General features: G+C 51.9%; 14 protein-coding genes and 3 long non-coding RNA genes across 41 annotated transcripts in view; 10 read left to right on the top strand and 7 right to left on the bottom strand.

Moving 5' to 3' along the window:
- LOC117097935 overlaps nucleotides 1–3099 on the top strand; it is a 3131-nt gene extending 32 nt beyond the window's left edge. Inside the window, exons 1-3 of the long non-coding RNA XR_004443100.1 lie at nucleotides 1–221; nucleotides 1091–1338; nucleotides 2966–3099. The exon at nucleotides 1–221 is cut by the window's left edge and continues 32 nt beyond it. This is a non-coding gene — a long non-coding RNA (uncharacterized LOC117097935). The remainder of the gene's footprint in view (nucleotides 222–1090; nucleotides 1339–2965) is intronic.
- LOC117097936 lies at nucleotides 1274–18779 on the bottom strand. 5 transcript variants are annotated; one of them, XR_004443104.1, is made up of 7 exons: nucleotides 18741–18779; nucleotides 18479–18540; nucleotides 11389–11599; nucleotides 6685–6837; nucleotides 4249–4368; nucleotides 2952–3206; nucleotides 1274–1473 (listed from the first exon to the last, which is right to left on the bottom strand). It is a non-coding gene; the product is annotated as an uncharacterized LOC117097936 (long non-coding RNA). The 5 variants fall into 5 exon arrangements; XR_004443103.1 differs by lacking the exons at nucleotides 18479–18540; nucleotides 18741–18779 and adding an exon at nucleotides 16554–16687; XR_004443101.1 differs by lacking the exons at nucleotides 18479–18540; nucleotides 18741–18779 and having other exon boundaries at nucleotides 11389–12569.
- Nucleotides 18780–20563: 1784 nt separating this feature from the next.
- POLR3K (RNA polymerase III subunit K) lies at nucleotides 20564–27868 on the bottom strand. The gene is made up of 3 exons (XM_033236472.1): nucleotides 27726–27868; nucleotides 26088–26175; nucleotides 20564–21131 (listed from the first exon to the last, which is right to left on the bottom strand). The coding sequence occupies exons 1-3, from the start codon at nucleotides 27834–27836 to the stop codon at nucleotides 21004–21006; spliced, it is 327 nt and encodes a 108-aa protein (XP_033092363.1). The 5' UTR covers nucleotides 27837–27868; the 3' UTR covers nucleotides 20564–21003.
- On the top strand, nucleotides 27276–32129 carry SNRNP25 (small nuclear ribonucleoprotein U11/U12 subunit 25). Its single transcript, XM_033236471.1, has 5 exons — nucleotides 27276–28305; nucleotides 29978–30068; nucleotides 30296–30401; nucleotides 31041–31115; nucleotides 31585–32129. Exons 1-5 carry the CDS (start codon nucleotides 28237–28239, stop codon nucleotides 31640–31642), a joined length of 399 nt encoding a protein of 132 aa, XP_033092362.1. The 5' UTR covers nucleotides 27276–28236; the 3' UTR covers nucleotides 31643–32129.
- A 414-nt stretch (nucleotides 32130–32543) lies between these two features.
- RHBDF1 (rhomboid 5 homolog 1) lies at nucleotides 32544–48002 on the bottom strand. 5 transcript variants are annotated; one of them, XM_033236468.1, is made up of 19 exons: nucleotides 47280–48000; nucleotides 39693–39833; nucleotides 39493–39623; nucleotides 39127–39231; nucleotides 38376–38589; nucleotides 37762–37971; nucleotides 37565–37687; nucleotides 37328–37485; nucleotides 36597–36851; nucleotides 36385–36496; nucleotides 36187–36261; nucleotides 35926–36087; nucleotides 34919–35019; nucleotides 34696–34759; nucleotides 34215–34309; nucleotides 33902–33977; nucleotides 33731–33831; nucleotides 33456–33609; nucleotides 32544–33244 (listed from the first exon to the last, which is right to left on the bottom strand). In XM_033236468.1, exons 2-19 carry the CDS (start codon nucleotides 39807–39809, stop codon nucleotides 32825–32827), a joined length of 2673 nt encoding a protein of 890 aa, XP_033092359.1. In that variant the 5' UTR covers nucleotides 39810–39833; nucleotides 47280–48000; the 3' UTR covers nucleotides 32544–32824. The 5 variants fall into 5 exon arrangements, with proteins under 5 accessions (XP_033092359.1, XP_033092357.1, XP_033092361.1 ...); XM_033236466.1 differs by having other exon boundaries at nucleotides 39493–39833; nucleotides 47280–48002; XM_033236470.1 differs by lacking the exon at nucleotides 39127–39231 and having other exon boundaries at nucleotides 47280–47488.
- Nucleotides 48003–51697: 3695 nt separating this feature from the next.
- MPG (N-methylpurine DNA glycosylase) lies at nucleotides 51698–60379 on the top strand. Of its 4 annotated transcripts, XM_033236461.1 has the most exons (6): nucleotides 52878–53099; nucleotides 53426–53568; nucleotides 53967–54159; nucleotides 54254–54487; nucleotides 57553–57757; nucleotides 59931–60379. In XM_033236461.1, the coding sequence occupies exons 3-6, from the start codon at nucleotides 54121–54123 to the stop codon at nucleotides 60305–60307; spliced, it is 855 nt and encodes a 284-aa protein (XP_033092352.1). In that variant the 5' UTR covers nucleotides 52878–53099; nucleotides 53426–53568; nucleotides 53967–54120; the 3' UTR covers nucleotides 60308–60379. The 4 variants fall into 4 exon arrangements, with proteins under 4 accessions (XP_033092356.1, XP_033092354.1, XP_033092352.1 ...); XM_033236462.1 differs by lacking the exon at nucleotides 53426–53568 and having other exon boundaries at nucleotides 52909–53099; XM_033236465.1 differs by lacking the exons at nucleotides 52878–53099; nucleotides 53426–53568; nucleotides 53967–54159 and adding an exon at nucleotides 51698–51855.
- On the bottom strand, nucleotides 54216–117858 carry NPRL3 (NPR3 like, GATOR1 complex subunit). Of its 5 annotated transcripts, none has more exons than XM_033236456.1 (16): nucleotides 117551–117829; nucleotides 106865–106934; nucleotides 99782–99820; nucleotides 95471–95600; nucleotides 93855–93929; nucleotides 89086–89239; nucleotides 86076–86157; nucleotides 75363–75500; nucleotides 73337–73493; nucleotides 68434–68540; nucleotides 67792–67921; nucleotides 63682–63922; nucleotides 62636–62828; nucleotides 56786–56858; nucleotides 54773–54920; nucleotides 54216–54650 (listed from the first exon to the last, which is right to left on the bottom strand). In XM_033236456.1, the coding sequence occupies exons 1-16, from the start codon at nucleotides 117666–117668 to the stop codon at nucleotides 54610–54612; spliced, it is 1896 nt and encodes a 631-aa protein (XP_033092347.1). In that variant the 5' UTR covers nucleotides 117669–117829; the 3' UTR covers nucleotides 54216–54609. The 5 variants fall into 5 exon arrangements, with proteins under 5 accessions (XP_033092347.1, XP_033092349.1, XP_033092348.1 ...); XM_033236458.1 differs by having other exon boundaries at nucleotides 63682–63871; XM_033236457.1 differs by lacking the exon at nucleotides 99782–99820 and having other exon boundaries at nucleotides 117551–117858.
- A 19197-nt stretch (nucleotides 117859–137055) lies between these two features.
- Nucleotides 137056–138850, top strand: LOC117097928 (hemoglobin subunit zeta). The gene is made up of 3 exons (XM_033236455.1): nucleotides 137056–137411; nucleotides 138294–138498; nucleotides 138620–138850. Exons 1-3 carry the CDS (start codon nucleotides 137317–137319, stop codon nucleotides 138746–138748), a joined length of 429 nt encoding a protein of 142 aa, XP_033092346.1. The 5' UTR covers nucleotides 137056–137316; the 3' UTR covers nucleotides 138749–138850.
- An 8517-nt stretch (nucleotides 138851–147367) lies between these two features.
- LOC117097927 (hemoglobin subunit zeta-like) lies at nucleotides 147368–149097 on the top strand. Its single transcript, XM_033236454.1, has 3 exons — nucleotides 147368–147655; nucleotides 148543–148747; nucleotides 148869–149097. The coding sequence occupies exons 1-3, from the start codon at nucleotides 147561–147563 to the stop codon at nucleotides 148995–148997; spliced, it is 429 nt and encodes a 142-aa protein (XP_033092345.1). The 5' UTR covers nucleotides 147368–147560; the 3' UTR covers nucleotides 148998–149097.
- Nucleotides 149098–149770: 673 nt separating this feature from the next.
- On the top strand, nucleotides 149771–150603 carry HBM (hemoglobin subunit mu). The gene is made up of 3 exons (XM_033236453.1): nucleotides 149771–149929; nucleotides 150109–150313; nucleotides 150416–150603. The coding sequence occupies exons 1-3, from the start codon at nucleotides 149838–149840 to the stop codon at nucleotides 150542–150544; spliced, it is 426 nt and encodes a 141-aa protein (XP_033092344.1). The 5' UTR covers nucleotides 149771–149837; the 3' UTR covers nucleotides 150545–150603.
- A 4858-nt stretch (nucleotides 150604–155461) lies between these two features.
- LOC117097922 (translation initiation factor IF-2-like) lies at nucleotides 155462–156829 on the top strand. The gene is made up of 3 exons (XM_033236449.1): nucleotides 155462–156126; nucleotides 156244–156448; nucleotides 156592–156829. Exons 1-3 carry the CDS (start codon nucleotides 155477–155479, stop codon nucleotides 156718–156720), a joined length of 984 nt encoding a protein of 327 aa, XP_033092340.1. The 5' UTR covers nucleotides 155462–155476; the 3' UTR covers nucleotides 156721–156829.
- A 4454-nt stretch (nucleotides 156830–161283) lies between these two features.
- On the top strand, nucleotides 161284–162146 carry LOC117097923 (hemoglobin subunit alpha). Its single transcript, XM_033236450.1, has 3 exons — nucleotides 161284–161444; nucleotides 161561–161765; nucleotides 161909–162146. Exons 1-3 carry the CDS (start codon nucleotides 161350–161352, stop codon nucleotides 162035–162037), a joined length of 429 nt encoding a protein of 142 aa, XP_033092341.1. The 5' UTR covers nucleotides 161284–161349; the 3' UTR covers nucleotides 162038–162146.
- Nucleotides 161971–167465, bottom strand: LOC117097925. Its single transcript, XR_004443099.1, has 3 exons — nucleotides 166583–167465; nucleotides 163030–163146; nucleotides 161971–162919 (listed from the first exon to the last, which is right to left on the bottom strand). It is a non-coding gene; the product is annotated as an uncharacterized LOC117097925 (long non-coding RNA).
- HBQ1 (hemoglobin subunit theta 1) lies at nucleotides 165563–166424 on the top strand. Its single transcript, XM_033236452.1, has 3 exons — nucleotides 165563–165825; nucleotides 165911–166115; nucleotides 166225–166424. The coding sequence occupies exons 1-3, from the start codon at nucleotides 165731–165733 to the stop codon at nucleotides 166351–166353; spliced, it is 429 nt and encodes a 142-aa protein (XP_033092343.1). The 5' UTR covers nucleotides 165563–165730; the 3' UTR covers nucleotides 166354–166424.
- A 4134-nt stretch (nucleotides 167466–171599) lies between the features above and the next one.
- On the bottom strand, nucleotides 171600–220837 carry LUC7L (LUC7 like). 5 transcript variants are annotated; one of them, XM_033236447.1, is made up of 11 exons: nucleotides 220635–220764; nucleotides 219687–219756; nucleotides 218599–218693; nucleotides 209285–209383; nucleotides 194625–194735; nucleotides 192515–192658; nucleotides 183395–183571; nucleotides 175912–176000; nucleotides 173179–173208; nucleotides 172601–172768; nucleotides 171600–171973 (listed from the first exon to the last, which is right to left on the bottom strand). In XM_033236447.1, the coding sequence occupies exons 4-11, from the start codon at nucleotides 209378–209380 to the stop codon at nucleotides 171832–171834; spliced, it is 957 nt and encodes a 318-aa protein (XP_033092338.1). In that variant the 5' UTR covers nucleotides 209381–209383; nucleotides 218599–218693; nucleotides 219687–219756; nucleotides 220635–220764; the 3' UTR covers nucleotides 171600–171831. The 5 variants fall into 5 exon arrangements, with proteins under 5 accessions (XP_033092338.1, XP_033092337.1, XP_033092334.1 ...); XM_033236446.1 differs by having other exon boundaries at nucleotides 172564–172768; nucleotides 218599–219756; nucleotides 220635–220837; XM_033236443.1 differs by lacking the exon at nucleotides 219687–219756 and having other exon boundaries at nucleotides 220635–220817.
- FAM234A (family with sequence similarity 234 member A) lies at nucleotides 220757–266837 on the top strand. 6 transcript variants are annotated; one of them, XM_033236439.1, is made up of 14 exons: nucleotides 226091–226411; nucleotides 243728–243849; nucleotides 248425–248725; nucleotides 257657–257773; nucleotides 258148–258339; nucleotides 259845–259975; nucleotides 260446–260578; nucleotides 260777–260906; nucleotides 261327–261467; nucleotides 261764–261839; nucleotides 262072–262227; nucleotides 262672–262774; nucleotides 262869–262966; nucleotides 266728–266837. In XM_033236439.1, exons 3-14 carry the CDS (start codon nucleotides 248458–248460, stop codon nucleotides 266740–266742), a joined length of 1560 nt encoding a protein of 519 aa, XP_033092330.1. In that variant the 5' UTR covers nucleotides 226091–226411; nucleotides 243728–243849; nucleotides 248425–248457; the 3' UTR covers nucleotides 266743–266837. The 6 variants fall into 6 exon arrangements, with proteins under 6 accessions (XP_033092327.1, XP_033092330.1, XP_033092325.1 ...); XM_033236438.1 differs by lacking the exon at nucleotides 266728–266837 and adding an exon at nucleotides 244894–245022 and having other exon boundaries at nucleotides 226295–226411; nucleotides 262869–264153; XM_033236436.1 differs by lacking the exons at nucleotides 226091–226411; nucleotides 266728–266837 and adding an exon at nucleotides 220757–220878 and having other exon boundaries at nucleotides 262869–264153.
- A 51-nt stretch (nucleotides 266838–266888) lies between these two features.
- RGS11 (regulator of G protein signaling 11) lies at nucleotides 266889–274994 on the bottom strand. Its single transcript, XM_033236441.1, is given in 18 exon segments — nucleotides 266889–267124; nucleotides 267127–267215; nucleotides 267335–267417; nucleotides 269350–269488; nucleotides 269571–269658; nucleotides 269833–269948; nucleotides 270050–270163; nucleotides 270256–270317; nucleotides 270397–270426; nucleotides 271754–271822; nucleotides 272369–272450; nucleotides 272637–272713; nucleotides 272917–272975; nucleotides 273088–273139; nucleotides 273851–273957; nucleotides 274150–274200; nucleotides 274267–274363; nucleotides 274693–274994. Coding segments are annotated over 18 exon segments (1401 nt in total). The 5' UTR covers nucleotides 274756–274994; the 3' UTR covers nucleotides 266889–267101.
- Between the last annotated feature and the right edge of the window lie 1907 nt (nucleotides 274995–276901).

Genomic DNA, 276901 nt, shown 5'->3' with positions numbered 1-276901 from the left:
CGTCCCAGAGCAGCGGAGGCCCGCCCTTTTCATCTACAGCCTATCGCAGAGGACGTTGCCGTTCGCGCTGACCAATAGGAGTGGTGGCCGTCACGGCAAGCTCCGCCCCATGCCCTACGTCGGAGTAAGTGGGGTCCCTCGCCAGTCCCGCGCTGATCGTACGCCAGGTGGCGCTGTGGCGGGGGGCCGGGGATGTGTGCGCTGAGGCTGCTGAGCGGCGGGTGAGACGCTGCGGTCGGCGGCTAGAAGTGCTCGGCGTGCTGGCTCCCGGGAGAGGAAGGTCCAGGGCGGGCCGGAGACGTAGGGGTCCGCGTCCCTGCGCCCAGGCCTGGCAGCTCCTCGCACTGTGGGCGCCCCGCACCCTGAGCCCCTGCCAGGGCCTTCCTTGGGCTCCCGCATCCAAGGCTCTGAGGCCGGAGGACCCCGGAGCTCCTGCGCCTCCCGGGGCTGGGGGCGGGGCCTGCCCGTGGCTCTCCTGGCGGGGCCCTCCATTTTATGCATAAAGGGAGATTTCTTGTGTTTTGTTTTGTTTTGTTTTGTTTTTGAGATGGAGTATTGCTCTGTTGCCCAGCCTGGAGTGCAGTGGTGCGATCTCGCTCACTGCAAGCTCTGCCTCCCGGGTTCACGCCATTCTCCTGCCTCAGCCTCCTGAGTAACTGGGACTACAGGCACCTGCCACCACGCCCAGCTAAATTTTTTTGTATTTTTAGTAGAGACGGGGTTCCACAGTGTTAGCCAGAATGGTCTTGAGCTCCTGACCTCATGATCCGCCCACCTCGGCCTCCCAAAGTGCTGGGATTACAGGTGTGAGCCACCGTGCCTGGGCAACAAACAAGTTTTTATTCTGCTTGAGTGCTTACAAGAAGCTAATATTATACTTACTAGATAATTACAATCAAATCTATAAGCTTTAAGATTTTAAGTCATCATGCTTATCAAAAACATTATTTCCTTTTTTTATGGTGAAAAGATATACATATATTTAGAATCAGCCAGCTGTACTCAGTTTAGATGATCCCAAGTTCGTTGGCAACATCCAAAGCATCGTAATCAGGAGCCAGTCGAACATATGCCTTCTTCTCTCCATCAGGCCGAATCAGGATGTTGACCGTGGCCACATCCACGTCCCAGAGCTTCTTCACATTCTGTTTGATCTGGTGCTTGTTGGCTTTAACATCGACAGTGAACACAAGCGTGCTGTTGTCTTCTATCTTCTTCACGACTGACTCAGTGGTCAGTGGAAACTTGATGATAGCATGGTGGTCAAGCTTGTTCTCCGGGGGGGTGCTCGTCCCAGGATATCTGGGCTGGAGTCGCAGTGTCTTGGGACGCTGGAAGGTGGGTGAGGTGCAGATCTTCTTTTTTGGGGGGGCTGTGGACACATTTCAACACTGCCTTCTTGGCCTTTAAAGCCTTTGCTTCGGCTTTGGCTTTAGGAGGGGCAGGCGCTTCCTTCTTCACTTTTGGTGCCATCTTGTGGAAAGTGAAAAACATTATTTCAATAATAAGTTTTGGTGTTTTTTTTTTTTTTTTTGAGACGGAGTCTCGCTCTGTCACCCAGGCTGGAGTGCAGTGGCCAGATCTCAGCTCACTGCAAGCTCCGCCTCCCGGGTTTACACCATTCTCCTGCCTCAGCCTCCGGAGTAGCTGGGACTACAGGCGCCCGCCACGTCGCCTGGCTAGTTTTTTGTATTTTTTAGTAGAGACGGGGTTTCACCGTGTTAGCCAGGATGGTCTCGAACTCCTGACCTCGTGATCCGCCCGTCTCGGCCTCCCAAAGTGCTGGGATTACAGGCTTGAGCCACCGCGCCCGGCCTTCAATAATAAGTTTTTTACAGTAAATCTGCCTAATAGTAGTTTCCAAAATATTTTTGGTAATTTTTAACCTTAAAGTAAAGCTAAGTAAGGTATTTCCATTAAATATCTAGATCATTTATAAATAAGATACAATACTAAAACATTAATTACTGGACATAAGTAATTCAAGTTTATGTACTTTTGGCTTCTTATTTTTACAGAGAAACCGGATATTTTGGCCTGTTAATAAACATGTTTTTGCCTACCACACTGTACTATGTACTATGAGAAACTACCACACTGTACTGTGTACTATGAGAAAACACATCCCGATGTTGGCAGATGATCTACTCATACATTTTCTAATCTACTACAGAATGCTAACATATGACAGTTTAAAACTGTCTATGTCCTAGTTTTCTCTGGAAAATAAAAGTATTAACATTATAATCAATATATGTAAATAAAACTACTAGAAACAGGCCAGGCACAGTGGCTCATGCCTACAATCCCAGCACTTTGGGAGACCAAGATGAGTGGATCATGAGGTCAGGAGATCAAGCCCATCCTGGCTAACACAGTGAAACCATGTCTCCACTAAAAATACAAAAAATTAGCTGGGCATGGTGGCAGGCACCTATAGTCCCAGCTACTCAGGAGACTTAGGCAGGAGAATGGCGTGAACCTGGGAGGCGGAGCTTGCAGTGAGCCGAGATCATGCCACCGCACTCCAGCCTGGGGGACAGAGCGAGACTCTGTCTCAAAAAAAAAAAAAAAAACACTACTAGAAATAATAGAATAACTAGAGACAACTCTATGCAAAATATGTAAGAAAAGTAGGGCATGTTTTGCAAGAAAAATAGGATGTAATATTTTATAAGGAAAACCATACAAAATATACAACTAAAAAGAGATACCTAACCTTCCCTGTGTTATATTTGTATGGGTAAAATGTTCTGTTTTCAGAAATTATATAAAATTCCTGGAAATTTGTCAACGTCCTCCTTATTCATGCTATGTGCTGGTATAGAGTTGTGAGTCAGAATTCCAGTTATTATTTTAACTGTTGTATGCCACAGAAAAAAAATCAGATCGCTTTGTCAGTTGTGGTTTAATGAACTCTCATCAGATCTTTCATCACAGCCATTTCATACCTTTTGTCATTTAGATATTATTTCCCACTGATGCTTTCCTGAAAGCTCCTGCAATCAGCTACAGGTCAGAATGCTTGTCTCCAACACAGGACTCCCTCTGAGAGTCACCCGTCTGCTCACCGAGAGAAATGCGTATCTGAGTGCCTCACCAGGAGAGGGTAACCGGCAACTCAAAAGAATGAAACCATTTGTCTCTTATGTACCTATGACCTGGAAGCGCCCGGTCTGGCCTTCTCTTCAAGTTGTCTCACCTTTCTGGAGTGAACCAAGGTACATCTTTCACACATTGATCGATGTCTCATGTCTCCCTAAAGTGTGTAAAACCAAGCTGGGCCCCGACCACCTTGGGCCCGTGTTGTTGGGACCTCCTGTGGAGGCATCACAGGCGCATCCTCAAACTTGGCAAAATACACTTTCTAAAAAATCTGAGACCTGGCCGGGCACGGTGGCTCAAGCCTGTAATCCCAGCACTTTGGGAGGCCGAGATGGGTGGATCACGAGGTCAGGAGATCGAGACCATCCTGGCTAACACGGTGAAACCCCGTCTCTACTAAAAAAATACAAAAAACTAGCCGGGCGAGGTGGTGGGCGCCTGTAGTCCCAGCTACTGGGGAGGCTGAGGCGAGAGAATGGTGTAAACCCAGGAGGCGGAGCTTGCAGTGAGCCGAGATACGGCCACTGCACTCCAGCCTGGGCGACAGAGCGAGACTCCGTCTCAAAAAAAAAAAAAAAAATCTGAGACCTGTCTCAGATTTTCAGGGTTCACACATGTAATGTAGGATGTCAATGTTTGTAAGACAGACATTATTCTATCTGCTATTAAAAATACGCTGCCAATTAACCTTAGACTTTCTCAACAAAATAAAAAATGTTGATGAGGTACAAATAATATATTTAAACTTAAATAATGTTGCAAGTTTTAATATGCCTACTTTTCAATTTTTCAATACTATTTTTACTAATTCAACACTGTAAGAAAAATGAGTAATGAAAACATGAATAAAAGCGTTTACAGGGGGTGCACATGTCTCCTCCAGCCTCTGCCCATCTCCAGCTTTCATCCCAACTGTCCTAACAGTGGCTCTAAGCATTTCTCCTTTCTCTATACCAAGATCTCCCCACTGAAGCGAACCCAAATTTTATCATGTGTTATGACACGCTGTGATGATGAGCAACCAAAGCCTCGAAGACGGGATGCTTTTGTAAAACAAGACTTGCAGGATATAACGTGTGAAGTAAAGCCCATGGCAGATCTCCCTGTAGCACCCAGGGAGCAGACAGGAAGCTTTTGCCTCACCTTTCTCACTGGCCATCAACCACATCTCCCCAGGTCAGTCTTGAGGACAACGAAACTCTGGTCTTCACTGTGGACACACTACCAGGTGCTCCAAAGCCATGGCCTCTTCTTGCTTGGGTCCTGAGGAGAACAAAGCGCTGGTTCCAATCCTAACCTCAATCCTGTCTCTAGACTTTGACCCTGACCCTAAACCCTGATCCCTACCCTGGTCCCTAATTCTGACCCTGACTTTGACCCTGACTCTGATCTTGACCCTGACCATGACCCCACCTCTAACCATACTTCCAGCCCTGACTCTGACCCAGACCCTAATCCTAACCTTAACCCTACTATTATCCTTACAATCTATCTCTAATCTTACCCCCTACTGCTAAATAGCTGTACCCAAAAGCACTTTTTAAATTATTTAACTTCTTTTCCTTGAATTCTGTAAGGACATCCTAAAGGAGATGTCATTATGTATTTGGCAGTCCCTCTGAGTGGTATGGCTTCAGATAGGAAGTTCTAATACTTTGCAAGACATAAAACGTTTGGAGAGGCCGGGCGCGGTGGCTCAAGCCTGTCATCCCAGCATTTTGGGAGGCCGAGACGGGCGGATCACTAGGTCAGGAGATCGAGACCATCCTGGCTAACACGGTGAAACCCCGTCTCTACTAAAAATACAAAAAACTAGCCGGGCGTGGTGGTGGGCGCCTGTAGTCCCAGCTACTCCGGAGGCTGAGACAGGAGAATGGCGTAAACCCGGGAGGCGGAGCTTGCAGTGAGCTGAGATCCGGCCACTGCACTCCAGCCTGGGTGGCAGAGCAAGACTCCGTCTCAAAAAAAAAAAAAAAAAAAAGTTTGGAGAGTAACAGCACGGGGTTGTTAGGGATGCATGTTGGCATTCATGATAGTCATTGGTGCTGTTCTCCAAATATTTTCAGTTCAGTTTTTATGAATGCATTCTGACTATTCCAACCCATCTGCTTAAATTTTTGCATGACCACATAGCTTTTTTTCTTTTTTTTTTTTTTTGCCAATGGAGGTGAGAAGAAATAACATGTGACTTTTTCAGGAGAAATCTCTAAGAACAGAGTTCTATTCAGCATGCTTTTTTCTCTTTTCTATAGCAATAATTTTAGCAATATTAATAGCTTCAAAAACTAACTTAGCTATTAGGTTTTTTAAAGTGTCTTTTGTCTTCCAGTTTGTAAGCCACACTGATCAGGACTACAGAGTTGAATTATTAGAAGGGATAAAGGAAAGATAATGCTTATCTTTTGAAAACATGAATTGCCTGTTTAATGGGCACAAACAAGTTTTGTTCTATTCATCAGGTAATAGACAAAACTTTACACAAAAAGTGAGGGTCAGAGAATGCAGAGAACACACAACTGACTTCATGGCAGGAAGATGAATCTTAGTGCTAATTCAATATTACTACTTATTAGCTGCAAAATATAATTGTATTTGAAATTTTTATCATGGACACTAACCATCATTATGGACACAGGATGGCCATTGACCAATGAGAAAAGATGGTGGTCATAACAACCAGCAGTGCCCATGGCACATCCACCAGTGTGCAGTGACTGTCAGCTCCGACTGATCTGGATGTCTTAACAGCTTCATCTGTGAGTGACAGGATTGCCTGTGTCAATGGCTCTCAAACCTGGGTGCTTGCTTGAATCTCTTAAAGAACTTTCAAAAATACGTTCATCGCTAATCCACTCATGCATCTAAACCAGCCCAGTAGGCAACCCCCAAAAGTTGGTCTGCGGTTTTATTAATTTGAGGTTGGGCCTGGGCATTGCAAAAAGCCTGAATGCAAGTGTCATCTGCCCACCAAGGCTTAAATTGTAAGAGCTGAGCAGGAGTTAGACAAGCTCCAGTAAGAGCGTCCCAGTCAGTAGGAATCATCCGACTGGAAACAGCAACATTCTTTAATAGTCCCATTACAAAAGGAGAACCTGGTCCATATTGATTAACAGCTTGTTTAAATTCTTTGAGTAATGTACAAGGAAAAGGCTCAAATGTAGCTATAATATTTCCCTGTTGATCTGGGGGGTGTATTCTAACAGGGAACTGCCAGGCCTCTATACCACCCTCTCTTCTAGCTTGCTGGATTCCTGCCTGAATAGAACTGACCATGGTCACTCAAGGTGCTGCTCAGTCACTGGGGCAACTACTTTTCACCCAGTGGCCTCTGGAAAAGAAAGATCTGGAGGGTCAGGCCACTCTTTTTCTTCAAAATAAGGAGGGGGCACAGGAGGGTGGGGATAAACATCTCCCTCCTTTGCCACTTTAGCTTTAGCTGGTAAACAAACCTGCTCTGTCACTTCTTCATTATACTCTCCTTCCCCCTTATTAGTGTGAAAAGGTTCCCAGGTGGAACAAACCAGAGTCCGCACTTGTCCCATTGTTACCCTGATGCTTTCAAGTTCCCCTTTTACTCACCACAGGGATTCCTTAAGAGTACTCGGGTATCCTCCAGCTTAGTTCCACATTCTCCAACTGTCGCTCTGGTGACCCTTCAACCTGGGTTCGAGCCCCACGTATAGGCACCACTTGCCGAGACCAGCTCAGTTGTGGAGACCTAACCCAGTGGTGCTAGAGGAATTAAAGACACACATACAGAAATATAGGGTGTGGAGTGGGAAATCAGGGGTCTCACAGCCTTCAGAGCTGACAGCCTCGAACAGAGATTTACCTACATATTTATTGACAGCAAGCCAGTGATAAGCATTGTTTCTATAGATTATAGATTTGCTAAAAGTATTACTTATGGGAAATAAAGGGATGGGCCAAAACAAAGGGATGGACTCTGGCTAGTTACCTGCAGGAGGAGCATGTCCTTCAGGCACAGATCGCTCATGCTATTGTTTGTGGTTCAGGAATGCCTTTAAGCGATTTTTTGCCCTGGGTGGGCCAGGTGTTCCTTGCCCTCATTCCGGTAAACCCACAGCCTTCGGCGTGGGCATCATGGCCATCATGAGTATGTCACAGTGCTGCAGAGATTTTGTTTATGGCCAGTTTTGGGGCTAGTTTATGGCCAGATTTGGGGGCTTGTTCCCAACAATTTGGGAAAACAAAGAGTGTGAGAAACGGGTAAAATCTAGATTTTAAAAAATGTTCAGGGCCAGGCATGGTGGTTCACGCCTGTGATCCCAGCACATTGGGAGGCTGAGGCGGGAGGATCAGAAGGTCCGGAGTTCAAGAACAGCCTGGCCAACATGGTGAAACCCCATCTCTACTAAAATACAAAATTAGCAGGGTGCGGTGGCAGGTGCCTGTAGACCCAGCTACTCAGGAGGCTGCGGCAGGAAAATCACTTGAAACCAGGAGGCGGAGGTTGCAGTGAGCCGACATCACATCACTACACTCCAGCCTAAGAGCAAAACTCCATCTAAAAAAATAATCTTCATTCACCATAATAGGAAGTCATTAGATAATATCTGAAAACTCATAAATTTAAAAATTGCATAGGGCAGGGCACAGTGACTCACACCTGTAATCCCAGCACTTTGGGAGGTTGAGGTAGGCAGATTGCTTGAGTGCAGTAATTCGAGAGCAGCCTGGGCAACATGGTGAAACCCTGTCTCCATTAAAAGAAAAAAATACAAAAAATTGGCCAGGTATGGTGGCGTGTGACTGTAGTCCCAGCTACTCAGGAAGCTGAGGAGGTAGAGTCACCTGAGCCCGGGAGGTAGAGGCTGCAGTGAGCCAAGATTGTGTCACTGCACTCCAGTCTGGGAAACCGCAGTGTCTGGAGACCCTGTCTCAAAACTAAATTAATTAAGTAAGTAAGTAAATATTGTATAGTAAGATGTCAATAGACGATGGACTAGAAAGCTACAGCCCCTTCTTTCCTCACAGAGACACCAAGTTAACAACAATATCCCGACCAGAATACCTCTGTGAGAATCCTATAAACAAGCTGAGAAATTAGAGCACCTAGGCCATTGTAAAACCAAGAAGGGATTTCAGTGAAAAGGGAAGGACAATTCATAGCATTTGGTGTGTCCGTTAGTGCTGCTCCCCTATGCCGTACAGTACAGAGCAATCAGGAGAAAATTCTCCACACTCAAGCTCTCCCCTTGGAACAAAAACAAAAGAGCTGATCTTCCACCAAACATTTGGACTCGTGTGGGGGCTGCCCAGGGGGCTGCTTTCTGTTTCACCTGACTCAAAGCACTGATGGGATTAGCGCCAGAATTTTGGAAGCCACTAAAAACAGAGGGAAGAAGCACACTAGAGCCGCAGTTCTGCAGCCAGATGCCAGGAAGAGCAAGAGATCAAAACAGGTTCAAGAAGTTTTAGAACTCCAGCCAGGTGATTGGTGAGGGTCTTCCTCTGCATAAAGCCAGTAGGCAAAGACTGTAAGAGGCATTCGTTTTTTAGATATTCAAATCTCAGTGTAAAAAAAAGGTTACAAGGCACACAAACAAACAGAGAAACAAGGCCCAGTAAAAGAACAAGATAAGACTCCAAAACTTGACCTCAGCCGGGCATGGTGGCTCATGCCTGTAATCCCAGCACTTTGGGAGGCCAAGGCAGGTAAATCACTTGAGGCCAGGAGTTTGAGGCCAGCCAGGCCAACATGGTGAAACCCCATCTCTACTAAAAATACCAAAGTTAGCTGAGGACTGCATAAAGAAAATGTGGCACATATACACCATGGAATACTATGGAGCCATAGCAAACAACGAGTTCATGTCCTTTGCAAGCAGATGGATAAGACTGGAAACCATCATCCTCAGCAAACCAACACAGGAACAGAAAACCAAACACCATACATTCTCACTCATAAGTGGAAGTTGAACAACAAGAACACATGGACACAGGGAGGGGAACATCACACACCAGGGCCTGTTGTGGGGTTGGGGGCTAGGGGAGGGATAGCATTAGGAGAAATACCTAATGTAGATGATGGGTTGATGAGGGCAACAAACCACCATGGCACGTGTATACCTATGTAACAAACCTGCACATTCTGCACGTGTATCCCAGAACTTAAAAGTATTTTCAAATATACATATAAAAGTCACAGGATGTTTGTGATAGTATCTATTACACTGATGTTGCCATCACACAGTTGACTATGTGGAAAATCCAAGTGAAATTTCTTGCAGTTGTTAGAGACATGGAAAACCTGTATTTCCAGATAAAAACTGAAAAATTTTAGAAAAACATTCAGGATTTACAGTCTAGAGCTCTAACACTGGAATCTTTTTCAACTTTAAAGTTTAATGATTTACTTAAATCTAAAAATAGTAGGTTGCAGATGTATTTAAACAGTGTGCCTAGGTAGTATGTTTATATATTAAGATTAAAATGGTCTTCTAAAGTTTACTTATTCTAATATAACCTTTATTGTTTCATGTAGACATATCCTTCCAATTCCCAGGATAATTTAAACAATTCAAAGTAACTACTGACTTAGTTCTAGATTGGGATAGCTATTTATGCATTCAAAGCTTTAGATACGTATTTCAAATTAGAAATGTGTGCTGGTTGTGGAAAGTTGACTTAGAACCTCAGGTAAGTTTTGTTTCTGTTTTTGTTTTTTTGAGATGGATTTTCACTCTTGCTGCCCAGGCTGGAGTGCAGTGGCACAATCTCGGCTCACTGCAGCCTCCTCCTCTCAAGTTCAAGCGATTCTCCCGCCTCACCCTCCTGAGTAGCTAGGATTACAGGCATGCACCACCACGTCCAGCTAATTTTGTATTTTTAGTAGAGATGGAGTTTCTCCATGTTGGTCAGCCTGGTCTCAAACTCCTGATCTCAGGTGATCCACCCACCTCAGCCTCCCAAAGTGCTAGGATTACAGGCATGAGCCACTGCACCCGGCCAACTCAGGTAAGTTTTATTTTCCATGTGAACACATTGTTTTCGATTGATGTTATGCCCAGAGCAGACGACTAATAAATACCCTTTGAATTAAATGAGTGATTGGCCGGGCGCGGTGGCTCTAGCCTGTAATCCCAGCACTTTGGGAGGCCGAGACGGGTGGATCGCGAGGTCAGGAGATCGAGACCATCCTGGCTAACACGGCGAAACCCCGTCTCCACAAAAAAATACAAAAAAAAACTAGCCGGGCGAAGTGGCGGGCGCCTGTAGTCCCAGCTACTCAGGAGGCTGAGGCAGGAGAATGGCGTGAACCTGGGAGGAGAGCTTGCAGTGAGCTGAGATCCGGCCACCGCACTCCAGCCTGGGTGACAGAGCGAGACTCCGTCTCAAAAAAAAAAAAAAAAAAAATGAGTGATTAACTATAAATATTACAATACATCTTACTGGGCATAATTAGATATATCTAGTCCTTGCTGTGACCTAAGAAAGGAATTCTTTTCATTAATTGTTTAATGTCTCACCCTGTTCATACGGCTGGAGTTACTGATTCAGTTTGATGTGAATTCAGTCTTACAAAAGACCCATCATTATAACCTGCTCTTATGCTTCCTGTAGTATTGGAACTTCCAACTTGTAGGCAAAATAGATATGCTTCATATTCTTAAAAACCACAAGAGGCCGGGCGCAGTGGCTCATGCCTGTAATCCCAGCACTTTGGGAGACCAAGGTGGGCAGATCATGACGTCAGGAGATCGAGACCATCCTGGCTAACACAGTGAAACCCCGTCTCTACTAAAAATACAAAAAAGCCGGGGGTGGTGGCGGGCGCCTGTAGTCCCAGCTACTCGGGAGGCTGAGGCAGGAGAATGGCGTGAACCTGGGAGGCGGAGCTTGCAGTGAGTGAGATCGCACCACTGCACTCCAGCCTGGGCAACAGAGCAAGACTCTGTCTCAAAAAAAAAAAAAAAACCACAAGAAATCTCCCTTTATTCATAATAAACATAGAATTAGGTATTCTATTAAACTGAACAACAGAACTAACTGGGAGTGACCGCATACGCTCTATCACAAATTGCCTGAATGTCTGAAAAGGTCAGTGGGCCATTTCGCTCCATGCTGTGCCACAGGCCAACCACGAGGGCTGTCAGTGACTCACTGCGTGGGTCACCCAGGGCATGTGGTGCTGAGGCTGTCAAAGAGCAAGACGGGGCTGCATCTAAACTCAGGCCTCTGCTAAGTGTCCGAACTCGGGCAAGATGCTAAAGACTTTAGAGACGTTTCCTTTTCTATAGATGGGGTTATAACACTCACCCTGTCAGGTTCTCGTGTGTGTTGACAAGGCCGGCGCGTGACACACCAGGGGCAGAGTTGGATGGGAACCGTCTTCCTCAGACAACATGGTCCTCATAAGCATCAACAAAATAAGGAGAGCAGGAGGGCAGGGTGTCTCCAGCTGTGTCAGCACTGCAGCAGGGACTCAGCAACAGTCAGTCTCTTTCTCTTGTTTCATCCAAATCATACACTGAAAAAAAAAGGTGGGGTTGTCATGGATGTTTATATGGATTCCTGGGATCAGGCAAATACACCTTTCCTTGTCATTCCTTCAAGAGTTATGTCGACACAGAAACTTGCACACAAATGTTCAGAGCTTTATTCAGGATTACCAGAAACTGGAGGCAACCAACATGTCCTTCAGTAGGTGAATGGATAAATTCTGGTACCTACAGACAATGGAATATCATTCAGTGAGAAAATAAATGAGCTATCTAATCATGAAAAGGCACACAGGGACCCAAAATGCATACCACCAAGTGAAAGAAGCCAAAAAGGCTACATACGGTATGATTCCCATTACATGACATTTTGGAAAAGGGAACATTACATAGATAGTAAAACACTCAATGGTTGACAGGGGTTGGGGAGAGGAAAGGATGGATGGGCAGAGAGCCCTGGCTGTTCAGGGCAGTGAGACCACTGTGTGCAATTTCACCACAACAGTGGACCCACGACAGCGTGCAGATGCCCACACCCATTGAATTAAGACCACAAAAAGGTATTAATTACATCAGCTATGAACTTTCAAAATGAAATAAATCATATTTTTTAAAAGTGGACGGTTTTGTTCAGTTACTGTCTACTTTCTGAAATGGAGACGGTGGAGTGCTTCCATGGTTGTGGGGATGAAAATAGCTTAGAGAATGTAATAACTAAAATAGGTGCGTAAACATTGTTAAACTATTTTATTCTCATTAAAAAGCATTGCTTAAGTCTATTTATATTTAAAAATTGAGCAAGGAGTGCAAACAGATTAACATAATTCTCCTCTAGCTCCACTCAGAAGTCAGGACTGCACGGCTCCGCTTGCACCTGCAAAACACAACAACCTTTTTCAGCATCATTAAAATATTCCAGTGGGAGGATTGACTTTAGACTCAACCTGTGTTTTCTCCCCTGGAAAACAAAGGTTTTATGAAACAAACGAAGCCTTTACCGTCCTCAACCAAAACACTCAGACATCTGTGACGTCTGCTGTAAGTGCCACCAGCTCTCCTCTGAAATCTCGTCATGGGAAAATAGACTGTAGATTCTTTTAGAAAGGGGAGAATCAGAACTAATGTCGAAAGGCCACGTCCTCATTCATAAACACCTTCTTTTACAAATTCCACAGGTTTTGTTACTTTGGAATTAATATGGGCCTATTTTAAACTGCATTTATTAATTTAGCATGAATTGTTCAAATTCATTCTGGATCCTGAGCCGATATCCAGCAATGCTGGGTGTGCGCCTGTGTGAGTCACCAGCCCTGATGAGTCTCAGGTTATTGTATTTATAAAATGAAGGTTAGGCTTCCTCCAATTTTTTTTTTTTTTTTTGAGACGGAGTCTCGCTCTGTCGCCCAGGCTGGAGTGCAGTGGCCGGATCTCAGCTCACTGCAAGCTCCGCCTCCCGGGCTTACGCCATTCTCCTGCCTCAGCCTCCCAAGTAGCTGGGACTACAGGCGCCTGCCACCTCGCCCGGCTAGTTTTTTGTATTTTTTAGTAGAGACGGGGTTTCACCGTGTTCGCCAGGATGGTCTCGATCTCCTGACGTCGTGATCCGCCCGTCTCGGCCTCCCAAAGTGCTGGGATTACAGGCTTGAGCCACCGCGCCCGGCCCTCCAATTTTTTTAAAACCATTTTTAATAGTAAAAACTTCTTTTGTTGTTACATAAAAATGTACAAGAAAAACTCAAACATTACCAGTGATAATCATTTTATTAATATCAATCTTTTTATGAGCTCAATTTATGACTTAATTATAAAATAATAAGCAATATGAGGTGCCATTATACAATATGGTAACCATACTTTCCTACTTTGTATATGTTATTGATAAATCTTGATGTATACAGAAAAGTAGTTTCAAAGAATAGTAATTTACAATAATATCTTGACTTGTAATTTCAGGGACTTTTAAAAATCCCTGCAACTGCTTTTTAAAGGTTCTAGAACAGTTTTCTATGTCTTACAGCTAAATAACTACAAAGAGCTAACTCTTCACACCTTCTGTATTATAAATATGTAAGTCAAACAAGGAACAGACACAATCATAAAAACACATGCATGAACAAAGGGGCCTTGGCTCACGTTTAATTGCATCTGCCAATGCACATAGGTTATAGCAGAATTTTTGTGTGTCATTTTACGAGTGGATTGCTGTCAAAATAAAAATTGTCTACTATCTCTATTCAGTGGTATATTTGCACAAATGGTGAACATATTCATAGAGATAGTGGGAGAAATGTATTTCGGCTTCCAAGAAGACAGGTTAAGCTGGGACATTGATTCTTTCATTCATGCTACATTTTATAATGCGCTTGTATGGGCAAGGTATTTAAATGTATTATAACAACTTTTTTTTTTTTTTTTTTTTTTTTTTGTTGAGACGGAGTTTCGCTCTGTCGCCCAGGCTGGAGTGCAGTGGCCGGATCTCAGCTCACTGCAAGCTCCACCTCCCGGGTTTACGCCATTCTCCTGCCTCAGCCTCCCGAGTAGCTGGGACTACAGGCGCCGCCACCACACCCGGCTAGTTTTCTGTATTTTTTAGTAGAGACGGGGTTTCACCGTGTTAGCCAGGATGGTCTCGATCTCCTGACCTCGTGATCCGCCCGTCTCGGCCTCCCAAAGTGCTGGGATTACAGGCTTGAGCCACCGCGCCCGGCCTATAACAATTTTTAAATGCTCAATGTTACAGATGGAATTACTAGAGAAAGTACTAACTGATATTTTCTTTGTGTGTGCTTTGAAGGCACAAGGAAATAATAAAGCCGCCCTTTTCCCTTTTCCCATCTATTTCCTGAAGGCCAAGCTGTGCTTTGGCAGATTAGGCCTCTCTGTAACACACACACACACACACACCACACACACACACGCACACGCATACGGCCTTTATGGTTTTAAAGGAGGAAAAGAGAATTTGCCTGGATAACTCTCACCTAGGCATTTTCGGGGGAGATCTAGAATCATCTGAGGGGTTAAGCTGGACTAACCAATGGAAAAACAAAATGAAGATAACGGGGAGTTATTCCCGGAACAGTAGCATTCCTAATGGGCCAGGCCCTAGTCACATGCAATTCCCCAGATGTGGTTGGTGTGGCCAACGTTCGGGCATGTGACGGCTGCCTTCCTGGCACTTCTTGGGCTGTGAGGAGCATCCCCTCCCCAGTGCCAGGGGCAGTGGTCCTCTCACCCCCTTCAGAGTAAAGGGCCAGCAGTCGGCAGTCACAGGAAACGTAGTGAGACAGGAAAGGTGAGGAGCATGAAGTGCCACCATACCCACCTCCAGTGTCTGGCACAGAATATGACGAGGAACCTCCGTGAACTGGAATCTTCCGTATCTTCACACATGTGAGATTCTGCTAGATGTAATTTGACTTATAAAAAGAAAGCAATATGACCTTCTTGTATCTAAATATTGTAGAAGAGTTAATGATTGTAACCTGGATGTTTTAAATTCTGAGATGCGATTAAATCAATATTCATCACAAATGTATTGATAATTTTTTAGAAGAACAGAAGAGATCTCATCGTATTTAATGCAGTGTATCAATTGTAAGATGCATGCTAATTCCAGAAAAAGTAAAGCATAAAAAAAAATCTGTCTTAGAATGGAAAAATACAGTAAACTATTTTTAACTAGAATTTAAATGCAACATTTTAGGATATGAAGCCATCAACTCATTTTGAAAACTACTGGCTCAGATGACCTCAGCGATAGGAAACCTCTAAAAGATCACGAATCTAATAATGAGATAATTTTCTGTGTCTTTGCCTGAGAGTCTGTCTGAAAGTGGTGCAGTTTTTACAGAAGAGGAATAACGTGTCCCAGACTGAGAATGCTTCCCGGGCCACCATTCTGGGAAATGCTTCAGTGTGGAGTTTTAGCAGTGAGTATTCAGAAACAGTGGAATACTTTGCACTTTTTATAAAAAAGATTATCTTGTCTATTTTCCTTTAAATATGCAGCAGAAGTTTACTATTATACAACTAAATTATGTGGGTTCTCTAATCGCCCACTTATTCTACCTGGATTAACGTGGTTTATTTCACCTTGACGCTTTTAAAGACAAGCATGTGCTGTGTGAGGGTTAGAACATGAGCCATAAACAAGGAGGGTGAGACGGCAGTGCCTCCCCAAAAATGCAGTACCCCAGGGCCTGCGCAGGGAACACTGCTTTGAACCTTAACACTTCTGAAATGGCTGGACATCTCTGCATGAGCTGTGCTTACCCAGTTGTTCCATTTATTCTTATATTTTACAAGTATTTAGTAAATTCTTGAGCTAGGCCATGTGCTCTACCGAAGGAATAAGATATCTGTTGTTATTATTTTATTTCATTTTATTTCAATAGTTTTGGGGAACAGGTGGCTTTGGTTAAATGCTAAAGTTCTTTATTGACGGTTTCTGAGATTTTGGTCCACCCATAGCCCAAGCAGAGTACAGTGTCCCAATGTGTAGGGTAATATCCTCACCTCCCTCTCACTTTCCCCCTAAGTCCCCAAAGCCCATTTATCGTTCTTAGGTATTGGAATCATCACCATAGCTTATGTCCCACTTATAAGTAAGAACATACAGCATGGAGTTTAGGTCAACAGAGGGCTCCAGGGGAGGGGTGGGGCAGGCCAGGACATAAAAGAGGGCCTAGAGCCAGGGTTACCCGGAAGATATCCATTTTGCCAAGCACCCTAACCCTAAAAACTGTAACCCTTACCCTTAACCCCAACCCTAACCCTTAACCCTAACCTTTAACACCTTACCATAACCCCAACCCTAACCCCTAACTATAACCCTAAAACGCTAACGCTAAAACCCTAACCCCCAACACTAAACCCTAATCATAACCCTAAAACAACCCAAACCCTAACCCTAACCGAACACAACCCCAACCCCAGCCAAGCCTAACCTTAACCCTAACCCCTACCCCCAGCCTTTCTTACCTTTTACATCTGTCCAGATTCTCCAGTAGAAGCGGGGACCCTTGGTTCCCAGGTGTGCACCACTGCATCTGGCACAGGACTCCGTATCAGTCCCCAAATAAGCACCCGAATGCTCACAGTGCAGCCATGCAGTGGAAGCCCAGGGTGTATTCTCACCTCCAGAACCAGGGCCCAGCGGCTGCATCAGGCTGATCAGGCTGAAGTGAGCTGTGGCACCCAAGGTCTCCCTAAGACCAAGGCCACGTTATGCCTCCTATCACAGAGCGAGACACAGCAGACTTCGAAATCAGCGGCCCTTCCCTGATGACACTCCAAGCACAAAGTACTGGACTTTCACACAATGAGGCTGCACACAGTATTCTGTTTAAATCCCCACCTAGGCCACTGGGAGAAATGGTGATAGAGAGTCCCTCGTGTTGCCCTGTGGTATACACGCTCTGGTTCATACGACTGCAAGCCATTTACAAGAAACTCAAGCTGAAACGCTACTTGTTTCCAACTTCTTGTTTGCAGAGGATTTACAATTTACACTCCAAAACAGACAGCCACAGAGCACACTACTTCTCCTCTGAAGTTGCTCTGAGGGCCTCCGCATCAGTCCTAGAACTGGAAGACTGGTGGATAAGAACTGGGATGTTGATGGGGCACTGGATACTTGCTGGACACCAACCTCCTCTCACCTAACCTTACAGACAGCCCAGATCTCACCTGCCCAAATCAGACATGTTAACACACACAGCTCTCAACAGCAGGACTTACAGACACAAAACTCCAAGGTAAAGGATTGTCTCAACTCCTTGGTGTCTCAACGAACTAAAACACTGCCTAGCACAGGTGCACCATCAACCTTATTCACTAAATAAACCTCTGTATATTTTATTCATCTTTGATTGTGGAAATGATATAATGAACAAAAAGGTGTTTTATAAATTGGACTAAAGACCTTTGAGGTGTCTTCACAGGATCCTATCTGGTGGACCCCCAAATCTGCCAACACAGAGAAGTCATTCGTAAACACGTGCAGGGCAGAGGCCAGACAAAACCATCTCTCTCAGCCTCAAAGTGGCCTGGCAGTCACAGGAACGGCCATGTGGGGTCTGGCCTGTACGAGGAAGTCAGGCTTTTGGTTTGAGGCACGCTACTGCACCACAAAACCAAGTTCTGCATAACAAAGAAAAACCAGCCCACTCACTCTCCCTAATATCCCAGGTGGTAATCTAAGAACACTATCTGCTTGACACCCCTCCTGCTCCACCCTCCATATCCAAGCTATCACCAAGGCCCTGGCAATCCTGCCTCCTAAATGTCTCTCAAATCCACTTCTCTCCCTTCGGAGTCCAGGCCACCAGCATGACTTCTGCTTGTGTGTAGCAGCCTCCTCGCAGGACCTAAAAATGCAAATCTAGTCATAGGCTCTGTGAAAAGAAAATCTGGGGCCCAAAATTACTAAGCTAAAGGGAAAAGTCAAGCTGGGAACGGCTCAAGGCAAACCTGCCTCCCATTCTATTCCAGATCACCTATCTCCTCACTAAGATAGGTGCACATCCCATCGCCTCCTTTGGAGAGGCTAACCAGAAACTCAAAACAACGCAACATTTGTCTGTCACCTACCTGTGACCTTGAAAGCCCCCTCCCTGCTTCCAGTTGTCCCCACCTTTCTGGATGGAACCAAGGTGCTTCTGACATGTATTGACTGACGTCTCATGTCTCCCTAAAACCAAGCTGTGCCCTGACCACCTTGGGCACTTGTCGTCAGGATCTCCTGAGGCTGTCATGGGTGCACGTCCTCAACCTCGGCAAAATGAACTTTCTCAATCACCTGAAACCATCTCAGATAGTCAGGGTTCACAGCTCCCTTTCCCCAACCCTCCTAGGAGCCCCTCGTGGGCGCCCAGGTCCTGCATGCTGCTGTGGCCCAGGCTCACCTGGAGCAACTCGACTCTTCCTTACAGCCTCATGAAACTTTCGGTTCCTAAAGCTGTTTAGTCTGTGAAAGGAAAATGAATCTGAGGGCCCAAAAATCACTAAACTAAAGGGAAAAAAGCTGGGAACTGCTTAGGGCAAACCTGCCCCCACTTCTATTCAAAGTCACCCCTCCGCACACTGAGATAAGTGCATATCTGATGGCCTCCTTTGGGGAGGCTATTCAGAAACCCAAAAGAATACAACAGTTTGTCTCTCACCTACCTGTGACCTGGAAGCCCCCTCCCTGCGTTGAGTTGTCCTGCCTTTCCCGACGGAACCAACCTTCATCTTACATATATTGATGTCTCCTGTCTCCCTAAAATGTATAAAACCAAGCGGTGTCCCGACCACCTTGGACACATGTCGTCAAGACCTCCTGAGGCTGTGTCCCGGATGTGCGTCCTCAACCTTGGCAAAATAAACTTTCGAAATTGAATGAGATCTTCTCAGATATTCGGGGTTTACAAGTCCATGTATGTGGACATCCCCTGGGGAAGCGCCCCTCCTCCACTGAGCTCACCCGCGTCTTCCTCGTGCGTTTTCTTCAGAAGAAATTTCACAGCTACTTGGCCCACACCTGCTGGCCCTACAGGAACCACGGTTCTCCACAGGCACATGGGCAGTGTACCTGCTGCGCTGTGTGGAGAGGAACAGACTCCACTCCTAATTCCCACAGTTAAAAACAAAGGCAGACGAGGAGAAATTTGCTAACCCAAACCCTAACCCTAACCCCAACCCCAACCCCCAAGTGAACCCTAACCCAACCTTAACCCCAACCCCAATCCTAAACCCAACCCCAACCACAACCCTAACGCTAAACCCAACCCTAAACCCTAACCCCTAACCCTAACCCCTAACGCTACCTCTACCCCAACCCTAAACCTACGCTAACCCTAACTGAACCCTAACCCTCACCCTCACTCTCAACCTGCCCCTGCCCCTGCCCCTAGCCCTGACCATAGCCCTAGCCCTAGCCCTAACCCGAACCCGAACCCGAGCCCTAGCCTGAACCCGCACCCAAACCCTAACCCAACCCTGACCCCAACCACCACCCTGACCCTAACCCAAACCCTTAACCCGAACACTTAACCTGAACCCGAACCCGAACCCGAACCCGGACCCAAACCCGAACCCAACCCTAACCCCAACCCTAACCCTAGCCCTAGCCCTGACCCTGACCCGAACCCCGACCTTTAACCCAAACCCGAACCCGAATCCTGACCCTGACCCTGACCCTAAGAGGCATAGCCAAGGCTTCCTCTTGGGGTCAGGAGTCCAAGACTAGCCTGGCCTACATGGCAAAACCCAGTCTCTACTAAAAATACAAAAATTTGCCAGGCATGGTGGCACATGCCTGTCATCTCAGTTACTCCGGAAGCTGAGGCAGGGGAATCACTTGAACTTGGGAGGCAGTGGCTGCAGTGAGCCGAGATCACGCCACTGCACTCCAGCTTGGGCAACAGAGCAAAACTCCGTCTCAAAAAAAAAAAAAACCATAGTATCTCAGCCGGGCGCAGTGGCTCACGCCTGTAATCCCAGCACTTTGGGAGCCCAAGGGGAGTGGATCATGAGGTCAGAGTTCAAGACCTGCCTGGCCAATATGGTGAAACCCCGTCACTACAAAAAATACAAAAATTAGCTGAGTGTGGTGGGCGCCTGTGGTCCCAGTTGCTTGGGAGGCTGAGGCAGGAGAATCCCTTGAACTCAGGAGGCAGAGGTTGCAGTGAGCCGCATTCGTGCCACTGCACTCCAGCCTGGGCGACAGAGCAAGACTCTGTCTCAAATAAATAAATAAATAAATAAATAAATAAATAAATAAATAAATAAATAGTATCTTATACATTTAAGCAACCCTAGGAAGCAAACTAGGGAAGGTTCAAAACAATGAATAAGGGAGTAAGTATAGGAATAAAGAAAGAAATTGAAATTCCATGATGAGGATTTTCATAGCCTGTTTAAATCTCAGTGTGTAGTCAGTTCTGGGATCACTGTGATTTGGGGTTTGCTTTCTACCTCTTAAGCTTTTTAAAACACTGAGAATGCAATATTAGAACTTTCATTTTAATGAAATACTCAGAATTGTGATTAAAATAAATAATAAATTACACAAGTTTACAAGTAACAGTTAAACATTTAGGGTTAAGTTTTGCAAACAGTACAAATGTTTAAGAGTGTTGATTGGGAGTAAGGGAATGTCAACTGCCAATAAATATGGAAGATGAAAGAACAGGACTTTAAACAGAGCATATTTAGTTATGGGTCTCTGTCGCCTCCCCACAAGAAAAACTCCCAGACATTCATGACTTCATCCGCTCTGACTGGCAGATAGATCACATTTCCTGATCCCCCAGCTCTTCACCTCAAAAGGTTTATCTTTCCACCACACCAGCAAAGACCCTCAGGACACATGATTCATGCTGCCAGCTAAGCACGTGCGCCGAGGGACAAGGTAAGCACACACTAAGGCAGCTGGGCCATCCTGGCCCTAATCCCTCCAGCGGTGTCCACACTGAGCATTGCAGCACTTGTAGAAGGTGGTCATCGGCTCATCTGCAGAGCGGGTCTGAAGCTGCATGAAGTAAGCACGAGGATGTTCGCATTTGGGACACGGCTCTGGCAATGAGAAAAAAGAAGTGACCCACGTTAAAAGAAAGATGATGCTCATGACTGTTAAAAGTAGGTATTACTTAATATGTGGGAGGTGAAGGCGGGCAGATCACCTGAGGTCAGGAGTTCAAGACCATCCTGGCCAACATGGTGAAACCCCATCTCTACCAAAAATATAAAATTAGCCAGGCGTGGTGGCGGGCGCCTTTAATCCCAGCTACTTGGGACGCTGAGACAGGAGAATTGCTTGAACCTGGAAGGCAGAGATTGCAGCAAGCTGAGATTGCGCCACTGCACTCCAGCCTGACGACTAAGTGAGACTCCGTATCAAAAAACAAAACAAACAAAAAAATAAGTAGGTACTTTATGTCTTTTTTTTTTTTTTTTTTTTTTTTGAGATGGACTCTCACACTGTCACCCAGGCTGGAGGGCAATGGGGTGATCTCGGCTCACTGCAACCTCTGCCTTTCGGGTTCATGAAATTCTCCTTGCCTCAGCCTCCCAAGTAGATGGGTTTAAAGGCACCCATCACCATGCCCGGCTAATTTTTTTGTATTTTTAGTAGAGACGGGTTTTCATTATGTTGGCCAGGCTGGTCTCGAACTCCTGAACTTTTGATCTGCCCACCTCAGCCTCCCAAAGGGCTGGGATTACAGGCGTGAGCCACCGTGCCCAGACTACTTAATATCTTTAAATATGGTAAAGAACCTCCCTGCTCATTTGATGCCCCTTGACAAGGGTAGGTCTATAAACAGTGATGTCATTCCCACTGCACTCTAACACTAAGGGAATCTGAGAGACCTGTGACTCACAAACACCGCTCCTCCCCTCCCTGGTTCCCACGGTTCTTCTCAAGTCCAGCTGAAGGCTGGTTGGAAACATAACATGAAAGGTGACTGTTCTGGTGTATTTTGTGCTGCTGTAACAAATGCCTAAGACTAAGTCATGGTTAGACGGTAGAAGAGTTTTGAAGTATTAATGCTGGGAAAAGTCTGCATTGTTAAAAATTGAGCATTAAGGGCGATTCTGGTGTGGACTCAAAAGAAGAGAAAAGGCTGGGTATGGTAGCTCATGCCTGTAATCCCAGAACTTTGGGAGGCTGAGGTCAGGAGTTCAAGACCAGCCTAGCCAAGATGGTGAAACCCCGTCTCTATCAAAACTACAAAAATTAGCCAGGCGCGGTAGCAGGCGCCTGTAATCCCAGCTACTAGGGAGGGTGAAGCAGGAGAATCGCTTGAACCCAGGCAGCAGATATTGCGTCACTACACGCCAGCCTGGGTGAAAGAGACACCGTCTCAAAAAAAAAAAAAAAAAGGCCAGGCGCGGTGGCTCAGGCCTGTAATCCCAGCACTTTGGGAGGCCGAGGCCAGCAGATCACCTGAGGTTGGGAGTTTGTGACCAGACTGACCAACATGGAGAAACCCATCTCTACTGAGAATACAAAATTAGCCAGGCGTGGTGCCACATGCCTGTAATCCCAGCTACTTGGGAGGCTGACGCAGGAGAACGTTTGAACCTGGGATGTGGAGGTCACGATGAGCCGAGATCGCACCACTGCACTCCAGCCTGGGCAACAAGAGTGAAACTCAGTCCCAGCCCAAAAAAAAGAATAAAAAAGTGGACTGGGCATAGTGGCTCACACCTGTGATTCCATTAATTTGCGGGGCTGAGGCAGGAGGATTGCTTGACCCAAGGAGTTCAAGACCAGCCTGGGCAACATGGCAAGATCTAGTCTCTACAAATAATAATAATTATTATTAATTATTATTAGCTGGATATGATGGCAAGCACCTACGGTCTCAGCTACTCAGGAGGCTGAGGTGGGAGGAATGCTTGAGACTGGGTGGTGGAGGCTGCAGTGAGCCATGATCGCACCACTAGAACTTGGGCACCAGAGCAAGACCCTGTCTCAAAAAAAAAAAAAAGAACAGGCCGGGCGCGGTGGCTCAAGCCTGTAATCCCAGCACTTTGGGAGGCCGAGGCAGGCGGATCACGAGGTCAGGAGATCGAGACCATCCTGACTAACACGGTGAAACCCCGTCTCTACTAAAAAATACAAAAAACTAGCCGGGTGAGGTGGCGGGCGCCTGTCGTCCCAGCTACTCGGGAGGCTGAGGCAGGAGAATGGCGTAACCCGGGAGGCGGAGCTTGCAGTGAGCTGAGATCCGGCCATTGCACTCCAGCCTGGGCGACAGAGCCAGACTCCGTCTCAAAAAAAAAAAAAAAAAAAAAAAAAAGTGGATCTGGAAGAGAAAACCAAGGGTATGGTCAAGGGACCATGTGATACAGAGATGAGTACGGACAGAAGGAAGCCAGATGCTATTCATCAAGCAATGGGAGGATGACCCCTTCAAGGCATTTTGGAGATCTTGGGGTAGGATGAAGGGCTGCCATGCCCATTACAGGCCCAGAGTGGTTTCGAGGGACCTCCGGGTTTCCTATAGCTCCCCTGGCTTTCTGCTCCCTGTATTCCAGGGCACCATTCCTAAGCCAGACCCTACCAGACACCAAACCTGCTGGTGATTTGTACAAGGACTTCTCAACCTCCAGAATTGTGAGCAATAAATTTCTGTTCTTTATAAAAAGTACCCAGTATGTGGTATTCTGTTATAGCAGTGCAAATAAAGATAGTGACTTATGGGCTGAGCATGGTGGCTCACGCCTGTAATCCCAGCACTTTGGGAGGCCGAGGCAGGCGGGATCACGAGGTCAGGAGATTGAGACCATCCTGGCCAGTATGGTGAAACCCTATCTCTATTAAAAACACAAAAAATTAGCCGGGCATGGTGGTGAGCACCTGTAATCCCAGCTACTCGGGAGCCTCGGGGAAGAGAATTGTTTGAACCCAGGAGGTGGACATTGCAGTGAGCCGAGATCACGCCATTGCACTCCAGCCTGGGTGACAGAGCGAGACTCCGTTAAAAAACAAAAAAAAAGAGAGAAGTACATATTTCCCTTCAAATCGATTTCACTTTGAGAAACTTATTCTACACCTGATAGAAATGGCTTCAAACACTCTAACACTATTTCTGACATTAGGTACTTAATCTTTTTTTTTAAGACAGTCTTGCTCAGGCTGGAGTGCAGTGGCACGGTCTCAGCTCACTGCAACCTCTGCCTTCTGGTTCAAGCAATTCTCCTGCCTCAACCTCCCAAGTAGCTGGGATTACAGGCATGGACCACCACACCCAGCTACTTTTTGTATTTTTAAAAGAAACAGGGTTTCACCATGTTAGCCTGGATAGTCTTGATGTCTTGACCTCATGATCCACCCACATTGGCCTCCCAAAGTGCTGAGATTATAGGTGTGAGCCACCGCGCTGGCCACTAACTTTTTCACGTAGCAGATTAGATTTGTGTGTTCTTTTTTTTTTTTGTCAGTTTCCCTCTTGTTGCCCAAGCTGGAGTGCAATGATGCAATCTCGGCTCACTGCAACCTCTGCTTCCCAGGTTCAAGTGATTCTCCTGTGCCAGCCTCCCGAGTAGCTGGCATTACCGGTGCCTGCCACCACACCTGGCTAATTTTTTGTATTTTTAGCAGAAACGGAGTTTCATCATGTTAGCCAGGCTGATCTCAAACTCCTGACCTCAGGTGATCTGCCCGCATTGGCCCAAAAGTGCTGGGATTGCAGGCGTGAGCCACCGCACCCGGCCTGTATGTTCTTCTATAGGGGAAAAAACACAGTACTAACCATCACTTATCTCTCTCCCCTCTCAACACAACTTATATTTAGGGCCTTCCCCTTTCCTCTGCTGGTCACATCTATCTCTATCAGACATGCAATACACAGTTATTTTACCCAATCTGCAGTTTAATGCTCATGCTCATCGGTATTAACTTCTAGAAATCTATATGAGCACAGTGTATTAGTCCATTCTCACACTGCTGTGAATACCTGAGACTGGGTAATTTATATAGAAAAAAGCAGTTTTGTGTGTTGGTTTGTTTGTTTTGAGACAGACTCTCACTCTTGTCATCAAGGCTGGAGCGCAATAGTGCGATCTCAGCTCACTCTAACCTCTACTTCCTGGGTTCAACCAATTCTCGTGCCTCAGCCTCCTGAGCAGCTGGGTCTACAGGCTCGCACCACCATGACCGACTAATTATTTTATTTTTAGTAGAGACAGGGTTTCGCCATGTGGGCCAGGCTGGTCTGGAACTCCTGACCTCAAGTGATCTGCCAACCTCGGCCTCCCAAACTGCTGGGATTACAGGCGTGAGCCGCTGTGCCCAGCCAAGAAAAGAGGTCTAAATTTACTCACACTTCTGCGTGGTTGGGGATGGCTCAGGAAACCTACAATCATGGAGGAAGGTACCACTTCACACAGGCAGCAAAAGACAGAATGAGTGTGAGCAAGGGAAATGCCAAACGCTCATAAAACAGTCAGATCTTGTGAGAACTCACTATCAGAACAGCACGGGGGGGGACCACTCCCATGACTCAATTCCCTCCCAGTGAGCCCCTCCCAGGACACCTGGGGATGACAAGAACTATAATTCAAGATGATATTTGGGTGGAGACATAGCCAAACCATATCAAACAGAGAGAACATACTTTTTTCCTTAGACTCTTATTTTTATTAATCTACTCATCATTGCCATTATCAAAGCTATCACCTGCTCAGTGCCTCTTATATACCAAGCATGGCATGACTCACTTTGTGCTCTCACAATCTATGAATATGGATTAGCCCCAGAGAAGTCAAGAGACCCAAGGAAGGTCCCACCACAATACAAGGGCCTGAGGATGTAACACGGGCCTGTATGACTCCGAGGCTTGTACAAATATTGCTTGTGTAACAGATTACTAAACAGTAACAAATACTAATAAATTATTCAAAAACCATTTTCTATTTTTAGAAACCTACATCATTTATATGACATCACAGACTCTGCCATGCAGTGGCATCAACAGCCTCATAATTATCCAGTTTAGCAACAGAAACAGTTTTCCCTCTTACCTGCAGTAGAGTCCACATTCTCCCAGGCAGCTGCTCCACCAAGCACATCATCCACTTCTTTCAGTTTTGGGTACTTCCGATTTGTTACCTAACAAAAACAACCCTTCAGACTCCATCCAGGTAACTGAATAGCGCAAACCTGGTCTGCCAAACCTCAAATTTCAGGATTATATAAGCGTTCACGGCCGGACGCGGTGGCTCAAGCCTGTAATCCCAGCACTTTGGGAGGCCGAGATGGGCGGATCACGAGGTCAGGAGATCGAGACCATCCTAGCTAACACAGTGAAACCCCGTCTCTACTAAAAAATACAAAAAACTAGCCGGGCGAGGTGGTGGGCGCCTGTAGTCCCAGCTACTCAGGAGGCTGAGGCAGGAGAATGGCGTGAACCCGGGAGGCGGAGCTTGCAGTGAGCTGAGATCTGGCCACTGCACTCCAGCCTGGGCGACAGAGCGAGACTCTGTCTCAAAAAAAAAAAAAAAAGTAAAAGTATTCTAAAAAGTAAAAAGAAAACATGTATTATCAAAGGAAAACAACCAGTTATAATACAGCATGCATCATCTGCTTACTGAACACCTACTATATTCTAGGTTTCATTTTAGTTGTTCAGAATGTAACATAGAAGGGAACAAAACAGAGAAAAACTCTGCCCTCCTAGACCTTAGGTTCTACTTTTTTTTTTCCTTTTTTTGAAACAGAGTTTCACTCTTGTTGCCCAGGCTGGAGTGCAGTAGCGCGATCTTGGCTCACTGAAACCTTCGCCGCCCAGGTTCAAGCGATTCTCCTGCCTCGGTCTCCCGAATAGCTGGGATTACAGGCGCCTGCCACCATGCCCGGCTAATTTTTGTATTTTTAGTAGAGATGGGGGTTCATCATGTCGGTCAGGCTGGTCTCGAACTCCTAACCTCAGGTGATACACCCGCCTCGGCTTCCCAAAGTGCTGGAATTACAGGCGTGAGCCACCGTGCCCGGCCAGGTCCTACTATTAATAAACAAAGCACACAATACATTACATAATATATTCGAAGGTAATAAGCCCTATGGAAACAATTACAAAGGGAAGGAGGATACATTGGACAGAGGGGCTGTAATTTAAAATACGGTAAAGACAAGACCAATGAGTAAGGTGGCTATCTAGGGGAAGAGCGAACTTAGCAACAATAAGTGCAAAGGCCCTGCGAGCGCCATGTGCACGATGAGAGATCGTCCAGGAGGCTGGTGTTGATGGGGCAAAGGGCAATAGCACTTGAAATCCTAGAAGCAAGTCGGGGAGGGGGGTCAGTGTCAGAATATGGTAGGCCCTGGGAGAACTCCGGCTTTTCGTCTGCACGAGCTGGGGAACCGCCGAAGGTTTCTGCGCACAGCACGGACCTATGTGCCTCAGCTTTAAGGGAATCACCGTGGCCGCTGCTGTGAACGCAGAGGAGGGCGCAAGCGTGGGAGCAGGAACCCAAGGAGGCGGGAAACGATGGGGCTTTCTGAATGTATTGGAGCCCACAGATCTGCTGCAGACCGGAAGGAGGCGCGAGAAACAGCGGACAGAGGCAGACGCCGGGGCTGGCGGCCATGGCGCAGCAGTCGGAGGAAGGGGAAGGCCTGCGAGAGGCGCCCGCGGCCCAGCGCCGGCCTTCGGGTCCCACCTTGCGGGTGATGTTGTGCACGTAGGGGCACGTGTTGCAGGCGAAGCGGTGGCAGCGTTGTCCCTCCTCCACGATCAGCCCGTTCCCGCAGCCGGGGCAGAACAGCAGCATGGTCAGGAACTCCGCAGGCGCCAGCCACCGGCAGCTCCACTGCCGCTCAGCGCCGACGCGCCGCCCGCCTCGAGCTTACATTGGTCCTGGCAGCCGCCTCGCCCCGCCCACCAACCAATAGACAGGGCGATTCTGCGCTCTCAGCCCTGCTGCTGGCTGTCTCGCCCTTGTCATTGGTCACTGCAGCTGCCCCACCCCTCGGCGCACCAATGGCTGGGCGGCCTCGCTGGGACCGGCCGCAGTTCCTGCGCGTGCGCGCTGGGCCTCCCTAGTGCGGACTGGCAGTGCCGGCAGAGACCGGCTGAGCGGTGCCGCCCTGGAGGAGACGGAGGCCGCGGGTGGGCCCGAGGCGCAAGAGGAAGATGAGGACGAAGAAGAGGCGCTGCCGCACTCCGAGGCCATGGACGTGTTCCAGGAGGGTCTGGCTATGGTGGTGCAGGACCCGCTGCTCTGCGATCTGCCGATCCAGGTGTGTGCGGGCGGGGGCCGGGGGGCGGGAGTCGTTACCCGGGGGCCGGGCGTCCCGGCGCCCACAGCCTCTGAAGGTGCTGGTGGGAGGCTGCGGCCCAAGGCTGAGGAAGGCGCCTCTGGGCGTAAACAAGGATCTTTACCTTGGCTGGGCTCACTCGCCTGCGGCGCGTAAAGAGGAACCAAAAACCTCATTAGTGAGTGACATTAAATGACATTTTGATGTAATTGTATTTAGGGGGCTGGGGGGACAGGGTCTTGCTCTGTCGCCCAGGCTGGAGTGCAGTGGCGCGATCTTGGCTTACTGCAGCCTGCACCTCCCGAGCTCAAGCCATCCTCCCACCTCAGCCTCTGGAGTAATTGGGACCACAGGTGCGCGCTACCACACCCGGCTAATTTTTAAATTTTTGGTACAGAGGGAGTCCCACTATGTTGCCCAGGCTGGTGTCAAACTCCTGGGCTAAGGCGATCCTCCTACCTCAGCCTCCCAAAAAGCTGGGATTATAGGTGTGAGCCACCCACTCGGCCTGTAATAGCTTTAAAAATCAAAGTTGATGCAAAAAAAAAAGAGCCTATGGTAAAGGAAAAAACTTAGTTCCATTTGCCTCAAGCGTCAGTATGGTTTGTATTTATTTATTTATTTATTTATTTGAGACTGAGTCTTTTCTTTTTTTTTTTTTTTTTTTTTTTGAGGCAGAGTCTCACTCTGTCGCCCAGACTGGAGTGCAGTGGCCGGATCTCAGCTCACTGCAAGCTCCGCCTCCCGGGTTTACGCCATTCTCCTGCCTCAGCCTCCCGAGTAGCTGGGACTACAGGCGCCTGCCACCTCGCCCGGCTAGTTTTTGTATTTTTTTTAGTAGAGACGGGGTTTCACTGTGTTAGCCAGGATGGTCTCGATCTCCTGACCTCGTGATCCGCCCGTCTCGGCCTCCCAAAGTGCTGGGATGACAGGCTTGAGCCACCGCGCCCGGCCTGAGACTGAGTCTTGATTTGTTGCCAAGCTGGAGTGTAGTGGTGCCATCTCGGCTCACTGCAACCTCCCACTCCGGGGTTCACTACAGGGACGCGCCACAACGCCCGGCGAATTTTTTGTATTTTAGTGGAGACGGGGTTTCACCATGTTAGCCAGGATGGTCTCGATCTCCTGATCTAGTGATCTGCTGGCCTCGGCCTCCCAAAGTGCTGGGATTACAGGCGTGAACCACCGCACCCGGCCAATTTTAAATGTTTTATATTTTGCTCATCATGGATATTTTAATTGTCTTGTATATCTTAAATGTTGTATTACAATATTTGTTATTACCGTTTTTTGTGCACACCTGCCTTACTCAGTCCTGGGCCCTGGCCTGGGTCCTGATGATCAGGGATACTCAGGGTGAACTGACAGGCCTCCACCCACCCCTGGGGACGGATCCTCATGTGAGTTTATTCTCTTGCCTGTTTTTTAGCACCTCTTTCCCCCAGAGACTCTGTCCACTTTGGACATTAAAATGTGAGTGGAACATGAGATTGGGGCTCTGATGAACTGGGAAACCCTACATATATGCAAGCACCCTTCCTTGCCCTTCCTAAAACGGAGCACCACTTTTTGGCGACTATCAGCTTGTTCTTTGTTGTTGTTCAAGGTGGTAAAGACAGGCAGGGTTCCCACTTCTGCCCTTGGTCTTTTCTAGGTTACTTTGGAAGAAGTCAACTCCCAAATAGCCCTAGAATATGGCCAGGCAATGACGGTCCGAGTGTGCAAGATGGATGGAGAAGTAATGCGTAAGTGTGCCCTCCTCCCTTCAGGTTATGTGGTCCAGGCTTTCACAGCAGCAAAATATAACAGTGCTGGTCAGCCTGCTCAGAAACTCACAGGCCATGACCAGGGGTACTGGGGCAACCACAAACCTGCCCTGTGCACAGAGCTTCCAGGTTCCTTTCCTGCCATCGGAGGCTATGGCTTTGGGTTCTCACTGTGGATCTTCTCCCATCTGTGTCCGTGGTTGCAGCTGTGGTTGTAGTGCAGAGTGCCACAGTCCTGGACCTGAAGAAGGCCATCCAGAGATACGTGCAGCTCAAGCAGGAGCGTGAAGGGGGCATTCAGCACATCAGCTGGTAAGTGGAACAACAATCCCTTCATTGTAGCCCTTCCTGGGGCTAGTGCTGTTCTTGGCACTGTCACCAGGCACCACCTGGAAACAGCTCTCAACTCTGCATGAGTACAGCACCACTGAAGTGATGAGCTCCCTGTCACAAGAGTTCAGACAGTGGAGGTCCTTCTGTGCCTGGGACTCCTGCCTCGGCCATCCCTAACATACTGCTTTCATCGCCATCACCCCATCCAAGCTGCTGGATATCCTCACTTGGGGACCCCGTCGGGCATTTCCAGTGTGTCTGGAAGTGGCCTCCCTAGTTATGGATGGTACACCTGTACTGGCTACCATCCCCTTCTCACTTGGGTGCTGGCACCCCTCGCTCTCCCACTGGATCAACTGTCCTGTTCACTGAGTCTCAACACTGTCACCTATTGCATTAGCAAGGTGTGTTTGGCCAAACCGCCCCATACAGCCCTCTGAGAACAGAGCCTCCTTGCAGCTGCCTCCGAGCCAATTTGCACATTGTACAGAATAGCCCAGGTAGGGAGGACAGCTGCCCCAGGACCCATAGGGCTGAATGCCTCAAGCCCACGCCATGCACAGCCACTCAGCTCGCCCTGCTCAGGGCGTGTGGTTTACCTGCGTTCCCCTCTCGCAGGTCTTACGTGTGGAGGACGTACCATCTGACCTCTGCAGGAGAGAAACTCACAGAAGATAAAAAGAAGCTCCGAGAGTAAGTGCCGGCCACATCTTGAGCTGTAGGGGACAGTTGTTCTGCTGCCTCTCAGTCCCCCCTGCTCTGCCCGAGGGCTGCGGCTCCCTCTCTGGAGGTAACACCCTCTTCCAAGGAGCTTCCTTGGGGCCCTCCCCACTAGGAGAATGGCAGGCAGAGGGCACTGGAGGGGCCTTGCTGCTTCCCACCAGTGGCGGCTTAGGGCTACACAGTCCCAGGAGGGAGAAATCAGAGTGGGCATGGAGGCGAAAAGCTATGACTCTATCTGACACTCAGTTCCCTGCCCCAGGGACTTGTGAGTCAGAGTGCTTCTGGGTCTGTGAGAGGATGGCCACGGCCACTTCCTGGCCTTCCCAGAGGCCACATGCCTCCCCTGTTGTTTCTTTGTGGCCCCCACAAGCCTCAGGAGGGGAGTCCCAGATGTGACCTTCTGTAGGGCAGGTGCTTTATGCCTCTCCTTCTTTTTCAGCTATGGCATCCGGAATCGAGATGAGGTTTCCTTCATCAAAAAGCTGAGGCAAAAGTGAGCCTCCAGACAGGACAGCTCCCTTGATCACTGGTGGCTGAGCTTTTTCCCAGCAGGATTGGATCCTCGAGTCATTGTACCTCTTTCACAGAAAGGCACCCAACAGGAACGGTCAGCATGAACCTGGGGGCCCTCAGGACTAGGACAGGGTGTGCCAGTGCTCCCTTCTTTCATGTACTTGGTCTGAGACTGACCTCTCCTTGGGTCCAAAGACCCTAGTCACATGGCAGAGCCACGGCCTGGCCCTGTGTATAAAATAAACCTGTGTGCTTCTTAGTTTGAAAAGTCAAAAGCCAAGTACCCTGGGTAGCAAAGACTGAGGTTGCCCCATCACAGAGGTGAGTTAAGGGGAGCGAATTGGTACAGGTGAGTCCTATAGTCCAAGATGTCACACCACCAAAGCCTTGTGGCCACACCACTCCCCAAACCACACAACTGTGTTACCATGATCTCCACAGCAAGGAGGAAATAAAAGCAGAGTGGCTTTAGGGTCTGCGTCCTGGAGCTCACGGTGGCAGCAAGCACAGCACGGCTATGTGTGGGCCCTCCAGCCTCAGCCTTTACGGTTCGCCTGTAGCAGTGCCTGAAGCAGATCCAGTGGACAGGGAGGTGGTGCGGAGTGGAAATTGGAGCTGCTGAGGGTAGGCGGCGGGGTGTTTCCCGGCACGTGGGGAGGGTGTGACAGCACATCTCTAGGTCCTTGTCCCAGCGTTGGCTACCAGCCACTCTAAGGAGAAAGAGCCAGGTGCACGTGCCTGGCTGAAGGATTTCACTGGGAAGCAAAAGAGCCTGTGACTGTATCGGACACTCAATTCCCTGCCCAGTGAGTTGGCTGCAAGGGGCCTGCAGGACCTCCCTCCACAGCTCTCAGCCAGAAACAAAGAACGAAGGGGAAGCCCTGGTCAAGTTAATGGCAGCTAAAACGCTCCCAGTCCATTTATTGGCCACATGAGGTGGTCGTCAAGACACAAGTTAGAGGGTTATCACAGGAAGGAGTGTAATAAATGCCCAGCAGCACGAGGGGCTCAACAGAAGTGAACAAGGCACAAGAAAGAGGTCTGTGTTCAGCAAACAGGCCAGTCCCCACATGGAGCAGGTGACTCCTGTAAGCCTGTGAGGCTCAGGCTTGTCATGTCTGGCTCCGGCCTGCTGGAGCACACGACCCCTGGAGCCCACAGCCAGCTCAGTGGAGCTGAGCATCCAGTTCGTACTTCTCGCAGAACTTGTCAGTGAAGGGGATGCAGGTGAGGAACTCGCACCACTCGCAGCGGACAGGGTAGAAGTAGAAGAGGACCACCAGGCCAGCCAGGAGGCCCAGGAAGACCACCTGAAAGACGATGATCTGGCAGCGTTTCCGGTACAGGTCGAACTTGCCAAAGCTGATGTAGGGCAAGAAGGTGAAGGAGAGGAAGAGGCCACTGATGAACCCTGAGATGTGGGCAAAGTTGTCGATCCAGGGCAGCAGTCCAAAGGTGAAGAGGAAGAGCACCACAGCCAGCAGCTTGAAGAAGGCACGCCAGGGCCGCGCCAGGATCTGCCAGCTCTGGAAGAGCTCCACAAAGAGGCAAGCCAGGATGCCAAACTGGGAGCCAGCCGGACCCACCTGGGGAATGGTTGGGGTAGCTATAAGGCTGTGGGGCTGGGCAGGCCCCCTGGACCCCAGGCCTCATCTTTGTGCCCCACTTCCCATGGCCCAGAGCATATTGGGACCGAGGATCCAACTGGAGATGCTCCCAGGCAGTGCTCCATATGGACAGGTTCACAGCAGACTGCAGGTGCACACGGAGGATCCCCACCCTGAAGGCCAGCCTTACCTCTGCTCGGTACGGCAGGAAGATGGCACTGGCCAGGTTGCCGGTGACACCACTCAGCAGGTAGATGATGGCTATGCGGTGCCAGCCTGCCAGCTTCTCCAGATCCCGCAGGACGGTCATCTGGAAGCAGATGGACACCAGGCAGTGCAGGATCCTGTAGTCAGTGGCAGGTGGGGGTTGGGAGACATTCAGCAGGGAAGTGACCTCTCTGCCACCCCCAGCCAGCCAATCCTGGGGACCCTGAGTCCCCCCACCCAGCCCACAGTGTCACTTGCCCGGCGTGCAGGAAGAGGGACAGCCACAGGCGGTAGAACTGGTCAGGCACCTCGGGGTTGAGGAAAGGCAGGAGCCCACACACATCATCCATGCAGTGCACCTGTGCAGAGCAGCATATCAGCACTCACAGCAGCTGGGGGAGGGGAAAGACGGACACTCCGGACACCTACCTGAGAGCAGAGCGTGGCCTCCTCATGGAAGTAGCCCCTCATGAAGTCACAGTACTCCCGGGAGGTGATCTCACACCTAAAAAGGCAGGCCAGCGTTCGGAGGCTGCTGCCTTGCCGAGGGGGATTGCTGACATCCAGGGAAAGTTTCAGCTGCACCTACCCACCTTTGTTGGCCCCGAAGGAGTCCAGACCCCTCGGACCCCACACCCTTGCTATACTGGGTTACTTCAGGGTTTAGTTAGGGAGAAGGCACAGCCCTAGGGCGACGCTCTGAGCCCAGAGACCAGCTGCACTCGCTCACACGCACACCTACCTGCCCTTGGTGCCAATGCAGCAGGGCCGTCCTGTGATGACACAGTCCATGTGGGGATGGTTAGTGTGGTTCCCGGCGCTGTTTTTGGTGCAGATCTGGGTCACAAATGGGGACGAGCTGGGTCAGGGCCTCCCCCAACCTTTGGTCCCACATCATGTTCGGGGATAGAGGCAAAGATGGGCGGGCTCATCAAGTAGAAAATGGTGTGGCTTCCTTGACTTCAAGCAGGCCACCACACTCTGAGTCTCTATCACACTGGAATCATGTCACTTGACCTTTCAAGTCTCCATCTAGTTCTCTGCATCTACTTGCTCAGAGGGGCAGGCGTTGGTTGATGGACAGGCTGTGCAAAGGCCAGGTGCACAGCCTCTGAAAACGTGAGGTGGTCCCATGATAGGAATCTCTGGCATCACCAATGGGTGGGGTGTGGCATTCTCCCCACACGACAAGGACTCCCTAACAGCCCCCCACGGCAGCTCACCGGCCACTTGGTGATGTCTTCTGGCCACTCATGGGGGTCTTCAGAGGAGGGCTCATCACAGACCCTGCACAAGCCAAGTATGTGGTCAGGCCTTGCTTCGAGCCCCTAGCATTGGCACCCTTCCAGCTCAGTCCCCACCAAGGGGAGCCCCTACAGCCTCTGCACCACAGCCCCGGGGAAGGTGTGCACAAAGGCAGGTGAGAGAGCTGCCGGCAGGACTCACCTGGGATCCTGGTGGCAGACAGAGCCAAACTGTCTCTTGTGGCCGGCAAGCTCTGGGGCGCTGGGATGGACGGGCCACTTCACCCACACTGCCAGCGTGGACTGTGGGAGGGGACACAGGGTCAGGTCCAGTTGGGTCAGGGCAATGAGGGGCACTCAGGGAGTCAGGAGTCAAAGGCAAAACCACTGAGCTCTTCCCTCCGCTTCTACAAGTCACCCCCACTCTTTTTTTTTTTTTTTTTTGAGACGGAGTCTCGCTCTGTCGCCCAGGCTGGAGTACAGTGGCCGGATCTCAGCTCACTGCAAGCTCCGCCTCCCGAGTTCACACCATTCTCCTGCCTCAGCCTCCCCAGTAGCTGGGACTACAGGCGCCCGCCACCTCGCCCAGCTAGTTTTTTGTATTTTTTTAGTAGAGACGGGGTTTCACTGTGTTAGCCAGGATGGTCTTGATCTCCTGACCTCGTAATCCGCCCGTCTCGGCCTCCCAAAGTGCTGGGATTACAGGCTTGAGCCACCACGCCTGGCCAAGTCACCCCCACTCTTGAGATACACATGCATGTTGGAAAAGACTCTTCCAAGGAGTTCAACAGCATGATTCCTGTTAGCGGAAAATCAGAAACAACCTGTTCTGTCCTAAATCAGGGAACTGGTATGGACTACGGCATCTCCATCCAAGATGATGTGATTCAAGTTTGGATGAATCTTTTTCAAAACATTGCTTAGTGGAAAAGAGGCCAATACCACTTATGTAAGCTTTAAGACACATGCTTGAAGAGTACCCCCAAATCAAAAGACCAAATCAGATGATGGTCTGTGGAGCCAGGAGCTGGAGATGGGGGAGGGTGGGGATAAGGAGGAATGAATATGACAAGAAAGGCCTTGCACATAAGGACGGCGAGATGTGCCAGGAACGAGGGCGAAGGATCACTCTGCTGAGTCTATCTGAAGTCTGAAGTAAAGAGCGAACACGAGGCAGACGAGGGTGGGAGTCCAGGGCGGGAAACGCACCGAGCACTCCTCCTCCGAGGTCTGTACGCAGCCCGACCTGTCGTTGCGCACGCAGCAGGCCGAGTGCTTCTCGCGCTCACGAGCTGAGCGAATGAAGCTGTGCACCTGCGGGTCCTGGCGCATGCAGGGCGAAAACTTGGCGCCCAGGTGGATGAGGGCCTCCTGCGGGCGAGGGTGACAAGCAGCTTCAGTCCAGGCCTCCTGCCCGCCGGGCACCTCCACGTCCCGCCCCCGCCGGCCCTGCCCCAGCCCTGCCCTCACCGAGCTGGGCCCGATCCAGAAGTTCTCCTGCTGCACGAACTTGACGTTCTCGTAGACCCCGCGGTTCCGCAGCACCTGGGAGGTTGGGGAGAGGGGTCAGACGGCCCGACTCGGGCCCTCTCCTCCCAGAGCGGGGCGGGAGGGGGTCCAGTGCCCAGACTCCACTCGTCTGGGCCCAGTAAAGGCACAGGGGCTCACCGAGTCCACCGTTTCATGCTGCGAGAAGCCCACGGGCGCGATGCCATAGATGCACACGGCTAGAATGGTGACGAGCGAGTGCACGAAGGTGAGCCAGTAGGTGAAGAAGGGCCTGCGAGGTGGAGCGTCAGCGGGGGCCTCATCCCCAACCCGGAGCCCCACCCTCCCCCAGGAGCCTCCAGCCCAACCCAGGCCTTGCCTGCCACGCCTACCTGTGGTCGTCCATGTCCTCGATCTGGCGCTTGACGAAGCTGTCGATGCGCTTGCGGTAGGTGCGGTTGGTGAGCCGTCCCACCATGCCCAGCCCGTACGGCCGCTTCTCCCGGGCGAAGAGCTTGCGCACGGGCACCGCGATGCGCTGGCCCCGCCGCGGCCCGGCTGTGCTCACCACCTCCTGTCGGAGCCGCACCTTGGGCTGCGGGGCTGCGGCGCCCTCCTTCTGCTTCCGCCAGCCTCGCTCCAGGGGCCTGGAGGGAGTCAGCGTTCATCTCCCGCCGCAGCCCCGCAAGCTGCTGCCGTCCCTCCCCGGGGGTACCAGGGCACCCTGTCTCTATCCTGGTGAAGATGCTGGGCACCTTGCCCAGCATCTGCCTCCTCCTTGCCCCCAACACTGCGCGCCCCCGGGGATGGCAGGGAATGAGAACCGGGGCCCACTGAGTTCTGCAACTCAGCAAGTATCCCCTCTGTCACCTCCACCTCCCCGTTGGATTCTGTCCAGCCCCTGGGCTCTGAGATTGCTGTCCCATTCCACAGGCAAGCCATGAGGCTGGGGCCATGCCCAGCCCTGGGTCTCCCACCCCCGGTGGCCAGTGAGTTCCCAGTCCATCAGTCCATGAGGCTACCCCCTTCCATCGCCCACAGAGGTGAATGTGATACTCGCTCAGCTGCTCCGGAGGGGCCCCCGGGTCTGCCTCTGGCCCCCTTCCCTGCCTGCCGCACTCACAGCATCAGATGGCTACGCTCCAGCTCGCTGCGGTCCAGGGCCCCGCCGGTGAGGTCCGGCTGCTCCGGTGCCTTCTCCCAGTCCTTTAGTGCTGCCTCCGATGGGGACTCAAAAACTTCGTCTGGATATGTGGAGAGCTCTTCATGGAGGATACCTTCCTGAGCAAACACATGAGGTCAGGGTGGACTCAGGGATGAAGGGAACAGGGAGGGGGGTGACGCCCTGGGCGCTTCTTACCCGGGCAAAGAAGGATGTGTCCAGCTCATCGGGGAAATCAGTTGTGTCCTCCTCCAGAAAGCTAGCTGGAGTGAAGCTTCGGCGCTGTGCCCGGCGCAAGGTGCCATCCCTAAAAGAGCGGCCCTGGGGAGGGGAAGTGAGCATGAGACCTGGCTGCTGGCTCGGCCCCCACCCCCACCTTTCGCCCCTGCACCCACTTTCATCAGTGCTGCAGCCGCCCGGAAGCTCATCTTGGCCACCGACTCTCGCTTGCGCCGCCGCGGGAGACGGTGGAAACCCGAGCGGGAGCTGGAGAAGGAGCAGAGGGAGGCAGCACCCGGTGTGACGGGAGTGTGAGGGGCACTCAGGCCTTCTGCAGTGTCATCTGCCACACGGAAGGCTCGGCCACGGGCCAGGGGGTCTATGATCTGGAGGAGGGGAGGAGATGCTGGAGTCAGGACCGTGGGGGCTCCTAGCTCACCCAGACACACAGAGGCCTTGCACAGACAGTGTGACTGCTGCTCCTGACTCCTCATGGGCCCCTGGACAGCTGTATGGGCACCACTCCCACCCCACAGCACCTACAGGTCCTGCATGGAATGCTCCCCCATCCAGACACTGGTCCCCTGGTGCAATCCCAAGACCATGTCCCCATCCCAAGGTACCCCTTCCCAGAGACTGTTTCAGGTACCTTCAAGGGCAGACTGTCTGACTGCCCTTCCAGACTGTGAACTCCCAAAGAGTCTCTTCTGCTCAGGCTAGCTGTGTCTGCAGCCCCAGCCCCTGGGAGCAGAAGGAGGGGCCTGCAGGAGGCAGCAAGAGGCAGGCATACCTTCTGCATGCCCAGCTGGCATGGCCCCACATAGAGTGGGGGTGGCGTCTCGGTGCTGGTCAGTGACACGTTGTCCTGGCTGGGCAGGTCCAGCTCCCGGAGGACCTGGGGCTTCAGCTTTCCGTAGCGCTGGCTGCAGTGACGGATGCTCTTGCGCTGCCACTTGTGGGTGCTGTCACTGTCCTTGCTCACTCCAAACCAGTCAGCGGTCCCCCTGGCATGGCAGGGACTCAGCAAGGGGCAGCCAGATCACCCCCTCCCAGGCAGGCGACTTCAAAGGCCCTCCTCTGGGGCGGCATGCCCTGCCCCAGGCCTGCAGTCACTCCAGGGGCCAGGGTCTGGGTGGGCAAGGTCTAATAAGAGGATGAGTGGGTTCCAGCCACCCCCTGAACTGTTAGCCAACTTCAAGTTCCCACTAGACCACAGCTGGCAGGCCCTGCCCAGCTGAGTGCTTCATAGAGGCCCTAACCCCACCATCCCTGAGGGGCAGTTGAGGGGAGACACTGAGTCCAGAGAGGGAGCTGAGAGCTCAACCCAAGAGAGCTTGGCCCCAGGACACCGCAGAGCTCAGACAGCAGGTGCTTACAGGCCCAGGCAGGCTGTCCACAGCACTTGGACATGCAAACAAAACACTGCCAGCACCTGCCGTTAGGAGCCCCAGGGAATGCCAACCACGCTGGCAGCTCCCAAGAGGCCACATGCCAAGCACATGCCAGAAAACACCAACACACTCATGACCTGTATGAGATACCTGAGCAGGGACCAAGAGAGAGACTGGCGCTGTGGGCAGGCCCTGCGGGCAGCCCAGGGACCCACGAGGGGCAGAGTGTGGACACGGCCGAAGTGTACTTGTCGGCTGCCAAGAGGCCAGAGCATCCGGGTGGTGGAGACAGAGAAGGAGAGAGTGAGTGCTGAAGAGAAGGGAGTGGAGCAGGGCAGTGGGGTGAGAGCGGTCAGTCTCCAGAACAGGAGGAGGGCAAGGGGATGTGGGGACCAAGATGGAGGAGGAAGCTGAGACAGGAGGGCCCCTTGTCCTCATTCCCATCCTCAGTGTACCTGCCTCTGCCCCGCCAGCCCCCAGCGCCCACCCCATGGAGCAGCTGGGAAGTGCTGGTACCTGCGGATGGTCTGTGTGATGGACGTCTGACGCTGCAGCACCGACCGCCGGAGCTCATGGTGGGGCGAAGAGATGTGGGCTGTCTCGGCTGGCATACTCACACTCCTCAGGAAAGCCTGTCGCCTCAGGGGCTGGGCAATAGGGTCATGGTAAGGGTATTGGACAGGGGGCACCCACAGTCCCTGCTGGCCAGGGCCTACCTGCAGGAAGCTGGGCTCTTCTGCTGTTGGGGGCACCGCAGAGGGAATGTCCAGCTTTAGCCAGGGTGGCTTCTTGCGCTGCAGGCTGCTCGTGCTGTCCCTGCGGGCCTCACTCATGGTTCCCAGCAGAGCAAGGCAGGCCTGCAGGGCGTGGTGTGTTATTCAATAATGACAACGCTGACAGCTGAAGATTCATTGTGCCCAGACCCAGGAGGGAGAAGCAGTGATAAGCCCAACTGTGGTGCTCCTGTCCCCCATTGTCAGAGCCCTACTATGTGCTCAGCACTGACTTGCTCTGTGCCTGCCTTGTTCATCCCAACAGACAGTGCTGGGCACGTCCTACGTCCTCAGACAACATAAGTCCATGGGACAGCTATCTCAGCACCCACTGTGATCAGGATAGGGCCCTAGGTGCTTGAGGCACATTGGTGGAGAAACGAGACAAAATCCTTGCCCTCCTGGAGCTTACAGTCTAGACAATAAACATTTTTAAATAAGTGAATGTACTGGTTAAAAGATGCTAAGCGTGATAGGGGGAAAGAAAACAAACTAGGGTTGCTTGACAGGGGGCAGCGAGGCCTCACTGTGGAGTGACATCTGAGCAAAGCTTTGAAGGAGGGGAGTGAGCACAGCTGGGGTTCCAGGGGTTTCCACACACAAGGAACAGCCGATGTGAAGTCTTACTGACATGCGGCTCACCCTAGTCTGTGCCCAGGGCAAATCTCAGACCTGTCTTACCCAGGCCTCACCCTCTCACCCACCAAAACTTCCACTCCAGAGACAAAGGGCCCACTATGCACATGACAGCCTGTAAGGGGTGTGTGATCGGTCCACTGCATAGAGTCACCACATTCAGGAAAGAGGGTGACAGAGCAGCAGCTGGTGGCCCAGGCTCCCTTGCACAAATGACTTTCCAGAAACCACCTGGCCGCAGATGCCATAGTGACCACCAGGTGGCAGCACGTGCCCAGAAACAGCAGTGAAGCTGCTGGGTGCTGGGGCTGCCGCGCATTGCGTGGTCAGCTCCACCATGAGCATCCCCAGGCACCGGGCCAGAGCCCAGGGGAAGGCCCCAGAGCAGAGAGGCCAGGGCTCGATCCTGGCCACTACTGCCTGGCCATGTGACTATGACTCCATTGCCCCTTTACACCTTCCTGGCAGACCTGCAGCTGTCCCCAACCCAGGGGGACCACGCGGGGATTCCAGTGGAGACCCAAGTTGAGAAGGGCCCCTGAGCATGACACGAGAGATAGTAGGGGGCTGGCCAGAGCTTCCTGAAGCAATTTTGGACAGAAAACCCCAAATTCCTCAGCCTCTTTAAAGAGCTGCAGCCTCTGACAGGCTCGGAGCTGCAGGGTCTGCAACCCACCCACTAAGGCCCCAGAAATGGCTTTCACTCACAGGTCTCACTCTCAACTGCTTGAAGGAAAGTCCCACCTATGCTGTACAAATAGGGAAACTGAGGCCAGGAGAACACAGGCTTGCCTTGCTCAAGGTCATATATGGAGGGTAGCACAATTAGAGACAGCCCAGGGTGCTGCTCACAGCTCCTGATGGTCTTACGCCAACCAGGGACAGGCCTGGGACAGAGCTCACGGCTTCTCCCGACCCTGCACTACCAGGGCAAGGCTGGGAATGCTGCTCACAGCTCCTACGGGTCCTACATGGACCAGGACACAGGTGGGGGGGGTCCCTCAGGGATGCCTTCTGCTGGCTCTTACCCTACCCCTCACACTCCAGCCCCTGATCTGAGCTGACTGTGCACTTCAGGTCCCAGGTGAGAGTTGGGGGGCAAAGCTTTGGGGCACTCCCCAGGCATGGTGCCCAGGGGTCGTTCCATCCACATGGCCCCTAAGGCTGAGTTCCTGTCCCTGGCCCATACTTGGCCTACAATCAGGGGCAAGAGCCAAGGACAGCAGCTTGCCTCCACATCACTGGGAATCCCTCCAGGGCTCCTCGCCCACACAGAGCCCGAGTGCGACAGGGTCAGACAGGAAGGCATCCTGAGAACTGGGTGGGTCCAGATCCCTCTGGGAACAGCACCAGGAGACCCCTCTGCATCTGACGCCTGGCCCAAACCCAGCCCAGACCTGCATGTCCTGGATACGGCCCAGCCACCGTGTGAAGGGATCACAGTTCAACTTCCTCATCATCCCCCAGCCCTCTCTCCGCAGAGCAGATGGACTGCAGTACCATCACCCTGCTAGTAAGGAGTAGTCAGGAGGGGCCACCTCTGAGCCTCAGACACTAAGGGTGGAATTTCAGACAGTGTCAGGCACGTTGGGAAGGCAGGTGGTGCTCGGGAAGGGGTTTCCGGAACCGACAGTGCTGGGACAGCATTCTGAGTACACCCCAGCATGTTCTCACCCAGAAAACGGACGACTGCGCTTAGTGAGGCCATTATGGGGGCCAGAGAGGAGCAGGGCCCAGAGTAGAGACTGGGGCCACTGCCAGGAATCAGCAGGCTGAATCCAGGGGGCCAACCTCTCCAGGGGTCTCCACCTGTGCCCAGCGGCACTAGGCGACATCCAGCTGGTTCTTCACTCAGGAGTGTGAATGACTTTTGCCAACAGAGACCTTTGCCAGCTGATGGGCTCACACACATCCATGACTCCCATGGCTCCTGCTCTCCACCGCTCCTCACACCTGACTCCCTCCCATCTCAGAGCCCTGCAGATGCGCTCTGCCCAACCTCCCCTGTGTTGGAGGACCTGCAGCCTCAGGCTGCTCCACTCCCCAGAGGGGGTCCTTGGCCTGGATCCCCGGGTACAGCACAGGACAGGAGTTCATTCACATATGTATGGGCCACTGTCCTGTCACTGCTGGTTCCACAGTGCTCAGGACCAGCCTGGTCTGAAGCCACCACTGGGTAAACTGATCACTGAAGAACGCAGGCCATCCGGTCCCTAATCTGGGGTAATGAGGGATTCCTCAAGATGACCCCTCAACTGGCTCTGGGAAGAGGAGCCGTCTGGCATGAGCGGGTGCGAGCAGGAACAGTTAGGGGGTGAGAAGAGCTGAGAGCTGTGAGCGCGTACGGGGAACCTGACCTCCCAGTACTGTCTCAGCCGGGGCCCACAGTCAGCCCCAGGAGGCAGTAGAGTACCCAGCTCATGAGGGAGGCACCAGCCGCCATGCCTGTACATCCAGGTCTCCTGGGGTTCCCCCACCTCCACAAAAACCACTCCTGTGCTAGGAGTGCAGGCAGGAGGGAACCTGAGAACCCACTCAGTTACAGGTCCTGCGGGTGGGCAGTGCTGGGTGTTCTGGCCTGCCCCACCCCTGTGCCTAGATCCCCATCTGGGCTCGAGTGGGTGGGATTCACAAAGGAAGAGCCGGAGTAGGCGTGGGGAGAGGCTGGCCCAAGCTGGACAAAGAGTCTGGCCAGGGAGCGGCACATTGCCCTCCCAGAGACAGTGGCTCAGTGTCCAGGCCTTCCCCAGGCGCACAGTGGGCTCTTGTTCCCAGAAAACCCCTCGGGGGATCCAAACAGTGTCTCCCTCACCCCGCTGGCCCCTCAGTGTATGGGGAAACCGTGGCCCATGGAAGGCCTGACTGCCTGGGGTCACACAGTATCTGAGTCACTGCAGCAGCATCACAGCTGCCAGCCCAGGCCCAGCCCCATCAGGAGACACCCAAAGCCACAGTGCATCCCAGGACCAGCTTGGGGACTGGGGGCAGGACTCTCAATGAGGCTGAGGGATGAGGAGGGTCAAGGGAGCCACTGGCGCCATGCACACTGAAGTCCACTCTGGCTGCCTGCGGAGCCTGGTGTGGAAGAGCTGGGTGGGGGATGGTGGAGAGTCCTGTTAACTCAGGTTTTTGCTCTGGGGATGTCTGGGGACCCATCAAGCTGGGCGCGTGCACAGGTGCAGGAAGAGCCAGAAAGAAGGAGCTGACGCAAGGAGGCCACTGGGTACAGCCCAGGCTGATGCTCAGGCCCCATGTGTCTCCACCACCTACAACCATAAGCAAGCCTCAGCTTTCCCATCTGGAAATCAGGGGTCACAGCAGTGCCTGGCACAACAGGCAGCAGCTGACTCCACCACAGAGTGTCTGGTGCAGCCTGTGGGCACTTGGTACTCTCTGAGGGGCAGGAGCTGCGGGGTGAAAGGGCCCTAACTAGAGCATATGTAACAAGAGGGCAGCCCTGGGGACACCTGAGGACAGGACCCTCCAAAGGTGTCGAGTTTGGGAAAAGACTAGAGAGAAGCTCTGGCCAGTCCGGGCACAGACAGTGGCCACAGCCAGTGTGGAGCTGCATCCTCGGGTGTGAGCAGCAACCCCCTCTGTGCTCAGGCCTGCCCTGCACACTCACAGGACCATGCTGGCAGGGACAACCGGCGGCAGAGTTGACTACCAACCCCAGGACCAGAACCATCAAGCCTGGGCTCTGCTCCGCCCAGGGACTGCCTGCTGCCCAGGTCAGCTGAAGTAAGGGGCCTCACCCCGAGACACCTGCCCAGAAGTGTCCTCAGCTCACCTGAGCCTCATCCCAGGGGGAGGTGGCTCCTCCAGCGTCCCCACCCACACGCTGCTCTCTGACCCTCAGTCTTCTGTTTGACTCCTAATCTGAAGCTCAATCCCAGATCTCCCTTGAGAAGGGGGTCGCCAGCTGTCTGGCAGCCTAACAGCCAGGTCTTCTGGATTAATGAAGGGAGAGTCACCTGGCCTCTCTGCCTTGTCTGTTAATGGCATCATGCTGAGAATGATATTTGTTAGACCTTCTGCAAACCCCAAAGTGCTCTTCAACCCTCCCAGTGAAGCCTCTTCTTTTCTGTGGAAGAAATGAGGTTTAGGGTGGAACGGGGCAGGCCTAAGACCTTTGCAGGGTCCTCTCCAGGTCCCCAGCAGGACACACTGGCTCACTACCTCCCCTCATCACCCTAGACAAGTAGACAGAACAAGAGGTTTCCTGCTACAGGCCAGTAAGGGAAGCCGCCCTAGGCCCTGGAGACACAGGAATCACTGAGGACCTGACCTGGGAGGGTAGTGCACAAAGGGGCCACACTGGGGAGGGGCGGGGTGCTGCCCCAAGGTTCAGCTAGCAAATGTGGCACAGGTGTCACCAGAACTAAACCCCCGACTCAGTTGGGTCTGACAGTGGCTGACATGGCAGACACACCCAGGAATCAGGGGACACCAAGTGCAGGTCAGGGCACCTGTCCAAGCCACACAGTCAGAAAGGGGATGGCAGCAAGGACTTAGCTACACTAGATTCTGGGTGTAAACTGCCTGGTAAGCTGGTCACTTCTAGTCCCCAGTATGGAGTCTAGCTGGGTCCCAGGAGTTAGGCGAAAGCACCCTTCCCAGGCTGGAGGTGGGAAAGGCCCACATCCCATGCCCACGTCTGACCAGAGGACAGATGGACAGCCCAGTCACCAGTCAGAGCCCTCCAGAGGTATCCCTGACCGACGCTACACACATGCTCCCAGGTGCCCAGGCAACCTTGGGCTCCCAGGTGCCCAGGCACCCAGGCGACCCCGCAACCCCATCCCAGGACCCACCAGAAGCAGGACAGGACTGGAGAGACCCCAGCAGGGAAACCAAGCCAGAGCAGAAATGGCTTCAGTGCTCAGCAGCCTGGTTCAGCTTCCTCAAACCAGATCCTGACTGATCACATTGGTCTGTCTAACCCCTGGGAGGGGTCCTCCGTATCCATCGTCCATGTAAGGAAACTGAGGCTCAGAGAAGCCAGTCACTGCCTGAAGTCCCAAAGCCTATAAGGGAGTTCAAAGCCTTGGGCCAGGTCTGCCCAGGAGCTGTGGTAGAAGGGACCCTGTCTGCAGACCCCCAGAAGACAAGGCAGACCACCCGGGTTCTTCAGCCTTGTGGCTGTGGACAGCTGTCAGACCCCTCTAAGACCCCTTGCCACCTGCTCCATCAGGGGCATCTCAGTTGAAGGAGGAAGGAGTCACCCCCAAAATCGTCCAACTCAGAAAACAGGCAGAGAAGCCAAGGAATCCGATCACTGGGCAAAATGTGATCCTGGCACAGACACTGAGGTGAGGGAACTGGAGCCAGTGTGGGGGAGGCCCTCACAGCTGAGAGCAACTGGGGGTGCCCTGGGCAGGGACTATAGCTGGGAAGATCCTAGGGGAGGGCCTGATGGTCCCTGAAAGGCAGGGGAGACCTGGGCGACTCCCCCTAAACCAAGAGCGCCCCCTAGAAAGTCAGTTCCCCAAAGTGGGGGTTTGTCTGGCCAGCTCATGAAGGGTGCTGGTTGAGGGACAACAGCAACCCCCTACTCTGCTCCAGGGACCTGTTTGTGCAATGGAGGCCAGCCAGCCAGTGAAGGCTGCTTGGAAGGGCTGGGAAAGGGTCTGAGGCCCAGGGCCTTCAATCTGGGACCACCAGACTCCCATGCACTCCATTTGCCCCTGCCCCATTCTCAGGAAAAGGGGCCCAGCTTACCCAGGATGACCCCTGGTGGCAGGGGGGCTCTGCCTCAGGGACTCCTTGAGCCCCAGCCAGCTGCTAGGTCCCCAGCTTCTGTCCACCCTTGGGGTGGGGGCTAGGAGGTTGGGGTTGGCTCCACACGGGTGGGGAGAACCCAGCCTGGGACTGCCCGGGCATCTAGCTGGGTCAAACCTGAAAAGCCAGTTTCATCCTTGAATCTTCTCCCGGTCTCCAACAGGAAGTCCTGTTGGCGGGTGGGAGTTCCCAGGATAGGAGTAGGGCCTCCAGACCTAGGCCCCACCCACCCAGACAGACACACACATTCACAATCTCAAGCGGCACACACAGAAGGAACTCTGGTCAGGACCACCTGGACTGGAAGCAGGCTTTGGGGGGCCAGGGAAGATCCCCTGCTCATTCTCCACCCAGCCCCACAAACATGCCCCCAGCATGACAGCCAGTCAGGCCCTCTGCCAATGCCCTGAGCATCTGGGGTCTGGCTGTCACGCCAGCTGGGAGAAGGCCTGTCCCTGTTGGCCTCTGCACACAGAGTGAGGGTCTGTCTTTGGGAGTCGCTCCCAGACCACTCTGGAGCTTCGATGTTTACATATTGGGGAGTCAGCGTCGTGGGGCAGAAGGTGGAGTCAGTCCCCCACCCCCAGCTCCACGGCTCCTGCTATTCCCATCGGTGAGGGCGGCTGGGACAGGGACCATCCCGCCTTTAGCTGGAGTTTCAACTTGGAGACACCACCCACCGGTGGTGGCCGGGAAGGAAAATGTAGTGGGGGCAGCTCAGAGGAGCCTGGGGCACCCCCGGACTCTAGCCTCCCGCTCCTGGGACCCTCAGCTGTTGGGCGGGGGCTGGAGCCGAGCTGTCCGGCCAGGCCAGGCCGCTGGAACTGCTAATCCGGCCACGGGCTATTTTTGCGGCGCGCCGGGCGAGGAATCCGGGGCTGGGCCGCCTCGGCGGGCGACTAGGGAAACTCCGGGAAGAAAAGTCCGGCCGCCCCAGCGAAGACTCGCCGCGATCCCTCCCCAGCCCCGGCCCCGGCCCCGGGCCCGACACGGCCCCGGCCACTCTGAGCAGCTCCGGCCACGGGGTGCTGAGGACGCGCCCCGCGCTCGGCGGACGCTGCCCCGGAACCCGCCCGTCCCCGGAGCCCCGCGCTCCCGGTCGCGCTCACTCACCGCCGCCGCCGGGGGTCCTGGGAGGGTCCTGAGGGCTCCAGGGAGGAGGGGCTGCCGCCGCTGGCCGGGAGGGCGCCCGCGCCGAGTCCCCGCCCGGGAATGCCATGGAGTGAGGGGCGTGCGCGCCGGGGGCGGGCCCGGCCGGAGGGGGCGGCCGCGCTGACTCAGGGCTCAGGAATGCGCGCCTGCCCGGCCCAAGTCACCTCCTCCCGGAAGGCCGCTGGGCTCCCTTCTCCCCAGAGGCCGCCCGTGGGGACACCTGGGGCTGGGGTCTCCAGCGCCTTGGCCCGACAGAGGGCCTGTTGGGAGCTGATGGCAGCATCAGCGCTGAGCGGCTCCGCCTCTCCCCTGGCTCCAGATTGAGGCCTGACCTGTCGTCCTGCCCTGATTTGTGCTGAGAAGACGGGGAGTGAGGAGGGAGGGCAGGTACGGGGTAGAGGGTGGAGGATGGGTGGGTATCCCTGGCTCCCCTAAACCCGACCTCCTCCTCCAGAGGCCCACACTCACCCAGTCCCACTGAGCACTCACATTCCCTCACACACATTCATGTGCATCACTCACAATCCTACACACACCTTCCCACATTCTTCCACTTCATGCGTTCATTCGCCTACACATGCACGGCCTCATAGGCACCCACCTACTCATGTACATCTTTCTGTGGGTACATACTCATACCACTCACACATGGACACGTGTGCTGTACACACTGATGCACACACTCAGTTCAGGACCACAGTAATTACCCCTCCCCCCGCCCCGTGCCCCCACCCCCAGAAGCCCTGCACCACCAGCAAGCACTCAGGCCCAGCTGCACCAGGCCCCACCTGAAGCCACTGAGCAGAGGCAGTGCAGTGTCTGGTGTCCACTCTGGGCTCTTGTCACTGTCTCAGAGCTCAGCGGCCACCCCGGGGTGGGCTCATATCCCTGCACAATCTGGGCTGCACTCAAAATGGCCCTCTGCTTTCAGCTGGAGCTGCTGGTGGGAGTTTCCCAGCATTTCTCTCCTGACACTGGGTGGGCTGACCCACCCAGGGCACATCCCAGGGTGGGGGACAGGGGTGCCAACAGCAGAGTACAGGCAGGGTTGTCCAGGAGCTCTGAGTGGTGGGGGCCAAGGCTTCCTCTGGAGAGAGGGTGCAGGATCCCTTCTTCCCATGGGTCCCTAAGGATCCCTCGACAGGGTGCCCCCTCAGGCCTCGGACAAATGTGTCTTCAGGCCCTGTGCTGGTCACAAGGCTGCTGCTGCTTCAGTGCCATCCTCTGGGTCTAGGTGGCACCAGTCCTCTCCAAAATGAGCTGTTGCACCCAGTGCCCAATGCAGACAATGGCCTGGTCCTTGGCTACACAGAAAAGAAAGGGGGCAATTTGAACTAAAGGTGCTGGTACACTCATGGGTAGATCCCAGAGCCTGGGCAAGAATCCTCTGCCCATATCCTTGTCCGTGCCACGGAACAGGGTGGTGCCTGCACATAGTGGGTCCTCTCTGAACACAAGCAGTATCAACACAATTCTCACGGAGAAGGAGATAATGAAAGCTTTAGAGGGGTGGAGGGGAACTCCACCAGGGGGATGACTGCCAGTGCATCAGGGACACCGGGTGACAGGGAGCCTGCCCCGGTGCCAACACTCAGTGCTCCTGTATCCTGCATGTGCCACCCCTCCCATGCCAGGCTCATAGCCAGAGACAGGACAGTCTCCGTGCTTAGCAATATTGACCCCTGCCAGGGATAAGCAAGCCCTACCGGGCCTGGATGCCCAGACTAGGCTGGCAGGGCCAGAAGTGGTGTCCTCTCTGGAAAGCTGGGGACTGGGCTTGCCTCCAAAGCATGCCACAGCTGGGCATCTGGTGTCAGCAGGTCTCCTCCTGCAGTGGACGCTGTCAGACCCCACCCAGACACGCTCCAAGTCCCAGACACTCATCGCCAGCTGCCAGGAGCACCAGCCACAGCTGGCTCAGAGCTGAAACAGCCCACACCCAGCAGTCACCTTCGGTGGGGAGCATGCCCCAGTCCGCCCCTGCAGACACATTCCCATCTTAGAGCCTGTGTCCAGGCATCCCCAGGTTCTCAGCCCGCCCTGGCCTCCTGAGTGAGGTCATCAGAAGGATGATCAGAGCGGGGTCAATACAAGTGTGCTCAGTGTCAGGCCTCTGAGCCTTCAGATGGCCTGAAGCAAGGGAGGAATCACAGAAGTGAAAATGACCGGTTCCTGCCTTCACTGATGACATTACCTTGTGAAGTTCCTTCTCCTGGCTCAGAAGCTCTGCCACTGAGCACCTTGTGACCCCCACCCCTGCTCACCAGAGAACAACCCCCTTTGACTGTAATTTTCCACTACCTACCCAAATCCTATAAAACGGCCCCACCCCATCTCCCTTTGCTGACTTTCTTTTCGGACTCAGCCCATCTGCACCCAGGTGAAATAAACAGTCTTGTTGCTCACACAAATCCTGTTTGGTGGTCTCTTCACACGGACGCGCATGAAACTCAGGACTGTACCCAGTCCACATGGACAACTGTGTGCACATATGTGTGCTCTGCCTCATGCCTGCTCTACTACTCCCTGTTCTGGTGGAGGAGCCCCCCGATACGGAAACCCAGCCCCTGGTCCCTCTCCTCCCGTTTCCTGCACCCTGGAGAAATGGAAAACAGCTACAGTTGCCCAGCACTCACAGGGCGGGTGGGCAGGCGTCTGAGAATGGGTGGGTGTCTAGACCAACCCCACGGTTTGTGGACCTCACACCAGGACACGAGAGAACGGGAGCCCTGACCAGTAAGAGGAGTGTTCCCAACAGCTACCCCAGACTCCTCAGCTACCCCAGAATCCTCAGCTCAGCTTTCAGGCCACAAGTAATCACCCAAGGGGTCAGACCCTGGGCTTTGGAGAGTCCCTGGAATGATCAGAAGAAACTGCCCCTGCCTGGGGAGCTCCAGGGATGGGCCCATGACCAGCTCCTGGCTATTTGGGGAAGAGGCAGAAGTGGGCCAGGCCAGCCCGTGGCCTGAAGTCATAGGGCTATTTCTGAGGCAGCTGCCCCCTCCCCACATCCCAGAGTTTGGCAAGGGGTTCCCATAAGCACCTGGGCCCAGGGCCCAGAGCACAGACCCAGGCAGGGAGGATGTAGCTCACACACACCCCACTACGGCCTGCCCAGTGGCTGCCTTCTCTGCCCAAGGAAGCTTTGACCCTCCAGGGCTCACCAGACACAGGGCGCTGGAGACCAGTCAAGAGGCCAGCAGCCACCCTGCTGGGAAGCTGCCAACTCAAAGCTGTGTAGAGGAGCCCATGGGCTCTGACTTGACACCCGCTTCAACAGTTGTCAGCACCCCCCTCCATCAGAGAGAAGACACAGCCGGTGTGCTGGGCACCCTGGGGTCCTGAGGCTGATACTAGAACCCTGGCCCCTGTGGCCGATAGAGCCACATCTCTCAAGGACTTGCTTATAAAGGCTCCAGTGACTGATGGCCACGCCTCCTACAGCTAGAGGCAGCTCCAGCCCCTCCACAGCCCATGGCCTGTTGTGGAGGTCGGGGGTCAGGGCTGCTCACCCCAGCACCAATACTGGCCTTCACTCTTTTCAAAGCCTCGAGAGTGTCCTCATCTCCATCTTCCACTGATATCCTTGCCTCCTCCAAGAAGCCTGTTCCAGCCCAGTAGTGGGGCAAACTGGGAACAGAGGAGGCCCCAGGCCCCCCTCCTCTCACCTGGCACCACTTTCTCTTGCCCCGGACCAGCCCGCCAGCCCACTCGGCAGGCCACAGTTGGAACTCTCATCCCACCACTTCCAGCCTGTGGTGGCAGCCTCAGACCACAAACCAGGAAGTCGGGGGGTGCGGTTGTGGAGGGGTGGGGGTTGCCCAGAGATTGCACAACCCGCAGCACTCAGGCCAGAACATCTGGAGAAGTTGGTTGCTGGCACCCCAGCGCCAGCCTCTCCACCTCCTGGAGCAGGGGCCAGTCTGCTCTCCAAGTGATTCTCTTGCCTCATAAGAAAGGTGCGGATAAAAACACCCCTCTGGGAGCCTCTGGACTCCCCATGATTTCTGCAAGGACCACGTATCACTTGTAAAACCAGAATAAATATAAGTACAAAGGAACACCAACACTCTCCCTGCCCATCAAGAAGACAAAGGCTCAACTGGGGCCTCAGTTTCCCTACTAGACTGAGGGGGAGCACTGGGAGGATGGGGGACTATTCCCAGAGGAAAGAGACTTATTGTTTGGAAGGCATGGCTGCAGAGGATAAGCAGGGAGGGTGTGGGACCACATCCAGGGCTGCTTTATAAACATGGATTCATGACACATTGTACCCCCACCCCCGGAAGCGGCACACAGTGCTACAAACAGCTGGTGGCTTCCAGCAGGCGGCTCATGGCCCCTCCCTCCCCAGGAAGTCCTGGCTGGGGACCACGGGAGTGGGACGGCTGGTCAGAGGAGGCGACGCAGTTGGAGACCAGGGTCCTGCTCTGTTAGCCTTTCTATATGTAGGACCAGGTGTCACACTCATCTGAAGGCTCCAGACACATGGCCGGTGCATCTGTCCTGCCTAGCGTCTCCCAGCTGACACAGCCAGGTACCCAATTGCTCAAGGCCTTTTCAGGTGCCCCTTTCCAGGACTAGGGTCACACAAATCAAAGACACCTGAGGAAAGGCCCCTCGAGGGTTTTTGTATGGTAGAGGTGGATTGTGGGGTGGGATTGTGCCTGCCATAGGGGAGGGGCCCTGCAGACCCAGATAAACCCCCAAGTGGCCAGAAGTGGGGGATGGCTCTGCTGGGTGCTGGGGCTGCCATGAGCCATGGGAGCCAGCAGTGTGCCCAGCTACCTCGGGGCCCGTCCCCTAGGCCCTTCTTTCCACTGGGCCAAGCACCGTCCTGCCCCTGCCTAAGGGCATGGATCTGACTTGAGAGGTAGTGAGAGGTTACAGGCCGCTGGGCCTTGGGGAGGCCTCAGAAGGCTGCGCACTGACAGGCTGTGTTCACGTCTGGCCTCAGTCTCTAGAAGGGACTGGCTGCGCTCCAGCAGGCCCAACCCAGAAAGTGAGCGAACTCCCTTCAGCATCCTTGGGCGGAAAGAGGGATGGGGGCTCTGCGGCAGAGGCAGAATCCGCGCCGCTCCCTCCTTCCTTCCCCCCACCAGGCTGTGACAACCCCGGACCAGGGGCGGGGGCTTCCGCACAGGCCTGGAGCCCACTTCCTGGATAAGGACTCCCTGGCCCACTCCAGACTAGGGCTGGGGCGGTCTCCCAGGCGCGCACTCCGCAGACACCGCACCGGAAAACACGTCTGCGGCCTGCCCCCTCCCCCAAAGCAAGACCACTCCGCCCCGGCCCCTCGAGGACCCACTCAGGTTCACGATTGGCCCGTCCTCTTGGGTGGTCTGACCACCCGCTGGTGGAGTGGGCTCTGAGGCCGCCAGGCGACCAGGGCGCAGGCGGGGACGGACAGCGGGTCATTGGGGGGGCGCCGGGGCACAGTGCGGTGCTCGCCCCAACCCCACCTGCCCCTTCCCCGCTGTCGCTCCGCAGGCGCCGAATCAGGCCCGGGCCTGGGTCAAGAACTGGCGGTGGGCGCTGGGAAGAGGATCCACCTCCGTGTGGTCTGCCCCGCCCCGGGGGCGCAGCCCGTTCCCGGCGCTCACTGGCCCCCCCTTCCCGGCTTCCGTCCCGTTCTGCGCAGGCGCCGCTCCGCCCCGGTCCCAGCGGTGCTTCCGGGGTCGGCGGCGGCTGGGGTCGGCGGCTGCTGGTCTGTGTGCCGGGGTCCGAGCCCCACGAAGCCCCGACCCGAGCTGCCGGATGCCTGCGCGCAGCGGGGCCCAGGTGAGCGCGCGCCTCGGCCGCCCCGCGGAACAGACGCGCCCACCCCAAGGCGCAGCAGCGAGCGCGGCCGCAGGAGCGGGAGTACCGGGGACGGGCGTACCGCCCACCGCCCCGAGGGTTGGGGCAGAGCCAGAGCGTAGGCCAAGGGCCAAGCTCGGGCCGAAGGCAGGGGCCGCAGCGCCCGGGGGCAGAGCCCACGGCGCGTTGGCAGCGCGGGCCGAGTGCGGAGACGGTCACGTCAGCGTCCTTTCCAGGCCGACTGGCAGTCTCCGTTCGACATGAACGTCAGCACTCCCGTTAAAAATAATGCATCTCTCCCATGCCAGGAGGACTTAGGTGCTGCTGAAGACCAGCCCTCCGGGTGCTGCCAGGCCGACGCTGACCCGCCCCCTTTATCTTCCCTCCTCCTTTGCCCCAGGACAGCTGAGGATGTGTGGTCAGGTTCCCCCTACACATGGGGAGGCCACAGGTGGGAGGCTGGGGACCTGCTGGGTCTCAGCAGACCCTCCTAGTCCCTCAGGAGACCTTACCTTTGCCCCACTTGTTCGTTATCCAACCTGGGCCATGAAGCAGAGGACAGTTAGGGACCCTGAGCACATGGGATAGGGCCAGGCCAGTGGTCACCCCGGTACTCACCCCTCCCTGTGTGTCAGGCCCTGGGGGCCATTCCAAGGATTCTGACACACTGGGATCCCTGCTAAGGCCCTGCCAAGGTCCTGGCTGTGTTTTGAATTCCTGGTAAGGGTTGGATGAAAGGGCAGGGTTCCAGAAACCAGCTCAGACGTTTGCTTGGGACCTGCATGATGAGTGGGAATCAGAGGGCACCAGCCCTGCTGTCCCAGGCTCCGGCCACCATTTGCTCTCCAGGTCGTGCAGCCTGAGCCCCCACGCTGTGCAGCTCGCACATAGGTGGGGCAGAGCAGCCACCCTGCCACCACCAGCAGCAGCCGTCCATCAGATGTAATCATTTTCTGAGGCCTCGAGTGTGTCGAGGTGTTTGTGCCTTATAACTACCCACAGGATGGTCACCCCCGCTTTGCAGATGAAGAAACCGAAGCAGGTGGTCAAATCCAGTCCTTGCACTTCCTGAGCCTGACCTTACCACACAGCTGTCTTCTATTCGGATGCTTATTTATTTATTTTTCCCATTACAGTTTTCCCGAAGGATGGGGCAAAAAAAGCAGCGACTAGCCAAAGCAGAGCAGCCATGCCGCCCGTCTGACACAGCGCAGGCACCTTGCCCCAAGGAGCCCTGTTTGGGACCACCCACCACCCTGGGCCCACACCGCAGCATCTATTTCTCAAGCCCGAAGGGCCACCTTACCCGACTGGGGTTGGAGTTTTTTGACCAGCCGGCAGTCCCCCTGGCCCGGGCATTTCTGGGACAGGTAATGTGAACATAGCAACATGGTCTCTCCTAAAGTGCCTGTCACTGCAGTTGTCCCTGAAGCCCTGTCCACTGCCTGCTGGACTTGGCCCTCACTTGTCCTCGTGCAGTTAGCTGCTTTGCTCACACGGGTCCCTGGATAGCTCCTCTCAGTTGCCTGAGATCATCTGGGAAGAATGTGGAGATTGTCAGTGTTGTTTGCCCAGGGTGCAGCGGGGTGCCACTGTCTTCCCCGCCGGCTTCGGGCATCTAGGGCAGGAGCACTTGCACTGTTAGCCTTCCTCACCTGGAATCCACCGCACAGTTTTTCCACACTTGGGAACTGTGGCTGTAGCCAGTGTTCGGCTGCCCCTTCCCACCGTAGTGGCTCTCAGTGCAGTGCTGGCTTCCCAGGGCCCCTGCAGCTCAGTGTAGGTCCAGGATCTGGGCTCTGCCTGTCAGACTTGGAGTAAGCAGGGACTGCCCAGGGCCCATCCTGGTGGGCCTGCGCTGCAGGCTGTCCCCACAAGCAAATGCTCACACAGCCATGGCATCTTGGCTGGATCTGTTGGGAGCGCCGTCTGGGTGGTGGTCCTTAATGCCAAAGCCCCAGGCCTGCCTTTCTGGTTCTCCAGAGGCTCCAAGGCCTTCTCTTTGTCCTTTAATGAGCCTACTTTTACGTTATAATCACCAAGAAGAGCCAGAAGAGAAATACCAGTGGCAGGAATTGGGTGCTAAAGGAGCAGACCCTAGAATGTGGGCTTGATCTCGTGGAGAACAAACAACATTCTGTCCCCATGTGGATCCTTCTAAAAGCACCTTAAATGGGCATTTGTGGCCAGGCATGGTGGCTCATGCCGGTAATCCCGGCACTGTGGGAAGCCGAGGTGGGCAGATCACGAGGTCAGGAGATTGCTAACCTCCTCCAGGAGGTCAGGACCATCCTGGCTAAGACGGTGAAACCCTGTCTCTACTAAAAATACAAAAACAATTAGCCGGGCGAGGTGGCGGCGCCTGTAGTCCCAGCTCCTCAGGAGGCTGAAGCAACAGAATGGCATGAACCCGGGAGGTGGAGCTTGCAGTGAGCCGAGATCGCGCCACTGCACTCCAGCCTGGGTGACAGAGCGAGACTCTCTCAAGAAAAAAAAAAAAAATCAGCCCGGTGTGGTGGCGGGTGCCTGTAATCCCAGCTACGCGGGAGGCTGAGGCAGGAGAATCTCTTGAACCCGGGAGGTGGAGCTTGCAGTGAGCCAAAGTCACGCCACTGCAATCCAGCCTGGGCAACAGAGCGAGACTCTGTCTCATAAAAAAGAAAAATTATCTGGGTGTCATGGCGGGTGCCTGTAATTCCAGCTTCTCGGGAGGCTGAGGCAGGAGAATCGCTTGAACCCAGGAGGCGGAGGTTGCAGTGAGCTGAGATCACGCCATTGCACTGTAGCCTGGGCAACAGGGCGAGACTCTGTCTCAAAAATAATAACTATGATGGGCATTTGTGATAAACAAAACGGTACCTGTGGCAGGTGCATCGCAGGAGCAGGGCAAGGGCCCAGCATGGCATCAGGGACCACAGTACGTTTGTCTCTATTCAGCATCCTTGGCAGGCCACAGTCATGCCCACCTGAGCCCACTGGTGGACAAGATGATGTCCACAGAGAAGAGGGTGTGTCACCCTGTGTCCCTTGGATTAGGGACAGCCCTCTCCATAACCTCCCAGTGGATGCCCTTGCAGACCCCTCAACCAGGCTTGGGTCATGCACTCATCCCTAAAAGGGTCACTGCCGTGAGTTGCCATGAAGTCCCAGGCCACTCTCCGGGCTGAGGAGGGTGTGGTGTCCCCCAGGAGGCTCTGCCAGCAAGGAAGAGAGTGTGTGTGTTGGCATTGGGGGTGGGGTGAGAGGCCCCAGTATCTGCCATTGGTGGAAATGGTATCAGAGTGAAATCCAGATCAGAAATTTGGGATGGAAAAGGAAACCGTGAGAAAAGGGCTGTGGGAACCTCCTCTCCAGAATGGTAGTTGGGCTCCCCCAGTGTGCCCCCACGGAGGCAGAGGAGTGTGCGGCGTGAAGCCCCTGGAGGGGCATTCCCTCTCAGCTCCAGGGAAGATGGAACAGGGCCACCCTTTCTCCCCTGGACATGGTCTGGCCAAGCCTGGCCTGTTCACTTCTGTCCTCACAGTTCTGGATGCCTAAGGATTTCTGGGCTTCCAGCACAGGCACTGACCCCTTCTTCCCTCCACCCTGTCTCCAGGAAGGCCTCCTGAATGCTCCCCCAGTAAGCATCTGAGCTCCAGTGCCCCTCCTCCCCAGCCCATGATACTGACCATGGCCTCTGGCACCACAAGGCTTCCTGGGCTGAGGTGAAGGTGGTCTGGCTCTCCAGCTGACACCTCTGGCCTAAAAACGAGACAGGTGCTGGGGATGTGGCTGGTCCCCAGTGCTCTGCTGTTAACTCGGGCTCCAAGCACTGAGGGCACAACTGTTGGCTGTTACCAAGACCATGGTCCAGGCTGGGGCACCCTGGGGCAGCTGGGCCTACTGCTCAGAAAGGCCTTAGAGCTGGACGGTGGGAGCTTAGTATGAGGGTCCCTTGTGGCCACCTCAGCAGCCCAGGTTTAGGGGAGCTCACAGGCTCTGGGATTTCCCAGGGAGCTGGTGTGGGGACATCCTTGGGGTCCTGTGCCTTCCACGATGCCTGGCTTCATGCTAAATGCTGATGGTCTTCGCAAGGGTACTTGGGAAAGGAGGAAGCTGGGGAATGGAGGGCCCTGCTGAGAGGACTTGGAGGTTGACCTGCAAGGTGAATCCACCACTGCTGGTTCCCAGCCCCGCCCTGGCTGTGGCCTGAGGTGTCTTCGGCCTGCGGTCTCCTGGTCTAGCAGGACTGGAGGAGACAACTGGTGCCCTCAACAGCCATATTCAGACTCAGCAGGAGCAAGAGAAGAGGCAGGATGGAGACGGGGCAAGCTCCCTGGCTAGACCTGGGCAGCTGACACACCCTGAGGTGGGGAGATGAGGTCCAGGCTGGGCACTGTTAGGGTGAGTGCACCCCCATCCCTTCCTGCCCTGAGCAGAAACTGACTTCGCACAGGTCCTAGTCCGGCGACTTCCTAATGGCACAGAACTCCGAGGCCGCATCGTGGAGACTGAGGCATACCTGGGGCCAGAGGATGAAGCTGCCCACTCAAGGGGTGGCCGGCAGACCCCCCGCAACCGAGGCATGTTCATGAAGCCAGGGACCCTGTACGTGTACATCATTTATGGCATGTACTTCTGCATGAACATCTCCAGCCAGGGTGAGCAGTGCTCGGGCATGGGGGTTGGCGGTTGAGGGGGCTGGAGGGCTGGCAGAGCCCCGTCAACTACCAGCCAGGGGACCACCAGGAGGACTGAGGTGGGGCAGATATTTGAGCAAGGAAGTGCCATTTCCAGGGCCAGGTCAGGGTTTCAGGAGCTCTGGCTGCATTGACGGGGCAAGGCTGGTTAGAGGAGTAGAGAAGGTTGGTTGGGGCCAGTCGTGGTGGCTCACGCCTGTAATCCCAGCACTTTGGGAGGCTAAGGCAGGCAGATCACCTGAGGTCAGGAGTTCAACACCAGCCCGGCCAACATGGTAAAACTCTGTCTCTACCAAAAATACAAAAATTAGATGGTCATGGTGGTGGGCACCTGTAATCCCAGCTACTAGTGAGGCTGAGGCAGGAGAATCACTTGAACCCGGCAGGTGGAGGTTGTGGTGAGCCGAGATCACGCCACCGCACTCCAGCCTGGGTGACAAGAGCGAAACTCCATCTCAAAATAAAAAGAAAGGGTTGGTTGGAGTGGAGGCAGAAAGGAGGCCGAGGACACAGGTGTCACCTGCCCTTGATGGAGGCAGCACATGAGGATTAGAAGCTAGTTTGAGAAGAGGATGATCGCAGTGCTAAGAAGAGCAGAGTGGTCAGGTTGCCAAGGATGGAGCAGTGGGCACAGCAGCGGGGAGTTAGGGTGGGCAGAGAAGTAGGCGAGGACAGGGAGGTTTGGCAAGAAGAGATGAAAGGGGTCGTATTTTTGTCAGGATGTGGGACTTGGATGTGTTGTGTGTGAAGGAGCCAGGGCAGGGGATGTGGTGATGAGGGCAGCCAGGCTTTGACTCTTTTTCCAGGCAGCTCTGGGGGCTCAGTGAGACTGTGAGGGGCATGTGTCTTGCACCCACAGGGATGTAGAGGGTCCTGCTCCTTCCTACTGTGGGTCAGGGTGGGCGGTGGGCGCCCCACCTGGTGAGCTGGAAGCGGCGTGGGAATCACAGAATGGACGGGAACTTAAAGGCTTTGCTTGGCCTTGATTTTAGCTTGAAATACTTTGACAACTGGCTGGTCAAGGGTATCTGCTCAGAGGAGTGCCACACTTGCTGGCTTGGCCGGAGGGCATGGCTTTGTCCACTAGTGCTCACCCCTGGCTGCTGATGCAGAGGCTCACATGGCCACAGCCCAAGAGTGGGGACTGGCTTGGCCACCTCTGGGCTAAGCCTCTGACTCCCAGGTGGCTGGGAGGGCCAGGGGTGCACAGGTGAGTCACAGCAGGTGTCTCCAGGGAGCTGCCTTGCTGGAGGGCTAGGGCTCCTCTGGCCAGGGTCCAGGTCATCATTGTCCCCAGCCGGGAATCCAAGGGACCTTTCCAAACTTGCAGGGCAGAGGAAATTCGGGTATCTGTGCTTGAGTGAGCCCCTGGGCCCAGGAGCCTTTACTTGCTGTCTCTGCTTCTCAAGTGGCCTGGCCTGGTGAGGGAGGGGCTAGGTTGGAGGAAGGATCCCAAGGGAGGTAAGGGGGGCTTCGCCAGGCTTCTCCTGCCCTGCCTGTGCAGGGTGTGGCAGTCAGTCTTTCCACTGAGTCACTGCATGGGCTCTCCCAACATCCGGTGCACACTGGCAGCTGCTCTAAGCCAACCCCTAGCCCCCACCACTTGACCAACACAGATGCTGAGTGGGTGAGGCAGAAGAGGAGCCCTGGGGCCTGGCTAGGCCCAAGGTTTCCTGCTTCCTGACAGAATGATCGCAACCGAGGACTGGCTCTCTGGAGCTTCCTTTGCTGGCCTCATAGCTGCTGCCAATCACAAGACCAGGGGAATCCAAATAGAAAGGAGCTGATATCCGGCATTCGTCATGAGTTTTTGACAGTCTGGCTTTGTGGGGACGGCCACAGTGGTGGAGGCCCTGCCTGGTGGTGGCAGCCAGAGGTGCCCACAGGAGGCACACCTCGTGGTGCAGGCATGGAGGATGGCAAGGCAGGCAGAGGGGTCTGGACACAGTGAGGTGCAGCCCCCTCCCACCAGGTCAGACCCAGTAGATGGTGCAGGTGCACAGAGCAGATCCCTGGCCCAGGCAGGAAGGCAGCTGCACCCTCCCTGCAGCACGGGATGTCTGGATGTGCACTAGGGCAGAGAGGACAGGAGCCTAGGGAGGCTCCACTTCCAGACTGTCCATCTATCCCACAGGCGACGGGGCTTGCGTCTTGCTGCGAGCGCTGGAGCCCCTGGAAGGTCTGGAGACCATGCGTCAGCTTCGCAGCACCCTCCGGAAAGGCACCGCCAGCCGTGTCCTCAAGGACCGTGAGCTCTGCAGTGGCCCCTCCAAGCTGTGCCAGGCCCTGGCCATCAACAAGAGCTTTGACCAGAGGGACCTGGCACAGGATGCAGCTATATGGCTGGAGCGTGGTCCCCTGGAGCCCAGTGAGCCAGCTGTAGTGGCAGCAGCCCGGGTGGGCGTTGGCTCTGCAGGGGAGTGGGCCCGGAAACCCCTCCGCTTCTATGTCCGGGGCAGCCCCTGGGTCAGTGTGGTCGACAGAGTGGCTGAGCAGGTCACACAGGCCTAAGCAAAGGGCCTGCCCAGACAGTATTTTTTAATTCTTTAAAAAACAAATAAATGTTTCATTTCTAGAAAACTGCGCTTTCGCCAGAGCTCTTCTAGGTGATCAGCACATGTCTGGAGCCAGCTCTTCCTCCAGGACACGAGGGCTGGGGGCCCTGAGTACGTAGCGCCAGACCCAGTGTGGATGCTGGGGAGAATCATCAGTGTGGGAGCAGAGAGCCCCCGAGGGTGGGGCCCTGCACAGTGGGCCATGCCTCCACCAGCAAGATGTGCACAGCCTAGCAGGGGAGCTCAGGCCCTCGCGGCCCATAGGCTCAGGACCAGGTCACAGCTTGGCTATGAGCCTGTTTGTGGCTTCCATGGGCTCATGGCAGCCTGGGAGGAAGAAGTGCATGGCAGACAGAGGTGGTGCTGAGGACAGGGCCACAGGGCACTTCACAAATGGAAGGCTGTCAGAGAGACGGGGACAGGCCACACAAGTGTTTCAGCACATTCTTCAGGGTGGCCACAGAGGGGGGTTCCAGGGAGCAGGTGTAGGGACAAAAGGAGGGTCTGAGAAACGCACAGCCCACATATGGGCAAAGAAGGATGCAGCCCTCACCCAGAGACAGGAGTTCTGGCAGGCCCCCTCCAGCGTGGAGACGCCTACACATGCGGCGAGGACTGGAGGGAAGCATAGGAAAGTGGAGGGCAGCGGCCCCACAGCTGAACCACCAGGGGCCAGTACAGCAGGGCTCTGCAGGCTTCACTGGGCCATGGCCGGCTGGCATCCACCCAGTGCCAGGCCTCAGGACTAAGAGGGCTCAGCCTCAGCAGGGAGGAAGCCCTGGGTGGGAAGATGCGAGCGCCCACCTGCACACCCCAGCAGCCTTCCGCCCTCCGCCTGGGCTCAGGGAAGCAGAGCCTGGAAGACGGCAATCACGGGGTCCTCGTGAGTGGTCACCACCAGCACGCTGCGGAACTTGTCAAACAGCATGAGCAGCTGCGAGCGCCGAGTGTTCTCGTTGTACATAATCTCCTCTAGGTGGTGGCGGCCTCGGAAGTAGTGAAGGAGCCTGGAAGGGATGGGTGGGCGTGAGCCCAACCTGACGTCTAGTCCCCAAAGGCCTCTGCTGAATAGCTACTGGTGGGAATCAACTCTGAGCTGCCCACAGGCCTGAGCAGAGCTGGCAGTGAAGGCCAGGGAGGCAGGCCTCCAGGACCACATGCCCACCATAGTCCTGCTGACCAGCACGTGGGCAAAGTGGGTCCAGGAGGATAGACAGCTGTTCACACCCAGAGCTGCCCCAGCCTCCTGTGTCCTGACGTTGGGATCAGGGGTCTGCTGGTGGCTTCTTTTTCATGCTATGGTGAGTCCCACATAGCTCTGGAGCCAAAAGGTCACTCCTTTTTTTTTTGCTTTGTTTTGAGAGAGGGAGTCTCACTGTCACCCAGGCTGGAGTGCAGTGGCTCGATCTCGGCTCAGTGCAACCTCCACCTCCCAGATTCAAGCGATTCTCCTGCCTCAGCTTCCCAAGTAAGCTGGGACTACAGGAGTGTGCTACCACACCTGCCTAATTTTTGTATTTTTTAGTAGAGACAGGGTTTCACTATATTTTGGCCAGGCTGGTCTCAAACTCCTGACTTCAGGTGATTCACCCACCTTGGCCTCCCAAAGTGCTGGGATTACAAGTGTGAGCCACTGTGCCTGGCCTGCCTTTTTTTTTTTTTTTTTTAATGTCACCATCATTTGGAAAATCACTGCTTTAGGGTGGCTTCTGCAACTGAGGCTGGCACAGAGGATGCTAGGATGCAGGTGAGACCTGGACCAGCTGCTCAGAAGCATTGCAAGTGGTTCTCTCAAGGGCCTGGAGTGTGGTTCTTAACAGGGAACTCAGTCCCTGACAACCTGACCACTCCCGGAAAAGTGTGTCGCTACACTATCCCCCACATCAGGGTGGGGCTGACAGAGACCACTGAGCCACGTCACCTATAACGTGGGGGATACTGGGTGCCCCCAGGGCTTAGAGTCCTGGGAAACCCCTGCCAAGTCTCATGAGGGTGAGAACTTGGCACTGCCTCTCAAGGGACAAGAAATATCTAAGAAGCAGTGGAGAGCAAAGAGGCCCAAAAACAGGCACGCCAGGCCCACAACCCGGGGGGTCTTGGTGACAAGCTGCATCCCCATGCATGGGCAGTGGCACCTGCCCCTACACACCTGAATGCAGAGACTCCATCTCGAACAGGGGCCCATTTGTTCTCAGTGGATTTGGTCCTGTTGTGTACGTCCCTATCCACTTTCTGCCCTGACCCTGCAACTGGCCCCAGTCCCAACGGGTCAACCTGCACCCACCTGGCAAACATGCGGAGGTCCTCAGGGTTCTGGGCTGCGGGTACACTGAGGATGGCTGCGCGTTCATTCTCTGACAGGCTGGCCAGCAGGTTTTCCGTCATCCTCTGGTTCAGTGGTGAGTCCCCGCTGGGAAGCAGCTCTGCGCTGGAGTTGTCCATACTGGGGCTGGTGAGGGTCATGTCATCGCTGCTGGCTGTGGGGGCCATGGGTCAGGGTGACCAAGTGAAATTCCAGAACACCCAGGGGAACAGCGAGGGCAGAGCCAGCAGTCAGCCTCCAATGACACCCCTAACTCCCACAAGGGCCCTATCTGGTGCCCCAGCTGCAACATCTGCCTGCAAGCATCCGCGGCTGCCCCGCCTCCTGGGTGTGACACACGCCCCTCATAGGGCTGACTTGGGAAATGGGTAGCCTCCCCTCTGGGAGCACCCTCAAGGGACCTGAACAGAGGTGCAATGTGTGCCCCACAAACACCCCATGGTGGGCCTGGGCATCTTGCCCCTCACCCAGGATGGAGGACAAAGCACCCCGGACAAAGCACCCCAGGCAGGCGGGGTCCTCACATGAAGCATGAAGCCTACAGCCAGACCTCAGCCAGGGGAGGACTTCCAAAGTCTTCCACCCCCTTCCTTCCCCAAGCCTGGGGACCTGGGACCTGGCAACAGGCTGCTGCCCTCGAGCCACACTGGCCATGACAGCTCTTCTGGGGCACAGAGGTGTCAGCTGTCCTGGTAGTGGTGTGAGATCCTGCTCTGATCCCAGGCTGGGGCAGAGATTCCAGCACTGATGTGGTGGGCTGGGAGCTGCCCCTGACTCTAGCAAGCCTGCTGAAGAGCCTGGAGGCAGAGCTGCCACCTCAGAGTCATGGTGGCGCTAGGAGACAGCAGAGGTGTCTCCACGGGGGACACGAGGCGCGTGCCTGTTCATGTATGTGTGCAGCCATGTGGAGGCCCCTCAACACTCACAGCAGGGCCCATGTTGAGCCTCCTGGGCACCACCCCCAAGCATCTCCCCTGACTATCACAGCGATGCCCTGGGGGCCCTACTTGGGGAGCCAAAGCTGAGGGCGTTGGGCGTGCTGAGGCTGCGACCGCCGACCCGGGCAGTGAAGGGGACGTCATCCTCTCGCGGGCGGGGCTCCTCCTCACTGGGTGAGGCCATCAGGCAGACATAGGTGTGCAGCTGGATGAGAAGCCGGCGCTGCAGCATCCACACCACCATCTGGATAAGCTGGGTCTGCGGGTGGCAGCAGGTGAGGCTGGTCCCCCTTCCCACTCCAACTTCTTCCTGGGGGATCAGGGAGCCATGGCCCTAGACATGGCCACAGCACACTCCCTGTGCTGACTCACAGCAGAAAGACCCTCTTCTCAGAAAGGGAGCCCACAGCTGCCAGCCAGCTCTGCAAGGCCGGCTCACACTCCTGGGAAGGGAGAGGGGCCAGGGGACATCTGGATCACACTTGCATGGGCTCCCACCACACACCTGGGCCGCCCGGCATCTGGCTGAGGAGCAGGACCTGAGATGTGGAGGCCCCCTGTGACCGCTGCTCTGAGCAAATCCCCCACACTGTGCTGCTGCAGCTGCCCCTGTGCCTCCTCTCTCCTTCGGCCCACTGGCCCTGTAGCTGGTCCCAGCCAGCCAGTCCACCTCCAGACAAGCCCAGACATTGTTTAGAAAGAGGCTGTGGGCAGGCACCCTGAGAGCAGAAAGTTCTGTCCTTGGATCTACCTGAAAGTCCACCCTGAGCATCAGGGTGGATCCACAAGAAAGCTGAAGCCAGTGACCCTGGGCTTGGGGGTGAAGCACCACCCCCCATCCCCACCGTGAGAAAGTACATCCTGGCCAGGCCGTCCAGTGTCTCTGGGTTAGCAGGTGCGGCTGGCAGTGAGGAGCAGTGAGGAGCCTTGTGCCAGGTCGAGTTCAGTCCCCGTGAGAAAGCACTGCCCAGACACAGGCGTTGAGGAGCGAGGAGTGTGACACAGCGTCAGTGTCCTCAGATACACATCTGTCTCCTCATCTCTGGGAGGGCTGACAAGGAGCTGCTGGCCAGTGTTACCTCCTGGGAGGGGGCTGGGGAACTGGGGATGGGAATGGGGGACATACTCCAGGTAAGTAAGAAGAAGACCTGGTCAAAAGGACTGCAAAATACCCAGACTTAACGCGAAATTAAGAAATAAAACAGATGGGGCTGGGCGTGGTGGCTGACGCCTGTAATCCCAGCACTTTGGGAGGCCGAGGCGGGTGGATCACTTGAGCTCAGGGGTTCAAGACCAGCCTGGCCAACATGGTGAAACCCCATCTCTACTAAAAATATAAAAATTAGCTGGGCATGGTGGTGCATACTTGTAATCCCAGCTACTTGGGAGGCTGAGGCAGGAGAATCACTTGAACCCGGTAGGCGGAGGTTGCAGTGAGCCGAGAGCATGCCACTGCACTCCAGTCTGGACAACAGAGCAAGTTTGTTTCTTTTTTTTGTTTTTTTGTTTTTTTTTGAGGAGGAGTCTCGCTCTGTCGCCCGGACTGGAGTGCAGTGGCCGGATCTCAGCTCACTGCAAGCTCCGCCTCCTGGGTTTACGCCATTCTCCTGCCTCAGCCTCCCTAGTAGCTGGGACTACAGGCGCCTGCCACCTCGCCCGGCTAGTTTTTGTATTTTTAGTAGAGACGGGGTTTCACCGTGTTAGCCAGGATGGTCTCGATCTCCTGACCTCGTGATCCGCCCGTCTCGGCCTCCCAAAGTACTGGGATTACAGGCTTGAGCCACCGCGCCCGGCCTTTTTTTTGTTTTTTTGTTTTTTTTTGAGGAGGAGTCTCGCTCTGTCGCCCGGACTGGAGTGCAGTGGCCGGATCTCAGCTCACTGCAAGCTCCGCCTCCTGGGTTTACGCCATTCTCCTGCCTCAGCCTCCCTAGTAGCTGGGACTACAGGCGCCTGCCACCTCGCCCGGCTAGTTTTTGTATTTTTAGTAGAGACGGGGTTTCACCGTGTTAGCCAGGATGGTCTCGATCTCCTGACCTCGTGATCCGCCCGTCTCGGCCTCCCAAAGTACTGGGATTACAGGCTTGAGCCACCGCGCCCGGCCTTTTTTTTGTTTTTTTAATACTTTATTTACTTATTTATTTATTTATTTATTTTTTGAGATGGAGTTTCGCTCTTTTTGCACAGGCTGGAGTGCAATGGTGCAATCTCAGCTCACCGCAACCTCCGCCTCCCGGGTTCAAGCAATTCTCCTGCCTCAGCCTCTCGAGTAGCTAGGATTATAGGCATGCGCCACCATGCCTGGTTAATTTTTGTATTTTTAGTAGACACAGGGTTTCTTCTTTTTTTTTTTTTTTTTGAGACAGAGTCTCACTGTGTCGCCTAGGCTGGAGTGCAGTGGCCGGATCTCAGCTCACTGCAAGCTCCGCCTCCCGGGTTTATGCCATTCTCCTGCCTCAGCCTCCCGAGTAGCTGGGACTACAGGCGCCTGCCTCCTCGCCCGGCTAGTTTTTGTATTTTTTCTAGTAGAGACGGGGTTTCACTGTGTTAGCCAGGATGGTCTCGATCTCCTGACCTCGTGATCCGCCCGTCTCGGCCTCCCAAAGTGCTGGGATTACAGGCGTGAGCCACCGCGCCCGGCCAACAGAGCAAGTTTCTGTATCAAAACAATAAAAAAAGCTGGGCATGGTGGCTCACACCTATAATCCCAGCACTTTGAGAGGATGAGGTGGGTGGATCACCTGAGGTCAGGAGTTCGAGACCACCCTGGTCAACATGGTGAAACCCCGTCTGTACTAAAAATACAAAAAAATTAGCCAGGCGTGGTGGCAGGCATCTGTAATCCCAGCTACTTGGGAGGCTGGCAGGAGACTGCTTGAACCCGGGAGGCAATGGTTGCAGTGAGCCGAGATCATGCCATTGCACTCCAGCCTGGAGTGCAATCAAAAATAAATAAAATCAATGAACAAAAAAATAAAACCGAGGGGCTTCCCAGCACTGGAGCCCAGGCAGAACCTGGCTCCATCTAGGCCCTTGACAAGGCCTGGAGCAACCACTCAGTCATGGCCTGGAAAAGCCACCCTGTCATCTAGACCACAGGAGGCCTCTGGGATGGAAGCACCAGCAGCTCCTCCCTAAGCACTGGCCCAAGAGAAGGGGTGCAGAGAGTGCCTCTTATTCAGCTGACACAACCTGGCTCAGCTCCCAGAAACCAAGGGCTCTATGAAAGACCGCACTAAGAACTCTGTCAGGTTTGGCGTCTAAAGGAGCTGAAAAACCAGAATCTTATTCTCATTCACAATTTGAGAACGGAAAGGGTTTGACTTTAAGGACTGGTTTTGCCTAATAGATCTGGCACTTACTCAAATACTTTTGGAGACAAAGACGTGAGAACACCCAGTTCGTCTGTCTCCAACACTCTGTCCTATCTGGCCCTGCTCTGAGTCTCTGCCCAGAACTCAGTGGAGGGGAGGATGGCAAAGCCACCTCCGCACGAGGCTGTGACACCTGCAGCCCACAGGGGAAGCCACTGGCCCTGCTACAGATACCGGTGCACCAGTCCATCCCACAGATCTGCAGGAGGCCTCCTATCCCCCAGCCACTCCTAGCTCCCAACCTGCCTGCCCGCTGCCCTGACCCGGGCCCACTAGGGTCCTCTCTAGGCTCTCTTGGATGAGGAGATTCTGGGGACCAGTGACCCCAGAACTCATACCCACAGACCCTGTGGCCACCTGAACCATGGCAGGGAGTGAAGGCAGAAGCAAAACTCTCAGAGGTCAGGCCCTGGCCCAGTGAGAACAAAGCTGCCTTTGCACCCTCATCTGTAGGCAGTCCCCAGTCCCAAAGGGGTACAAGACAGGTCTGTAGGGCCAGAAAAGGTAAGCACTCTCCTGCCAAGCTTAACTCAGTTCTAACCCTAAAAACTGCCTGCCACAGCCAGGGTGGGCTCTATGGGGAGAGGACAACTGCCCAAGTGTTGGGTCACTGGCCAAGCATCTGCAGGTGGCCTGGCAGCTGACTTTTGGGCCCTGCTGAGCACATAGCACTTGCATGGCAAGCCCCCAAAACCAAGGAGAAGCAGGTGGCCGTGGTGAGGGCTCAGATCAGAACCAAGAGCCAGGCAGGTAGTGCCTGTCCACTACGCACCTGCCACTCCAGGCTCCTTGAGCTTCTGTGACTCACCTCCTGCACAGCGGGGGCCAGGGGATTCCTAAATTCTGATAAGGAGACCGGCAAGGAGAACTTGGCAAGGACGGACGGCAGGTCATGAGATGGGAACTGATGGGAGAACTGCTCGGCCAGCGGGGAGTACCTGGAGGCAGACAAGCATGCCAGTGAGTGCAGCAGAACCCCCAACGTGTTCTCAGACCCCCCACTGTGTTCTCAACACTGGCCTCAGTGGGCAGCAGAGAAGCAAAGTGTGGCAGGTGGGCCAGGATGGTGCAATGAGGGCAGAACGGTATGACGCCAGGCAGGCCTCCAGGTGGACAGAGCCTGGGCACTTCCCCTTGAGCAGCAGCAGGAGCCATGGGCACAGTTCACCCTGTATCTCACCTCTGATCCCTCAAGGTGGATTAGGAGAGCCAGCCTGGAGGAGGGGGCCCGGCATAAGGGGGATACAGGAGAGTCACACAGCACAGAGCCAGACCAGAATTGGGACCTGGGCACGCTGGTGGCCAGGAGTTAGGCTGAAGTGAGAGCCTCGCCTTGGGGCTTCCACAGCCTTTGGTGCCTGGCCAACACAGAGAACAGCACCTGGAGGGCCCTGCCGGCCTCACCCCTTCCCACTCAGGGCTCCAGGCTCTGGCAGCCAGCAGCACTCACAGACATACGCTGGCATTGGGAGATAGCATGTAGACGTTGTTCTCACACAGCGGGTAGATGATGATGGCCTTGCCCCAGTACACCAGATGAGCTGCAAGCTGGAAAACCTGCAGGAAGAGGGGAAGCTGCAAGGGCCATGCCTGAGGCTGGCCCGCTGGGAGCTGTCAGAAGCTCTCAGCATGGGTGGCCATGGCCTACCAGCCCGGAGAAGCTGGTCCCAGGCTCGTGCAGAACACACCTGGCGGCTATGGCCCAAGACTTCCTCCCTAATGTGGAACAGCACCTTCCCAACCTCTCACTAGGATGTGGGGCACAGCCAGCACACAGCACACAGTACTTTCTGTGAGCAATGGCTTTTTTTTTTTTTTTTTGGAGACAGTCTTGCTCTGTCATCCAGGCTGGAGTGCAGTGGTGCAATCTCAGCTCACTGCAACCTCTGCCTCCCAGGTTCAAGCGATTCTCCTGCCTCAGCCTCCCCAGTAGCTAGGATGACAGGCACCTGCCACCATGCCCGGCTAATTTTTGTATTTTTAGTAGAGACAGGGTTTCACCATGTTGGCCAGGTTGGTCTCGATTTCCTGACCTCGTGATCCACCCGCCTCAGCCTCCCAAAGTGTTGGATTACAGGCATGAGCCACTGTACCTGGCCACAATGGCCTTTTTATCTCTGCTCCCTGTGCTGTTTGGTGCCACTGTTTTCCCATCCTGTACTGTCTTGACTCCCACTGAAGAATGGTGGTCTCAGGCCACAAGCATGGGAATGTCTGGGGTGCTGGGAACACAGGGTTGGCCCAGCTGGGCAGGGGTCTTAGCTGGATGTACTGGCAGGGCACAGCCCTCTCGTACCCCGTAAAACTCCAGCACGGCCTTGCCCCAATGATGGGTGTGGAGTCACTCAGCGTGCCACCCCTACATACCCAAAGGCCCCAGGTCTGCCCCATGTGCCTTGTCTTCCACAGAGACCCCCTCCCAGCTTTGCTCTTGTGGACCCTTGAACAGCAGGAAACACAAACACACCCAAAACCCCTTCCAGAGGAAAGTTCAGGCCTGAGGTCTGAGCACAGCACCACAGCACTTCATGAAAAGGTGTGTACAATCCTAAGCATTTGCACTTCTGCCTCTGCATCACCTCAAGACACCACTCCATCCTCTTGGCCAGTAGGCCTCTGCGGGGGTGAGTCACCCCTGCCTGGATACAGTGCTGCCTGCTGCTAAGGACGCTTATACCTCAGCTCAGAAAACAGGGCCTCCAGACTGAGTACAGTGGCTCATGCCTGTAGTCCTAGCATTTTGGGAGGGCAAGGCAGGAGGATCACCTGAACCTCAGAGTTCAAGACCAGCCTGGGCGATATAGTGAGACCCTCATCTCTACCAAAAATTTTTATTCAATTAGCCATGCACTGCGGCACATGCCTGTAGTCCCAGCTACTCGGAGGCTGAGACAGGAGGACTGCTTCAACCTGGAAGGTGGGGGTTGCTGTGAGCCGAGATTGTGCGAGTGGTGCCTCCAATGGCACCGCCAACCCCAGCATGGCAGGTTTCACTTCCATCACCACCCTGTTCCCTCACCCCACGTGCCACTGGCATGTGCTCTCTCAAAAAGACACACCCACTTTCCCCCAGCTCTGCTCAGCATAGTGGTCTCCACCTCCTGCCTCTCCCTGCAGCAGCCTCTCCAAGATGCTGTCCATTCTGGAAATCAAAAGTCCAAAATCAGTACTTCAGGGCCAGCATAAGGTGCCAGCAGGACCAGGCTCCCTCTGGAAGCTCCAGAGAGAATTCGTCCTGCCTCTTCAACTGCCAGTGTCTCTTGGCTTGCGGCCACATCACTCCACTCTGCCTCTGTGGTCATGTCGCTGCGTCTTTTTAGTCAGAGCTTCCTCTGCCTCCCTCTGATGAGGGCCTTGGTGATTACATTTAGGGCTTAACAGGATGATCTTCTCATCTCAAGATCTTTAACTTAGTAACATCTCCAAAGTGCCACATGAGTTCACATTCATAGATTTTGGGGATTAGAATATGTATGTCTGTGGGGGCTGTTATTCAGCCAATCACAACGAATGTACAGCACGATCCTAATTTTCATAATACAAAATAAAATGTATACACACACACACACACACACACACACACACACAGACATAAAAAACCTGGAGGGATCTAGGTTACCTGTGGGATATGGGACTGTGGGAACTTTTTGTGTCTATAATTTGTGTAGTGTTTGAAGTCTTATAACATTAATTTTATCATGACAAACCCAAAATTTACTTGTAGATTCTCTCTGGATTGATGTAAACATGAATTATTTTATTTTATTTTATTTTATTTTATTTTATTTTTTGGGACTGGGTCTTGCTCTTTTGCCCAGACTGGAGTGTGTGCAATCACAACTCACTGCAGCCTCGAACGCCAGGGCTCAAGTGATCCTCCCACCTCAGCCTCCTGAGTAGCTGGGACCACAGGCATGCACCACCATGCCCAGCTAATTATTTAATTTTCTGTAAAGACAGGGTCTTCCCATGTTGTCCAGGCTGGTCGTGACCTCCTGGGTTTAGGCAGTCCTCCTGCCTCATCCTCCCAAAGTGCTGGGATTATATGCATGAGCCACTGCACCCAGCCACATAAGGGACTTTAAACTACCTGGTGACATTCACACCTAAGGCAGATGCTCCCCAGGGGACTATCTCCAGGAAACAGAGTGACCCATCAGGGATGGGCCCCAGGGGCTTCTGCACTGCCACACCAGCCGCAAAACTCTGCTGACCTGCAGCAGGGAGAGCAGGGAAGGGTTACAGACAGAGGAAAACAATGACAGCCTTCCCTCTCCCCAGTCAAGGCCATGGCAGGGAAGTGAAGGGGACATCAAAGGGAGACCACAGCTTTGTCCAAGGAGACTGACAGCAAGGGTGAGAGGCACAGTGTCCACACAAACTCCTGCCAGACAACCTCAGAAGAGGACATCAAAGCTTTGTCCAAGGAGACTCTGACAGCAAGGATGAGAGGCACAGTGTCCAGCACAAACTCCTGCCAGACAGCCTCAGGAAAGCCAGGCCCAGCTTCTTTCAAAAGCTCAACACAGGCCCTGTGAACAGCCACACGCATTTACCACGTGGCCGGTGCTCATCAGGACATGGGGGGTCACTGACTCCCTCACTCTGCAGGGTTGTATGGAGCAGTGAGTTCTTTTAAAATTCTGTGTCTCCTGGATGCTATGAAGGTGGGCAGGACATGGTCTTTACTGGGTCCTGTCCAGCCCACGAAGTCCAAAGGCACAGCTGGGCATGGTGCCTCATGCCTATTAATCCCAGCACTTTAGGAGGCCAAGGTGTTATGATCACCTGAGCCCAGGAGTTTGATGCCAGCCAGGGCAACCTAGGGAGACCCCATCTCTACCAAAAAAAAAAAATGAGCCAGGCGCACACCTGTAGTCTCAGCTACTTGGAAGGACGCTTGAGCCTGGGTGAGCCATGATGGCACCACTGCATGCCAGCCTGGGAGACAGAGCAAGAACCTGTCTCAAAAGAAAAAACAAAGACAAGGGCACAATCTGGTAAAAGGTCTCACAGAGGATAAAGGGTCCCTGAGATACAGAGGCGGGAAAGACTTACTCTCAAAGGCAGAATCCAAAAAGGCTGCTTTTGGGGAAAAGTGGCCTGAGAGTCAGGCCTTGCCCGACAAGTTCCCCTAACGTGCTAAGAAGCAAAGGCCTGTTTCATAGTCCAAAACAGCATGGAAGCTCAGCCAGAGGGACCCAGGCGGGCCCACCTCACGCCTGGGTTCCGTGGCAGCCTCTGCTGCCCCCTGGTGGCCATGCCGTGCACACCACCACCAGACGAGGGCGCCACCCACAGGCACCACCTGCTCTGCCCTTAGGCAACACTTCAATGGTCCCGTGGCTCTGGGCCACTTCACATGACTAGCAGCCACAGATGACCCCATGGCCTGTTGGCCACCCCATCAGCAGCCCCTGCTTCTGATCTCTCCCTGTGCTTTTTTTTTTTTTTGGAAACAGAGTCGCCCAGGCTGGAGTGCAGTGGCACGATCTCAGCTCACTGCAATCTCTGCCTCCCAGTGATCCTCCCACCTCATACCCCCAGTAGCTGGGACTACAGGTACATGCCACCATGCCCAGCTATTTTTCTTTCTTTTTTTCTGTATTTTCTGTAGAGATGGGGTATTGCCATGTTGCTGAGGCTGGTCTCAAAGTCCTAGGCTCAAGCGCTCCACCTGCCTTGGTCTCCTGAAGGGCTGGGATGACAGGCATGAGCCACCGTGCCCAGCCTTCCCTGTGCTTTTCCTCCCACGCTCCACCCACACTCCAACCAGATCTGCAGACACGGCTGAGGGGCCCTCCAACTAATCAGAAAGGGTAGCCCTCTGCATGGACAGGCCCATGAACATGTGGCTCAGCAAAGAAAGGGCATCTTGTACAGAGTGCACAGGCCAACACATGTGCACACACAGCGGGTAAGGCCACCAGGTTAGGTCTTTATTCTGCATATGGGAGGGCCCTGCATCCAAGCTTCCTGCCCTCAGTTCCCATATGCTTGTTAATCACCACTGTGAGGCCCCCACGACCCTGCCCGCTCCTGCCCTGCCCACCCACCAGCTCTAGTGTCTCGACCTCCAACATTGGGAGCACCCCAGTCCTTTCTCTCACAGACTTGTCTTACCTCTCTGAGACAGAAGAACAAGTCAGTCCCATGGCTCATTCACAAAGCCATGGTCTGACTCAGATGCCAAAACCTCCAGCCATCCCAGGGACTGGCCTCACCCCATGGTGGGCTGTGCCACAGCTCTCAGCTGGACAGAGCCCCTGTGGATGTAGTGTGGCAGATGGCCTGCCTTTCCTGATGCCCCAGCACCTGCCACATGCCACCCATCCAGGCCCCCAGAGCTATACCTGCAGCAAGGCCAGGTCCGCATCCTGAGCTAGCTGCTGCAAGTTCTTCACAGCAGATGTGGTCTTGATCACCCGAACTAGGGCAGGGGAGCAGTCGATAGGAAGCTCCCCCAGCAAGGACTTCTCATCACTGAGCAGCAGCAGGGCGTGGTAGGGGCTGCAAAACAATCACCTGTTACGGAACACACGAAGTACAGGAACCTGCACCAGGTACGCACCAGGTATGCACCAGGTATGCACCTGGGACACAAACGTGCAGCTGGAGACTCCCGGCCCTCAACTGCAGAGAGAAGGGCCAAGAGCGGGATCTGAGAAAAGGGCAGTGGTCTGTTCAGAGGCCTTCACAAAATCTGCCAAGGATTGGCTCATGTCTATAATCGTGGCACTTTGGGAGGCCAAGGCAGGTAGTCACATGAGGTCAGGAGTTCAAGACCAGCCTGGCCAACATGGTGAAACCCCATTTCTACTAAAAATACAAAAATTATCCAGGTGTGGTTGCACCCACCTGGGGTCCCAGCTACTCAGGAGGCGGAGGCAGGAGAATCGCTTGAGCCTGGGAGGCGGAGGTGGCAGTGAGCCAAGATTGCGCCATTGCACTCCAGCCTGGCGAGAGCGAGACTCTGTCTCAAAAACAACAAAAACAAAAACCTGCAAGGATTATGTCACCCTCAGGAAAAAACACATGAGAAAAGTGGGGAGGTGTGAAGACTGGACTCCGTACCCCCCGCAGAGACGCCCAGCAAACATTTGTTGATTGAAGACATGAACGCATCTTTCCTAAGGAAATTGTCCCACATATGAGAAAAGCAAAATCCCCTTCACAGATAAGCACAGAAGTACATTACAATACGCTTAGCTAAGATTGAAAGAAAAGAGCACGAACTGGGGAGGGTGGAACGAGGCAGCGCTTTGCTTTCTGTCATTCCCAAATTTCAGCAATGTGCCCAGATATACTTTTTTAATTAAAAAATGTTCAAGGAACTGGGGACTTGGGAATGGGTGGTGCCAGAAGACTGGGCTCAGTTCTCTCCTTGCAGAAAATCAATGAAATTGCCAGGGCACGGTGGCTCACGCCTGTAATCCCAGCACTTTGGCAGCCCAAGGTGGGTGGATCATGAGGTCAGGAGTTCAAGACCAGCCTGGCCAACATGGCGAAACCCCATCTCTACCAAAAATACAAAAATTAGCCAGGTGTGGTGGTGTGCACCCATAATCCCAGCTACTCAGGAGGCTGAGGCAGGAGAATCGCTTGAACCCGGGAGACAGAGGCTGCAGTGAATGGAGATTACACCACTGCACTCGAGCTCAAAACAAAGACTCTGTTTCAAAAAACAGAAAAGAAAAAACAAAGTCAATTAAATTAAGAAAGTATACTTTGGGAGGCCGAGATGGGCGGATCACCTGAGGTCAGGAGTTCGAGACTAGCCTGGCCAACATGGTGAAACCCTGTCTCTACTAAAAATACCAAAAAATTAGCCGGGCATGGCAGCGGGGGCCTGTAATCCCAGCTACTTGGGAGGCTGAGGCAGGAGAATTGCTTGAACCCAGGAGGTAGAGGTAGCGGTGAGCCGAGATCGCGCCACTGCACTCCAGCCTGGGCGATAAGAGCAAAACTCCGTCTTTCTCTCACACACACACAAAGAAAAAGAAAGTAACTGAGATCCCACAAGTGCTGACTGAAATGCAAAAGACTGGGGTCCCCCCCGGGGGCAACACCATCAAGATGGAGTCCCTTCAGCCCTCCAGCCTCCCCCAGGACACTCAGCCCTACATCCAGGCTGCCCTGCCCAGGCCTAAGGTGGTGCCAGGAGGGCCCAGGGGAAACCTGGGATTGGTCATTTCTGGACACAACTAGATACAAAACTATGTGTTTTAACGTCTATAAACAGCAGAGCCCCACCTGCCAGCTTCTGCAGAGGGAAGAAGAAAAGAGAATTTTTGGAACAAAGTTAAGTGGTAAAATCTCAGGCAGAAGCTAAAGGGAAGGGCCCTGGCAAGGAGTGAGCACGTGGGACTGGGCACTCACCGGATGGCTTTCAGGCTCCGTTCGATGGCCTCTGGGGGGATCAGGCTGGAGGCCGCATAGTGGATCTTGTGGGGCAGGCAGAAGCTCACCTCCAGCCAGCTGTTGATGTGAAGCCGAACCACACCTGACGTGCACAGGCTGCAGAGAGTGGGTACTGTTACCCCTTCACACAAACTTTCCAACCATGCACACAGATCAGAAAACACCCTGCTCAATGGTGCTGATTCCCCTGCTGTTGAGAGGAAACTGCAGGCGGAGACCTGGGCAGGAGCGCATCTCTTAAGATCACATTATGTTTAAGAAAAGAAAATATGGGGGCCGGGCACGGTGGCTCACACCTGTAATCCCAGCACTTTGGGAGGCCGAGGTGGGTGGATCATGAGGTCAGCAGTTCGAGACCAGACTGGCCAACATGGTGAAATCCTGTCTCTACTAAAAATACAAACATCAGCCAGGGATGGTGGCACACACCTGTAGTCCCAGCTACTCGGGAGGCTGAGGCAGGAGAATCGCTTGAATCCAGGAGGCAGAGGTTGCAGTGAGCTGAGATCGTGCCACTGCACTCCAACCTGAGCAACAAGGCAAGACTGTCTCAAAAAAAAAAAAAAAAAAAAGAAGAAGCAGAAGAAGAAAGAAGAAATATATTTCTGGCTAGTCCTGGAATCTGTAGTCCAACCTGACTGCCAGGGCTTGAGAGAAGCCGTAGCCCTGTCCCAGAGACTCAGTGTACTAGAGGCACTCTAACTCAGGCCCCTGCCCGTCCAGACCCCTGACAGACACCCAACACCCAGAATACATCCTCCCTGTGAACGGGCCTGCCCTGCACACCTTATGAAGACCCAGTCACAAGTGCACGTCCAGGCAGAGCAGTGGCTGTCTCAGAGGGAGAGGAGGGCAGGGAAGGAGTGCCAAGTCCCCCGAGAGTGTTCCAGTGCTGAGAAGCACACAGTGCCCACCTCCCTGCACTCTGCAGATGCCCACAGCACCCCAGTTCCAGTGCATGTGGATACCAAGTGATCACCACAAGCCAACCGTCCTAGCCAGCCCCAACACTTCATTACCACGGAAACCCCTCACTCCACATTCTATCCGTAATGGCAACTTGGTTCTTTCAGGTCCCAACGCTTGCTCAGGCCACACATAGCAACAGCATCCCAAATTCCTTACTTCTTTCACAATCCACTTTAAACCATCAGCAAATCCCGTCCGCTCCACCTGCAGGGATGTCCAAAATTCAGGCCTTTTCAGCACCACCAGGCCCAAGACACCCAGAGCACTGGCCCCTCTGCCTACCCCTCCCCACACTCCCACCTGGACAGTCCCCGCCGTGGGCCTGCAACACCTACATTCCTGTGACCTCACCTCCGGTGCCCAGTCACTCAGGTCCAGCTGTGCTCAGGGCCCTGGCATTTGCCCTTGCCCACGAACTCTCTGCAGACACCAAGGCTGCTTTACTCCATCGGTCTCCACTCAAGTGTCACATTCTCCGTGAAGCCATCCCTGAGTCCAAGCCCACTGGCACTCCAACCCCTGACCTGCTGCCTGATGCTGTCTCCCCAGCCAGAACTCACTCCTGAGGAGGGGTTTGTGGGTTTCATTCTCTGCTCTCTACACACTGTAAAATGTGTCGGGCATGCAGGCACAGAGCTGCATTTCCTGAATGAAGTCAAGGAACACACTGCCCTCCCTGTGTGCACTGTCTTTCCTAGGAAGCCCTGCCCCACGAACGGGCTCCACATTGGGGATGCGGCCCACGTCATCCCCTCGGGGAACCACACAAAACAAGGAAGGAGTTGTTTTCGCCAGGAGCTTCTAAAACTCCCTGATGGAGAAACCAAGGCCCCCACCCTGCTCCACCGCTCACCACAAAGCCCCTGTGCCTTAAATAAGAGCCAATAGCACTTGTTCTATGACACAGAGGAGATGAAACTGCTCGAGCAAAGCTGTCTGCAGCTGGCCTCACCGCATCCCTGGGGGCTCCAGGCACCAGGGGTGGGATCTCCACCGACTCTTGCCAAGGCCTGGCCACTCGAAGTAGCCGGCACCTTCCTTGTGTCCTGCACAGGGAACACGGCCTGTAAAGCCTCACAGTGACACCAGTTCTAAAATAGAAGCAAAACACACACAAGTTCTTCTCCAAACTGCCCACTTCTACGGCACCTCCCCCCATCATGTTTCCTCTGTTCACTGCCCCACCACCCAGGAGAGCAGCCAACTGGTGCTTTTCCCATCACCCCCTGACCCTATTCCGCTATTCTCAGCTCCCAGTTGGCAGGACAGACCAACACACTCACATCCGGCTAAGTCCGGGAGGCTTGGCCAGACTTCTGGCTGCCCCAGGCCAGAAAGTACAAACGGCCCCTCCAGCGTCTCTCAGGACACATCAATATGGGTGCTGAGAGACCACCACAGCCCCAAGGTCCCAGAGGAGGGTACCAGTCTCAGCTTCTTCCAGAACTGCATGCTAACCAAGTATGTCAGAGCAGACAGAGGCTCCCAGAACCTTACCTCTCTTTGGTCAGGGTCTTTGCAGGGTGAAAAACTCTTATCAAACCCTGAGAAATGTCCCAGCCTCTAAGGAATTAAAGATCATACCAGGAGAGATTTGTCCAGGGGATCCAGGTTAGTTACTCAACTTGAGTGAGCATTAGTTAGGATCTTGGCATCTGTATGCAACAGGGAAGAAAGCACAAACAAGAGGTGGCCCCATGCACTGTTCTGTCACCATCCGGGTCAGAAAGGAGGGCCACTGGAAATAAACGGCCTATTTTTTTTTTCTTTCTTCTGAGACAGGGTCTCACTGTTGCTCAGGCTGGAGTGCAGTGGTGCCATCTCCGCTCACTGTAGCCTCGATCTCCCGCGCTCAAGACAAACTCCCAGGTAGCTGGGACTACAGACATGTACCACCATGCCCGGGTTTTTTTTTTTTTTTTTTTTAAGAGACGGGGTCTCACTATGTGGTCCAGGAGGCTGGTCTCAAACTCCTGGGCACCTTGGCTTTTCAAAGTGCTGAGATTACAGGCATGAGCCACTGCCCCCACCCAAGGCCTTTCTGTTTCTGTCCTATTTAGGATGCAGCTCAAAGTGGCTGTTGGGACACCACAGAATCAGAATACTGAGGCTCCTATGGTTTCAAAGGTAGCTGTCCTTGCTCCGCCTAGGAGCACAGTAAGGCCTATGACAAGTGCTGTGGCTTAGGTACTTGGAGTGCAGCAGGGAAGAAAACAAACTTGGCTGCTCTGCACGTTGGGGGCTTCATTTGGTGGCATCAAGACAGACCCGTAGGCCGGGCACAGTGGCTCACGCCTGTAATCCCAGCAGTTCGGGAGGCCGAGGCGGGCAGATCACGAGGTCAGGAGATCAAGACTATCCTGGCTAACACGGTGAAACCCCATCTCTACTAAAAATACAAAAAAATTAGCCGGGCGTGGTGGCAGGCGCCTGTAGTCCCAGCTACTCAGGAGGCTGAGTCAGGAGAATGGCGTGAACCCAGGAGGCGGAGCTTGCAGTGAGCCGAGATCGCACCACTGCACTCCAGCCTGGGCGACAGAGTGAGACTCTGCCTCAAAAAAGAAAAAAAAAAAAAAAAAAGACAGACACATAATTGGCCGGGCGCGGCAGCTCACGCCTGTAATCCCAAAACCTGGGAGTCCAGGTGGGCGGATCACTTGAGGTCAGGAGTTCAAGACCAGCCTGGCCAACATGGTGAAACCCTGTCTCTACTAAAAATACAAAAATTAGGCCGGGCGCGGTGGCTCACACCTGTAATCCCAACACTTTGGGAGGCTGAGGCGGGCGGATCACCTGAGGTCAGGAGTTCCAGACCAGACTGACCAACAGGGAGAAACCCCGTCTCTACTAAAAGTACAAAATTAGCTGGGTGTGGTGGCGCATGCCTGTAATCCCAGCTACTCAGGAGGCTGAGACAGGATAATCACTTGAAGCCGGGAGGCAGAGGTAGAAGTGGAGGTTGCAGTGAGCTGAGATCGTGCCATTGCACTCCAGCCTGGGCAACAAGAGTGCAACTCCATCTAAAAAAAAAAAAAAAAATTAGCCGGGTATAGTGGCAGGCACCTGTAATCCCAGCTGCTTCGGAGGCTGAGGCAGGAGAATCACTTTAACCTGGGAGGCGGAGGTTGCAGTGAGCTGAGATCACACCACTGCACTCCAGCCTGGGTGACAGAGCAAGACTGTGTCTCAAAAAAAAATTGAAATTAAAATTTTTTAGAAAGACACATTGGCTATGTGCGATGGCTCACTGAGCCTGTAATCCCAGCACTTTGGGAGGCCGAGACAGGTGGATCACCTGAGGTCGGGAGTTTGAGACCAGCGTGACCAACATGGAAAAACCGCATCTCTACTAAAAATACAAAATTAGCCAGGTGTGGTGGTGCATTCCTGTAATCCCAGCTACTCAGGAGGCTAAGGCAAGAAAACCGCTCAAACCTGGGAGGCAGAGGTTGCAGTGAGCCGAGATCGTGCCATTGCACTCCAGCCTGGGCACAAGAGTAAAACTGCATCTCAAAAAAAAATTAGCCAGGTGTGGTAGCAGGCACCTGTAATCCCAGTTACTTGGGACGCTGAGGCAGGAGAATCACTTGAACCCAGGAGGCAGAGGTTCCAGTGAGCCGAGATTGTGCCATTGCACTCAAGCCTGGGTGACAGAGCGAGACCCTGTCTCAAAAAAAATTGAAATTAAAGTTTTTTAAAAAGACACATAATTGTAATCAAATTGTATGGAGCATTAGAAACTGGAGAGAGTTATAGGAAAAGGAACAGGGGCTTGGAACACACCTCATGGAAAGCCAGGAACAAGTGCCAGCTATGGGTATGAAGAAATGAGGGCAAGAGGGAGAACACATCAAGGTTCTTCTAGTGACTTCCCAGCTTGGTCATCTCTGCTGCCCTCACCAGGTCAGCTGTCCTTGGAGCTGCAGTCATTTGGTCTGTTTTGTACACTGGCATGGGGCCCTCTCCTCTGGCAGAGACACGCGATGTTGGTTCCTCTAATTTCCACGTGGACTTTACTCCATTTTCCCAGGCATCAGCTCACCCACCTGCTGCTTTCTCCCTCAGAGCACTCTGCACTGAGGCTGGTGCTTCTTTATGAACGAACCCAGCTCCCTACAGCAGTGACAAGTGCTGCCACCAGGAGTGCCCCAAGGGCCATGGGCAGACCTGGGCAAATTCCCTAAACATGTCAGAGGGACAACTGCTCTGGAAATGTGCCGGCCCAGCCTCCAGCGTGTAAATCCCCCACAGCAAGAGGGTAAACCAGGAGCTGCACTAAAGTCTGTTAAGAGGAGGGAAGAGAAAGGTTTGCCCCTGTTTTTAAGTCTACAGCTTTAAGACAAGAGCGCTCAGCAAAAGTAGGGTTTGGGCCCTGAAAGGTTTCCTGCCGAGCTTACACTTCTGTTTGCAAGGTGTTTAATGGTTTGGTCTGAAAACACTCTGGAGGAAAACACTGTCCTCCTCAAGGCTTATCCAGCCCCTCACACAGCTCTGGGCCAGCCAAGAGGGCCCAGCCCAGTCTGTGACAGGAGATAGGTGCCCCAACCAAAGCCCTGCATCCTGACAATGACTGTGCAAAAGGGAATGGCTGGCTTCAAACACACTCTCGCCGTTTATCTCCAAGATAGCAATGTGCACACACTTATTCTAGTCCCCTCAGCTTTTAGCCTCTGAGAAAGTATCCATTCCTAACCTTAGAACTGGACAGGACCTCTGAAGCTATCCCACACACCTCTGCATCCTCTGGTCCCACGGATGGGCCCAGCTTCCTACTCTACGTAGTGGGATGCTGCATAACCCGAAAGATCTATGTGGGTTCCAAACAGCCTGCCTTGAAATTTCAAACAAAAGTTTATATACAGGTTCGTTTTTATGGAAAATTCTCAGGATATTCACAGAGGGTCCAGGGGACCAACCCTGCTCTCAACACTTCGCAATGCAAGGCTCTGCACCAAGTACCACCTACCCAGCCACACCCTGGACAGCGCTCCCCACCACAGGTCCTGTTAACTAGGAGAACCATTCAGCAAATCACTTCTTCACACTCCATGAATCTACACTGCTGTTATTCCCACCCACACATTCCATCGACCCCTAGTGGATAAGCTGTGCTCCTCCACAGGCTGAGTGTAGGGGCTATGTTGGCAGAAAGTAAAGAGACATCCCTGCCCTCCTGGGAGACACAACTCAATGGTCATATGAATGAGTGACATGCTGCCACTGAGGCCACTGGGCTCCACAGGGAGACACAAGTGCTAGGTCTGGCACAGGTGTTGGGGTGGCCTCCTGAGAGAGTCACATTCCCAGACTACATTCACAGACGTTAGGTCCTGCAGGACAGGGCCACCAGGCTATTCAGCCACACCATAACCCCAGCTCTAATTAAAACAGCAACTGGGGACTGGGCGCGGTGGCTCATGCCTATAGTCCTGGCACTTTGGGAGGCCGAGGTTGGCGGATCACGAGGTCAGGAGTTCAAGACCAGCCTGGCCAACATGCAGAAACCCCATCTCTACTAAAAATACAAAAATTAGCCGGGCGTGGTGGCAGGCGCCTGTAATCCCAGCTGCTCAGGAGGCTGAGGCTGGAGAATCGCTTGAGCCTGGGAGAGAGAGGTTGCAGTGAACCAAGATCGTGCCATTGCACTCCAGCCTGGGTGACAAAGCAAGACTCCGTCTCAAATAAATAAATAAATATAGCAACTGGGGGCCAGGCATGGTGGCTCATGCCTATAATCCCAGCACTTTGGGAGGCTAAGGCGGGTAGATTGCTTGAGTCCTGGAATTCAAGATCAGCCAGGGCAACATGGCAAAATCCCATTTCCACAAAAAAATAAAAAAACTAATCAGAAGTGGTGGCACGCGCCTATAGTCCCAGCTACTCGGGAGGCTGAGATGGGAGGATCACCTGAGCCTGGGGGGCAGATGTTGCAGTGAGCCAAGATTGCGCTCCAACCTGCCTGGCAACAGAGTGAGACCCTGTCTTAAATAAAAAAAAAAAAAAGAAGGAACCAGGAACAATTTCTTTGAAAAATCACACCCCAATCTCCAACCTCATTAAGTCTCACAGCTTCTGGTCTTTCAGTTCTGTTCTGAGATTTTCCCAGATCTGGCAGTAAGTCACCATCAGGAGAAAGGGGGCTCTGTATCCTGTGTCACCTGATCAGTAATGGAAACTCAATCTCCTCTTCTTAGTGCAGAAGAGTGAGCAGCAGCAGACCAGACCCTCAAGGCCAACCATGGACCTGATGGGATGAGGACACAGGAGAGGCCACAGCCCAGAGGGGCTCCTGGATGGCTGCAGAGCCATGCCAGTGCCAGACAAGGATAGGGTACAGGGAGAATACTACTGCCTGGACCCCGCCAGAGAAACATAGCTCCCAGCATCCCTGGGATGAACAACAGCTTAGGAGCCTTTTTCACCAAAACTCAGATTCCTGTCCTCCTTTAATATCCACTAGGTGGCGCTGAGTTGCCTCAAGTTCTGAGCGACTCTGTAGCCCGCAGATCACACAACAGGCAGTCCAAGGTTTTGTCTCCTTTCAACTTTCCAGCACAATTCAAACCTAAGAAATCATAGTCCATTCTTCCTTTAGAAATATATGGCCGGGTGCGGTGGCTCAAGCCTGTAATCCCAGCACTTTGGGAGGCCGAGACGGGCGGATCACGAGGTCAGGAGATCGAGACCATCCTGGCTAACATGGTGAAACCCCGTCTCTACTAAAAAATACAAAAAACTAGCCGGGCGAGGTGGCGGCGCCTGTAGTCCCAGCTACTCCGGAGGCTGAGGCAGGAGAATGGCGTAAACCTGGGAGGCGGAGCTTGCAGTGAGCAGAGATCCGGCCACTGCACTCCAGCCTGGGTGACAGAGCGAGACTCCGTCTCAAAAAAAAAAAAAAAAAGAAATACAGTCAATGGGCTGGGCACAGTGGCTCACACCTGTAATCCCAACAGACCAGCCTGGCCAATATGGTGAAACCCCATGTCTACGAAAAATACAAAAACTAGCCGGGCGTGGTGGTGCGCACCTGTAGTCCCAGCTACTCAGGAAGCTGAGGCAGAAGAATGCACTCCAGCCAGGGCGACAGAGGGATATTCCATCTCAAAAAAAAAGAGAAAAGAAATATAGTCAATGGTTTGGCTTTTATTTATACACATTTTTAAGAGACAGGGTCTCACCATGTTGCTGGAGCTGGAGTACAGTGGCTATTCATTCAGACACCAGCACACAGCACTACAAGCTCGAACTCCTGGGCTCAAGTGATGGCCTCGACTGTGAGATGGGACTCCAGGAACACACCACCACAGCAGCTTGGTTTTTATTTTAATTCCAAGTTAGCCTGATTTTTGCTTGTAATCTAATCCTAGTTGAGGCATACACTCAGAATAAGGGAACAATTTCCAAGAAAGAGATTGGATACTAGGCAATTAAAGACCAGAGGGTAGTAATTTCTCAACAGAGAAAACATTAGTGTGGTAACAATGAATAAAAGACACGGTCAGACTACACGACCACAAAGGTCCCATTTTCCAACATAGAAGGGGCCAGAAAACAAAGTAATCACCTGGCAAGGGCTGATGTTCTCTCACACCCGGGGAGGCTCAGTCCCCAGGGTCACCAAGAGACAAACAAATGCTAGTTGTAACTTATATCACAAAAGGCAAATCACTCTCTTATATTTAAGGACTTATATTTCCCAATAGAAGAATGAACAAGGGATCTGAGCAGCGAGTTCACAGCTAAGGCAGGCGGTTCAAACATGTGAAGAGATGCATCAATGCATTACAGTAGAGCTACACAGAGATACCATTCCCCACCTATTATACCGGTTAAGATCCACAATTTCACGAGACTCGATGTTGGCAAAGCTTGGGGGAAGAGGCATCTCATGTGTTGCTGGTGGGAGTGTAGACAGAGGTACAAACCCCTAAGAAGGAAACCCAGCATTACAAATGCCATTTTCCCCGTTCGTAGTGCCTTTAGGAATTTACCTTATAGATACAGAGGCGCACATACAAAATAACACAGGTAAATGGTTAGCACTGGAAGGCTGCAACAAACTCAATGAGGGGGGCAGTTGCAGCTCACTAGGCAACCAAAAAAAGAATTAAAAAGTATTTTTTAAATTTTTTTTAAATTTTACTTTAAAAATTTTTATTATTACTATTATTTTTGAGACAAAGTCTAGCTCTGTCACCCAGTGCTATGGAGTGCGGTGGCTCAATCTCAGTTCACTGCAACCTCTACCTCCCGGATTCAAGCAATTCTTCTGCCTCAACCTCCTGAGTAGCTGGGACTACAGGCGTGTGCCACCACGCCTGGCTAATTTTTTGTATTTTTAGTAGAGATGGGGTTTCACCATGTTGGCCAGGCTGGTCTCGAACTCCTGACCTCATGATCCACCCGCCTTGGCCTCCCAAAGCGCTGGGATGACAGGCGTGAGCCACCGTGCCCGGCCTTTTTTTTTATTTTTGATATGCGGTCTTGCTCTGTTGCCGGGGCCAGAGTACATGGTACAACCATGGCTCACCATTATCTTGATTTCCCAGGCTGAAGTGACCCTCCCACCTCAGCCTCCTGAGTAGCTAAAACTACACTCGTGCCACCACACTCACATATTTTTTTTTAATTTTTTGTAGAAATGGAATCTCACATTGTTGCTCAGGCTGATCTTGAACTTCTGACCTCAAGCAATCCGCCCACCCCAGCCTCCCAAAGTGCTGGGATTACAGGCGCGAGTCACCGCGCCTGGCCTGCTTGTCCACATTTAATAAAGGTGATGTTCAGCCAATATAATCAGAACAATTGTGAGGTTTTCATGGTATCCTCAAGGCTTGCTGCCCTCACACAGTCAGTGTCGCAAATCCCAACTCTCTCAGAGCCAGGAAGAGACAGCTGGCTCCAGCCCCACCCACCGAGCCTCAATTTCCTCATGAGTGACTGGAGTCAGTGACACCCACCAAGTGAAGGCGGGCCCAGAACTTGGTGTTGTGTCATGCTCAGTAAAATGTCATTTTGCAGCTGTGTGATTTGAAAACACTTTCAGACTCTCATGTCTAACTTCAGGCTCGTTTTCTGTTTTAAGAGGAGTCTGGAGGTGGTGGTTCCAGCAGACAGAGTGTGTGCTACTCGGCAAAGGGGCTGGCATTTAAAAAAAACGGCCACGAGCCAGGCACGATGGCTCACACCTGTAATCCCAGCACTTTGTTTGGGAGGCTGAGGCGGGCTGTCATACCTGAGGTCGGGAGTTCGAGACCAGCCTGACCAACATGCAGAAACCCTGTCTCTACTAAAAATACAAAATTAGCTGGCTGTGGTGGCACATGCCTGTAATCCCAGCTACTGGAGAGGCTGAGGCAGGAGAATCTCTTGAACCCGGGAGGCGGAGGTTGCTGTGAGCTGAGATCACACCATTGCACTCCAGCCTGGGCAACAAGAGCAAAACTCCGTCTCGAAAAAAATAAACAGAAATAGAAGGAAAAAATAAATTAAAAAACGGCCACCAAGGTCACTTCTTTCAAGAGCAGCCACATGACCATCCCTTCCCAGTGCTCTCCGGCCCTAACCTCAGGGAACTCTGATGCTCATACCCCAGGAGAATAGTGGTCAGTACCGGGGAGCCTTACATGTTGACACTGCTCCTCAGGCCCCGGCAGCCTGGCCCAGAAGAAGGATGTTAATAAGCACACCCACCTGTCTTACCTGTCGTAAGCTTCCTTGAGGTCCCTGGCCAGCTTGCACTTGGGCAGGATGTGATGGAATGGGGACTGAGGACCTTCATTTCCTACAAGAATCACAACACAAGATTTACAGCTCCCAAAGCAAGGAAACTTTTTGTTTTTGTTTTTGTTTTGTTTTGTTTTGTTTTTGAGAAAGAGTCTTGCTCTGTCGCCCAGGCTGGAGTGCAGTGGCCGGATCTCAGCTCACTGCAAGCTCCGCCTCCCGGGTTTACGCCATTCTCCTGCCTCAGCCTCCCGAGTAGCTGGGACTACAGGCGCCCGCCACCTCGCCTGGCTACTTTTTTTGTATTTTTAGTAGAGACGGGGTTTCACCGTGGTAGCCAGGATGGTCTTGATCTCCTGACCTCATGATCCGCCCGTCTCGGCCTCCCAAAGTGTTTTTGTTTTTGAGACAGAGTTTCACTCTTTTTTGCCCAGGCTGGAGTACAATGGCACAATCTCGGCTCACTGCAACCTCTGCCTCCCGGGTTCAAGCAATTCTTCTGCCTCAGCCTCCCAAGTAGCTGGGACTACAGGCGCCTGCCACCACGCCCAGCTAATTTTGTATTTTTTACTAGAGATGGGGTTTCACTATGTTGTCCAGGCTGGTCTCGAACTCCTGACCTCAGCTGATCCGCCCACCTCAGCCTCCTAAAGTGCTGGGATTACAGGCATGAGCCAGCGTGCCCGGCCTTTTTTTTTTTTTTTGAGACAGGGTCTCACTCTGTCACCTGAGCTGCTGTGCAATGGTGTGATCATAGCTAACTTCTGTCTCAATTTCCCAACCTCAAGCGATACTCCCACCTAGTTGGGACCACACGCATGTACCACTAGACCTGCTAATTTTTTTTTATTTTTATTTTTTGAGATGGAGTTTTACTTTTGTTGCCCAGGATAGATTGCAATGGTGTGATCTCAGCTCACTGCAACCTCCGCCTCCTGGGTTCAAGCAATTCTCCTTCCTCAGCCTCCCAAGTAGCTGGGATTACAGGTGCCCACCACCATGCCTGACTAATTTTCTTGTATTTTTAGTAGAGACAGGTATTCACGATGGCCAGGCTGGTCTCGAACTCCCGTCCTCAAGTGATCCACCCACCTGGGCCTCCCAAACTGCTGGGATTATAAGCATGAGCCACCACACCTGCCCTAGACCTGCTGATTTTCAAATTTTTTGTAGAGATGGAGTCTCGCTATGTGGCCCAGGCTGGTCTCAAACTCCTGGGCTCAAGTGATCCTCCCATCTCGGCCTCCCAAAGTGCTGGGATTACAGGTGTGAGCTACCACGTCTAGCCAAAAAGTCTTTTATTCATCCTTTTTCATAAATTTCTAACAAAATATATGCAGACTTAAAATTTTACTTCCTGTGATAAAGTCACAGACTCTAAAAAGACAATGTTTAAAAAAACAAAACTTTTGGATCGGTATTATGATAATTATAATTAGTACACAATTGGCCAAAACAGAAACATATTATAAATTTTGACAGATAATTGTCAAACATAAAAAGTTTTTTTTTTTTTTTTTGTTTTTTGAGACAGGGTCTCACTCTGTCACCCTTGCTGGAATGCAGTGGTGCAATCTCAGCTCACTGCAACCTCCGCCTCCCAGGGCTCAGGTCATTCTCCCACCTCAGCATCCCGAGTAGCTAGAACTCTGGTCACACATGACTGTGCCTGGCTAATTTTTGGGGTTTTTTTGGTAGAAGCAGGATTTCACCATGTTCCCCACACTGATCCTGAATTCCTAAGCTCAAGCAATCTACCCGCCTCAGCCTCCCTAAGTGCTGGGATTACAGGCACGAGCCACCACACCCAGCTACAAGTAAATTTTTACTGAAAATGCACTTGAGTCAGAGAGGCTGTTCTTTTATTGTTTATTCATGTCAATAGCTACTTTTTTTTTTTTTTTTTTTGAGACAGAGTCTCGCTCTGTCGCCCAGCTGGAGTGCAGTGGCCGGATCTCAGCTCACTGCAAGCTCCACCTCCCGGGTTCACGCCATTCTCCTGCCTCAGCCTCCCGAGGAGCTGGGACTACAGGCGCCCGCCTCCTCACCCGGCTAGTTTTTTGTATTTTTTAGTAGAGACGGGGTTTCACCGCGTTAGCCAGGATGTTCTCGATCTCCTGACCTCGCGATCCACCTGTCTCGGCCTCCCAAAGTGCTGGGATTACAGGCTTGAGCCACCGCGCCTGGCCACAATAGCTACTTTTACTTATTACTACAACAACTAGGTCTGACTTTAGTTTTGTCCTAATTCTCTCTTTTGTTGTAGATGTGCTTGCCAAAGAAAATGGAGATGGAGAGTTTGTTACAGGTGTCCCTCTGTTTTGAAATCTTTACAGTAGGCCAAAAAACACTCAATATTCTATCTGCAAACGTTATTTTTAATAACTGGTTAGTTGATAACCCAGTTAGGTCCTCCTTCAATCTGGCTGAAAGCAAAGAACTGGAAACTGTCCATCTCACCAGCTGGGTATTTCCAACGCCCTCTCCTGTCCGGGGAGTAAACACTTTCTCCAACATGTCCAACAGGGCCAGGGCGAGGCAGAGCTGCCTGACCTATGTGAACGGTGATCATGCAGCAGTGTGTGGAAAGAAAGAACATTTCTGGTCGGGACATCTATTTCAGTACATCCATCCAGGAAAGTTCATCTACAAATGCGCCCCTTGGGAGTCTTCCTGTGCCCCCCCAGGCACAACTGGTCCAGTGAGAAGATCATGTATCTTCTCTGAGCTTTAGTTTCCACATCTGCAAAATGGGGATGATCATGGACCCTGCCTTGCAAAGCTGTTGTGAGGACTTCATTTTCAATGCCCAGCTCACCAAAAGCTGATGCTTGCAAGCTTCTGACTGCTCTGCTGGTGTTGGGGTGGGTGAGGCCCCACCAACATGTGCACCATTAACACTGAATGACAGCCCCTCTACAGAGGTCTGCACTGCAGAGAGGCCACCAGCCAGCCCAGACACATGCCCATCACGCCCTGCTGCACTCACCATCAGCCATGGCGGACACCTCATCCTGGAGCGCCAGGATCAGCTTGGCCTCCCGGGTGAGGTACTGGCAGCGGCGCTCCTCATGCTGCAGCACGGTGGCGATGCGACGGGACAGGTTATGCAGACAGTTTATCACTGATGGGTCTGCGTTGGCCTGCGGGAGAGAGACCATACACAGACTCAAACGTATGCACAGGGACACAGTTGGACAGTTTAAATGGAGCTAATATGTGTACACAGCAAAATCTCAAACCATGAAAGAAAGCATCTCTACTCCTTTCCCCCAGGCTCCTTTGCAGAGGCCACTGCTGCTCATTTCCTGAGTCCCCTCCAGGGCCCATCCACAGAAATGCTGGCTGCCAGCCCCCATGCTCTATTCCTGGGAGTGGCTGCCTGAATAGTAGCAGAGATGGCTCTGGAAATGTTGCTCTTAAGAAAGACCAATGCTGCCTCCCTCACAAAGGACTGAATGGAAGACATTAGTGAGCCATGTCACAAACTAGGAATAGAGCCTGCCCTGAGCAAAGACCCTGGTAGCGTCTGTGGTCACCACTGTACTGCTGACTATTGGTAGGCAGAACTAGTCTACAATGTGTAAGAATGCAGTCACAACAGGCCACATTACTACAGGGACACACGGTACAAAAACAGAGGTGCCAGGCCAATTGTTCACTGAATACTTTTGGTCCTCAAGGATGCGAAGCTCTTCCCAGCAGAAGTGACACTGGTTAACAAGAAAACCAGCAGGCTCCAGGCCCACATCTCTGCCCCAGCACTCCTTCTGCAACCATGTTGACTGGGTCAAAGGACAGTGCAGGAGGCTCTCAGGAACAAGAGGGGCCCTCGCCCCTCTGGAACCTATCAGGCACCACAGTCAGCCAGGCAAGCACATCTGCCCAAGCCAAGGGTGGAGGCATGCAGCTCTGGGGATCTGTGAAAACATCCGAGGGAGCAGATAACTGGGCCAACCATGACTCAGTGCTTCTGGAGGCCAACAGGACTGCTGAATCATCCTGTGGGGGTGGAGATGGGACAAGGGAAAGGGGTGAATGGTACTGCTGATTACAACCTCTGGTGCTGCCTCCCCCTCCTGTTTATCTGAGAGGGAAGGCCATGCCCTAAGTGTTCACAGCCAGGGCCTCACCCAGACAGTAAATACTTTCTTCACCTGGAGCTGAAGAAATTCTCTATACTCTCATCAGATCCCATGTTCACAAACAGAACTCACACCTGGGTGGACTTACAACAAGACAGCATCCCTTGCCAGAGAAAGGACCGACTGGTGCTCCCATGAAGCACCAGTCCCATGAAGGCCTGCTCCTCCATGTCAAGGGCATCCCCTCAACACTGTTCCTGGAACCAGAGGGCTGACACATGGGGTATATACAATTGCCTCAAAACAAAATACCCATTTAGAAGAAGAATCTGTGTACAAATACTTCTATGAGCAAAGCAAGCAGGAGGAGAATGATCCTGGATACGTGATTATTCAGCTGAGGCACAACACCGTCCATGAGTTGGATGTCCCGGGCCCATATGCTTGACCTTTCCAGACACACAAGGTGGTGCAGTCCCCAGTGACGCCCAATGACCTGCACTCCGTGCAAACCCAGCATGTCCGTTTGCAAAGGTCTGACACTGAGTGAGGGACATGCTGAGAAAGCTAACACCTAGGGTGTGCCAGCACTAATAGGAACTCTTAGAGACATCATATTTTCACCATACACAACATAAAGTGGCATGAAGTTTAAGGTATCATCCATGAGACCTTCTCATCCCCAAAACTTATACCCAAAGAGAACCAAGCCTTCAGAGTTAACTTCTAGTGTGCAGGAAATACAAGGACAGAGAGCAAGTCTGATTGCACAATGAGATGAATCCAAATGTGGAACGTTTGGTGGAACAAAGGAAGGGGAGACCTCTGGATTGGCAGCGACGTAAAGACACCACATGCACTAGCTGTGCGGGTTTGCATCCTGGTTCACAGTCCAGCTGCGAAAATGCTTTAGCAATCAGGAAAAGCTTCAATGGAGCCAGTACTAGGTGATGCCAACTTATTAAATTTTTTCAGATGTACAAAGGGTATCACGGCCAAAAATTAAGTGCCCGTGTTTTACACAGATACCTTCTGAAGTACGCAGGGATGACCAGACATACGGTCTGGGACTTGCCTTGAAATAGAGCGAGGGAAGGGAATATATGGAACCAGGGTATAAAGGCACCTGACACAGGCATATAAGGGTTATCAGTCTGCTTTCTCTAGTTAAGGGTTTAAAATTTTTCAAAGTAAAAAAAAAAAAAGGATACATATATATTTTTTAAGATAGGGTCTCACTCTGTTGCCCAAGCTGGGGTGCAGTGGCATGATCACTGCTCACTGCCACTTTGACCTTCCAGGCTCAGGTGATCCTCCCACTTCAGCCTCAAAAACAGCTGGGACTACAGGCACGCATCAACATGCCTGGCTAATTTTTGTATTTTTTGTAGAGACGGGATTTCGCTATGTTGCCCAGGCTGGTCTCAAACTCCTGGGCTCAAGGGATCCACCTACCTTGGCCTCCCGAAGTGCTGGGATTACAGGAGTGAGCCACTGTGCCTGGCCAAACGTGTATATTTTAAAAAGAAAGACTTGTCCACCCAAAAAATACAAACTCTTACACTATCCAAATTTCTCCCACTCGTCAACATCACGGCCAGCTGAAGCCCTAGACTATCTTGTTTCCTGTTGTTGTTTTTTTTTTTGAGATGGAGTTTCGCTGTTGTCACCCAGACTGGAGTGCAGTGGCGCGATCTTGCCTCACTGCAACCTCTGCCTCCCCGGTTCAAGCGATTCTACTGCCTCAGCCTCCCGAGTAGCTGGGATAACAGGCGTCCACCACCACACCTGGCTAATTTCATACTTTTTAGTAAAGACGGGGTATCTCCATGCTGGTCAGGCTGGTCTCAAACTCCTGACCTCAGGTGATCCGCCCACTTCGGCCTCCCAAAGTGCTGGGATTACAGGCGTGAGCCATTGTGCTCAGCTCCGGTTGCTTTTATCTGTCCATAATCAATCCATACTTCTCCAGGTTCTGGTCTGATCTCCATTTCTCATCCTCAATGGCAAGAGAATGGGCCAGTGTATAATAATCACCACATTGTTTAATCATTCCCCAAGTACTAGACACCACGATTATCTCCAGTTTAATTACTGTTATAAAAATCTTGATTCCTGCTGAGAACAAGCTGGAGGGAAATCTTTATGCAGTTGTAAAAGTTGCTTGTTTTCTTGATAATACTCCTAACAGTGGGATTGCTAGATCTAAGGGCATCACATGCTCTGCTGTCAAACACTATTGCCCAGAGATGAGGGCCTGCCTGCAGCATCCTGGGTGGGGCTGTGGCTGCTTCTCATTGACTGTCCCACAGGGGTTATCGGTGTTGACAGGTGGACAACATTTGTCATGGATTTTGTTTATTCATTTGCTTGTTTTTTGACTTAATTCATTTTTCTTTGTGACTCTTTATATTATGTAATTATGTAAGAAATATAAAGATACTATGAAAATGCAAATACTGGCCGGGCGCAGTGGCTCAAGCCTGTAATCCCAGCACTTTGGGAGGCTGAGACGGGCGGATCACAAGGTGAGGAGATCGAGACCATCCTGGCTAACACAGTGAAACCCCGTCTCTACTAAAAAGTACAAAAAAAACTAGCCGGGCAACGTGGTGGGCGCCTGTAGTCCCAGCTACTTGGGAGGCTGAGGCAGGAGAATGACGTGAATCCAGGAGGCGGAGCTTGCAGTGAGCTGAGATCCAGCCACTGCACCCCAGCCTGGGCGACAGAGTGAGACTCCGTCTCAAAAAAAAAAAAAGAAAGAAAAAGAAAATGCAACTACTACAAAAGTGTATCAAGCAGAAAGTGAAGAACTTCTCCCAGAACCCTATACCCCAGAAGCAATTAACAAATCATTTTGTTTTAATTTGTAGTTCCTTATTTACCAACAAGGCAGGCCTGTCTTAAAAATTAAGCTCCAGCTGGGTGTGGTGGCTCACACCTGGAATCCCAGCACTTTGGGTGGCCAAGGAGGGAAGATCGTTTGAGCCCAGGAGTTCAAGATCAGCCTGGGGAATAAGGTGAAAACTCATCTCTACAAAAAATACAAAAATCAGCAGGGGCCAGGCGCAGTGGGTCACGCCTGTAATCCCAACAGTCTGGGAGGCCAAGGTGGGAGGATCACCTGAGGTCAGGAGTTCAAGACCAGCCTGGCCAACATGGCAAGACCCCGTCTCTACTAAAAATACAAAAATTAGCTGGGCATGGTGGCGCATGCCTGTAATCCCAGCTTCTCGGGAGGCTGAGGCATTAGAGTCACTTGAGCCTGGGAGGCGGGGGTTGCACTGAGCCAAGATTGTGCTACCACACTCCAGCCTGGGTGACACAGTGAGATTCTGTCTCAAAAAATAATAATAATAATAACTGCTAATGGGTATGGGGTTTCCTTCTGGGGTGGTGAAAGTGTTCTAGATCTAGATAGTGGTGATGGTCATACAACATGAATGTACCAGATGCCACTAAAGCATAGACTTCAAAATGACAAATAGTGTTATGTGTATTTTACCAAAACAAAAAGTGGTAAACAATGAAGTGCAGTCTGCCTGCACCCCAGGAGGGCCAGCACCATGCCCATTGCAGTCCAAGCTCCGAGTCAATAACACGCTCGTAGGAAGAAAGAGCTGCTTCTCCCCAGCCCCACTCCCTGATCTTAACCATTTATAGAAACACTCACCCTCAGTGCAAACACCACATTAAAAAGAATCATAGTAGGTGCTTCCCTCTTCGGGGAAGGATCTGTTTTGGAGACCTGTAAAAGATGCATAATTCTAATTAATTGAGACGACTTTCTAAGGAGGAAAGCTGTTTGGAGCTATTCTACTTCAGGCATAGGAAAAGTCACCAGAATACGGCACCAAAGTCTTGGAAAAGCAATGAATGCCTTTGCTCTAGAGGCGTGCCTACTGCATGGACAGTCACAACTACGACAAGACTGGGAAGGTCAGTGCTCTGACCCCTCCACCCCTACAACCGCTAACAGAAGTGAGCTGACAATGCCCACAGGGGACAGGGATGGGATGGAGAGGGGCATAAATGGGTGGAGGACCCAGACCACACTCCCACTGCTGTCCCGTGTCCACCTGCATCCACCCAGGCTGTATCTGCTAAGTATGACGCATACTGAACAATTTAGGGACAAAACAATGTTCAGAGACAGCCAAGCCCTGAGCAGGGCCCAGGTGAGGCCGGTCAGCAAGTCCCAATCTCTGTACTCCCGGTTCTGGCATCCAGCCAGCTTCACAAGGACCAGGGCACTCAAGGGAAGCATTCCAAGGGGCAGGAGGGAACTCTTCAGAGCCAACTACAAGTTCTGCCACCAGGGGGAGCTGGGGCCCCAGGCCACCCTTGCACTCATCCCCTACCCCTGACTGCAACTCCTGTCTACAGGGTGTGACCGCAGGCAGGCTGCCAACTCTCCCCTCCATTACCTCCAGGTAGGGGACTGTGCCCCAGCTGTGGGGGCTGTGATGAGAAGGGAGGGTGAGGTCCAGGGGGCCAGGCACATCAACGGCCTCAGAAACTCCTTCCATGGAGGTTCACAAATAACACCACAGAACCTCACACAATTGCTGGATCTGTATAAATGTAGCTAAATCCTATGTTACGTGTTCTACCCTTCAGAATCTGAGTAATGCCATCACTGATCCTGCCTATATGCAGAGAGCTGACTGGCAGGCTCTGGTGTACAAGTTCCCTTCATCCTGCTAGCAAGATGAATTCCTCAGTGCTATGACACTGATTCATCAGAGAACACATAGAGAGGGTTTAGCAGAAAAACAAGTGCTAAATAATACTAATATTAGCTACTAGAGTGTCTTGTAATAACTAAGAGGAAATGCTTGCATCACATTGTAGAAAATTCAAGGGTTTGACAGATGCTAGTTAACTCATCTTGGCCTCCCCTGGAAACAGACATCCTATATATAAAGGGCAGGACCACAGTCAGTAGAGACCTAGAATGCAGACTGCAAAAGCTAGGGGCAGGGACTGAAGCACCTGTCTTCAGGGGCAAGAACACCTGTCTCTTTTTCCATTGGACTCTCAGGGTTTATGAAGATGCACAATTCATAGCAAGTGTCTAATCAGGTCTCCTGCCCAACCGTTACTTTCACCAGAGCTGGTGTCAGCCTCAGTTCTGAGCCCCTCAGAGCCAGAATGGACCACGCCTGCCAGCCCAGGGAGAGCCACATCTACCCAGAGGGTCTTTGTGTGCCCAGGGAGAACCCAACCTGCCCCGGGGAGAGTCCTATCTGCGCAGCGAGAGCCACACCTGCCCAGGGAGAGCCATACCTGCCCCAGAGCGTGCTGTAGCAGTGTTGGGTGCCCAACAAACCGCACGTTATCAATCTTCAGTTCAAATTTTTGGCCACACATTTCAGACTTGGTTGCCAAAATTGTTGCCAGAATAACATCTGAAAACCTTAAAATTTAAAAGAGGTAGAATAAAAATAAGTTAACAAAGTACCACAGCACCATGCCCTGCTGGCCCCAGAGCGGAAGGGTCTCAGTAAACTGCACCTTCATGGAGTTGCTCTGCCCCGACTGCTGATGAAAGCTACTAACAGTTGCCCTTCTGTAGCAATCCCAGAGGTTACGGATGTAAGATCACCAGAATTACAAGGGAAAAGGCATGAGAAGCACAGACTGAAGGCACATGCTGTCATTTTTTGGCATGCTCTATTAAATTCAGGAGAGAAGCAGTTGCAGTTTGCTTTCAAAGGGAGGATCAGCTGGAGCCGGCACTGCCCTGAGGAGCTGCTCTTTAAGGTTCACAGGCAGAGGGGGCCTCTCCCAATTATACTCAGGTTTGCTGGGCTGCACCTTCAACTCCCAGGACCCTGGCCCTTCAACCACAGAACCTCATGGAGGGCAAGGGGACGGTGCACAGGGAGGCGTGCAGAGCGCTGACTTCCTTCCTCATAGCGTGGCTGCCCAGCCATTCTCTTATCCCAAACACTTAATCTTCCCGGTTTTTATCACGGAAGAAACTTTGTGCAAGATGTGCAAGCCCACTGTGATCACAGCTATTTCCAAACGGCAGAAATACAGGGTTGTACAGGACTGGGTGCCATGGAAAAGTGGGAACAGCTGTGGTGTGGGAGCGAGGGCATCCCTTTTCAAGGTCATCTGTGCCCTTATGTCTCCTTACTGGCAATGGTGATGTCTCCTGCCTGGGGGGATCCGGATAAGGGAGCATCACCTGCAGGGGTGCTGTGGGTGGTGCTGACTCTTATCTTAGAGCCCAGGGCTCTGAAGGCTCTAGAAACACAAATGTACTACCTCTGATCTGGACCCAGAAGGGAGAGAAGTCCCAGGCATATCTCTCCACCCAGGAAAAATATTTCTAATATCTAGGTCAGGAGGATACACTATCTTGGGGAAGGCAGCTCTAGCCTCCCCGGGGCCATATTCTGCCCCTGGACAGGGAGACCCCCGAAGGTCCTAGAAGAGACCACTGAGGACAGACATTTTAGTGTGATCCCTGGTCATGCTTCTTCCCCAAGGCCCTCTTGGCGAAGGGGTGGGAGAGACTAACATAACTCCTCCATATTGTGATAAAAAAGGAAGGTCTGCTTTGAACTGCACTGTAGCTCAGCTCTGTAATAGCAAATGGCAAGTAGCTACAGGATTCCTTGCAAGTCTACCATGGGCTGTGGGGCTCACGCTGTTTTCCAGCCTTCCTCCTGCACTGGCACGACCCTCTAACCATCTGAAGTCACCCCAAACAAGCCCACAAACAAACCACATACGAGGGTTTGGTCAAACCTATTTGTGCCCTTTGGAAACAGCCTCTCAACCCAGTCAGGTTGCAGTTGGACCTTCTGAAATCAATCTCATTAGAGATACCCTGGGAAATCCAGGACTCACAGCCAAGTCCTCAGCAACCCACTGCAGGTCTCTCCTACAGAGATGGAGGATTCAAGTGCCTTACACCATAGGCATAATATGCTTTCTTCAAAAACCCTAAATGGCTCACCCTGTCCTATAACTCCCATCTGTGGGACATGGCAATGTTGAAGGAGAATTTGAGGTATTAAAACACCACCAAACGCTTCAGCTCTAGCAACTGACCCAGGGCCAACACCTCACATCCTATCTAAACAGTGCCCCTCCACTCTGCCACCAAGTGACTCAGGGGACACAGAGATAACAGAAAAATAACCACCACCACTCCAGAAAGGCCCCTTGCTCTGACAGCCCAAAATCTCCACTAAAAACTGCTGCTCTGTCATAAAGAGTCACAGCCATGTCTCAGCCTCAGTCCTCAAGCACCAGTCCAGGGACCAAATTTAGTTTCACTGTGAGATAGTTCCTGGGATTTTCAGAGGCAAGCAGTGGTAGCCCAATTCACATTTATAAATACCTAAACTTCAAGGTGCCCTCACAACAGCCAAATAAAAGGCTCTTTCCCTGCTAAAGGCCAGGGTCTGCAGAGTCAGCCAACTGGAAATCTGTGAGCTGAAGTAAAAAGTCACATTGGGCTGGGCACGGTAGTTCACGCCTGTAATCCCAGCACTTTGGGAGGCTGAAGCAGGTGGATCACCTGAAGTCAGGAGTTCGAGACCAGCCTGACCAACATGGTGAAACCCCGTCTCTACTAAAAATACAAAAATTAGCTGGGCGCAGTGGTGCATGCCTGTAGTCCCAGCTAGTCGGAAGGCTGAGGCAGGAAAATCGCTTGAACCTGGACAGCAGAGGTTGAAGTGAGCGGAGATGGTGCCACTGCACTCCAGCCTGGGTAACAGAGCAAAACTCCGTCTCAAAAAAAAAAAAAAAAAAGTCACATGGACTTAGTGGCTGTTCATGGAGCCCTCTGAGGCAGCCAGCAGGGTGGTAGTTGGCCACCCTGTTTATCTGAGCAAATCTGGCCCACAGAGAAATCTATTCCTCACACCTTAATATTACACACATATAATGACAGAACACTTTTTTTTTTTTTTTTTTTTTGAGGCAAAGTCTTGCTCTTGTCCCCCAGGCTGGAGTGCAATAGTGTAATCTCAGCTCACTGCAACCTCCGCCTCCCGGGTTCAAGCGATTCTCCTGCCTCAGCCTCCCGAGTAGCTGGGATTACAGGCACCCACCACCACGCCCGGCTAATTTTTGTATTTTTAGTAGAGATGGGGTTTCACCACGTTGGTCAGGCTGGTCTCGAACTCCTGACCTCAGGTGATCTGCCTGTCTTGGCCTCCCAAAGTGCTGGGATTCCAGGCGTGAGCCACCGCGCCCCGCTCCATGACAAAACACTTGAGTGGCCTTTTTTTTTTTTCCCTGAAGACGGAGTCTTGCTCTGTCACCCAGGCTAGAGTGTAATGGCGCAATCTCGGCTCACTGAAACCTCCGCCTCCTGGGTTCAAGCGATTCTCCTGCCTCAGCCTCCCAAATAGCTGGGATTACAGGCACACGCCACCACGCCCAGTTAATTTTTCGTATTTTTTAGTAGAGACAGGGTTTCACCACATTGGCCAGGCTGGTCTCGACCTCCTGACCTCGTGATCTGCCCGCCTCGGCCTCCCAAAGTGCTGGGATTACAGGCATGCGCCACCGCACCCATCTGGCTTTATACTTTATATAGTGGGTCTGGTAAAGTAATATGCATAAAGACAGAGTTATATTCATGATATTGGGGGTGGGGCAAAACTTACAAACAGCAAACTGAACCATAAACAAAGTGTCTTTTTGTTTTATTGGCTTCCAACATTTATAAAAATCCTTTTCCCTCATTTTGATGGTGAAAGGCCTAATAAACGTACTGCAACACAATAAAATATCTGTTACAAAAACTGAAGATTCCTGGAATAACTTGGATATTCAAGAGAAACACATTTAGGAAGATGAACCAGCCCAGCCAGAAAACAGGCCAGACCTTCTATCGCTGCCAAGCTCTTCTGGAGCAGGCTTGCTCTCTAGCTTGGGAAAAAAAGGGATGGAAGGACATCCTGGAAAGGAGCTCAACTCTGCTCCCCCCACCCAACTTGCTAGAAGCTCACAGATGCTGTGTGTACCTCCAAGGCCCAGAGGACAGGCACTGTCAAGGGGAATGGAAGAGTCGCACTTCATCCACGCCCTCCTGGACAAGCACCATATCAATTCTATGAGAACATTTCTGCCTCTATTAAGCACACTCAATAGCATCTAGGCCTGAGCATCACACTGACTACTTAACCCTTGGGAGAGGCCCCCACAAAACCCCTCAGAAATATAAAAACAAGGAGCAACAGTCACAGGTCTCTCTAGGGTGGCAGTGGACTAGGGAGATGACAAACTCCACTCCTGCTTGCCCACCACCCTCACAGGACTACTTGTGCCTACCTGGAGGAAGAAGAGGTTTGTGTGACACGCCTGGTCCCAGAAGTCTCCCTGGTGCCAGCCAGCCATGCCTTGGCCTCTCAGGTAATGTGAAATAGCTAAATGACTGGGTGGAGAAAAAGCGGGGGTGTTGGGAAGTCTGGGCAATCGTGGGGGAACTGGGGCAGGGAGGTCCACGCCTGTGTGCCTCATCAGTCACTCTCAACATTGAGGGAAACCAGGAATTAAGCACAATTAAAGAAGAGAAGGCAGCGGAATCAAGACAGAAAGACGGTGCAGAGGTCTCGGTCTTACCCTGCAACCAATTGCTCATCGGTTGGAGGACATGGCTCGCTGAAATGGGAACAGGACCATCAAGACCAAACAAAAACATATCGCTTTTTTAAAAACCATGAAAACTTACAAGCCTATTTTATAAAAAACTGTACTAAAGTCTAGCAGAAGTGCCACCATTAAGCATTACCATTGAGCATCGTGACTAAGCAACTTACCAGACAAGAAACAGGGTCACACACACCCCACGCTGAGAAACAGATCACACGCTCCCCACGCTGAGAAACGGATCACACGCTCCCCACGCTGAGAAACGGATCACACGCTCCCCACGCTGAGAAACGGATCACACGCTCCCCACGCTGAGAAACGGATCACACGCTCCCCACGCTGAGAAACAGGGTCGCACGCTCCCCACGCTGAGAAACAGATCACACGCTCCCCACGCTGAGAAACAGATCACACGCTCCCCACGCTGAGAAACAGGGTCGCACGCTCCCCACGCTGAGAAACAGATCACACGCTCCCCACGCTGAGAACGGATCACACGCTCCCCACGCTGAGAAACGGATCACACGCTCCCCACGCTGAGAAACGGATCACACGCTCCCCACGCTGAGAAACGGATCACACGCTCCCCACGCTGAGAAACGGATCACACGCTCCCCACGCTGAGAAACGGATCACACGCTCCCCACGCTGAGAAACAGGGTCGCACGCTCCCCACGCTGAGAAACAGGGTCGCACGCTCCCCACGCTGAGAAACAGGGTCGCACGCTCCCCACGCTGAGAAAGAGAAACGGATCACACGCTCCCCACGCTGAGAAACAGGGTCGCACGCTCCCCACGCTGAGAACAGGGTCGCACGCTCCCCACGCTGAGAAACAGGGTCGCACGCTCCCCACGCTGAGAAACAGGGTCGCACGCTCCCCACGCTGAGAAACAGGGTCGCACGCTCCCCACGCTGAACTCTTACCATGGGGTTTTCTCACTAAAGGTCAAACTCTCACACAGAAGTATGGGCTGGGCAGGAATGAAAGTCATTTTTCAGAAGTAAGCACAAGGCTGGAAGAGCTGGGTCAGACCCAGCGCCGTATGTATTAGCTGGATGCCTGTGCACAAGTATCTCATCTTCTCTCTTTTTTTTTTTCCTTTTTTCTTTTTTGTCTTCAAAAGAGAGGGGGCCCGGCGCAGTGGCTCAAGCCTGTAATCCCAGCACTTTGGGAGGCCGAGAGGGGCGGATCACGAGGTCAGGAGATCAAGACCATCCTGGCTAACACGGTGAAACCCCCGTCTCTACTAAAAATACAAAAAATTAACCAGGCGTGGTGGCGGCGCCTGTAGTCCCAGCTACTCAGGAGGCTGAGGCAGGAGAATGTCATGAACCCGGGAGGCGGAGAGAGCCGGGGTCTCGCAATGTTACCCAGGCTGGTCTCATACTCTTGCCTCGGCCTCCCAAAGTGCTGGGATTACAGGCGTGAGCCACTGCACCCAGCCTAAAACTAATCTTTTTAGTAAAAGTTTTCTCATCTGCATGACAAGAAATCGCCTACAGAAGATCACATAAGACTCCCAGAGGCAAAAGCCTTCTGAAAAGTATAGCACGTCATGTGGATTTCATCAGCTCCAATTCTTGAGATACTGTGACTGCCAGCATACCTGACTTCCCTAAGCCTCTGCCTGGAACAATAAGGTAGTCATGGTGGATCCATATATATTTGTCAAAAAACATCTGGGCTTCTGCACTATCTAGTTGAGATTTTTAGAAACAGTTTAGGAGTTGACTTTCTGGCCAGGCACGGTGGCTCACGCCTGTAATCCTAGCACTTTGGGAGGCCAAGGTGGGTGGATCGCTTGAAGTCAGGGGTTCGAGATCAGCCTGGCCAACATGGCGAAACCCTGTCTCTACTTAAAAAGAAAAGGTTAGCTGGGCATGGTGGTGGATGCCTGTAATCCCAGCTACTCAGGAGGCTGAGGCAGGAGAATCACTTGAACCCCAGAGGTGAGGTTGCAGTGAGCCGAGGTCGCACCACTGCACTCCAGCCTTGGGCAACAGAGTGAAACTCTGTCTCAAAAAAAACAAAACAAAACAAAAAAAAAACGTTTATTTTCCTCTGCAGAGATTTGTGTTCTGGGACATACTGCTGTCCATGTATTCTGGAAAGAGAAAGGAGACCTGAATCCAGGAGTAGAAACAGTGTGGGAGCTCTGCCAAAGATCCATAGAAGGGCTCTCTTTCCTCAGCAGCTGCCAAGCTCCTCAGGTTGTACAGTATGGAAGCATTCAGATGTTTCATGGACTTTCCCAAGATCACCCAAGAAGTCAGAATCCTCCAAGCTAGAGCCTGACTGTAAGCTCTATCTCCTACAACTAGACAAGTCACAATGCAGCCCCTTTGCTCCAGAGGAAAAGGAGTAAGCACAGAGGGCTTCTGAGTCTGGCAATGCTCCATTTCCTGACAGGAGCATTTTACAGACTTGTGTCTGCCCCTCTGAGGGAGGCAGAGCCGTCAGCTAACACTCAGAGACAAGGATGCTCTTACGACATCCTGATCTGGGAGGAAGAGGTGAAGGCAACTCACCACCCTCAGGCATCTTACAGAAAACAGTGGAACTAAGGCTCATTCTAAGGAATGTGCCCAAGATCACACACTGTAGGCTGCAAAGCGAGAGTCAAACTTTGAACCATGAACCTGCACCTGTCCCCGTACACTGCCCTGCAGCACAGATGCAATGGCTGGACTGGGGGAAATACCCGAGCCTGGGGATAAAAATGCCTACCTGCTTTCTTGTGTGTCAACCTCAGCTACAGAAAGGAGAGGGCATCTTTCTAACACATCAGTGTAGGGTTCTAAAAACACAAGCTAACAGAGGCAAAGCTATCAGGAGAGGCCCTAGCAGAGCCTCATGTGTGCCTGGTGGGAGGACCTGTATGGTGTGAGCTAGAGTGCCTGCCTGGCCACGGACCCCATCTGGCCTAGGCCCAAGTCACCCACAAGTTAGGTCCACTGCTACAAAAGTGGCCAAGCCTGAGGACAGTAGCAGTGCCACCTGATTTCACATCCCCAAGATGTCACCTGAGAATGAAAGGGTAGAGATGGTAGCTGGGTGAGGGGCTCATGCCTGTAATCCCAGCACATTGGGAGGCCAAGGTGGGAGGATCACTTAAGCTCAGGAGTTCAATCACCTGAGGTCAGGGTTCTCTTAAAAAAAAAAAAAAAAAATTGGCTGGGTGTAGTGGCTCATGCCTATAATCCCAGCACTTTGGGAGGCTGAGGCAGGTGGATCACCTGAGGTCAGGAGTTCGAGACCAGCCTGACCAACATGAAGAAACTCCGTCTCTACTAAAAATACAAAATTAGCCGGGTATGGTGGTGCATACCTGTAATCTCATCTACTTGAGAGGCTGAGGCAGGAGAATCACTTGAACCTGGGAGGCAGAGATTGCAGTGAGCCAAGATTGCGCCATTACACCCCAGCCTGGGCAACAAGAGCAAAACTCCATCTCAAAATAATAATAATAATAGTATGATTTCAGAGCATTTTGAAAATGAAAGAAATCAGTTCTTCTCTAAACCTGTAGCTCCCCATTCTCTGAAGCAGTGGCCTAAGCACTGCTCGCAGTTTCAAAGAAGGGAGCAGGAAGATAGTGTCCACACAGAGAGGGACATGCCCACACCAGCCTTTCTGAAGGACACCAGGCTATCCTCTCAGACCTGGCTTGATGGCTTCTGCCCTTGCCAGTGTGAGGACACATGGTACATTTAAGCATGGGCACCATAGCCCCTAATACCCAGGGAACACTACATCATTTCTGACCTTGGTTTCAAGTCTTAGAGACACTGAACAATATCCATTTTCTTTTCTCATAATTGAATTATAGAAGAGTTATAAAAAATAAATAACAGTTAATCTATATACCCTGAATTATATCTCAAATTATTTTTGAGAGGGGGGTCTCACTCTGTCACCCAAGTTGGAGTGCAGCAACGTGATCTTGGCTTACTGCAATCTCTGCCTCCCAGACTCAAGCAATCCTCCCATCTCAGCCTCCTGAGCAGCTGAGACCACAGGCGTGTGCCACCATGCCAGGCTAATTTTTTGTTATTTTTGGTAGAGACAGGACTTCGTCGTATTGCCCATGCTGGTCTCGAACTCCTGAGCTCAAGCCATCTGCCCACCTCAGTCTCCCAAAGTGCTGGGATTACAGGCACAGGCCACTGTGCCCAGCCCTGAACCATATCTTGATGATGCACCTCAAAAAACCAGCCCCCTCTCTAAGCTAGCACTGTCCAATTTTTTCTTGTTGTTGTTGTTTTTTCTGAGACAGGGTCTCACTCTGTCACTCAAGGCTCAGACTGAAGTACAGTGGCATGATCTCGGCTCACTGCAACCTCCACGTCCTGGGCTCAAGCTACCCTCCCCTCACCCTCCTCAGTGGCTGGGATTACAGATGCAGGTCACCAACCCAGCTAAGTTTGGTATTTTTTGTAGAGTTGGGGTTTTGCCATGTTGCCCAGACTGTTCTCAAACATCCGGCCTCAAGTGATCCCCCCACCTTGGACACCCAAAGTGGTGGGATTACAGGCATGAGCTACAGCTCCCGGCCCCAGTAGAACTTTCTACTGTGATGGGACTCTTCCAAATGAGAACCATTTAATATGGTAGACACTGTTTCCATGTAGACACTGAGCACCTGAAATGTGACCAGTGCAACTGAGCAAGTGAATTTTTTATTTTATTTCAGTTATTTCTTCTTCTTTTGAGACACACTCTCGCTCTGTTGCCCAAACTGGAGAGCAGTGGTGCGATCTCAGCTCACTGCAACCTCCGCCTCCCAAGTTCAAGTGATTCTCTGCCTCAGCCTCCAGAGCAGCTAGGATTACAGACATGTGCCCCCATGCCTAATTTTTGTATTTTTAGTAGAGGCAGGGTTTTGCCATGTTGGCCAGGCTGGTCTCCTGACTTCAGGTGATCTCCCTGCCTCGGCCTCCCAAAGTGCTTGGATTACAGGCATGAGCCTCACATCTGGCCTATTTCAGTTAATTTCAATTTATTTTTTTGTTTTTTTTTTTTTTTCCTTTTTGTGGAGAACGGGGTCTCGCTGTATTACCCAGGCAGGTCTCGAACTCCTAGGCTCAAGCTATCCTCCCGCCTCTGCCTCCCTGAGAGCTGGGATTACAGGCGTGAGCCACAGCGCCTGGCAGTTAATTTCAATTTAAATGGCCACATTCGCCAATGTTTGTAATAGTGAGCAGCACAGCTGTGTCCTCACTTCTCTAAGGCAGGCCACCACCCCTCACAAGTTACTGTGTAGCCTGTTAATACTGTTTCGGTGTGGCAAACTGAAGCTCTGGTTTCAGAAAGAAAAGCACTTTAGGGAACAACAATGAAAGACACAGAGAGTGGATGTGACGCACTTTCACGGCCTTGCTTCAGGAACATGCTCTGAGCTATGACAAGGCAGAGCAGGGGCTTGTGGGCCTACATAACAAAATAAAACAGGAGAGGAACGGAGTCCCTGAGGGTATTAACCCTGTATCTGGAAAACAGGAGTGGCAGGCAGTGAGACTTACAGATAGATGATGTGCTAAAATTACTGAATGAAGCAATTTTTCAATAAAAGATTCTAGACAGAAGCACGCCCCTCCCACAGTTTTACCTCTTCATTAAGTTAAATATTAAATTAATTCCCTAGAAAATATCCTCATGGTCATGTCACTGTAAGTCTGAAAATTAACTGCAGGAATTAGGTACTGCCAGCCTTCCTTCTGAGTCTTCAGCAGCCTGGGCCTCACATCCACTGCAGCTTGGAGTAAGGATAATGTGGGGGCTGGCCAGCAGCCAGCCCTGCTCTAAGCTGATCTGTGGCACAGCTGGAAGGAGAACAAGAAATACCTATGCACTGTGCAAGGGCAAAAGCATTCTACATGCCTGTGACAAACCAGAGTTTGTTCCACCATCACATTTAAAGGACAAGACAACCACAGGCCTCTACATCAAAATGACAGTCCAATGGGGTGTCCAGCAAGCTCCATCCCCCTTCCAAAGCCCACTCCACTCAGAGAAAGTCATCAGTCATGCCAGAGGCCCCAACATCCTCCCAAAAGAGGATAAAAACCACACTCTTGGAACCACAAATTGTGGCCAGGCATGGTGGCTTATGTACGTAATCCCAAAAATTTGGGAGGCCAAGGAAAATCACTTGAGGCCAGGAGCTCAGGACCAGCCTGGGCAACAAAGCAAGACCCCATCTCTACAATCAATCAATAAAAATTTTTAAAAAAGAACTGCAAATTGCCATGGCAAGTGTGGTGCTGCCTGTCAGAGAACTGCAGAGAAACAGCACTACCTCGCTGCACAGCAAAGGCCCAGCCTAGGGATCTTAGCTATTTTTTCCCAGGATGGTGGAGGCCAAGTCCTTGACTCCACACAGGCCTTGTCTGTGTTTAAGGGAACTCAGGGCAGGTGATTCACAATCTTCCTTCACCTGGGCCTATGTTAGCATTGACTACGCTTCAAAATGAACAGAAGGCAGAAGTGGTCATTTCTAAAGTTCCTACCCCGGTAGTGCCTCCCAGAGAGAGCAGAGGGCACAAACACAGGAAGGAACTGGATCCACCCTTCATCTGTGCCTAAAAGAACATCAAAGAACATCCAGGTTCACACCATCCCAGCTCTAAGCCTCACTGCCCACATCACCACCTAAGCCTGGACTCCAAGGAGGGACTTGACCAGGCTGAGCTATACCCAAGCACCTGCATTTGACCTCTGGGTACATGCTCAAGGAATCAGAATCAAAGACAACAATATAGGATCTGCTTTCCTCTGCATTTCTTTCATAGGAGATAGACATCCCACAGGGACATGGCCTCGTCTGTTCTCTCACCTGCTTTACCCACCAGACAGGCCTGAAGCTGGAACAGGTGCCCAAGACTGTCTATGCAATCCTCCACTCCACACTACCTGAAAGCACACACTAAATGGAAAAAAAAAAACACCAGACGTCTCACGGAGAAAATATCTAGGCGAACAGGAAGGTGGGGCTTTGTCCAGGCCTGGGACCAGGACCAGCCCCACCCTGAAGTGACCACAGACCCCTTACCTGGCATCGCCATCCTGGTCATCAGCATGGTCGCCCGTGTTGTTAACAGCGTATCTGCTGCGTGGCTTATCTGAGTGAGGGCAAAAAGAGGAGAAGGGCTAAGAAAACAGGATCCTTCCACATACAGGAGGATTACAGAACCGTTAAAAGCCATGTTTTCCAAAACATGGTCTATCCATACCATGGGATATTACTCAGACATAAAAAGGAATGAACCTGGATGAACCCTGACAATATCATGCTGAAGAAGCCAAAGACAAAAGAACAAATAGTGCACTTACAGTATATGAAACATCTAGAACAGGCAAATGCATCAAGACAGAAAGTAGATTAGAGGTTACCGGGGGCTGGGAGCAGAGGAAATGAAGAGATACTGGTCAGTGGTTACAGAGTTTCAGTTTGGGTGATGAAAAAGCTTTAGAAATAGATAGCCATAATGGTTGCAAAATATAATGAAAGTAATTAATGTCACTTAATTATACACTTAAAAATCATAAAATGACAAATCTTATGTTATCTTCAAAAACTGTGACAAGCTGGGCACGGTGGCTCACGCCTGTAATCCCAACACTTTAGGAGGCTGAGGTGGGCGGATCACCTGATATCAGGAGTTCGAGACCAGCCTGGCCAACATGGCGAAATCTTGTCTCTACTAAAAATACAAAAATTAGCGGGGCGTGGTGGTGGGAGCCTGTAATCCCAGCTACTGGGGAGGCTGAGGATTGTGCTACAGCACTTGAGCTTGGGTGACAGAGTGAGACTAGGTCTCCAAAAAGAAGAAGAAAGAAAAGAAAAAGAAAAGAAAGGAAAGAAAGGAAAGAAAGAAAGAAAGAAAGAAAGAAAGAAAAGAAAAGAAAGAAAGAAAGAAAGAAAAGAAAGAAAGAAAGAGATGGCCGGGCGCGGTGGCTCAAGCCTGTAATCCCAGCACTTTGGGAGGCCGAGACGGGTGGATCACGAGGTCAGGAGATCGAGACCATCCTGGCTAATACAGTGAAACTCTGTCTCTACTTAAAATACAAAAAACTAGCCGGGCGACGAGGCGGGCGCCTGTAGTCCCAGCTACTCGGGAGGCTGAGGCAGGAGAATGGCGTGAACCCGGGAGGCGGAGCTTGCAGTGAGCTGAGATCCGGCCACTGCACTCCAGCCTGGTGGCAGAGCAAGACTCCGTCTCAAAAAAAAAAAAAAAAAAAGAAAAGAAAAAGAAAGAAAGAAAGAAAGAGAAAGAAGAAAGAAGAAAGAAAGAGAAAAAGAAAGAAAGAAAGAAAGAAAAGAAGAGAAAGAAAGAAGAAAGAAAGAAAGAAAGAAAGAAAGAAAGAAAGAAAGAAAGAAAGAAAGACGCTAAAGATCAGCTCAGCCTTTATCAAAACAATCACTTTGCAGGTGAAAGGCCTTGCCTCAATGTTGAGGGCTGTTGATGGATTAGAGTGGTGCTTGCTGAAGTCTGGCGTGCTGTAGCAATTTCTTAAAATAAGACAACAAGGACGTTTCCTACATCCATCAATTTACTCTTCCTTCATGAAAGATTTCTCTGTAGTATGGGACGTTGACAGCACTTTATCCACCACAGAACTTCTTTCAGAATTGGAAGCAATGCTCTCAAACCATACCACTGCTTTATCAACTAAGTTTATAGACTGTTCAAAATCTCTGTTGTCATTTTAACAATGTTTATAACATCTTTACCAGGAATACACTCCATCTCCAGAAGCTATGTTTTTTTTTTTTTTCTTTGTTTTTTGAGACAGGGTGTCACTCTGTCATCCAGGCTGGAGTGTGGTGGTGTGATCACGGCTCACTACAGTCTTGACCTCCCAAGGCTCAGGTGATCCTCCCACTTCAGTCCCCTGAGTAGCTGGGACTACAGGCATATGCCACCCATGCCTGGCTAGTTTTTGTATTTTTAATAGAGATGAGTTTTTGTCATGTTGCCCAGCTGGTCTTGAACTCCTGGGCTCAAGTGATCCACCTGCCTCAGCCTTCCAAGTGTTGGGATTATAGGTGTGAGTCACCACACCCAGCCCAGAAACTGCTTTCTTTGCTCATCCATAACAATCAAGTCCTCGTACATTCAAGTTTTATCGTGAGATTGCAGCATTTCAGTCACATCTTTAGGCCCCACTTCTAATTCTACATCTCCTGCTATTTCCACCATATCTGCAGTTACTTCCTCCACTGAAGTCTTGACTCCTTCAAAGTCTTCCATGAGGGCTGGAATCAACTTTTTCCAAACTCCTGTTACTGTTGATATTTTGACATGATCACCAATGTTCTTAATGGCATCTATAATGGCACATGCTTTCCAGAAGGTTTTCAATTTATTTTGCCCTGATCTGTCCAAGGAATCAGTATCTACAGCAGCTATAGCTTTCCAAGTTGTATTTCTTACATAATAAGACTTGAAAGTCAAAATTACTTCTTCATCCAAGGGTTACAGAATGAATCTTGTGCTAGCAGGCATGAAAACAACATTAATCTCCCTATACATCTCCCTTAGAGCTCTTGGACGAGTAGATGCATTTTCAATGAGCAGCAATATTTTGAAAGGAATATTTTTCTGAGCAGTAGGTCTCAACAGTGGGCTTAAAATATTCAGTAAACCCTCTGTAAACAGATGTACTATCATCCAGGCTTTGTTGTTCCACTGACAGAGCATAGGCAGAGTAGATTTAGCATAATTCTGAAGGGTCTTAGGATTCTTATAATGGTAAATGAGCACTGGCTTCAACTTAAGGTCACTAGCTGCATTAGCTCCTAACAAGAGAGTCAGTCCGTCCTTTAAAGTTGCCAGGTTTCTCTCTATGTATGAAAGTCCTATCTGGCATCTCCTTCCAATATAAGGCTGTTTTGTCTACATTAAAAATCTGTTGCGGGGGGTGGTGGCTCATGTCTATAATCCCAGCACTTTGGGAGGCCGAGACAGGTGGATCACCTGAGGTCTGGAGTTCGAGACCAACCTGACCAACATGATGAAATCCCATCTCTACTAACAATAAAAAAAATTTTTAAAATTAGCCGGGTGTGGTGGCGCATGCCTGTAATCCCAGCTACTCTGGAGGCTGAGGCAGGAGAATTGCTTGAACCCAGGAGGTGGAGGTTGCAGAGAGCTGAGATTGCACCACTGCACTCCAGCATGGGCAACAAGAGTGAAAACTCCATCAAAAAAAGAAAGAAAGAAAAGAAAGAAAAGAAAAGAAAAGGAAGGAAGAAGGAAGGAAGGAAGGAAGGAAGGAAGGAAGACTGCTGTTTAATGAAGACACCTTCATCAATTATCTTAGCTAAATTTTCTGAATAACTTGCTGCAGCTTCAACATCATCAATTGCTGCTTCACTTTGCACTTTTTTTTTTTTGTTTTGAGACGGAGCTCACTCTGTTGCCCAGGCTGGAGTGCAGTGGCGCGATCTCGGTTCACTGTAAGCTCTGCCTCCTGGGTTCATGATATTCTCCTGCCTCAGCCTCCGGAGTAGTTCAGACTACAGGTACCCGCCACCACGCCCAGCTAATTTTTTGTATTTTTAGTAGAGACAGGGTTTCACTGTGTTAGCCAGGATGGTCTCCATTTCCTGACCTCGTGATCCGCCCACCTCGGCCTCCCAAAGTGCTGGGATTACAGGCGTGAGCCACCACACCTGGTCCACCTTGCACTTTTACATTATAAAGATGGTTTCTTGCCGGGCGCTGTGGCTCAAGCCTGTAATCCCAGCACTTTGGGAGGCCGAGATGGGTGGATCACGAGGTCAGGAGATCGAGACCATCCTGGCTAATACGGTGAAACCCCGTCTCTACTAAAAAATACAAAAAACTAGCCGGGCGAGGTGGCAGGCGCCTGTAGTCCCAGCTACTCGGGAGGCTGAGGCAGGAGAATGGCGTGAACCCGGAGGCGGAGCTTGCAGTGAGCTGAGATCCGGCCACTGCATTCCAGCCTGGGCGACAGAGCGAGACTCCGTCTCAAAAAAAAAAAAAAAAAAAGATGGTTTCTTTCCTTAAATCTCATGAACCAACCTCTGCTAGCTTCCAACTTTTCTTCTGCAGCTTCCTCACCTCTCTCAGCCTTCTCAGAATTAAAGAGAGTCAGGGCCTTGTTCTGGATTAGGCTTTGGCTTAAGAGAATATTGTGGCTGGTCTGACCTATCCAGACCACTAAAACTTTGCATACCAGCAACAAACAAAGCTATTCAGCTTTTTTATCATGCACTCACTGAATAACACTTTTCGTTTGTTTGCTTTCTTTTGTTTTGAGACAGAGTCTCACTCTTGTTGCCCAGGCTGGAGTGCAATGATGGATCTCAGCTCATGCAACCTCCGCCTCCCAGGTTCAAGCAATTCTCCTGTCTCAGCCTCCCGAGTAGCTGGGATTACAGGCATGGGCCACCACACCCAGCTAATTTTTGTATTTTTTTTTTTTTTTTAGTAGAGACGGGATTTCACCATGTTGGCCAGGCTAGTCTCAAACTCCTGACCTCCTGATCCGCCCGCCTCAGCTTCCCAAAGTGCTAGGTTTACAGATGTGAGCCACTGCGCCCAGCGTTTTTTTTTTGTTGTTGTTGTTTGTTTGTTTGTTTGAAGAGTCAGGGTGTCCCTATGTTGCCCAGGCTAGATTTAAACTCCTGGGCTGAAGCAATTTTCCTGCCTCCACCTCCCAGGTAGCTGGGAGTACAGGTGCAGGCCTGGCTTGGGGTAACACTTTCCATTTCCTTCAAGAGCTTTTCCTTTGCATTTACCATTTGGCTGTTTAGTGCCAAGTGGCCTAGCTTTGGGCCTAGTTCAGCTTTCAACATGCCTTCCTCCAGAAGCTTAATCATTTCTAGCTTTTGATTCTAAGTGAGAAACATGTGATTCTTTATTTCACTTGAACTCTTAGAGACCACTGCAGATAACTGGCTTAATTTCAATACTGTTGTGTCTAAGGGAACAGGGTGGTCCAAGGAGATGGAAACAGATGAGGGAACAGCCAGAATATACACATTTCTTGATGAAATTTGCAATCTTATGTGGGCATGGTTCATGGTACCCGAAAACAATCACAATAGTAACATAAAGATCACAGATCACCATAACAGATACAGTAATAATGAAAAAGTTTGAAATACTCCAAGAATTACCAAAACATCACATAGAGACACAAAGTGAGTATATATTGTTGGAAAAATGGTGCTGACAGACTTGCTAGACACAGGGTTGCCATAAACCTTCAATTTGTAAAAAACACAATAAAGTGAAGTGCAATAAGACAAGGTAGGCCCTATGCACATGTACACACACACACCCTCGCAGTGTGGGATGACAATTAGGTTGGAAAAAGCACAGACAAAATAAAAAAATTTAAATGTACATACACCAAGAACCTTCATATACACAAACAATAATACTTTACCAGAGTAAAAAAAATTTAAAACCTAGTGATGAACCTAAGAAGAGTGCAAGAGGCCCATGAAAACAATGGAAAAGCTAATAAGGGAGAAAAGAATGAATAGAAGACATATCATGTTCCTGACAGGGAAGATTCAACATAAAGATGCTTTTTCTTCACAGTTAATCAACGGATTCAAAGCTACCTACACCAAGAGCTTGGGAGTGGGACCTAATACACTTGATGCTAAAGTTTACAGGGAAAAAGAATAAAGCATAGTCAGGATAATGCTGAAAAAGAAAAGTAATGACAAAAGACTAATCTAACGTGATAGTATAACATAATATCAAGTTACAGTAATTAATTATTATGGAACCTACACATAGATCATTGGAGATAAGAAAGATCAAAAAATAGGCCGGGCGCGGTGGCTCAAGCCTGTAATCCCAGCACTTTGGGAGGCCAAGATGGGCGGATCATGAGGTCAGGAGATCGAGACCATCCGGCTGACATGGTGAAACTCCGTCTCTACTAAAAAATACAAAAAAACTAGCTGGGCGAGGTGGCGGGCGCCTGTAGTCCCAGCCACTCGGGAGGCTCTCCATGCCAGGCAGGAGAATGGCATGAACCCGGAAGTCGGAGCTTGCAGTGAGCCGAGATCGCGCCACTGCACTCCAGCCTGGGCGACAGAGCGAGACTCTGTCTCAAAATAAATAAATAAATAAATAAAATTTAAAAATTTAAAAAAACAAAGATCAAAAAATAGATCTAAGCAAACATGAGAATTTAGCACATGATAAAGACAGAAAAATTAATTAGTAGAAGTAAGGTGAATTATTCAATAAAATTATGTTGGAACCAGATAGCCATATGGAAAAGTAAATTATGTTGGCCCAATCAATCACCATTTGGCCATGCTGTGGCCTGTTATAACTCCTGTTCCACAGGGTTCCAAAGGCAACCAAGCAGTTCATCCACAACTCTTCCCAAGTGTCCAGAAAATATCAGTTCTTAGGGTGAGCCTTCACCTTATGCCAAGACAAACACATTTAAAAACCAGACAAGCCGGGCGTGGTGGCTCAAGCCTGTAATCCCAGCACTTTGGGAGGCTGAGACGGGTGGATCACGAGGTCAGGAGATCGAGACCATCCTGGCTAACACGGTGAAACCCCGTCTCTACTAAAAAATACAAAAAACTAGCCGGGTGAGGTAGCGGGCGCCTATAGTCCCAGCTACTCGGGAGGCTGAGGCAGGAGAATGGCGTGAACCCGGGAGGCGGAGCTTGCAGTGAGCTGAGATCCGGCCACTGCACTCCAGCCTGGGCAACAGAGTGAGACTCCGTCTCAAAAAAAAAATAAATAAATAAAAAAAAATAAAATAAATAAAATAAAATAAAAAAATAAAAACCAGACATACTGGCCGGGCACGGTGGCTCAAGCCTGTAATCCCAGCACTTTGGGAGGCCGAGATGGGCGGATCACGAGGTCGGGAGATCGAGACCATCCTGGCTAACACAGTGAAACCCCGTCTCTACTGAAAATACAAAAAACTAGCCAGGCAAGGTGGCGGGCGCCTGTAATCCCAGCTACTCTGGAGGCTGAGGCAGGAGAATGGTGTAAACCCGGGAGGCGGAGCTGGCAGTGAGCTGAGATCCAGCCACTGTACTCCAGCCTAGGTGACAGAGCGAGACTCCGTCTCAAAAAAAAAAAAAAAAACCAGACATATTTTGGGAGGCCGAGGCAGGCAGATCACGAGGTAAGGAGTTCAAGACCAGCCTGGCCGATATGGTGAAACCCTGTCTCCACTAAAAATACAAAAATTAGCCGGGTGTTGTGGCACGCACCTGTAGACCCAGCTACTCAGGAGGCTGAGGCAGGAAAATCGCTTGAACCCGGGAAGTGGAGGTTGCAGAGAGTCGAGATCACGCCATTGCACTTCAGCCTGGGCGACAGAGACTCTGTCTCAAAAAAAAAAAAAAAAAAAAAAGACATAGTCTGGAGGAAAATAAGGGAGTTTTTTATTGTTGTTGCTAATACTTTTAGAGAGCAGAGCCAGGCACTGTGGCTCACGCCTATAATCCCAGCACTTTCAGAGGCCAAGGCGGGTGGATCACCAGGTCAGGAGATCGAGACCATCCTGGCTGACACAGTGAAACCCCCGTCTCTATTAAAAGTACGAAAAATTAGCTGGGTGTGGTGGCAGGTGCCTGTAGTCCCAGCTACTACAGACTAAGGCAGGAGAATGGTGTGAACTCGGGAGGCGGAGCTTGCAGTGAGCCGAGATTGGGCCACTGCACTCCAGCCTGGGCACGAGAGGAAGACTCCGCCTCAAAAAATAAAATAAAACAATTTTGGAGAGCAGAACGTCTTTCTATTTAAAACAAAACTAAGAAATCACAAGAGATTAGACTAAAACTTCAGAAAAATAAAAACTCTGGCAAGAACTACACAGAAGCAAACAGGGTAACTATAGCTTTGTCACACGACCTATATTTACATTAAATATACAAAGAACTCCTTCAAATCTATAAGGAAAAAAAATCAAACAACCCAAGAGAACATTAGGCAAAGGTTATAAATAAGTCACTGAAAAGGAAATCCAAATGGCTCCAAAAACAGGAAAACATGCTTTCTATCTCAATTGAAAGCCAAATAAACATTAAAATTACTACCAGATACAATTTTTCACCTACCAGATTAACAAAGATTGAAAAATCTAACCTATTAAAAATAAATATGCTCCTTATCCCTTAGGCCCAACCATGCTACTTCAGGGATTTAACATTACAAGAATTCTCACTTTGGGAGGCCGAGGTGGGCGGATCACGAAGTCAGGGGATTGAGACCATCCTGGATAACACTGTGAAACCCCGTCTTTACTAAAAATAAAAATAAAAAAAAATTAGCTGGGCGTGGTGGCAGGCACCTGTAGTCCCAGCTACTAGGGAGGCTGAGGCAGCAGAATGGCGTGAACCCAGAGGCAGAGCTTGCAGTGAGCCAAGAGGGCGCCACACTGCACTCCAGCCTGGGCGACGGAGTGGGACTCCATTTAAAAAAAAAAAAAAATTACAAGAATTCTGCAAAATGACAATACATGGAAAGGACGTTTGCACTTTTCGTATTAGCAAAAGACTGAAAACAAGTTTACTTCCATCAACGAAGAGGGCGAGATAAACAAATCACAATATGTTTATCTAATGGAATTCACTGTGGCTGGTAAAAAGGACAAGGATGCTGGACAGGTTCTGATTCTACATCAAAGATGCAGACATGAAGTGAAAATGAAAACGGGCAGAACAGTGTGTATGGTGTGCATGCCTTTGCTTGTGCTTAGTTTTAAAAAAACACAAGTGCAGGCTGGGCGCAGTGGCTCACGCCTGTAATCTCAGCACTTTGGGAGGCCAAGGCAGCCGGATTACGAGGTCAGGAGATCGAGACCAGCCTGGCCAACATGGTGAAACCCCATCTCTACTAAAAATACAAAAAAAAATCAGCTGGGCATGGTGGCGCATGCCTGTAATTCCAGCAACTCGGGAGGTTGAGGCAGGAGAATCGCTCGAACCAGGGGGTTGGAGGTTGTGGTGAGCCGAGATCACGCCACTGCACTCCAGCCTGGCGAGAGTGCGAGACTCGTCTCAAAAAATGAAAATAAAAAAGAAATGCATACGCCTGTATTAACACAGAAGGTCCTGGAAAGACACAGAAAAATGGTAACACTAGTTACCCCTATGATGGAAACTGGGGGCCAATGGTAGGAAAGAACTTTCATAATCTAAACTCCTTTGTATCTTTAAAACTTTCTGCCATATCACAAGTTTAAAAGTAATTTTAGGCCGGGCACAGTGGCTCAAGCCTGTAATCCCAGCACTTTGGGAGGCCGAGGCAGGTGGATCACGAGGTCAGGAGATCGAGACCATCCTGGCTAACACAGTGAAACCCCGTCTCTACTAAAAAATACAAAAACCTAGCCAGGCAAGGTGGCGGGCGCCTGTAGTCCCAGCTACTTGGGAGACTGAGGCAGGAGAATGCCATAAACCCGGGAGGCAGAGCTTGCAGTGAGCTGAGATGCGGCCACTGCACTCCAGCCTGGGCGACAGAGCGAGACTCCGTCTCAAAAAAAAAAAAAAAAAGTAATTTTAAAACAAAACATAAAATAAAAACTGAACAGTCCGGGTGCGGTGGTTCACGCCTGTAATTCCAGCACTTTGGGAGGCCGAGGCAGGTGGATCACTTGAGGCCAGGAGTTCCAGATCAGGCTGGCCAACATGGCAAAACCCTGTCTCTACAAAAAAAAAAAAAGCAAGGCATGGTGGCGTGCGCCTGTAGTCCCAACTACTTGGGAGACTGAGGCAGGAGAATTGCTTGAACCTGGGAGGTGGAGGTTGCAGTGAGCCGAGATCGCGCCACTGAACTCCAGCCTGGGTGACAGAGCGAGACTCCGTCTCAAGAAATAAAATAAAAACAAAAACTGAACACTCATGATGAAGAAAAATCAAAAGTAATCTACATGCCGTCCACCGGGGAAGGCAGCAGCCTGCAGTTAAGGGTGAGGTTGATCCCTGCTTGCAAAGGCAGCCAACCACAGAACAATTCGTGCAATGAAAAACCTCACGCAATGTTCTCTTTTTCTGTGGACAGATCTGCATCTATGCACAGGGCAGACAATTCCCAACACGGCCATGGGTGATCCTTGTGTTGGCTGGAACTGGGGGTGTCAAAGACAACTTCAGATGGTCGCATAACCTTTTTTTTTTTTTTTTTGAGACGGAGTCTCGCTCTGTCACCCAGACTGGAGTGCAGTGCTGTAATCTCGGTTCACTGAAACCTCCGCTTCTCGGGTTCAAGCGATTCTCCTGCCTCAGTCTCACGAGTAGCTGGGATTATGGGCACGCACCACCACGCCCGGCTAATTTTTGGGGTTTTTTTTTTTTTTTAGTAGAGACGGGGTTTCAACCATGTTGGCCAGGCTGGTCTCGAACTCCTGACCTCAGGTGATCCGCCCACCTCGGCCTCCCAAAGTGCTGGGATTACAGGTGTGGGCCACAGCGACTGGCCTTGTTTGCGTAATTTTGTATTTTCTCAAGATGAATACATCCAAAACTCATTTTATTTCACTTTATTTTTTAAAGGCTGGAGACTGATGAAATGTCAGCAGTAGTTGCTTTGGTGTGGTGAACAATGCATGATTTTAATTGTTAAATTTTTTGTTTCCTTTCTCTACTTTTCAAATACTCTACAACGAGCAGGTCTCGAATGCCCAGCAAAAGCTAAGCTCCGCGAGGCGGCCCGGGAAGGAGGCGGCCCCCCGAGCGCCAGGCCCCCGCCCAGCGCTCACTTACTTGTCTGGGACGCCGGGTGCTCCTGGCTTCTCTGGAAGGGGTACCTGAACAGCAGCTTATTGCCCCTGCTCCCCGAGCTCACCAGAATCACGCTGATGGGGCTGGTGTTGTCCCGCATCCCGCCGTGGGGCCGAGGCCGGGGGAGGAGGGGGCCTGAGGAGGACGGAGCCGGGGGAGGAGGGGGCCTGAGGAGGGCGGAGGCGGAGACGGAGGGGGCCTGAGGAGGACGCGCCGGGGGAGGAGGGGGCCTGAGGAGGACGGCTCCGGGGGAGGAGGGGGCCTGAGGAGGACGGAGCCGGGGGAGGAGGGGGCCTGAGGAGGACCGCGCCGGGGGAGGAGGGGGCTGAGGAGGACCGCGCCGGGGGAGGAGGGGGCCTGAGGAGGACCGCGCCGGGGGAGGAGGGGGCCTGAGGAGGACGGAGCCGGGGGAGGAGGGGGCCTGAGGAGGACCGCGCCGGGGGAGGAGGGGGCCTGAGGAGGGCGGAGGCGGAGACGGAGGGGGCCTGAGGAGGACCGCGCCGGGGGAGGAGGGGGCCTGAGGAGGGCGGAGGCGGAGACGGAGGGGGCCAGAGGAGAGCAGGCGTGGAGGCGGAGGGGTCCTCAGGAGGCCGGGCCGGAGGCGGAGGGAGCAGCGCGACAATCATCAACCCACGTGCCACCCTCCGGGCTCGCGAGAGTTCGGCGACACCGCCCGGAGGAGGTGCTGAGGCGACAGCCGGGGAAACGGCGCAGGCGCAGGCGCAGGCAGCGGAATGCGCAGGCGCAGGGCCTTCTGGAAGCCACCGAGCCGCCCCGGTGCTGTCTGGAGCCTTCCGAGTCTCACTTGGGGTCAAGGTGCGGATGGGAAAGGCGCGGGGTCGAGTCAGCATCCCTCTTGATGTTGGTTTCTTCATTTTAAAAATAACACTTGCTTTGGAGAGAAAATTCAAACTTGGAAATATAAAGTATAAAAAGATAAAAGGAAAAAGTTAAAAATCACTTCAGTGGCTCACAGACTTAAATGAAGTGGTAAAACTGCCAAACACGGGCCGGGCGCGGTGGCTCACGCCTGTAATCCCAGCACTTTGGGAGGCCGAGGAGGGGGAAACACGAGGTCAGCAGTTGCCCAACATAGTGAAACCCCGTCTCGACTAAAAACTACAAAAAATTAGCCGGCCGTGGTGGCAGGCGCCCGTAACCCCAGTTACTTGGGAGACTGAGGGAGGAGAATCGCTTAGAACCCGGGACGCGGAGGTTGCAGTGAGCCAAGATCGCGTCATTGCACTCCAGCCTGGGCGGCAGAGCGACGAGACTCCGAATCAAGAGGAAGGAAGGAAGGGAGGAAGGGAGGAGGGAAGGAGGGGAGGGAGGGAGGGAAGGAGGGGAGGGAGGGAGGAAGGGAGGAAGGGAGGAGGGAAGGAGGGGAGGGAGGGAGGGAGGGAAGGAAGAGAGGAAGGGAGGAAGGGAGGAAGGGAGGAAGGGAGGAGGGAAGGAGGGGAGGGAGGGAGGGAGGGAAGGAGGGGAGGGAGGGAGGGAGGAGCCTGCAATCCCAGCACTTTGGGAGGCCGAGACGGATGGATCACGAGGTCAGGAGATCGAGACCATCCTGGCTAAGATGGTGAAACACTGTCTCTACTAAAAATAAAAAAATAAAAAAAAATTAGCTGGGCGTAGTGGTGCGTGCCTGTAATCCCAGATACTCGGGGAGGCTGCGACAGGAAAATCGCTCGAACCCGGGAGGTGGAGCTTGCAGTGAGCCGAGATTGCGCCACTGCACTACAGCCTGGGCGACAGAGCGAGACTCTGTCTCAAAAAAAAAAAAAAGCAAACACTTGGAAGCCAACAGGAGATCTTCGAGACCTTGGATGAGGCAGTGACCCTAAAGGCAGGAGGGACTACAGAAAAATAAATTAAACTTCACCAGATTAAAAACTTTCATGTGGCCGGACACGGTGGCTGACGCCTGAAATCCCAGCACTTTGGGAGGCCGAAGTGGGTGGATCAGGAGATCAGGAGATCTAGACCAGCCTGGTCAACATGGTGACACCTCGTCTCTCTACTAAAAACACAAAAATTAGCCAGGCGTGGTGGCGCGTTCTTGTAATCCCAGAGGCTGAGGCAGGAAAATCGCTTGAACCCAGGAGGTGGAGGTTGCAGTGAGCCGAGATCATGCCATTGAACTCCCGCCTGGTGACAGTGCAAGACTCCATCTCAAAACAAAACAAAAACTTGTGTGCTTTAAAGGACACCACCAAGAAAATTAAAAGTCCACCCACAGAACAGGAGAAAATATTTGTAAGTCACATATCTGATAAGGGAATTGTATCTAGAATGTAGGAAAATTACAACTCAACAATCAAAAGACAATCAATTGAAAAATGCACAAAGGATATGAATTTTTTCCAGTGCATTATGCAAAGGGCCAATAAGCACCAGAAGATGCTCAGCTCACGGTGGAGGCTCGTGCCTGTGACCCTAGCGCTGAGAGGCCGGGAGCTCCAGACCAGCCTGGGCAAAAGCGCCAGACCCTGTCTCTACAAAAAATAGAAATTAAAAATGCTCAGCATTATTAGGCATTAGGGAGATGCAAATCAAAACTACAAATAGATGCAACATCACATGTCCTATGATGGCTATAATCAAAAAGACAAAATAAGTGTCAGCAGGGGTGTGGAGAAACAGGAATCTCTCTCCTGTTGGTGGGAATGTAGGAGGCTACACTTGCTGTGGAAAACAGGCCGGCAGTTCCTGAAAGGTTAGAGTTAACATGACACTCAGCAAATCCCCCTTTTAGATATAGAGCCAAGAGAAATGAAAGCATATGTCCACACAAAAACATGTGTGTTCTTAGTAATATTATTCACAATAGCCCAAAGTGGAAGTGTTCCGAGGGTATATCAACTGATGAATGGGTGAGTATGGTATAGTTCGTTTAAGGGAATACCATTCAGCCGTAAAAAAGGAATGAAGTGCGGCACATGAATTCATCTTGAAGACACGGTAATATATGATTCCATTTATATAAGATGCCCAGAAGAGGCGAATCCATAGAGACAGAAAGATGAGTGGCTGCCTAGGGCTGCCGGGGGATCAGGGGAAATATGGAGCTATTGTTAATAGATATGGGTTTTTTTGAAGGGGAACGTTGACTGTGGTAATGGTCACACAGCTCTGTGAATGTGAATACACTAAAAGACATGGAAGTGTACACTTTAAGTGGTTAAGCTTTATGGTATGCAAATTGGTATGGTATGGTAAATTATATCTCAATAAAGTGGTTCTTTAAAAAATCACCCCACCCACCCTATCCCAGGCTTCTCCAGGAGGTGACTAAAGTTAATGGTCTTCTTTGGCTGCTTCCAGAACTTTCCCAAGCACATCAAAGGCACCAGAACCTAACCACTAGACTGAGGGGTGCGCGTTTTCACTGTTGCAAGTAACCCTCTTGCACCAACACTGACACTAATGTGTATTTTGCAGAACAGATTTTTGGGTTGGCCTCACCAGGGTGAAGGGTATGTGTGTTTGAAATGGCTCAGCACTACCACAGGTGTGTGTTCTTGCACAGGGCTGCATAACTTTTTTTTTTTTTTTTTTTTTGAGACGGAGTCTCGCTCTGTCGCCCAGGCTGGAGTGCAGTGGCCGGATCTCAGCTCACTGCAAGCTCCGCCTCCCGGGTTCACGCCATTCTCCTGCCTCAGCCTCCCGAGTAGCTGGGACTACAGGCGCCGGCCACTTCGCCCGGCTATTTTTTTGTTTTGTTTTTTTGAGATAGAGTCTCGCTCTGTCACCCAGGCTGGAGGGCAGTGGCAGGATCTCAGCTCACTGCAAGCTCTGCCTCCCGGGTTCAAGTGATTCTCCTGCCTCAGCCGCCCACCACCACACACAGCTAATTTTTTGTATTTTAAGTAGAGACGGGGTTTCACCATGTTAGTCAGGATGGTCTTGATCTCCTGACCTTGTGATCCAGCCGCCTCGGCCTCTCTAAGTGCTGGGATTACAGGCGTAAGCCACCAAGCCCGGACTGCATAACTTTTTTTTTTTTTTTTCTGAAATTCCCAGAAAGGAAAATGGCGTCTTGTTCTAGGTTGCATTTCTTTGATTGGGAGAGTGAGCTGCATCACTTGATTATTTGCAGAGAATTGCTTTTCTTATTTTCTTTACAGGTTGTCTGTTCTTGGATGGTTTGGCTGTGTTCTTTCCAAGGAATAGATAACCTCTGTTACAGATTGTGCAAGTCTTTATCCCAGTTGTGTGTGTTTTGATTTCATGTATAATCAAAGGGTTTGTGAGTTCTCCCACACTTCCCAGGAGTGCCTCTGGGATGGAAATGAGAATGCAGGAGCAGGGCTCCAGGCTGGAAGGGTGAGATGGGACAGGTGGGGGTGGGGGAACCCGGGGCAGTGGCCGGTGGTGGTCATGGAGGACTCCTCACAGGGACACTGGGCATCTGTGTGCGACCGACCATACGAATGGAGCAGGACTGTGACTCAGGCCTCCCTCTTCTGACCTAATCATGCTGCTGCCCTAATGGGCAGAACCTTGGGGCTCCAGACTGGCCATCTCTGGACTCAAAGGATCTCACTGTTCCCCAGTTACCCTCTCAGAGTTGGCCTCCTGCCACTCATTGTTCATTCTTTTGACTATAGTCAATAATAATGAGCAGTCGAACTGGTGAAAGCGCAGGGGGCTCACTATGACCCCAGCCCACAGAGGTCCTGGGTGTGTCCCTGGCCTCGCAGCAGCACTCTGGATCCCAGTGCCACCCTCATGTCCATGTTTGCACCTCATCGGCTGTTAGAAATGAGACATCATTGCCACACCCTGGCCTGAGGGTCAGTGGGCCTTACTTTGGACCTCAGTTTCCCCACCAGTAACAGGGTTCAGAGCAGATGGTCCCTGAGTGAGTCCCAGCTCTAAGTTCTCCCAGTGTCTCCTGGACAATGAAGTGCAAGGGCCAATCTCCACTTGCTACAGGGGACATCCTCAGTCTCTTCTCTGCTAAGACCCCACACCTCTAAATCGTCCTCATTTTACCTTTAAATAACTGTTTCATAACCTGCTTTTTTGAAGGTAAGTAGATTTTTGGAAACTGAAACCCCTGACCCTTCTTCCCAGCCTGGGCCTGCCCTTGGCAGGACAGGAGGCCTTATCAGTCCTGCCACTTGGTCTGGGCCTCATAGGGACACCACCATCTGCAGGAAGGCCGGGTGGAGTTCACGGACTCTATCTGGGACTTGCCTGGCCACCTCCACCTTCTCAGCTGAGTGTTAGTACCCCACCAGGGAGAACCACTCACACACAGTAGTAATAAAAATAATTTACAATTCATGCTGCAAGTTGCTGAGCGCCTTCCCAACACTGAGGTGGGGGCTAGTCTAATCCCCATCATAGAGGTTAAAACAGTGAAACTAGGACTTACAAGGCAAATCAGCCTGTTCAGGGTCACTGAGGTTCTGCTGTCATGGGTGGGTTTGCAGATGCCCAATCCAGCATTCTACTGAGTGTCCAATTGCTTGTCAATGGCCAGACACCCTCTGAGCTCAGCCTCAGCTGCTCAGGCACAGAACATGCCTGAAACTTGGAATTCAGGCCAGAAACCAGTGGACACCAGCATCCTATACTCACTGCACAGGCTCGGGCTCAAACCAAGACCCAGGGACAGGAAGAGACAAGTCCCAGTCCCAGCCGGCCTCTCAGCCCACACAAACCATCAGGGCTTGTTTTCTGCCCCATGGAAGCCTCAGACATGTTTCATAACCTCCTGGAGCCGCCGTTTCCTTATCTTTCCAGTGTAATGACGGCCAGGTGCAGTGGCTCATGCCTGTAATCCCAAGCACTTTAGGAGGCCGAAGTGGATGGATCGGCCGAGGCGGGCTGGCCTCAAACTTGAGCTCAGGAGTTTGAGGCCAGCCTGGGCAACATGGCAAAACCCCGTCTCTACTAAAAATACAAATATTACCCAGGCTTAGTGGTGCGTGCCTGTAGTCCCAGCTACTCAGGAGGCTGAGGTGGGAGGATCACCTGAGCTTGGGGAGTTGAACCTGCACTGAGCTGAGACTGTCACACTGCACTCTAGCCTGGAGGACAGAATAAGAAGATCTGTCACAAAGCAAAACAAAACAAAACAAAACCCAACTAACGATAATAAAATAAACCCTCCCTCACAGGGTGGTTGTGAGGGTCAAGTACCCAGAATGAAGAGTGTTGGTGCCATGTGCAGAACTTAGAAAGTGCTCAACAAATCTCAGCCAAGCAGACATGGACTCCCTTCAACACAGTCAATCCCAGGTGGACTGTTGCCAAATGCAAAAGACAACATGGTAAAGCTTTTAGAAATGTGGTCTAGTGGCCAGGCGCTGTGGCTCATGCCTGTAATCTCAGCACCTTGGAAAGCTGAGGCGGGCAGATCACAAGGTCAGGAGTTCAAGACCAGTCTGACCAACATGGGGAAACCCTGTCTATACTAAAGATTCAAAAAATCGGCCAGGCGCGATGGCTCAAGCCTGTAATCCCAGCACTTTGGGAGGCCAAGATGGGTGGATCACGAGGTCAGGAGATCGAGACCATCCTGGCTAACATGGTGAAACCCCGTCTCTACTAAAAAATACAAAAAACTAGCCAGGCGTGGTGGCGGGCGCCTGTAGTCCCAGCTACTCGAGAGGCTGAGCCAGGAGAATGGCGTGAACCTGGGAGGCGGAGCTTGCAGTGAGCTGAGATCCAGCCACTGTACTCCAGCCTGGGTGACAGAGCGAAACTCAGTCTCAAAAAAAAAAAAAAGATTCAAAAAATTAGCTGGGTGTGGTGGCACGCACCTGTAATCCCAGCTGCTTGGGAGGCTGAGGCAGGAGAATTGCTTGAACCTGGGAGGCAGAGGTTACAGTGAGCTGAGATTATGCCATTGCACTCCAGCCTGTGAGACAGAGTGAGACTCCATCTCAAAAAAAAAAAAAAAAACTTAGCTGGGTGGTAGTGGCATGTACCTGTAATCCCAGCTACTCGGGAGGCTGAGGTAGGAGAATTGCTTGAGCCTGGGAGGCAGAAGGTTGTGGTGAGCCAAGATGGAGCCACTGCACTCCAATCTGGGTGAGAGAGTGAGACCCTGTCAAAAAAAAAAAAAAAAAAAAGAAATGTGGTCTAAAAGACTCTCTTCACTTTGAGAGAAAATTTGCATAACATAAAGATAACCATTTTAGGGAGAACAATTCAGTAGCATTTAGCACATTCAGAGTGTTGTGCAACAACCACCTCTCCCTAATTCCAGAATTTTCATCGCCCCAGCCGGAAATGCCCTCCTCACTGAGGAGTCCCTCCCTGCCTTTCTCCACCCCGGCCCTAACAACCACTAATCTACTTTCTGCCAGGATTTGCCCATTCTGGACATTTCCTAAAAATGGCTTATCTAAGCCCCACCACTTCGTGCAGCACGCAGCCTCTTGTGTGTGAGTTCTTTAACTTGCTGTAATGGCTCGAGGCTCGTGCATGTGGTAGCCTGGGCCAGAACCTCGTTTCCATGGCTGAGTAATACCTCACGGTGTGGAAGTACCACCCTTTGCTTCTCTGTTCATCCAGTGATGGACATCTGTGTTGTTTCCACCTTTTTGGCTATTGGGAATGGAAGGGAATAACATTTTTTAACTGGATTTTTAAAGTCACTAGTTTGACTGCATTAAAATTACAAACTTTTGTTTAACTAAAATATCATTAAGATACAGAGTTGGGGGAGATCTAACACATAAAAGTGACAAAGGAATTATATCCAGAATATTTTTGAAATTTCTGCAAATCAGTGACTGGCAACACAGTGGGAAAGTTGCCGTGACTAAAATACTTTAATAACGAGGAAACCAAAATGGCCAGTAAACATGGGCTCAACCTCACTAGTTATCAGGAAAATGTAAACTAAGACCACAAGAGAAACCGCTAACACTCACCAAAAATTACACACCCATCAAAAGGCTAATTTTTTTTTTTTTTTTTTTTTTTTGAGATGAAGTCTCACTCTGTTGCCCAGGCTGGAGTACAATGGCACGATCTTAGCTCACTGCAACTTCCGCCTCGTGGGTTCAAGCAATTCTCCTGCCTCAGCCTCCCGAGTAGCTGGGATTACAGGCGTGCACCACCACACCCAGCTAATTTTGCATTTTTAAGTAGAGACGGGGCTTCACCACGTCGGGAAGGCTACTCTCGAACTCCTGACCTCATGATCTGCCCGCCTCGGCCTCCCAAAGTGCTGAGATTACAGGCATAAGCCACCAGGCCCAGCCTAAAAAAGGCTAAAATTTAAGAAGACCAGGAGTTGGACAGCTATGGTCAGAATGTTTATCTCATCTAAAACTCTTGCTGAAACTTAATCACCATGTGGCAGCGCTGAGAGGTGGGGTCTTTTGGGTAAGGAGGTTGGATCATGAGGGTCCTCCCCGTAGGAATGGATTAATGAGTTGTCATGGGAGTGGGGCTGGTGGCTTTATAAGAAGAGAGACCTGGCCGGGCGCGGTGGCTCACGCCTGTAACCCAGCACTTTGGGAGGCCAAGAAGGGTGGATCACGAGGTCGGGAAATCGAGACCATCCTGGTTACACAGTGAAGCCCTGTCCCTACTAAAAATACAAAAAATTAGCTGGGCATGGTGGTGGGAACCTGTAGTCTCAGCTACTCGGGAGGCTGAGGCAGGAGAATGGTGGGAACCCAGGAGTCAGAGCTTGCAGTGAGCTGAGATCGCACCACTGCACTCCAGCCTGGGTGACAGAGCGAGACTCCATCTCAAAAAAAAAAAAAAAAGAAGAAGAAGAGAGACCTGAGGTGGCGCACAAGCATGCTCAACCCCCACAACCTGCGATTAATACTCTGTGCCACTTTGGGACTCTGCACAGAGTCCCCACTGGGCTTGGAACTTCTCAGCCTCCATAACTGCAGGAAATAAATTCCTTTTAAAATAAATTCCACAGTCTCAGGTATTCTATTATAAGCAACAAAAAATGGAGTACTGCATCAACTATATCAAGTGTTTAGAAGGATTTGGAGCAAGGAGAATGCTTGCACACCACTACGGAAAACATAAGCTGGTTAACTCTGAAAAACAGTTTGGCATTATTTACTAAAGTTGAAAATATACATGCCCTATGACCCAGCAACTTTACTCCTAGGTATGTGTGTACAAAACAGAATTTCAGGCGTGTGGGTACCAGGTGACATGTAAAGGAATATTTATTGCAGCATTATTCATAATAGCCAAGAACTAAATAATGCAAAGTTCCAGCCCCAGTACAATGAATAAATTGTAGTATATTGCTACAAGGAAATATTAATAGATACAGCAATGAAAATGAACACACATAAAACATGGCTGGTAAATCTGATAGACATGAGAGAGTGAAAGAAGCTACAAACATTCAGTGTGCAGACAGTTGGGTTAAAAATATTTTTTTAAAGGCCAGGCTCGGTGGCTCACACCTATAATCCTAGCACTTACGGAGACTGAGGCGGGCGGATCATTTGAGGTCAGGAGTTCAGGACCAGCCAGGTCAACATGGTGAAACCCCATCTCTATTAAAAAATACAAAAATTAGCCAGGTGTGGTGGTGCACGCCTGTCATACCAACTACTCGGGAGGCTGAGGCAGGAGAATCACTTGAACCTGGGAGGCAGAGGTTGCAGTGAGCCAAGATGGCGCCACTGCACTCCAGCCTGGGTGACAGAGTGAGACTCCGTCTCTAAAATAAATAAATAAATAAATAACCAACAGATTGCATAAAGTGGCTCATACCTGTAATCCAAGCACTTTGAGAGACAAAGGCAGAAGGATCACTTGAGCCCAGGGGTTCAGGACAAACCGAGCAACATGGTGAAACCACACCTCTACAAAAAAAAAAAAAAAATTAGCTGGGCATGGTGGCATGTGCCTGTGATCCCAGCTACTTGGAAGGCTGAGGCAGGAGGCTAATTTAAGCCTGGGAGGTCGAGGCTGCAATAAGCTATGATCGTACCACTGCACTCCAGCCTGGGCAATAGAGCAAGACCGTGTCTCAAAACAAACAAACAAAAGCCAGACAGACACAAATGAGAGCATTCCATATTGGTTCATTTCTATGAAGGTCAAAAGAGGCAAAAACAACCAAAGTGCTTGCATATGCATATCTGAGTAGTTAAAAACTTACTGAAAAGTGGCCGGACGCGGTGGCTCACGCCTGTAATCCCAACACTTTGGGAGGTCGAGGCGGGTGGATCACGAGGTCAGGAGATCGAGACCATCCTGGCTAACACGGTGAAACCCCATCTGTACTAAAAATACAAAAAAATTAAGTCCCAGCTCCTCCGGAGGCTGAGGGAGGAGAATGTTGTGAACCCAGAAGGTGGAGCTTGCCATGAGCCGAGATGGCACCACTGCACTTCAGCCTGGGAGACAGCGAGACTCCATCTCAAAAAAAAAAAAAAAAAAATTACTGAAAAGCAAGAAGTCAGGTAGAGTTACCTTTGGGGAGGATCGGGGTGCCATCTGCTTTCTAATAATTCATTAAACTATAATCTACATCTTGTGCTACATTTCACAATGGAAAAATAGAAAAGAGCTCCTGCCCATAATGACGCTTTGCAGGGTTTGGAAGTTTCAGACTCAATTCCTCTCCTTGTGGGGGCCAAACATGGCAAGGGCAGGTGGTTCCAGGAGGAAACGAGGAGGCCCTGAGGCCTGAAAGTAGCTAAGGACCGTCCCCCCGCATGGGCGGCACCCACCCTGGAAACAGGACTCTACTTCCCTCCTCCGTTAGGGAGCGGAGCAGCCCTGCAGTGCTTTCTGGTCACAGGTCCTCCCACTGCAGCTGGAGGGATTCTCCCAGGCACTGAGAGCCCTTCACGACCCAAATGCCCCATGTGGTTGGCCTCTGGACTTGCCTTCCCTGCTCTGTGTATCTCCCTCTGCCTGGCCCTCAGCCTCCTCCATCACTCACTGTGTCTTCTCTGTCAGTGTATTCATCTGTCTCTGTCCCTCTCTCTGCCACCTTCTCTCCTATCGAGGAGCCAAAACCTCAAGCACAGACTCACACCCTCCTCACAGGCCCATGTGCCCAAGGAGTCCCTAGGTGCCAGGCTGAGATGAACCAGGAGTGTCCTTCTGAACCAAGCAACAGCATAGGGTGACCAGGGAGGGCCAGTTCATCTCGGTCTGAAAGAAGACCTAGATGAGGAAAGGATACACTGGCCTCCCGTGGTCAGCAGCAGCACTTCCCAGGACAGTGAGCAAGCCGGGTGCCCTCTCAGAGTGGGTGGGCACACCCCTGGGAGAGGGGAGCCCTGCCACACAACAAGAGGAGCAGCTGTGAAATGTGCACAAGGAACAGACCAGCAAGGAGGACCCAGGCAGTGCTAGAAGGCAGTTCCTGGAAGCTTGGTAGGAGAGCCCCTCCCATCTGCTAAGCCCAGAGGGCATCAAAGGCTGCTGCTGCCCTCAACCCCTGACAATCTCACCATCTCACATCTCAGGCATGGAAGAATGAGGGCCTTTACAGAATAAAACATCAAGTACACCCCAGCCTGGGCAACAGAGCCAGGCTCCATCTTAAAAAAAAAAGAAAAAAAGCCGGGCGCGGTGGCTCAAGTCTGTAATCCCGGCACTTTGGGAGGCCGAGACGGGCGGATCACGAGGTCAGGAGATCGAGACCATCCTGGCTAACACAGTGAAACCCCATCTCTACTAAAAAATACAAAAAACTAGCCGGGCGAGGTGGCGGGTGCCTGTAGTCCCAGCTACTCGGGAGGCTGAGGCAGGAGAATGGTGTAAACCAGGGAAGCGGCGGTTGCAGCGAGCTGAGATCCAGCCACTGCACTCCAGCCTGGGCAACAGAGTGAGACTCCGTCTCAAAAAAACAGAAAAGAAAAAAAAAAAATGCCTGTGGTCAATGCTCTCCGTACAGGGGAAAACAAAACAAAACAAACTTCTCCTTAAAGAAAACATTTGCCTTTGATTGCACCAAAATTTCAGCAGGATTTTGTGCAGATAACTCTTTAGCTAACTCTAATATTCATACAGAAAGGGAAAGAAATTAGAATAGCCAAAGAAATTTTGAAAAGGAAGAATAAACAATGAGAAATCACATTCCTCACTTTTTAACAGCTCTTTTGAGATAAAATTCACATACCATACAGTTCACCTATTTAAAGTGTATAATTCAGGCTGGGCGCGGTGGCTCACACCTGTAATCCCAGCACTTTGGGAGGCTGAGGCAGGCAGAGCACTTGAGGTTGGGAGTTCGAGACCAGCCTGACCAACATGGAGAAACCCCATCTCTACTAAAAATACAAAATTAGCCGGGCATGGTGGCTCATGCCTGTAATCCCAGCTACTTGAGAGACTGAGGCAGAAGAATCGCTTGAACCCGGGAGACAGAGGTTGCGGTGAGCCAAGATCGCGCCACTGCACTCCAGCCTGGGCAACAACAGCAAAACTCCGTCGCAAAAAGACAAATAAAAATAAATAGGCCGGGCGCGGTGGCTCACGCCTGTAATCCCAGCACTTTGGGAGGCCGAGGCAGGCGGATCACGAGGTCAGGAGATCGAGACCATCCTGGCTAATACAGTGAAACCCCGTCTCTACTAAAAAATACAAAAAACTAGCCGGGCGAGGTGGCGGGCGCCTGTCGTCCCAGCTACTCGGGAGGCTGAGACAGGAGAATGGCGGGAACGGGGAGGCGGAGCTTGCAGTGAGCTGAGATCCGGCCACCGCACTCCAGCCTGGGTGACAGAGCGAGACTCCGTCTCAAATAAATAAATAAATAAATAAATAAATAAATAAATAAATAAATAAAGTGTACAATTCAGTGGGTTTTAGTATATTGACAGTTACACAACCATTATCATAGTCAATTTTAGAACATCTTCATTCCCCAAAAAGCAAACCCATGTGTTAAATACACGAGCAGTCACAGCCCCCGTGACGCCAGCACTAGAGAACCACCAATCTACTCTCATGTCTGTGGATTTGCCCATTCTGGACATGTCATGTACGTGGAATCATACAACATGTGGCCTTTTGTGTCTGGCTTCTCTCCCTGAGTGTGTTTCCAAGGCCCATTCATGCTGTACAATTCATCAGTTAATGGACATTATTTTTTGCCAAATATGAATAATGTTATTATATACATACAAACTATTTTTTTTTTTTTTTGAAATGGAGTCTCACTCTGTTGCCCAGGCTAGAGTGCAATGGCACGATCTCAGCTCACTGCAACCTCTGCCTCCCGGGTTCAAGAGATTCTCCTGCCTCAGCTTCCCAAGTAGCTGGGATTACAGGCTCCTGCCACCACACCTGGCTAATTTTTGTGTTTTTAGTAGAGACAGGGTTTCACCATGTTGGCCAGGCTGGTCTCAAACTCCTGATCTCAGGTGATCCGCCCACCTCGGCCTCTCAAAGTGCTGGGATTACATGTGTGAGCCAAGTGATTCCCCTGCTTCACCCTCCCAAGTAGCTGGGGTTACAGGTGAGTGCATGCATCATTACACCCGGCTAATTTTTTCTTTTTAATTTTTGTATTTTAGTAGAGACGGGGTTTCACTATGTTGGCCAGGCTGAGCACCAACTCCCGATCTCTGGTGATCTGCCCGCCTTGTCCTCCCAAAGTGCTGGGATTACAGGCCTGAGCCACCGCCCCCAGCCACAAACTTTTTATTTATTTATTTATTTATTTTTTGAGACGGAGTCTCGCTCTGTCGCCCAGGCTGGAGTGCAGTGGCCGGATCTCAGCTCACTGCAAGCTCCGCCTCCCGGGTTTACGCCATTCTCCTGCCTCAGCCTCCCGAGTAGCTGGGACTACAGGCGCCCGCCACCTCACCTGGCTAGTTTTTTGTATTTTTTTAGCAGAGACGGGGTTTCACCATGTTAGCCAGGATGGTCTCGATCTCCTGACCTCGTGATCCGCCCACCTCGGCCTCCCAAAGTGCTGGGATTCAGGCTTGAGCCACCGCGCCCGGCCCACAAACTTTTTTTAAGGTAGTAAGTTTTTTAATCCACTTAACAAAAATCAAACTTTTTTTTTTTTTTTTTTTTTTTTTTTTGTGATGAAGTCTTGCTCTGTCAGCCAGGCTGGAGGGCAGTGGTGCAATCTTGGCTTACTGCAAACTTCGCCTCCCGGGTTCAAGTGATTCTCCTTCCTCAGCCTCCCAAGTACCTGGGATTACAGGCATGTGCCACCACACCCAGCTAATTTTTGTATGTTTAGTAGGTAATTTTTGTATTTTTAGTAGAGATGGGGTTTCTCCATGTTGGCCAGGCTGGCATCAAACTCCTGACCTCAGGTTATATGCTTGCCTTGGCCTCTCAAAATGCTGGGATTATACACACAAACTTTTGTACAGACATATGCTTTTGTTTTTTGTTTGTTTGTCTCTTTGTTTGTTTTTTGGGATGTAATCTGGCTCTGTCACCAAACTGGAGTGCAGTGGCTCCATCTCAGCTCACTGCAACCTCCGCCTCCCGGGTTCAAGCGATTCTCCTGCCTTAGCAGCCCCCTGAGTAGCTGGGATTACAGGTGCACATTGCTACGCCTGGCTAATTTTTGTATTTTTAGTAGAGATGGGGTTTCACCATATTGGCCAGGCTGGTCTAGAACTCCTGACCTCAAGCAATCCACCTGCCTCAGCCTCCCACAGTGTTGCGATGACAGGCGTGAGCCACTGCACCTGGCCTGCTTACGTTTCTTTTTTACTTTTTTGAGGCGGAGTCTCGCTCTGTCTCCCAGTCTGCAGTGCAGTGGCACGGACTTGGCTCACTGCAAGCTCCGCCTCCCGGGTTCACACCATTCTGCTGCCTCAGCCTCCCGAGTAGCTGGGACTACAGGCGCCGCCACCACGCCCGGCTAATTTTTTGTACTTTTAGTAGAGACGGGGTTTCACCGTGTTAGCCAGGATGGTCTCCATCTCCTGACCTGATGATCCACCCGCCTCGGCCTCCCAAAGTGCTGGGATTACAGGCGTGAGCCACCGCGCCCAGCCTTGTTGTGTCTTTTTAATTATAGTCACCCTAGTAGATGTGAAGTGGTTTTGATTTGTATTTCCCTAGTGACTAACGATGTTGAGCATCTTTTTACATGTTTATTGGCCATTTGCATATTTTTTGTTTGAGACAGTCTCGCTCTGTCGCCCAGGCTGGAGGGCAGTGGCACCATCTCTGCTCACTGCAACCTCCGCCTCCCAGGTTCAAGCGATTCTCCTGCCTCAGCCTCCCAAGTACCTGGGATTACAGGTGTGCGCCACCACACTCAGCTACTCTTTGTATTTTTAGTAGAAATGGGTTTTTGCCACGTTGGCCAGGCTGTTCTCCAACTTCTGACCCCAAGTGATCTGCCCGCCTTGATGTATGTATATCTTCTTTAATAGAAATGTGCATCCAAGCCAGGCACGGTGACTCATGCCTGTAATCCCAGCACTTTGGGAGGCCAAGGCAGGCCGATCTCCTGAGGTTGGGAGTTCAAAACCAGTCTGAGCAACATGGAGAAACCCCTTCTGTACTAAAAATACAAAATTAGCCGGGTGTGGTGATGCACGCCTGTCATCCCAGCTATTCAGGAGGCTGAGGCAGGAGAATCACTTGAACCCAGGAGGTGGAGGTTGCAGTGAGCTGAGATTGCACCACTGCACTCTAGCCTGGGCGACAAGAGTGAAACTCCATCTCAAAAAACAAAAAAAAAAGTGCATTAAAATTATTTGCAATTTTTCTTTTTTTAAAATTGTTTATTTAAGTGCCGGGCGCGGTGGCTCACGCCTGTAATCCCAGCACTTTGGGAGGCCGAGACGGGTGGATCACGAGGTCAGGAGATCAAGACCATCCTGGCTAACATGGTGAAACCCCGTCTCTACTAAAAAATACCAAAAAACTAGCCAGGTGAGGTGGCGGGCGCCTGTAGTCCCAGCTACTCGGGAGGCTGAGGCAGGAGAATGGCGTAAACCCGGGAGGCGGAGCTTGCAGTGAGCTGAGGTCCGGCCACTGCACTCCAGCCTGGGCGACAGAGCGAGACTTCGTCTCAAAAAAAATAAATAAATAAAATAAAATAAATAAATAAATTACTTATTTATTAGAGGCAGAGTCTCAGTCTGCCACCCAGGCTAGAGTTAGGGTGAGATCCTAACTTACTGCAGTCTCAAACTCCTTACCTCAAATGATGCTCCCACCTCAGCATTCCAAGAAACTGAGACTATGGGCACGCACTATGCCTTGCTAATTTTTGTTCGTTTCTTTGTTTTTTGTTTTTGAGATGGAGTTTCGCTGTGTCACCCAGGCTGCAGTGCAGTGGCACAATCTCAGCTCACTGCAATCTCCGTCTTCCAGGTTCAAGCGATTCTCCTGCCTCAGCCTCCCTAGTAGCTGGGACTACAGGTGCACAACACCACACTCGCCTAATTTGTATTTTTAGTAGAGACGGGGTTTCACCATGTTGGCCAAGATGTTCTCGATTTCCTGACCTCGTGATCTGTCCGCCTCCGCCTCCCAAAGTGCTGGGATTACAGGAGTGAGCCACCACGCCCGGCCAATTTTTTTTTTTGTTTAAGAGATGGGGATCTCAGTATGTTGCTCAGGCTGGTTTTGAATTCCTGGGTTCAACTGATCCTCTCTCCTCGGCCTCTGAAAGTGCTAAGATCACAGGCATGAGCCACCACACCCAGCTGCCATTTTTCAATTGATTACTTGTCTATTTATTATTGAGTTGTAAGATATTTGGGGCCAAGCATGGTGGCTCACACCTGTAATCCCAGCACTTTAGGAGGCTAAGGTGGGCAAATCACTTGAGGTCAGGAGTTCGAGACCAGGCTGGCCAACGTGGCAAAACACCCTCTCAACTAAAAATACAGAAAAATTAGCCAGGTGTGGCTGGGTGCAGTGGCTCATGCCTGTAGTCCCAGCACTTTGGGAGGCCGAGGCTGGTGGATCATGAGTCAGGAGATTGAGACCATCCTGGCCAACACAGTGAAACCCCATCTCTACTAAAATACAAAAAATTAGCCGGGTGTGGTGGCGTGTGCCTGTAGTCCCAGCTACTTGGGAGGCTGAGGCAGGGGAATTGCTTGAACCCAGGAGGCAGAGGTTACAGTGAGCTGAGATCACGCCACTGCACTCCAGCCTGGTGACAGAGAAAGACTCCATCGCAAAAAAATTAATAAATAAAAATAAAAATATATTAGCTGGGCGTGGCCAGGTGCGGTGGCTCATGCCTGTAATCCTAACACTTTGGGAGGCCAAAGAGGGTGGATCACCTGAGGTCGGGGGCTCGAGACCAGCCTGACTAACATGGGGAAACCCTGACTCTGCTAAAAATACAAAATTAGCCGAGTGTGGTGGTGCGTGCCTATAATCCCAGCTACTCGCAAAGCTGAGGCAGGAGAATGGCTTGAGCCCAGGAGGCAGAGGTTGTGGTGAGCTGAGATCGTGTCGTTGTACTCCAGTCTGGGCGACAAGAGCAAAATTCTGTCTCAAAAAAAAAAAAAACAACAAAAAACAAAAAACTGTTAGCCGGGTGTGGTGGTGCACACCTGTGGTCCCAGCTACTCAGGAGGCTGAGGCATGAGAATGGCTTGAACTCAGGAGGTGGAGGTTGCAGTGAGCCGAGAGTGCGCCATTGTACTCCAGCCTGGGTGACAGAGCAAGACTCTGTCTGAAAAAAAAAAAGATATTTTGCATGTATTTGGATAACTTCCCTATCAGATATATGATTTACAAATATTTTTCTCTCATTCTCTGAGATTATTCCATTTTAGGACATCATAAAGCTATAGTAATCAAGACAGTGTGGATGTGGTAAAGCATAGACACATAGAACAGAACAGAGAGTCCAGAAATTGACCCACAAGCCTATGCCCCATTCATTTTTTACAAATAAGTGCGAGAAGCCAACTGAATAGAAAGCGTATAGCCTTTTCAAAAAATAGTACTGAAACAATTGGACATCCATAGGCAAAAAAACAAACAAGCAAACAGAAGAACCTGGACCTCAGGCAAAAGTCATCCCAGAATAGATTGTAGATCTCACTATAAACATAAACTATACAACTTTAGAAGAAAACATAGGTGAAAATCTTTGTGTTCTATGGTTAGACAGGCAGTTCCTAGGCATGGCAGTAAGATTCATTTTCGGCCGGGCGCGGTGGCTCAAGCCTGTAATCGCAGCACTTTGGGAGGCCGAGATGGGCGCATCACGAGGTCAGGAGATCGAGACCATCCTGGCTAACACGGTGAAACCCCATCTCTACTAAAAAATAAATAAATAAATAAATAAAACTAGCCGGGCGAGGTGGCAGGCACCTGTAGTCCCAGCTACTTGGGAGGCTGTGGCAGGAGAATGGCATGTACCCGGGAGGCGGAGCTTGCAGTGAGCTGAGATCAGGCCACTGCACTCCAGCCAGGGCGATAGAGCGAGACTCCGTCTCAAAAAAAAAAAAAAAAAAAAAAGATTCATTTAAAATTTTTTGATAAATTGCACTTTATTAAAACTTTTGCTCTAAAAAGACAGTGTTAAGAGAATGAACTAACAAGCTACAAACTAGGAGAAAACATTTGCAAACTGCATATCTGACAAGGGATTGCATCCAGAAGACACACAGAATTCTAAAAATTCATCCGTATGAGAATAAACCACTCAATTTAAAAATGGGCTAAATACTTGAAAAGATGTTGGCCGGGTGCGGTGGCTCATGCCTGTAATCCCAGCACTTTGGGAGGCCAAGGCGGGTGGATCACAAGGTAAGGAGTTCAAGACTAGCCTGGCCAAGATGGTGAAACCCCTTCTCTACTAAAAAAAAGAAAAAAAACTTGGCCAGGCACAGTGGCTCACACCTGTAATCCTAGCACTTTGGGAGGCTGAGGCAGATGAATCAGGAGGTCAGGAGATCAAGACCATCCTGGCCAGCATGGTGAAACCCTGTCTCTACAAAAATACAAAAATTAGCCAGGCATGATGCTGGGTGCCTGTAATCCCAGCTACTCGGGAGGCTGAGGCAGAAGAATCACTTGAACCAGCCAGTCAGAAGTTGCAGTGAGCTGAGATCGCACCACTGTGATCCACCCTGTGCGACAAATTGAGATTCCATCTCAAAAAAAGAAAAAAAAATTAAAAGGTATGTTTGCCTCATTATGTTACAATAACTAATATGGAAAGCAATATTGCAATCCCTATTAGCACATGACATCAAATGAATTATCCTTTGTCCCCGGACCTGCTGCCTCCTCCTGCTTATCAGGGGACAGACCCAGTACATCTCCCCTCAGCGCTGGGTGGACAGAACCCTTGCTTTCTCGGAGGAAACCCAGGAATCCCAGAGACAAAGGGGAAGGGGACTGGCATGTGGCTGCGCAGGGCTGACTGAGGTCAGTGTTAGCAGACCATGGGGCATGTTCCCAGGAGGCTGCTTACTGGGCCCTGCTCCTGTGGTTTCCCCCAAGTCGTGATTCTGAAATGAATAAGGACGGTGCAGAACTGGACTGCAAATGCAGGAGTGACTTCCTGGGAGGGTGGGGCCCCTATCTCTCCTAGACTTTGTGGTCAGACTCTGGCCAACACCCCCTCTAAGCCCACAGGAGAGGAACAGGAGTGATAGCCCCCAAACCCCAGTCGCACCAGGCCTCGAGGGCCCCTCTGTCACTGGATGTGATAAGAAACCCCACCCCGGCAGCCCCCTCCCCTCACCTGACCAATGGCCACAGGCTGACTGGGCCCAGCTCCCTGTATATAAGGAGACCCTGGGGGCTGAGCACTACCAAGGCCAGTCCTGAGCAGGCCCAACACCAGTGCAGCCGCCCACCCTGCCGCCATGTCTCTGACCAAGACTGAGAGGACTATCATTGTGTCCATGTGGGCCAAGATCTCCACGCAGGCTGACACCATCGGCACCGAGACTCTGGAGAGGTGAGAGGCAGGACTGCCAGAGGGACTGGGTGGGAGGCCAGGTATGTGAGTTGGGACAGTGGAGAGGGGGTGGTGTGGAGGGGACAGTGAGGAGGGGACCGTGGGGAGAGGACAGTGAGGAGGGGATGCGGAGGGGACGGGGGGAGGGGGCAGTGGGGAGGAGACGGTGAGGAGGGGACAGTGGGGAGGGGACAGTGGGGACAGATAGCCTTCCCTCTCAGTGAGGAGGGCAGGGTAAGGAGGGTAGGATTAGGAGTTGCACAGGTATCTGGGCTCACTGAGACCTGAGCAGGCACAGGCCCAGGTTCTGACAAGCAGAGGGTGAAAAATTTTGCTCTAGACCTGAAGGGCCTTACAGGGCAGCCAGGGCACTACAGTCTCTAAAGTCTCAGCATCTGATCGCAGCGTCTGGGATCCGGGCACCGTCCCAGTATCAAAGTCCCAGCGTCTGATCCCCTGGGAGCGTCCAGGGAGCTTTTCCTTCCCCGGAACGCTGCTGGGAGGTCATGAGCCTGCAGAAGGGGTGGCGGGCAACCCAGTCTGGGGCTGGGAGGGAGGTCCTGTGGCCACAGGAGACGGTGGAGGGGCTGGGGGCACCACGCGTGCTGCAGGCGGAGGGCGGGGACTTGGGGATCAGGCTGCACAGAACCCGTTGGAAGCAGGGCGACCAGCCGGGAGCTGCAGAGGCCTGGGTGGGGGGCCTCTAGCACAGGGCAGCCTGGGAGGGGCAGCTGCCTGGGCACCCGGGCACCGCGAGGAGGGGTTGGGGCCTGCTGCGGGGTCGCAGATGTGTCCTGGTGCCCGGAGAGGGCCGCAGGGCGCCGGGGCCGTGGGCGGGAGGCCGGGCTGCTGGGAGCTCACGGCCCCCGCCCCTCGTCCCAGGCTCTTCCTCAGCTACCCGCAGACCAAGACCTACTTCCCGCACTTCGACCTGCACCCGGGGTCCGCGCAGCTGCGCGCGCACGGCTCCAAGGTGGTGGCCGCCGTGGGCGACGCAGCGAAGAACATCGACAACATCGGCGCCGCCCTGACCAAGCTGAGCGAGCTGCACGCCTACATCCTGCGCGTGGACCCGGTGAACTTCAAGGTGAGCCGGGCGCGGTGCGGGCGGGGCGGGGCGGGACCGCTGGGCGGGGCGGGGCGGTGTCCCCGGGCGGGGCGGGGCCCGGGTTAGGCCCCGCCCCGCACTGAGCCGGCCCCGCCCCCAGCTCCTGTCCCACTGCCTGCTGGTCACCCTGGCCGCGCGCTTCCCCGCCGACTTCACGGCCGAGGCTCACGCCGCCTGGGACAAGTTCCTATCGGTCGTATCCTCTGTCCTGACCGAGAAGTACCGCTGAGCGCCGCCTGCGGGACCCCCAGGACAGGCTGCGGCCCCTGCTCTCCAAGTTCCCCAGCCCCACTTACCGCGTAATGCGCCAATAAACCAGCGAACGAAGCAGCGTCCACCTGGTCTCTGTGGTCTGTGGGCGGCGGGCGCGCGGGGAGGCGGAGCGGGAGGAGGACGCCCCGGCTGTCTCCCGGCCACTGCTGGGCCGCAGGGATCCTTGCACCGACTCCAGGGTCTGTAAGAAGCAGAGGGATGTGCAGCTCCCAGGGCGGGAGCGGGGGGCACTGGGCACCCAGGCGTGGTGGAGAAGGGGTGCAGTTAGGCCTTTGCGGTAGGGGGAACAGTGCTGCCGGCCACCCGCCCGGCTCTCCCTGGGACCTCCGTGGTCTTCCTTCTTTATTTCTCCCGAGTGTGTACTATTTCCTGATTTCAGAACGATCAGGATGAACAGGGGAGTGATGGGCGTCTGCGTTCACTCATTCCTTCTTCCATTCCTCAGTGAAACATTTACTGGGCGTAAGACAGCCTAGGCATGTTTCTAGGCTATGGACACCGCAGCTGAAGTAAAGAAAGCCCCCTGCCCGGTGGGGCTGACAATCTAGTGGGGGATACAGACGTGATATAGACAGATCACAGTTCACAGAAATGAGAAAGGAAAAGAGGCTGAGCCTCACTCGTAAGAGAAATGCAAGTTAAACTACACAAAAATAAAACCTCAGTGAGATCCATGTCTCACCTCTCTGATAGGCAGAAATCCAAGAGTTTGATCAGACTGCAGGCACCCCTCCTCCACCGGGCACCCCTCATCCAGGGCAGAGGGAGCCCAGCCCGGGGTGCAAGTCCACTGGGGCATCTGATTTGCCAAAGACCCGAAAACCCAAGTGTCCGTCATCAGGGACTAACTGGAAAAATCAAGGATATCCACACAATGGAGAACTCGACTGAAAAAGAAAAATGAGGATAATTTCTAATAATGAAAAGAAAGAGGTTAGAGTGGTGTGTACACAATGGTGGAACAGAGGGCAAACAAGAACATGTGTGTGCACATGTATGTGAGCATATGCATAACTATGTGTGAGGCTGTGTGTGGACATGTGTGTTTGTGCACAGACATGTATGTGCCCACATGTGCTTACTTCTGCAAAAACAAACCATGGGAGGATAAACTGGAAATGAATACAAATAATAAGTTAGGTAGGGATGGAGGGGAAGGTGGAAAGACAGGGAAGGACAGGGGAAGGAGGGGAAGCTCCTCCAAGTCTGACTCTCTACATAGTTTTGACCTTTGAATGGTGTAAATATTTTTCATTATCAAAAATAAATTCAGTTTGGGCATGGTGGCTCATACCTGTAGTCCTAGCACTTTGGGAGTACAAGGGGAGAGGATTGCTTGAGGCCAGAAGTTGAAGGCCACCCTTGCCAACATAGGGAGATGCTGTCTTTAAAAAAATTTACAAAATTAATAAGATTAAAATAAAAAGAGTGGCTTTGCCAGTGGCGCAAGTCTGTAATCCTACCACTTTGGGAGGCCAAGGCTGGAGGATCACTTGATGCCAAGAGTCGGAGGCCAGCCTACGTAACACAACAGGACCTTGTCTTAAAAAGATTAAAAAATTGGCCGGGCGCGGTGGCTCAGGCCTGTAATCTCAGCACTTTGGGAGGCCGAGAAGGGCGGATCACGAGGTCAGGAGATCGAGACCATCCTGGCTAACATGGTGAAACCCCGTCTCTACTAAAAAATACAAAAAAAGTAGCTGGGCGAGGTGGCGGGCGCCTGTAGTCCCAGCTACTCGGGAGGCTGAGGCAGGAGAATGGCGTAAACCCGGGAGCTTGCAGTGAGGTGAGATCCGGCCGCTGCACTCCAGCCTGGGCGACAGAGCGAGACTCCGTCTCAAAAAAAAAAAAAAAAAAAAAAAAAGATTAAAAAATTAACTGGGCATGGTGGCAGCAGATGATTAGGTTAGGTAAGCCTCCAAATTGGGGGTTAGCCTGGGAGGGTTCTTGACTTTGCCCAGGAAGGAATTCAACGGCAAGCTGGTGGTGTTTAACAGCAACTCTTGTTGATATTGAAGCCACAGCAGACAGCAGCAGCAGAGCACTGCTCCTTACAGAGCTGGGGTACCCTATAGGCAGTGTGCCCAGGAGAGCAGCTCAGAGGCACTGCTGCACTCATCTTTCTATCCACTTTTAATTATATGCAAATTAAGGGAAAGTTTATGCACAAATTTCTAGGATGAGTGTGGTAACTTCTGGGTGGTCCAGTCACTGCCATGGAAAGGGTGGTAATCTCTGGGTGTTGCCAGGGCGATGGTAAACTCCCGTGGCACACTGGTGAGCGTGTCTTATGGAAAGCTGCTTCTGCCCTACTTGTTTTAGCTAGTCCTCAATTTGGTCCAGTGTCCGAGCCCGACCTCCAGAGTACATGTAGAGTCCCACCTCCTACCTCACACCTGCAGTGCTAGCTACTCAGGAGGCTGAGGCTGGAGGATTCCTGGAGCCCAGACGTTGGAGGCTACAGTGAACTATGATTGTGCCACTGCACTCTAGCCTGAGCGACGCAGCAGTACTCTGTCTCTAAAAAAGCAAAACACAACAAAAAGAGTGGCTGGGTGCAGTGGCTCACACTTGGAATCTTAGCACTTTGGGAGGCCAAGGTGGGATGGTCACTTGAGCCTGGGAGCTCAAGACCAGTCTAGGCAACATAGCAAAACTTTATATGTACTAAAAATATATGTATATTTTTAATTAGCTGGACGTGGTGGTGCACCTGCAGTCCCAGCTAATTGGGAGGCTGGGTTATGGGTGGCGGGGAGTATCACTTGAGCCCAGAAGTTCCAGGCTGTAGTAAGCTATGATTGCACCACCGCACTGCAGCCTGGGCAACAGAGAGAGACCTTATCTATATTACCAAAAAAAAAAAAAAAAAAAAGAGGGCCAGGCATGGTGGCTCACGCCTGTAATCCCAGCACTTTGGGAGGCCGAGGCGGGCGGATCATGAGATCAGGAGATCGAGACCACGGTGAAACCTCGTCTTTACTAAAAATACAAAAAAATTAGCTGGGCGCAGTGGCGGGTGCCTGTAGTCCTAGCTCCTCGGGAGGCTGAGGCAGGAGAATGGCATGAGCCCGGGAGGCGGAGCTTTCCATGAGCCGAGATTGCGCCACTGCACACCAGCCTGGGTGACAGAGCGAGACTCCATCTCAAAAAAAAAAAAAAAGAGAGAGAGAGAAAATAAAAGCCCCCAAATTGAAAACCAACTTAAATAAATGAACCAATGTAAGAATGTCGTGATATAATAATCAGAAAAAAGAATTGTTCCAGGTGACTTCTGAACACAGTACCTTGGTTATGACCAAAAGAACTACAAAGACACTCTAATACTCTGTAGTTTATTGTTCCTAATAACATGTATATCATAATTTCATAATCTTTTATTTTGAAATATATTCAAATTATCAAAAAATAAAAGCATCCTGCAAGAATAAGACAAAGATGGAGAAACAAGGATGACTGCTGGTGGGCATGGGGCTTTTTGGGCTGTGATGAAAACATTCTAAAATTGATTATGGTGATGGCCGCACAATTATGTGAACACATTAAAAACTATGGAAATGGGGCCGGGCGCGGCGGCTCACGCCTGTAATCCCAGCACTTTGGGAGGCTGAGGCGGGCGGATCATGACATCAGGAAATCGAGACCATCCTGGCTAAGATGGTGAAACCCTGCCTCTACTAAAAAATAAAAAAAAATTAGCTGGGTGTGGTGGCGGGCGCCTGTAGTCCCAGCTACTTGAGAGGCTGAGGTAGGAGAATGGCGTAAACCCGGGAGGAGGAGTTTGCAGTGAACCGAGACAGCGCCACTGCACTCCAGCCTGGGCAACAGTGCAAGACTCTGTCTCAAAAAAAAAAAAAAGCAATTAGAATGAGACTTTTGTTTTTATTTTCTGTTCTCTGTGACTCAGTAAACTTCTTAGAGAAAGAACCAAAAAAACATTATTGAAATGGGCCGGGGGTGGTGGCTCACGCCTGTAATTCCAGCACTTTGAGAGGCCAAGACAGGCAGATCACCTGAGGTCAGGAGTTCAAGACTAACCTGACTAACACGGTGAAACCCTGTCTCTACTAAAAATGCAAAAATTAGCCACACTTGGTGGCACATGCCTGTAATCCCAGCTACTTGGGAGGCTGAGGCAGGAGAATTGCTTGAGCCTAGGAGACAGAGGTTGCAGTGAGCCGAGATAGTGCCACTGAACTCCAGCTTGGCCAACAGAATGAGATTCTGTCTCAAAAAAAAAAAAAAAAAAAAATTATTGAAATGTACACATTAAGTGAGTGAATTTTATTTCAATAAAATTGTTAAATAAAATTACAAGAATAGAGAAACTCGGCCGGGCGCGGTGGCTCAAGCCTGTAATCCCAGCACTTTGGGAGGCCGAGGGCGAATCACGAGGTCAGGAGATCGAGACCATCCTGGCTAACGCGGTGAAACCCCGTCTCTACTAAAAATACAAAAAAACTAGCCGGGCGAGGTGGCGGGCGCCTGTAGTCCCAGCTACTCGGGAGGCTGAGGCAGGAGAATGGCGTGAACCCAGGAGGCAGACCTTGCAGTGAGCTGAGATCTGGCCACTGCATTCCAGTCCGGGCGACAGAACGAGACTCCGCCTCAAAAAAAAAAAAAAAAGAATATAGAAACTCTCGAATACTACTCATCCAGAATCTCCAGCTGTTAATATTCTACCACATTGGCCTGGTCTCTCTCTTGCCCCCAGTTGCGCTTTCTCTCGGAGCCCTTGGAGAGGGGGATGCCAACATCAGTACTCTAACTATCCTCCACATACTGTGTATTTCCTAAAATCAACAAGGACACTAGCCTGCATAGACAGAGGACAGCCACCACAATCAGGTTAATATTGATCCAAATCCATTTATCAACACATGCACCAACAAGTTCAAGACCCTTTTGAAAGCAATGATACCAGCCATTTACTCCATCCCCAAAGGACTGAGGGGCCTGCGAATTTAACCATGTCAATGCAGTCTTTTTGATGTTATTAACTGAAGAAAATAGATGTTCTTTAAAATATTTACTTATTTATTTATTTTTATTTTTTGAGATGGAATCTCGCTCTGTCACCCAGTTTGGAGTGCGGTGGCATAATCTTGGTTCACTGCAACCTCCACTTCCTGGGTTCAAGAGGTTCTCCTGCCTCAGCCTCCTGAGTGGCTGGGATTACAGGCGCGCCACGATGCCCTGCTAATTTTTGTATTTTTAGTAGAGACGGGGTTTCACCATGTTGGCCAGGCTGGTCTCCAACTCCTGACATGGTAGCATGCGCCTGTAATCCCAGCTACTTGGGAAGCTGAGGCAGGAGAATCGCTTGAACCCAGGAGGTGGTGGTTGCAGTGAGTCGAGATCATGCCACTGCACTCCAGCCTGGGAGACAGAGCACGACTCCGTCAAAAAAAAAAAAAAAAAATTCCTCAAGCTCTCCTTGAGCTTACATTCTAGTGAACTATAAACAGAAACATTTTTTTTTTTCCTGTGGAAAAAGAAAAGTAGAGCAAGTAGGGGCCTAGACAGAGGAGGGGAGGATTGTGATTTTAAATGGGTTGGCCACTGCAGGTCTATTAACTTGGTGACATTTGAGGGAGTGGCAGTATTAGGGAAGGGGCTTCAGGGGAGTGGCCAGCAGCTAGGGATAGAGTGAGGGAAGAAAGGAGGCCTTGTCTGTCTTTTCCTCCATCTGTAAGTTTCAGGGGTGAGTAGGGGGGTGTCGAGGGTGCTGTGCTCTCCGGCCTGAGCCTCAGGAAGGAAGGGCAGTATTCAGGGAGCCCAGGGAAGGGCAGTGGAGTAGGTTTTGTGGGGAATTTCAGGGCTCTATTTTAGAGACGATTTGCTGGAGACACACAGATGAGGACATCAAATACTCGCCTGGATCTAGGGGCCTGAGTCCAGAAGAGAGGTCTGTATGGACACATCCATCAGTGGGAGCACCAGGACACAGACGGAAGCCAATGTCATGTTGTAGACAGGATGGGTGCTGAGCTTCCACACCCACATTATTAGAAAATAACAGCACAGGCCGGGCGCGGTGGCTCAAGCCTGTAATCCCAGCACTTTGGGAGGCCGAGACGGACGGATCACGAGGTCAGGAGATCGAGACCATCCTGGCTAACACAGTGAAACCCCGTCTCTACTAAAAAATACAAAAAAAAAAAAAAAAACTAGCCGGGCGTGTGGTGGGCTCCTGTAGTCCCAGCTACTCGGAAGGCTGAGGCAGGAGAATGGCGTGAACCCATGAGGCGGAGCTTGCAGTGAGCTGATATCGCGCCACTGCACTCCAGCCTGGGCAACAGAGCGAGACTCCGACTCAAAAAAAAAAAAAGAAAAAGAAAATAACAGCACAGGCATGAGGTGGAGGCAGGACACAAGACTATCCAGAAGGAGAAAGAAAGGTGAAAAGCTATTGGTGCAAGGAATCTCCTGGTGGTGCCAATGGCTTGGGCATAGGCTGTGGCCCAAGATGGCTTGTGGGGCACAGGCTGCGAGAGGTGCCGGGACAACTTGCAGCTACAGGGAGAAGAGACTTAGTGCTGTGGGCCTGGCTTGGGGCTGAGGGAACAGCCCTTACCTCCTGCCCCCAGGATCTCCCGGCCCCTCTTGCCCAGGGCCCTGCAGCCCACTGCCCTGACTTCTGAGGGCCGAAGGCGCTCCTGCTTGGGAAGAGGGGACTCAGGGGAGTCCACCTGACCCAGTTCTAACCCAGGCTGATTTACTGTTGCTAACATCCTAGCACACGCATCCCTCTGCCCCACGCACCCAACCCCAAGGCCTGGTACACTGCAGGCCCCAAGGTCCTGTGAGTCCTTTCGATGCCCTCCTCACTCCCACCCCCACCTGCCCGACTCTGCCTGGAGACTCCCTCCAGGGAAGAGTTTTCAAAACAAAGGGTGTTAGTCTCCTATGGGATCCCCTCACCTTTGCAGCATGGGGTCGGAAAGCTGCCTCCATGGTGTGTAGTGCTAAACTTCCAGCTTACTCCAGGCCAGCCGTGACAGCCCCCAGGGCAGGAAGGGCACCCACAGTGAGCCTCAAACAGCTAATTTTGCAACTATAAGCCCATATAATTGTCTTGAAAAGTAATTTATTTCGAAAAGCTAAAAAAACGAATACTCTTGAGCCTCCTTCTAGTAATTCCCCTTCTAGAGGTCTATCATAAGGAAAAGATCCAAAGCACTGATATTCTTCATGGAGTTGTTTATAATAGAAAAAAAACAAGAGCTTGTTCACAAAGGGGAGCCCTGCCGGCTGAAGATGTAACCACCCACTGATTCGCATGGGAGCTGCATCGCACCTGTCAGCAGGGATGGGGGCACGCTTGCTGACGCAGCAAGTGAAAAGAATCAGTGCGTGAAGATGTATGTTCTCTCTTTTGATTCCTTTTTTTTGAAGCAGAACCTCACTCTGTCACCCAGCCTGGAGTGCAGTGGTGCAACCTCATCACAACCAGGAGCCACCACGTGCAGCCCCATGGCAAGCCACCACGCCCAGCCTTTTTTCCCCTGTTTTAAAAAATCCTCTGTTTAAAAAAGATGTGCTTGGGTCGGGCGTGGTGGTTCACGCTTATAATCCCAGCACTTTCGGAGGCTGAGACAGGCAGATCACCTAAGGTCAAGAATTCGAGACTAGCCTGGCCAACATGGTGAAGCTCTACCTCTACTAAAAATACAGAAATTAACTGGGCGTGGTGGTGCACGCCTGTAATCCCAGATACTCGGGAGACAGAAGCAGGAGAATCACTTGAACCCAGGAGGCAGAGGTTGCAGTGAGTCAAAATTGCGCCACTGCACTCAAGTCTGGAAGACAGAGCGAGACTCCGTCTCAAAAACAAACAAACAAAATTTTTATATCTACCTATAATTTATATAAATTTAAAATACATGCATAAAATCACACCCTTTGCAAGCACACGTACTAACTAAAAGGAATATATTCAGCACATTGAAATGGCCGTCTAATGGAGGAGGGAGTAGTTAATAAACAGAGAGGATAAAAGGAAATAAATCAATAGAGCTGGAGGAGGGTCTCCTCCAGGCTGCAGTGAGAACGTAGTGAGCAGAACTGTAGGCCCGCGTGACCTCACCTTCTGTGAAGAGTCCGGCCTCCCCAAGCCACTTTCCTGCCTAGGTGCCCAGCTCAGAGTGTCCCCCACAAGGCTACTGGGGGAGAACCCCAAACCAAGCCTCATTCAGGTGAGGGGGCTGCACAGCGGAGGTTGGAGAGGTCTGTCCCTTCCCACTCTGTGACACTGGGTCCCACTTTCTCTCTAGGGAGTCTCGGTTTCCCCATTTGCAAACTGGAGCTCATAAGGTGGGCCAGAGAAGTTTCACTGCAGTAAGGAATGACTTGTGCCTCTGCCAGGGCCCATGTGCTCCAGGTCACCCTGTGATCACAGGGACAGGGAGGTCAAGGACAGTCACTCCTGAGGCCAGTCTGGGCTGGGCTGACTACGTGGACTCTCATGCCCAGATCGGGGCCCCAATTTCCCAGAACCTGGGGCTCCAGCTGTGGCTCAGGGGTGGGCAGAAGGGGAGACAGAAGTGATAGCTTCCCCAGCCCCCAGTCGCACCAGGCCCTGAGGGCCCCTCTGTCACTGGATGTGATAAGAAACCCCACCCCTGCAGCCCCCTCCCCTCACCTGACCAATGGCCACAGGCTGACTGGGCCCAGCTCCCTGTATATAAGGAGACCCTGGGGGCTGAGCACTACCAAGGCCAGTCCTGAGCAGGCCCAACACCAGTGCAGCCGCCCACCCTGCCGCCATGTCTCTGACCGAGACTGAGAGGACTATCATTGTGTCCATGTGGGCCAAGATCTGCACGCAGGCTGACACCATCGGCACCGAGACTCTGGAGAGGTGAGTGTCAGGCAGGACTGCCAGAGGGACTGGGTGGGAGGCCAGGTATGTGAGTAGGGACAGTGGGGAGGGGAGAGTGGGGAGGGGGCGGTGGGGAGGGGACCGTGGGGAGGGGACAGTGAGAAGGGGACAGTGGGGGGTGGACCACGGGGAGGGGACAGTGGAGAGGGGACTGTGGGGAGAGGACAGTGAGGAGCAGACAGTGGGGAGGGGACAGTGGGGACAGATAGCCTTTCCTCTCAGTGAGGAGGGCAGGGTAAGGAGGGTAGGATTAGGAGATGCACAGGTATCTGAGCAGGCACAGGCCCAGGTTCTGACAAGCAGAGGGTGAAAAATTTTGCTCTAGACCTGAAGGGCCTTACAGGGCAGCCAGGGCACTACAGTCTCTAAAGTCTCAGCATCTGATCGCAGCGTCTGGGATCCGGGCACCGTCCCAGTATCAAAGTCCCAGCGTCTGATCCCCTGGGAGCGTCCAGGGAGCTTTTCCTTCCCCGGAACGCTGCTGGGAGGTCATGAGCCTGCAGAAGGGGTGGCGGGCAACCCAGTCTGGGGCTGGGAGGGAGGTCCTGTGGCCACAGGAGACGGTGGAGGGGCTGGGGGCACCACGCGTGCTGCAGGCGGAGGGCGGGGACTTGGGGATCAGGCTGCACAGAACCCGTTGGAAGCAGGGCGACCAGCGGGAGCTGCAGAGGCCTGGGTGGGAGGCCTCTAGCACAGGGCAGCCTGGGAGGGGCAGCTGCCTGGGCACCCGGGCACCGCGAGGAGGGGTTGGGGCCTGCTGCGGGGTCGCAGATGTGTCCTGGTGCCCGGAGAGGGCCGCAGGGCGCCGGGGCCGTGGGCGGGAGGCCGGGCTGCTGGGAGCTCACGGCCCCCGCCCCTCGTCCCAGGCTCTTCCTCAGCTACCCGCAGACCAAGACCTACTTCCCGCACTTCGACCTGCACCCGGGGTCCGCGCAGCTGCGCGCGCACGGCTCCAAGGTGGTGGCCGCCGTGGGCGACGCAGCGAAGAACATCGACAACATCGGCGCCGCCCTGACCAAGCTGAGCGAGCTGCACGCCTACATCCTGCGCGTGGACCCGGTGAACTTCAAGGTGAGCCGGGCGCGGTGCGGGCGGGGCGGGGCGGGACCGCTGGGCGGGGCGGGGCGGTGTCCCCGGGCGGGGCGGGGCCCGGGTTAGGCCCCGCCCCGCACTGAGCCGGCCCCGCCCCCAGCTCCTGTCCCACTGCCTGCTGGTCACCCTGGCCGCGCGCTTCCCCGCCGACTTCACGGCCGAGGCTCACGCCGCCTGGGACAAGTTCCTATCGGTCGTATCCTCTGTCCTGACCGAGAAGTACCGCTGAGCGCCGCCTGCGGGACCCCCAGGACAGGCTGCGGCCCCTGCTCTGCCCTTCACCCTCCCACAATTCCTGCCCTGACTCCAATAAATGGATGAGGACAGAGCGATCTGGGCTCCGTGTTCTCAGTATTGGAGGGAAGAAGGGGAGAAGCTGAGTGATGAGGCCGGGGGCTTTGCAGGAACTCGGTCATCCCCGCTGACGTCGCGGCCTGGGGGTCACGTGGGGGGCGCTTTGGGGAGGTTCTTGCGCTGAGCACCGGAGCTGCAGCCCGGGTGGAGCAGAGCAGTCCCAGGCCAGCCCACGGCGTCTCCCGGGGCTCTTGGGTCAGACGGGCGCTTGTGCGTCTCCCAGCTTCCCACATCGCCCAAAAACTGTCACTTCGCTAAGCGTATCGGGAGCGTGTCGGGACTCAGGGAACTTTTCCGCAAAGCCTGAAGTCCGAATCCCGGGATTCTGGCAGCTGCGGGGGTCCCTGAGGCCTGTCCCTCCCCGACTCCTAAGAGAGTAGGGGTTTCCTGCCCCGTGTTCTCTCTCCGGTTCCTCCCGTGGGCTCCCTCCTGGCACACCAGTAACTTTGCCCGAGGGGAGTAATTACAGATGCCCCTAAAGTCTGGAGTAAAGGTACCCACGCACAACAGCGTGAGTCAGTGCCAGAAACCCTGGGATCCCGGAGGTCGAGGCCTCCATGTAAGCAGGAAAGCGGACTGGCTACGTTCCCGGCGCAGGCCGAGGGTCCCCGCGTTCCCGCCGCGCTCGGGCCGATAAGGACGGGCGGGGTCCTCGGAGGCTCTATAAGGAGACCAGGGCGGCGGGCGCGGCCCCCAGAGCACGTCAGGCGGCGCCATGCTCAGCGCCCAGGAGCGCGCCCAAATCGCGCAGGTCTGGGACCTGATCGCGGGCCACGAGGCGCAATTCGGGGCGGAGCTGCTGCTCAGGTCGGTAGAGGCGGGGTCTCCGGGAGCTCAGGGAGGTGGAGATGAGGGTGTTGGGCGCGTGGGCCGCCAACGCCATCCAAGGTCCCTCCGATGTGGATCCCCGGGGATCTGGGCGGTGTGGGCGCTAGTGAAGCCCCACGCAGCCGCCCTCCTCCCCGGTCACCGACCTGCTCCTGCAGGCTCTTCACAGTGTACCCCAGCACCAAGGTCTACTTCCCGCACTTGAGCGCCTGCCAGGACGCGACGCAGCTGCTGAGCCACGGGCAGCGCATGCTGGCGGCGGTGGGCGCGGCGGTGCAGCACATGGACCACCTGCGCGCCGCGCTGAGCCCACTGGCGGACCTGCACGCGCTCGTGCTGCGCGTGGACCCAGCCAACTTTCCGGTGAGCCCTTTCCGGCCGGGGCAATAGTGCAGCGCGCAGCCGGGGGAGCTCCGGGGACCCCTAGAGGGGCAGACCCCGTCTCACAGGCCGCTTCTCCTGCAGCTGCTAATCCAGTGTTTCCACGTCGTGCTGGCCTCCCACCTGCAAGACGAGTTCACCGTGGAAATGCAAGCGGCGTGGGACAAGTTCCTGACTGGTGTGGCCGTGGTGTTGACAGAAAAGTACCGCTGAGCCTAGCGCTGCGCAGGCCTTGGTTTGTGCCTGTCAATAAACAGAGGCCCCAAACATCTGCCCCTGCCTGTGTGGTCTTTGGGGAGCTGGCGAAGTGAGGTCACTACTGTTGGCCAGAGAAGCTCAGGGACCTACACGTATCTTCCTAGAACTCTCAAATGCACCCCAACCCCGGAGGTTTGTCCTCCTGTGGTGGGGAGTGCGGTGGGGCAGAGGGAGCACTGTGATGTGGTGGGGGGTGGCCTTCCACTTCAACTCTTGAATCCGGCTTCCAACCACACTGTTTGCAAAGCACTTCCCCATTCATGCATTTATTCATTCATTCTCTCTCCATCCCCACTTCCTGCTGGGACCTGTAGATGCTAATCCTGGACCCTTCTGCAGAGAGATACAGAAACTGAGGTCCCAGAGCCACATGTGCAACCTAATTAGGGCCCCAGAGCAGAGGGCTCCGCAGACCTCACTGTTCCTTTCCCCTTCCTTCCCCCATGGACACTTCCTCGGCTGCAAACCTGTGCTAGCCTGGTTAGCCCTGCCTGTGACCCTCCAGCCCTGGGGGTGAGGTGGGGAGGAAGTCCTCCGTGGCCACAAATTGGCAGACAAACCTGGTTTAGGCTTCCAGCCTGCTCATTGACAAGCTGTGCGACCCTGGGCATGTCCCAGAGCTCTCCGGCCTTTACCCATCGAATAGAAAAACAACATCCAACTCACAAGATTTTTAAAATAATTTTTGAAATCATAAAACAGGGTGGGTGCCTGCCGGCTCATTGCCACCCCACCCCTCCACCCAGCCCCAGCTGCCATGTCTCAGTCTCTGCAGGTGCCCAGGCCAAGGCACTCCCTCCCCAAGTTCCCTCTTCTCCCTCCCCAGGATGGGGAAAGGAATCTTAAGGCTCCACCCCAGGCTTTTCAGACAAAGAATAGGGTCTGAAGAAAGAGTGGGACCTTGGAGGTCTCCAAATCCTGAATAGGATTGGCTCTGGGTTGGCCACCCTGGGTCTGTGTGGGAAGCACTAGACCAGGCCTGGCAGCCAGGTCTGACCTGGCGGTCAGCGCCTAGGTCTGAAGAGAGCTGTTGGAAGTGGAGCCCTGACTGTGAGTCAGTCAAGCTCCCTCCAGCAGTCACTGCCAGGGACCTGTTGCCCTGCACTGCCTGGGACACCAGCCTGGTAGTTTGGAGAACTTGGCCCCATGTTATCTACATACCCCAACTGTTTTCATTTTGTCTTGTTTTGTTTTTGAGACAGGGCCTTGCTCTGTGGCCCCGGCTGGAGTGCAGTAGCTCACTGCAGCCTCAACCCCCTGGGTTCAAGCGATTCTCCTGCCTCTGTCTCCGGAGTAGCTGGGATTACAGGCATGCGCCACCATGCCTGGCTAATTTTTGTATTTTTAATAGAGACACAGTTTCACCACGTTGATCAGGCTAGTCTCAAACTCCTGACCTCAAGTGATCCGCCTGCCTCAGCCTCCCAAAATGCTGGGATGACAGGCGTGAGCCACCGTGCTCAGCCCCCCAACTGTTTACATGGATAAGTAACAGCTTTTGGTCCCAGGCAGAGTTTGGTGTGAAAGCAGCTTATGTTTCACTTTGGAAAAACTGTGCTCTTCTTCCCATCCAGGAAGGTGCCTTGAGTCTGGGCCATATGTGGATACCTTATGGGTATAAGGGGCTCAGAACCCTGTGTAGAAGCCCAGGACAATGGGAGTGGGAAGGCTACCATGTAGAGAACTGGGTTTCTGTTTGGGCAGGACTAAGAGACGCAGGGCAGCCTTGGGCAACCTGCCTATTCTCACTTACTCCTCTTCCCCTTTTCCTGTGCCAGGCACCTCCTGACAACTTGCCTGCCAAAGACCCTGCATCCCAGGCATAAGCTCCTACTCTCCCCCTCCTTTCACTTCTGAGCTTACACAGACTCAGAAAGAACCCACCACGGTGCTGTCTCCTGAGGACAAGGCTAACATCAAGGCGGTCTGGGCGAAGCTTTGCGACCACGCTCCTGACTATGTCATGGAGGCCCTGGAGAGGGAAGGACCCTCCTCTCCCCGCTCACATTTTGGGTCCAACACCCACTCCAGCGCTCCACTGGCCACCCCTAACCGTTCTTGCCCCAGACCCAGCCCCCAGCCCCTCATTCTTTACTTCTCCCTGAAGCATGTTCCTGACCTTCCTCTCACTTGGTCCTGAGGTATGGCTCAGCCCACATCAAGAAACAATGCAAGTAGGTGGCCGACACGCTGACCAATGCCATGGCCCACTTAGATGACATGCCCAATGACTTGTCTGAGCTGAGGCAACTGCACGTCAATGACCTGTGGGTGGACCCAGGCAACATCAGGGTGAGCTTTGGGCCGGGAGGAATCTCAGGTGTGGGGGCAGCTGGTCTTCCTCATAAGACACAGCAGACCATGCATTCGGGGAGGTGGAGCACAGCTGGCAGTGGTATCTACGTCCCCTGACCCTCTCCACAGTTCCTGAGTAAATGCTTGCTGGTGACATTGGCCCATCACACCCTTCCCAGTTTACCCACGTGGTGCCTCCATGGACAAATTCTTTGCTTTTGTGAGTGCTGTGTTGACCTCCAAATACCACTAAGCTGGAGCGTTGCTGGCCCTGCCTCCTGCCCAGTGGGCCTCCCTCCAGGCCCTCCTCCCCTCCCGCCCCAGCACTTCCTGATCTTTGACTGTAGTCCCAGTAAGCAGCAGCCTGTGTGTGCCTGGGTTCTCTCTGTCCCTGAGTGTGCCAGCCATCGGGGTATTTTCCTGTCTCAGACCAAGGAACTCTCCGCAGCTGCATGGGGTTGGGGAGGGAGAACTGCAGGGAGTATGGGAGGGGAAGTTGAGGTGGGCCTGCTCAAGAGAAGGTGCTGAACCTGTCCCTGTCCTGAGAGGTGCCAGGCCTGCAGGCAGTGACTCAGGAACTGCGGAGGAGAGAGGCCTCCAGGGTTCTTCTCCGGGAGTCCCAGCATTGCCACCCTCCTTTGAAATCTCCCTGGTAGAACCCAGTTAAACATACACTCTCCATCAAAACAAGACGAAATAAAACAAACTAGCAAAATAGGCTGTTCCCAATGTAAGTGCAGGTGCCACAACATCTCCCTCATTCCCACCCCTTCCTGCCAGAGGGTAGGTGTCTGGAGTGAGGGTGCTGGCCCTACCCACGCGTCCTCTGTCATGGGAACCCTCCCAGAGCAGCCCAGTCAGTGGGGAAGGAGGAAGGGGCTGGGATGCTCACAGCCGGCAGCCTACACCCTGGGAGACTCTTCAGCAGAGTACCTGGCGGCCTTACTCCTGCACTTCTCCTGCACTTTATAAGGTGCTTTCAGAACTCACTGTGTGCCCTGCTCTGAGCCCCCAGCTAATTGCCCCAGCCAGGGCCTCTGGGACTTCCTGGTGCTTCCGCTTCCCGTGCTGCCAGCAACTTCTGGAAACGTCCCTGTCCCCGGTGCTGAAGTCCTGGAATCCATGCTGGGAAGTTGCACAGCTCATCTGGCTCTCAGTCCTCCGAAGAACATGGGCACCACTTCCAGCCCGGCTCCTGTCCCAGAGCAAGCGTCCCCCTCCACACTCACAGTACTGGATCAAGCTTTGGGGAGGGTGGAGAGGGCCCCATCACCACTTTTCTTCTGGACATAGACCTCTGAATCGTTGGGGAGTTCCCTCCCCCTCTCCACCATCCACTCTTCCTCCGCCTCACAGCCCAGAGCATTCTTATTTAAGCATAAACACTTAAAAATATAAACTAAAATCCATCCATGCTTTCAGACACACACACACCCTTTCTTGTGTTACTTAAAGTAGGAGAGAGTCTCTCTTTCCTGTCTCCTCACCCCTACCCCCAAAAGAGACCACAGTGAAGGGTTTGGGACTGAGCCCACCGGCCCCATCCTGTGCTGAGGGAACAGCTACAACTACGACTACTGCTGCAGGTCCTCTTTTTGGACAAAAATACCATCATGCTGTAGACACCTGTGTACAACTTCCTATTCTCTGAACGGTCTCCTCTACATCCCTTTCAGTCAGTTGATTCAGCTCTGTGCCATTCCACAGTCTCATTGTTTCTATATTTCCATTGCGATCCCGCCAAAAATCATCACTATTTATTTATTTATTTATTTATTTATTTTGAGACGGAGTTTCCCTCTTGTTGCCCAGGCTGGAGTGCAATGGCACAATCTCGGCTCACTGCATCTGCCTCAGGGGTTCAAGCGATTCTCCTGCCTCAGCCTCCTGAGTAACTGGGATTACAGCCACGTGCCACCGATGTCCGCTAATTTTGTATTTTTAGTAGAGACAGGGTTTCTCCATGTTGGTCAGGCTGGTCTCGAACTCCCGACCTCAGGTTTTTCACCTGCCTGGGCTTCCCAAAGTGCTGAAATTACAGGCGTCAGCCACCGCGCAAGGCCAAACCATCACTTTTCATGAGCAAGGATGCACCCACTGGCACTACTGCACCTCCCACCCTTCCCCCGCCAAGTCCACCCTTTCCTCACCCCACATCGCCCCCACCTCGATTCTGCAACCACAGGGGACTTCTCTCCCCGCCCTCTCCCCTCCCAGAGCCCAGTTTGTTTGTCTGTTTACAACCACTATTTACCTAGCGAGTCTTCCATCAGACAGCATTTGGAGAGATGGGGGTGTCTCAGTGAACCACGACCTCTAGGTCCGGGGGAGAGTCAGTCACACAAACTGCACAGGGTCCCACTGTGAGTCCAGCACCCACCACCCCCACGCGCCACCCCACAACCCCGGGTAGAGGAGTCTGAACCTGGAGCCGCCCCAGCCCAGCCCCTTGCTTTTTGCGTCGTGGTATTTGTTCCTTCCTGGTGCCTGTCACTCAAGCACACTAGTGACTATCGCCAGAGGGAAAGGGAGCTGGAGGAAGCCAGGCTGGAGAGCAGGAGGGGCTCTGCGCGGAAATTCTTTTGCGTTCCTATGGGCCAGCGCGTCCGGGTGCGCGCATTCCTCTCCGCCCCGGATTGGGCGAGGCCTCCCGGCTCACACTCGCTCGCCCGCGTGTTCCCCGATCCCGCTGGAGTTGACGCGCGTCCAGCGCGTGCCAGGCCGGGGCGGGGGTGCGGGCTGACGTTCTCCCTCACTAGGGACGCTCGGGCGCCCGAAAGAAAAGGGTGGCGCTGCGCTCCGGGGTGGAAGAGCGGACAGCGCCCGACCCCAACGGGCCGGCCCCCTCGCCCAGCGTCGCGACCGCCCTGCTTCCCGGCGAGCTGGATGGGCGGGAGTGGAGTGGCGGGGGGAGGGTGGAGACGTCCTGGCCCCCGCCCCGTGTGCGCCCCCAGGGGAGGCCAAGCCGCCGCCCGGCCCCGCGCAGGCTCCGTCCGGGACTCCCCTGCGGTCCAGGCCGCGCCCCGGGCTCCGCGCCAGCCAATGAGCACCGCCCCGCCGGGCGTGTCCCCGCGCCCGGAGCATAAAGCCTGGCGCGCTCGCGGCCCCGCACTCTTCTGGTCCCCACAGACTCAGAAAGAACCCACCATGGTGCTGTCTCCTGCCGACAAGACCAACGTCAAGGCCGCCTGGGGTAAGGTCGGCGGGCACGGTGGCGAGTATGGTGCGGAGGCCCTGGAGAGGTGAGGCTCCCTCCGCTGCTCCGACCCGGGCTCCTCGCCCGCCTTGACCCACCGGTCACCCGCAACCGCCCTGGCCCCGGACCCAAACCCCACCCCTCACTCTGCTTCTCCCCGCAGGATGTTCCTGTCCTTCCCCACCACCAAGACCTACTTCCCCCACTTCGACCTGAGCCACGGCTCTGCCCAGGTTAAGGGCCACGGCAAGAAGGTGGCCGACGCGCTGACCACCGCCGTGGCGCACGTGGACGACATGCCCCAGGCGCTGTCCGCGCTGAGCGACCTGCACGCGCACAAGCTTCGGGTGGACCCGGTCAACTTCAAGGTGAGCGGCGGGCGGGGAGCGATCTGGGTCGAGGGGCGAGATGGCGCCTTCCTCGCAGGGCAGAGCATCCCGCGGGTTGCGGGGGGTGCAGCGCAGGCGGCGGCTGCCGGCCCTCGGCCCCACTGACCCTCTTCTCTCCACAGCTCCTGAGCCACTGCCTGCTGGTGACTCTGGCCGCTCACCTCCCCGCCGAGTTCACCCCTGCGGTGCACGCCTCCCTGGACAAGTTCCTGGCTTCTGTGAGCACCGTGCTGACCTCCAAATACCGTTAAGCTGAGCCTCGGTGGCCACGCTTCTTGCCCCTTGGGCCTCCCGCCAGGCCCTCCTCCCCTTCCTGCACCCGTACCCCCTGGTCTTTGAATAAAGTCTGAGTGGGCGGCAGCCTGTGTGTGCCTGGGTTCTCTCTGTCCCTGAGTGTGCCAGCCATCGGGGTATTTTCCTGTTTCTGACCAAGAACCTCTCCGCAGCTGCATGGGGTTGGGGAGGGAGAACTGCAGGGAGTATGGGAGGGGAAGTTGAGGTGGGCCTGCTCAAGAGAAGGTGCTGAACCTGTCCCTGTCCTGAGAGGTGCCAGGCCTGCAGGCAGTGACTCAGGAGCTGCGGAGGAGAGAGGCCTCCAGGGTTCTTCTCCGGGAGTCCCAGCATTGCCACCCTCCTTTGAAATCTCCCTGGTAGAACCCAGTTAAACATACACTCTCCGTCAAAACAAGACGAAATAAAACAAACTAGCAAAACAGGCTGTTCCCAATGTAAGTGCAGGTGCCACAACATCTCCCTCATTCCCACCCCTTCCTGCCAGAGGGTAGGTGTCTGGAGTGAGGGTGCTGGCCCTACCCACGCGTCCTCTGTCATGGGAACCCTCCCAGAGCAGCCCAGTCAGTGGGGAAGGAGGAAGGGGCTGGGATGCTCACAGCCGGCAGCCTACACCCTGGGAGACTCTTCAGCAGAGTACCTGGCGGCCTTACTCCTGCACTTCTCCTGCACTTTATAAGGTGCTTTCAGAACTCACTGTGTGCCCTGCTCTGAGCCCCCAGCTAATTGCCCCACCCAGGGCCTCTGGGACTTCCTGGTGCTTCCGCTTGCCCTGCTGCCAGCAACTTCTGGAAACGTCCCTGTCCCCGGTGCTGAAGTCCTGGAATCCATGCTGGGAAGTTGCACAGCCCATCTGGCTCTCAGTCCTCCGAAGAACATGAGCACCACTTCCAACCCGGCTCCTGTCCCAGAGCAAGCGTCCCCCTCCACACTCACAGTACTGGATCAAGCTTTGGGGAGGGTGGAGAGGGCCCCATCACCACTTTTCTTCTGGACATAGACCTCTGAATCATTGGGGAGTTCCCTCCCCCTCTCCACCATCCACTCTTCCTCCGCATCACAGCCCAGAGCATTCTTATTTAAGCATAAACACTTAAAAATATAAACTAAAATCCATCCATGCTTTCAGACACACACACACCCTTTCTTGTGTTACTTAAAGTAGGAGAGAGTCTCTCTTTCCTGTCTCCTCACCCCTACCCCCAAAAGAGACCACAGTGAAGGGTTTGGGACTGAGCCCACCGGCCCCATCCTGTGCTGAGGGAACAGCTACAACTACAACTACTGCTGCAGGCCCTCTTTTTGGACAAAAATACCATCATGCTGTAGACACCTGTGTACAACTTCCTATTCTCAGTGAACTGTCTCCCCTATATCACTTTCAGCCAGTTCATTCAGCTCTGTGCCATTCCACAGCTTCACTGATTATTACTTTCATTTCATTTTGGTTCTTGAGATGGAGTCTCGCTCTGTCACCCAGGCTGGAGTGCAGTGGCGCGATCTTGGCTCACTAGAACCTCCACCTCCTGGGTTGAAGCGATTCTCCTGCCTCTGCCTCCTAAGTAGCTGGGACTACAGGTGCAGGTCACAACACCTGGCTAATTATTTTTATTTATTTATTTATTTATTTATTTTTTTTTTTTGAGACGGAGTCTCGCTCTGTCGCCCAGGCTGGAGTGCAGTGGCCAGATCTCAGCTCACTGCAAGCTCCGCCTCCCGGGTTTACGCCATTCTCTCGCCTCAGCCTCCCGAGTAGCTGGGACTACAGGCGCCCGCCATCTCGCCCGGCTAATTTTTTGTATATTTTAGTAGAGACGGGGTTTCACCGTGTTAGCTAGGATGGTCTCGATCTCCTGACCTCGTGATCCGCCGGTCTCGGCCTCCCAAAGTGCTGGGATTACAGGCTTGAGCCACCGCGCCCGGCAATTATTTTTATTTTTAGTAGCGATGGGATTTCACTATGTTAGCCTCAGGTAATCTGCCTGTCTCAGCCTCGTAAAGTGCTGGGATTACAGGAGTGAGCCACCTCACCTGGCCTCATCGATTATTTCTATTATTTCCGGTTATGATCCTTTGTATTTGTCCTCATAAGTCATTTGTCTTTCCTTATTAAGATGTAGGAGCTTGGCCGGGCGCGGTGGCTCACCCCTGTAATCCCAGCACTTTGGGAGGCTGAGGCGGGTAGATCATGAGGTCAGGAGATCGAGACCATCCCGGCTAACATGGTGAAACCCTGTCTCTACTAAAAATACAAAAAACTTAGCCCGGCATAGTGGCAGGTGCCTGTAGTCCCAGCTACTCGGGAGGCTGAGGCAGGAGAATGATGTGAACCCAGGAAGCGGAGCTTGCAGTGAGCTGAGATTGCGCCACTGCACTCCAGCCTGGATGACAAAGTGAGACTCCATCTCAAAAAAAAGAAAAAAAAAAAAAGATTAGGGAGCTCTTTCCATACTAAGAGTACAAGACCTTGGCTGAGATCCGTTCTCCATGTCTTGCCTTAAGAGGGTTCAGGCAGCAGAGACATTGCAGTAAGATGCAGGAAGAAGGGGTTGTCCCAGGCCTGAGGTAAGGGGTCTTTGGTGACTTTAAGTTCCCACATCTCAACAAAACAAAACAAAACAAAACAAAACAAAACAAAAGGAGGGTGTGGTGGCTCATGCCCGTAATCCCAGCACTTTGGGAGGCTGAGATGGGCGGATCACCTGAGGTCGGGAGTTTGAGACCAGCCTGACCAACATGTAGAAACCCAATCTCTACTAAAAATACAAAATTAGCCTGGCGTGATGGCCCAGGCCTGTAATCCCAGCTACTCGGGAGGCTGAGGCAGGAGAATCACTTGAATCCAGGAGGCGGAGGTTGCAGTGAACTGAGATCATACCACTACACTCCAGCCTGGACAACAAGAGCGAAACTCCATTTCAAAAAAAAAAAAAAAAAAGCCCCCACATCTTCTCATTTTTGTTCTTTCCTTCAGGCTGTGGGCAGAGTCAGAAGAGGGTGGCAGACAGGGAGGGGAAATGAGAAGATCCGATGGGGGAAGCAATGCTAAGCTGGTCGGAGCTACTTCCTTCTCTGCTCAAGGCTCCTGGACATCCAGGGCAGGGCCTGAGTGAGGGTCTTGGGGGGACGGGGCAGGGGGCAGGCTGAAGGATGCCCAGCTGACACACTCTCCAAAGCGAGGTCTTCTGCCAGACCCCCAGGAAATGACTTATCAGTGATTTCTCAGGCTGTTTTCTCCTCGGTACCATTCCCTCTAAAAAATCGCTTTTCATGAGCAGGGATGCACTCATTGGCATTCCTGCACCTCTCACCCTTCCCCAGAAGTCCACTCCTTCCTTCCTCACCCTGCAGGAGCTGGCCGGCCTCATCACCGCCCTATCTCCCCACCTCCATTCTCCAATCACAGGGGTCTTGTCTCCTCTGTCCTTTCTCCTCCCAGAGCCAAGCCTCCTCCCTCCTCTACCTCCTCGACTTAATACATATCCTTAAGTCTCACCTCCTCCGGGAAGCCCCACACTAACCCTGGTCCCCTTGAACGCCTCGTCCGCACCTCCAGACTTCCTCAGGGCCTGTGATGAGGTTTGCACCTCTGTGCCTACTTGTGTGATGGTTAGAGGACTGCCTACCTCCCAGAGGATGCTGACTGCTCCAGGCGGTTCCGGCTGTCGCTTTATTTACTTGTTTAACAACTATTTACCTAGCGAGTCTTCCATCAGACAGCATTTGGAGAGATGGGGGTGTCTCAGTGAACCACGACCTCTAGGTCCGGGGGAGAGTCAGTCACACAAACTGCACAGGGTCCCACTGTGAGTCCAGCACCCACCACCCCCACGCGCCACCCCACAACCCCGGGTAGAGGAGTCTGAACCTGGAGCCGCCCCAGCCCAGCCCCTTGCTTTTTGCGTCGTGGTATTTGTTCCTTCCTGGTGCCTGTCACTCAAGCACACTAGTGACTATCGCCAGAGGGAAAGGGAGCTGGAGGAAGCCAGGCTGGAGAGCAGGAGGGGCTCTGCGCGGAAATTCTTTTGCGTTCCTATGGGCCAGCGCGTCCGGGTGCGCGCATTCCTCTCCGCCCCGGATTGGGCGAGGCCTCCCGGCTCACACTCGCTCGCCCGCGTGTTCCCCGATCCCGCTGGAGTTGACGCGCGTCCAGCGCGTGCCAGGCCGGGGCGGGGGTGCGGGCTGACGTTCTCCCTCACTAGGGACGCTCGGGCGCCCGAAAGAAAAGGGTGGCGCTGCGCTCCGGGGTGGAAGAGCGGACAGCGCCCGACCCCAACGGGCCGGCCCCTCGCCCAGCGTCGCGACCGCCCTGCTTCCCGGCGAGCTGGATGGGCGGGAGTGGAGTGGCGGGGGGAGGGTGGAGACGTCCTGGCCCCCGCCCCGTGTGCGCCCCCAGGGGAGGCCAAGCCGCCGCCCGGCCCCGCGCAGGCTCCGTCCGGGACTCCCCTGCGGTCCAGGCCGCGCCCCGGGCTCCGCGCCAGCCAATGAGCACCGCCCCGCCGGGCGTGTCCCCGCGCCCGGAGCATAAAGCCTGGCGCGCTCGCGGCCCCGCACTCTTCTGGTCCCCACAGACTCAGAAAGAACCCACCATGGTGCTGTCTCCTGCCGACAAGACCAACGTCAAGGCCGCCTGGGGTAAGGTCGGCGGGCACGGTGGCGAGTATGGTGCGGAGGCCCTGGAGAGGTGAGGCTCCCTCCGCTGCTCCGACCCGGGCTCCTCGCCCGCCTTGACCCACCGGTCACCCGCAACCGCCCTGGCCCCGGACCCAAACCCCACCCCTCACTCTGCTTCTCCCGCAGGATGTTCCTGTCCTTCCCCACCACCAAGACCTACTTCCCCCACTTCGACCTGAGCCACGGCTCTGCCCAGGTTAAGGGCCACGGCAAGAAGGTGGCCGACGCGCTGACCACCGCCGTGGCGCACGTGGACGACATGCCCCAGGCGCTGTCCGCGCTGAGCGACCTGCACGCGCACAAGCTTCGGGTGGACCCGGTCAACTTCAAGGTGAGCGGCGGGCGGGGAGCGATCTGGGTCGAGGGGCGAGATGGCGCCTTCCTCGCAGGGCAGAGCATCCCGCGGGTTGCGGGGGGTGCAGCGCAGGCGGCGGCTGCCGGCCCTCGGCCCCACTGACCCTCTTCTCTCCACAGCTCCTGAGCCACTGCCTGCTGGTGACTCTGGCCGCTCACCTCCCCGCCGAGTTCACCCCTGCGGTGCACGCCTCCCTGGACAAGTTCCTGGCTTCTGTGAGCACCGTGCTGACCTCCAAATACCGTTAAGCTGAGCCTCGGTGGCCACGCTTCTTGCCCCTTGGGCCTCCCGCCAGGCCCTCCTCCCCTTCCTGCACCCGTACCCCCTGGTCTTTGAATAAAGTCTGAGTGGGCGGCAGCCTGTGTGTGCCTGAGTTTCTTCCCTCAGGGAAGGTGCCAGGGATGGGCGTGGACAGCAGCTAGGACACACATGGCTGGGACCTCTCTGCAGCTGGATAGGGTAGGAAAGGGCATGGGCGGGAGAAAGGGAGAGAGGAAGGAAGTTGAGCCATCGCAAAGTCCAACTGGAAAACCGCTGGAGCCTAGCGCGGTCTGAGGATGCATTTGCTCTTTCCTGAGTTTTATTCCCAGGCCTTTCAGATTCAATGCAGATTTGTTGAAATAATGAATGTATCCATATTTACATTTCTAGGCACTCTTGTGCCAAGAACTGGCTGGCTTTCTGCCTGAGACCTCACCGGTTTCCCAGAGGTCCTCCCAGATATGGGTGGTGGGTAGGTTAGGGAAGTCCCACTCCAGCGCGGCTGCTTTGATCCCCCATTGTCCCCACTAGTCTCCGTAAAACCTCCCAGACACAGGCACAGTTTAGATGAAATCAGGGGTGAGGGGCGCAACCGCAGGCCCCAGACAATTCAATAGGGGTTCCCCTTTCACCCCCAGGCCATCCTAGGATGCTCACAAGGATCCAGACACTGATGCCCTGGGGCTGGTGAGGTCAGGAGGTCGTCTCTGGGCCCAGCTCAGGGCTCAGCTCAGCACCCACTCAGCTCCCCTGAGGCTGGGGAGCCTGTCCCATTGTGACTGGAGAGGAGAGCCGGGCCACGGAGTCCTAGCTAGAAGGTCCCTCCTCCCTGCAGTGTATTTTCTCTTTGCTGAGCAGGCTCTCAGTGCCTGGGGTATCAGAGGGAGGGTTCCCAGACCTCGCAGCCATAAAGCCCTGGCCCTCAACTGATAGCAATATCTTTTCTTCCCTGAGCCCATGAATTGCCCTTGGTAAATACCTATGGCAGGCCCTCTGCCTGCGTTTGTGATGTCCTTCCCACAGCCTGTGAGTACAGTATGGAACTCTCAGGAAGACAGTGTCTTCATTATTTCATCAGGAAGAATGGAGGTCTGACCTAAAGCTAAAAATATGTCAAATGTACCTCAGTGGGCTGGTTGCAGTGCAGCAGTATTTACAATTAATTGAGGCCGGGCGCGGTGGCTCACGCCTGTAATCCCAGCACTTTGGGAGGCCAAGGCGGGCGGATCACAAGGTCAGGAGATCGAGACCACGGTGAAACCCCGTCTCTACTAAAAATACAAAAAATTAGCTGGGCACGGTTGCGGGCGCCTGTAGTCCCAGCTACTCGGGAGGCTGAGGCAGGAGAATGGCGGGAACCCGGGAGGTGGAGCTTGTGGTGAGCAGAGATCGCGCCATTTCACTCCAGCCAGGGAGACAGAGCAAGACTCTGTCCCAAAAAAAAAAAAAAAAAAAAAAAAAAAAAAAAAAAAATTAATTGATCAGAACCAGTTATAAATTTATTGTTTCCTTCTCCACTCCTGCTGCTTCAGTTGACTAAGCCTAAGAAAAAATTATAAAAATTGGCCGGGCATCGTGGCTCATGCCTGTAATTGCAGCACTTTGGGAGGCTGAGGCAGGTGGATCACCTGAAGTCAGGGGTTCAAGACCAGCCTAGCCAACATGGTGAAACCCTGTGTCTACCAAAAACACAAAAATTGGCCGGGTGCGGTGATTCATGCCTGTAAACCCAGCACTTTGGTAGGCGGAGGTTGCAGTGAGTCAAGATCGCGCGATTGCACTCCAGCTTGGGCAACAAGACCAAAACTCCGTCTCAAAATAAATAAATAAAATAAAATAAATTAGCCCAGCGGCTGGGCACGGTGGCTCACGCCTCTAATCCCAGCACTTCGGGAGGCCAAGGCGGGCAGATCACAAGGTCAGGAGTTCGAGACCAGCCTGGCCAATATGGTAAAACCCCATCTCTACTAAAAATACAAAAAATTAGCCGGGTGTGGTGGCACGTGCCTGTAATCCTAGCTACACAGGAGGCTGAGGCAGGAGAATCACTTGAACTCAGGAGGCAGAGGTTGCAGTGATCCGAGATCACACCATTGCACTCTAGACTGGGCAACAAGAGCGAAGCTCTATCCCAAAAAGAAAAAATTATAAAAATTATACATCAGTAGATGAATGGGTAAATAAAACATGGTGATCTACACATACAAGCGAATATTATTCGGCCATAAAAAGAAATGAAGCACTGATAGGATGTAGCTACACCTTGAAAATATTTGACAAGTAAAAGAAGCCAGACACCAAAGGTCACATACTGCATGACCCCACCTATATGTGATATCCACTACAGCCAAATCCATAGGAACCAAAAGCAGATCAGTGGCTGCCGGGGCCAGAGTTACTGTTTTTTTTTTTTTTTTTTTTTTGAGATGGAGTCTCGATCTGTCGCCCAGGCTGGAGTGCAGTGGCCGGATCTCAGCTCACTGCAAGCTCCGCCTCCGGGGTTCACGCCATTCTCCTGCCTCAGCCTCCCGAGTAGCTGGGACTACAGGCGCCCGCCACCTCGCCCGGCTAGTCTTTTGTATTTTTTAGTAGAGACGGGGTTTCACAGTGTTAGCCAGGATGGTCTCGATCTCCTGACCTCGTGATCCGCCCGTCTCGGCCTCCCAAAGTGCTGGGATTACAGGCTTGAGCCACCGCGCCCGGCCCAGAGTTACTGTTAATGAGTACAGAGTTGGTGTTTGGGATGACGAAAAAGCTCTGACCTAGATAGTGGTGATGGTTGCATAACACTGTAAATGTTCTTAGTATCACCAAATTTTACACCTGAAAAATGGCTAAAATGATAATTTATGTCGATTTTAGCACAATTTTTTTAAAACAAAAAAGCTATAAGGGGTAAAGCAGAGTCAGTGTTGCATACGCATTTCCTATTATTCTTGGGTTATATCCCAGGCACTCAGTAAACGTTCATTGCCCTGAAGAAACACAGCTATGAGTCAGGCACCTGACAGTTGTTATCCGTTTAATTCTCACAATCTGAGAAGAAATTGTCACCCTCATTTTATATAATAAATGAGAAAATAGACTCGGGCAAGCGTCACAATAGACTCAAGAGGCAGAATAAACTGACTTCCAATGACAAATGCATGCCGAAATTCAGTGTTATCATAATACATATGGCCGGGCCTGTAATAACCAAAACTTTGGGAGGACGAGGCGGATCACCTGAGGTCGGGAGTTTGAGATCAGCCTGACCAACATGGTGAAACCGTGTCTCTAGTAAAAATACAAAATTGGCTGGGTGTGGTGGCGGCGCCTGTAATCCCAGCTACTCGGGAGGCTGAGGCAGGAGAATCGCTTGAACCTGGGAGGCGGAGGTTGCAGTGAGCCGAGATCGCGCCACTGCACTCACTGCACCCGGCCAATTTTTGTGTTTTTAGTAGAGACTGAAAACTATATGGTGAACACCTAAGACGGGGGGGCCTTGGATCCAGGGCGATTCAGAGGGCCCCGGTCGGAGCTGTCGGAGATTGAGGCCGCGCGGTCCGGGCATCCGGGACCAGGCCCTGGACTCCAGGGTGGAGAGGCTGCAGCGCGGCGCCCCCTGGTGGCCGCGGGGCCCCTGGCCGGTCCGCGCAGGCGCAGCGAGGACGCAGGGCACGGCGGGTTCCAGCGCGGGAATGGCGCTCTCCGCGGAGGACCGGGCGCTGGTGCGCGCCCTGTGGAAGAAACTGGGCAGCAACGTCGGCGTCTACGCTACTGAGGCCCTGGAGAGGTGCGGCGAGGCTGGGCGCCCCCGCCCTCCGGGGCCCTCCCTCCCCAAGCCCCCCGGACGCGCCTCACCGCCGTTCCTCTCGCAGGACCTTCCTGGCCTTCCCCGCCACGAAGACCTACTTCTCCCACCTAGACCTGAGCCCCGGCTCCGCCCAGGTTAGAGCACACGGCCAGAAGGTGGCGGACGCGCTGAGCCTCTCCGTGGAGCGCCTAGACGACCTACCCCGCGCGCTGTCCGCTCTGAGCCACCTGCACGCTTGCCAGCTGCGAGTGGACCCAGCCAGCTTCCCCGTGAGCGGCTGCCGTGCTGGGCCCCTGTTCCCGGGAGGGCTCCGGCGGGGCGGGTGCGGGGGGCATGTGGGGCGGGTCCAGGCAAGTGAGCCTTGCGCGCTCGCCGCAGCTCCTGGGCCACTGCTTGCTGGTGACCCTCGCCCGGCACTACCCCGGAGACTTCAGCCCCGCGCTGCAGGCGTCGCTGGACAAGTTCCTGAGCCACGTGATCTCTGCGCTGGCTTCCGAGTACCGCTGAACTGTGGGTGGGTGGCCGTGTGACCCCCAGGCGATCTTCCCCGTGTATGAGTAAAGCCTCCCCAAGGCGCAGCCTTCTTGCCGTGCTCTCTCGAAGGCAGGACGCCAGAAGGCAGCGCCGCCCCGCCCCACGGAAAAGTAAGGGTCTGGGGCGCACCCCAGTGCCCAGATCCAGGCGCGCCTCGTCCCACCCCCAGCAGGTCTGGGGCCTCGGCCACGGGGGCACCGACCTGCGTGCGTTCTGACCCTCCCGAGTGCGGTGGCAGGTGGGGGCCGCGGGTCGCCCCGGGCGGCGGGCTGCGAGGACGGCCGATTCTGCCCATCCCGAGGGCGGCTGGCTTCGTCCTCCCCACTCGGGGTCAAGCACGCGGCCCGGGCCCACTGCGAGAACTCCGCACCTGCAGCGTGAACGTGCGCGGGCGGCGTCAGGACCCGGGGCGGACTCGGAACAGGTTAGGGAACAGCGCCCCCTCCCGGCGCCAGTCGGTACCTGCGCAACGCGCAGCCCCCTAATGGCTCCACAGCTGTGGCCTGGAATTGGGGACCTGGGGTGCCGGGGGCGTTGCGGTGGGGGAGGTGGGACCACCCCCAGCACCTAGCCACGTAGCAGGCAAGGTGGGCCAGGAGCCGACCCAGACCGCTGCCTTCACCCGACACCACTACGGAGAGGGAAGCTAGGCCTTCTTTTTTATATTTGTCCACATAAAACCAATCATGGTCATTGTAGAACTTCCGAAAACAACGCTTGCTGCACCTTCCTGTGTATCCCAGGTCCAGGGACGGGTGCAGCACATCCTTCAGCTCCCACGTGACACATGGCAAAATGTGTTATGTGTAAACAAGAACAGGACATGGCTGTCACCTCCAAGAGCACATGTGTAACACACACACACACACACACACAAGGCAGAGACAGGCCCCACCCAGACCCCTAACATTTAATGCGTAGCTGTTCTAGTCTTTCTAGGCACATATAGAGATGCTTTTCCTCAGAAATAGTATTCTCAAGGTGACACTGAGAAGTGGACAGGCCGGGCGCAGTGGCTCATGCCTGTAATCCCAGCACTCCGGAGGCCAAGGTAAGCAAATCACTTGAGGCCAGAAGTTCGCGACCAGCCTGGGTAACATGGTGAAACCCGTGTTTACTAAAAATACAAAAATTAGCAGGGTGTAGTGGTGTGCGCCTGTAATCCCAGCTTCAGGAGGCTGAGGCAGGAGAATGGTTTGAACCCAGAAGGCGGAGGCTGCGGTGAGCAGAGATCACACCACTGCACTCCAGCCTGAGAGACAGAGCAAGACTCCATCTAAAAAAAAGGGGGGGAGGGGAGGAGCTGAAGAAAATATTTGCTACACGTGGCAGATAACATCTCTACTACATTTGATCTCCGGGCCAGGCATGGTGGCTCACGCCTGTAATCCCAGCACTTTGGGAGGCAGAGGCAGGTGGATCACCTGAGGTCAGGAGTTTTGAGACCAGCCTGGCCAACATGGTGAAACCCCGTCTCCACTAAAAATACAAAAATTAGCCGGGCGACCTGTAATCCCAGCTATTCAGGAGGCTGAGGCAGGAGAATCACTTAAACCAGGGAGGCGGGAGATTACAGTGAGCTGAAATCGAGTCACTGCACTCCAGCCTGGGCAACAGAGCAAGACTCCGTCTCAAGAAAAAAAAAACAACAGAGAGATCTCCAAATTATCTTTCTTCTGGCCCTATACTCCCTATCCCTTTCTAGTCCATCAGCCTAACAGAAAAGCCAGAAGACAGGCAACTCAGATGGACCAAAGGCCAACGGACATTTGCAGTGATGTTCAAAGATATGCACCTAGCTGGGCACACGCTGGCCCACACCTGTACTCCCAGCACTTGGAGAGGCTGAGGTGGGAAGACTGCTTCAGCCCAGGAGTTTGAGACCAGCCTGAGCAATATAGGGAGACCTCGTCTCTACAAAAATTTAAAAACTAGCCAGGCGTGGTGGCGTGTGCCTGAGGTCCCAGCTATTCAGGACACTGAGGTGGGAGAATCACTTGAGCAGGGGGGGTAAGGCTGCAGTGAGCTATGATCGTGCCCCTGCACTCCAGCCTGGGTGACACAGTGAGACCCCGTCTCAAAAAAAAAAAAAAAAAAACCGGGTCACGTCTGTAATCCCAGCACTTTGGGAGGGTGAGGTGGGTAGATCACAAGGTCAGGAGGTCAAGACCATCCTGCACAACAGGGTGAAAGCCTGTCTCTACTAAAAATATAAAAATTCATTGGGCGTGGTGACATGTTCCATAATCCCAGCTACTCGGGAAGCTGAGGCAGGAGAATCACTCGAACTGGGAGATACAGGTTGCAGTGAGCTGAGACCCCGCCACTGCACTCCAGCCTTGTGACAGAACTAGACTCCGTCTCAAAAAAATAAAAAAATAAAAAATACGATGCACAACCAATATATTCATAAACAGGAGACAGATTAAATTATGGTAGAGTCACAAGGGAATACTGTGGACCCATCACAGAGAATTAGGTCAGTCTGAGCACAGACATGGAGAAATGCCAGGACCTTCATATAACAGATCATGCCACAGTCTATATGTAAAGCATAAATCAATTTTTATATTAACATAACCACAATAAAACTTGAAAATAGATATCAAATATTGGCAGCAGTCTTCCATGGGTGTGGGACTACAGGGATAGAGAAGGCAACTGTCACCACTTGATATAATCCCAGAAAGGGAAAGCAGTTGCGGGTGATTTTTCATTTGTGTCTGTATAGTTTTGAAAACTTTGCAGAAAACCTTACTGTGAATATTTATAGCTAAAATTGTATACACATACATGATTTCCTAGAGGGATGTTTACAGATGTGGAATTTCTGGGGTAAGTGTGCCCACGGCTATGGCTTTTGGGTAATATTGTCAAAATTGCCTTCATTTGTTTCACCAGTGGGGGGCCAGTGCCTGCACCCTTGACTGCTCTTCATGGTTGGGAGCTGACATTTGATTAGTGATGTCTTTTTAAAACTTAATCGGCTGGGGCCGGGCGCGGTGGCTCACACCTGTAATCCCAACACTTTGGGAGGCCAAGGCCGGCGGATCACGAGGTCAGGAGATCAAGACCATTCCGGCTAACACGGTGAAAACCTATCTCTACTAAAAATACAAAAAAATTAGCCAGGCGTGGTAGTGGGCTCCTGTAGTCCCAGCTACTTGGGAGGCTGAGGCAGGAGAATGGCGTGAACCTGGGAGGCGGAGCTTGCAGTGAGCCAAGATGGCACCACTGCATTGCAGCCTGGGCAACAGAGCAAGACTCCGTCTCCACAAAAAAAAAAAAAAAAAAAAAAAGGCCGGGAACGGTGGCTCACACCTGTAATCCCACCACTTTGGGAGGCTGGGGCGGGCTCATCACAAAGTCAGGAGATTGAGACCATTCTGGCCAACATGTTGAAACCCCATCTCTACTAAAAATCTAAAAACTGGGCATGGTGATGCATGCCTGTAATCCCAGCTACTTGGGAGACTGAGGCAGGAGAATCACTTGAACCAGTGAGTCGGAGGTTGGAGTCAGCTGAGATCCCGCCACTGCACTCCAGCCTTGTGACAGAGCGAGACTCCGTCTTAAAAAAAAGAAAAGAAAAGAAAACCTGTCCCCTAGCCCACCCATGAGTCCCCCTCTGCTGGGAACCACAAGGTTGGGTCTACGTTCTAGTTTCTCTGTCCTTGGGGTAGCTCGAGTCAGTCTGACCTCAATCATCCTGTGTGCTCCCAGAGCACAGGACCCGCAGCTGCTGCACCTTTGCACACAGGAGCAAGCACTTGGAGCCCAGGAGGCTCAGGGACCCTGGAGAAGCATCAGGCTCTCAGATTCCTGTAACTAGGTGTGGACACCCTCTTGGGCCTGGGATTACATCGGGAGCATCACTGAAGTTGGAAGAGCCAGACTCCATCCTCCCTGGAGATGTGGAGGTTGGAGGGAGCTGGCCCTGGCTCAAGGGCTCAGCCCACTTGGTACAGAACCCACCCAGAGGGGCAGATCTAGGGGAGCAGCTGTGGGCCCTCCACACTGTTGGGGAGACTCATAGGTCTACTCAAGTCCAGGGTAATTTGCACTCTGCCTTTTTTTTTTTTTTTGAGATGGAGTCTTGCTCTGTCACCCAGGCTGGGGTGCAGTGGTGCGATCTTGGCTCACTGCAACTTCCAGCTCCCGGGTTCAAGCGGATCTCCTGCCTCAGCCTCCCGAGTAGCAGGGATTTACAGGTGCCTGCCACCGCGTCTGGCTAATTTTTTGTATTTTTAGTAGAGATGGGGTTTCACCATGTTGGCCAGGACAGTCTCAACCTTGTGATCCACCTGGCTCAGCCTCCGAAAGTGCTGGGATTGCAGGCGTGAGCCACCGCGCCCCGCCGCATTCTGCCTTTTCAAAGCCACCCCTGCACAGGTGGTGATGAAGGCTGCACAAGGATGTAGATACACTTCAGGCCATTGAACTGTACGTTGAAAAAGTGTTACACCAGCACATTTTATGCACACTTTACTCCATCCTGGCCGGGCACGGGGATCTCACCTGACCTCAAGTGATCTGCCTCCCAAAGTGCTGGGATTACAAGCGTGAGCCACTGCACCTGGCCCTTCATTTTGGTATCTACCTGATGTAACGCAGGTACATTAGAAAGAACTGAGAGGTGAGTAACTTAATCAGCTCACATGGGACATGAGACAAACCACCTTTTTTTTTTTCTTTTTTTTTTTTTTGAGACAGGGTTTTCCTCTGTCACCCAGGCTGGAGTGCAGTGGCAGAATCAAGGTTTGCCTCAGCCTCCTGGGCTCAAAAGATCTTCCTGCGTCAGCCTTCTGAGTAGTAGCTGGGACTACAGGCATGTGTCACCACGCCCAGCCCCATAGGTCTCTGTTTTGTGCTAGTACCTTCAAAAGGGGAAGTGCGGTGTCACTCACCTGAGTCCCAAGTTAAGGCTGTGGTAGCAGCTGACCAGACAAGACAGCTTTTCCTAAATAAATGAAGGCAGAATGGGAGCCCCTCCCTCCTCCCCATTGGAGATGGGCAGCTCAGACACTCAGAAGGTTGTGTGGGACAGAGCAAACAGCATGCACACCTGGGTCCCGTCAGTCAGGTGCAGGGAATAGGAAGTGCCGTGCCATCTACTGGATGCCAGAAGACAAGACATGGCCCACGAGTAAAGTCATGGTTTCTGTGAGGCGATGGTGGCATTGGCACGGGGTCACAGTGAAGAGCCTCTAAGCAGAAGACAGCAGAGACCCCACTGCAGCCTCAGGAGGCAGTCGTCAAGATTTATTTATTCCTACTCAACATGACCCCAGAACACAGGAGCAACTCTGTACAATTCTAGAAACTCACAGCTAGCTCCAAAACAATAGAAATTTTAAACTACAAAAGATGAGATGTATTCAGCAAATATAAAGGGTAATTTTAGACTGTGTGAACGTTTATCAGATTATTTACAGCACCCGGGAGACGGGTTCAGATCTCGCCGGCCTCCTTCTCTTCTGACCTCCGTGAAGCCATCTTCCCGTTGGAGCTCTCAAGCCTCCAGTCCGGGGGCCCTCGCTCGCTCCGCCCGCTCTCCCAGGACTCCTCTCTGGATGCCCGCTCTCTGGAGAACCTGGGAATGGGAACCAGAGGCTCAGTGGAGGCTGCTGCCCCACTTCTGCTGGCCGCTCAGGTACGACGATGGACCTGCAGACCAGGCCAGGGAAGGCCATGCATCCCCTACACCCGGACATCCCCCACAGGCCAGCCAGACTTGCCACCACATATGGAGTGTTAAACAGCCATTAAAAAGTGACCTTTGCAAAGATTTTTAATAAGGACAGCCTTCACTGTAACATAAACAGTGCAAAGGAGAATACAACACTATATGCACAGAACATGACACTACGTAAAAACACAATGGAAAAAAAGTATCAAAAACAAAAACAAAAACCAAAACAGAGGTAAGCAGGGCCTGGTGAGGACGTAAGTCTCAGGCACTCTGTATGGATGCGACAGTGCACAGGCCCAGGGCGCAGGCTGGTGCACGTACAGCCCCTGCAGCAACACCTGGAGCCGCGTGAGCTCCTCCACAGCCCTCTCGCCTCTTCCCAGACCTGAGTCCCATTCGCGACTCCCCAGCCCTACTCCTGAGTGTGAGCCCAGCCCCATCCCCACCAGACACGGCCTCAGCAGACCCTGGGAACACAGAGAAGGGCTCACTCCTGGTTGCAGCTACCGAAGGAGTCAGAGTAGTTACTTGTATTTCGCACTCCGGTCCCGGGAAGCCCGACGATGTCCCCGGCTGTGGCTCCGGGAACGGCTGCGGTGGCGCCGATGTCTATCTCGGGACCGGGACCGGGACAACTTCCGTCGCTCTCGGGAGGTAGATCTTGACCGCCTCCGACGCCGATCCCGGGAGCGTGACCTGAAAAATCAGAAAGTTCTGAGGCTGAGACTCTACAGGTGCCAACACTACCAGGGCCCCACCCCTCAGCAGATTCTGCTCGCTGCTTTACTGACATTTTCCCCTTTACTCCCACAAATTTGGGTTTAAAATATTTCCATCAGTTCATCTCCAATGGTTAGGACCTTTCCAATGAGGCCTCCTGAAAACATCTGGCCTGGATACTCCTGTCACCCTGCAGGCCCCAACCTTCCCTCTCATTAACAGTGGGAATCCTCCATGGCACCAAGCAACCCCTTGCCCTGTGCCCTTCACAAGCCAGCCCTACCTGCCAGATAACATTTGTAAAGGCATAAACATTAAATGTTAAGAAAAATGCTTATGGAAAGAGATATTTGACTGACAACATTTTAATGGACCTGGAAACCTACCTCCTGCGATCTCTGGTTCTTGATCCCGACCTAAAAGGGGGAAAAAAAAGATGAACAAGGCCAGGCATGGTGGCTCACACCTGTCATCCTAGCACTTCCGGGAGGCCGAGGCGGGCGATCACCTGAGGTCACGAGTTGGAAACCAGCCTGGCCAACGTGGTGAAACCCCGTCTCTACTGAAAACACAAAAACTGGCCAAGTGTGGTGGCGGGCACCTGTAATCCCAGCTACTCAGGCAGCTGAGACAGGAGAATCACTTGAACCCAGGAGGCAGAGGTTGCAGTGAGCTGAGATCGCACCACTGCACTCCAGCCTGGGCAACAAGAACAAAACTTTGTCTCAAAAAAAAAAGTGAATGACTTCCCGAAAGCAGCCGTTCCTCACCCTCTCAGGGTTGGGGGAGGGGGAGGGCTCCATGTATCAGAAGGGAGGCACTGCCCCCAAAAGCCTACTGTATTCGAGCTGCCTGCATGTTCCCAGTTTGAATGGGAAGTGCCACTGCTCCCATCCCCACAGCCAGTCTGTGGCAGCCGCTCTGTGGCACACTCAGTGTCACCTGAGCCTCACAGAGGGGGCCACATCCGAGCATCAGACGCAGCCTTTTAACATTACAAGGGCCATGAAAAGTCTGCACCGACTGTGCTGCACCGAAGTCCTACAAATGACTCTCCAGTCTTTACACCCAAGTCCTATAAATGATTCTCCAGTCTTTACAACAGACTCCAGCACAGAACGTGCAGCCAGCAAGTGGGGCACACTAAAACACCGAAAAGTGAAAGCAAAGCCCTAAGTTCCAGACACAGGCTTCCTGCCAGGTGAGTCATCAGCTCATTCTGCCACACAACCAGCGTCTGAAAAAGGCAAGCTATGAGGCCTCATTTTGTGCCCATAAGCCATTAAGGTCAAGCGGCCCCATGTACACCCACAACACGCACGGCCTAAACATGACAGTGCATGTAAAAATGTCCAACTCCATGCAAAAAATGGATTGTGTGTTTTGCTTAATTTTTTTTTAGACTGTTTAAGTTTCTGTGCAATCAGAATCTCCTGCTGGATGATTAAAATCACAAACAGCTGGGCGCAGTGGCGCACGCCTGTAATCCCAGCACTTTGGGAGGCCAAGGTGGGCAGATCATGAGGTCAAGAGATCGAGACCAGCCTGGTCAACATGGTGAAACCCCGTCTCGACTAAAAATACAAAAATTAGCTGCGCATGATGGCGCAGGCCTGTAGTCCCAGCTACTGGGGAAGCAGAGACAGGAGAATTGCTTGAACCCAGCAGGTGGAGGTTGCAGTGAGCCGAGATTGCACCACTGCACTCCAGCCTGGCAACAGAGCGAGACCCTGTCTCAAAAAAAAACAACAACAAATACAATAAACATTCACCCTGAGTTATGCACTGAGGAATTCTTTCAGGAAAAGTGGTTTGGGAACCTTCCTGGACAACGAGCTGTGTCCAAAAAGATGTGGTTACTTCTGGCTCCTATCTCTTCTTTGAACTCCAATCAGACTCAACAGCCCCACCTCAAGACGGCCTCTCAAGCTGAGTATGGCCAGAGGCATCTTCTACTTCCCACCTCTTCCCACTGCAATACACCATACCCAGCCTTCCAACCTCACCAAGCAGCAACTCCAGGCCAAAAACCAGGAGACCAGCTTCATTTCCTCCTCTGTACACTTCACACACTACCAGCAAATCCCATCAGTTCTATCCCAGAACTTCCCTGGACTCTTTCCGCCCCTTACCTGGCTTAAACTGCCACCTCCTCCATCTGGATTCTCCTACCCAGCTCCCCAAGGTCCTGCTGCTTCCACGCCAGCCCAGCACGGTTGCCAAAGGGGAGCAGGCACCACCCCCTCTGTAAACAGGTGCCCAACAGCCCCGTAGCACTCAGTAAATCAACAGCAATGCCCACACACAGTCTTCAACAGCTTGGATCCCTTACCTGACTGCCATGCACACACAGCCCCGGGCTGGGCCGCGTTTTGTTGGACTGAATATGTTGTTTACTTCTTTCTTTTTTTTGGGGGGGGGGGGGGCGGGTGGAGTCTCGCTCTGTCTCCCAGGCTGGAGTGCAGTGGCGCAATCTCAGCTCACTGCAAGCTCTGCCTCCCGGGTTCACGCCATTCTCCTGCCTCAGCTTCAGGAGTACCTGGGACCACAGGCGCCCACCACCGCACCCGGCTAATTTTTTGAAGTTTTTAGTAGAAACAGGGTTTCACTGTGTTAGCCAGGATGGTCTCGATCTCCTGACCTCGTGATCCACCCGCCTCGGCCTCCCAAAGTGCTGGGATTACAGGCGTGAGCCACCCCGCCTGGCCTCCTTTTTTTTTTTTCTTGAGATGGAGTCTCACTCTGTTGGCCAGGCTGGAGTGCAGTGGCACGATCTTGGCTCACTGCAACCTCTGCCTCCTGGGTTCAAGTGATTCTCCCACCTCAGCCTCCAAGTAGCTAGGATTACAAGCGCCTGCCAGCACACCCAGCTAATTTCTGTATTTTTAGTACAGACGAAGTTTCACCATGTTGGCCAGGCTGGTCTCGAATGCCTGACCTCAAGTGATCTGCCCACCTCAGCCTCCCAAAGTCGATGGGATTACAGGCGTGAGCCACCAGGCCTGGCCTTACTACTTTCCTTAATAATGGCCCTGACTATTCCAAGCAACAGTGGAATGGAGAGACAAGGGAATGCCAGAGGCCAGTGCAGCTCATTCACTGCCAGCCCTCAGGCTCACCTCCTGCTCAGACGCTCCTCCCGCTCCCTCTCCTCTCTCCTCCTCAAGCGATCCTGATTTCTCTTCTCCTGCTTTTCAGCGACAGTTTTCTAAATAAATGAAACAAAAAATGAGGGAAGAGCAAGTTACACAAAGCAGAGTGTGAATGCCACTTAACAAAGCAGCTTTATTTAAGCTCGGTATTGGTAATTTAAAAAGTGAAGAGACACTTTAAGGAAATGGGAACACATTGTTTTTTTTTGAAACGGTGTCTCGCTGTCACCAGGCTGGAGTGTAGTGGTGCAATCTCGGCTCGCTCCAACTTCCACCTCCCAAGTTCAACCGATTCTTCTGCCTTGGCCTCGCACAGGCGCCCGCCACCACGCCCACCTCATTTTTGTATTTTTAGTAGAGATGGGGTTCACCATGTTTGCCAGGATGGTCTTGACCTCTTGACCTGGTGATCCGCCTGCCTCAGCCTCTCAAAGTGCTGGGATTACAGGCATGAGCCACCGGGCCTGGCCTACACATTCATTTTTAAAACTTCTTAATGAAGAAGGTAACACATGAAAAAATGCTTTATCGTTACATTTTTTTTTTTTTTTCCCTGAGACGGAGTCTCACTCTGCTGCCCAGGCTGGAGTGCAGTGGTGTGATCTTCGCTCACCGCAGCCTCTGCCTCCCGGGTTCAAGCAATTCTTCTGCCTCAGCCTCCTGAGTAGCTGGGATTATAGGCGTGCGCCAGCACAGCTGGCTAATTTTTGTACGTTTAGTACAGACGAAGTTTCACCATGTTGGTCTGGTTGGTCTCGAACCCCTGACTTCGTGATCTGCCTGACTCGGCCTCCCAAAGTGTTGCAATTACAGGCGTGAGGCACTGCACCTGCCTCGTTTACATTTTATTTTATTTACTTTTTTTTTTTTTTTTTTGAGACAGAGTCTCACTCTGTTGCCCAGGCTGGAGTGCAGTGGTGTGATCTCAGCTCACTGCAACCTCCACCTCCCGGGTTTACACCATTCTCCTGCCTCAGCCTCCAGAGTAGCTGGGACTACAGGTGCCTGCCACCACGCCCGGCTAATTTTTTTTTATTTTTAGTAGAGACGGGGTTTCACCGTGTTAGCCAGGATGGTATCGATCTCCTGACCTCATGACCCGCCCGCCTCGGCCTCCCAAAGTGCTGGGATTACAGGGATGAACCCACCGCGCCCAGCCACTTTTTTTGTGAAACAGGGTCTTGCTCTGTTCAACCAGGCTGGATGGAGTGCAGTGGCACAATCACAGCTCACTAGAACCTCAACTTCCCATGCTCAAGCCCTCCGCCTCCTGAGTAGCTGGGACTATAGGAGTGTGCCAGCATGGCGGACTAATCCGTAAACATTTTTTATAGAGACGGGATCTTGCTATGTTGCCCAGGCTGGACTTGAACTCCTCAGCTCAAGCAATCTTCCTGCCTTGGCCTCCCAAAGTGCTGGGGTTACAGGCCTGAGCCACTCAGCCTATCATTAGATTTTAACAATTTGGTAACAAACTGTCTATTCTAAGTGGTGCTATACTTCTAACTCACAGGGAATTGATCACATTGTTTCAAACCAACCCAGATAGCTAGGAGACTCTACAAACTTTATGGTAAAAAAGAACAGACATATCTGATCAAACACATCTTGCTACTGGGAGCAGAACCCCTGCAGCCAAAAAGCAGCCCAACCTCAGGGTGCTGGGTGCTACGCTGGCTTTAGACCAAACTGAGTTAGAGGACAGCAGGCCAGAGGAGGTGGACCACAAATCCTTTGCAACTGGCTTTCAACACACAATGACGTGAATCATCAGGCTTGATTAAGAAAGCAATGTAAGGGGGAGGAGGCTGTGAGAAACCTCACCAATGAAAACACCATCAACGCAAGCTGAGTGGAAAAGCACCGGGCACCGTTCTGTGTAACCCCTACTCCCAATATCAACTCTAAGGCATTTAATGCCCCTCATCTGTGCCAAGTGAAGCCCCGAGTGGAAGCAAGTCAGAGCCAGTAAGACAAAGAATCACTAGTCTTTTCCGTCCAGAGAGCCACGATGGCATAAGGATAATCGTCCATACCCAGTGTGGATGAGAGCACGCTCCCCACAAGGGCACGACAAGGATGGAAAGCTGGCTGACTGGCATCTGCAGCTCTAAAGCTCCGCCCATGCTCATCCTGTGTCTGGAGCAGGGCACACATAGATGGACACCTTTAAGGTTATGTTTTTTTTTTTTTTTTTTTGAGACGGAGTCTCGCTCTGTCGCCCAGGCTGGAGTGCAGTGGCCGGATCTCAGCTCACTGCAAGCTCCGCCTCCCGGGTTTACGCCATTCTCTCGCCTCAGCCTCCTGAGTAGCTGGGACTACAGGCGCCTGCCATCTCGCCCGGCTAATTTTTTGTATATTTTAGTAGAGACGGGGTTTCACCGTGTTAGCCAGGATGGTCTCGATCTCCTGACCTCGTGATCCGCCCGTCTCAGCCTCCCAAAGTGCTGGGATTACAGGCTTGAGCCACCGCGCCCGGCCCCTTTAAGGTTATGTTTAAGGATGGCATTAAAGCCAGGTATGGTGGCTCATGCCATTTCAGTACTCTGGGAGGCTGAACTGGGAGGATCATGTGAGGCCAGGAGTTTGAGACCAGCCCGGGAAACATAGTAAGACCTCCTATCTAAAAAAAAGAAAAATTAGCCAGATGTGGTGGTGCATGCCTATAGTCTCAGCTACTCAGGAGACTTAGGATGGAGGATCACTTGAGTCCAGGAGTTCCAGCTTACAGTGACAATAAGCTATCAGCTACCATCACATCACTCCACTCCACCCTGGGTGCCAGAGGGAGACCCTGTCTCTGAAAACAAAACAAAAACAATCCTCTGTTGTCTAGGTTGGAGTGTAGTGGCGTGATCACAGTTCACTGCAGCCTGTAGCCTTGAGCTCCAAGGTCCAAACAATCCTCTCGCCTCAGCCTCCTGAGTAGCTGGAACTACAGCACACACCACCATGCTTGGCTAATTTTTGGTAGAGACAGTGTCTCCTTATGTTGCCCACGCTGGTCTCAAACTCCTGCATTCAACCAATTCTCCTGCCTTGGCCTCCTCAAGACTAGAATTACAGGCGTGAGCTACCACACCCAGCCTCAAGGATGGCATTAAAAAAAAAAAAAAAAAAAACTGGCCAGGCGCGGTGGCTCAAGCCTGTAATCCCAGCACTTTGGGAGGCCGAGACGGGCGGATCACGAGGTCAGGAGATCAAGACCATCCTGGCTAACATGGTGAAACCCCGTCTCTACTAAAAAATACAAAAAATTAGCCGGGCGAGGTGGCAGCCGCCTGTAGTCCCAGCTACTCGGGAGGCTGAGGCAGGAGAATGGCGGGAACCCAGGAGGCGGAGCTTGCAGTGAGCTGAGATCCGGCCACTGCACTCCAGCCCGGGTGACAGAGCGAGACTCCGTCTCTTAAAAAAAAAAAAAAAAAAAAAAAAAAAAAAAAAAACTAAGGATTGGCTAGGTGCAGTGGCTCGTGTAATCCCAGCACTTTGGGAGGCCAAGGAAGGTGGATACCTCTGGGAGTGAAGCCTCCTCTAATTAGGGCATAGAACTCCTACACTCGTTATCATTAAGAGGAGCACTTCCAAATATTTTGCACTGTTACTTTAATAATTATTTATCAAAATCTATAATACAAGTTATGTTGTTTTGGTCAACTCTTGCTGCAATGATAAAACAAGCTGTCTAGGCCGGGCGCAGTGGCTCAAGCCTGTAATCCCAGCACTTTGGGAGGCCGAGACGGGTGGATCACAAGGTCAGGAGATCGAGACCATCCTGGCTAACACGGTGAAACCCCGTCTCTACTAAAAAATACAAAAAAAAAAAAAAAAACTAGCCGGGCGAGGTGGCGGGCGCCTGTAGTCCCAGCTACTCGGGAGACTGGTGTAAACCCGGGAGACGCAGCTTGCAGTGAGCCAAGATCCAGCCACGGCACTCCAGCCTGGGTGACAGTACAAGACTCTGTCTCAAAAAAAAAAAAAAAAACAAGCTGTCTAAGTTAATGCTTCTTAAGGTAGAAGGGAAAAACATTTCACAATATTCACATTTCTAACACAGAGATACACATTAAGGAAATATATGACTTGCAGATATTAAAAAAATACTACATTAGGCCAAGCACTGTTTCCCACGTCTGTAAACCCAGCACTCTGGGAGGCAGAGGCGAGTGGATTACCTGAGTTCAGGAGTTCGAGATCAGCCTGGGCAACATGGCGAAACCCCATCTCTACTAAAAACACGAAAATTAGCCAGGGGTGGTGGTGTATGCCTATAGTACCAGCTACTTGAGGGGCTGAGGCAGGAGAATCTCTTGAACCTGGGCGGTGGAGGCTGCAGTGAGCTGCGACTGTAACACTGCACTCCAGCCTGAGTGACAGAGCAAGACGCTGCCTCAAAAACAAACAAACAAAAACTACAGTAAGACAAAATTCTGGGATATGAAATGAAAATGTAATTCAAAGGAGAAATGGGAAAGTAACATTTCCAGCGGCTAAGAAACATTTTTTTTTTCTTTAAGACAAAGTCTTACTCTCTTGCCCAGGCTAGAATGCAGTGGCTCGATTTTGGCTCACTGCAACCTCTGCCTCCCAGGTTCAAGCGATTCTCCTGCCTCAGCCTCCCAAGTAGCTGGGAATACACATGTGCACTACCATGACCAGCTAATTTTTGTGTTTTCAGTAGAGACAGGGTTTTGCCATGTTGGCCATGCTGGCCTCAAACTCCTGACTTAAGTGATCCGCCCTCCTTAGCCTCCCAAAGTGCTGGGATTACAGGTGTGAGCCGTTGCACCTGGCCAAGAGCAAATTTTTAATGGTGTGGTAAATGCATACTAAATTGTGATTTATAATTCTATTGGATACATAGATACTTTTACTTTTTTTTCTTATAGACAGAGTCTTTCTCTGTCGCCCAGGCTGGAGTGCAGTGACGCAATCTTGGCTCACTGCAAGCTCCGCCTCCCGGGTTCACACCATTCCCCAGTCTCAGCCTCCTGAGTAGCTGGGGCTACAGGCGCCCACCACCACGCCCGGCTAATTTTTGTCTTTTTAGTAGAGATGCGGTTTCACCTTGTTAGCCAGGATAGTCTCAATCTCCTGACCTCGTGATCCACCCGCCTCGGCCTCCCAAACCTGGGATTACAGGTGTGAGCCACCGCACCCGGCCTACACCTGGCTAATTTTTTTTATTTTTAGTAGAGACAGGGTTTCACCTTGTTAGCCAGGATGGTCTCAATCTCCTGACCTCATGATCCACCCGCCTCAGCCTCCCAAAGTGCTGGGATTACAGGCTGAGCCACTGCGTCCAGACTTTTTTTTTTTTTTTGAGACAGAGTCTTGCTCTGTCTCCCAGGCTGGAGTGCAGTGGCGCGATCCCAGCTCACTGCTACCTCCGACTCCCAGGTCAAGCGATTCTCCTGCCTCACCCTCCCGAGTAGCTGAGATTTCAGGAACCCGCTACCACGCCCAGGTAATTTTTGTATTTTTAGTAGAGACGGGGGTTCACTATGTTGGCCAAGCTGGTCTTGAACTCCTGACCTCATGATCCACCGGCCTCGGCCTCCCAAAGTGCTGGGATTACAGGCATGAGCCACCGCACCCAGCCTTATTTTTACGTCTTTTATACCTATAAACTTATAAAGAAAAATTACAACTTAAAAATGTGACAGAGTACACTGCTTTTCAAAATTCTCTCGGGAACACGGAAGCAAAATGTTTCAAGATCAGTGGCCGAGAAAAGCCTCACTGCTACACCAGCTCCCATCAAGGTCCCCGGTTCACACAACCACCTATGGCACCCTCCTCAGGCGCACCGCCTGCCATATGCTGCCTGAGTGAGCAGCTCCTTCCTGGGGCACACAAGGCCCTTGGCCATGGTCACTGCAGCGTTCTGCAGTCAGCGACATGTCTGTCCCTCCACTACATTTCAGGTATATGAGGGAAGGCTGGCGAATTTCCCACCACCCTATTCTGACGTCCGAATACGCGGTAAGGGGGAGCTCCATCAGTGTGAAGGAAGACAATTCAAAGCAGTGGAAGCACGTCCAACCTTCCTTCTTAGCATTTTGTACTTAAACTTTTTTTTTTTTTTTTTTTGAGGCAGAGTCTCGCTCTGTCGCCTGGACTGGAGTGCAGTGGCCGGATCTCAGCTCACTGCAAGCTCCGCCTCCCGGGTTTACGCCATTCTCCTGCCTCAGCCTCCCGAGTAGCTGGGACTACAGGCGCCCGCCACCTCGCCCGGCTAGTTTTTGTATTTTTAGTAGAGACGGGGTTTCACTGTGTTAGCCAGGATGGTCTCGATCTCTTGACCTCGTGATCCGCCCGTCTCGGCCTCCCAAAGTGCTGGGATTACAGGCTTGAGCCACCGCGCCCGGCCTGTACTTAAACTTTTTAAATGTCGGCCGGGCACGGTGGCTCACGCCTGTGACCCCAGCACTTTGGCAGGCCAAGGCAGGAGGATCACAAGGTCAGGAGATCGCGACCATCCTGGCTAACACGGTGAAACCCTGTCTCTACTAAAAATACAACAACAACAAAAATTAGCCAGGCATGGTGGCGGGTACCTGTAGTCCCAGCTACTCAGGAGGCTGAGGCAGGAAAATGACGTGAACCTGGGGGCCGGAGCTTGCAGTGAGCCAAGATCGTGCCACTGCACTCCAGCCTGGGCAACAGAGTGAGACTCCGTCTCAAAAAAAAAACAACAACAAAAAAAGTTTTTAAATGTCTTAGAGCCTTGAGGAAGGAACAGAGATACGGTACAATGCTACCAGAAAAACCCCATCCTCACGTTGCCCTTCTGAGGTGGCTCACAGGCAAGAAGCCAGGATATGTGACATTCTGTCTTGACCAACCACACAGATTCTTTCTCATCGCCAAAAGGAAGTTATTTCAGAGGTACACAATGAACTGTATGTACCCTGGGAATAGGCTCTGCCATTTTCTTCCCTTAACAACAGGGTCCAGAATAAATCTCCAAGGCTCCTTTGGACTCTGAGCTATCATGTCTCTTGTGTGAACCCAAGTAATGAAATCTGAGTATTTCAATATAAAACTCAAGTTCTTCGAGATCAGAACATAAGGTTTCTTTTTTTTTTGAAACGGAGTCTCACTGTCGCCCAGGGTGGAGTGCAATGGCATGATCTCGGCTTACTGCAACCTCCGCCTACCGGGTTTAAGCAATTCTCCTGCCCCAGCCTCCTGAGTAGCTGGGATTTCAGGCACACACCAACACGCCCGGCCAATTTTTGTATTTTTGGTAGAGACGGGGTTTCACCATGTTGGTCAGTCTGGTCTCGAGCTCCTGAACTCAGGTGATCCGCCCACCTTGGCATCCTAAAGTGCTGGGATTACAGCCATGAACTACCATGCCCAGCCAAAACATAAGGTTTTTAAAAATTAAAGAAATGTGAAGACACCCCAAGACTCCTCAGCTTTCTCCAGAAACACATGAACATACCCTCAACTGATCAAGTTTCTCTCGGATCTGAATGAACCCCAAGTGTAACTTGCCACCGAAGTGGTCTGCCAGGCGACGGTCATTGTCATGGAGACCAAGGTATGCTGAACAGACCTCGCACACACGCAGTTTTTGCTGCTGAAAACTGGATGCAGGCATGGAATTTCTGTATTCTTCCTGGAGAAGGAAAATGGAGAAATAAAAGTGAGATATACAGAACTGCCACCACAAATTCAATCTCCAAAATGAAAATATTTGATAAGATGATACAGGTGACTTTTAAACAAATATTAAAAAAAAACACAAACAAAACTTCAGATATTTATAACGAACTCAATTTTCACTATTTAAAAAATGTGGCCAGGCACGGTCCCAGTACTTCGCGAGGCCAAGGCGGGTGGAACACGAGGTCAAGAGATCAAGACCATCCTGGTCAACATCGTGAAACCCTGTCTCTACTAAAAATACAAAAATTAGCTGGGCGTGGTGGCACATGCCTGTAGTCCCCAGCTACTCAGGAGGCTGAGGCAGGAGAGTCACTTGATCCTGGGAAGCAGAGGTTGCAGTGCACTCCAGCCTGGCAATAGAGCAAGACTCTGTCTAAAATAAAAATAAAAAATTAAAAAAAAAACTGTGCTAACAGGTGAGGCTCAGTGACCCACCCCTGTAATCCCAGCACTCCGGGAGGCTAAGGCGGATGGATCACTTCAGGCTAGGAGTTCAAGATGAGTCTGGCCAATAAAGCAAAACCCTGTCTCTATTAAAAATACAAAAATTGGCCGGGCGCGGTGGCTCAAGCCTGTAATCCCAGCACTTTGGGAGGCCGAGAAGGGCGGATCACGAGGTCAGGAGATCGAGACCATCCTGGCTAACACGGTGAAACCCTGTCTCTACTAAAAATACAAAAAACTAGCCGGGCGAGGTGGCGGCGCCTGTAGTCCCAGCTACTCGGGAGGCTGAGGCAGCAGAATGGCGTGAACCCGGGAGGCGGAGCTTGCAGTGAGCTGAGATCTGGCCACTGCACTCCAGCCTGGGTGACAGAGCGAGACTCTGTCTCATAAAAAAAAAAAAAAAAAAAAATACAAAAATTAGCCAGGCATGGTGACAGGCACCGGAATTCCAGCTACTGGGGAGGCTAAGGCACAAATCGCTTGAGCCTAGGAGGTGGAAGTTGCAGTGAGCTGAGATCATGCCACTGCACTCCAACCTGGAGGACAGAGGAAAACTCCAAAAAGAAAAAAAAAAATCGTATTCCAGGCCTGATGCAGTGACTCACGCCCATAATCTCAGCACTTTGGGAGAGTGAAGCAGGAGGATCACTTGAGCCCAGGAGTTTGAGACCATGCTAAGCAACACAGCAAGATCCAGTCTCTAAAAATAAAAAAATAATTAGCCCGATGTGGTGGCATGCGCCTATAGTCCCACCTACTCAAGAGACTGATTCGGGAGGACTACTTGAGCCCAGGGGGTCGAAGGGGCAGTGACCTGTGATTGCACCACTACACTTCAGCCTGGGCGACCCTGGATGACAGCAAGACCCTCTCTCTAATCTTAAAAAAACAGGTTGGGCACAGTGGCTCATGCCTGTAATCCCAGCACTTTGGGAGGCCAAGGCAGGTGGATCACAAGGCTGGAGTTCAAGACCAGCCTGGCAGAGATGATGAAACCCCGTCTCTATTAAAAATACAAAAAAATTAGCCGGGCATGGTCGCTGGCACCTGCAATCCCAACTACTCGGGAGGCTGAGGCAGAGAATTGCGGGAGTCAGAGGATGCAGTGAGCTGAGATCGCACCACAGCACTCCAGCCTGGGCAACAGAGTGAGACTCTGTCTCAAACAAACAAAAAAGTAGACAAGGAAAGAGCAAGAACTTAAATTTCCATTATAGTATATGCTGCACAGCTTAAAAAAAAAACCTGAAGCAAAAACAACATTGTGGCACACAAATATTCATAATATTACTCTGTCCCCTTCTATAGTTTTGAAACCTTTAATGCCACTCTCTAACATCTTTCAAAATAAATTCTAAGTATGTTTTTTTTGTTTTGTTTTGTTTTGTTTTTTTTGAGATGGAGTCTCGCTCTGTCGCCCAGGCTGGAGTGCAGTGGCCGGATCTCAGCTCACTGCAAGCTCCGCCTCCCGGGTTTACGCCATTCTCCTGCCTCAGCCTCCCGAGTAGCTGGGACTACAGGTGCCTGCCACCTCGCCCGGCTAATTTTTTTCATTTTTTAGTAGAGATGGGGTTTCACCGTGTTAGCCAGGATGGTCTCGATCTCCTGACCTCGTGATGCACCCGTCTTGGCCTCCCAAAGTGCTGGGATTACAGGCTTGAGCCACCACACCCGGCCAAATTCTAAGTATGTTGAGTAAAAAAAGTCAATCCCAAAAAGTTACATACTGTATGCCATTTACGTAACTTTTTTTTTTTATTAAGATGGAATTTCACTCGTCGCCCAGGCTGGAGGGCAGTGGTACGATCTTGCTCACAGCAACCTCCGCCTCCCGGCTTCAAGCGATTCTCCTGCCTCAGCCTCCCAAGTAACGGGGATTACAGGAATGTGCCACCACGCCCAGCTAATTTCTGTATTTTTGGTAGAGACGGGGGTTTCACCATGTTGGCCAGGCTGGTCTCGAACTCGTGACCTCAGGTGATCCGCCTCTACAAAAATTCCAAAAACTAACCAGGCATGGTGGTGCATACCCATACTCCCAGCTAAGCAGGAGGCTGAGGTGGGAGGATCACTTGAGCCCAGAAGGTCGAGGCTGCACCGAGTCATGATCATGCCACTCAACTCCAGCCTAGGTGACACAGTGAGACCCTACTTAAAAAAAAGAAACAAAAAAGTGATAAAACCCTCAATGTGGAAACCAGGAAAAGTCACTCAAAGGGCAGAAAAGCAGCTTTAAAACTACCAAACACCCCACCTGCTACTGGGAGCACAAAAGATGCCAGAGGTGCCAAAACACCACAGATATCAGTGCTGCCAGGGTCCTGCACATCCACCCAATGGCCACCAAGCCTGGCTAATTTTTGTATTTTTAGTAGAGACAGGGTTTCACCATGTTGGCCAGGCTGGTCTCGAACTCGTGACCTCAGGTGATCCGCCTCTACAAAAATTCCAAAAACTAACCAGGCATGGTGGTGCATACCCATACTCCCAGCTAAGCAGGAGGCTGAGGTGGGAGGATCACTTGAGCCCAGAAGGTCGAGGCTGCACCGAGTCATGATCATGCCACTCAACTCCAGCCTAGGTGACACAGTGAGACCCTACTTAAAAAAAAGAAACAAAAAAGTGATAAAACCCTCAATGTGGAAACCAGGAAAAGTCACTCAAAGGGCAGAAAAGCAGCTTTAAAACTACCAAACACCCCACCTGCTACTGGGAGCACAAAAGATGCCAGAGGTGCCAAAACACCACAGATATCAGTGCTGCCAGGGTCCTGCACATCCACCCAATGGCCACCAAGCCTGGCTAATTTTTGTATTTTTAGTAGAGACAGGGTTTCACCATGTTGGCCAGGCTGGTCTCGAACTCGTGACCTCAGGTGATCCGCCTCTACAAAAATTCCAAAAACTAACCAGCATGGTGGTGCATACCCATACTCCCAGCTAAGCAGGAGGCTGAGGTGGGAGGATCACTTGAGCCCAGAAGGTCGAGGCTGCACCGAGTCATGATCATGCCACTCAACTCCAGCCTAGGTGACACAGTGAGACCCTACTTAAAAAAAAGAAACAAAAAAGTGATAAAACCCTCAATGTGGAAACCAGGAAAAGTCACTCAAAGGGCAGAAAAGCAGCTTTAAAACTACCAAACACCCCACCTGCTACTGGAGCACAAAAGATGCCAGAGGTGCCAAAACACCACAGATATCAGTGCTGCCAGGGTCCTGCACATCCACCCAATGGCCACCAAGCCTGGCTAATTTTTGTATTTTTAGTAGAGACAGGGTTTCACCATGTTGGCCAAACTGGTCTCAAATTTCTGACCTCAAGTGATCCACCCACATTGCCCTCTCAAAGTGCTGGGGTTACAGGCATGAACCACCACGCCCGGTTCGGCCCTGGATAACTTTTTTTTTTTTTGGTGAGACGGAGTCTCACTCTGTCGTCGCCCAGGCTGGAGTGCAGTGGTGTGATCTCCGCTCACTGCAACCTCTCCCCTCCCCTCCCAGGTGCAAGAGATCCTCCTCCTCAGCCTCCCCAGTAGCTGGGATTACAGGCGCCCACCACCACATCTGGTTGTTTTTGTTTTTGTTTTTGTTTTTTTTGAGATGGAGGCTCACTCTGTGACCCAGGCTGGAGTGCAGTGGCATGATCTCCCCTCATTGCAAGCTCCACCTCCTGGGTTCACACCATTCTCTGCCTCAGCCTCCCAAGTAACGGGGATTACAGGAATGTGCCACCACGCCCAGCTAATTTCTGTATTTTTGGTAGAGACGGGGTTTCACCATGTTGGCCAGGCTGGTCTCGAACTCGTGACCTCAGGTGATCCGCCTCTACAAAAATTCCAAAAACTAACCAGGCATGGTGGTGCATACCCATACTCCCAGCTAAGCAGGAGGCTGAGGTGGGAGGATCACTTGAGCCCAGAAGGTCGAGGCTGCACCGAGTCATGATCATGCCACTCAACTCCAGCCTAGGTGACACAGTGAGACCCTACTTAAAAAAAAGAAACAAAAAAGTGATAAAACCCTCAATGTGGAAACCAGGAAAAGTCACTCAAAGGGCAGAAAAGCAGCTTTAAAACTACCAAACACCCCACCTGCTACTGGGAGCACAAAAGATGCCAGAGGTGCCAAAACACCACAGATATCAGTGCTGCCAGGGTCCTGCACATCCACCCAATGGCCACCAAGCCTGGCTAATTTTTGTATTTTTAGTAGAGACAGGGTTTCACCATGTTGGCCAAACTGGTCTCAAATTTCTGACCTCAAGTGATCCACCCACATTGCCCTCTCAAAGTGCTGGGGTTACAGGCATGAACCACCACGCCCGGTTCGGCCCTGGATAACTTTTTTTTTTTTTGGTGAGACGGAGTCTCACTCTGTCGTCGCCCAGGCTGGAGTGCAGTGGTGTGATCTCCGCTCACTGCAACCTCTCCCCTCCCCTCCCAGGTGCAAGAGATCCTCCTCCCTCAGCCTCCCCAGTAGCTGGGATTACAGGCGCCCACCACCACATCTGGTTGTTTTTGTTTTTGTTTTTGTTTTTTTTGAGATGGAGGCTCACTCTGTGACCCAGGCTGGAGTGCAGTGGCATGATCTCCCCTCATTGCAAGCTCCACCTCCTGGGTTCACACCATTCTCTTGCCTCAGCCTCCTGAGCAGCTGAGACCACAGGCGCCTGCCACCATACCTGGCTAATTTTTTGTATCTTTCTTTTAGTAGAGACGGGGTTTCACCGTGTTAGCCAGGATGGTCTCGATCTCCTGACCTTGTGATCCACCTGCCTTGGCCTCCCGAAGTGCTGGGATACAGGCGTGAGCCACCGCACCCGGCTTTTCTGACACAGAGTCTTGCTCTGTCACCCAGGTTGGAGTGCAATGGTGCATCTCCGTTCGCTTTCCGGTTCAAGGGATTGTCCTACTTCAGCCTCCCAAGTAGCTGGGATTACAGGTGCCCGCCACCACACCTACCTAATTTTTGTATTTTTAGTAGAAACGCGGTTTCACTAAACGGCATCTCGAACTCCTGACCTCAGGTGATGCACCTACCTTGGCCTCCCAAGGTGCTGGGATTACAGGCATGAGCAACCGTGCCCGGCCAAATTTTTAACTTCTTTGTAAAGATGCAGTAACCCTAGGTTGCCTAGGCTGGTCTCAAACTCCTGGACTCAAGCAATCCTCCTGCCTCAACCTTCCAAAGTGTTGAGATTACAGGCATGAGCCACCACACCCACCCTCTGTAAGCTTTTACTCTGGGCAGAAGGCAGCAAAAGGGGAGTCAGCATATCACATGGCAAAAGAAGGAGAGAGAGAGAGAGAGAGAGAGAGAAGGACCTAGGCTCCTTTAAACAATCAGCTCTCAGGTGAACTCATTATCCCACGGGGGTACCAAGCCATTGACGAGGGAACCACCCCCACGACCCAAACACCTCCCACTAGACCCCACCTCCAACACTGGAGGTCACATTTCAACATGAGATTTGGACATGCCACACGTCCAAACTATATCAAGTGTTATTTTTCATCTTTTATACTGTATTTGTACTGTACCTTTTCTATGTTTACATATGCAAATATTTACCATTGTGTTGCAACTGCCTACAGTATACAGTACAGTAACAAGCTGTACAGGTGTGGTCTAGGAGCAACAGGCTCTACCGTACAGCCCACACGGCTATACCACCTAGGTATGTGTAACTCTATAATGTGCTCACAATGATGAAACCATGGAACACACTTCTCAGAATATTTACTCCTTGTCATTAAGAAAGACATGACTGTACTGATATCAGAAATGAAAAACAGGACATCATTACGGATCCATGCACTTTAAAGGAATAATATAAATAACTCTTAAAAACAACAACTCTATGCCCACAAAAGTGATAAACTAGACGAAATGGACCAATCCCTTGAAAGACAGACAGGGGCCTGTAATCCCAGTACTTTGGGAGGCTGAGGTAGGTGGATCACTTGAGGTCAGGAGTTTGAGACCAGCCTGACCAACATGGTGAAACCCCGTCTTCTCTACTAAAAATACAAAAATTAGCCAGGCGTGGTGGAGCATGCCTGTAATCCCAGCTACTAGGGAGGCTGAGGCAGGAGAACTGCTTGAACCCAGAAGGTAGAGGTTGCAGCCAGCCGACTACACATCACTGCGCTCCAGCCTGGGCAACAGAGTGAGAAACTGTGTAAAAAAAATAATAATAATGTTGAAAGACACAATCTGCCAAAACTTACACAAGAAGAAATAGATGATCTGAATGGATCTATACATTAATAACCTTCCAAGACAGAAAGCGTCAGGTCCAGATGGGTTTACTGGTGAATTCTACCAAAGCATTAGGGAAGAAATCATGCCAATTCTTTACAATCTCTTCCAGAAAAGCAGAGAGAATATTTCCTAACTCCTTCTATGGGGACAACGTTACCATAACACCAAAACCAGATAAAGGCATTACAAGAGGCCAGGCATGGTGGCTCTTGCCTCTAATCCTAGCACTTTGGGAGGCTGAGGTGGGCAGATCGCTTTAGCCCAGCAATTTGAGACTAGCCTTGACCACATGGCGAAACCCCGTCTCTCCAAAAAATACAAAAAATTAGCTGTGCTTTGTGGCACACGCCTTCAGTCCTAGCTACTTGAAGGGCTGAGGTGGGAGGATCAAATGAGTCCAAGAGATCAAGCCTGCAATGAGCCAAGATGTGCCACTGCACTCCAGCCTGGGTGAGAAAGTAAGACCATCTCGGGGGTGGGGGGGCGGAAAAGGGAGGCCTGTGGCATGCACCTGTAGTCCTATTTGAAGAGATGAAGCGGGAGAATCAAATGAGCCCAGGAGATCGAGGCTGCAGTAAGCCAAGATCGCACCACTGCACTCAGACTGGGTGAGAAAGTGAGACCATCTCGAGGCAGGGGCGGGGAAGGCCGGGCGCGGTGGCTCACGCCTGTACTCCCAGCACTTTGGGAGTCCGAGGCGGGTGGATCATGAGGTCAGGAGATGAAGGCCATCCTGGCTAACACGGTTAAATCCCATCTCTACTAATAACACAAAAAATGAGCCAGGCATGGTGGCAAGCGCCTATAGTCCCAGCTACTTGGGAGGCTGAGGCAGCAGAATCGCCTGAACTCGGGAGGCGGAGGTAGCAGTGAGCCAAGATCACACCACTGCACTCCAGCCTGTATGAATGAATGAGACTCCATCTCAAAAAAACACAAAAACAAAAACCAAAAACAAATTACCATTTATACCAGCACTCCCAAGAGTGAAATACTTAGGTAGAAATCTAACAAAGTATGTATAAGATCTTCACTATGAGGAAAATTACAAGACTCATAAAAGGTATCAAATGGCCTGGGAAAGTGGCTCACGCCTATGATTCCAGCACTCTGGGAGGCCGAGGCAGATGGACCACCTGAGGTCAGAAGTTTGAGACCAGCTTGGCCAACATGGTGAAATCTCATCTCTACTAAAAATGCCAAAAAAAAAAAACAAAAAACTTAGCCATGGGCCTGGCGTGGTGGCTCACTCCTGTAATCCCAGCAGTCTGGGAGGCCAAGGCAGGTGGATCACGAGGTCAAGAGATTGAGACCATCCTGGCTAACACAGTGAAACCCCGTCTCTACTAAAAATACAAAAAAATTAGCCAGCTGTGGTGGCGGGCACCTGTAGTCCCAGCTACTCAGGAGACTGAAGCAGGAGAATGGTGTTAACTCGGGAGGTGGAGCTTGCAGTGAGCCGAGATCGCGCCACTGCACTCCAGCCTGGGCAGCAGAGCGAGACTCCATCTCTAAATAAATAAATAAATAGAAAAAAAGAAAAAAAGCTACATGCAAACATTTACAGACTCTACATGACACCATTCACCATAGCCTACAGACTTTGGGTGATAATGACAAGTCAATGTAGACCCACTGACTGTGGGTGGATACTGGGAATGGAGGAGGCTGTCTGAGGAGGGGATACATGGAGAATCTCTGTACTTTCCTCTCAATTTAGCCATGAAGCTAAAACTGCTTGAAAAAACAAAGTTTATAATGTTTTTTTTTTTTTTGAGACAGAGTATTGCTCTGTCGCCCAGGCTGGAGTGCAGTGGTGCGATCTCAGCTCACTGCAAGCTCCGCCTCCCCGGTTCATGCCATTCTCCTGCCTCAGCCTCCCCGGGAGCTGGGACTACAGGCGCCCGCCATCTCGCCCAGCTAGTTTTTTTTTTTTTTTTTTGTATTTTTTAGTAGAGATGGGGTTTCACCGTGTTAGCCAGGATGGTCTCGATCTCCCGACCTCGTGATCCACCCACCTCAGCCTCCCAGAGTGCTGGGATTACAGGCATGAGCCACTGTGCCCAGCCCAAAGTTTACAAATTTTTTTAAAACTGCAAGCAAGCATGGGCTAAATTAATTTAAATGGTCATCTCTGCCAAATTACTAAGATTTCTCTTTCCCTAAGACATTTCTCTCACCAACCTCAGCTTCTTTTTTCTTCGCACGCACTTTTTCCACTTCCATAAGAATCTTCTGGGATTCATCCACATTACCTTCAGCCCCTAGCTGTTCGGCTTTAGCAAGGAGTTTTCCTATTTCTTCATTTAACTCATGTACTTTTTCTGCCTGTGAGGAGAAAGAACGAGGTAAGCAGACATCTAAAAATGAAAGTGAATGCAAAGACAACAAGGGTTTCTCCTGCTCCATCTCCAGTCTGTTCTACTGAAAACACATGGAAGAGCTAAAGATTCACACTTAACAATGAAGGCATCCTTACTGCCAGCATTGAGACTAACCACACACGAATCCTGTGTGCTGTGTTCCAATGACACCAGGAGCACCCATGTCACTTCCAACATGGTTCCAAGGATCACCACAGATTGGTCATTGTCTAGGCTGTCTCTCTTTACGACTTTTTCTTCAAGGTATGGCTAATAAAATGTCTAGATTTAAGTGTACAGATTTAAGCTATTAGCAAAATTCCTAACTACTAGGATTTACCTTCTGAAACAAAACAGCAGCTTTGGTCAAATTAGCAATTGCATAAATCCTAAGAAATGCTTTTACAACACTGAAAAGAAAAAAGAAGGAGAGACTTAGTTCCACTGAAGAGAAAAACAGAAGAGTGATGTAACTGGCACTCAAGCTAATTACATATAAATCTACCTCCTTTTTCATTCTATGATATGGATGTACCACAGTATGTCCATTTCCTTACCAGTTCTTTCCAGTTTTACGTGAAGATATTAAAGTTTAAAACAACATGCAGAGGCCGGGCATGCTGGCTCACACCTATAAACCCAGCACTTCGGGAGAACAAAGTGGGAGGACTGCTTAAGGCCAAGAGTTCCAGATCAGCCTGGGCAACAGAGACTCCACCTCTATTTAAAAAAAAAAAAAAAAAAAAAAAAAGATGGCTGGGCATGGTGGCTCATGCCTGTAATCCCAGCACTTTGGGAAAATGAGGCGGGCGGATCACGAGGTCAGGAGATAGAGACCATCCTGGCTAACACGGTGAAACCCCGTCTCTACTAAAAATACAACAAATTAGCCGGGTGTGGTGGTGGGCGCCTGTAGTCCCAGCTACTTGGGGTGCTAAGGCAGGAGAATGGCATAAACCTGGGAGGCGGAGCTGGTAGTGAGCCAAGATCGGGACACTGCACTCCAGCCTGGGCAACAGAGCAAGACTCTGTCTCAAAAAACAAAAAAAAAGAGAGAGAAAAAAACCCACAATGATTTTTTTTTTGAGGCAGGGTCTCACTCTGTCATCCAGGCTGGAGTAAAAAATAGCATGATCATACCTCATTGCAGCCTCAGTCTCCCCAAGCTGAAGTGATCCTCCCACCTCAACCTCCTGAGTAACTGGGATACGCATGTGCACCACCAAGCCTGGCTAATATACGTATTTTTTGTAGAGATGGGGTTTCTTCATGTTGCCCAGGCTGGTCTAAAACTCCTGGGCTCAAGCAATCTGCCCCAACCTTGGTATCCCAAAGTGCTGGGGCTACAAGCGTGAGCCACCAAACTCAGCGAAGAATACATTAAAATAAAAATAATAATAATAAACCATGTATAGAGGACAAAAATGGACAGAATAAAGACAGAAGTAGTAACTCCTGAGGGATGAGAATTCAATGACACATGAATGCTTGATCACAGCCCTCTATCCTTAACTGGAATAAGGCAGAGAGTACTGTAGACACAATCAGTGCTGAGGGTGAGTTAATAGCTATTGACAAGGCCAGGCACGGTGGGTGACGCCTGTAATCCCAGCACTTTGGGAGACTGAAGCGGGCGGATCATGAAGTCAGGAGATCGAGACCATTCTAGCTAACACGGTGAAAGCCCGTCTCTACTATAAATACAAAAAATTAGCCGGGCGTGGTGGCGGGTGCCTGTAGTTCCAGCTACTCAGGAGGCTGAGGCAGGAGAAGGGCGTGAATCCAGGAAGCGGAGCTTGCAGTGAGCCAAGATTGCACCACTGCACTCCAGCCTGGGTGACAGAGACTCCATCTCAAAAAAAAAAAAAAAAAGCTACTGAGAAGCCAGTATTTGCAAGAACATACCAGGCAGCGAATCCACCCAAGCATACCTTTGCAGAAACTTCCGCACTGATTTCCTCCTGTGTTTCTGCCAGCCGTTTCTTGGCGAGCTCAGTTCTCCGATCACATTCCGCAATAAAAGACTCCAAGTGATCCATTGCCTAGCAGTGGAAAAGCAGAGAGCTATAATCAGTTATGTGTAAAGCATAAAGTCTTAGAACCCATTTACTTGATAGGAAATACACTCCTAGGTTCATTTTTTAAAGCCTGTGGATTCAATGGGAAGACCTTAAACTGGACTACCACTAACACATTCATATCTGCATTAAATCAAGGGGATCTGTTAGACAGAATGATTGTGTGGAAGCATGGTCTTCTCATTTCATTTATTTATTTCCAAAATTTGTAACAGGACTCCAACCCTCAATAACATTACAAAGAAATTCTGAGGAAAATTAAAACACTTGGAGCAATTCACAGAGTTCTCGGAGGGAAAGAAAAGGCTGAGCCTAGACTCGTGCTGGAGGCCCTCTTCTGGGGAGTTGTGAGAGATGCATATGATGTACTCACTGGTCTTTGTGAGCCACGTAAATATTATTCCCTCATGTTCTGAGGGTAGGGTCCCCCCTTTCACCTCAAAAACAAAACAATAGAACAAATATTACTGAGAGCTATGAATACATTTCGTTATTGCCTACTGTCTAAAGTAGTAGGAAAAACTGGTTGCTATTTACCCAAACAGATAAAGGAAAAGAAACTCTAGACGTCTACTTGCTTACTCTGAAAAGGGTTGGTGGGAAATATTAAGACAACTATCATATGCTAAGGTTAATTCACCATAACTAGGCAAAGGCTAATGTAATTTCAGATAAAAATACAGACAGGACTGGCCGCAGTGGCTCATGCCTGTAATCCCAGCACTTTGGGAGGCCAAGACGGGTAGTTCATCTGAGGTTAGCAGTTTGAGACCAGATTGGCCAACATGGTCTCTAATAAAAATACAAAAATTAGCCGGGCATGGTGGTGGTCCCTGTAGTCCCAGCTACTCGGGAGGCTGAGGCAGGAGAATCACTTGAGCCTGGGAGGCAGAAGGTGCAGTGAGCCAAGACCGTACCACTGCACTCCAGCCTAGGCAACAGAGCAAGACTCCGTATCAAAAAAAAAAAAAAAAAACCCACTGTGGGAGGTCGAGACGGGCGGATCACGAGGTCAGGAGATCGAGACCATCCTGGCTAACATGGTGAAACCTCATCTCTACTAAAAAATACAAAAAACTAGCCGGGTGAGGTGGCAGCGCCTGTAGTCCCAGCTACTCAGGAGGCTGAGGCAGAAGAACGGCATAAACCCGGAAGGCAGAGCTTCAGCCACTGCACTCCAGCCTGGGTGACAGAGCAAGACTCCATCTCAAAAAAAAAAAAAACACAAAAGCAGGGCCCAGTGCCTCACACCTGTAATCTCAACACTTTGGGAGGCCGAGATGGGAGGATCATGAGGTCAGGTTGGAGACCAACCTTGCCAATATGGTGACGCCCCATCTCTACTAAAAATAAAAAAATTAGAAGGGTGTGGTGGCACGCACCTGTAGTCCCAGCTACTTGGGAGGCTGAGGCAGAAGAACCGCTTGAACCTGGGAGGCACAGGTTACAGTAAGCTGAGATGGCAGCACTGCACTCTAGCCTGGGCAACAGAGCAAGGCTCCATCTCAAAAAAAAAAAAAAAAAAAAAATACAGACAGGGCATCACTTTTCCAACTGTCAGCCAGTGACCAGTAGTAAGAAACACTAACATTACACCATGAGTCAGCCTGCTAATGTCAGCATCATGTTAAACGTAAATAAGCTTGTTTTGCAATGATCATAGGTTTAGATAGCACGATCTTTTACCAAAAACAAAATTTTAGGTGGAGATGAGAAGGCAGATGACAGGAAAACACTAAGGGGTGATAATCCATGTCACTGCTCCTAAAACGGACAGGACAGAGTAAGTCAGTTGTAATAAACCGCTCCACAATGGATCACACGGACACAGGAGAAGATTATGATCTTCTCTAGAAATCTTAAATATGCTTTTCAAAAAAATGCGTACTTGGGAGTAGGTCAAGATAGGCAAGAAGCTCCAAGTCTCCTGATGCCCAATCTCCCAAGAAGCTGAAAAAAGGACAAGTAGCCTCACTGATGAAGGCTGACTCCCAGATATCACTCCTAATTTTGGAATTCAAAAACTGCCTCTTGGCCAGGCACAGTAGCTCACGCCTGTAATCCCAGCATTTTGGGAGGCCAAGGCGGGTGGATCACATGAGGTCAGGAGTTCGAGACCAGCCTGGCCAACACGGTGAAACCCTGTCTCTACTAAAAATACAAAATTAGCCATGAGTGGTGGTGCATGCTTGTAATCCCAGCTACTTGGGAGGCTGAGGCAGAAGAATCCCTTGAACCCGGGAAGCAGAGGCTACAGTGAGCCGAGATTGTGCCACTGCACTCCAGCCTGGGCAACAAGAGCGAGATTCCCTCTCAAAAAAATAAATAAACTGCCTCTTGTTGGTCACCCAGATACTCTCCAGTAAACATTTCACTATGTTCAAATCAAAGAATCAGGAAATCAAATGATCTGGCATTTGACTGCTTCTATGTACCTGCACACTGAACTTCCTGGAAAGATGAAGAACTGGCTGGAGCTCATCAGGATCCAAGTACTAAGGAGCTGACAAGGGTCACTGTGCATTCTCTTCTGTGCTTACCTCGGACAACAGCCCCAACAGACCAGTCTGAGATGTCCCAGGTTCACCCACACAGTGGCTCTCTACAGTCTGCCCAAGCGGAGCAATCAATCACCCACCTCAGACAGACTCAGGGATTCACTCGAAGGGTCAAACGGGAAATAGGCAGCTGACAACTCTCCCAATACCTTAACCAATCAAAGCAATTACCTGCATCTTAAGCAGAATCCAAGCACAGCAGACAGGTGCCCTTGTGGCTATGGACTCAGATGTCTGATAACCTAAAAACTAAATGGTAGGCCCGGCACAGTGGCTCACGCCTGTAATCCCAACACTTTGGGAGTCTGAGACCAGCCTGGCCAATACGGTGAAACCCCATCTCTACTAAAACTACAAAAAAATTAGCTTGGCGTGGTGGTGGGCGCCTGTAATCCCAGCTACTCGGGAGGCTGAGGCAGGAGAACCGCTTGAACCTGGGAGGTGGAGGTTGCAGTGAGCCACTGCACTCCAGCCTGGGCAACAGAGCAAGACTCTGACTCAAACAAAAAAAACAACCAAATGGTAAACTTCACAACAGAGAACAAGCCGACCAAGAATTGCCAAGTTCTTTAAAAGTTGGCGTTCCGTTCTACTGCCCTCTCCCTTCAAAGTGTTCCTCAACTTTAGCCTGTCTCTTAAAAAAGCAGATTTAAATGATTAAAAAGACATTCAATTCCAAAAATTAAGTCCTAATCACAACCTACCACTTACTAGAAAGTCACCCAACCTCTCTATCTCTGAGTGGCTTTATGAAACATAAATCCTAAAAGTACCTGAGCCAGCAGAAACGCCTGTGTCCTAACACTACAGCAAAAGCGGCAGTATCAGCACACATCTTCTCCGCTGAGGAGGCTGCCCTCCACCCACGGACTGCCTGGTGCTGTTCCCAGCTCTCCCCGCCCAGCAGTCGTGACACAGGCTGGTGGTCACTGAGCCTGAGATAAGCCCATGTCGTCAGTCAGAACTGTCACAGCAGACAGGTGCCCTTGTGCTGCGCTGGGCACGTGCACTAAACACCTCAAAACAGCCGCAGAGGAGGTCGTTGGGTCTCCATCGCATGGATGATGAAACGGAAGTACAGCTACCAAACCACTAAGTAAGCAATGCAGTCAGGATCCAACGACCCTTGTGGTTTGGCTCCAAAGACCCTGCATTTCATTCTCACAAATCTGAGGCAGCTATCGTCAGCCCAGTTTATAGATGAATAGAAGGTAAAACAACTTACCAGGGTCACACAGGGACTTTAACCCATGACACCTGACCTAGAAAAATGTAACCTTTTTTTGTTTTTTTTTTTTGAGACGGAGTCTCACTCTGTTGCCCAGGCTGGAGTGCAGTGGCCGGATCTCGGCTCACTGCAAGCTCCGCCTCCCAGGTTCACGCCATTCTCCTGCCTCAGCCTCCCGAGTAGCTGGGACTACAGGAGCTGGCTAGTTTTTTTTGTATTTTTTTAGTTGAGACGGGGTTTCACCGTGTTAGCCAGGATGGTCTCGATCTCCTGACCTCGTGATCTGCCCGTCTCGGCCTCCCAAAGTGCTGGGATTACAGGCTTGAGCCACCGCACCTGGCCAAAATGTAACTCTTATACTGCACATCTGTAAGACAGAAAAACTACATAGAATCAGAACTGGTCTCATGTGGTATATTAAAAACAGCTTTGAAACAAGCCCATGTATGTTGTTCTGAAAACTTGTCAAAACATCACATGGCCAGACACGGGGTAAAGGTTAATTACACTTTTGCTGAATTTCAAAGACACAGTCATTATATTTTCAACATGTGAACACTAAAGAAATATACTTTTTTTTTTTTTCAAGAGGATCTTGCTCTGTCACCCAGGCTAGAATACAGTGGCACAATCATGGCTCACTTTAGCATTGACCTCTCAGGTTCAAGCCATCCTTTCACTTCAGCCTCCAAAGCAGGTAGGACTATAGGAACATGTCACTACACCCGGCTAAAACTTCTGATTTTGTACAGACTTTGCCCAGACTGGTCTCGAACTACTGGGCTCAATCTTCTGGCCTCTGCCTCCCACCAAAGTGCTGGGATTACAGGTGTGAGTGCACACCTGGCCGTCTGTAACTTTTTCAGACCTTAATTAAATATGATTAATATTCCTGTTTGACAGTTTACAAGTTGAGAAATGCTTTATTTATAGACTACTTTATAACAAATATAGCATACATCCTTTCCTAGGCAACTTCCGGATAAAACAAATCAAGGCCTGGGTCTGTTGTGGTCAGGCTGAGGCTGAATCAGGCTGGAAGGAGTCAATGATGAGGATAGGGAGCGCATCTTCTCCCAAGAAAAACAACTGAGTTCTGGGAGGATCCCGGGTAGAAATGTGCCAGGAGCTCCATCCATCAGCTTGAGGTGATGGTCCAGGCAGAAAATAAAGGCTCACAATTGTCTTGTTTGGAAGGGGAGGGGGAGACACACGCTCACCTTGTCACCCAGGCTGAAGTGTAGTGGCACCATCTGAGCCCACTGCAACCTCTGCCTCCCAGGCTCAATCAATTCCCCTGCCTCAGCCTCCCGAGTAGCTGGGATTGCAGGCGCACACCACCACACCCAGCTAATTTTATTTTTGTATTTCTATTAGAGATGGGTTATCACCATGTTGGTCAGACTGGTCTTGAACTCCTGACCTCAGGCAATCCGCCTGCCTCAGCCTCCCAAAGTGCTGAGATCACAGGCGTTAGCCACCACACCCGGCCACAAATCATTTTTCTTTTTTTTTTTTTGAGAACGAGTCTCACACTGTTTCAAGAGGAACTGGAGTGCAGTGGCGCAATCATCTTGGCTCATTGCAACCTCTGCCTCCCGAGTTCAAGCGATTTTCCTGCCTCACCCTCCAAAGGAGCTGAGACTACAGGTGTCACCATCATGCCCAGCTAATGTTTTCTATTTTTAGTAGACATGGGGTTTCACTATCTTGGCCAGGAATGTCTCCATCCCGACCTTGTGAACCGCCCACCTCAGCCTCCCAAAGTGCTGGGATTACAGGCGTGAGCCACTGCACCTGGCTTGAGTTGAAATTTTTTTTTTTTTTTTTTTCTGAGATGGAGTCTTGCTCTGTCACCCAGGCTGGAGTGCAGTGGCACAATCTCGGCTCACTGCAAGCTCTGCCTCCCAGGTTCATGCCATTTTCCTGCTTCAGCTTCCCGAGTAGCTGGGACTACAGGCGCCCGCCACCATGCCCGGCTAATTTTTTGTATTTTTAGTACAGACGGGGTTTCACCGTGTTTGCCAGGATGGTCTTGATCTCCTGACCTCGTGAGCCGCCTGCCTCGGCCTCCCAAAGTGCTGGGATTACAGGCGTAAGCCACCGCGCCCGGCTGAGTTGAAATCTTTATAGATAGCTTTGTATTTTGTGTCTGTGTTTTGTGTTCTCATAAGCAATTTTTTAATTTTGAAACGGAGTCTCGCTCTGTTGCCCAGTCTAGAGCACAATGGCACGATCTCGGCTCACTGCAACTTCTGCCTCATGGGTTCAAGCTATTCTCCTGCCTCAGCTTCCTGAGAAGCTGGGACTACAGGCACACGCCACCACACCCAGCTAATTTTTGTATTTTTAGTAGAGACATTGTTTTACCATGTTGGTCAGGCTAGTATCCTGAGCTCATGATCCACCTGCCTCAGCCTCCCAAAGTGCTAGGATTACAGGTGTGAGCCACTGCGCGCTGCCTATCATAAGCAATTGAAGTCATTAGATAAGTTTCACAAACATTAGTATGAAGGGCAGAGTCTATCATATAGGTTCATTATAATTTACTCTTTCATTTCTCTTCTTGGGCATTTATCTTGGATCCAAATTTCAATCTGATAAACAATTTTGTCATAAATATCATTTATTCATTGATTGATTTATCTAAGACAGACTCTTGCTCTGTTCTCCAGGCTGGGGCATAGTGGTGCAATCACAGCTCACTTCAGCCTTGATCTTCTGGACTCAACTGATCCTCCAGCCTCAGCCCCTTGAGTAGCTGGGACTACAATTGCAGGCCACCTCGTCTGGCTAATTTTTTTGGTATTTTCTGTAGAGACAGGGTTTGTCATGTTGCCCAGGTTAGTCTCCAACTAGGCTCATGCAACCCACCTGCCCCAATCTCCCAAAGCGCTGGGATTACAGGCATGGACCACTGTACCTGGCCCACAAACATCTTTACTATATCTGTGTTTGCATGTATTTTCAATTACTTTCTTAGGATAGAGATTTGTAGAAATAAGTCACAAGGCAGAGGTACTTTTAGGCCAGGCGTCGTGGCTTGTGACTGTAACCCCAGAACTTAGAAGACTGAAGTAGGAGAATAGCTTGAGGCCAGGAGTTGGAGGCTACCGTGAGCTATGATCATGCCATTGCAATCCAGCCTGGGCAGAACAAGATCCTATCTCAATAGTAGTATTACATCTTTTTTTCCCCTTAAAATAAGTTATAATAAACATCTTTTCTCTGCATTCATTTTCACATATCCTTAAGATACATTTCCAACAGTGGAATTCTGGAACAAAATGTTTAAAACACCAACAGTAGGCCAGGTGCAGTGGATTACTCCTGTAATCCCAACACTTTGGGAGGCTGAGGCGGGCGAATCACAAGGTAAGGAGCTAGAGACCATCCTGGCTAACACGGTGGAACCCTGTGTACTGAAAATACAAAAAACTGGGCCTGGCGCGGTGGCTCACGCCTGTAATCCCAGCACTTAGGGAGGCCGAGGCAGATGGATCACAATGTCAGGAGTCTGAGACCAGCCTGACCAGCATGGTAAAACCCTGTCTCTACTAAAAACACAAAAAATTAGCTGGGCATGGTGGTGCATACCATGTATACTTATACCAAGTAGCGTAATCCCGGCTACTTGGGAGGCTGAGGTAGGACAGTTGCTTGAACCTGGCAGGCAGTGAGCCGAGATCATTGCACCACTGCACTCCAGCCTGGGCAACAAAAGCGAAACAGTCTCAAAAAAAAAAAAAAAGAAAATACAAAAAATTGGCCAGGTGTGGTGACATGCACCCGTAGTGCCAGCTACTCATGAGGCTGAGGCAGGAAAATCACTTGAACAGGGAAGGCAGAGCTTGCAGTGAGCCAAGATCATGCCACTGTAGTCCAGTTTAGGCGACAGAGTGAGACATTGTCTCAAAAAAACAAACAACAAAACAAAACAAAAACACCAGCAGTGGCTTGACAGATCACTGTCCCACAACACTGCTGCTCCACCATACCCAGCTTAATTTTTTATTTTTTCTTCCTAGAAACATGTCCTTTAGGCTAAACTCCTGGACTCAAGTGATCCTTCACTTTCGGCCTTCAAAAGTGAAGGATTACAAGCAGGAGCCACCTTGCCTGCCCAGCCTGGTTTACTCCCGACCTCAGGTGATCTGCCCACCTCAGCCACCCAAAGTGCTTGGGTAATAGGCGTGACCACCATGCCCAGCCCTGGTTTTACTCTTAATTCTTTGAGGGAGGAGGACCTTTTCCTTTTCCACATGTTTATAAACACTCCCTATCAAATTGTTTACTTTATTTTTTTTGAGACAGAGTCTCGCTCTGTTGTCCAGGCTGGAGTGCAGTTGCGCAATTTCAGCTCACTACAACCTCTGTCTCTTGGGTTCAAGCAATTCTCCTGCCTCAGCCTCCCAATAGCTACAGGTGCCCGCCACCATGCCTGGCTGATTTTTGTATTTTCGGTAGACACTGTTTTGTACCATATTGGCAAGGCTGGTCTTGAACTCCTCACCTTGTGATCTGCCCGCCTCGGCCTCCGAAAGTGCTGAGATTACAGGCGTGAGCCACCTCGACTGACCTAAATATTTTAATATGAGCCCCCTGTAAGGTCAAAAATGACTTTTAGGGAGTGGGAGATGGCGGCAGTTTTCAGGGAGTAACTCTTGTATATTGTACATTTTCACGTAGTACAAAAAGGTCTCGGATCTGTTCTAGCCCTCTAACCCACTCTCTCAAGGCAAGAATGCTCACAATCTCTTAAGTTGCTCTAAAACTTCTCTGCACACATAAACAGGTCAACAAGTATACGGCACCCTCCCTTTTAAAAAAACACCCCATGGCCGGGTGCAGTAGCTGACGCCTGTAATCCCAGCACTTTGGGAGGCAGAGGCGGGTGGATCACTTGAGATCAGGAGTTCAAGACCATCCTGGCTAACATGGTGAAACTCCATTTCTAAAAATACAAAAATTAGCTGGGCGTGATAGCTCATGCCTGAGGCAGGAAAATCACTTGAACCCAGGAGGCAGAGGTTACAGTGACCTGAGATCACACCACTGCACTCCAGCCTGGGTGACACAAAAAGACTCCATCTCAAAACAAACAAACAAACAAACAAAAACAAAACCACCCCCATGAAAACATCACATCACACTTTGCTTTGCTTTTCCTCTTAACTAACCTACCTTGGAGATAAGCTCCCATCAGCACTAACCTACCTCAGTCCCTTTTCTCATCTACGTGTCCTTCCACTGTAAGAAAAGGCTATGATTTGCCCAGCTCCTCATAGAAGTTTCAGTTCCTGCCTTCTGAGGTTATAATAGTGCATGAATATTCAACAGCAAATTTATCTTTGTGCATATGCAAGTGTACCAAATACCCTCTCAGAACTGGCAATGCTGAGATGTGCTTTTATTGATTGATTGACTGATTGACTGAGACAGGATCTCACTCTGTCGCCCAGGCTGGAGTGTAGTGCTGTGATGACAGCTCAATGCAGCCTTGACTTCCCAGGCTCCAGCAATCCTCCTACCTAAACCTCCCAAGTAGCTGGGACTACAGGCACATGCCACCACGCCTAGCGAACTCTGGCATTTTTTTGTAGAGACGGGATTTCCTCATGTTGCCCAGGCTGGTCTCGAACTCCTGGGCTCAAGCAATCCGCCTGCCTCAGCCTCCCAAAGTGTGGGGATAACAGGTGTGAGCGACGACGCCTGGCCAAGGCTACTATTTTAAATAGAATTTTTTTTTTTTTTTTGAGACGGACTTTCGCTCTCTACCCAAGCAGAATAAAGTGCAATGGTGTGATCTCAGCTCACTGCAACCTCCACGACCCGGGTTCAAGTCATTCTCTTGCCTCAGCCTCCCGAGTAGTTGGGATTACAGGAGCACACCACCACGCCCAACTAATTTTTGCATTTTTAGTAGAGGCGGGGTTTCACCATGTTGGCCATGTTGGTCTTGAACTCCCAGCCTCGGGTGATCCACCCACCTCAGCCTCCCAAATTGCTGGAATTACAGCTGTGAGCCACCGCACACAGTCCAAGAATTTATTCTTTTTTTTTTTTTTTTTTTTTTTGAGACGGAGTCTCGCTCTGTCGCCCAGGCTGGAGTGCAGTGGCCAGTTCTCAGCTCACTGCAAGCTCCGCCTCCCGGGTTTACGCCATTCTCCTGCCTCAGCCTCCCGAGTAGCTGGGACTACATTAGCTGGGACTACAGGCGCCCGCCACCTCGCCCGGCTAGTTTTTTTTTTTGTTTTTTTTAGTAGAGACAGGGTTTCACCGTGTTAGCCAGGATGGTCTTGATCTCCTGACCTCGTGATCCGCCCGTCTCGGCCTCCCAAAGTGCTGGGATTACAGGCTTGAGCCACCGCGCCCGGCCAAGAATTTACTCTTTATTGGGAACTGCATTCCTGTATCAAATGAAACATCTCACGTACCCCCAAAATATACACACCTATTATGTAGCCACAACAAATTTTTTAAATAGGCTGGGCACAGTGGCTCACAACTGTAATCTCAACACGTTGGGAGGCTGAGGCGGATGGATCACCTGCGGTAAGGAGTTCGAGACCAGCCTGGCCAACATGGCAAACCCCATCTCTACTAAAGATACAAAAATTAGCCAGGCGTAGCGATGTGCACCTGTAGTCCCAGCTACTTGGGAGGTCGAGGCAGGAGAATCACTTGAAACCAAGAGGCAGAGGTTGCAGAGGGCCGAGATCATGCCACTGCACTCCAGCCTGGGCGACAAGAGCGAGACTCCGTCTCAAAAAAAAAAAAAACAATAATAATTTTTTTTAAATAAATAAATAGAATTTACTCAAGGCCAGGTGCAGTGTCTCAGGCCTGTAATCTCAACACTTTGGTAGGCCAAGGCAGGTGGGTCACCTGAGGTCAGGAGTTTGAGACCAGCCTGGCCAACGTGGTAAAACCCCATCTCTACTGAAAATACAAAAATTAGCTGGGCATGGTGGCGGGTGCCTGTAATCACAGCTACTTGGGAGGCTAAGGCATAAGAGGTGGAGGTTGCAGCGAGCCGAGACTGCGCCACTGCACTCCAGCCTCGGCGACAAGAGCAAAACTACATCTCAAAAAAAAAAAAAAAATTAGCCAGGCGTGGTGGCAAGCACCTGTAATCCCAGCTACTCAGGAGGCTGAGGCAGGAGAATCACTTGAACCCAGGGGGTAGAATTTACAGTGAGCCGAGATCATGCCATGGCACTCCGGCCGAGGCAACAAAAGTCTGACACTCCGTCTCAAAAAAAAAAAAAAGGAAGAATTTACTCTAAACTGTATTGACATCTAGTAATGCAAGGGGAGGGACCCTTTCCCTTGGGTTTAAATTTTTCACTGGCTCCCTCATCACACGCTCAGTTCCTTCCCAGTCTTCACTCAAGAACCAGAAAGGATGGCCGGGCGCGGTGGCTCAAGCCTGTAATCCCAGCACTTTGGGAGGCCGAGACGGGCGGATCACAAGGTCAGGAGATCTAGACCATCCTGGCTAACACGGTGAAACCCCATCTCTACTAAAAAATACAAAAAAAACTAGCCGGGCGAGGTGGTGGGCGCCTGTAGTCCCAGCTACTCGGGAGGCTGAGGCAGGTGAATGGCGTAAACCTGGGAGGCGGAGCTTGCAGTGAGCTGAGATCCGGCCACTGCACTCCAGTCCGGGCGACAGAGCAAGACTCAGCCTCAAAAAAAAAAAGAACCAGAAAGGCATCAAACGCCTCTACTCACCTCTGGTCATACTAGTGACGGATGATTAGGTGATTAAAAAATAATTAAAATTGAGTGACTTTAAATCATGTATTCTTATCCTTACCAGCCACGGTGTAATCACGCCTGTAAACCCAGCACTTTGGGTGGCTGAGGTGGGTGAATCACCTGAGGTCAAGAGTTCGAGACAAGCCTGGCCAACATGGTGAAACCACAACTCTACTAAAAATACAAAAATTAGCCAGGTGTGGTGGTGGGCACTTGTAATCCCAGCTACTTGGAAGGCTGAGGCAGGAGAATTGCTTAAACCCAGGAGTCAGAGGCTGCAGTGAGCCAAGATTGCACCACTGCACTCCAGCCTGGGTGACAGAGTGAGATTCGGCCTCCAAAAACAAACAAACAAACAAACAAACAAAAACACCATGTATTATTGATGGAGGCAGGAATGAACACTGATTTTAAAGAGTAAAAAAATACCATATATTATAATGGTCTATGGCCCAGGAAAAAAATCACAGTACATAAACAGATATGCAGGTTGTCTGTGTTATCAAAATTTCATAGTGAAGGCAAGGTGAGGGGTAAAATGGGACAATCAGAAGAAAAAGTCTAGGGCGGGCACAGTGGCTGATGGCTGTAATCCCAGCACTTTGGGAGCCCGAGGCAGGCAGATCACGAGGTCAGGAGTTTGAGACCAGACTGGCCAATATGGTGAAACCCTGTCTCTACTAAAAATACAAAACAACTAGCTGGGCATGGTGGTGCATGCCTGTAGTCCTAGCTACTCAGGAGGCTGAGGCAGGAGAATCGCTTAAACCCAGGAGGTGGAGGTTGCAGAGTCAAGACTGCGCCATTGCATTCCAGTTTGGGCAACAGAGGGAGACTCTGTCTCAAAACAACAGAAAAAAATGTCTAAAAAGGCTCCACTGGGGGCAACAACGAAAAAAAGCTGAAAAATGCTGCTCTAAATGGATTTACTGGCCAGGTACAGTGGCTTGCACCTGAAATCCCAAAACCTGTGAAAGGCCGAGGTGGCAGGATCACTTGAGGGCAGAAGCTTGAGACCAGCCTGGGCAACGTAGTAAGATCCTGTCTCTACAAATAAAAAAAAAAGAAGAAGAAAAATAGCTGGGTGTGGTGATACACACCTGTACCCCCAACTAGTCAGACGCCTGAGGCAGGGGTATCACTGAGCCCAAGAGGCCAAGGTTACAGCAAGCCATGATCACGCCACTGCCCTCCAGCCTGGGTGACAGAAAAAGACCCTGTCTCAAAAATAAATAGGCCAGGTGCAGTGGCCCACGACTGTAATCCTGGCACTTTGGGAGGCTGAGGTGGGTGGATCACGACGTCAGGAGATCGAGACCAGCCTGGCTAACAGAGTAAAAACCCGTCTCAACTAAAAATACAAAAAACTAGCCGGGTGTGGTGGCTGGCGCCTGTAATCCCAGCTACTCAGAAGGCTGAGGCAGAACGGCGTGAACCCAGGAGGCGGAGCTTGCAATGAGGCATGATCGCGCCACTGCACCCCAGCCTGGGGCACAGAGTGAGACTCCGTCTCAAAAAACAAACGAAAAAAAAAATCAGCTGCGTATCGTGGCACGTGCCTGTAATCCCAGCTACTTGGGAGGCTGAGGCAAGAGAATTGCTTGAACCAGGGAGTCGGAGGTTGCAATGAGCTGCGATGGTGCCACTGCACTCCAGCCTAGTGACAGAGCAAGACTCCATCTCAATATAAATAAATAAATAAAAATTAAAATAAATTAAATAAATAATTAGCCAGACATGGTCGTGTGCATCTGTAGTACTAGTTATTTAGGAGGCTGAGGAAGAAGGATCATCTGAGCCTAGCAATTCACTATAATCATGCTACTGCACTCCAGCCTGGGCAACAAAGTGAAACTCTGTAGCAAAAAGAAAAGGAAGCCAGGTGTGGTGGCTCATGCCTGTAATCCCAGCACTTTGGTAGGCTGAGGCAGGCGGATCCCCTGAGGTCGAGAGTTCGAGACCAGTCTAACCAACATGGAAAAACTCCAACTCTACTAAAAAATACAAAATCAGCCGGGTATGGTGGCTCATGCCTGTATTCCCAGCTACTCGGGAGGTTGAGGCAGGAGAATTGCTTGAACCTGGGGAACCTGGGAGAAGGAGGTTGTAGTGAGCTAAGATCAGGACATTGCTCTCCAGCCTGGGCAACAAGAGCAAAATTCCATCTCAAAAAAAAAAAAAAAAAAAGCATTTACTAATGCAGATAAAATAACACAACTACTGAATACTAAAAAATGCAAATTAAGAACAGAAAGAAATACCATTTTACAACCACTAAACTGCAAAAATTAAACAGTCTGATAATACAAAGTGTTGGTGAGCTAAAAGTTTAGACACTGCTATGGGACTTCACCGAATAGCAACAAGAAGACATGACAAAATTGTCTTGCGAGGATAAATATGGGTATCCCCACAAACCAGCAATCCCCTTCCTAGGAATATACCCAAGATAAATCTTTATCTGCGTGACTAGGGAGTTATGCAAAAATATTCACAGTCTGCAACAGCAAAAGTAGAATCAATCTAAATGTCTACGAATAAAGGAAGGATCGTTTGAGGATTATTCAAGCAGCAATGAAAACAAACAATACGCAACAATCTGGGTAAACAGAAACATAATACTGAACCCAAAAAATCTAATTTTAAAGACTCTCTACACTATGAAACCATTTTCATAAAGCTCAAAACGAAGCAAAAAGAAACACTGTTCAAGGACTCATAAAAATGTAATTAAAATATTTTTTAAAAGCAACAAAATGAGATAACACATATTATTTAGAATAGTGATAGGATGGTGGACACAAGATTAAGCATTACCGGCTGTATTCTAGCTCTCAGCTTGAGTGGCAGGATAACAAGCAACTACTTTATTTTGCTTCATAAACTTACATATGTTACATTTCTTGTTAGTTCAATATTAGGTTCTTCACAGTAGTTATAAATCAACATCAAATAAAACTTACATCCAATTCAAAAAAGAGGTCTCTTTCTTTACTTGCAATCTCATAATCTGCTCGGAGGGCCAAGTCGTGGATTTTGGTACATTCTCCTAAATCCATGCGCTGTGGGAAAAAAACAAAAACTTTAGACCTGAGTGCCCACCTACTGTAGAAAGCATGTAACAGGACTTGGTATTTCAACTGTCACCAAAATAAATGATCCGTTTTTGGAACACTGAAACTGTAACAAGAAAATTAAGAAAGGAGATATGGCTGAGACGTCTCATTTCATTTTTACCATCGTGACTACATGACACTTGAAACTGATGCATTTAATAGTGTAAAGTTTCTATTTTAGACTCAGAGGCAACTGGACTGCAATCATGACAACTAAATTAATTGGCTTTTGTCGGGTTTTTTTGTTTGTTTTCCGAAGGCGTCTCACTCTGTCACCCAGGCTAGAGTGCAGTAGCACAACCTTGGCTCACTGTAACCTCCACCTCCCAGGTTCAAGCAATTCTCCTGCCTCATTCTCCCCAGTAGCTGGGATTACAGGCACACAATAACACACCCAGTTAATTTTTTTTTTTTGTATTTTCAGTAGAGACAGGGTTTTGCCACGTTGGCCAGGCTGGTCTCGAACTCTTGACCTCAAGTGATACACCCACCTTGGCCTCCCAAAGCACTGGTATTACAGGTGTGAGCCACTGTGCCCGGCTCAGTTTTATTTTTTTTTTTATTTTATTTTTTTTTTGAGGCGGAGTCTCGCTCTGTGGCCCGGACTGGAGTGCAGTGGCCAGATCTCAGCTCACTGCAAGCTCCGCCTCCCGGGTTCACGCCATTCTCCTGCCTCAGCCTCCCAAGTAGCTGGGACTACAGGCGCCCGCCACCTCGCCCGGCTAGTTTTTTTGTATTTTTAGTAGAGACGGGGTTTCACCCTGTTAGCCAGGCTGGTCTCGATCTCCTGACCTCATGATCCGCCCGTCTCGGCCTCCCAAAGTGCTGGGATTACAGGCTTGAGCCACCGCGCCCGGCCCCGGCTCAGTTTTATTTATGCATCAGTCCAAGGATTCAGTAAATGGTAGCACGTGGGGTGGCAGGGATAGCAAAGGGCCAGGGCTGGGCGTGGTGGCTCATGCCTGTAATCCCAGCACTTTAGGAGGGTGAGGCAGGCGGATCACTTGAGGTCAGGAGTTCAAGGTCAGCCTGCCGAACATGATGAAACCCAGTCTCCACTAAAACTACAAAAATTAGCCAGGTGTGGTGGTGGGGCACCTGTAATCCCAGCTACTCGGAGAGCTCAGACACAAGTATCACTTAAACCCAGGAGGTGGGTTAGCAGTGAGCTGAGACTGTGCCACTGCACTCCAGCCTGGATAATAAAGTGAGACTGTCTCAAAAAAGGGGGAAAAAAAAAGGAAAGGGCCAGAAAACAGTCTCACTGCAACAAATTTCTAGGCATCCTGTCTTGCAATCTTGACCACTCGAGATGCTCGATGCCTAAGATGCAGATACAGAGGAAGAGGAAAGAGCGGACAGAAGTTAGGTTTTCGCAATTACATCACAACCTAACACTTGACCTTGTGTAGCGGATTGCATATAAAAGGTATTAAAGGAGAACAGGCTGGTTAATAGCCAAATAAATGTTCTACACATTTTCTCAACCAGGGAAATGACCCTGGACATGTAAGTAAGGACAGACAATTGTCCCACTCAGTTCCTCCATTTGACAAACAAAATGTTCGATTACTAAAACAAAATGATTTATGTTGTAAGAACAGCATGAAATGCTATTATGTGTACCATATGCAGTACGATTAGATAACAGTGTATGATTTTAATCTAAATCCTAAGTATAGGACTCTATGCAGACACCTTCTGCCTCTGGCCATCTACACAGCAACAGGGAGGTTTGTGTGCTGAGGATCATGGTGTCAGGTTAGAGTGCATGTTAACAAAACCCAACATCCCAACTAGGAGACACCCCCAGTAGGACAAAAGAACATGTCTACATAACCAGGGGGAAAAAAAAAAAAAAGGGACGTTAGTACCAGTTGCAGTGGCACATGTCTGTAATCCCAACACCTTTGGGAGGGCAAGATGGGAGGATCACTTGAGCCCAGGAGTTCAAGACCAGCCTGGGCAACACAGCCAGACCCTGTCTCTATGAAAACATTAACAATCAGCTGGGTGTGCTGGTATGTGCCCATAGTCCCAGCTACTTGGGAGACTGAGGTGAGGGAATTGCTTGAGCCTGGGAGGTCAAGGCTTCAGTGAGCTATGACTGAGTCACTGCACTCCAGTCTGAGCAACAGAGACCCCATCTTTTTAAATTGTTTTTATTTTTGAGATGGCGTTTCACTCCTGTTGTCCAGACTGGAGTGCAATCTTGGCTCACCGCAACCTCTGCATCCCAGGTTCAAGTGATTCTCCTGCCTCAGCCTCCCAAGTGCTGGGATTACAGACATGTGCCACCACGCCTGGCTAATTCTGTATTTTTATTTTTATTTTTATTTTATTTTTTTTTGAGACGGAGTCTGGCTCTGTCGCTCAGGCTGGAGTGCAGTGGCCGGATCTCAGCTCACTGCAAGCTCCACCTTCCGGGTTTACGCCATTCTCCTGCCTCAGCCTCCCGAGTAGCTGGGACTACAGGCGCCCACCACCTCGCCCGGCTAGGTTTTTTTTGTATTTTTTAGTAGAGACGGGGTTTCACCATGTTAGCCAGGATGGTCTCGATCTCCTGACCTCGTGATCCGCCCGTCTCGGCCTCCCAAAGTGCTGGGATTACAGGCTTGAGCCACCGCGCCCGGCAATTCTGTATTTTTAATAGAGACGGGGTTTCTTCATGTTGGTCAGGCTGGTCTCGAACTCCTGACCTCAGGTGATCAACCCACCTCAGCCTCCCAAAGTAGTGGGATTACAGGCGTGAGCCACCACACCCAGCCAAGATCCCATCTTTTTTTAAAAAAAAAAAAAAGAAAGGAAGGCTTTAAACCTTTAATCCATCTTGAGGAAAAAAAATAGAGAGGCTTGCATGTGTGACTCTTGGGATACAGTCTCATAGAAAGCATGTAGCATGCTAGGCTGGGCGCGGTGGCTCACGCCTGTAACTCCAGCACTTTGGGAGGCTGAGGCAGGCGGATCACGAGGTCAGGAGATCAAGACCATCCTGGCTAACACAGTGAAACCCCGTCTCTATTAAAAATACAAAAAAAAAATTAGCCAGGTGCCTGTAGTCCCAGCTACTCAGAAGGCTGAGGCAGGAGAATGGCGTGAACCCGGGAGGCGAAGCTTGCACTGAGTCAAGATCATGCCACTGCACTCCAGCCTGGGCGACAGAGCAAGACTCCGTCTCAAGAAAATAAAATATAAAATAAAATAAAATAAAATAAAATAAATTTAAAAAGTAACTATGTGGCATGCTCGTTAACAAAACATCCTTCAGTATCACCAATAACAGCCAACATGGAGGCGGCAGACAACGGGTCTGCCTTGTATGGATATCTTTATTTTGACAAAAGATTGACTTTTCTCCTTTATCATTATTCTGAAGTCAGATGGAACTCACATTATGGTCGGTTACACACAAGACCTAGCGATAGGACAATGTCTGGAAACCAAATTTGCATTAAAATCACTATCACTGAAAATCTGACAACTTTTACTTCATTCACTCTGTTTTTTCTTTTTTTTTAAGCAGAGTCTCACTCTGTCGCCCAGGCTGGAGTGCAGTGGCACGATCTCAGCTCACTGCAACCTCCACCTCCCAGATTCAAGTGATTTTCCCACCTCAGCCTCCCGAATAGCTGGGACTACAGGGGCGCACCACGACGTCCGGCTAATTTTTTTGTATTTTTAGTAGAGATGGGTTTTCATCATGTTGGGCAGGCTGGTCTCAAACTCCTGACCTCAAGTGATCCGCCCGCCTAGTCCTCCTGAAGTGCTGGGATTACAGGTATGAGCCACCGCACCTGGCCTCATTCACTCTTCTAAGCTCTGAGTGTTGTCCTTTAAAATATATAGTTTCGGGCCAGGCGCGGTGGCTCAAGCCTGTAATCCCAGCACTTTGGGAGGCCGAGATGGGCGGATCACGAGGTCAGGAGATCGAGACCATCCTGGCTAACACGGTGAAACCCCGTCTCTACTAAAAAATACAAAAAACTAGCCGGGCGTGGTGGTGCACGCCTGTAGTCCCAGTTACGGAGCTGAGGTGGGAGAATGGTGTGAACCTGGGAGGCGGAGCTTGCAGTGAGCCAAGACCGCACCACTGCACTACAGACTGGGCGACACAGCGAAACTCCGTCTCAAAAGAAAATTATGGCCGGGCGCGGTGGCTCAAGCCTGTAATCCCAGCACTTTGGGAGGCCGAGACGGGCGGATCACGAGGTCAGGAGATCGAGACCATCCTGGCTAATACGGTGAAACCCCGTCTCTACTAAAAAATACAAAAAACTAGCCGGGCGTGGTGGTGCACGCCTGTAGTCCCAGTTACGGAGGCTGAGGTGGGAGAATGGTGTGAACCTGGGAGGCGGAGCTTGCAGTGAGCCAAGACCGCACCACTGCACTACAGACTGGGCGACACAGCGAAACTCCGTCTCAAAAGAAAATTATGGCCGGGCGCGGTGGCTCAAGCCTGTAATCCCAGCACTTTGGGAGGCCGAGACGGGCGGATCACGAGGTCAGGAGATCGAGACCATCCTGGCTAATACGGTGAAACCCCGTCACTACTAAAAAAATACAAAAAACTAGCCGGGCGGGGTGGCGGGCGCCTGTAGTCCCAGCTACTCAGGAGGCTGAGGCAGGAGAATGGCGGGAATCCGGGAGGCGGAGCTTGCAGTGAGCTGAGATCCGGCCACTGCACTCCAGCCTGGGTGACAGAGCGAGACTCCACCTCAAAAAAAAAAAAAAACAAAAGAAAATTATATATATATATATATAGTTTCAGTGGATCACGAGGTCAGGAGATCGAGACCATCCTGGCTAACAAGGTGAAACCCCGTCTCTACTAAAAATACAAAAAAAAAAAAAAAAAAAAAATTAGCTGGGCGCAGTGGCGAGCACTTGTAGTCCCAGTTACTCGGGAGGCTGAGGCAGGAGAATGGTGTGAACCCAGGAGGCGGAGCTTGCAGTGAGCCAAGATCGCGCCACTGCACTCCAGCCTGTGCAAAAGAGCCAGACTCCATCTCAAAAAACAAATAAACAAAAAAATACATATACAGTTTCCACAAACTAAGCATTGCACCTGAAAAATGAATGGTAGCTATCAGAAAAAATGCTTTAAACTAATCAAGGCTTTCTTATTCAAACAAAATACTACTACCAAAGGAAGTAGACCCTAAAACCTTAAGTACAACAAAGTACTAAGTGCAAATTGATTTCCATTATAAAAACCTCAACTGTCAAGAAAAATATGATACTACAAAACCTCATGAGGCCGAGCACGGTGGCTCATGCCTGTAATCCCAGCACTTTGGGAGGCCATGGCGGGCGGATCACCTGAGGTCAAGAATTTAAGACCAGCCTGGCCAACAGAGTGAAACCCTATCTCTACTAAAAATACAAAAAATTAGCTGGGCGTGGTAGTGGGCACCTGTAATCCCAGCTACTCAGGACGCTGAGGCAGGAGAGTTGCTTGAAACCAGGAGGCAGAGGTTGCAGTGAGCCAAGATCGCACCATGCACTCCAGCCTGGGCAACAGAGTGAGACTCCATCAAACAAACAAACAAACAAACAAACAAAAAACCTCGGCCGGGCGCGGTGGCTCAAGCCGGTAATCCCAGCACTTTGGGAGGCCGAGACGGGCGGATCACGAGGTCAGGAGATCAAGACCATCCTGCCTAACACGGTGAAACCCCGTCTCTACTAAAAATACAAAAACTAGCCGGGCGAGGTGGCGGGCGCCTGTAGTCCCAGCTACTCAGGAGGCTGAGGCAGGAAAATGGCGTAAACCCGGGAGGCGGAGCTTGCAGTGAGCTGAGATCCCGCTACTACACTCCAGCCTGGGCGACAGAGCGAGACCCCGTCTCAAAAAAAAAAAAAGAAATAAAAAACCTCACATGCAGCAAAATTCAGCACTTACTTTTCAATGTGAGAGCTCCCAAAACAGTCCCTGCTAAAGCACACTGAGGACAGGCTTGGGTTCTATGGTTACCGTCTTTGGATGTACCTTTTTCAGCTTTGCCAAGGAGGCAGGCAAAAATACTACTGGCCATTCCTCTGGATGCCTAACATCAAGCAGAGCTGAAATACCACATTCATTAAGTCCTTCCACAACATTCCAAACGGCTGCTAAATCCAGTGTGTCAGGCCTTTTTTACTCAACAACCTGGGTTCTCTTCCGTACCTTCTACTGGTCTACCACTGCTGACCAGGAAGGGCACCAAAGCTTCCAGAACCTTCAGAAAACACAGTTCTCGCCAGGCACGACGTCTCATGCCTGTAATCCCAGCACTTTAAGAGGCTGAGGCGGGTAAATCACAAGGTTAGGAGTTCGAGACCAGCCTGGCCAATATGGCAAAACCCCGTCTCGACTAAAAATACAAAAATTAGCCGGGCGTGGTGTTGCACGCCTGTAGACCCAGCGGGAGGCTGAGGCAGAAGAATCGCTTAAACATGGGAGGCAGAGGTTGCAGTGAGCCAAGACCAAGCCACTGCACTTCAACCTGGGTAACAGAGCAAGACAGTGTCTCCAAAAAAAACAAAACAGTCAGGCATGGTGGCTAACACCTGTAATCCCAGTACTTTGGGCAGCCAAGCAGGTGGATCACAAGGTCAAGAGATCGAGATCATCCTGGTCAACATGGTGAAACCCTGCCTCTACTAAAAATACAAAAATTAGCCAGGTGTGGTGGCACGTGCCTGTAACCTCAGCTACTCAGGAGGCTGAGGCAGGAGAATCGCTTGAATCCGGGAGGCGGAGGTTGCAGTGAGTCAGGATTACTCCACTGCACTCCAGCCTGGCAACAGAGTGAGACTCTGTCTCAACAAAAAACAAAAAACAAAAAACCCAGCGAGGATCAATCTCTACAACAAATCCTATCTGAATTTCCAATCCTTACTCCAACTGACCATCAGCAGCCTCTGACATTTGTTCATTCACACCTTTGCAAGGCACTGTCTTCACATGCACACGGGTTTCCTGGCTTTCCTCCTCCCTCTCAGGATGCTTCTCCAACCCCCGTTGCTGAGCTGCCCCTGCCCAATTCCAAACACTGGAGTGAAGGCCCTCAATCCATGGCTTCTTGGTTATCATAGGCCTCCATAACCTCTGCCTCCCTATCGCTGCTAATTCACGCCAGTCCAGAAACATCAGGGGCGTTCCTTCTGTTCCTCTGCACTCTCCACCCAGAGCACCAAATCCCCAAATTTTACACGTGTTCTTTCTCACCATTCAGGTCTCTGCTCACACGTCCCTGAGAGGCCTTTCCTCCTCCCCCAATCTACAACAGCTCATTATCTACTCATTTACTTATTCATCATGCATCCTCTCCCCTCACTAGATGAGAGTAAAGACTTTATTGGCACACTATCTCCAGTGCCTGGCACAAAGTAGGTGTCCAATAAATATCTAGTGAATTCATCTATAACTAACAATAAACATTTGTGTGAAATACCCTCATTCTGGCCGGGCGCGGTGGCTCACACCTATAATCCCAGCACTTTGGGAGACCAAGGTGGGCAGATCACAAGGTCAGGAGTTCCAGACTAGCCTGGCCAACATGGTGAAACCCCGTATGTACTGAAAATACAAAAATTAGCCGGGTGTGGTGGTGCATGCCTGTAATCCCAGCTACTCGGGAGGCTGAGGCAAGAGAATGGCTTGAACCCGGGAGGCAGAGGTTGCAGTGAGCCACGATCATGCCACTGCACTCCAGGCTGGGCAACAAGAGCAAACTTAAGAAAAAAAAAAGAAGAAGAAGAAGAAATCCTCTCACTGAGATTATTTTTCTCACCAGTATTCCACAGCTACGCTATACACACAGGGTCTGGCCGAGGAAAACATAGTTGAAATCTTCCTGAGAGTACACAGCTATCTGCTCTGACTTCTTTCACTATGGGTTTATCAAGAATTCCAAGTTGTGCATCCTATGAAAATACCCTACAGTGAAACTGCCTTTGACGAGTGGAAATCATTAATCTGTATTGACCTCGGTACCCACAGTAATCTGCAGCAAACAGTAACGTTTTCCCACCCCAGGCCAAACAGCAGACAACACCCCAAAGAACAGAGGCACAAGGTTTGGCATTCATTTTGCATTTGCTGTCAGAAAAGTCAGATTGAGAAGATTTAACACATCTGAGGGGTTTTTCAGAAGGTGCTCCTCCCTAATAAAAGCAATGATTCACCATGAAGAAAACATCCTCTAACATATGTACATTTCATCCTTAAAATGAGAGAACAGTTTTTACCCTGTGAGGTAGCTGTGAAAAGTTAAAATGGGGGTGGTCTCTACAGGACTCCTTTTCTCTCAGCGGCTGAATCACCACAGATAATCCTCCACTATTCAGTCTTTTCAAATTCTTACTTCGAATAAATGCACATTACACAAAGCTAGCATTTATCCATTTTGTTCATCTGAAGTGACCTTAAAATTGCAGGGGTCTATATTCATCAAACAGCATGCTGATTTCTTGAAAGGGTGGCATAACACAAAACTACAAAATCAGTGTATCCTCAACTGATTTTTTTAAAAACCAAGTAATTTGGGGAGGAAAATGTACCTTGCTAGATCAAAAGTCTTCCACACATTCAACTTGAGGTCAAACAAACAAACCCACGCAGAATCTTCAAAGAACTTCAGGCTAACCTAAAGCATATTTTTTGCTACAGCCAAATTAGAATACTTGCCCTATTTAGTTGTGAATATCTCAGTATAAATGACTTTACAAAAAAATCTGGTAACCTTATAGACAGAATTTTACAACAGTGAAATTTGTACCATAATATAAAATTCTACCAAATGAACAGAATCTATCATTTTAAGGGCATTAGGGATTTCTGCCTGTTAAAAAGTGGAGGACTGAGCAAGGAGCAGTGGCTCATGCCTGTAGTCCCAGAAGCTCAAGAGGCTGAGGCGGGAGGATCGCTGGAGCCCAGGAGTTCGAGGCTGCAGTGAGCTGTGACTACACCATTGCACTTCAGCCTGGGCAACACAGAGTAAGACTCCATTGCACGCATGCATGCGTACATACATACAAGCGGAGGATTACCTGCTGTCATTTAGCCACTTAGAGAAAAAGAGACTTAAGTTAAAACAAAATTCAACATAGAAAAACCATCACTGCCTACCCAGCACTCATGTCAGAGTGTTCCATGAGGTCCCCCAAAATGCACCTACCGTCCCAGCAAGGATGTCATGTGGGCAGCAGTCCAGAAGGTGACTCTTGCAGACACGGTCATCTGTAAACTTGACCCTCTGTCTGGTTTCGTCTCCTGAAATTCATTTGTGGTTTTAAATAAGACAATATTATCACGTTTAACCACAAGAAAACATTAGTGTAATGATTCACCTGGATCATTTGCAGACTATCATTTCTGTGTTCTCCCCATCAAATACAATGAAAAGCTGATCTAAAGATATTTACACTGGAGTGGAATACACATTTTTTTGAGGCCAGTTATATCGTGAAGAATCACACTTAATGAGATCTGACTCCATCATTGTACCAAAGAAGTCAAGGAGTCAGACGTAAGCAGCTGAGCACCAAAAGGCCATTGGCTCCACATATACATGTGGCAATGAGATTCCAAAACCCAAGCTAATCAGAGGTCCATGAACCACCAAGGGCGACTTATAGAGCTGGTAATTTCCACCAACAAAAGCTACTTATTAATCTTTTTGTTATGAACAAATGCAGAGGCAGTATTTTGCCCAAAATTGAATGAAGAAGAAAGCTTTCAATCAAATGCTATCGAAGACTGTTAAATAATCTAGATCTATTCTTCCTATATCCCTTTCGTCCCCACCCTTAAAAAAGAGAGTTGCTACCTGGGAGTCACTTTTAACAAGACAATACCAAAAAAAGCAAAAAGGAACTAGGTTAGTCAATACACACTGTGAGCTCCAACACATACTGCACCCATCTGCATTCTTCAAGACCTCAGCTGCAGAATTTTATGCCCGCTGTTGAAAAGTGTTAAAGGAAAAGTTTTCTTGCCCACACCTGCAGTAAGGAAGTCGGGGGAATGATACATAAAAGTAAAGGCAAAGTGGTATGTGACAAATTCTAAAGCTAGTCTGTGTATACAACACAGAGCTGTGCAACGCTAGAGGAGGAATATATTTTAGGATTTGCAAGCATCCAGGATTAATGTAGTGTCTTTTTATTGAAAATGTTTTCTTTCTAAACTACACTTTTAAAGTTACTTGTGAAAAAAAGCAAACACTTTTTTGTTATAACAGCTTAGAAATTGGTTGTGACTCACGGCTCGATGAACATGAGGCTTTCTGCAACTCCCTTGCAGATTGATGTAGGCAGGCAAAGATACACTGAACCTTTATAAATAAAATAGAGGGGCCACAATTGTTCAGTTTGTATGAAATAAAAATATGGGAAGCAATTCAAAAGCAACTCAATATACAAAGAAAGCTAAAAAGCACTTATTCACCTATGAGATAAAGTGCAAATAATCTGCACAGCCCTGAGAAGGTGCCAGTGTGAACTTACAACTTCATTACTTCAGCAGAAAAGAAAACACAAACCACAGCAGGTATATAGTTTTGCGAAGATGCAACCGCTTTCTCCTGTGACAACCATCAGGATCTTGAGCTCCTCCCTACACAGTACAACCTACCTAACCACTGCCAAGCGCTGGCTACACAGAGGCTCTCCTGTGTGCTGGGGGAAGGGGGGAGCTGGAAAAGTACTCGGCAGAAACCCACGTTAGAAAGGCTCAGTGTACGGCTCCCCTTGCAATGGTCCAGAACCAGAACGGGCCAGGGTTTCGAGGCCCATCCGGCTCCCTCGGGTGTAGCTTCTTCCCAAGGAGCCTCGGAGGAGTGCTGCCACCCGGCTGCCAGCGACCTGGAGCCCACGCGGATTCCAGCCCCTCGCCGACTCCCCAGTTCGCGGAGGGGCACGGAGCCGCGGCGCCCGTCGGGGAGCAAGTAGCGGGACGGTAAACGGGAAGGAGGCTGAAGCCCCATCCATGGCGCAGACTCCGAAAGAGGAGACGGACCTGGACCCACGGCCGCCTCAGAGACGAACCGGCTTAGACAAAGGCCCGGCGCCTGCGGTCGGCGCGCGCGGCGGAGGAGGAGCGGTGCCCCGCGCAAGCGCAGGCGCAGACGATCGCGGCCCCCGCCTCAGGCCGCCCGGCGGCCTCGCCTCACTCCCACCCCAGACCCTCGCCTGGTTGGCCGCTCTGACTCACCGTCCCGAGCCGTGCCCATGAGCTGGTCCAGCAGGGCCCGCATCTGCGCCTGGGCGGACATGGTAGCCGGCGGAGGCGGAGGGGACGGCGGCGACGGCTTCTCTCAGGCAGGCAGCAGCAGCGGCGTCGACAAATGATGGTCGCGTCGGCCTCGAGCCCACTCGACTCTTTCCCGCCGCGGGGGACGCCGGGAGGAAGTACGAAGGCGCCGGCGCACGGCCTGCTGGGAAATGTAGTTTCTGAGGTGGGTGCTTGAGGGAGACTGAGGTTCTGAGTGGTCTACGCAAGTTGTCCAAGGACAGAACCAAAATCCCAACCTTGATTTTACTCTAGACCCCCAGGACCTCAAACGAGTCTCTACGGAGGGTAAACTACAATAAAATCAAATACAGTCTATCAAAAACAAGATAAATCCGTGCTTTTTCTAAGCTAGCCATGAAACCGTGAGCATATTATTTAGCTCCCCGACGCTCGTTTTTTTTTTAAATCTGTGAAATGAGGATTCTAAAGGTGCCCCTCATATGATTTTTTTTTTTTTTTTTTTTTTTGAGGCGGAGTCTCGCTCTGTCGCCCGGGCTGGAGTGCAGTGGCCGGATCTCAGCTCACTGCAAGCTCCGCCTCCGGGTTTACGCCATTCTCCTGCCTCAGCCTCCCGAGTAGCTGGGACTACAGGCGCCCGCCACCTCGCCCGGCTAGTTTTTGTATTTTTAGTAGAGACGGGGTTTCACCGTGTTAGGCAGGATGGTCTTGATCTCCTGACCTCGTGATCCGCCCGTCTCGGCCTCCCAAAGTGCTGGGATTACAGGCTTGAGCCACCGCGCCCGGCCATCCCCTCACATGATTTTTGTGAAAGTTAAATAAAGCATGGAATTTTACTTATTTTTATTTATTTATTTATTTTTGAGCGAGGGTCTTGCTCTCTTGCCCAGGCTGGAGTGCACTGGCGCTATTACCGCTCACTGCAGCCTCGACCTCCCAGGCTCCTTATCCTCCCTCCTCAGCCCGGCAAAGTATTGGGATTACAGGTGTGAACCACCATGTTTAGCCATCAGTCATGGCATTAATATTAGGTTCTATGATTACAACCTCGTGGTCGTCCTTCTGCGAGCTCATGGTCTACCGTCCCAGGGGCTAAAAACAGGTATGTGTCAGCAATTACTTTATGTGATGATAGAATTATAACATGCACTTATGTGTGCATAGTCTGGCATAGACTTCTATTAAAGCTTTTCTTATTTTTTATTTTTTAATTTTATTTAATTAATTTATTTATTTATTTATTTTTGAGATGGAGTTTCGCTCTTGTTACCCAGGCTGGAGTGCAATGGCGTGATCCCGGCTCTGCCTCCCGGGTTCAAGCAATTCTGCTGCCTCTGCCTCCCATATAGCTGGGATTACAGGTATGTGCCACCAAGCCCAGCTAATTTTGTATTTTCAGTAGAGACAGGGTTTCTCCATATTGGTCAGGCTGGTCTCGAACTCCTAACCTCAGGTGATGCACCCGTCCCAGCCTCCCAAAGTGCTGGGATTACAGGCATGAGCCACTGCGCCCGGCCTTTATTTTTTATTTATTTATTTTTGGGACGGAGTCTCGCTGTGTCGCCCAGGGTGAAGTGCAGTGGTGCGATCTGGGCTCACTACAACCTTTGCCTTCTGGGTTCAAGCGATTCTCCTGCCTCAGTCTCCCCAGTAGCTAGGATTACAGACACCCGCCGTCATGCCCACCTAATTTTTTTTTTTGTACTTTTGTAGAAACCGGGTTTTGCCGGCCGGGCGTGGTGGCTCAAGCCTGTAATCCCAGCACTTTGGGAGGCCGAGGCAGGCGGATCACGAGGTCAGGAGATCGAGATCATCCTGGCTAACACGGTGAAAGGCTGAGGCAGGAGAATGGCGTAAACCCGGGAGGCGGAGCTTGCAGTGAGCTGAGATCCGGCCACTGCACTCCAGCCTGGGCGGCAGAGCCAGCCTTCATCTCAAAAAAAAAGAAACCGGGTTTTGCCGTGTTGGCCAGGCTGGTCTTAAACTCCTGACCTCAGGTGATCCACCCACCTGGGCCCCCCAAAGTCCTGGGATTACAGCTGTGAACCACAACACCAGGCCCCCGCTCTCTATTTAAAATAAATAAATAAATATAGGCCGGGTGTGGTGGTATGTGCCTCTAGTCCCAGCCACTCAAGAAGCTGAGATTGGAGGACAGACTGAGCCAGGGTGGTTAAGGCTGCAGTGAGCTGTGATCACACCACTACACTGAAGCCTGGGTAAAAAAACGAGACCTTGTCTTGGCCAGGCACGGGGGCTCACACCTGTAATCGCAGCAATTTGGGAGGCCAGAAAAAAAAAAAAAAAACAAGACCCTGTCTCAAAAATTGACTTAAAACTTAAAAAACAGGCCAGGCGGGGGGCCGTGGCTCATGCCTGTAATCCCAGCACTTTGGGAGGTCGAGGCAGGCGGATCACCTGAGGTCAGGAGTTTGAGGCCAGCCTGACCAACACGGAGAAACCCCGTCTCTACTAAAAATACAAAAATAGCCGGGCATGGTGCCGCATGCCTGTAATCCCAGCTACTCCAGGGGCTGAGGCAGGAGAATTGCTTGAACCTGGGAAGCAGAGGTTGCGGTGAGTCAAGATTGCATCATTGTACTCCAGTGTGGGCAACAAAAGCAAAACTCCATCTCAAAAAAAAAAAAAAGGCCGGGCGCGGTGGCTCAAGCCTGTAATCCCAGCACTTTGGGAGGCCGAGACGGGCGGATCACGAGGTCAGGAGATCGAGACCATCCTGGCTAACACAGTGAAACCCCGTCTCTACTAAAAAATACAAAAAACTAGCCAGGCGAGGTGGCGGGCGCCTGTAGTCCCAGCTACTCAGGAGGCTGAGGCAGGAGAATGGCGTAAACCCGGGAGGTGGAGCTTGCAGTGAGCTGAGATCCGGCCACTGCACTCCAGCCTGGGCGACAGAGCCAGACTCTGTCTCAAAAAAAATAAAAAATAAAAAAAAAAAGGCCGAGCACGGTGGCTCATGCCTGTAATCCCAGCACTTTGGGAGGCCAAGGCGGATGGATCACGAGGTCAGGAGTTCAAGACCAGCCTGGCCAACATGGTGAGACCGTCTCTACTAAAAATAGAAAAAAACTAGCCGAGCATGGTGGCACATGCCTGTAGTCCCAGCTGCTCGGGAGGCTGAGGCAGGAGAATCGCTTGAACCCAGGAGGCAGAGGTTGCAGTGAGCCGAGATTGTGTCACTGCACTCCAGCCTGGGCAATAGAGGGAGACTCCATCTCAAAAAGAAGAAGAAGCAGAAAAAACAAAACAGGCCGGGAGTGGTCTATTTTTACACTCCACCTCAGAAAAATTAATTTAAAAATAAAATTAAATTTACAAAAAATCATTTCTTTTTTTTTTTTTTTTTTTTTTGAGACGGAGTCTCGCTCTGTCACCCAGTCTGGAGTTCTGTGGCCGTTTCTCAGCTCACTGCAAGCTCCGCCTCCCGGGTTCACACCATTCTCCTGCCTCAGCCTCCCGGGTAGCTGGGACTACAGGCGCCGCCACCTTGCCCGGCTAGTTTTTTGTATTTTTAGTAGAGGCGGGGTTTCACCGTGTTAGCCAGGATGGTCTGGATCTCCTGACCTCGTGATCCGCCCGTCTCGGCCTCCCAAAGTGCTGGGATTACAGGCTTAAGCCACTGCGCCCGGCCCAAAAAATCATTTCACAAATGATAATTTAATGATTGCTGCCCTGGAAGGGGGAAAAAAAGACTTACTCTAAGAATACAACAAAGACTGTTTGTGGTCTAGAAGCATCAAAAGTCCAGACACGGTAAGACAAGTTTTGTTTTCATTTGTTTTGTTTTAGAGACGGAGTCTCGCTCTGTCGCCCAGGCTGGAGTGCAGTGACACAATCTCGGCTCACTGCAACCTCTGCCTCCTGGGTTCAAGCGATTCTTCTGCCTCAGCCTCCCGAGTAGCTGGGACTACAGACGCCCGCCACCACGCCCGGCTAGTTTTTTGTATTTTTTAGTAGAGACGGGGTTTCACCGCGTTAGCCAGGATGGTCTCGATCTCCTGACCTCCTGATCCGCCCCTCTCGGCCTCCCAAAGTGCTGGGATTACAGGCTTGAGCCACCGCGCCCGGCCGACAAGTTTTAAATAATGTTCTAAGGCATGATTTTGCTTCCAATTGGCCATTTGAACAAAGCAATTACATCATCTGAATTACCCACCTACCAAACTGCCACAGCACTTTGAGCACTGCCAGGCACAGTGGCTCATGCTTGGAATCCCAGCACTTTGAGTAGGCCAAAGCAGGAGATCACTTGAGTCCAGGAGTTCAAGACCAGCCTAGGTAATATGGCAAAACCCCATCTCTACAAAAAAGTAAAAAAATTAGCTGGGCATGGTGGCTTACACCTGTAGTCCTAGCTACCCCAGAGGCTGAGGTGAAAGGATCACCTGTGCCTGGGAAGCAGAGGTTGTAGTAAGCCGTGATCCTGCCACTGCACTTGAGTCTGAGGGACAGAGGGAGACCCCATTTTTTTTCTTTTTTGAGACGGAGTTTCACTCTAGTTGCCCAGGCTGGAGTGCAATGGTCAGGAGTTGCCCAGGCTGGAGTTTGAGGTCAGCCTGGCCAACATGGCAAAAACTGTTCCCTACTAAAAAGACAAAAATTAGCTGGGCATGGTTGCCTGCACCTGTAATCCCAGCTACTTGGGAGGCTGAGGCAGGAGAATTGCTTGAACCCGGGAGGCGGAGGTTGCGGTGAGCTGAGATCATGCCACTACACTCCAGCCTAGGCGACAGAGCAAAACTCTGTCTCAAGAGAAAAAAAAAAAAAAGAAATTACTCTAGGCCAGGCATGGTGACTCATACTTGTAATCCCAGCGCTTTGGGAGGCCAAGGCAGGAGGAGGATTGCTTGACCTCAGAAAAATGAGACCAGCCTGGGCTACATAGTGAGACTGCCATCTTTATTTATTTTAAAAAAATTTTTTTGTCTGGGCACAGTGGCTCACGCCTGTAATTCCAGCACTCTGGGAGGCCCAGGCGGGCGGATCACTTGAGTTCAGGTGAGACCAGACTGGGCAACACAGTGAGACCCCGTCTCTATAAAACGAAAAATTCAGCCAGGCGTGGTGGCACCTGCCTGTAGTTCCAGCTACTCCGGAGGTGGAGGCGGAAGGCTTGCTTGAGCCGAAGTTCTTAGATACCCTGATCTGTATGGGGATTCTAATCATCATGCCCAATATTGATCCGCGTGGGGTGTTAGTACAACCACTTGACACTCCCAATTTGGCACAATATTTCAAGGTCGAAAATTCGCATCCCCACTGCCAGCAATTCTCCTCGTGGTCAAAGAGGAGAAACGCTGGGAGCACCGGGAGGCGGGGGCGGGGGCGAGGACGGCGATCGGCGATCGGCGATCGCGGGTCGACGTCGAGAAAGAAGGCGGGAAGAGGACACGGTGGGGAGAGGACGAAGAGGAGAGCAAGGACGCAACAAGGACGCAGGGAAGGAGGGGAAAGAGGACGGAGAGGAGCAAGGACGGAGGGGGGGAAGGGAACGAAGAGGGGCGAGGACGTTCAGCATCCATTGCGACAGCGACAAACAGGACACCGCCAGATTCCCGAAGGAGGCCACGCCCACGATGAGCGTTGCTGAGCGACCGAAGCAGGCCGGGGGGCGGGGTCAGAGACCGAGAATTTCCGGCCCTGCCCGCCCATTTAGTCGGAAGTGACGCCAGGGGGCGGGGCCCGCGGCGCGGGCGGGTGAGAGGGCGCGGCGGCAGGTGAGTGAGCGCGGCCTCGTTCTCGCGCGTGCGCGCCGCAGGGGCGCCGCAGGCCGCCCCTTCGCTCTGGGACGCGGTCCCCCTGCCTCGGAGACCCCAGCCCCAGGTTCCCCAGTCCCTCGGCCCCTGGAGGACTCCGCCCGTGCTGCCGCCCAACTCCTCCGCCTTCCCGAGTCGGGTGCGGGCCGGGAGGCTGCGGTGGGGCCTCAGGGCCTTCAGTGGGTCGGCCGCAGCGCCTCTGGAGGCTGATTCTCGGGTTTCCCCCGTTGCCGCAGCCTGGGCTTCAGTGGCGTTCAGAACAAACCCCATTATTCCTCAGAGCGGGGTTTTACCTCCCGGTAGGGAGGGCCCCGCCGTGGCGCAGAATAGGTGAGCCGGCCGTGGCCAGTTTCGCTCTTGGTGCTGCCCATTGCCTGAAGGTGTTTTTTTATGGTGGAAGAATGTGGATGAGAACCTCACGGGGATCAGAGAGGCGTGTCCTCTCAGGACGGTGTCTGCAAGCTCGTGCGGCCGGCACCCCGGGCAAGCGCCCCCAGCGCAGCCGAGGTTGCTCGTCTGTGGGAGAGACTGAGGCCAAACACTGATTAGCGTTCCTGGCTCTCCCCTACGTTCGCTGGCCGAGAGTTGTCAAGGAGAGAGATTGCCCGTGGACAGACTGATAGGTTCTCAGGGTAGGCAATTTCGTTTACTCCCGGGTTCTAAACCTTGTGATTCCCGCTGAGGAGGCCGTGACGCGCTCCCTTCCGTGTACTGGTTGCCGGTGTCTTTCCAGCGCCAGCATCAGATGACACTACTTCTTTATTTGCAATTTCAGTCTGCATTCAATTAGAGCAGAATAACTCAACAAATACTCTCCGAGTGTCTGCTGGGAGCCAGGGATGGTTCTAGGGGCTGAGGATATAGTACTCAACAAAAGAACTTCCTGTCCTCAAGGAGCGTCTATTCTACTGGAGGGTACAGGTGGTATATTAGATAAATAAAAAATGGAGCTTGCTGGGCCGGGCGCGGTGGCTCACGCCTGTCATCCCAGCAGTTTGGGAGGCTGAGGCAGGCGGATCACCTGAGGTCAGGAGTTCGAGACCAGCATGGCCATCATGGTGAAACCCGTCTCGATTAAAATAAAAAATTAACCAGGGCCAGGCGCGGTGGCTCAAGCCTGTAATCCCAGCACTTTGGGAGGCTGAGACGGGCGGATCACGAGGTCAGGAGGTCGAGACCATCCTGGCGAACACGGTGAAACCCCGTCTCTACTAAAAAAAATACACAAAAAACTAGCCGGGTGAGGTGGCAGGCGCCTGTAGTCCCAGCTACGCGGGAGGCTGATGCAGGAGAATGGCGTAAACCCCGAAGGTGGAGCTTGCAGTGAGCTGAGATCCTGCCACTGCACTCCAGCCTGGGCGACAGAGCGAGACTCCGTCTCAAAAAAAAAAAAAAATTAACCAGGCGTGGTGGCAGGCACTGATAATCCCAGCTACTTGGGAGATTGAGGGAGGAGAATCACTTGAACCCAGGAGGCGGAGGTTGTAGTGAGCTGAGATCACCCCATTGCACTCCAGCCTGGGTGAGAAGAGCAAGACCACATCTCAAAAAAAAAAAAAAAAAAACATGCTAAAGAGTAAGTGCAGAGCAGGGGAGGAGGAAATAGTGAGAATGACCCTGGCCTCAAGTGGACATGGATTTGGGCATTTTACCAGTTCTCTTAGTCTTTGCCGTACTGATTGGGATGCTTTTGGCATCAAGCATGGAAAACATATTAAATCTAGTTCACGCTATGGAAGCATTCCATTCGCTTTTGCTCTGGGAAGTCCAAGGAACCAGAAGTAAAACGGGGTCAAGGGCTTGAATGAGATCATCAGGATTTAGAAATGGTGGAGGATTCCGTCTTTTTTTTTCTTTTTCTTTTTTTTTTCTCTTTTTCTTGAGACGGAGTTTCGGTCTTGTTGCCCAGGATGGAGTGCAGTGGCAAGATCTCAGCTCACTGCAACCTCTGTCTCCCGGGTTCAAGCGATTCTCCCCCCTCAGCCTCCTAAGTAGCTGGGATTACAGGCGCCCACCACCATGCCCAGCTAATTTTTTGTGTGTGTTTTAGTAGAGACGGGGTTTCACCATGTGGGCCAGGCTGGTTCCAAACTCCTGACCGCAGGTGATCTGCCCGCCTCAGCCTCCCAAAGTGTTGGGATTACAGGTGTGAGCCACAGCACCTGGCTCTCTTTTTTTCCTTTGCTTCACCCTCCTGAGTGTCTGGAACTACAGGCATGTGCCACCACACCCATATTTATTTTTCTTAAAAATTTGTTTCTGGCTGGACACGGTGGCTTATGCCTGTAATCCTAGCACTTTGGGAGGCTGAGGCTGGCAGATCACGAGGTCAAGAGATCGAGACCATCCTGTCCAACATGGTGAAACCCTGTCTCTACTAAAAATACAAAAATTAATTGGGCGTGGTGGTGCACGCCTGTAGTCCCAGCTACTTGGGAGGCTGAGGCAGGAGAATCGCTTGAACCCAGGAGGCGGAGGTTGCAGTGAGCCGAGATTGCGCCACTACACTCTGGTGACAGCAAGATTCTGTCTCCAAAAAAAAAAAAAAAAAAATTAAAATTTTTTGTAGGGATGGGGTCTCACTTTCTTTCGCAGTCTGGTCCTGAACTCCTGCGCCCAAGTGACCCTCCTTTGTTTGCCTCCTAAAGTGCTGGGATTATAAATGTGAGCCACCGCACCCAGCCTGTTTATTTGTGTATTTTTTTTTTTTAATATCTAGATGGAGTCTCACTATGTTGCCCAGGCAGGTCTCAAACTCCTGGCTTCAAGCAGTCCTCCTGCCTTGGCCTTGCCAAGTGTTAGGATTACAGGTGTGAGCCACCATGCCCACCCCTTCACTTTCTTTTCAGGCTCCTGCTTCCATTCTGCTGACTTGTAATAGTTTTCTGCTGCTTGTAACAACACAAAGTTTAATGGATTAAAGTGACAAATATTTATTATCCAAGTTTCTGTGGGTCAGGAATTGATCAGTGGCTTATCTGGGTGATTATGACTTTGGGTCTCATGGAGTTGCAACCAAGATGTTGGCTGGGGCTGCAGGCATCTAAAAACTTGATGGAGCCTTTTCTGGTTTTTCTAGAGGTCGAAAATTTAAAAAGAACAAATAAAATAAAGACTGGACCAGGGCTGGAGGATCTCATTCCAAGGTGGCTCACTCACAAGGCTAGTGACTGGAAGCCTCAGTTCCCTCTTGGCTGGTGGCAGGAGCCCTCAGTTCTTGCCTCATGAAACTTTCCTTAGGGCCCATGTCCTCACACGGTAATTATCTTCCCTTAGAGCAGGTGATCTCAGAGTGAAAGTGGAAGGTTTCCACCACAATACCTGTTAATGAAATTTTTTTTTTTTTTTTGAGATAGAGTCTCCCTCTGTCACCCAGGCTGGAGTGCAGTGACGTGATCTTGGCTCATTCGTCGTCCCCGGTTCAGCTATTCTCTTGCCTCAGCCTCCCGAGGAGCCGGGACTATAAGCATGCACTACCACGCCCAGCTAATTTTTGTATTTTTAGTAAAGATGGGGTTTCACCATGTTGGGTGGGCTAGTCTCAAACTCCTGGCCTCAGGCAATCCTCCCGCCTCGGCCTCACAAAGTGCTAGGATTACAGATGTGAGCCATCGTGCCAGGCCTATTTTATTTATTTATTTATTTTGAGATAGATTCCCACTCTGTTGTCCAACTGGAGTGCAGTGGTTCCATCTCGGCTCACTGCAACCCCTGCCTCCCAGGTTCAAGTGATTGTCCTGCCTCAGCCTCCCGAGTAGCTGAGATTACAGGCGTGCATCACCGTGACCGGCTAATTTTTGTATTTTTGGTAGAGGCGAGTTTTCGCCATGTTGGCCAGGCTGAACTGGAACTCCTGACCTCAGGTGATCTGCCCGCCTTGGCTTCCCAAAGTGCTGGAATTAGAAAGCATGAGCCACCACCCCTGCCCCTGCCCCCCATCCAAACATTTTAAAACCATTATGCAACTTACCAATCCTGTGGGACAAGAGTGCCTAGTCCTGTGATTTCAGCTGGGGTTGTGGCCCTAATCTCTGGGAATCTGATTAATTAGCTAGGGCCAGGCCTAATTTATTAATGAATACATTAATAAATTACTCTTCTGGCCAGGCAAGGTGGCTCATGCCTGTAATCCCAGCCCTTTGGGAGGCCGATGGGGGCGGATCACCAGGTCAGGAGATCGAGACTATCTTGGCTAACATGGTGAAACCCCATCTCTACTAAAAATAGAAAAAATTAGCCAGGTGTGGTGACGGGCACCTATAGTTCCAGCCACTTGGGAGGCTGAGGCAGGAGAATAGCGTGAACCTGGGAGGCAGAGCTTGCAGTGAGCCAAGATCACACCATTGCACTCCAGCCTGAGCAACAGAGTATGACTCTGTCTCAGAAAAAAAAAAAAAAACCGACTGGGGGTGGTTGTTCACACCTATAATCCCAGCACTTTGGGAGGCCTAGGCAAGCAAATCAGGAGTTAAGGAGATTGAGACCCAAGACCATCCTGGCTAACACGGTGAAACCCCGTCTCTACTAAAAATACAAAAGTTAGCCGGGTGTTGGCTGGGCACAGTTGCTCACGCCTGTAATCCCAGCACTTTGGGAGGCCGAGGCGGGTGCATCACCTGAGGTCAGGAGTTCGAGATCGGCCTGGGTGACACAGTGAAACCCCGTCTCTACTAAAAATACAAAATTAGCCGGGTATGGTGGCACATGCCTGTAATCCCAGCTACTCAGGAGGCTGAGGCAGGAGAATCGCTTGAACCTGGGAGGCGGAGGATGCAGTGAGCCAAGATAGCGCCATTGCACTCCAGACTGGGCAACAGGAGTAAATCTCCGTCTCACCAAATAAATAAATAAATAAATAAATAAGCTGGGTGTGGTAGCTGGCGCCTGTAGTCCCAGCTACTCGGCAGGCTGAGACAGAATGGCATGAACCCAGGAGGCGGAGCTTGCAGTGAACTGAGATGGCACCACTGCACTCCAGCCTGGGTGACAGAGTGAGATTCCATCTCAAAAAAAAAAAAAAGCCGCCGGGCGCGGTGGCTCAAGCCTGTAATCCCAGCACTTTGGGAGGCCGAGACGGGCGGATCACGAGGTCAGGAGATCGAGACCATCCTGGCTAACACGGTGAAACCCCGTCTCTACTAAAAATACAAAAAACTAGCTGGGTGACGTGGCGGGCGCCTGTAGTCCCAGCTACTCAGGAGGCTGAGGCAGGAGAATGGCGTGAACCCGGGAGGCGGAGCTTGCAGTGAGCTGAGATCCGGCCCCTGCACTCCAGCCTGGGCGGCAGAGTGAGACTCCGTCTCAAAAAAAAAAAAAAAAAAAAAAAACCCTGGCCGGGTGACGTGGCTCATGCCTGTAATCTCAGCACTTTGGGTGGCTGAGGTGGATGGATCATGAGGTCAGGAGATCGAGACCATCGTGGGTAACACAGTGAAACCCCATCTCTACTGAAAATACAAAAAAAAAAAATTAAGTGGGTGTCATGGCATGTGCCTGTAGTCCCAGCTACTCAGGAGGCTGAGGCAGGAGAATTGCTTGAACCCAGGAGGCGAACGTTGCGGTGAGCCAAGGTCGTGCTACTACACTCCAGCCTGGGCAACAGAGCGAGACTACGTCTCAAAAATAAAAAAAATAAAACCCTGCAAACTTGGTGAATTTTTTTTTTTTTTTTTTTTTTTTAAGACAGAGTCTTGCTCTGTGGCCCGGGCTGGAGTGCAGTGGCCGGATCTCAGCTCACTGCAAGCTCCGCCTCCCGGGTTCACGCCATTCTCCTGCCTCAGCCTCCCGAGTAGCTGGGACTACAGGCGCCCGCCACCTCGCCCGGCTAGTTTTTTGTGTTTTTTAGTAGAGACGGGGTTTCACCGTGTTAGCCAGGATGGTCTCGATCTCCTAACTTCGTGATCCGCCCGCCTCGGCCTCCCAAAGTGCTGGGATTACAGGCTTGAGCCACCACGCCCGGCTAAACTTGGTGAATTTTGTACCCACTTGTGCTTTGCAAAATTCTTCATGGGGCCTGGCGCGGTGGCTCAAGCCTGTAATCCCAGCACCTTGGGAGGCCGAGGCAGGTGGATCACGAGGTCAGGAGATGGAGACCATCCTGGCTAACACGGTGAAACCCTCTCTCTACTAAAAGGTACAGAAAATTAGCCGGGCATGGTGGTGGGTGCCTGTAGTCCCAGCTACTCGGGAGGCTGAGGCAGGAGAATCGCTTGAACCCAGGAGGCGGAGGTTGCAGTAAGCTGAGATTGCACTACTGCATTCCAGCCTGGGTGACAGAGCAAGACTCTGTCTCAAGAAAAAATAAAAATAAATAAAAATTGGGCCGGGTACAGTGGGTCACACCTGTAATCCCAGCACTTTGGGAGGCCGAGGAGGATGGATCACAAGGTCAGGAGATTGAGACCATCCTGGCTAACGTGGTGAAACTCCGTCTCTACTGAAAATACAAAAAAATTAACGGCGTGGTGGCGGGCACCTGTAGTCCCAGCTACTTGGGAGGCTGAGGCAGGAGAATGGTGTGAACCCGGGAGGCAGAGCTTGCAGTGAGCTGAGATCACGCCACTGCACTCCAGCCTGGGTTGGCAGAGTGAGACTCGTCTCAAAAATAAATAAATAAATAAAATTAACACTAATTTGTGGGGGAGTTGCAGGAAATCTGCCTTGGAATTCAGGAGAAAGGCTTACCCCATGGTATTTTCTGGATAGACTACAAAACTTATTCTGTGTAATAGTTGCCCGTCAGCTGTTCGCCCTCAACTTATTTTTAGGAGGCATTGTGAGCCCTTCTCAAGTACTGTAAAAGTTTTTCAGTTCTGTAAAGGAAAGGAACCTGTGTTTGGGCTTTTGAGTGTTGACTGAAAGTGCTGGGATACTTTTGCCTTTGTCATGGAACCATGATCTTTAAAGTGGTTCTGGAAAAATGGTTACGGGCCTGTTCTTTGTCTTGAAATTATTCTTGGTGGAGAGAGAAATAGCTGCTTGCTGTAAACAGTTGGACACAGTAGCTGTCCTTGTCTGACATCTGCTTTGCTCAGCTGAAACATCTGCCTCATTGGCTACTGTGGGTGTCTCTGAAGCTCCATTGGCTACTGTGGGTGTCTCTGAAGCTCCATTGGCTACTGTGGGTGTCTCTGAAGCTCCATTGGCTACTGTGGGTGTCTCTGAAGCTCCATTGGCTACTGTGGGTGTCTCTGAAGCTCCATTGGCTACTGTGGGTGTCTCTGAAGCTCCATTGGCTACTGTGGGTGTCTCTGAGGCTCATGTTGAATTGCTGTCAAATACCCAGAGTGTTCTTGGTGGTGACACAGCCACATTTTGCAAATATATTTCTTAAGTCGTTTGTGTGTATAGCAGCTGGATTTGGGGACAAGCAGTTGGGCACACTTGCTCCAAGATTGATTAGTGGTTATGGATCATGAAGTCTGTGGGAAAATTCAGATCCTGAAGCAAAGAGAAAGATTGTGAGTTATCTTACTTGTCTTTTAAATTCTCTTTCATCCATTTGACTCAGGGGACACAGTAGACATCTTCCTGGCCTTAAATAAATAGCTTTCTTTCTGCCAGGTGAGACAAGTATGATGAGTGCTTTGAAAGAAAAATACTGAGTTTTCTGGGGTGGAATGTGGTTAACCAGGGTCAGCAGGGGTCACCCCAAACTTACTTAAGGTCTGAGCCACTGCACCTGGCCCTTTTTTTTTTTTTTTCTTTTTTTTGAGGCAGAGTCTTGTTCTTATTGCCCAGGCTGGAGTACAATGGTGCAGTCTCAGCTCACCGCAACCTCTGCCTCCTGGGTTCAAGCGATTCTCCTGCTTCAGCCTCCCTAGTAGCTGGGACTATAGGCATGCGCCACATGCCAGCTAATTTTTGTATTTTTAGTAGAGACAGGGTTTCACCATGTTGGCCAGGTTGGTCTTGAACTCCTGAGCTCAAGTGATCTGGCCGCCTTGGCCTCCTAGAGTGCTGGGATTACAGTTGTGAGCTACCACACCCAGCTGGGCTTATTATTTTTTAATCCATTGACAAAATCCTTCCAATTTCTATTTCTTTTTTTTTTTTTTTTTTTTTTTGAGACGGAGTCTGGCTCTGTCGCCCAGGCTGTAGTGCAGTGGCCAGATCTCAGCTCACTGCAAACTCCGCCTCCCGGGTTCACGCCATTCTCCTGCCTCAGCCTCCCAAGTAGCTGGGACTACAGGCGCCCGCCACCGCACCCGGCTAGTTTTTTTTTTTTTTTTTGTATTTTTTTTTTATAGTAGAGACGGGGTTTCACCGTGTTCGCCAGGATGATCTCAATCTCCTGACGTCGTGATCTGCCCGTCTCGGCCTCCCAAAGTGCTGGGATTACAGGCGTGAGCCACCGCGCCCGGCCCCAATTTCTATTTCTAACGGGCGAAACTAGATAGTAATATTAATCTATAATCATAGTTTTTCTCTAAATATTAACTAAATATTTTATCCATTTAAAACACTGTTTTCTTCTCTTTTTTTTTTTTTGAGACAGGGTCTTGCCCTGTTGCCCAGACTGGAATGCAGTGGCGAGATCTCGCCTCACCCAAGCCTTGACCTCCCAGGCTCAAGGGAACCTCCTGCCTCAGTCTCTCGCATAGCTGGGACTAGAGGCACATACCACCACACCCGGCTAGTTTTTGTATTTTTTTGTAGAGGCGGGGTTTTGCCACTTTGCTCAGGCTGGTCTCAAACTCCTGAGCTCAAGTGACCTTCCTGCCTCCGGCTTTAGCCTCCCGAAGTTGGCTGGGATTACGAGTATATGCTACTGTGTGCCTAGCACTAAAACACTGTCTTGACCACAGACGAGGTCTACAGTAAAAGAAAGAAAAAAAAAAAATGACTGTCTGCTTCAGGCTGGGCACAATGGTTCACACCTGTAATTCCAGCACTTTGGGAGGCAGAGGTGGGAGGATCACATGAACCCAGGAGTTACAGATGAGCCTGGGCAACATAGTGAGGCTCCCATTTCTACAAAAAATTTAAAGATTAGCTGGATAAAAATTAGCTGGTGCATGCCTGTGCTCCCAGCTACTGGGGAGCCTGAGACAGGAGGATCTCTTGAGCCCAGGGGGTTCAAGGCTGCAGTGAGCCATTACTGTACCACTTCATTCCAGCCTGGACAACACAGCAAGACCCTATGTCAAAAAAAAAAGTTTTCATCAAATTCTGCAATTAAAAAAATTAGAAAATATCTATTTTCCTTTTTTTTTTTTTTTTTCCTGAGATGGAGTCTCACCCTGTAACCCAGGCTGGAGTGCAAATGGTGTGATCTCAGCTCACTGCAACCTCCGCCTTCCGGGTTCACGCAATACTCCCACCTCAGCCTCCCAAATAGCTGGGATTACAGGTGTGCGCCACCATGCACGACTAATTTCGTATTTTTAGTAGAGATGGGGTTTCTCCATGTTAGTCAGGCTGGTCTCGAACTCCTGACCTCAGGTGATCCTCCCGCCTCAGCTTCCCACTGTGGTGGAATTATAGTCGTGAGCCACCATGCCTGACCTAGACCACCTATTTTCATTTTTATTTTTCATTTTTTAAATATTTTCTTTCTTTCTTTAATTTTTTTGACCACCTATTTTCAAAATATTAAATTACCTTTTTTTTTTTTTTTTGAGACAAAGTCTCACTCTGTCTCCCAGGCTGGAGTACAGTGGCATGATCTTGGCTCACTGCAAGCTCTACCTCCCAGGTTCACTCCAGTTTCCTGTCTCAGCCTCCCGAGTAGCTGGGACTACAGGCGCCTGCCACCACGGCCGGGTAATTTTTTTGTATTTTTAGTAGAGATAGCATTTCACCTTGTTAGCCAGGATGGTCTCGATCTCCTGACCTCGTGATCCACCCGCCTTGGCCTCCCAAAGTGCTGGGATTACAGGTGTGAGCCACCGCGCCGGCCTTGAATTGCTTTTTATTTGTGGATTTGTGGTGATGATTTTTATTCGTTGTGATGATTTTTATTCTGCCCTTCCTGGAGTACATATACTTTTCCTAATTAAAAAGCAATTAGAGGCTGGGCGCGGTGGCTCAGCACCGCCACCGCCCCACCCCACAGTGGTAGGGAGTTCAAGACCAGCCTGACCAACATGGAGAAACCCCATCCCTACTAAAAATACAAAATTAGCCTGACGTGGTAGCACATGCCTGTAATCCCAGCTACTCAGGAGGCTGATGCAGGAGAATGGCTTAAAACCGGGAGGCGGATGTTGCAGTGAGCCAAGATCGCGCCATTGCGCTCCAGCCCGGGCAACAGTGCAGGACTCTGTGTCAAAAAAAAAAACAATTAGAATGAGACTTTTGTTTTTGTTTTCTGTTCTCTGTGACTCAGTAAACTTCTTAGAGAAAGAACCCTTGGAGAAAAGAGAGAGACCCGTTACTTCCTTTCGGCATGGACTGTGGTATTCCTGCCCCAAAATGTTAATGAGCTGTGCAAACTGATGCTGGATTTTTTTGTTCTTCCTCTTTATCAGAGTTTCCACTCAGGACTGGGTAGCCTGTGGACTCCCTGGAGGACAGACAGGTGTGGCAGTCTCAGTGGCCTAGAGTGGACGGCTGGTTTACTGACAGTCCTTTTTTTTTGAGACAGAGTCTTGGTCTGTTGCCCAGGCTGGAGTGCAGTAGTAGTCTTGCCTCACTGCATCCTCTGCCTCCCAGGCCGAGGTGATTCTCGTGCCTCAGCCTTCCCAGTAGCTGAGATTACAGGCAGACGCCACCATACCCACCCAGTTTTGTATTTTTAGTAGAGACAGGATTTCACCACGTTGGCCAGCCTGGTCTTGAACTCCTGTTCTCAAGTGATCTGTCTACCTCAGCCTCCCAAAATGCTGCGATTATAGGCACGAGTCACCACGGGCTTACTGATAGTTCTGTAGGCCAGGGGAGTCATCTGTTTGAATAACCATATATGGGGTATTGTGTTTATCTTTCTTCAAGTTATTCTTGGTGTCAGGTCTTTTTTTTTTTTTTGAGTCTCACTCTGTCACCCAGGCTGGAGTGCAATGGCGTGATCTCGGCTCACGGCAACCTCTGCCTCCCAGGTTCAAGCGGTTCTCCTGCCTCAGCCTCCTTAGTAGCTGGGATTACTGATGCGCACCACCACACCCGGTTAATTTTTTGTATTTTTAGTAGAGATGGGGTTTCACCATGTTGGCCAGGCTGGTCTCGAGCTCCTGACCTGGCGATCTACCCACCTCGGCCTCGCAAAGTGCTGGGATTACAGGCGTGAGCTACCACACCCAGCTAGTGTCAGGTCTTTTACCTTAATTAATACATACCATATTGACAGATTTTCTTTTCCGAGCCCTCACTTTCTTTTTGAAACAGAGTCTCGCTCTGTTGCCCAAACTGGAATGTAATGATAGTGATCACAGCTCACTACAGCCTCAACTTCTTGGGCTCAAGCTAACCTCCCACCTCAGCCTCCCAGGTAGCTGTGACTACAAGCACGTGCCACTACATGTGACTAATTTTATTTTACTTTTTGTAGAGAAGGGATCTCGCCATGTTGCCCAGACTGGTCTCGAACTCCTGGCCTCAAGCCATCCTCCTGCCTCAGCCTCCCAAAACGCTAGGATTATAGGCGTGAACCACCGTGCCCGGCCATGAAGTTAAATTTTTTGGTTATTAGCTTGTCGAGTTCTGTTTTCTGTTTTTTTAAATAGCCACATAGCCTGCCTCTCTGTGGTCAGTGGCATGGATGCTCAAGTACAGCAAGGACAGTGCCCTGCTCAAGTCTCTCTCACCTGGGTCCATGGGGATTTTCTCTGTCACTCAGGTTCCTGAAGCTCTGGCTACTGTTTCTGGTATTTTTAATGACCACAATAGAGAAAAACATTGATATCTTCTTGCCACTAATGAGCAAATCTTTGGACCTATCTCATGGTGTCCTTATTTGCAAACTGGTTGAATCATGAACTGCCTGGCTGGCTTTGGCTGCCTTGCTGTTGTGGCTTTTAATAACTACCCCTATTTTCTGGTGGCTGAGTAAAGTTTCCAAAAAGGCAGTCTTACCTGGGGATCCTGTGAAGGAATTCCTGACCAACTTTTTAATTTTCCAAAGTCAGGCCTTACTGGTGTTAAACACACACCTTTTCTGTGGCCAGGCCGGTGTGAAAGCTTGGTGCAGAGGCTGCATAGCAGTAACACTTCCCACCCCTTGGGGCATTTGCATTGTCACCGCATTGTCTGACTTTGGTGACGACCCCTTTTAAACTCTGGCATTTGCTCGGGTAAGTATTGGGGAGTATTATAAATGCTATGTGTATCCGTTTTTTCCCCACTGTAGAAAGGGAAATGATTTTAATGAATGGTTTTGAGGAAGCTGGTAATTATTTTGTAACGGAGAATCGTAACATACCAGAGGTTTGGCTCTTCTTTCAGTACTTCTTCAGGCTACCACAAAACTCAACTATTGATATTCTTCCAAAAATAAACAAAACACCAAAAAGACCCCTGCCTCTGGAACAAAATAGTTTCATGTTAAGGTAGCTTTGTAAACATAAGGTAGCTACCTTCATGTTTAAGGTAGCACAAACCAAGGCTGCCTGTGGAGAAGCTGGTTCTTCCTCTTAAACTTATATGAACCTCTGACCCCATCCCCCCTTACTAAAGGTTTTCTTTTCTCTTTTGATTTTTTATTTTATACTTTTTATTTTGGACTACTTATAGATTCACAAGATGTTGCAAAAATAGCACAGAGCTGGACCCTGCAGTCTGCTTCCTGAATGGTAACATCTTTTTTTTTTTTTTTTTTTTTTTTTGAGACGGAATTTTGCTCTTGTCGCCCAGGCTGGAGTGCAATGGCGTGATCTTGGCTCACTGCAACCTCTGCCTCCCAGATTCAAGTGATTCTCCTGCCTCAGCCTCCCGGGTAGTTGGGATTACAGGCATGCACCACCGCGCCCGGCGAATTTTTTTTTGTATTTTTAGTAGAGACGGGGTTTCTCCATGTTGGTCAGGCTGGTCTCAAATTCCCGACCTCAGGTAATCTGCCCACCTTAGCCTCCCAAAGTGCTGGGATTACAGGCGTGAACCACCGCACTTGACCAATAACTACCATTTCAAATTCCCACTACTATTGTACTATAGACCTATTATCCTATATTCTCACCAACACATTTTAAAATACTTAACTTTTAGGCTGGGCGTGGTCCACACTTCGGGAGGCTGAGGCAGACGGATTACTTGGGCTCTGGAGTTCGAGACCAGCCTGGGCAACAGGGCAAAACTCCGTCTCTACAAAAAATACAAAAATTTGCCCAGCGCAGTGATGCACACCTGTGGTCCCAGCTCCTTGATAGGCTGAGGTGGGACAATCACTTGAACCCGGGAGGAGGAGGTTGCAGTGAGCCTAGATCGCCACTGCCCTTCAGCCTGGGTGACAGACTGAGACTCTGTCTTAAAATAAAATGAAATGCTTCACTTTTGTTAATGTCATTTGTCCTGCTGTGTCTGTGAGTGAGACTGAGCGTGTTTCCCTTGGGCACCGGCCACTGGAGTGTGCTCTTCGGTGAACTGCCCAGTTACGAATTCGCTTCCTGGGTCCCCGCTGGGGTCCTTGCCTTTCTTTTGTGGGTTTGTGAAATCCCCAGGAGTATTTATCCTGGTTTGTTCTGTGGGGCTGACAAGGTAACAATCTTTTGGCTTCCCCGGCCGCGTTGGAAGAATTGTCTCGGGCCACGCGTGAGGTACACTCACACTGACGGTGGCCGATGAGATCTCCGAATGTTTTCAGAAAGTTGATGAATTTGTGTTAGGCCACACTGGGCCAAGGGTTGGACAAGCTTGGGTTAGACATTTCAGAGTATACTTAGTCCCATCAGTGTTTTTCTGAATGATTTCCACCTTTGGGGTCATGCTTTCAAGACTTTCCCTAACCAAGGTTACATAAACATTCTCTTCTATTTCCTTTTAGTTCAATGTTAAAAATAATGTTTACATTTTTGGCCAGACGTGGTGGCTCACACCTGTAATCCCTGCACTTTGAGAGGCTGAGGTGGGCAGATCACGAGGTCAGCAGTTCTAGACTAGCCTGACCAACATGGTGAAACCCCGTCTCTACTAAAAATACACAAATTAGCCAGGTGTGGTGGCAGGTACCTGTGGTCCCAGCTACTTGGGAGGCTGAGTGAACCTCTGCCTCCCAAGTTCAAGCAGTTCTCCTGCCTCAGCCTCCTGATGATTGATGGGTGTTTTGTTTTTTGGTTTTGTTTTTTTTTTTGAGATAGGAGTCTCGCTCTGTTGCCCAGGCTGGAGTGCAGTGGCGTGATCTTGGCTCACTGCAACCTCTGCCTCCCGGGTTCAAGCGATTCTCCTGTCTCAGCCTCCTGAGTAGCTGGGATTATAGGCGCATGCCACCATACCCAGCTAATTTTTGTACTTTAGTAGAGATGGGGTTTCACCATGTTGTTTAGGCTGGTCTTGAACTGCTGAGTTCATGATCCGTCTGCCTCGGCCTCCCGAAGTGCTGGTATTACAGGCGCAAACCACCATGCCTGGTTGCTTGGTGTTTTTTTAATTGATTGATTGGTGGTTTTGTTGGGTTTTTTATTGATGTTTTGTTTTGTTTTGAGACAGAGCTTCGCTCTGTGTCACCAGGCTGGAGAGCAGTGACATGATCATGGTTCATTGCAGCCTCAGCCTCCTGAGTTCAAGTGGCCCTCCCACCTCACCTTCCTGGGTGGGTAAGACCACAGGCGTGTGCTCCCACACCTGGCTGATTTTTTTTTCTTTCTTTTTAGGAAAAGGGTCTCAGCATGTTGCCCAGGCTGGTCTTGAACTGAGCTCAAGCTATCAATGCACCTCGGCCTTGCAAAGTGCTGGGATTACAGACATGAGACACCACTCGCAGCCTTATTAATGATTTTTTTTTTTTAAGAGAAGTCTCGCTCTTGTCGCTCAGGCTTGAGTGCAATGGCTCAATCTTGGCTCACTGCAGCCTCCGCCTCCCAGGTTCAAACAATTCTCCTGCCCCTGCCTCCCAAGTAGCCTGCCACCATGCCTGGCTAATTTTTGTATTTTTTAGTAGAGACTGGTTTCACCATGTTGGCCAGCCTGGTCTCAAACTCCTGACCTCAGGTGATCCAGCCGCCTCAGCTTCCCCAAGTGCTGGGATTATAGGCATGAGCCACCGCACCCGGCCTTATTCATGATTTTTAAACCAGTTTCTCACAAACTCTTTTGATCCTTGATCAGTCTGTGTTTTTCACAAATGCCTCAACAGCTGGCTCCCAGTTTTAGAAACCCGTGTTTGTCAGTTAAAATGATGATCCTCCCCAAAATGTTCATTGCTATTTTCTATCCTGACCTGGGTTCACCCAAGTGGTAGGAGAGTCCCCATGGAGGCAGCACGGGGCCTGACTATCTGGGAACCCTCCCAGAGTAGAGCCCAGTGCTGGGCTCAGGTGGGTGCTCATCTGGTTAAGTCAGTTTTACCCGCATTGTTTTGCGTCTTTTGAGTCCTGTAGTGGGGCTTTGCCTTCTGAAGCCTCTGTTTCTGTCTTCCCTCACGTGTGTGATATGTTGTATTTCATTCTGCTCTGCAGGTGAGGACACTGGCCCAATTGTAGGTGCTCACAAGACACAGATGACCCAGATCCCCAACTGTATTATTAGTGAGGGTTTAGAGAGTTTTTTCCCTTTGTCCTTCTAAATCATGTTACCGAGGTGGCCCGGCGTGGGGGATATGTTTGTCCTCTCAGCCAGGCTCTCCAATTCAAAAGGCAGGAATTGAGAAAATGACAGTACTTTCTCTGTCCCTGCCACAGAATGCCCAGTTTGGTCTGATTTAACATGACCAATCGTGCGGTAGAGATAAGAGAGTAGTTTGAATTTTATTTTTCCTTTAATTTTTAGAGGCCACCTTATAACTCAGCCATCCTAGTCACATTTTTTTCATATAGAGTGTGTACTTCATATACTCCATGCTTGTCCACACAGAGAATACTTCTGGAAGGACCCACGTGAAACCAGTATCAAGCTTCCCCTCTTGTGCCTGGGAGCCACAAGATGAAAGGAGATTTACCCTTTTATACTTTTTAAGTTTTGTGGGTTTTTTTGAAACAGTGTCTTGTTCTGTTGCCCAGGCTGGAATGCAGTGGCACGGTCATGGCTCACTGCAGCCTTGACCTCCCGGGCTCAAGCAATCCTCCTGCCTCAGCCTCCTGAGTAGTTGAGACGACAGGTGCCCAGCACCACACCTGGCTGATTTTTTTATTTTTGGTGGAGATGAAGTGTCCCCATGTTGCACAGGCTGGTCTCAAACTCCCGGGCCCAAGCGACCTGCCTGCCTCTGCCCCCAAAGTACTGGGATTACAAGTGTGAGCCACCACGTCCAGCCCTCGTAAACGTTGTATATATATATATTACTGATGTTTTTAAAGTTATAAACCCAAACTACATTAATAGGAATTGTCTTACAGGGTCTCTTGGTCATAGCTTAGGTGTTAGAAGAATGATTAAGAAAAGGAGCGAAGGGGCCGGGCGCGGTGGCTCACGCCTGTAATCCCAGCACTGTGGGAGGCCGAGGCGGGCGGATCGCGAGGTCAGGAGATCGAGACCATCCTGACGAACACGGTGAAACCCCGTCTCTACTAAAAATACAAAAAACTAGCCGGGCGAGGTGGCGGGCGCCTGTCGTCCCAGCTACTCGGGAGGCTGAGGCAGGAGAATGGCGTGAACCCGGGAGGCGGAGCTTGCAGTGAGCTGAGATGCGGCCACTGCACTCCAGCCCGGGCGACAGAGCGAGACTCCGTCTCAAAAAAAAAAAAAAAAAAAGAAAAGGAGCCATGTGATTTACTAGCTTGACGTCTGCATTTGGATTGACTTTACGAAGCTTGCTGTGAACTCCGAGGAACAGAAAGCCCAGAATGCAGATCAGGCGGCATCTTCAGAGGAAGAGATCCTTTCTCCTTTGCCTTGCTTCCAGGCTGGCTGTGGGGGGTGGAGTCTCCCCCTCGAGGGTCAGGAGATGTTTGGCCATCATCTGGTAGAGTGGGATGAACCAAACAAGGGCAGACTTCTCAGCCTGTGATTCTCTGCTTGGCTGCACCCTGGAGTCAGCTGGAGAGTGCCAGCAGCCGCTCCTGACTGGGACCCCACGCCCAGAGTGGCCAACTGAGTCCTTCTGGAGTGTGCGTCGGGAGTGCGAACGCACTCAAGTTATTTTCATGTGGAGCCGCCGCTGAGAATCGTGTCTTTGGAAGGATCTAAGTTCCTCACCTGACACCTTCGCAGGCTGCCTGAGCTGCACTTTACAAGTAGCTTTATGATCCCTAGGTCCACCTGGTCTTACGAAGGCACAGATTCCCTGTCCACAGCTCACAACCAGATGCACCAGCAGGAGTCAACATCGAGCACGTCCTCCGGGCAGCACATCCTCTGGGCACTCCCACGACCAGGTAGGTCGGGACTCGTGGGCCCATGGATGGATGGTCGTGTGTTCAGATTCCTGGTGGTGGTGGTTGATGCCCCTCCTTGAGAAGTGCTTTCTCACACGTTTTCTTCGAAGCTCTGGCTCCCAGCACATGAGGACAGCTGAGGCTCAGAGCTCAAATTTCTTGGCTGCAGTTTTAAAGCTCTTAAGTTTAAAGCCTTAAAGGTAGAAATCCAGAATTGGAGCATTCTGGTTCTCACTCCATTTTCTTTCCTTTGCCAAAGGAATCTATGTTTTAAACATTTCACACATCCCTTCCTTGGGGACATAGTGGCTAGATTTGCTGAACAAATGGCCGTCTCCTCTTCTTCAAGCCCTGGCCTTAGCCCCTCAGGCTCTGGCAATGAGACACTCCTACGTTCTGTTGCTGCCTTTTCCCTAGTTACCTTTTCTTTTTTTTTTTTTTTTTTTGAGACGGAGTCTCGCTCTGCCGCCCAGGCTGGAGTGCAGTGGCCGGGTCTCAGCTCACTGCAAGCTCCGCCTCCTGGGTTTACGCCATTCTCCTGCCTCAGCCTCCCAAGCAGCTGGGACTACAGGCGCCCGCCATGTCGCCCGGCTAGTTTTTTGTATTTTTTAGTAGAGACGGGGTTTCACCATGTTAGTTAGCCAGGATGGTCTCGATCTCCTGACCTCGTGATCCGCCCGTCTCGGCCTCCCAAAGTGCTGGGATGACAGGCTTGAGCCACCGCGCCCGGCCCTCCCTGGTTAACTTTTCTAGACAACCCATGCCCTGCCCTCCCCACCCCCATGCCAGCTGCTTGGGTTTAATGAGGTCCTTTGTCATGACTCACTGTTTGATTTTCCGTGGTCTAACTCATTGCCTTTGATAAGCACACCTTTTCGGACTTCCAAGATGTGAAAACTTAAGCCTCAGCACACTTAGGAGAATGCACACATTTTTTTTTTTTATTGTGGCAAAATATACATAACATAAAATTTGCCATTAGTAACATTTGGTATAATCCCAGCATTTTATAACCATCACTACTATTTTCATCATCCCACACAGAAACCCCACAGTGCATAGCAGTCACTCCCAACTCTCCCTGTTCCCAGCACCTGGCATCCACGAGTCTGCTTCCTGCCTGTATGAATTTGCCTGTTCTGGGCATTTCGTAGAACTGGAATCACACCACAGGTGACCTTTGTGTCCTAGTTACTTCATTTAGCATAATTTTATAACGTGTCAGAATTTTCTTTCTTTCTTTTTTTTTTTTTAATGTTTGTTTTTTGAGACAGAGTCTCACTCTGTCGCCCAGGCTGAAGTGCCGTGGCCGGATCTCCGCTCACTGCAAGCCCCACCTCCCGGGTTCACGCCATTCTCCTGCCTCAGCCTCCCGAGTAGCTGGGACTACAGGCGCCCGCCACCTCGCCCGGCTAGTTTCTTGTATTTTTTATTTTTATTTTTTTTGTTTGTTTCTTTCTTTTATTTATTTATTTATTTAGTTTTTTATTTCTGTTTCTTGTATTTTTTAATAGAGACGGGGTTTCACCGTGTTAGCCAGGATGGTCTCGATCTCCTGACCTCGTGATCCGCCCGTCTCGGTCTCCCAAAGTGCTGGGATTACAGGCTTGAGCTACCGCGCCCGGCCCAGAATTTTATTTCTTACTGTGGCTGAAAAACACACCACTGCATTATGGTGCAATTGTATTATGGATGGGACACATTTTGTTTCTCCATTCATATGTTTTTTTTTTTTGGTTTTTGGTTTTTGAGAAGGAGTCTCCCTCTGTTGCCCAGGTTGGAGTGCAGTGGCACAGTCTGGGCTCACTTCAGCCTCCACCTCTCAGGTTCAAGTGATTCTCCTGTCTGAGCCTCCCGAGTAGCTGGGATTACAGGTGCCTGCCATCATGCCCGGCTAGTTTTTTTGTATTTTTAGTAGAGACGGCTTTCACCATATTGGCCAGGCTGGTCTCGAACTCCTGACCTCGTGATCTGCCCGCCTTGGCCTCCCAAAGTGCTGGGATTACAGGCATGAGTCACCGCGCCCGGCCTATATGGTCATACGTTGTTGGACATCTGGGTTGTTTCTACGTTTTGGCTGTTGTTAATAATGAACCAATATGAACATTTATTTACAAGCTTTTGTTTGAGCCTCTGTGGTGGAGTTTTTGTTTGTTTGTTTTTTGAGACAGGGTCCTGCTCTGTCACCCAGGTGGGAGTGCAGTGACATGATCTCAGCTCACTGCAGCCTCTGCCCCGCCAGGCTCTAGTCATCTTCCTACCCCAGCCTCCTAAGTAGCTGGGACCACAGGCGAGCGCCACCATACCCAGCTAATTTTTTTGGTATTTTTAGTAGAAACAGAGTCTTACTACGTTGCCCAGGCTGGTCTCAAACTCCTGAGCTCAAGCAATCCACTCACTCGGCCTCCCAAAGTGCTGCGATTACAGGCGTGAGCCACCATGCCTAGCCAGGTTTTTTTTTTTTTTTAAGAGATGGGGTCTAGGCCGGGCGCATGTCTGGCTGATTTTTGTATTTTTAGTAGAGATGGGGTTTTCACTATGTTGGCCAGGATGGTCTCAATCTCTTGACCTTGTGATTTGCCTGCCTCGGCCTCCCAAAGTGCTGGGATTACAGGCGTGAGCCACCGTGCCCGGCCCGGAAGTCTCTTTTTTTAATTCTTGTGGGTGTACACCTAGGACTGGACTTGCTGGAGAATATGGTAGTTCTATGTTTAACTTTTTGAGGATCTGCCAGACTGTTTTTCACAGCAGCTGCATCATTTTACAGTCCCACAAGCAATGTACGATGGTTCCGATTTCTCCGCATCCTCACCCAGACTTGTCGTTTTTTCTTTTAAAATTAAAGCCATTCTAGTGGCATACACAGGTTATTACGTGAATTATTTTTATTAGGTAATTAGGAAAAGACAAAGTCCGAGTGAACAGTTTAAAACAAAAGCCAGGCCGGGCGCGGTGGCTCACGCCTGTAATCCCAGCACTTTGGGAGGCCGAGTCGGGCGGATCACGAGGTCAGGAGATTCAGACCATCCTGGCTAACACTGTGAAACCCCGTCTCTACTAAAAAATACAAAAAAAACTAGCCGGGCGAGGTGGCGGGCGCCTGTTGTCCCAGCTACTCGGGAGGCTGAGACAGGAGAATGGCGTGAACCCGGGAGGCGGAGCTTGCAGTGAGCTGAGATCCGGCCACTGCACTCCAGCCTGGGCAACAGAGCGAGACTCCATCTCAAAAAAAAAAAACAACAAAAAAAAAAGCCAGCGGTCCCTTATCTGTCTGTTTTCCTGACCCTTCCCCAGAGGGTGTGGCTTTCAGCTCAGCACTTCCTTGTGTTCCTTGGCTGAGCTCCGCACACCCTCTTTCAGCTTTCACCCCTCCCTTTGTTGTGAACTGTCGACTTCCTTTTTGGGTAGATGAAGATTTTACCTCAAATCTGCCCGATCATGTCCAATCTCGCAGTATGATGTGTTAGGACATCGGTTTGACTGTTTAAAAGGGACCAAAATAACAAAAGTCTTGCCTGAGACAAAATGGAAGTTTGTTTTTTTCTCGTTTTATACAGTCGAAGCAGCTCAGGCTGGGTGGTGGTGGTTGGCAGATATCAGAGGCCCTGTGCCTTTCCCATCTTCAAATGTGTTTTCCGTTTTTGTTTCTAAGACGGCGACTGCCAGTTTCCCCACCACATCCACCCCGGGTCCAGCCAGCCGGAACCAGAGCAAGGAGAGGGCATGTTTTTCCCCTCAGAGTCGGGGCTCAGAAGTTACACCGAGCAGAGCTCACTCCACACAGCCGTCCTCGTCCTCCCCTGTGGACTTCTGTTTGAACGTATTTTTTTCTAGTTAGTCTGTGCTTATCCATGAACATATTTTATTAAAAATTATTAGGTAGTGTTTGAATGTTTCCTGTGTATCAGATGATCTTATAAGTGCTTTCTATGCATTTAATTATTTAATCTTTAGAATAGGCTTCTAAAGTAGATATTTCTTTTACAGATAAGGAAACGAGGCACAGTTCAGTGAAAGCGTATGTCCTGGTCACACAGCTAGAGAGGCGCCAGGCTGCCCGCCCAGAGCCCATCTTCACCCTGGGGCTTTGAATGTTGAATCTGGGGCTCTCCAGGGAGCCCATGAGTGCGCACCTGGGTCACCTTTTCCATCCCCGCTTGAGGCCGGTGGAAGGTGACTCAGATGTGCTGGGAGGCTGAGTAGGTGGGGCTTAGTGAAGTTGCAGGGTGTGGGTTGCAGCGTCCGCACCCCTGGCCCAGCACTGCCCTGGAGCTCCTTCAGCATTTCCTGGGTTCGGCAGGCAGGAAGCACCAGCGTGTTCAGGATGAAAATAGTTCCTGCTTGCTGGCTCTACATAACTAATTCGGCTTTCCACATTAATTAGAGACCTTCTTAAGTATAATCTGTTAAGACTGACACCCTAAACATTTATTTAGTTTTTATTTACTGGGCTGACGGCCCGTAGTTACAGCTGCAGCCAGCTCCCCAAGAAGCCGACACCAGCAGACCCCTCTGTGCTGCGGCTTTGTGCCGTGGGACTGCTAGCCTTGCCGACCTCTTGCTTTATTGACACAGTGACCAGGAGTTAAACTTTGAGGTGTGCTTGTGATGTTGGACCACCAGGACTTAGAAGCCGAAGTCCACCCCTTGAAAAATGAAGAAAGAAAATCGCAGGAAAATCTGGGAAACCCATTGAAAAATGAGGATAACTTGAAAAGCACACCTCCACAGTCCCGGCTCTCCCGATGCCGAACAGTGGCGTTTTTTCTTTCATTGTTTCTCTGCCTTTTTGTGGTGTTTGTTGTCTCATTCGTCATCCCGTGTCCAGACCGGCCAGCGTCCCAGCGAACGTGGAGGATCGACTACAATGCCGCTGGTGAGCCCAGCTTCTCCGCCCAGTGGAGTCCAGAGCAGCTCTTCCCAGGGGGTGGGGTGGGGTGGGGGCAGAACTGTGTCTGTGAGTCTAGAATTGGCCTTGAAGCAGTGAGTCAACCCCAAGTGGCTGCCAGTTCTCTGTCCAAGGTTTTCCTGGAATTTTAGGGAGCCATAGAGCAGCCTTTTTGTTTTATTTTTTGAGACAGAATTTCTCTCTTGTTGCCGAGGCTGGAGTGCAATGGCACGATCTCAGCTCACCGCAACCTCTGCCTCTGGAGTTCAAGCGATTTTCCTGCCTCAGCCTCCCAAGTAGCTGTATTTACAGGGGTGCAGCACCACGCCCAGCTAATTTTGTATATTTAATGGAGATTGGGTTTCTCCACGTTGGTCAGGCTGGTTTCGAACACCTGACCTCAGGTGATCTGCCCACCTCGGCCTCCCAAAGTGCTGGGATTAGAGGCGTGAGCCACCGTGCCCAGCCGAGCAGCCTTGAAATAAACATAGAAACGCTGCCAGGGAAGCATTGTGGCTGGCTCTTGGTTATCCCTTTTTTTTTTTTTTTTTGAGGCAGAGTTTTGCTCTTGTTGCCCAGGCTGGAGTGCAATGGTGCCATCTCCGCTCACTGCAACCTCCGCCTCCTGGGTTCAAGCAATTCTCCTGCCTCAGCCTCCCCACTAGCTGGAATTACAGGCATGTGGCACCACACCTGGCTAATTTTGTATTTTTAGTAGAGACGAGGTTTCTCCATGTTGGTCGGGCTGGTCTCGAACTCGACCTCAGGTGATGTGCCCACCTCAGCTTCCCAAAGTGCTGGGATTACAGGCATGAGCCACTGTGTCTGGCCTTGGTTCTCCCTTTTTTTTTTTTTTTTTTTTTTGAGACAGAGTCTCGCTCTGTCGCCCAGGCTGGAGTGCAGCGGCACAATCTCAGCTCACTGCGAGCTCCGCCTCCTGGGTTCCCACCATTCTTCTGCCTCAGCCTCCCGATTAGCTGGGACTACACCCAGCTACAGGTGCCCGCCACCACGCCCAGCTAATTTTTTGTATTTTTAGTAGACACGGGGTTTCACCGTGTTAGCCAGGATGGTCTCAATCTCCTGACCTTGTGATCTGCCTGACTTGGCCTCCCAAAGTGCTGGGATTACAGGCTTGAGCCACCACACCCAACTGGTTCTCCCTTCTGTAGCCTCCCAAACTCATCTCCCGTTTTCAGGAAGGATGAGTTGGGTAAATAAAAGTAGCCCATTTGGGTACTTTTCTAAATTAAAAAATTTAATGAAACAGAGCTTCTGGGTGAAAGATACAGAAAAGCTGCCATAAAATGTAAAAAACATGCACCAGCTTGTATGGTCCAGTCTGGCTAGGATGCCCCAGCTCACATCCTGGTTAGTGAAAGGAAAGCTTTCATTCCTATCTCATGAACTTGCCATTCTGGAGTTTTAGCCGTTATAAAAAGCAATGGAATCAGCCTTAGTCAGGACATTCTGCTTCTGGCAGAACAGCGGCTGCAGTCACCCATGTCAGTGGGCGTGAGCACTGGCAGCCTCAGTGTTTCCTGCCACAGACTTCAGGGCTTCTCCAGTGCCATCAATAGGATTTGTTGTTGCAACCTCACTTAGGGTCAGTTTGTGTTCAAAATATACATGTATTTTTTGAGAGAATCTTGCTGTGTCGCCCAGGCTGAAGTGCAGTGGCACAACCTTGGCTCAATGCAAGCTCTGCCTCCCAGGTTCGTGCCATTCTCCTGCCTCAGCCTCCCGAGTAGTTGGGATTACAGGCGCCCGCCACCTCGCCCGGCTACTTTTGTGTATTTTTTAGTAGAGACAGGATTTCACCATGTTAGCCAGGATGGTCTCAATCTCCTGACCTCGTGATCTGCCCGTCTCGGCCTCCCAAAGTGCTGGGATTAGAGGCGTGAGCCACCACGCTGGCCTTTTTTTTTTTTTTTTGAGATGGAGTCTTGCTTTGTCACCCAGGCTGGAGTGCAGTGGTGTGATGTCCGCTCACTGCAAGCTCCGCCTCCCAGGTTCACACCATTCTCCTGCCTCAGCCTCCCAAGTAGCTGGGACTACAGGCACCCGCCACCACGCCTGGCTAATTTTTTGTATTTTTAGTAGAGACGGGGTTTCACTGTGTTTGCCAGGATGGTCTCGATCTCCTGACCTAGCGATCCACCCGCCTTGGCCTCCCAAAGTGCTGGGATTACAGGCATGAACCACTGCTCCCAGCCAGTCGGCCTTATTTTTTATTTTATATTTTTTTGAGACAGAGTCTCTCTCTGTCACCCAGGATGGAGTACAATGGCGCAGTCTCGGCTCACTGCAAGCTCCGCCTCCCGGGTTCACACCATTCTCCTGCCTCAGCCTCCTGAGTAGCTGGGACTACAGGTGCCCACCGCCACGCCCGGCTAATTTTGTGTATTTTTTTTTAGTAGAGATAGGGTTTCACCGTTGTTAGCCAAATGGTCTTGATCTCCTGACCTCGTGATCTGCCTGCCTCAGCCTTCCAAAGCGCTGGTATTACAGACGTGAGGCACCCTGCCTGGCCATTTTTTTTTTTTTTTCTGAGACGAAGTTTCGCTCTTACTGCCCAGGCTGGAGTGCAGAGGTGCGATCTTGGCTCACTGCAACCTCTGCCTCCCAGGTTCAATCAATTCTCCTGCCTCGTTCTCCCCAGTAGCTGGGATTACAGGCACAGGTGCACCACACCTGGCTTTTTTTTTTTTTTTTTTTTTTTTTTTTGAGATGGAGTGTGGCTCTTGTTGCTGAGGTTGGAGTATAATGGCATGATCTTGGCTCACTGCAACCTCCGCTTCCCAGGTTCAAGCCATTCTCCTGCCTCAGCTTCCCTAGTTGCTGGGATTACAAGCATGTGCCACCATGTCTGGCTAATTTTGTATTTTTAGTAGAGACAGGATTTCTCCATGTTGGTCAGACTGGTCTCGAACTCCCAACTTCAGGTGATCCTCCTGCCTTGGTCGCCCAAAGTTCTGGGATTATAGTGTGAGCCAATGGGCCTAGCCTAATTTTTGTATTCTTTTTTATTTTTTTTAATTTAAATTTAAATTTTTTTTTGAGAAGGAGTCTTGCTCTATTGCCCAGGCTGGAGTGCAGTGGTGCAGTCTTGGCTCACTGCAAGTCCCGCCTCCCGGGTTCATGCCATTCTCCTGCCTCAGCCTCCAGAGTAGCTGGGACTACAGGTGCCCACAGTGCTGGGATTACAGGCATGAGCCAGCATGCCTGGCCAATTTTTGTATTCTTAGTAGAAATGGGGTTTTACCATGTTGGCCAGGCTGTTCTTGAACTTTTTTTTTTTTTTTAAAGAGATGGTGTCTTGCTCTGTCGCCCAGGCTGGAGTGCAGTGACATGAGCTCAGCTCACTGCAAGCTCTGCCTCCCAGGTTCAAACGATTCTCGTGCCTCAGCCTCCTGAGTAGCTGGGATTACAGGCACGCACCACCACACCCAGCTAATTTTTTGTATTTTTAGTAAAGACAGGGTTTTACACATTGGCCAGGATGGTCTCAAGCTCCTGATCTCGTTATCCATCTGCCTCGGCCTCCCAGCGTGCTGGGATTACAGGCGTGAGCCACCGTGCCTGGCCCTAATTTTGTACTTTTAGTAAAGATGGCGTTTTACCATGTTGGCCAGGCTGCTCTTGAACTCCTGATTTCAAGTGATCCTCCTCTCTCAGCCTCCCAGCATGTTGGGATTACAGGCGTAAGTCACCACACCTGGCCCAATTCAGTGATTGGTAGTCAATTTATAGAGTTATGTAGCTGTCAGTACAATTCCGTTTTAGAATATTTCCATCATCCCTAAAAGATTCCTGAAGAGGCTGGGCACAGACCCCATCTCTACAGAAAAATAAAAAAATCAGCCAGGCGTGGTGGCATGCAGCTGTGGTCCCAGCTACTTGGGAGGTGGAGGTAAGAGTATCACTTACATCTGGAAGGTTGAGGCTGCAGTAAGCTGTGATTGTGCCACGCACTCCAGCCTGGGTGACAGAGGGAGACCCTGTCTCAAAAAAAGAAAGTTCCTCATTACCTTTATCATCACTCCCTGTTCCCTCCTCTCCTAGCCCTGGGCAACCTAGTCTTCTGTCTCCAAAGATGAGTCTTTTTTTTTTTTTTTTAGACACAGTTTTGTTTTTTTTTTTTTTTTTTTTTTTTTTTTTTTTTTTTTGAGACGGAGTCTCGCTCTGTCGCCCAGGCTGGAGTGCAGTGGCCGGATCTCAGCTCACTGCAAGCTCCGCCTCCCGGTTTACGCCATTCTCTCGCCTCAGCCTCCCAGAGTAGCTGGGACGACAGGCGCCCGCCACCTCGCCGGCTAATTTTTGGTATTTTTTTAGTAGAGACGGGGTTTCACCATGTTAGCCAGGATGGTCTTGATCTCCTGACCTCGTGATCCGCCCGTCTCGGCCTCCCAAAGTGCTGGGATTACAGGCTTGAGCCACCGCGCCCGGCCACAGTTTTGTTTTTGTTGCCCAGGCTGGAGTGCAATGGCATGATCTCGGCTCACCGCAACCTCTGCCTCTTGGGTTCAAGTGATTCTCTGTCTCAGCCTCCCAAAAGTATCTGGGATTATAGGCATGCGCCACTACACCCGGCTAATTTTGTGTTTTTAGTAGAGATGGGGTGTCTCCATGTTGGTGAGGCTGGTCTCGAACTCCCGACCTCAGGTGATCCACCCACCTTGGCCTCCCAAAGTGCTGGGATTACAGGTGTGAGCCACCGTGCCTGGCCTCTAGACATTTCTTAGAAGTGAAATCCTACAGTGTGTACCTTTGGAGTGTGACTTCCTTCACTTAGTGTGATGTTTTGCTGTTCGTTTGTGTCGTGGTCTATCTGTGTCTTTCCGTGGCTGAGCAGTGCTCTGGGTGGGGGCTGCTGGCTGCGATCACCTGCATCGCTCGCTCTCGATTGGGGTTCTAATGAGTAATTCAGCCGTGAACATTCACGTGCAGATCGTCGTGTGCATGTGTTTTCATTTCTCTTGGGTAGATCGCTAGGAATGGAATTGCTGAACCCTATGGTAAGTTTATGTTTAACTTTCTGAGGAGCTGACAAGCTGTTTCTAAAGCAGCTGCACCGTGTGACCATTTTACCTTCCGGCTACAATGCTGAGGAGGCCTTCAGTCTCTCCAGTCCTTGCCAACACTTGTGCCTGTCTTTTTTGTTGCACTCATGCTGGTGGGTGTGAATTAGAATCTCCCAGTGACTAAAAATGTTGGGTCCCTCTCTTCATGTGAGTTTTAGCCATTCTTGCATCTGCTTTGTTGAATGTCTGTTCAAGTCTTTTGCCCATTTTTAAAAATTAAAAAAGAAACTTTTTTTTTTTTTTGAGACTTTTGGTCTTCTACCCCCAGGCTGGAGTGCAATGGCGCGATGTTGGCTCACTGCAACCTCTGCCTCCCGGGTTCAAGCGATTCTCCTGCCTCAGCCTCCCAAGTAGCTGGAATTACAGGCACAAGCTACCACACCTGGCTAATTTTTTTTTTTTTTCTTTGAGACGGAGTTTCGCTCTTGTTGCCCAGGCTGGAGTGCAATGGCACAATCTTGGCTCACTGCAACCTCCGCCTTCTGGGTTCAAGCGATTCTCCTGCCTCAGCTTCCCAAGTAGCTGGAATTACAGGCACAAGCTACCATACCTGGCTAATTTTTTTTTTTTTTTTCTTTTTTTTGAGACGGAGTTTCGCTCTTGTTGCCCAGGCTGGAGTGCAATGGCACAATCTTGGCTCACTGCAACCTCCGCCTTCTGGGTTCAAGTGATTCTCCTGCCTCAGCCTCCCGAGTAGCTAGAACTGCAGGCACACACCACCACGCCTGGTTAATTTTGTATTTTTAGTAGAGACAGGGTTTCTCCATGTTGGTCAGGCTGGTCTCAAATTACCAACCTCAGGTGATCCACCCGCCTCGGCCTCCCAAAGTGCTGGGATTACAGGCGTGAGCCACCACGCTCGGCCGTAACTTTTGTATTTTCAGTAGAGATGGGGTTTTACCATGTTGGCCAGGCTGATCTCGAACTCCTGACCTCAAGTGATCTGCCTGCCTTGGCTTCCCAGAGTGCTGGGACTACTGGCATGAGCCACCACACCTGGCCTTTTCACTCTCTTGATAGTGTCCTTTGATGCATAAAAATTTTTAGTTTTTAGTTTTTTGTTTTTTTTTTTTTTTTTTTTTTTGAGACGGAGTCTCGCTCTGCCGCCCAGGCTGGAGTGCAGTGGCCGGGTCTCAGCTCACTGCAACCTCCGCCTCCCGGGTTTACGCCATTCTCCTGCCTCAGCCTCCCAAGCAGCTGGGACTACAGGCGCCCGCCATGTCGCCCGGCTAGTTTTTTGTATTTTTTAGTAGAGACGGGGTTTCACCATGTTAGCCAGGATGGTCTCGATCTCCTGACCTCGTGATCCGCCCGTCTCGGCCTCCCAAAGTGCTGGGATTACAGGCTTGAGCCACCGCGCCCGGCCAAAAATTTTTAGTTTTTTTTTTTTTTTTTTTTGAGACGGAGTCTTGCTCTGCCACCCAGGCTGGAGTGCAGTGGCCGGATCTCAGCTCACTGCAAGCTCCGCCTCCCGGGTTTACGCCATTCTCCTGCCTCAGCCTCCCGAGTAGCTGGGACTACAGGCGCCCGCCTCGTCGCCCGGCTAGTTTTTTTTTTTTTTTTTTTTTTTTTTTTTTTTTGAGATGGAGTCTCGCTCTGTCGCCCAGGCTGGAGTGCAGTGGCCAAATCTCAGCTCACTGCAAGCTCCGTCTCCTGGGTTTACGCCATTCTCCTGCCTCAGCCTCCCGAGTAGCTGGGACTACAGGCGCCCGCCACCTCACCCGGCTAGTTTTTTGTATTTTTTAGTAGAGACGGGTTTCACCGTATTAGCCAGGATGGTCTCTATCTCCTGACCTCGTGATCCGCCCGTCTCGGCCTCCCAAAGTGCTGGGATTACAGGCTTGAGCCACCGCGCCCGGCCTTTTTTAGTTTTAATGAAGCCTATTTTTTCTTTCCTGTGCTTTTTTTTTTTTTTTTTTTTTGGAGACAGAGTCTTGCTTTGTCATCCATGCTGGAGAATGCAGTGGCGTGATCTCAGCTCACTGCAACCTCAACCTCCTGGGTTTAAGCGATTCTCCTGCCTCGGTCTCCCAAGTAGCTGGGATTACAGGTGCAGGCCACCATGTCTGGCTAATTTATGTATTTTTAGTAGAGCTAGGGTTTTGCCATATTGGTCTGACTGGTCTCGAACTCCTGACCTCAGGGATCCACCCGCCTCAGCCTCCCAAAGTGCTGGAATTACAGGCGTGAGCCACTGCACTCGGCTTCCTGTGCTTTTGTATCAAAGAAACTTTCCAGATCCAATGTCATGAACATTTTTCCCTGTTTTTTTTTTTTTTCTCTAAGTGTTTTATAGTTTTAGCTCTTATGTTTAGGTCTTTGATTCATTTTGAGTTCATTTTTGTGCATGATGTAAAGATCCAACTTCATGCTGGGTGCAGTGGCTCACACCTGTAATCCCAGCACTTTCAGAGGCTGAGACAGGAGGATTACTTGAGGCCTAGAGTTCAAGGCCAGCCTGGGCAACGTAGCCAGACCCCATCTCTACAAAAACAGGGGTGGGGTTCAACTTTATTTTTTTATTTTTATTTTTTTGAGATGGAGTCTCGCTCTGTCGCCCAGGCTGGAGTGCAGTGGCACAGTCTCAACTCACTGCAGCTTCCCCCTCCTGGGTTCAAGCAGTTCTCCTGCCTCAGCCTCCCAAGTAGCTGGAACTCTAGGCGCCCACCACCACGCTCGGCTAATTTCTGTATTTTTAGTAGAGACGGGGTTTCACCATATTAGCCAGACTGGTCTCGGTCTCCTGACCTTGTGATCCACCTGCCTCGGCCTCCCAAAGTGCTGGGATTACAGGCTTGAGCCACCGCGCCCGGCCTATTTTTCTGTTTTTGTTTTTGTTTTTTTTTTGAGACGGAGTCTGGCTCTGTCACCCGGGCTGGAGTGCAGTGGCCGGATCTCAGCTCACTGCAAGCTCCGCCTCCCGGGTTTACGCCATTCACCTGCCTCAGCCTCCCGAGTAGCTGGGACTACAGGCGCCCGCCACCTCGCCCGGCTCATTTTTTTTTTTTTTGTATTTTTTAGTAGAGACGGGGTTTCACTGTTAGCCAGGATGGTCTCGATCTCCTGACCTCGTGATCCGCCCGTCTCGGCCTCCCAAAGTGCTGGGATTATAGGCTTGAGCCACCGCGCCCGGCCTGTTTTTTTTTTTTCTTTTTTTTTGAGATGGACTTTCGCTGTCTCCAGGCTGCTGGATTGCAGTGTTGCGATCTCAGCTCACTGCAACCTCCACCTCCTGGTTCAAACAATTCTCTTGCCTCAGCCTCCTGAGTAGCTGGGATTACAGGCACACGCCACCACACCCAGCTAATTTTTTGTATTTTTGGTAGAGACAGGGTTTCACATGTTGGCCAGGATGGTCTCAATCTCCTGACATTGTTACCTGCCCACCTCGGCCTCCCAAAGTGCTGGGATTACAGGTGTGAGCCACCACCCCTGGCCAACTTCATTCTTTTGGTTTTTGGTTTTAGGGCGTAAAGTTTATCACTTGAGTCCTTGAATGAAAGGAAGTATAAACCCTAATGAGTATGGAGTGTGGACTGTCTAGATGCCACCTGGTCTAGGGAGGGATTTCTTCCTGAACAGAAGGTGCCAGAACACACGTTCTTAACGCCCAGGTGTCCGGCTTGTTCCTTTCTGAAGCTTAGCACTGGGCAGTGTTGTCCCACCCCTTGTGTTCAGGAAGAACATTACTCATCCGCGTGAGGAAGAAGCCACCGTCCTCGCTGGGTGACCTCACAGGCAGGTTCCACGGAGCAGAGAAGTAGGTCGTGTTGGACCTGATCGTTCCTGGAAAGCAGACATGGCCTGTGGAGTCTAGTCTGGTTTTCTCTTTCAGTTATCTATGATTTCCTGGCTGTGGATGACATAAATGGGGACAGGATCCAAGATGTTCTCTTTCTTTATAAAAACACCAACAGCAGCAACAGTTTCAACCGATCCTGTGTGGATGAAGGTAATTTCATTTTATGTGAAAAAGAAGGAGCTCCCTGTAGAAGGAGGAGTCGTCGTTTTCGGTAACCCTCTCACTTTCATAGTGTTTGGGGGAAACAGATGGTGCTGTTTCTGGAACCCATCTCGTCACCCTTCCTGGCAGGACCAGAAAGAGGCCAGGAAGCCCAGCCCCAGCACCGCCCTGGCCACTGAGCCCCGGTGGGGTCAGCATTAGAGCCCCGGGAGCCTGCAAGATAAAGGGGATCCACCTGGGAGGGAGGGGCTGTGGCCTAGGAGAGGTGTGAGGAAGATAGGCCTGGCAGAGCACATGCTGGGGCTGACCGGCCCGCCTGCCTGGAGGCTGCAACAGTGAGGTGCCGGTGTCTCTCCCCACAGGCTTTTCCTCTCCCTGCACCTTTGCCGCTGCTGTGTCGGGGGCCAACGGCAGCACGCTCTGGGAGAGACCTGTGGCCCAAGACGTGGCCCTGGTGGAGTGTGCTGTGCCCCAGCCAAGAGGCAGTGAGGCACCCTCTGCCTGCATCCTTGTGGGCAGACCCGGTTCTTTCATTGCAGTCGACTCCTTCACAGGTAGGCCAGCCAGGCAGCGGGGTTCTCACTGAGGGCCAATGCCAGCAGGCCCCAATGAGGCTCAGCCCTGTGATCTTGAGGGTGGCTGGATGGGAAGGAAGGTTATGGGGAGAACCTCCAAGTGAGGGTGCAAGCCTATGGAAGTCATACACCTCGGCTGCCTTCAACTGCACTGTCTGTTACTTCCCGTTACACTTTGCTGGTGGGCTGTAACACACGGGCAGTCCGATGCCACCTGCTACGCGGTAGCAGAGAGGAGTGGCTTGGCCGCCGGCTGTTCCTGGGTGTCAGTGGTGGCAGTGCCCAAGGCGAGCCCAGAACATGAACCTGCACTCAGCCCATCAGGGAAGATTGGGGCCTGTCTGTGCCCCTAAGCCTGAGGGTGCAGGTCTCCGAGCCCCAGCAGAGCCGGCTGCATGGAAGCACAAGGGAAAGAATGTATGGTGTGCAGGGCCGTGTGAGTGTGTGTGGGCTCCTTGCACCTCATCACGGTCTGGAGGAATTCTGTGCCTAGATTTGGTGAATGTTCACATTTCCCTTACAAGTTGTCATTTTAAGGATATGGAGAAGAATAAGGAGCAGGCTGGAAATATTTTAAGAATCAAGATGGCCGGGCGTGGTGGCTCAAGCCTGTAATCCCAGCACTTTGGGAGGCCGAGACGGGCGGATCACGAGGTCAGGAGATCGAGACCATCCTGGCTAACACGGTGAAACCCCGTCTCTACTAAAAAATACAAAAAAACGAGCGGGGCGAGGTGGCAGCGCCTGTAGTCCCAGCTACTCGGGAGGCTGAGGCAGGAGAATGACGTAAACCCGGGAGGCGGAGCTTGCAGTGAGCAGAGATCCGGCCACTGCACTCCAGACTGGGCGACAGAGCGAGACTCCGTCTCAAAAAAAAAAAAAATACAAAAATAAAGAATCAAGGATCTGTCTTAAAAAAAGGTTTGGATGAGATTGTATGTGTGTAAGGAGTTGCTTTGGGACCTGTGGTCAGTAGGTCTGCCTCCGAGCACACACCTCCATTCTTGCCTTCTATGTAGAGGGCAGAGGAAGGAGCCACTCAGCCAGGGCCTGCATGGCACCAAGGGGACGCCTGCAACCCCAGCAGGAGGCAGGGGCTTCTAGAGGTGGGTGAGGTCAGGCTTCATCCACTCGGGCAGGAGGGTCAGCATTGTCCTTAGATGTTCCAGGACACACAGATAGGAGAAAAGGAAGGGGGAACTCTGCAGTTCCCAGGAATGAGGCTGTCATCGTTTGGCGTGTTGCCACCGAGTCTCCATACACCGGCAGGACGTGGGTCCACCACCTCCGTGTGCTGCTCCTTTACAAGCACAGGAGTGCTGCCCTCCCCTCTTGTTGGCATCTCTGCTCTGAGTGTGCGGCGAGCCATGGGGTCACGAGGGTGATGCCTCAACAGGAACCTGCCTGTCGCAGGCCGTGCAGTTGCCAGGCTGCTGTTGAAGGGAACTCAGGGCCACGTTGCGTGACCGTGTGCTTGATTTTAGGGGAAACCCTGTGGAACCATAGCAGCAGCTTCAGCAGGAATGCGTCCATCCTGAGCCCTCTGCTGCAGGTGCCTGATGTAGACAGCGATGGGGCCCCAGACCTGCTGGTTTTCACCCAGGAGCAGGAGGAGGTACAGCCAAGCCTGGCTCTCCTCCCAAGTCACCAAGGCCACCTGCCACACGGCCCTCCTCTGCCTCCCCATCTGCTGCCACTTCCCAGACAGGATTTGGGTCACCACTTGTCGGGGACTCTCCCAGAGCCCCACGTTCCCAACTCCCATAGACCCAGCATACGGAGGGGGCTCCACCTGTACCAGGTAGCTCTGGGGCCTCCCCAAGAACAGTGGAGCACACACTTCCCGCTTGTGCTGTTACAGTGTTGGGGGTGAAGCTCTGAGGGCTGGGAGCGTCTGCGAGCACTGAGGCTGCCTCCTGTGCCCCACACTTGGAGGCACGAACCAGTGTCAGACTCTCTGATGTCAGCACCCCTTTCCTCAAACCCAAGAGCCTGTGGGCCCCTTACCCTTCCACGTCTCCTGTGGTAGAGTGCCCCGCCCCCAGGCTCAGCTCCCTCTCTTCCTAGGGCTCTGTGTCATTGCAGGTTAGTGGCCACCTCTACTCAGGCAGCACCGGGCACCAGATTGGCCTCAGAGGCAGCCTTGGTGTGGACGGAGAAAGTGGCTTCCTCCTTCACGTCACCAGGACGGGTGCCCACTACATCCTCTTTCCCTGTGGTACGTTGTTTCTGCCACGTCCCTGGCTGGCCTCACTCACGGAGCATGACTGCGCTGCGGCTCCTCAGGTCCTGCTTCTGCTCTCGAGGTGTTGGAGTCAGGAAGCCCAGGGGCCTGGCTCCATATGACACCACGTGCTCCTGGTCCGGGTTCACAGCGTGACCCTGGTGACCTCAGGCCCTCCTGTGTTTTGAACAGCAAGCTCCCTCTGCGGCTGCTCTGTGAAGGGTCTCTACGAGAAGGTGACCGGGAGGGACGGCCCATTCAAGAATGACCCGCACTGGGAGAGCATGCTCAATGCCAGCACCCGCAGGATGCTGTCCCACAGGTGGGTCTGGGTCGCCGCCTTTCTGCACGCAGAGCGCCCAGCCCCCGGCTCCGCGCCCCTGCCTCGCTGTGGGGACAGTCTGTGGAGCCCGGAGCGGCCCCTCCCCTGCCTCGCTGTGGGGACAGTCTGTGGAGCCCGGAGCGGCCTGGGGATGCTGGGAGGTCACCCTGTGTTCAGCTGTGAGAAACGGTCAAACAAGCCGAGTGACGAGCGAAGAGAAGAAAGGTTCCCGGCGCTGGGCCTGTGGTTGTCTCCGTGGAAAGTGGGGGTCTTCTTTCTCTTTTCAAGCTGTAGAACTGAGAAACAGGAGTTATGGGGGCCTGAGAGGAGCACCCTGAGACAGGCGGTGCCAGGGCCTCCACTGGGTGTCTGAGGCCGCCCCAGGGACCCGGCGCCCCTTTCTCCCACTCTCCTGTCTAGCTCGGGAGCAGTGCGCTACCTGATGCATGTCCCCGGGAGCACCGGCGCAGATGTGCTCCTTGTGGGCTCAGAGGGCTTCGTGCTGCTGGACCGGCAGGAGCTGACACCCCGCTGGACGCCCAAGGCAGCGCATGTCCTGAGGTACGAGGTCTACCCAAGGAGCCGTGCAGGTGCTGCACCCCTCCCCAGCACCCTGGGCACGTCCCACTGGCTGGTGAGGAGACCGCCCTGGGGGTGGGGCCGGAGGCCGTGTGCTGCTGCCAGGGCCTCTTGCCTGTCTTTGGTGCTGCCTCTTGCCCCAGACTTCAGCTCCGTGTCCTGGGCTGTGGTCCAGATGTGGCCATGGGAGACTGAGGGCAGACCTGTTCCTGGGTGCATCCTTCATCTCAGTCTCCTCACGGAGACCCCTCGTGAGTGCTTCCTCCATATTGTTCCAGAAAACCCATCTTCGGCCACTATAAACCAGACACCTTGGCTGTAGTCGTTGAAAACGGAACTGGTACCAACAGACAGGTTCGCCGTTCTTCCTTCGGAGGTGGCACCTTTGTTCGTAGCTGAGGGTAGACTGGTCTGAAAGCAGACGGGGCTGCGGCCCAGGAGGCTGCTGCCCTCAGAGCCGCTGAGAAGGTTCTGGCTCCCTGAGAGCATCTGCCTCCAGGGCTGGTGTGGCTGGGGGCACGTGCAAGCCTTGAGGTCTTCCCGGTAGCCCCGACGTTGGCCCCCACAGCGTCCCCTCCCTCCCCAGATCCTGTTCCTGGACCTTGGCACTGGAGCTGTCTTGTGTAGCCTAGCCCTCCCGAGCCTCCCTGGGGGTCCACTGTCCGCCAGCCTGCCGACCGCAGACCACCGCTCCGCCTTCTTCTTCTGGGGCCTCCACGAGCTGGGCAGCACCAGTGAGACGGTACGGGAGCCGCCTTTGGAGCAGCCGTGCTGGGAACCAGGGCCAGAGACCCAGCCTTGGGCTCCACCTGGGAGTGCCCAGAAGCTAATTGGTGCCTGGGCGACCTCAAATAAATTGAAGTCCAGTGACAGTCAGTCAGGATGAGGTGGTGCAAGCTGAGGGAAAGTGACCTTAGAGGAGTCCAGGGAGAAGGGGCTGATGGCCTTCGGTGTATAGGGGAGCACACAGCCATGCCCTGAAGGGAGTGGCCGCTGGCAAGGACCAGGGTCAGGACCAGGTTGGGCGGGAGGACCTGGGAGGTGGCCACAGAGCTGGGGCTGGCATGTGGGGGACCCAGATAGGGCCCCTAGTGAACGCAGAGCTCCAGGCGTGGTCACTCAGACAGCAGTGCCTGTGGGAGTGCCCAGTGAGGGGCGTGGGGCCCACTGCTGGTTCTTGCTCCAGGAGACGGGGGAGGCCCGGCATAGCCTGTACATGTTCCACCCCACCCTGCCCCGTGTGCTGCTGGAGCTGGCCAATGTCTCTACCCACATTGTCGCCTTCGATGGTGAGTGCGGCCTTGGCCAGGGACCCGGGTGTTCCGCGGGGTCTGTCCTGGCTTGTCCCGAGCCGCCCTGACAGCTGTGTCCCCTACCCTGCAGCTGTCCTGTTTGAGCCAAGCCGCCACGCTGCCTACATCCTCCTGACAGGCCCAGCAGACTCAGAGGCACCCGGACTGGTCTCTGTGATCAAGCACAAGGTGCGGGACCTCGTCCCAAGCAGCAGGGTGGTCCACCTGGGTGAGGGTGAGCCAGACAGTGATCAGGCCATCAGGGACCGGTTCTCCCAGCTGCGGTACCGGAGGGAGGCGTAGAGGCACGCCAGCCAGAGCCTGTGGGAGAGACTCCGCCTGCTGACACTAAACATCCTGGGAAGTGGGCCCCTTCCTGGGTCTCCGCACTGACTCCCCCACTCCTGACCCTGGTGATGGTTGCCACTGGGCAGCAGCGGCCTTACCAGTCCTCCATGATTGCACCCAGGGACGTGCATGGGTGAGGGGACACCCTGGGCCTCGCTCCCGCCCAGCGTCCTCCCTGAGTCCCCACACAGGGCCCCACTCTGCACCTCACCAGGGTCCCGCTCACACCAGGCAGCCTTCATAGTGGTCTCCTTGGGCCACCTTGGGCAGAACTGGGTCATGCAGCACCCCATCCTTACCCAGTGCCCTCTCCTTGCCAGCTTCTCCCCAGGCCAGCGCGTAGAAGGAGACAGGGTGTCCCCAGGACAGGCCGTCCCCCACCCCATCCTGTAGAAGTCCGTTCCCCTTTTCCCTCCTGTGCTCCATCCCCCAAGGAGTCATGGAACTCAGGGTACTGGGTCCTGGGGCAGCCTCGGGGCCTCAGCAGGAACCTGAGACAGCTCCAGCTTCCCAGCCCTTCCAGGAGCTGCAGGGGGATCCTCTAGCGTTGGGGGTGTGACTTGGTTCCTTTGTCCAGGCCCTATGAGGACGCTCCCAGCAGGATAGCTGAGCCCACGGCTGCTCACAGGTGTCCTTAGTGGAGTTGCAGCCGTGTGCTGGCTGCACGTGCTGTGAATATCCCGAGGGCCTGGCTGTGGGATGCGTGTTTGGGTCAGTCTGTGCCCTCTCAGTAGACACTGGAGCTGCTCGATCCCTGAAGAGGCCCCGTGCCCCCAGGCATGGCAGGCACCTCACCTCTCCCTTTCCGGTGCTCACACGCCCCGCCGTGTCACCTGATGCAGGACTCACCTCTGTGCCTTGCTGCTCCTGAGGCCCAAGGGCAGCTGTGGTGCTCTGTGCTGCTGGGGCCACCCAGGCCACAGAGCCTGAGCTTCGTAGCCAAAGCAGCCTGATGACCCACCCACCAAGGAAGAAAGCAGAATAAACATTTTTGCCTGAAAAACCCCCCGGTGGTCAGGCTGAGCCTAGCGTGTGCGCGTCTGCCTGTCTCTCTGCTCCCTAAGTAGTCAAATGGATTTGTTCCTGGAGGAGTGACCAGGAATTTGCTGGCCATCCTGAGTCAGGGTGGGGAGGACTGCCAAGGAGGCGAGCACCCCCACCCAGACCTGCTCAGTCAGAAACTGGGTGCCCAGCAATCTTGACAGCCTCAGGGCGTCTCTGGTTTGAGGACCCCTGCCCAACAAGCTGGGCACCCTGGCCCCATGCGAGCGGGTGTGCTCCCACCTGGAACAGACAGTGGCCTCAGCACCGCGTGGCGCGAGGGCTGGCTGGAGTCCAGACTGAGGCAGTGATGGTGGGGCCGGGGTGAGCTCTGGTGACCAGGCAGGGGCTTCCCTGAGATGCAGCTTTGGGTGTGGCAGCAGTGAGGGGCAGGCAGGTATTTTACAGAACCCTGCAGGAGTGTCCCGCCGGCATGGATGCAAGTATGAAAAGCCCTGTTTATAGCCTCACAGGTATAAGCTTGTTGCTGTTGCTCCTTGCCAGGGTGTGGGAGGGGACATGGGAGCTGAGGTTGGACAGGTGGGTGCCCTCGTGCCAGGAAGCTATTCTCTTGTCCCTAAGAAAAGTAACCCAGCACACAAGGCCTTGAGTATGAAAGGGCCATAGGGCTCTGGAGACGCGTCCTGTAAGACAAGTGCCAGGTGGGCAGGGTAGGGCTGGAGGGAGAGGGGAAGGTTCACTGGGGTTGCAAGAGGTGCCGCCTGACAGCATGGGAGGGAGTGCAGGGGGTCCCCAAAGGGAGGGGACATCCTGCAGGTCACAGGAGCAGCCGTGCACCTGGCCACGGAGGGGTGGGCAGGGCCATGAGCCCCACCCTGAGAAGGAGTTGAGGGACTGGACCAAGGGGTGCTGTTGCTGGTGGGCAGAGGTTTCCCTCCCTGCAGTAACAGCCTGCACCCCTGGACTGTGAAGAAGCGATTCTTGCCCTGTGGTCACTGCGGGCTCTAGAGGGTCTGGGCCATGCCATGCCATGCACTCTGGAGCTCTGCGGCCTTAGGGCACGTTGGGGACAACTGCCCCTCCCCACAGGCTTCCTTAACTGAGTTTCCTCACTGTTTCCCCTCTGGAGGGCAGGTGTCCCCACACACTACCCTGCTCACCCTAGCCTACCAGAGTACAAGTGCCCCTGGCTGTCTCCTCCCAAAGACCAAATGCCCCAAGGCTGCTGCCTGGGTCTGAGAGGGTCAAGTCCCTCCTCCACCATCAACTCCACACACCTATACCCCTCCCTCTCCACACACTGCACACATCACATGCACAATACATTCACACATATGTACTATGCACATGCACACCTCATACATGCAATGTATGCTACACATGCATCATACACACTACACGTGCCCACACACCACATATGCATGCCTCAGTACACCTGCACACGTGCACTTACACCGTGCATGTGCTATGCACACACACCACGTGTGCCTCACAGTGCTACACATCCATCATACACACGCGTGCACACATCACATATGCATGCCTCACAGTACACCTGCACACATGCACTACAATCACACGTGCTATGCACACACACCACACATGTGCCTCAGTGCTACACATGCATCATATGCTCACGCACACCACACCCATGCGTGTGTCACATGCACAGTCACACCACAAGCTGCACCCACAGCAGGATGGACTCAGAGCCAGGGCCCAAGGGTCTTTTATTTGTGTGCTGGAAGCTGTTGGGAGTGACTGGATGTAAGCCAGTCCTATGGGTGGGGATAGCACCCCCCAACCGCTAAGATAGTTGAAGCTGCACCCCCAAAAGGAGCCAGTTGTACCTTCACCCAGTCTGGGGGAGTGGCGGGGCACTTGGGGGATGGGGAGCAATGCCAGCTCACGAAGGAAGGCTTGGGCAGGGAGGATGAGGGACACCTGGCAAGGATCCACCCTATGGAATGGGGGTCCTCGTCAGTGGGGTGACAATGTCAGAGTTGTCTGTATAAATCTGGGGGGTAGACCAGGTGCGGTGGCTCACGCCTGTAATCCCAGCACTTTGGGAGGCCGGGGCAGGCAGATCATGAGGTCAGGAGATCGAGACCATCCTGGTTAACACGGTGAAAACCTGTCTCTACTAAATATACAAAAAAAATTAGCCGGGCGTGGTGGTGGGCGCCTGTTGTCCCAGCTACTCGGGAGGCTGAGCCAGGAGAAGGGTGTGAACCCGGGAGGCGGAGCTTGCAGTGAGCCGAGATCGCACCACTGCACTCCAGCCTGGGCCACAGACTGAGACTCCGTCTCAAAAAAAAAAATCTGGGGGGAAAGCCGTGGCCTTGAGGTGGAAAAGCAGGTGCTGGCGCACCTGTGGACAAATCCTGGAACGCGTTTGGCGAGGGAGGAATAGGTGCAGCTCTGGAAGGCAGGGAACTTGAGGCAGGCTCAGCACAGCACCCTCTTGGGTGCTCGTCCAGGGTCACACTGGGTGACAGTGGAGAGGCTCTTGGACGGGGCAGAGCTCGCTTCGAGACCTGCGTGTCCGCATCTTGTGACGGGTGTGTGGGAAGCCACCCATCTGTGCATCTTGCTTCCAGGTATTCGCTGGTTGATTTACTGGTTTTAGAGATGGGGATGGGCACCCAGTGCCAGACTGAAGACCAGAGAAGGTGGAGCTCCGTGCAGCCTTGGTCTCACCTCTCTTCAGGTAACACGTGCTGCCCTGACCAAAGCTGAGCCAGTGAAATCCTTCCCTGGGAATCCACACCTGGACCCCTTCCTTCTGGGCAGGGAGGGCTTGCTGGAGGGAGGGAGGCTATGCACCCCACAGCAAGATTGGGCCCTCTGGGCACAAGGGGACACTGGTGCTGGGTTCAGCAGCCACCAGGACCTGGGCCAAGAGGGGGGTGGCTGCTGCATTCATGCAGGATGTTGAGCTGCAGGGACTAGAGTGGCAGATGGGCCAGGTCCACTAGGCCACCCCATCTCCTCCCCAGGGCCACCAGCCGCTGTGGGCTCCACAGCAGTGGGAAGGAGTGCAGGGCTGGGGCTCGAGTGCCGTGGCCTCCGCGAGAACGGGAACACGCTGTGGGCGAGAAGGGGGATGAGAACAGGCGGGCCAGCTGGCATCCTGCCCAACTCGCTTCAGGGGCCCAGCAGCCCCCAGGCCGCAGCCGCCAGCCACAGGGCACGGCCTGGGCTCACCGTTTCTTCGTCTCCAGCGGGATCCCAGCCTCCGCCAGGAGGCCCTTGTACATGTCAGACTTCAGGAACCTTGGGTAGGAGTCCTACAAGAGACAGCGTCCAGACCCTGACCCTTCTGCCTCCTCACCTCTCAGCCAGCTCACCCCGAAGGGGCAGCCAAGCATGGCTGGAGCCTCCTCCAGCCATGGAGTCCCCGGCAGACAGGGTGCTGGAGGCAGCCACCCCGGACCTGCCCAGACCAAGGCAGACTCAGACCTGAGCTCCTATCTGCCTGGGCCATGTCACAGCAAAAATAGCAAGAGCCCTGGTGGCTACGTGTAGAGCAGTAAACCGCAGCACCTCCACAGTCATTACCAGGAACCAGGAATGGCTCCCTGTTCCCCACAGAGTGAGGGCAGGGTTGTGGAGTCAAATAAAATAACAAGGCAGGCCGTGCATGGTGGCTCACGTGCGTAGTCCCAACATTTGGGGAGGCTGAGGTGGGCTGATTGCTTGAGCCCAGGAGTTCAAGACCAGCCTGGGCAACATAGTGAGATCCCGTCTCCACAAAATAAATAAAAAATTAGCCGTGTTTGATGGTGCGTGCCAGGAAGAGAGCCAGGATGCCAGCATTAGGTGCCAGGGACACAGCACGAGGCTCAGGGGCCGGCAGCCACACATGGGGCCATGTGAACATCATGAAAGAATAATGCTGGTTATGGTGAAACCCGCCCAATGCGGTGAGATCTGAGTCTGTGGTGGTCTTAACAACATCCAAACTTGGCCGGGCACGGTGGCTCAGCCTGTGATCCCAACACTTTGGGAGGCTGAGGCAGAAGGATCACTTGAGTCCAGGAGTTCAAGACCAGCCTGGGCAACATGGCAAAATCCCTCTACAAAAGATTTTAAAAATTAGCTAGGTGTGGTAGCTTGGAGAGGCTGAGGCAAGAGAACCACTTGAGCCTGGGAGGTTGAGGCTGCAGTGAGCCAAGATTGCGCCTGTCTGGAAATGTTCAAATATAAACAAAAATAAGTTAAAGACGGACTCAGTAGTTCACGCCTATAATCCCAGCACTTTGGGGGGCTGAGGCAGGCGGATCACCTGAGGCAGGAGTTGGAGACCAGCCTGGCCAACATGGTGAAACCCCATCTCTACTAAAAATACAAAAGTTAGCTGTGCATGGTGGCAGGCACCTGTAATCCCAGCTGCTTGGGAGGCTGAGGCAGGAGAATGGTGTGAACCTGGGAGGTGGAGCTTGCAGTGAGCCGAGATCTCGCCACTGCACTCCAGCCTGGGCGACAAGAGTGAGACACTTTTTCAAAAAAAAAAAAAAGGCGGGGCTTGGTGGCTCACAGCTGTAATCCCAGCACTTTGGGAGGCCAAGGCGGGTGGAACCCAGGAGGCAGAGGTTGCAGTGAGCCAAGATCATGCTACTGTACTCCAGCCTGGGTGAGTGAAACTTTGTTTCAAAAAAAAAAAAGCCCAGGCGTGGTGGCTCACACCTATAATCTCAGCACTTTGGGAGGCTGAGGCAGGTGGATCACGAGGTCAGGAGATCGAGACCAGCCTGGTCAACATGGTGAAACCCCATCTCTACTAAAAATACAAAAATTAGCCAGACGTGGTGATGGGCGTCTGTAGTTCCAGCTACTCGGGAGGCTGAGGCAGGAGAATCGCCTGAACCCGGGAGGCGGAGCTTGCAGTGAGCCAAGATCGCACCACTACACTCCAGCCTGGGTGACAGAGCGAGATTTGCCTCAAAAAAACAAAACAAAAAAAAACCTTTTTAGATGGAAACTTGACCCTTTTTAAGCATGTGATCTGGGCCAGTCCTTCCCCTCTGAACCCGGTGTGTGCTCAGGACGGAACACTGACAGGACAGCAGCCAGGGCAGCCCCAGCCAGGTGGGGAAGGTGCTCCCCTGGGACAGAGTCAGCGTGGGCAATGCATGTGCAGACAGAGCCCTCGAGGGTGGGGACATGGAGACCTGTCTGGGATGCCCCCTCCCGCCCCTCCAGGCTGGCCCAGCACCCACCTTCTTCATGAGCATGTATATGTGTAGCTGGGCGTCATCCAGGACGTAGCGGTGGGGCTGGCGCAGCCCCTCCAGGGTCCGCTCCATGGTCCGGCTGTCAATGTTGACCCAGCGGGCAGCGCCCGGGGCCAGGAACTGCCTAGGGGTGGGGATAGCATTGGGTAGTCCTGGCTGGGTACATCTGCCCGTTGGCCAACCATTACCTACCACACGGCACTTACTGGTACACAGCATCCACCAGGGTGGGGACCTGGGCCTGCGCTCCATAGCGAAGCTCCTCACATGCCTCCCAGAAGCTGAGGTTTTCTCCTGGGGGGCCGGGCACCCAGTCAAGGATACCACTGAGAGTGGCAGCCAGGGCCAGGGGGTTCCCAGACTGGTTGGGCCAGGAGGGGTCCCCAGGGACCTGGCAGAAACCGAAGCAGAAACCGAGGCAGCAGCCTCCCTGCTGGGACTGGAGCAGGGGACTGGGGGGATTCTCACCACTGAACTCCTTTCCCAGAAAGTCCATGAAGCGGGCCCGCCCCACGGGGTCCTCCAGGAGCTCCCGGAAGCTGAAGCCCCATCTCTCCACACGGAGCTTCGTGGGGGCAGCCACCCTGGGGGAGGGCGGGGCTGTTGGGGAGTGTGGGGACTGACCCTCCTGCAGCCCCCCAGGCTGGGAGCACACCCGCAGTCCCCCTGCCCCGCCTGGGCTCACGTGGGGGCGTTCATGACCCAGTAGGCGTCGTTGTCTGAGATCCAGGGGTTGCTGGGCAGGCAGCCCGACATGAGGGGGTCGTGGGGTCCACGCTGGCCGCAGAAACTCAGGTACCTGGAAGGGGGTATCGGGGCTGGTGCAGGAGGGGCCTCAGGAGCCAGGGCACTCAGCAGGGGTCTCCAGCTGCCACCCCTCACCCCACTCACGCCTCAAGGCAGACGGAGGACTTCACTCGGGTCCTGCCCAGCGCTCTCCTGCAGTACTCGATCTAGGATGTGGGGCCTGTGAGTCAGCTCCTGGGCTGGGGAAGGCACCCAGCACCCTCCACTCCCAGTCCCAGGACTTACCTCCTGCTTATAGAAATCTGCACTCTTGGTCTGCAAGGGACAGGTGGGCTGCAGTTAGATGCAGGTCCCCTGCTGGGGTCCAAAATCCCCAGCTGGAGGGCCCCTCCCCAGGCTTAGCTCCTGCCCCATAGACCTGGCAGAGATGGTGGCCCAGGCCCCCAGTCCCGCCCCTTGGAGCCCCTTCTTCCAATCAGGGATCTGACTTCCCAGGAGACCTCTGGGGGCCTAAGGTCTGGCAATCTGCAGAATATTCCACGGAACCCTGAGGTTCTGAAAGTTGCAGTTGTGAGTAATATGTCATATTTTTTCTTTTCTTTATTATTTTTTTTTTGAAAGGGAGTTTAACTCTTGTTGCCCAGGCTGGAGTGCAGTAGTGCGATCTCGGCTCACCGCAACCTCCGCCTCCCGGGTTCAAGTCATTCTCTTGCCTCAGCCTCCCGAGTAGCTGGGACTACAGGCATGTGCCACCACGCCCGGCTAGTTTTGTATTTTTAGTAGAGACAGATTTCTCCATGTTGATCAGGCTAGTCTTGAGCTCCTAACCTCAGGTGATCCGCCCACCTCAGCCTCCCAAAGTGCTGGAATTAGAGATGTGAGCCACCAAACCCGGCCTAATATGTCATATTTTCAAATGTATTTAAATTATGTTTTTAAACATATACTTGAGAAGTACCTACTAATGGGAACCACTGGGGAACCAGGTGTGACTTATTGAGTTCATCGGTAGGGGCCTCGCTGGAGCCAGAGCGGAGGCGGCGGACACTCTGCCTGGGTCCCCGAACCCACTGTCTCTGAGCAGCTTTGTATGGGGAAATGTCAGGGTCGTGAACTTAAGAAGTTTTATCAGTAAGGTTCTAGGTGCATCAGTTCCAGACGTTGGGTCTGGATGGGACTCAGTTTGAACAAAGGGTTTTGCTGCTGCGGGGCTCAGATGCTCCCTCTGGTCTGGTCCCTGTGGTTCTGGAGGCCTCCACCTGGAGGGAGGTTGCTGCTGGATCTGCTTAGGTCTGTCAGCCATAACCCTGCTTGTCACCGTCACCCCTCCAATTCCCTGCAAACCCTGATACAGTCCAGGAGAAGAGCCCCCTTCCTCCCCGCCACCCACCTCGTCCCCACCACTCCACTTACATGCACCCAGGGCAGCAGGTGTGAGGGAAGAGAAAGCGAGAGTTAGCAGAGGCCTGGGGAACAGGAGTGACCGGGAGTGAGCAGGGGCTTGGGGAGGCTGCACCAAGTACCACCAAGTACCCTCTGGGTGGACCAAAGGACGGACAGACGGGCAGTCCCATGGTGGGTCCAGCAGGGTGCGGCGGGTGTGCAGAGCGAGAGGGCAGCCAGCACGCACGCAGAGGCTCACCATGTGCACACGGCTGGCGGCACAGAATCCCCGCCCTGGACCCTGCTCCAGCACACTGGGGGCCCCGGGCTGCGGAGGGGAGGTGAGATGAGGGGGGATGCAGTTCCGGTGGCCTGTTGACCCCCTTTGAGACTGAGTTCCGCCCCCCAGACCCCATGTGGAAACTGACACTCAAAGGAACTTGGGAACAGAGCCCCCAACCTATCCTTCAGCTGTCTCTTCTCTGCTCACCAACCCCAAATGGCCTGTCCACCAGGCCTCCCCACAGCCCCAGTTGCTCCCAGTCTGTGAACTCAGTCCCCACATTGCAGCCGAGGCCACCCCAACTCTGCTTCCTCCTGAGGGTCTGCAGTTCCTGCAATCTGGTGTCCCAGTGACTCTCCCTTGGGCCCAGAGAGAAGCTGGCTTGTACTGTGGTCTAGGGACAGAGACCTGGGTTCTGATGAGCAGAAATGCAATTAAGTCACAAAGCAAAAACGTCCTGCCCCCCACCAGGATCTCCAAGACAGGTCCTTCCACAGGCTCAAAATGGTGGTCCTGAGAGTGCCTGTCAGGGAAGCACACTGAGCCCTGCGCTGGCCAGTGACCCCACACCCTCACCGCAGGTGGGCTCACCGGGGGCCTGTTCACCAGCCAGTAGGTCTGCTCCTGGCACGCAATGACCAGCCTGTCCCCCTTCCTGCGCTGCTTGGCTGCCCTGGGAGGAGGAGGCTGAGTTGAGGGCATGCCCTGCACACAGCAGGCCCTCGGGCCTGGACCTGGGCAGGCAGCCACACCCAGAGGTGCCCTCCACGGTCCCAGGGCCAGCAGAGCCTGGCCTGGTGCTGGGCTTCCTGAGTTGCCTGGGTTAGGCACCTGCAGGCAGGGTGGGGCGGGGCCTCACCGCAGCTGCTCCCTGGCCTGCATCAGCACCAGGTCCCACGCATGGCTGATCTTCGTGTGTAGCCGGTCATAGCACTCCTGGGGGCAGCGAGGTCTCCAGTGGGTCACCCCGGCCCCTGCCCCCAGTGATATTGTGTGGGGAGTGGGGGGTTGGGGACTGTCTTGGGTCTTGGGGCCTGGGCTGTATTTTCCGGGGTAAATCATGAGGCCCTGGGAGGCATGAATGAGGCTTGGGTTCCTCCAGCTGGACCCAGCCGGGACGGGGCGGGTGGGGGTCCCACCTTCTCATAGTCCGCCAGGGTCCCCTGTTTTCGGATGTTCTTCTTGGCCAGGTAGATGGCTAGAAGGACAGGGACAGCCTGCAGAGGGGCCAGCTCTGCCCTGCCCCGCAGCATCACCCTGAGGCCCCCAGTCCTGGGAGCTTGTCTGGGGCCAGCTGTCCCCTTGCTCACCATAGTCCAGCTCTGCAGCCGGCCACAGGGTACTTGTCCAGAAGTACGGGGTCTGGCGTGGTGCAGGGAGAAGGTGTCCAGGACGCCTGCGTCTGTGCCTCCCCAGTGTCACCCCACCCTCAGACCTCCCTTGGGAGAAGCCTGGGCTGGGCAGGGGGTGTCTGAGGGTCTCCCTGCCTGCCCACCACCCAGAGACTCCACTGACCACTGGCCAGTCTCTCCACCTGGAACTGAGGCCAGTTTGCTCCTTGGGGTCCTGTTGAGGGACTGCCTCCCTCACTGGTCACCCTAAGCCCCCATTCAGGGCAGGGTGGGACTGGGGGCCTGCACACGTCTTGGATGTAGTCACAGTCTGTGCCTGGGGAGGGGTACAACTGATGGCAGGTGGGCCCAGGATCCTGATGTGGTTAGAGGGGGCAAGAATGCTGTCCTCAGGCCTCCACAGCCCCTCCCTCAGGGACTGGGCCTCAGGATCCCCAGGAAGACGGCAGAATCCTCTGCAGATACAACCCCTCGTGGAGCCCTGCTGTGACCCCCAGGAAAACTGAGGCCCCATCCCTCAGCCGGGTCGTTCTCACCACATGGGTACTTGCAGTCCAGGACTTTTGGGGAGGGGGCGGTGGACCACCAGCCCACGGTGACATGGCGAAGTCCCACTCCAATCCCAGCAAGCTCGGCAGCCCCTCCCGTCTCCCCCAGTTGGTAGGTTGGGTGGGTGGAGCTGGGGGTCCCACCGGCTCCCACCTGCGCCCCAGAGTCTGACCTGGAACCTGTAGGGCGTCTCGTCTGGCCGGAGCACGAGGCTACGGGGGTCGCGCAGCGGGTAGATGTAGCCATGCTGCACCAGGACGGCGCCCAGGTGCAGGGCCTCTGGGGACGGGTGGGACGGTGAGCGCGGGGCTGTGGAAGCGGTCAAGGGCGGAAGAGCCGGGCCTCCCCTCCCACCTGTGCTCCCCACTCCATGCGCTCTGCAGGGCTCTGAGAACTGCCAGCCCCCAGGAAACTCAGGCCTAGGCCACCAGCCCAGTGACCCCAGGGCCCAGCGGGCGGCAGGGCGCTCACCCTCCTCCGAGATGCAGAACTTCTGGGTTAACCACTGCACGACGTCGCTGCCTGCACGGGAGAGACGGAGGTGGAGGGAGGCCGAGGCGCGCGCGCCCCCGCCCTGACGCGCCTCACCTGTCACCGCGTGGGGAACGACCGTGACCAGCAGGCGCTGGCTCCGCATCTTCACGCCCTGGTCGGGGTCCTGCATGCTCACGACCACCCGCTCCATCTGGGCGGAGGGAGCCGTCAGGGGCTGCTCTGGCCGCCCCCGCAACCCCGATTCCCTGGCACGGCACCGGCCGGATGCCCCGGATCCGGGAACGCGGAGATTAAGGCGCGGCGGCGGCGGATTCCAGGCCGCAGCGGGCGGCGGGGACAAGGGGCGGGCCGGGGAAGACCCCGCGAGACCCCCAAGGGGCCCCAGGCCTCGCCGCCCCGCCCGGCCTCGCAGAGCCGCCGCCCCAGACCCGCCCCGCCCCGCGCGCCCCCGTGCCTCCTGCTCTCCGGCCTCGGGCGCCGGGAAATCGGGGGTCGGCGGGACCCCCACCTGCGTCGCACCTTCCTTAGATGCGGCATCTGCGCCCGGGGACGGCCGGCGGGAGGCGCGGGGCCGGCGGCCATGGCTGCGGGGCGAGGACGGGGGGATGACCGAGCGCCCCGCCCAGCCCCGCCCGCCCCGCCCGCCCCGCGCCGCGCCCGGGTTAACCCTCGGGCCGTGAGTCCAGAGTCGCCAGGCCCCAGTTCGGGTCTAAGAGTCACGGCCACGGCCCAGAGGCAAAGGAGCCGGCGCCCCACGAGCTACCTGAGTCACCCCCCCAAGTCCCGGGACGCTGAGGCCCTCATGGGTGGAGGCGAAGTGGGACGGGGGGGCGTGGGCCTGGAACCGAGGGGGATGTGAGGGGTCGGGGCTGAGCTGGAGCAGGGGGTGGTCGCTGGGAGAGGGAGGGGGGCTCATCAGGGAGGGGGGGTTAACCATGGGGAGGGTCTCGGGGAGGGCAGCCGAGGGGATGGGGGTTCAGAGAGGGAGAGGGGTTCCGTGAGTAGAGGAGACCCGTAGGGAGAGTGAACTGGGGTGGGAAACGAGGTTTAGGGCCCACTGTAACCCTAGTCCTATGTGTGGGGCCCTGAGGACATTCAGGGACCAGCGACTTGGCTGTGGGGCCGGGGCCAGGGCCAGGGGCCTGGTGTCCTGCAATGCCTGTGGCCAAGGCTGCACACGTTGCTGTGGCAGTGGCTGGTTTGGGGCATGAGAGGTTGGGTGCCCACACCAGCTGTCTGGCTTTCTTTTTTTTTTTTTTTGAGACGGAGTCTCGCTTTGTCGCCCAGGCTGAGGTGCAGTGGCCGCATCTCAGCTCACTGTAAGCTCCGCCTCCCGGGTTTACGCCATTCTCCTGCCTCAGCCTCCTGAGTAGCTGGGAGGACAGGCGCCCGCCACCTCGCCCGGCTAGTTTTTTGCATTTTCTAGTAGAGACGGGGTTTCACCGGGTTAGTCAGGATGGTCTCATCGCCTGACCTCGTGATTCGCCCGTCTCGGCCTCCCAAAGTGCTGGGATTACAGGCTTGAGCCACCGCGCCCGGCCCTAGCTGTCTGGCTTTCTAAACGTGCTGGATGCCGGGTGTCAGTGGAGCATGTCGCTGCTGCACAGTGTGACCCAGCTGTCCCCACCTCCTGCTGTGGGTCCCTTATCGGAGGTCCTTACAGGGGAGTGGTTGACGGCTCATGGCTCACTTCCCTCAGTTTCACACAGGCTTGGGTGGGCCCACTGGGGAATGGGCAGAAACCCTGCCCAGGGCACCCTGACACTGTTGGAGAGGCGCTTTACTGCAAGGAGGATCTCAACAGACACCGACTTCGTCTCACCAGTGGCCGCCTGGCTTCAGGCCCCAGTCCACTCCCAGCTCTCTCCCTCCTCCAAAGGCTTGGCCATGCCTATCCCCCAGGTGCACCCCGAGCCAGGCCCAGGCCCTTCAAGCCCCACTGGGCAAGCTCGGCTCACTGCAACCTCCGCCTCCTGAATTCAAGCAATTCTCCTGCCTCAACCTCCTGAGTAGCGGGGATTACAGGCTCCTGCCACCACGCCTGGCTAATTTTTGTTTTTGTTTTTGAGACAGCGTCTCACTGTGTCACCCAAGCTGGAGTGCAGTGGTCAGGTCTTGGCTCACTGCAGCCTCTGCCTCCCGAGTTCCAGCGATTCTCCTGCCTCAGCCTCCTGGGTAGCTGAGATTACAAGCATGCACCACCACACCCAGCTAATTTTTGTATTTTTAGTAGAGATGGGGATTCACCATGTTGGTCAGGCTGGTCTCAAATTTCTGACTTCAAGGGAGACTAGATCTTATTTTATTTTATTATTTTTTTTGAGATGGAGTTTCCCTCTTGCTGCCAAGGCTGGAGTGCAATGGCACCATCTTGGCTCACTGCAACCTTAGCTTCCCAGGTTCAAGCGATTCTCCTGCCTCAGCCTCCCTAGTAGCTGGGATTACAGGAGCCTGCCACCATGCCTGGCTAATTTTTTGTATTTTTATTACAGACAAGGTTTCACCATGTTGGCCAGGCTATTCTCGAACTCCTGACCTCAGGTGATCCACCTGCCTCAGCCTCCCAAAGTGCTGGGATTACAGGCTTGAGCCACTGTGCCAGGTCGGATCATTTTTTAAAAACTAAGTGGAGGTCTCACTATGTTGCCCAAGGTGATCACGAACTCCTGGGCTCAATCCATTCTCCTGCCTCAGCCTCCCAACATGCTGGGATTACAGGCATGCCCAG

Source organism: Trachypithecus francoisi, unplaced genomic scaffold (assembly GCF_009764315.1).
Source record: "Trachypithecus francoisi isolate TF-2019V2 unplaced genomic scaffold, Tfra_2.0 Lachesis_group15, whole genome shotgun sequence".
NCBI lineage: Eukaryota > Metazoa > Chordata > Mammalia > Primates > Cercopithecidae > Trachypithecus > Trachypithecus francoisi.
This window is presented reverse-complemented; position numbering and strand designations above follow the sequence as displayed.

Bases quoted from the DNA above. Each gene is read 5' to 3' on its own strand.
- POLR3K (XM_033236472.1), bottom strand. From the start codon at position 27,836: ATGCTGCTGTTCTGCCCCGGCTGCGGGAACGGGCTGATCGTGGAGGAG. The intron at 26,176-27,725 runs GTGGGACCCGAA...TGTTTTTGTTAG, and splicing joins TGCACAACATCACCCGCAAG to GTAACAAATCGGAAGTACCC. The intron at 21,132-26,087 runs GTAAGAGGGAAA...TCTCATTGCCAG, and splicing joins GAATGTGGACTCTACTGCAG to AGCCGTGTCCCAAATGCGAA.
- SNRNP25 (XM_033236471.1), top strand. From the start codon at position 28,237: ATGGACGTGTTCCAGGAGGGTCTGGCTATGGTGGTGCAGGACCCGCTG. The intron at 28,306-29,977 runs GTGTGTGCGGGC...GGTCTTTTCTAG, and splicing joins TCTGCGATCTGCCGATCCAG to GTTACTTTGGAAGAAGTCAA. The intron at 30,069-30,295 runs GTAAGTGTGCCC...CCGTGGTTGCAG, and splicing joins GATGGATGGAGAAGTAATGC to CTGTGGTTGTAGTGCAGAGT.
- RHBDF1 (XM_033236466.1), bottom strand. From the start codon at position 39,809: ATGAGTGAGGCCCGCAGGGACAGCACGAGCAGCCTGCAGCGCAAGAAG. The intron at 34,760-34,918 runs GTGAGTCCTGCC...TGGCTTGTGCAG, and splicing joins GTCTGCCACCAGGATCCCAG to GGTCTGTGATGAGCCCTCCT. The intron at 33,978-34,214 runs GTAGGTGTGCGT...CTGCCTTTTTAG, and splicing joins TGCATTGGCACCAAGGGCAG to GTGTGAGATCACCTCCCGGG.
- MPG (XM_033236461.1), top strand. From the start codon at position 54,121: ATGGTCACCCCCGCTTTGCAGATGAAGAAACCGAAGCAG. The intron at 54,160-54,253 runs GTGGTCAAATCC...TTCCCATTACAG, and splicing joins AGATGAAGAAACCGAAGCAG to TTTTCCCGAAGGATGGGGCA. The intron at 54,488-57,552 runs GTAATGTGAACA...GACTTCGCACAG, and splicing joins CCCGGGCATTTCTGGGACAG to GTCCTAGTCCGGCGACTTCC.
- NPRL3 (XM_033236456.1), bottom strand. From the start codon at position 117,668: ATGCGGGACAACACCAGCCCCATCAGCGTGATTCTGGTGAGCTCGGGG. The intron at 106,935-117,550 runs GTAAGTGAGCGC...GCCCTCACTCAG, and splicing joins GCACCCGGCGTCCCAGACAA to ATAAGCCACGCAGCAGATAC. The intron at 99,821-106,864 runs GTAAGGGGTCTG...TTCCCATTTCAG, and splicing joins GACCAGGATGGCGATGCCAG to CGAGCCATGTCCTCCAACCG.
- LOC117097928 (XM_033236455.1), top strand. From the start codon at position 137,317: ATGTCTCTGACCAAGACTGAGAGGACTATCATTGTGTCCATGTGGGCC. The intron at 137,412-138,293 runs GTGAGAGGCAGG...CCCTCGTCCCAG, and splicing joins GGCACCGAGACTCTGGAGAG to GCTCTTCCTCAGCTACCCGC. The intron at 138,499-138,619 runs GTGAGCCGGGCG...CCCCGCCCCCAG, and splicing joins TGGACCCGGTGAACTTCAAG to CTCCTGTCCCACTGCCTGCT.
- LOC117097927 (XM_033236454.1), top strand. From the start codon at position 147,561: ATGTCTCTGACCGAGACTGAGAGGACTATCATTGTGTCCATGTGGGCC. The intron at 147,656-148,542 runs GTGAGTGTCAGG...CCCTCGTCCCAG, and splicing joins GGCACCGAGACTCTGGAGAG to GCTCTTCCTCAGCTACCCGC. The intron at 148,748-148,868 runs GTGAGCCGGGCG...CCCCGCCCCCAG, and splicing joins TGGACCCGGTGAACTTCAAG to CTCCTGTCCCACTGCCTGCT.
- HBM (XM_033236453.1), top strand. From the start codon at position 149,838: ATGCTCAGCGCCCAGGAGCGCGCCCAAATCGCGCAGGTCTGGGACCTG. The intron at 149,930-150,108 runs GTCGGTAGAGGC...CTGCTCCTGCAG, and splicing joins GGGGCGGAGCTGCTGCTCAG to GCTCTTCACAGTGTACCCCA. The intron at 150,314-150,415 runs GTGAGCCCTTTC...CTTCTCCTGCAG, and splicing joins TGGACCCAGCCAACTTTCCG to CTGCTAATCCAGTGTTTCCA.
- LOC117097922 (XM_033236449.1), top strand. From the start codon at position 155,477: ATGGGCCAGCGCGTCCGGGTGCGCGCATTCCTCTCCGCCCCGGATTGG. The intron at 156,127-156,243 runs GTGAGGCTCCCT...TTCTCCCCGCAG, and splicing joins GGTGCGGAGGCCCTGGAGAG to GATGTTCCTGTCCTTCCCCA. The intron at 156,449-156,591 runs GTGAGCGGCGGG...TTCTCTCCACAG, and splicing joins TGGACCCGGTCAACTTCAAG to CTCCTGAGCCACTGCCTGCT.
- LOC117097923 (XM_033236450.1), top strand. From the start codon at position 161,350: ATGGTGCTGTCTCCTGCCGACAAGACCAACGTCAAGGCCGCCTGGGGT. The intron at 161,445-161,560 runs GTGAGGCTCCCT...CTTCTCCCGCAG, and splicing joins GGTGCGGAGGCCCTGGAGAG to GATGTTCCTGTCCTTCCCCA. The intron at 161,766-161,908 runs GTGAGCGGCGGG...TTCTCTCCACAG, and splicing joins TGGACCCGGTCAACTTCAAG to CTCCTGAGCCACTGCCTGCT.
- HBQ1 (XM_033236452.1), top strand. From the start codon at position 165,731: ATGGCGCTCTCCGCGGAGGACCGGGCGCTGGTGCGCGCCCTGTGGAAG. The intron at 165,826-165,910 runs GTGCGGCGAGGC...TTCCTCTCGCAG, and splicing joins GCTACTGAGGCCCTGGAGAG to GACCTTCCTGGCCTTCCCCG. The intron at 166,116-166,224 runs GTGAGCGGCTGC...CGCTCGCCGCAG, and splicing joins TGGACCCAGCCAGCTTCCCC to CTCCTGGGCCACTGCTTGCT.
- LUC7L (XM_033236443.1), bottom strand. From the start codon at position 220,695: ATGTCCGCCCAGGCGCAGATGCGGGCCCTGCTGGACCAGCTCATGGGC. The intron at 218,694-220,634 runs GTGAGTCAGAGC...AATGAATTTCAG, and splicing joins CATGGGCACGGCTCGGGACG to GAGACGAAACCAGACAGAGG. The intron at 176,001-183,394 runs GTATGTTCATGT...TCATTTATTTAG, and splicing joins AGAAACTTGATCAGTTGAGG to AAAACTGTCGCTGAAAAGCA.
- FAM234A (XM_033236436.1), top strand. From the start codon at position 248,458: ATGTTGGACCACCAGGACTTAGAAGCCGAAGTCCACCCCTTGAAAAAT. The intron at 261,468-261,763 runs GTACGAGGTCTA...ATATTGTTCCAG, and splicing joins AAGGCAGCGCATGTCCTGAG to AAAACCCATCTTCGGCCACT. The intron at 261,840-262,071 runs GTTCGCCGTTCT...CTCCCTCCCCAG, and splicing joins GAACTGGTACCAACAGACAG to ATCCTGTTCCTGGACCTTGG.